General features: G+C 37.6%; 2 protein-coding genes across 3 annotated transcripts; one reads left to right on the top strand and one right to left on the bottom strand.

Moving 5' to 3' along the window:
* Positions 1-8,948: 8,948 nt before the first annotated feature.
* Arp3 (Actin-related protein 3) lies at positions 8,949-147,513 on the top strand. Its single transcript, XM_090387619.1, has 12 exons — positions 8,949-9,067; positions 38,390-38,445; positions 63,998-64,122; positions 73,192-73,302; positions 83,413-83,508; positions 87,825-87,932; positions 98,364-98,507; positions 107,456-107,629; positions 113,871-113,963; positions 116,226-116,351; positions 134,055-134,138; positions 147,068-147,513. The coding sequence occupies exons 1-12, from the start codon at positions 9,024-9,026 to the stop codon at positions 147,161-147,163; spliced, it is 1,257 nt and encodes a 418-aa protein (XP_090243745.1). The 5' UTR covers positions 8,949-9,023; the 3' UTR covers positions 147,164-147,513.
* An 18,621-nt stretch (positions 147,514-166,134) lies between these two features.
* LOC150075905 (uncharacterized) lies at positions 166,135-257,994 on the bottom strand. Of its 2 annotated transcripts, none has more exons than XM_090387617.1 (4): positions 257,603-257,994; positions 192,576-193,487; positions 179,899-180,061; positions 166,135-168,043 (listed from the first exon to the last, which is right to left on the bottom strand). In XM_090387617.1, the coding sequence occupies exons 2-4, from the start codon at positions 193,446-193,448 to the stop codon at positions 166,542-166,544; spliced, it is 2,538 nt and encodes an 845-aa protein (XP_090243743.1). In that variant the 5' UTR covers positions 193,449-193,487; positions 257,603-257,994; the 3' UTR covers positions 166,135-166,541. The 2 variants fall into 2 exon arrangements, with proteins under 2 accessions (XP_090243743.1, XP_090243744.1); XM_090387618.1 differs by lacking the exon at positions 257,603-257,994 and adding an exon at positions 214,151-214,265.
* Positions 257,995-288,358: the final 30,364 nt, after the last annotated feature.

Below are 288,358 nucleotides of genomic sequence, written 5' to 3' on the forward strand. Positions count from 1 at the left end.
CAACATATAATCGCGTCTGAGTGACTTGTACGGAGAGATATTTTAAATATATTTGAAAGAAAATATATTTTTCCGTGTTCTTTGGAGAATTTTTGGCGAGCTTTTAGATAATGTTAATAACATGATTATTGACATTTTATTTCTTATGTATATTAAAAATATGGCCATTTTATGGCGATGTCGCTAGATTTTGCGACAGTATTAAAACAAAAAAAAAAAAAAAAAATGAAACCATTTTTATTTTGCAAAATGAGTCAGTGGCGCGGGGCCTTGTGCGCTCGCACCATTCGCACCCCCCTCGGGGCGGCTCTGCTGATATAGCGTCATCAATATCATTGATAAATATACAAAACAAGAATGGACCCAACACTGAACCCTGTGGGACTCCACTAATAACATTAGTGGAGATATCATTAAGAACCCTCACTGATTATTCGCTGGAAGAGTAACGGTTTGCTCTCTCTTGCTGCGATAGCAGAAGCATTAGTTGAAGCTTTCTTTGCAGTATGAGCTCCTACTGCATATGACTCACTTTTTCAATATATTTAACTTTGCGCCAGCAGTATAAGATCAATTTTGCTACTACAGCCCCCTATCCATTTATTCAACCTTCTACATTAATAGAACTTAAGCATTCTTTGCATAACTCTTCCAGAACTTCTGCAGGCCCAGATGGCATCTGTTATATCATGCTACGACATTGCAATAAGAAAGCCATAACTTCCTCATTGATCTTTTACAATCGGACCTTTAGAGAAAACGCATATCCAATATCTTTGTTGTCATTTAATTGTGTTAGCCTTTCCAAAACCAAGGAAAGACATCTCTTTACCATATAATTACAGTCCGATCTCCCTTATGAGTTGCTTAGGCAAGATACTGGAAAGGATGGCACATTGCAGACACTATTATTACTAACCAAATAGTGCAAGGAAGCCTGGGGCTTATGCTGCACCAGCTAAAAAAAAAAAATTCGGAGTTACTCTGAGAGAGAGAGAGAGAAGGGAATCAACAAGAAAGAGAAGAATGATGATATCCAGCTCAGGACCCTGGGTGTGCCAAGCCCATAGGACTAATGGTATCGCTAGATGTTTAAAAAGTATTTGACACGGCCTGGAGATATGGCATTATGAAAGATGAGTTGCCCCAATTGATGCAGAACTTTCTTAAACTTAGGTCGTTTGAACTCCGTCATCAGACATCATTATCCTCCATACATGTTCAAGAAGAGGGTGTGCCACAAGGGTACATTTTAAGCGCAACACTCTTCGGAGTAATAGTAAACAGTATGAGCAGGGATGTGCCAAGCATGGTTGAAGCATACATGAATGCAGAACTTATTATTTCTTGCCACTCTAAAAATATGAGTATCATTGAAAGACAGCTCCAACTGGCAATAAATATACTAGACCCTTGGACGCTAAAAAATGGTTACGAATATCTGAGCAAAAAGCTACTATCATTCACTTCTTCAAACGACGTTCACTACACCGTAATCCAGAATTTCGAATAAAGAATACTCTGATACCAGTGACTAATACCATCAATTTTCTGGGTTTAATAGTGGATAAAAAACTTAACTTTCAGGCTCATGTAAACAATCTCAAAACTAGCTGCCTACAGAAACTAAATAGTCTTCGATTGATATCAGCTACATTATGTGGTGCACACAGAGAACGTCTTTTACATCTCTGTAAGGCATTAATTATATCCCGACTTGATTAAGGATCTCTTGTGTATGCCTCAGCCAGGAAAATTGTTTTGCTTAATACCATTAAGCGCGGTGCTTTTTGGACAGCTTTTTGAACCTCTCCAGTGTACAGTTTATATATTGATGCTAATGGCTCGAATTATCTCTTAGAAGGCACACTCCTGTGTCTTTATGCTGCAAAGATACAAAGTTTGGTTTTCCTACTCATCCAAGTAGGAACTATCTCTTTGACCCTCAGTGGTTTCCTTTCTATGAGGCAAAGCCTATAGTGCCTCGAGCTGCGGACTTCATTCGAAACAACAACTGCTTAATTAATGAAATTTAGCAACATCCATCAAGGATCCTTGCCTGATCCACTGTGGAGGACTCTTATTGCTCACTTTTCCTTTCATCTTCTCCATTTGAGGTCCTTAACAAACCACATCACCTTTCTACCTTCAGCAATACCCTGTGGGAAAGCAACATTGATGTTACCCTTGCCACACGGTCCATAGCACAAAAGTTCTCATCATGGATGGTTCATGAGGCCTGGACCACCTCAGACCACAAGGCCATCTCCTTCCATCTATCGAGACAACTTGATAGTACTCCTCCCATATACCACGATATCATCAGATACTCCACCAAAACAGCTGATTGGAATGCCTTCAAGGACAATATAAAATCAAAGCTACAAATGGATACATCCCAACTAAACCATCTTGATACACAGGAGCACCTCTCCCTCCTAACAAGCACAATCCAATAAGCATGTGAGAGAACTATGAAAAAACGTCCGAAACACCAAAAAGCAGTCCCTTGGTGGTGCAGGGAACTAGAAAACCTAAGGCGCCAAGTCCACACTGCCCGAAAAGCCTTCCAGAGAGCGAGGCACTCCTGGCCTCCAGCTGAGGTCCAGGCTCTACGGGAAGCATATAGAAGATATCGTAACGACTACACAAGCCTCATTCGGCAGAAAAAGAAAGTGTCTTGGCAGAACCTTGTGACAACTACTGGAAACGCAGATCCGTGGGGGGTCGTTTATCGCATTGTTATGAACAAGCTGCCCAGGGGAGAGATGTTAAATGCAACCCTGACTCCTGATGGCAGTCCAACACACACATGAGCTGAATCCATGAATAATATTCTGAATGCCCTACTTCAGACTGATGAGAGTCCCCTCAATGATGAACAAAAGCAAATTAAACAAGACAACCAGGCCTTCTCCAACAATAAAATAGAGCCTCCTTTCACCTCTGAGGAAATGAACAAAGCACTAGACAGAACAAAAATAAATAAATGCCCTGGTCATGATAATATTGAGGCTGAGGTCATCAAGAAAGCAGCAACACATCTCCCAAACCACCTATTAGCACTGTTCAACAAATGCCTTGCGAAAGGAATTTTCCCTGATTCTTGGAAACAGGCAGTGCTTCGACTCATCCTAAAAGGTCCAGATAAAGATCCTACTCTACCCAAATCTTACCGCCCCATTGCTCTTCTCCCGGTCTTGGGAAAGGTAATGGAGCGGCTGCTTCAATCCAGATTATCCACCTACTACCAGACAGCCAACTTAGACTCTCCAAAGCAGTATGGCTTTAAGCCAGGATGCTCCACTGAAGACGCTATGAACAATCTCCTCAACACAGCAAACTCAACCACAGAAAAATATCTATTGGCTATCTCCATTGACTTTTCTGGTGCCTTCGATTCCATCTGGTGGCCCAGCATTGTCAGAAGATTATGTCAACTCAATATTCCACTCAACCTCTACCGCTGTCTCCAGAACTACCTCTTCAACCGCTCAGTAACTGTTCAAACAAATTTTCAGAAAACCTCCCGACCAGTTGTTAGAGGGTGTCCACAGGGCTCAGTTCTTGGACCCTACTTCTGGAACTTGTTACTAGATGAATTCCTTCTTATGGATCTAGGTCCTGTGGACTGCATGGCCTATGCAGATGACCTCATCCTCCTTATCAAAGCTGATTCTAGAACTCAGCTTGAGCAAATTGCCTCCCCTGCCTTAACGATCCTCCAAAATTGGGCAAACAACCACAAGTTAGTCATCTCTGGGGAAAAAACGAAGACTATCCTCCTCAAAGGATCCTTGGACATAAGAAGACCGCCCCAAATTAAAATCTCTGGGCAGACATTGCAACTCAAAACAGAACTAAAATATCTAGGAGTAACCTTCGACTCACGATTAACATTCTTACCTCATCTTAATTACCTCTCCAACAAAATACGTCGTTATACTGCCATGATCGTAAGAATTAGCAGAGCAGACTGGGGTTTGAAGAGGAGGACTCTCATGCTACTTTACAAAACCATCTTCTTACCAGCTGTGTGCTATGGTGCAGCCATATGGTTCCCTCGTGCCATCATTGCCCGTAATAAAGCAAAGCTACATACAATTCAACGCAATATCCTACTCACTGTGACTAGAGCTTGCCGCACAGTCAGTAATCCTGCCCTGCAGGTCTTAGCAGGTACTCTTCCTCTGGACCTGGAGGTTATTCGTCGCGGCCTTGCATACCGCATAAAGAGAGGAATTCCCACCACCATTCTGGATATAACACTCGATCTAGCTAATGATCCAAAAAACGAAATGAAACAGATTTACTCTAAGCTCTTCCAGCATTGGCAAAGATCTTGGGAGCAAACAACCAAAGGTGAAACAACTAAAAGATTTCTTCTACAAGTTATGATAACTGCACCAAAACCTCCTCTGTGGTACTCACCAGGCCTTCACGTCTCGTTCTTCCTCACTGGTCATGGATCGTTTCGGGCCAAGCTGCATGCCCTGGGTCTCACCGATTCTCCTCTCTGCACATGCGGTGACAATGAAGACTGGATTCACCTCATGTATAATTGCCCTCTTTATGATTTACCCAGAAGTCTCCTAATTACCAGAACTGGAAATATACCAAGTGGGCAGGAACATCTCTACATAATTGACGAAACCAACTACAAAGCCTTCACTACTTTTGCCCAGACTGTATTTGAAATGCGCCAAATTCACCTACAGCAAACTGTTCAACGCACCCCCATCTTATAATGAACCCAAAACTCAATTCACAGAACATATCCTGAATGGAATCAAAGAAAACACAAACAGGATATTGAACTGTATCCTGACCTAACAGGAATCTCTCGACGTTCACAAAGGAAACTATCTGACAAACCCACGAACCCAAAAAGGACTTTTCTACAAGACACAAGAACTCCAAGCAATCCTCGAGCTTCATGAATCCATGTGCCTCCTCTCATCCCCTAAGAGAAGATTATCCAAGTCCTCTACCCAGTGTGGGATACTGCTCATTGCCTACAAGTCACCCTTGGATGAAGAAGATTAAATTGCTGACACTGGGCCCCTTGCCCAATGTGGGACCCACTCACTTGCTGGCACCTCTTCTCTTCAAGTTGTAGGACAATATCTGATTTTCCTACTTGTGTAGGAACTCATATAAATACTCCTCTGGGAGTGGGACTGGCATTTGACATCAAATGCAGGGTCATGCTATTAGGCAATCTGACTTTGTGGGTCACTTGACCTCACAATCTTTTCTCTTCTTCCTGAGGTAGGGCGGGCTCCCCCCCCTTTGGGGGGAGCCCACCCTACCTCGCCCTCTTTCTTCTGCTTACCTTCTTTCTTCACCTCAATCTCTCACCCCTTCTCCTATTTCAAAAAAAAAAAAAAATTATTTTTATTTTATTTTTATTTTATTTTATTTATTTATTTTTTTTTTATTTTTATTATTTTTTATTATTATTTATTTTTTTTATTTATTTTATTTTATTTTTTTTTATTATTATTATTTTTTTATGTATTTTATTTTTTTTTAATTTTATTTATTTATTTTTTTTTTTATTTTTATTATTTTTTATTATTATTTATTTTTTTTATTTATTTTATTTTATTTTTTTTATTATTATTATTTTTTTATGTATTTTATTTTTTTTTAATTTTATTTATTTATTTATTTTTTATTTTTATTTTATTTATTTATTTATTTTTATTTTTTTTTGGCTCTCCCTGGGAAGCTCAGGCGAACCCCAGGGTCGGCCAGCCAGAGTTCTCTTCCCACATACTTGGTCCGGCTCCCAGTGCCAGTGACGGTAACTAGCGGTCTGTGGTGTTCCACGGACCCTAGGCCAAGCGGCCAGATGAACAGCATAACCCGCACTAAGCAAACATGAACATACACTATCTGGCCTTGACAGTACTGTACTGTCTTACTTCACAAGAGATTCAAATGCGGAGTTGTGCGAAAGCACCGGTGCCGCTTGTCAAAAAACACTATGTCACTATGTCTTATTGCTCACTGCAATGATTCCTTCACGCAGTGGGGAAAGAATAATTTGCCTGCCCATAGTTTACAAAAACTGCATGCTGCTGCTCATACTTCAGGAAATTTCCTTAAATGTACAGTGTACAACTGTGCATTTATGTCAGATTTCGACTGATGGTCAAAATCAGAAAACCACATAGGTCAGCAGAGGCGTTTATCCTTCTTTTACAGATAGATTTTCACCACCTCTGGAATGTAGCATCCTGATAGCTGAACTGTATGCAATTCAGCTAGCGTTAGTAAAAATCTGCAATCTTTCCTTATGGTATTTCCTGCCAGAATTTACACAGATTCCCTCAGTGCATTATCGGCTATTCAAAATATTCTCACCTCTTCTATTATTATCATTATTATTATTATTATTATCATTAGCCATATATGGTGCAAGGAAGCCTGAGGCTTATGCTGCACCAGCCAAAAAAAAAAAAAAAAAAATTTCTGAATTACCCAGAGAGAGAGAGAGAGAGAGAGAGAGAGAGAGAGAGAGAGAGAGAGAGAGAGAGAGAGTAGAAGGGAATCACCAAGAAAAAGAAGAATGATGATATCCAGCTCAGGACCCTGGGTGTGCCAAGCCCATACTCACCAGATGTGAGCCCCTATCCAGTATTGGAATATATCAAAAATTGGCTTTAACAATGTCAGAACACAGTTAAGAAATAACCATTTGCTGGATTCCCGGACACTCTGGTATTCTCGGAATTGAAACAGCAGATCAGGCTGCAAAAAAAAATTTACCATTTCTCTCAGTCTCATTATCTAGTCACCTATATGGATCATTTAGTTCCCTTAAGAGCATGTATGCAATCTTGGATAGGCACAGATATGGAGAGATCAGACTAATAACAAACTGAGTCAAATGAAAACTGAATAATAAAATGGATTTCTGGAGCCCCTTTGAAACAGATTGGAGAAGTGTTATTAGCACATTTACGCATTTGCCATACATATATTACCCATCTCCCAGAGCCGGCCCGTCCATTAGATGAACCTAGGCGTCGCCTGGGTCTTAGGGGCACATTCCAACAAAATGTAATTTTTTTAGTGGTTCTAAAAAATTAATTATTTAAATTAAGGAGGGATAGAGGACGATAAAAGTTTATTTTGTGATAATGTTTGCGATAATTTGTGCACTGTATTGCTATTATGACGTCATACAATAAATCATAATAATATACAGCAAGCAGATTAATATTATAGATGAATAGATAGGCAGATGAATAGTTGGGAATGAAAAGAAATATATATTATATTAGGGTTACCCGTAATTGATTACATAAACCCGTATTTATGTGTGTGTTCTCTGGTCGATTTGCCTGTTTTGCTGGACGAAAAAAACCCCAGTTTCTGGGGGGAAAACCTTGCTATTTACACCTCAGACCGACTAACTCAGCCACGGAGTGAAAAAAAAGCCCGCTAAAGTCCTCGTGTCATCGGCGGGATTCAAACCGAAGCCTTTTTAACCCCGTGGGGGGGGGGGCGTGATGATACCACTGTGCTACCGGTTTCGTGTAAATCTCTAAGACAACTAACACTATTATCTATCGTATAGCCTCTCACATGTCACAACTAACACTTTTATCTAGCGTATAGCCTCACATGTCTAAATTTAATAACATCAAAATTTTGCCCGACTTATGAGGCCTTTTAACACATCTCTCTAGCGTTCAACCACAACCAGCGATTTCCTAACAGCAATCCTCTTAAGCATTAATGTCAAATGCGTAATTTTTTTAGGTCCTAGCCACTGCAATCCCAGGAAACTAAGTGGCAGGACCTGCCAGAGCAACTTGTTGTGATACTGGACACAGCTGGCTAGCCTCCACGTGGCGAGATATGGGCAACGTCGGGCCCCACTAGGGTCCTGGCGGCCAATAAGCCGGACAAACAATGGGCACAACACATCACACTGCACAGACATGGCCCACATACTTTCAAATGTCTGGCTTGACAATGTACTGTCCTCGATACAGCGAAAACATGCGGAGATGGGAGAAATCCCAGGTGCCATCTGACACGAACATACCTTATACCTTATGTGCTACCCGCGCAGACGAATGGGTGGAAATAGATAAGCTTGTTGGCAGGCAAGGTGATGGATAGATAGGTGGATGGATGATACAGAATACAACTGGGCCGCAAATTTTAAGTCTTACCTAGGGTGCATGAAACCCAGTGCTGGCTTTGCCATTTCCATATACTTTTTTGGCGAAAGTCCCCCAAATGCACTCAGGGCCGTTTTAAGAACTCTCGGGCCCCTCGGCGAATTTCCAAATGTGGCCCCTATTCAGTTTAAATTTTTTTCTGGGTTTCTCTTAGTCGCATTCCTAAACCTAAGTAAGGCCCCTGGCGTCCGCCGGGTGTGCCCATTCGTTAAAACGGCCCAAATTGCACTTTATGTAAAACCCAGCTCGCTCTCAAACATATATTAACTGCCTGTACCGTTACTCAAATATCAGGTCAAGCACTTTTCAGATATTTTTAAATATACACGGCTCTTCGAGGTTGCAATAACTTCTAGAAGATATATCACATTTTACAGAACTTTTTTGCTACTTTAGACAGATCAAACTTTATGACTGCATTTAATTAACAATTGATGTTCGTAATAAGATTTGCAAGTAAAAAGCAGTGACACATTTAGGCCTTAGCTGCTCTTATGTCGTTAAGCTTCATTCACAATAACCACTGTTTTTTTCTTTTTTTTTTTTTTTCCTAAGCTGTTCCAATTGTTAGAACTGCTAAGGAATACGGTGAAACGAAATTTCAAATGGCTTTACCAACATCACTTATTCAGTTGGCATGATTTGATTAAATAATAGTTGATACCAATCGAAGTTCTGGACGCTGCCTACCATCAATGAACGTGACGTCGAGAGTACATCCGGTGTGACTGTGTTGTCGGCGTTCACTTTTCACATGTGTTGGTTTTTTTAGGGTAACGCCTATTTTCCACCCTGTATACTTCAAAAACTAATCCGATAATGGCCGGACGGCTACCCGCGATCGTAATAGACAATGGTACAGGGTAAGTAATAATTAAAAAAGAAAACACGAATGTTATTTATAATCACTACGATATTCCCAAATGAAAATTCAGTTAGCTTTACATTACGTTTCAATTCTGTCATCTGTAAGGCGCTGCCAAGTTTATTTGTTAGGCTTAGTTTCCGGGTTTTTTTTTTTTTTTTTTGCTGTTAGTGATAATATTAAAATTTTGCAAAAATTACTGATAGTGTATATAAGTATTTTTGCGTTTTATTAGTTTCTTTACCTTCTTTCACTCTGCGAAGGTTTAAGTAGGTTTATTTTTATTCTCTTACACAGATATTCGATGCAATGTTGAAATTGCCGCTGTTATTGAATTTACTGGGTGGACCACTTTGTACCTTTAAATGTGTTTTTATAGTGATCTACAGGAGACGAAAGCGATCACCGTTTTATCTAGAGAAATTTAAGGGAGAAATAACAAAGTGAACTTTAAAGAACAATTTTTAATATCTACAATATCAGATAACTATTATGTAAACCCAGTTTTATTGGTTTCTTTTTATTTTTCTTATTATAGTTTGATGTTCATTATTTACAGGCATAATTTGAATAGTTTTATTGCTAAATAAAATAATAAATATAGTGCAAATCTAATTGCACGTCAACATCATAAACACATCAGTGGCAGTGCTTTGTCGTTGTACTCAGCAAATACAATAGTATGGACATATATATATATATATATATTTTTTTTTTTTTTTTTTTTTGTGTGTGCCAGTTATGTTTAAAGGGAAAAAAAAAGGTCCAGCAGTTATGATACTGTTCTCTTTTTTTATTTTATTATTATTTTTTTTTTGTGGCAGTTGACAAATGCTCATCATTTTACATTTCAGCATTTTCTTCTAAAATTGTAGTGCCTTCTATATTTAACCTGTGTCCTTTGTTTTTATCGGAATTTGACTTAATGTTTCATAACCAACAAGCACTCAGGTGCATAAGTACATGTGGCTACTAAATACTGTGGTGTTACTCACATTCTCTTTATTGTGTGAGCTCCTCTGACCATGTGGTCTTCCTAGAGAATAAACAACCTAAGGATTATGAACCTAAGGGAGCATAAATTCAAATTAAGAAAAGACAGATGTAGAATAGATGTGCGGAAATTTGCCTTTAGCCAGCGGGTGGTTAATTGCTGGAATAAACTTCCATCTGTAGTGGAAGTTGATAGGTTAAATAAATTGAAGGAGGAACGGGACAGGCATTTGGAGGGAATGGTGTGATTTTTTTTTTTTTGGCTGATGCTGCATAAGCTCATGCACTTGTTTTCTTGCATCACATGCCACTACTACTATTCTCTATTTCTATCGTAATAAAGAAGCATGGTACTGTTATGTGATACAGAGAAGCATTATTTTATAGAACTATTTCTCTGTTTTGCTGTTGAGAAGTGAATGAGCAATTTAATTTAGCATTAGCATTTTAGCATTAGTACAGGCATTTGATGCAAGAAAGCAAGCTTATGCAGCATCAGCCAAAAAAAAAAAAAAAATAAAAAATAAAAAAAATAAAAATAATAATAAAATAAATAAAAAATAACCACTTCCACTTCACCCCTCTGTTCGTTCGAAATACCTGTCCAGCTGAGCCTTAAACTTATTTAGGCTATCAGCTTCCACGACAAGGGATGGAAGTCTGTTCCACCTACCAACCACCCGCTGGCTAAAGGCAAATTTCCGCACATCTATCCTACATCTGTCATTCCTCAATTTGAACTTATGCCCTCTCAGGTGATTATTCTGAGCAAGTGGAAGAATCCCATCAGCATTGAGCATGCTCAAACCATTCAAGGCTTTGTACACCTCTATCAGATCACCTCGCTGGTGCCTAGTCTCCAGACTGTAATTCGCAAAACTTAAGCCTTTCTTTGTAAGAGCACCCCATTGTTCCATTCACTAATTTTGTTGCTCTTCTCTGTACTCGTTCCAGCAGCTCTACACCTTCTTGAAATGAGGCTTCCAGGCCTGTATACAGTACTCTAGGTGTGGCCTGACCATTGCCTTATACAAGGGAATAATCACCTCCTTATCCCTGCTAGAAAAATTCCTATATATCATTGACAATACACCATGAGCTACTCTTGCAGCCCATCTGCACTGCTCAGAGAACTTCATATCTGCCTGCACAACCACCCCCAGATCCCTTTCATTCTCTACCACTGTCAGTGTAGTACCACAGAGTTGATACGTTGCTCTGGGGTTGCTGTTTCCCATGTGTAGTACTTTACATTTGTCAATGTTAAACTTCATTTGCCACCTCTCAGCCCATCTGCTCAACCTTTCCAGATCCTGTTGCAGCAGCATAGTGTCAGTAGTGTCCTTGACAACCCTGCCAACCTTCGTATCGTCTGTAACTTGGACATTAAGCTTGATATACCATCATCAATATCATTTATAAATACAGAGAACAATAAAGGACCCAATACTGAACCCTGAGGTACTCCACTAATAACATTAGTCCACGATGAGCAGTGTCTATTGATTACCACTCTCTGTCTTCTCCCCCTCAACCACCCCTTTATCCATAGCAGCAATTTGCCTCCAATGCCACACTGCTCCAATTTGTGCAGCAGTCTTCCATGTGCAACAGTATCAAAAGCCTTTCTAAGATCCAAGTATATAATATCAAAGTTATTCCCTGCATCCAGTTCTTTTGTGACTGCATCATAGTATCCAATCAAATTGGTCAGGCAAGACTTGCCCTTAACAAAACCATGCTGTGTCCGAGCTATAACTGAAGTCTTGTCTAGATGATCCTGCAGTGCTTCTTTAACTAGTGCCTCCATTAATTTTCTGGGAACAGAAGTTAAACTCACAGGTTTATAATTACTTGTGTCAGCCTTTGATCCTCCCTTGTGAATTGGGGTCACATTTGCACATCTCCAGTCCACGGGTACCTCCCCTGAGTCCAAGGAAGCTCTCATAATTATGGCTAAGGGTTTGCTTACTTCCTTTGCTGCCTCCTTTAATATAACTGGATAGATCCCATCCACCCCAGGTGCCTTTCTTGTGTTTATCTTCAACAATTTCTCCTCCACTTTACTCTCAGTTATTACAAGATTCTCTAGCTTACTGCTAGAGTTGAATACACCTCTGGCATTCCCCTCGCTGAATAACTCCTCATGTGTGAATGTCGATGCAAAATATTCATTTAGTTTGTTAGCTACCTGAGCAGGGTCATCAACAGTTGACCCATCGATATCAAGTGGACCAATCTTATTCATCCCCTTCCTTCTAGAGTTTACATAAGTAAAGAACTCTTTGTTGTTTTTCTTCACATCCCTTGCCAAGGATCTCTCGTAATCTGCCTTCACCTGCCTAATCTCCTTTGTAACTTGGTTACAGATCAACTTGTATCTATCATAGGCTTCTGTGTCACGTGTTAATTTGTATGTATCCCATGCATTTTTCTTCTCTGCCATATGCCTCATTAGTTCATCTGACATCCATTTAGGCCTAAACCTTGAACAATATTTCTTAGTTGGTATGTAAAGCCTAGTAGCTTGCAAGATAAGTTCTTTGACTGCTTCCCATTTTGAATTTGCTGTTGGTAACATCATCAGTTGATCCCACTGTATAGAATTTAAATACTGTCTCAGTCCATCGTAGTCGCCTTTACGAAAGCAATACCCCTTCCCTTTACCCCTAATGGTAGTTACCTCTTTGAGTAACTCCCACTTCAGAACACTGTGATCACTGCCACCTAGTGGTTCATTTATCTGCAGATTCTTAATGCATGAAGAATCACTACTGATAATCAAATCAAGAGTATTACTCCCTCTAGTTGCCTCCCGGACATGCCGATGTGGAAAACAATCATCCAATAAATCCACAAAAGCCTTGCTAGTGTGTGAGTGACCAGCCCCCAAATTCCAGTCAATATCTGGGAAATTAAAATCCCCCATTATAAGACTCTCTGATTTACTGGCCCACTCTATTTCTCTGTACAGTTTCTTATTATACTCATCAGATTCATTAGGCCTATAGCACACTCCTACTCTCAATTTTGATCTGCCAATGCTTATGTCACACCAAACTGACTTGACACTGCACTGTCCAGTGATGTCGACTGGCTTCACTTCCTTGGATTTTGTGTTTCTTAACTAATAGCATAACCCCTCCTCCCTTCCTATTCTGTCTATCCTTTCTGTAGACATTGTACTCCCCAAATTCCAGTTCTGCATTCCTTATATCTGTGTGACACCACGTCTCTGAAATCCCAACAATATCTGCCTTTGATGTTTTTAGCAATAACACAAATTCATCAAATTTATTTACTAAACTCCTAGCATTGGTGTACACGCAAGTATACATGCACCTGCTCTTCCTCTTAGCCACCCTAACACAACCCATGTGTTTACTTGTACCCCCATGATTCCCAGCAATCTCTGTAATATCCTGCATCTTATTTTCCAGGCTGCTGCTCATTCCAATAGAAGCAGTGCAAGAATCACTTTCTCCTCTGCCAGTGGCTACTGTTAATCTATTAGTCCTTGTATCCCCCCAATCTAGCAGTTTTCCGACCCACCTAACACTGCCTCGATAGCATCAGCAAACATTCTTGCACCCTTTCTATTTAAGTGTATCCCATCCCTGTAGAAGCAGTCTGTCCTGTTAACAAGTACAGACCAGGCTGAAAAAAATTCTACCCCTTGAGCCCTGCACAATCTTGGGCCGAATTGATCGACAGGGCTCTCATCATATACTCCCTCCTATCGTGTCTGGGCAGAATTGCAGACACTTTCAAATTCAACCCTAATTCACGGCTTTTTTTCATCAGTGACCTGTACTTGTTAAGTAATTCCGCCGGTCTCCTACTCTTAATATCATTAGTGCCAACGTGTACAACTATATCACCTCTTGTGCCCTTAAAAGATGATATCCACTCTACATCATCAACCTTTGCCCCTGGCAGACATACCCTGGTCCTGTTCCACCTATCCTTTTTACAAAGCATGTTTCCCGTTTCCCTGACGATAGTCACCAACAACTACTAGTTCCTTTGGGACCAGCGCATTCTGCCTTGGGGGTTGCCGCTGTGTTGCACGATGACCAAGTGCAAGCTCTGGCATTGGTGTGGGCAGCTGAGAGCTTAATGGACCCCTCACTTGTAATCCTTCGAGGGCATCCACCCTGTCCTTCAAGCTCTCATGTAGGCCCATAATTTCTTCATTCAAAGCAAAATGAACCTCACCAGGCATGAAGAGTAGTGCTATGACATTTTTATTATCTTTAAAGATTTTTAATTTTGGTGTAACAGTAGTGAAATGTGTTCACATAATTTTTATATTCATGTCTGAAAGGAGTTTATATGGGAACATCTGGAGATCCTGGTGCAAGTCTCTTGATGTTTGTGTTATCATTTGTCTTTGCTGACAATTTTTTTAAGAACACTATAGTTTTGTTGCACTTTTATCACAGTGTAACAGTTTGTAGTAAGACAGAATCCCAGTTATTTGAAATAGCTGAGACTGTTGTTGCACTTTATATGCATGTAAAAGGGAACGGGAAAAGCAGGGAAAATTACAGTAATTTGCATGTATTATTTATACATTATATACTGTGCGTGCTTATCTAGCCTTAAAATAATTGAGCGTTTTGCTACTTGAAGGATGTCATTCTTTTATTCTGCTGCAAGCCTGTGTATTTTCTTTGAACATATATGTTGGTTCTCATTAAATTAGTGATTCAACCAATCTAATAGTGAAATGAAAGGCAATGAGGGCTTCACAGGCTGTTGGTTTCTGTGGCATATATTCATCATAATGTCTCTACTTCATTTTGAAATCCTGTATAATTTGTATTAGTAGTTAATGGCGAAAGTACACTGAGTTGCCACTTTATTAGGTGCACTTATCTTGTGCTTGCAGCTAAAAGTGAACAAAGCACTTGGGGGCTGATGGAATCTATCCAATTATACTAAAAGAAGCTGCAAAGGAGTTAGTTAAACCTTTAGCCGTCATAAGCAGAGTATCTTTAGATTTAGGGGAAGTACCTACAGATTGGCGATGTGCAAATGTTTTCTCCTATTCACAGGGATGGTTCAAACGGTGAATTGGGTAACTATGACCTGTCAGTTTGACATCTTGTGCCAGGGAAAATAAGGAAGCAGTAGTTAAAGAAGTGATGCAAGATCACCTTGATGGGTGGAAGGCCATAAAGCAGTCACAGCATGGATTTGTTAAAGGGAGATTATGCCGTATCAATCTAATTAGCTATTTGTGAGGTTGTAACAAAGGAAATTGATGCAAAGAATAATTGAAATATAAATAATGTCACTTATTTAAATTTCAATAAAGCCTTTGATACTGTACCATATGTACAATTGTTATATAAATTGGAACATGTGGCATGAGGGAAAAGTTACTGCTTAGATAAAGGAATGCAGGGGAGTTCCTAGGGAATATGGTGCCTGGGTTCCAATCACAATTTGGCACCCCCCTCCTTTTAAAATTTTCTTCATATGTGTATGCAAGTTTAAAATTTTCAGGCACCCCTTAAATGTTGGTGCCTGGGTGCAGCATACCCATTACACCCTCAGGATGGCCCACCCCTGAAGGAATGGCTAAGTGAAAGGAGAGAAAGTGCGTTTATAAATGGCCAACTACTCTAGATGGACTAATATAATAAGCAGAGTTCCACAGGGGTCACTGTTCGGCCCCTCACTGTTTCTGATACTTCAAGGGTTTAGTGTCAAACAACGTTAATTACAAAATAATTTTTTATTGTAAACATTTTTGTAATTAACCAAGAAAAGTCATTTGACATTTTTTGGGAAAATGGACTGAGAAGTGGCAACTGAAGTTTAACATTGACAAATGCAAAATACTGCATATGGGTAGCAGTAACCCAAGAGAAACATACCAACTGTGTGGTAATGCACTCAGGGAAGTGGAGAATGAAAAAGACCTGAGGGTAATTGTGCAGTCAAATATGAAGTTTGTTGAGCAGTGCAGATGGGCTGCCAGGGCAGGTCATGGAGTCTTGTCAATGATATATAGGAATTTTGCTAGCAGAGATAAGGAGGTGATTATCCTGTTGTACAAGGCAATGGTCAGACCACACCTTGCGTACTGTGTACAGGTCTGGAGGCCTCATTTTAGGAAGGATGTAGAGTTACTAGAATGAGTACAAAGAAGGACAACAAGATTGTTGAGGGGGAACAAAGTGGTCCTCTTACCAAGAAAGGCTTAAGTTCTGCAAATTGCAGCATCTAGAGACTAGACACCTGCGAGGTGATCTGATTGAGGTGTATAAGGCATTGAATGGGTTGAGCAGACTCAGTTCTAATGGGATTCTTCCTCTTGCTCAGATTACAAACCTGAGGGGACATAGATTCAAATTAAGGAAAGAGTTCTGGAATAGATGTATGGAAAGTGGGTGGTTGATTGCAGGAACAAACTTCCATCTATCATTGTGGGAGTTCATAGCTTAAATAAATTCAAGGAGGAACTGGACAAACTGTCAGAGAGAATGGATGTAGTAGTAGTAATGGAGGCATGTGATGTAATAAAGAAAATGTGCAAAATTTTTTTTTGGCTGATCTACATAAGCTCGTACACTACTTTCTTGCATCACATGCTTCTACTACTACTATTTAAAGTGAGATTTTACTGTGTGGATTAAAAGTTACCTCAACCTTAGTTTTTTGATTAACAGACGAGAAGATGCACCCATGTTTTAGAAGGCAAATTTTGGGAAAAAATATTTTACTGCATATATTTGAAGTGCAAATTCACAGATACTAAACAAATCAGTGTAAAACGAAGCATTTACTTATCATGTAATGCCAGTAACATGTCACACTTGTCATACCTGATGTTATTTCACCTTCTTAAAATAGTGCATCTTTGTATGGCCAAGTTTTCACATTTTTTGAAAGACATTGGAACTCTCTTATGTTTCGCTAACTATCATTAATTTTTCACCCATTCACATATCTGAGAATAGTTGGTTGTTTCACTTGTCCTGTTGGGATCAAATCCCAGTTTGGTGCCTCCATCATTTGTTCCATCTCTCACACATAAATACTTTAAACAGTTTGTCAGTTGAGGTATTCCAGTTACTGCAGTTGGCTAAGGCCTTCTGGAATTACAGCTAACTCCATGTTTAATTTAGCAACTAAGTATTCCCTTGCAAAATTTTTAAATAGTATCATTAAATGTTACTAAATGAATATTTCTTTGAATCATTAAATGCATCCAGTTGATATAGATGAACAGTGCACTGTTGAGTCAGTTTGGTGTGACATAAGCATTGCGAAAGCAAAAATAAGAGTAGGAGTGTGTTATAGGCCTAATGGCTCGAATGAGTACAATGAACAATTGTAGAGAGAAATAGTGGGCTAGTAGATCGGAATGTCTTATAATGGGGGATTTTAACTTCCCAGGTATTGACTGGAACTTGTGGGTTGGTCACTCACACATTAGTCAGACTTTTGTGGATTTATTGGATGATTGTTTTCTGCAGCAGCATGTTCGAGAGGCAACCAGAGAAAGTAATACTCTTGATCTGGTTATCAGCAGTGATTATTCGTGTATTAAGAATTTGCAGATAAAGGAACCACTAGGTGGCAGTGATCACAGTGTACTGATATGGGATTTACTTAAAGATTTAATTACCATCAGGGGTAAAGGAAAGGGTTTTTGCTTCCGTAAAGGTGAGTACAGTGGTCTCCGACAGTTTTTAAATTCTGTACAGTGGGATCAACTGACAATGTTACCAACAGTAAATTCTAAGTGGGAAGCATTCAAGGAATTAATCGTGGATGCTACTAAAAGTTTCATATCTATTAAGAAATATTGTTCAAGGTTTAGGCCTAAATGGTTATCTAATGAACTAATGAGACTCGTAACAGAGAAGAAAAATGCATGGGATGCATATAAATTTTCAAGCGACTCAGAAGCCTATGGCAGATATAAGCTAGTCTGTAATCAGGTCACAAAGGAAATCCTTGGCAAAAGATGCTAAGAAAAACAGCAAGGATTTCTTTACTTATATAAACTCTAAAAGGAAGGGGATGAATCTGATTGGTCCACTTGACATCGATGGTTCGACTGTTGATGATCCTGCTCAGATAGCAAACAAACTGAATGAGTATTTTGCATCTACATTCACACATGAGGAATTATTAAGGTTTGAAAATGGCAGAAGGTTATCAAATTGTAGCAGGATACTTAATGATTTTGTAATAACTGAAAGCAAAGTGGAGGAGAAATTGTTGAAGTTAAACATAAGAAAATCACCTGGGGTGGATGGGATCTATCCAGTTATATTAAAGGAGGCGGCAAAGCAACTAAGCAAACCCTTAGCCATAATTATGAGAGCATCCTTGGACTCAGGGGAGATTCCCACGGGCTGGAGATGTGCAAATGTATCCCCAATTCACAAAGGGGGATCGAAGGGTGACACGAGTAATTACAGACCAGTTAGTTTAACTTCTGTTCCGGGTAAAATAATGGAGTCACTGGTTAAAGATGCATTGCAGGATCATCTAGACAAGACTGCAGCAATAATTCAGACACAGCATGGGTTTGTTAAGGGAAAGTCTTGTCTGACAAATTTGATAGGATATTATGATGTGGTTACAAAGGAACTGGATGCAAAAAATAATTTTGATATATCATATATTTGGATTTCAGGAAAGCTTTTGACACTGTTGCGCATGGAAGACTACTGTACAAATTGGAGCAGAATGGTATTAAGGGTAAGTTGCTACAATGGATAAAAGGATGGCTAAGTGGGAGAAGACTGAGGGTGGTAATCAATGGGTGCTGCTCTTCGTGGACTAATGTTATTAGTGGAGTCCCACAAGGTTCGGTGTTGGGTCCACTAATGTTTTGTATATTTATCAATGATATTGATGAAGGTATATCAGGTTTAGTGTCAAAGTTTGCAGATGATACAACGGTTGGCAGTGTTGTTAATGACGGTAATGGCAGTGTGCTACTGCAACAGGATCTTGATAATTTGGGCAGATGGGCTAAGAAGTGGACAAATGCAAAGTACTGCATATGGGTAGAAGTAACCTGAGAGAAAAGTACCAACTGTGTGGTACTACACTTAAGGTGGTAGAAAATGAAAAAGACCTGGGAATAATTGTTCAGTCAGATATGAAGTTTTCTGAGCAATGCAGAAAACTTCTAGCTTGGGGGGATATTAATAGCTACTGTTCTCTCAAGCCATTCACTGCATGTTATAGTATATGGCACAAACCCTGCACTGCACAAACTACAACTTCTCAGATGTCCATCACTGATTCCTTAAATGCTGCTCTCCATGTAATTTTCAAGTGGGGGAAAACAGTGAATTTCAATCCTTCTAGATCCCAACCGTGCTTATTTTTAGCACGGTTGGTGACTGCTTGATTAAGAATAACATAAGCCAAGACTATCAGTTTCAGTAATGGATTGACACCAGTGGTCTCTATATTGGTGGTCATTAATCTGATGGAAGGTTTCAAAATAGCGTATGAGATGGCAGTTGATAGATTTCTTCATTACTTTGTAAAAAGTTAAGGTAAGTACAGTAGGACAACAATTGTAAAGGTGGAATTTGTTATTACCCTTTTAAGGAATTGGCTGGTTATTAGCAAATTGTCATGCAGAAATGAAAACACCAGTGGAATAAGAGTGAAAAAAGCAATTCAGATTCTTGTTTTAAGAACAAGTGTAAAAATACCATTGGGATCTGGATATCTCTTGGCATTAAGATTGTGAAAAATTCTTTTAATGTCTTTCTGTCAGAAAACTAGAGAAGCTGAGTGCAATTTTTAGTATAGAAGGTGATTTACCAAGATTGGTGATGCAAGAGTTAAAGTAGGATGCTAATAAATCAGCTTTGTCTTTAGATTAGGATGCAGTAGGACTGTCTTGATGTAACAGAGTTGAAAAAAATGGACTGACAGGAGTTTAGCCAATAACTTAGCATTAGCATTAGCATTAGCAGAGGCATATGATGCAAGAAAGCAAGCTTACTCAGCATCAGCCAAAAAAAAAAAAAAAAAAAAAAAACCCACTCCCATTTCACCCCTCCGTTCGTTCGAAATACCTGTCCAGTTGAGCTTTAAATTTGTTTAGGCTATCAACTTCAACAACAAGTGATGGAAGTCGGTTCCACCAACCAACCACCCGCTGGCCAAAGGCAAATTTCCGCACAACTTTGACTATCATTTGGTCAAGAATAATATTTCCTATTCTTAGCAGTTTCGAAATTGATTTTGGATTTATTATAGTGTTTGTAACTGTAGAAAGCTTTAGTGTTGGCAGACAAAGCTGGAGGCTTGGATATAGTCAGTTTCAGTATGCTATGTTCTTATCATGAATAGCCTTGCCACATTTTTTTCAAAAGCTGGTTTAGGTAAAGAGTGAGTTTAGGGTATAATAAGGACAAAGGATTTATCCCTGCAAGAATCATTTTAGTGACATGATCTGATCACATATTAGATCATCTCACTTGGCCACCTTGTGATGCCAAATTACACGAGGCTGAGAATTGTAATTGGGGGAGAGAGAGAGACTCTTTGGTGAAGAGACCATTACCAAGTTATGATCTGGTGTTGCCTAAAGAAGATTAACTTAACTGCGTACTTTGAAGTGTTGTTACTGGGAAAAGATTGAGAGCATTAGATGTGTTGTTAGGCAAAAACAGTAATCCTCACAATTGGATAGCATTGATTGCTTGGAATTGTAGACAAAGCATATGTTTCTTCATTTTATATAATTTATTTTGGGAAAGGAGGTTCTTAAGCAGTACTTCAAAAGCAGTCAAGGCATTTATGTTTTGGTAAAAATGCTTTACCAGCAAAGCATGATCTTTCATTTGCAGTACCTTGTTGGCTTTTTATTATTATTATTATTAGCCATATGGTGCAAGGAAGCCTGAGGCTTATGCTGCACCAACAAAAAAAAAAAAAAAAACTGAATTACCCCAGGAGAGAAGCAGAAGGGAATCACCAAGAAAGAGAAGAATGGATATCCAGCTCAGGGCCCTGGGTGTGCCAAGCCCATACTCACCACATGTGAGCCCCTGTGGTTGCTTGCTATTGTATTTTCATCTTATTTTGTTTACATTGTTTGTCATGACATGACATTTACTTTGCTTACTGATTACATGATAGTACTAAGCACACGCTGCTGTCACTTTATTTTTATTTTTTTTTTTGGTGACTTTTGTTTCCATATGGTCAGGACCATATGGAAACAAAAGCAAAACAAAGAAAGCAAGCTTATGCAGCATTAGCCAAAAAGAAAAAAAAAACAGCCCTCCATTTCACTCATTAATACACTCCAAATGCCTGTCTAGCTCAGCCTTAAATTTATTTAATATATCACCTTTAGAATTAAGAATTTGCAGATAAAGGAACCACTAGGTGACAGTGATCACAGTGTACTGATGTGGGATTTACTTAAAGATGTAACAACCGTCAAGGCTAAAGGGAAGGGTTTTGTAAAGCTACAGTGGTCTCAGACACTTTTTAAATTCTATACAGTGGAATCAACTGATGTTACCAATGGTGAATTCTAAATGGGCCTTCAGGGACTTAATCTTATTATTATTATTATTAATACACTTAATACACCTAGGCTACTAGGCTTTTCATACCAACTAAGAAATACTATTCAAGTTAGGCCTAAATGGATGTCATGAATTAATGAGGCTTGTGGCAGAAAAGAAAAATGCATGGGATGTATATAAATTATCAGGTGAGACAGAAGCCTATGGCAGATATAAGCTTGTCTGTAATCAAGTCACAAAGGCAGGCGAAGGCAGATTACGAGAATCTTTGGCAAAGGACATAAAGAAAAACAGCAAAGAGTTGTTTACTTATGTAAACTCTAGAAGGAAGGGGATGAATCAAATTGGTCCACTTAACGTAGATGGTTCGACTATTGATGATCCTGCTCAAGTAGCTGATAAATTGTATGAGTATTTTGCATCTACATTCACATGAGGAGTAATTCAAGGAGGGGAATGCCAGAAGTTTATCAGACTCTAACAGGAAGATAAGTGATTTTGTAATAACTAAGAGCAAAGTGGAGGAGAAATTGTTGAAGTTAAACATAAAAAAGTCACTTGGAGCAGATGGAATCTATCGAGTTATAATGAAGGAGGCAACAAGGGAAGTAAGCAAGCCCTTAGCCATAATTTTGAAAGCATCCTTAGAGCCAGGGGAGGTCCCCATGGACAGGAGATGTGCAAATGTATCCCCAATTCACAAAGTGGGTTCAAAGGGTGACAAATAATTATACACATGTTACGGGGAAAATAATGGAGTCACTGGTTAAAAAGGTGATACAGGATTACCTACACAAGACAGCAGTAATAGTTCAGACACAGCATGGGTTTGTTAAGGGGATGTCTTGTCTGACCAGTTTGATTGCATACTACGATGTGGTCACAAAGGAACTGGATGCAAAAAATAATTTTGATATCATACACTTGGATTTCAGGAAAGCTTTTGATACTGCTGCACATGGAAGACTGCTATACAAATTGGTGCAGTACGACATTAAGGGCAAGTTACTGCAGTGGATAAAGGGATGGTTGAGTGGGAGATGGCGGAGAGTGGTAATAAATGGACACTGCTCTACATGGACTAATGTTGCTAGCGGAGTCCCCCAGGGTTCAGTGCTGGGCCTATTGTTGTTTTGTGTATTTATCAATGATATCGATGAAGGTATATCAGGCTTAATGTCCAAGTTTGCAGATGATACAAAGGTTGGCTGGGTTGTTAATGATAGTAAAGACAGTATGCTACTGCAACAGGATCTAGAAAAGTTAGGCAGATGGGCTAAGAAGTGGCAATTGAAGTTTAACATTGACAAATGCAAAGTACTGCATATGGGTAGTAGTAACCCAAGAGAAACATACCAACTGTGTGATACTACACTCAGGGAGGTGGAGAATGAAAAAGACCTGGGGGTAATTGTGCAGTCAGATATAAAGTTCTCTGAACAGTGCAGATGGGCTGCCAGAGCAAGTCATGGAGTTTGGTCAATGATATAGAGGAATTTTTCTAGCAGAGACAAGGAGGTGATTATCCCTTTGTATAATTCAATGGTCAGGTCACACCTTGAGTACTGTGTAAAAGTCGAGGCCTCACTTTAGGAAGGATGTAGAGTTGCTAGAACAAGTACAGAGAAGGGCAGCAAGATTGGTGAGAGGAACAAAGGGGCGTGCTTACAAGGAAAGGCTAAAGTTCTTCAAGTTGTAGCATCTGGTGACTAGGCACCTGCGAGGTGTATAAGGTCTTGAATGGTTTGAGCAGGCTGAATGCTAATGGGATACTTTCGCTTGCTCAAATTAAGAATCCGAGATGGCATAGATTCAAATTAAGGAAAGACAGTTGTAGAATAGATGTGCGGAAGTTTTGACTTTAGCCAGCTGGTAGTTGATTGCTGGAATAGACTTCCATTTGTTGTTGTTGTTGTTGGAGAAGTTGATAGCTTAAATAAATTTAAGGCTGCACTAAACAAACATTTGGAGTGACTGGATGGGTGAAATGGAAGGTTTTTTTTTTTTTTTAGCTGATGCTGTATAAGCTTGCTTTCTTGTATCATATGCCTCAACTAATGCTAACTTCCACTACGAGACGTGGAAAGTCTGTTCCAGCAATCAACTACCCGCTGGATAAAGGCAAATTTCCACACATCTATTCACATCTGTCTTTTCTCAATTTGAATCTATGCTCCTTAAGGTTTGTAATTTGATCGAGAGGAAGAATCCCATCAGCATTGAGCTTGCTCAAACCATTCAAGCCGTTATACTCCTCAATCAGATCACCTCATAGGTTCTAAATCTCCAGCCTCTGCAATTTGCAGAACTTAAGCCTTTCTTGGTAAGAGCACCCCCTTTGTACTTCTCACCAACCTTGTTGCCCTTTGTACTTATTCTAGCAACTCTACATCCTTCCTAAAATAAGGACTCCAGACCTGTGCGCAGTACTCAAGGTGTGGTCTGACCATTCCCTTCTACAACGGAATACAGTGAAACTTCCCTTTAACGGACAGCCATGGGGAACGAAAATGTGTCCGTTAGAGAGAAGTGTCCGCTAACAAGAAGTCTGAGGGAGAAAAAAAAAAAAGAAAGAAAGAAAAATCGTTAAACGATTAATGTAAAATTAAATTAAAATATATACAGATTTTGAACAATATTTTTGTAAATAATATACAATTACATACACAAGAGATAAAGAAAAATCGTTAAACGTTTAATGTAAAATAAAATTAAATTATATACAGATTTTTCACAATATTTTTGTAAATAATATACATACAATTGTGCTATGCATATTATGACTTTATCTTAAGAAAAATACATACAGTAATCACTTATTTTCTTCTGCACCTTCTTCCGGCTGATAATTTTGTTTTCAACATTTGTTTGGAGTGAAGAAACCATCGAAAGTCCTTCAGTATCTTCTTCAGCGGCGAAAAACATTTTTAAACGATTGATTTGTATGAGCGCTTCTTCTATTTTCATCGGTGGTTCGTCGTTAATATGTTCTTCGACAGAATGACCTCCTTCCATTTCTTCATCCTCATGAGGAACTTCTTGAAAAATATCGATGATAATGTCGTTGATATCTAGAGCACCATCTTCTGTAGTGAGGTTCGAGTCTATATCTTTGTAGCCAGGGTCACTTGTAGCGGAAGTATCGTACATTATCAATAGATGTTGAAGTTCTTGTTCTTCTTGGTACGTACTCCACATTGCTGTTCACAACTTCAATTTTTGCGTTTGAGAAGCCAGACTTTACAAAACAGTTCACGACAGTTTGTTTTCTAATTGCATTTACTGAAGAGGAAATCCATTGAATTGCATCTAGGATGCTGATTTTCTTTGCAAGGTCACTCGCACATGTTACATCGTTCATGTTTGCAATGAGATGTCTTAAAACACGTTTTCTGTAGTGAAGTTTAAAATTTTTTATTATCCCTTGATCCAAGGGCTGACACTCTGCAGATGTGTTTGGTGGCAGAAAAACGATTTGAATGTTGGACGATTCAATGTGCGGGTGAGATGCAGCATTATCCATGAAAAGAATAATTTTTCTGTTTTGACGAATCATGTTTTGGTTAAAGTCGCTCGTGATATCTCGTGTCATCCACGCTTTTTTATTAGACTTCAAGTCAACATTCAAAAGATTCAACTTTATGCCCTTGAAACAACGAGGATTTTGTTGTTTTCCTATAACAAGAGGTTGTTCAAAGTCTCCCAGCATATTTGTACACAATAGTACAGTCAAGCGTTCCTTAGAAATTTTTCCGCCCTGGCACTTTTCATTTTTTAGACTCATTGTTTTTTCAAGAAGAACTTTAAAAAACAACCCTGTTTCGTCACAGTTGTAAATATCCTTAGCTTCAAAATCATGACATAAATCTTCCAATTTGACGGTCCACTCTGTTACAACCCCAGTATCAACAGATCCACCTTCACCACTTACGGTTTTCCAAGAAATTTTTTGCCGAGTTTTGAACTTGTCTAGCCATTCCACAGAAGCTTTGAACTCATTTACTCCCATAGATTTCGCAACCTCCAAAGCCTTTTCCCTAATAATAGGCCCATTAATGGGAATTTTTTTAGCACGTGCGCGACAAAACCACTCATACGTAACATTGTCAGTTTGAAGTCCAACAGTTTTCGGGAATGATTTTTGAACCTGATCATTTCAGTGTTGCCAAAATTGTTCGAGCAGTTCATTTTTTTTCTTCAGGATGTCGCTTACCTGCGTCTTCCCGATTTTGGATTTTGCAGCGAGATTGCGAACACTATTTTTTTGCCGATCATACGCATTAATGAGTTCGACTTTATCTTTTAAAGTTAAATGTTTACGAGAAGACATTGTGCACTTCACACGACACTGAACAAAACTGAAACTGAAAAGACGAAAGGCTGACCATATCCCCCCCCCCTGCACACACCGAATTCATCAGAAGTTTTACACGTGCCTTAAAATTCTTGAAAAAGGGTTTAGAACCGCGACGTAAACCTTGATAAAATTCAGAGAATCGGATATAGAAAATAGATTGAGGCAATATGTGGAAGAAAAGTTCCTAGAAAAAGGGCCGTGAGCTCTCCCGCAGTCCGTTATGGGGAGATCAAATTAAGTGCTAATCTGAATGAAACAGTGCGGATTGCCTTTCCGCGTCCGTTACAGAGAATATCCGCTAGACAGAAGCTGCAAACACGTTAAAACCAATGGAGGTGAGTTGGGGAATTTGAAAATGTCCGTTGTAGAGAGGTGTCCGTTAGGAGAAGTTTCACTGTAATCACCTCCTTGTCCTTGATAGCAAAATTCCTATATATCATTGACAAGACTTCATGACCTGCTCTGGTTGCTTGTCTGCACTGCTCAGTGCAGACAGGCAACCTCAGTGGCAAACTGAAATTTAACAATGTTAAATTTCAGTTTGCCACTTCTCAACCCATTTGCCCAACTTATCTAGATCCTGTTGCAGTAGTATACTGTCTTTACTGTCGTTAACAACCCTGCCAACCTTTGTATCATCTGCAAACTTGGACATTAAGCCTGATATACCTTCATCAATGTCATTGATGAATACACAGAACAACAACGGGCCCATCACCGAACCCTGGGGAACTCGACTAATATGTTAGACCACAAAGAGCAGTGTCCATTAATTACAACTCTATCTCTCCCACTCAACCATCCCTTTATCCATTGTAGCAACTTGACTTCCGTTCCGAGGAAAATAACGAAGTTACTGGTTAAAGATGCATTGCAGGATCATTTAGACGAGGCTGCAGTAATAAATCAGACAGCATGGGTTTGTTAAGGAAGGTCTTGTCTGACAAATTTGATAGGATACTATGATGTGGTTACAAAGCAACTGGATGCAAAAAAATAATTTTGATATCATATATAGGCAGTTCCCGCTTTACAAGTTTTCGCTTTATGAGTTCCCAGATTTATGAGGTTTTTTTTTTTTTTTTTTTCAAGTATTAGTAAAATTGAAAATATGAACAATAATTGCAAAAAATGAATGTTAAAAATTCGTAAATATCGCATTTCAAACCACGCGTGTAGCTATACAATACGGAGTACCCTGCTTTACGATATTAATCTGTTCCAGAAACACAAGTTCCAATCAGTATCTGGGAATTTAAAATCCCCCATTATAAGACATTCTGATTTTCTGGCCCACTCTATTTCATTGCACAATTGTTCATTATGCTCATCAGAGTCACTAGGCCTGTAACACACACCTACTCTCATTTTCCCTTTCTCAGTGCTTATGTCACATCACACTGACTCAATATTGCATTGTTCACTAATGTCAATTGGAAGCCGACCGGGCTAGCCGAGTGGGTAAAGTACCTGCCCGGCAACCCAAAGGTCGCGGGTTCGATTCCCGCCTCGGGCTTGGATCAAAGTACTGCAAAAACCTTGGGAGGTGCAATATGGCCACAGAAGCCGATGCGCCAACAACTACCAAATCAAACCAAATCAATGTCAATTGGATGCAATTCCTTAGATTTTGTGTGTTTCTTAACTAATAGCATAATCCCCTCCTCCCTTTCTGTCCTGTCTATCCTTTCTGTCCACACCGTACTCCTCAAATTCCAACTCTGCACTACTTATATCTGTGCGACATGTCTCTGATATTCTAGCAATATCTGCCTTTGATGTCTTGACTAGCACTTCAAATTTATTAACTGTACTTCTAGCATTGGTGTACATGTAAGTAGTATACATGCACCTTTTGCTACTCTTAGTTACCCTAACACAGCCCATGTATTTACTTGTTCCACGATGACTCCCAGCAGTCCTGGAAACCCCTAGCACCTTGCTTTCCAGGCTGCTACTCATTCTAATAGAAGCAGTGGAAGAATCACTTCTGCTTCTGCCTGCGGCCACTGTTAATCATTTAGTCTGTGAATCCCTCCAAGGTAGTAGTTTTCTGACCCACCTAACACTGCCTCGATAGCAGCAGCAAATATTCTTGCACCCTTTCTATTTGTGTACCCCCTCCCTGTAGAAGCAGTCTCTCAGGACTGTTAACAAGCACAGACCACGCTGAAAAATATTCTACCCCATTAGCCTTGCACAATCTCTCCAGGGCCGAATTGATTGACAAAGCACTCATCATTTACTCCCTCCTATCATGTCTGGGCTGAATACCCTGGTATTTTAATATATACCAATACCCTACACCTCAAAGTCCTGAATACCCTACACCTCAAACTCTCATAGATTCCCATTAGAATGCTGAGTTGGCAGATAATTTCTTGACCCTCTAGGCACCTAGTACACTCAAAGACATCCTCTTTGGCTAGATTATGTCCTGTTCCAGAAAGATCTGCAAACATTTGAAATTTCTCACATTTTTTGAGACTGATGCATTGGAGAATCACCTCCTTCGTTTCTCCCTTGAGCCACAGTATTCCTGCTAATCTGTGCTCATTGCTTCGCATCTCTAGTCTGCATCTTGATTTCCGTTTAAATACAATTTAATTAACAATGAAATTTAATAAGATTAATAAATTTTTATTGATTAATTGATAATACTATACTAAGCTAACAGATTCCTAATACAGTGCTACGTATTACAGTATCTAACTTTACGTTATACCTTACGCTATCAGTTAGCATTAGCATTAGTAGAGGCATATGATGCAAGAATGCAAGCTTATTCAGCATCAGCCAAAAAAAAAAAAAAAAAAAAACCCTCTCCCATTTCACCCCTCCGTTCGTTCGAAATACCTGTCCAGTTGAGCTTTAAATTTGTTTAGGCTATCAACTTCAACAACAAGTGATGGAAGTCGGTTCCACCAACCAACCACCCGCTGGCCAAAGGCAAATTTCCGCACATCTATCCGACATCCGTCCTTCCTCAATTTGAATTTATGCCCTCTGAGGTGATTATTCTGAGAAAGATGAAGAATCCCATTGGCATTGAGCATGCTCAAACCATTCAAAGCCTTATACACCTCTATCAGATCACCTCGCCGGTGCCTAGTCTCCAGACTCTGTAATTTGCAAAACTTAAGCCTTTCTTCGTAAGAGCAACCCTTTGTTCCATTTACTAATCTTGTTGCCCTTCTCTGTACCCATTCCAGCAGCTCTACATCCTTCTTGAAATGAATCCTCCAGACCTGTATACAGTACTCAAGATGTGGCCTAACCATTGCCTTATACAAGGGAATAATAACCTCCTTATCCCTGCTAGAAAAATTCCTGTATATCATTGACAAGACACCATGAGCTACTCTTGCAGCTCGTCTGCACTGCTCAGAGAACTTCATATCTGCCTGCACAATTACCCCCAGGTCCTTTTCATTCTCCACCACTGTCAGTGTAGTACCGCAGAGTTGATACATTGCTCTGGGGTTACTGTTTCCCATATGTAGTACTTTACATTTGTCAATGTTAAACTTCATTTGCCACCTCTCAGCCCATCTGTTCAACCTTTCCAGATCCTGTTGCAGCAGCATAGCGTCAGTAGTGTCCTTAACGACCCTGCCAACCTTTGTATCATCTGCAAACTTAGACATTAAACTTGATATCCCATCATCAATATCATTCATAAACACCGAAAACAACGATGGACCCAACACTGAACCTTGAGGAACTCCACTAATAACATTAGTCCACGTTGAGCAGTGTCCATTGATTACCACTCTCTGTCTTCTGCCACTCAACCATCCCCTTATCCATAGCAGCAATTTGCCTCCAATGCCACACTGCTCCAATTTGTGCAGCAGTCTTCCATGTGCAACAGTATCAAAAGCCTTTCTAAGATCCAAATATATAATATCAAAGTTATTCCCTGCATCCAGTTCTTTTGTGACTACATCATAGTATCCAATCAAATTGGTCAGGCAAGACCTGCCCTTAACAAAACCATGCTGCGTCTGAGCTATAACTGAATTCTTGTCTAGATGATCCTGCAGTGCTTCTTTAACCAGTGCCTCCATTAATTTACCTGGAACAGAAGTTAAACTAACAGGTCTATAATTACTTGTGTCAGCCTTTGATCCTCCTTTGTGAATTGGGGTTACATTTGCACATCTCCAGTCTATGGGTACCTCCCCTGAGTCCAAAGAAGCTCTCATAATTATGGCTAGGGGTTTGCATACTTTCTTTGCTGCCTCCTTTAATATAACTGGATAGATCCCATCCACCCCAGGTGCCTTTTTTATGTTTATCCTCAACAATCTCTCCTCCACTTTCCTCTCAGTTATTACAAAATCATCCAGCTCACTGCCAATGTTTACTTTACCTTCATCATTCTCCTTCCTGAATAACATCCTCATGCGTGAATGTAGATGCAAAATACTCGTTTAGATTGTTAGCCACCTGAGCAGGATCCTCAACTGTTGAACCATCAATATCCAGTGGACCAATCTGATTCATCCCTTTCCTTCTCGAGTTCAAGTATGTAAAGAACTCCTTTCTGTTTTTCTTTGCATCCTTTGCCAAGGATTTTTCGTAGTCTGCCTTTGCCTGCCTAATCTCCTTTGTGACTTGGTTACAGACCAACTTATATCTATCATAGGCTTCCATGTCACCCATTAATTTGTATGTATCCCATGCATTTTTCTTCTCTGCCACATGTCTCATTAGTCCATCTGACAACCATTTAGGCCTAAACCTTGAACAATATTTCTTAGTTGGTATGTAAAGCCTGGTAGCCACCAAGATTAGTTCCTTGAATGCTTCCCATTTTGAGTTTGCTGTTGGTAACATCATCAGTTGGTCCCACTGTATAGAATTTAAATACTGTCTCAGACCATCATAGTCGCCTTTACGAAAACAAAAACCCTTCCCTTTACCTCTGATGGTAGTTACCTCCTTGAGTAAATCCCACTTCAACACACTGTGATCACTGCCACCTAGTGGTTCATTTATCTGCAGGTTCTTAATGCATGAAGAATCACTACTGATAATCAGATCGAGAGTATTGCTCCCTCTTGTTGCCTCACGAACATGCTGATGTAGAAAACAATCATCCAATAAATCCACAAAAGCCTTGCTAGTGTGCGAGTGACCAACCCACAAATTCCAGTCAATATCTGGGAAATTAAAATCCCCCATTATAAGACTCTCTGATTTACTGGCCCACTCTATTTCCCTGTACAATATATTATTATACTCATCAGAGTCATTAGGCCTATAGCACACTCCTACTCTCAATTTTGATTTCCCTATGCTTATGTCACACCAAACTGACTCGACACTGCCCTGTCCATCGATGTCAACTGGCTTCACTTCCTTTGACTTTATGTGTTTCTTAATTAATAGCATAACCCCTCCTCCCCTCCTGTCCTGTCTATCCTTTCTATATACATTGTATTCCCCAAATTCCAGTTCCGCATTACTTATATCTGTGTGACACCACGTCTCTGATATCCCAACAATATCTGCCTTTGATGTTTTGAGCAATACCTCAAATTCATCAAATTTATTTACCAAACTCCTAGCATTGGTGTACACGCAGGTATACATGCACCTGTTTCTATTCTTAGCTACCCTAACACAACCCATGTGTTTACTTGTAACGCAATGACTACCAGCAGTCTCTGAAATATCCTGCATCTTGTTTTTCAGACTTCTGCTCATTTGAATAGAAGCAGTGCAAGAATCACTTCCACCTCTGCCAGTGGCTACTGTTAATCTATTAGTCCTTGTATCCCCCCCAACTAGCAGTTTTCCGACCCACCTAACACTGCCTCGACAGCATCAGCAAAAATTCTTGCACCCTTTCTATTTAAGTGTATCCCATCCCTGTAGAAGCAATCTCTCCTGTTAACAAGTACAGTCCAGGCTGAAAAAAATTTTACCCCTTGAGCCTTGCACAATCCCTCCAGGGCCGAATTGATCGACAAGGCTCTCATCATATACTCCCTCCTATCGTGTCTGGGCAGAATTGCAGACACTTTCAAGTTCAACCCTAATTCACGGCTTTTTTTCAACAGTGACCTGTACTTGCTAAGTAATTCCGCCGGTCTCCTACTCTTAATATCATTAGTGCCAACGTGTACAACTATATCACCTTTTGTGCCCTTAAAAGATGATATCCGCTCTACAACGTCATCAACCTTTGCCCCTGGCAGACATACCCTGGTCCTATTCCACCTATCCTTTTTACAAAGCATGTTCCCTGTTTCCCTGACAATAGAGTCACCAACAACTACTAGTTCCCGTGGGACCAGCGCATTCTGCCTAGGGGGCTGCCCCTGTGTTGCCTGATGACCAAGTGCAAGCTCTGGCGTTGATGTGGGCAGCTGAGAGCTTGATGGGCCCCTCAATTTATTTCCTTCGAGGGCATCCACCCTGTCCTTCAAGGTCTCATAAAGGCCCATAACAACGCTGAGTTGTCGCCTGATTTCCTTGCACTCCTTACATCGTGCACACACAAAGACATCCCCCTTGGCAGTATCATGTCCCGTACCCGACTGCTCCGCAAACATCAAGCAAACAGTGCATTTTAATAGACTGTGATTCAGAGGGCAACTGCCCCCCTCAGTTCTCCCCTGAACCACAGCACTCCCATTAGCTTGAGCCTTTTGCTTTGCTGCTCTGGTCAGAGTCATGATTCCAATTTAATTCAATAAAATTTAAAACAAAAATTAAATCCTTAAGTTATATCCCAAAACAGTTATGTTATATATATATATATATATATATATATATATTTTTTTTTTTTTTTTCGGTATCTAGTGTTCCCTTTATACAACTTCCGTATCACGTGTACCACTATAGTTATGTATTAATTATTTGTTACGATTAAGTCGTTATATATATTTATAGAGTTAAAAATACAATTTAATTGACAATAAAGTTTATCAAGATTAATAGATTTACTGATTAATTGACAATATTATATTATGCAGTATACTACACTAAGCTTATGCTATCGTGTAAAAATGGCGGGAATTCACGAACGGTATTTCTACGGACTCTTAAGTATTGATTAGCTTCGAAATCTCGCTATCTCAATTTAGAATAAACTAAGGATCCTGACTAGGTCTATAATCTACTTATAGAAGATAATTTGATATAACAATTGGTTAATAAATCGACTAAATTTGGTTAAAAGACCTCTCGTTCAATTTGTGACACGTGGATTTGATACTGTTACCGATACTCAAGATATACATTACACTATTTCGTATTGATCAAGTATACTGCAACAATGATGGCAAGTTCAATAATATTGGCACCAACACCAGTGTGAGCAGTGAGTCGTAACTTACAAAAATCACTAGTTAAATTTAAAAATAAGCTAATGAACTTAGCCTATTTTAATATCTTTGTAGAACACAATGTAATATTTGTTAATTAATGAAGAATACGGAAAAAATATGAAAACTACTTATGCGTTTTCAACAGCTGAAAATCCACCAACTGTTCATCTCCGAAACCCCAGTGCCCTCTTCATTATATTGGTCCACTTGATGTAAATGCTTCAAGTGTTCATGATCCTGCACAGGTTGCTGACAAATTGATAAGTATTTTGCATTTACATTCACACACAAGGAATTCTTTACAGAAATGGATGCCAGTAGTTTATCAAACTCTAACAGGGAGTTAAATTATTTTGTAATACTCGAGAGGAAAGTAGAGGAGAAATTGAAGTTAAACATAAGGAAGGCACCTAGAGCAGATGGGAGCTATCCAGTTATATTAAAGGAGGCAGCAAAGGAAGTAAGCAAACCCTTAGCCATAATTATGAGAGCATCCTTGGATTCAGGGAAAGGCTCTGTGGACTGGAGATGGGCAAATATTATCCTCAATTCACAAAGGGGAACATGATTAATTTCAGATCTGTTAGCTTGACTTCTGTTCCAGGGAAAATAATGGTGTCACTCGTTAAAGAAATAATGTGGGATATGAGTGCAGTTATACTTCAGTCACAGCATGGGTTTGTTAAGGAGAAATAGTCTGACCAATTTGATTGGATACTATGATGCAGTCACATAGAAACTGGATGCAAAAAATAATTTTTATATCATATACTTGGATTTCAGAAAAGCTTTTTGAACTTGCACATAAAAGACTGCTGTACAAATTGGAGCATTGTGGCATTAAGGGCAAGTTATGGCTATGGATAAAGGGCTGGTTGAGTGGGAGAAGACAGAGTGGTTATCAATGGACGCTGCTCTTTTTGCAGTAATGTTATTAGTGGAGTTGCCGACCGGGCTAGCCGAGTGGGTAAAGTACCTGCCCGGCAACCCAAAGGTCGCGGGTTCGATTCCCGCCTCGGGCTTGGATCAAAGTACTGCAAAAACTTTGGGAGGTGCAATATGGCCACAGAAGCCGATGCGCCAACAACTACCAAATCAAAAAAAAAAAAAAAAAAAAAATTAGTGGAGTTCTCCAGGGTTTGGTGTTTAGGCCAATGTTGTTTTCTGTATTTATCAATGACATCGAAGAAGGCATATCAGGCTTAATGTCCAAGTTTGCAGATGATACAAGATTGGTAGGGTTGTTAATGACAGTAAGGATGGTATGCTGCTGTAACAGGATCTACTAAAGTTGAGCTGATGGGCTGAGAGGTGGCAACTGAAGTTTAATGTTGACGAATGCAAAGTACTGCGTATGGGTAGCAGTAACCCCAGAGTAACATACCAACTGTGCAGTACTACACTCAGGGTAGTGGAGAATGAAAAAGATCTGGAGGTAATCATGCAGTCAGATATGAAATTCTCTGAGTAGGGCAGACAGGCTGCCAGGACAGCTCATGGGATTTTGTGAATGATATACTGAAATTTTTTTAGCAGGGATAAGGATTATCCCTGCTAAAATTATCAGGTCAGGCTTTACCTTGAGTGTGGGATACAGGTCTGGAAGCCTAATTTTAGGATGTAGAGCTGCTGGAATGGGTACATAGAAGGGCAACGATATTGTTGAGGGGGAACAAAGGGGTGCTCTTACCAAAAAAGGCTTCAGTTCTGCAAATTGCAGCGTCTGGAGACTAGGCACCTGTGAGGTGTTTATGGTTTTGAATGGAGTGATCATGTTCAGTGTTGATGAGGTTCTTCTCCTTGCTCAGACTGTAAATTCTAGAAAGAACTAGAGAAACTGTTGGAGAGGATGGATAGTTGAAATAGGAAGTTTTTTTTTTTTTTTTGGCTGATGCTGTGTAGACAGGAGTGCAAGTTAACTTCATTTACAGCATGTTAAGAGGAAATGGAAAGTTTTTTTTTTTTTTTGGCTGATGTTATATAAGTTTGTTTTCTTGCATCATTTACCACTACTAAAACTAAATTAGAAGTGATTTGATCACAAAATTTTAAATTGAATTATACCCTTTTTAATCCCACCATATGTAAACATTATGTTGAGGGTTTGTAGAACAGTATCAACATCAGTGTTACAGGTTCTTTCAGGAACTATGCCTCTTGATTTGATGGTATATTCTACGGGGTTACATTATTGTATTTGGAAAAGGATACCAGCAGAAATTTTTGGAATTACTATCAACACTGAAGCTGATATTAAAAAAGAAAAGGTGAGATGCTATAACGAATTGATACACGTGTGGCAAACCAGATGGGATACAACCGCTACAGGTTTAGTTGCTAAAATATTTATCCCTGCAGTGACTTTTCTGATGGATAAAAAGAATCAGAGATGGCTTTCTATGGGGTTATATTTATCTTATATTCTTATGGGACATGAGTCAATGAATGTTAAATGTTTTCAGTTTAAAATGTCTGACACGGACTTATGCTAATGCTGCTTTCCAGACACATGGAGCCATATTCTCTTTTATTGTATTTTCTACACAGACCTTTGAGAAATATTAACTCATAATGTTGAGAATATTGCCCCAGGGCATGAATCAAGACTCGTCCAGGACAAACAGTTCTTTATAGCTTTACAGGGGTTTGCAGGTGAGGTTAGAGGTTAAGGGTAATAAACAGTTCTAGAGTGGCTTGAGCATTAGCATTAGTAGAGGCATTTTATGCAAGAAAGCAAGCTTATGCAGCATCAGCCAAAAAAAAAAAATAATAAAAAATAACCACTTCCACTTCACCCCTCTGTTCATTCGAAATACCTGTCCAGCTTAGCCTTAAACTTATTTAGGCTATCAACTTTCACGACAAGGGATGGAAGTCTGTTCCACCAACCAACCACCCGCTGGCTAAATGCAAATTTCCTCATGTCTATCCTACATCTGTCTTTCCTCAATTTGAATTTATGCCCTCTCAGGTGATTATTCTGAGCAAGAGGAAGAATCCCATCAGCATTGAGCATGCTCAAACCATTCAAGTCTTTATACACCTCTATCAGATCACCTCGCTGGGGCCTAGTCTCCAGACACTGTAATTTGCAAAACTTAAGCCTTTCTTCGTAAGAGCACCCCTTTGTTCCATTCACCAATCTTGTTGCCCTTCTCTGTACTCGTTCCAGCATCTCTACATCCTTCTTGAAATGAGGCCTCCAGACCTGTATACAGTACTCTAGGTGTGGCCTGACCATTGCCTTATACAAAGGAATAATCACCTCCTTATCCCTGCTAGAAAAATTCCTATATATCATTGACAATACACCATGAGCTACTCTTGCAGCCCGTCTGCACTGCTCAGAAAACTTCATATCTGCCTGCACAACCACCCCCAGGTCCCTTTCATTCTCTACCAACTTTACGTTTGTCAATGTTAAACTTCATTTGCCACCTCTCAGCCCATCTGCTCAACCTTTCCAGATCCTGTTGCAGCAGCATAGTGTCAGTAGTGTCCTTGACAACCTTGCCAATCTTCGTATCGTCTGCAAACTTGGACATTAAGCTTGATATACCATCATCAATATTATTTATGAATACAGAAAACAATAATGGACCCAATACTGAACCCTGAGGGACTCCACTAATAACATTAGTCCACGATGAGCAGTGTCCATTGATTACCACTCTCTGTCTTCTCCCCCTCAACCACCCCTTTATCCATAGCAGCAATTTGCCTCCAATGCCACACTGCTCCAATTTGTGCAGCAGTCTTCCATGTGCAACAGTATCAAAAGCCTTTCTAAGATCCAAGTATATAATATCAAAGTTGATGTTGATGGATTTTGCCTCTGATGTTTTCTAACTTCTTTATTTACACAACAACTGGTAAATGTTTTTTGATTATATTTGAAGTTAAAACTTGTAACTGCATGGAAGATCTAAGTTGTATTTACCATTTGATTGTAATTAATACTATGGAATTACCGTGTTTATTACGTTTTGGTTTGATGGTTGCCTTATTTTGAATTTAGTTTTTTGTGTTATTTTAATATGTATATACAATGTATGCATTCCTGGATAGACATGATTTATTGATGTTTTTATTATATTTTGCAATCTATTTTAGATTTGCATGTTAACTATGTTTGTTTTAGATGAATTGACAAGTTTCTTGCTTATGTTAATTGATTAGTGCATTTTGTGTTGCATATAACCCTTTGGTTGTCTGATGGGGAAATAGCGTAACCTACTTAATAAGTTTCATGCTGTCAAGAGGTTAATGGATCATATTTTACAATGTAATCCCCCATTTTCTTGATGAATTATGTTGTTTATTGTATGGTGTGTTAAATAACAGATCAATCAAGTCTGAAGATAAAATTAGATAATAATAAGATTTGTTTTACCAAGAAGACCTGGACTATATTTAGAGTTGCAGAAGTCTGTTTATGATGTTAGAGTTCTTGGTAGCCACAATTGTTTAAGATATGGATGAGTTGCTAGTGTAAATTTAGTTTTTTTTAAATTAATTAATTTCTATATTTTGTTTTTATAATTTTTTATTTATTTATTTTTTTTATGAAGATTTACGTAAGTTGAGAGTGAGTTAGGCAGATTTGAACTAATGCTCTGGGTGCTGCTTTTATTTTTAATAAAAAAATGTAAAAAAAAAAATAGCAGGGTGCTTATTTGTTAGCGACCCAATACATTTGGTACCATAATGTGTATCGGAATGGAATTTACCTTGAAAAATGTGGTTTATTTTGCTACCTAACATAACTTTTGCAGTTTAATGCAAGATATAATTTTATGCCATATATTAGTAGATAAAAACATGTAAAATTAAAAGAACATTGGTGTGATGTTGTAAGTTGTAGTATAATATTTATGTACTCATTATATGTAAAGCATTCGTTTATTTATATATAAAAATTAGAAACTAAAGTTAATTAATTAAATGAATATTTCTTTAATATAAAATTGTTCTTTTAAATTTTGCTTCCACTAGCAAAACTAGAAACTTTCATATTAAAAAATATGAAATTTTTTTTAATAATATAATTAAAGAAAATTGTTTTATATATATTTGTGCATTTACAGGTACACAAAGTTAGGATTTGCTGGAAACAGAGAGCCCCAGTTTATCATTCCATCTGGTAAGTTAAACATTTTGATAATTATACATTTAATTTTAAAATCATTTGTTATAAACTTCCCTGTCTATTGTCTCAGTTCTTATCTCAGCATTGTCCATTTTCACTTATCTTCTAAGCCTACTTACTTTTTCTAATAGAATCTCATCAGTCAATTTCTTCAGCCACTGATTATATTTCTTGCAATAATTACTTATTCTGTGAGTTCTGCTTTCAAGGTAATGTGCTCATATAATCTCTGATATTCCTTGTCAAAGACTTCATAGGCTGGTACCTCCCCATTTTTTTTTTTTTTTCTTCTTTGGCTCAAAATTTCTGTTACATCCTGTTAATTTAATATGTTGTTTTATTTCTCTCCCAACTTGATAAATTACTCAAAGCATTAATTTTATAGTTTTACAAACTCATCTGGTAGAGATACTGAGGCTTTTGATATTAATATAATGTTATGCAACTAATTCATTTCCTGCTAGAATATCAAACAACCCCAGCCACTACAACTCTACAGCCCAGAGATGATACTCCCCATCATATTAGTAAAGATTAACCCAATGAAATATAAAGATTTAATAAAAATTGATATCAGTAAAAGATCAAATTTCAAAGAAAATAAATGAACAGAATGTCACTGTAATTTGTGTTGCTAATAGAATCAGAAGTTCAAAAATGAACCAAAACACTGCCTTCCTTTGTTAACAATTTGGTAAGGGCAGTCTTCATTGTCAACAACAATTATTAAAGTCCATTGAATACAGAGACATCATGAATGTTACATAGGTTGATAAATGACAAACTAATCATAGTACATTTAATGCAGTTATTACCCGTAAGTTTTTTACTTGCAGTGAAATGCAGCCATGTTTATATGCAGTTTTTCAAACAAAAAAAAATAAATAAATAAAATAATAAATGAATTTGGTTAATTGTGGACTTCATTTGTCAGCTAAAAGACTTTCTACCTTGAGTAAAATTATGGTCTTACTCAGGATAGAAGCAGTTGAAAGTTCTGGTCAGGGAAAAAAAAAAAATGCATAAGATATGAAGCTATCAGCTGGGTTTATGAATAAGTTAGATATTGCTCACCTTTACTTAACATAATTGAATTCAGAGAACTGATTTGTCAGTGCTATGCAGAGAACAACTTTTGCATCAAACTGAAGTGGTCCAACTTTGCAAAAAAAAAAAAACACAAAAAATTTGTTTTATCATTATTCAGTTTTTGTTTTTAGATAACTGGATTTCAGATGTTCTCCCTATACATAATTAACATTTACTTTCCTCTATATACTTCAGATCATCACAACTTGCTGTTGGACTCTTCTCCGATGGAGCATCCCTCCCATGGCCATTTCCAGACATTGTTTCTTGACACTACAAGTTTTATAAGTTTGCTTTCTTGCATTATTGCCACTGCTTAATGCTAATACAAAATGGGATGAGCTGTGACTTCTATTTCTCTCTTCCTTGGTTGAAATACTGTCTTAAATTTCCCAATCATAATATTGGCTCAGATCATGACACTGAAATCCTTGTGGGGATGAAATCCACAAGCAACCATTGCTCTCCCTAAGTCTTTGTCTAAACCATGGTTTTTAAACGACTCTAAATCTTCCAAGGCTATTCAATATCACAATTGGTTTGCATCTAAATCTCCAACTTAATTTTCTGTCTACCTGCTTGCTTACCTCTTTAAAGTTTGAAGTGCTAACACGTATCATTAATAAATCCAAATTCTATTTCAAAAAGTGCATGAATCGGAAACTTGCACTTTGTTTAAGTGGTAGAGTCCTATAGTCTCTTGCTGTCATATTGATATCTTATTTTTACTCTAAATCTTGCACTGATGACCTTGGTAAATCTGCTTTTACCATATTGAACACATCTCACTCAATGCTTCCCTTGCTTTATAGATAAAAAGAGTCTAGAAGAACCTTGCACACTCTTGATCCAAAAAGTTTCCTGGTTCATGTGGCATTTCTCTTTTCTTAAAGCCTGTAACTTAGAATTAACTTGTGCATTATATTGCCTTTTTGCACTCTCATTCCACTGGTGCTTTTCCTTTTGAGGCACCTCTGTAGCCAGGTGGGAAGGAGCAGCAGTGCGTAGCACATGCTTCTTGATTAGACCGGGGTTCGAGCCCATCACCACCAAATACGGAGGATGCGGAAAGGTCAGGGAATGATCACTGCATATCCCGGAGCAATATGGCCTTAGTTGCTAATGTTCCTAAAAATCAAACAACAACAGCTTTTCCTTTTGCATTGAAATGTGTTTATTTGCAGTCAAAAAAATAATTTTGATATCACATACATAGATTCAGAAAAGCCTTTTGTACTGTTTGGCATGAAATACTGCTGTACAAATTGGAACAGTGCACCATTAAGGGAAAGTTACTGCTATGGATAAAGGGGATTGAGTGGGAGAAGACAGAGTGATTATCAGTGGACACTGCTCTCCTTGAACTGATGTTATTGGTGTAATCTTAGGGGTTCAGTGCTAGGCCCATTGTTTTCAGTATTTATTAATGATATTGATAAAGAAAAATCAGGCTAGCTGTCTAAGTTTGTAGATGATACAAAAATTTGCAGGGTGGTTAATGACAGTAATCAGGGAATGCTACTGCAACAAGATCTAAAAAATATAGGCAAATGTGCAGAAGTTTAACATTGACTGGCTTAGCAATAATCCCAGAATAACATAACTATGTGGTACCACATTTGGGGTAGTGGAAAATGTAAAATACCTGGAGGTAATTGTGCAGTTAGACATAAAGTTTTCTGAACAGGGCAGACACTGCCAGGACAGCTCATGGCATTTAGTCAGTGATATATGGGAATTTTGCCAGTAGGGATAAGTATGTGATTACTCCACTTTATACGGTATTCATTAAGCTAGTAGCCTTGAGTACTGTACAGGTCTGGAAGCCTTATTTTAGGAAGGATATGGATTTTTTGGAATGGGTGCAGAGAGAAGAGCAATTGAAGGGAACAAAAGCATAACTTTTCCAAGAAATATTTCGGTTCTGCATTTTGTAACATCTGGAAACCAGGCATCTATGAGGAGATCTTATTGAGGTATTTTGTCTTTGAATGGATTGAGTATATCATGTGCTGGGGGCATTCTTCCTCTTGCTCAGACAACACACATAAGGGGACATAAATTCAAATTGAGGAAGGATGATTGCAAGTTATTAGAACAAACTTTCATCTGGTGTTGTGGAAGTAGTAGTAGTAGTAGTGGCATGGGATGCAAGAAAGCAAGTGTATGAGCTTATGCAGCATCAGCCAAAAAAAAAATAAAAAATCACACCATTCCCTCCAAATGCCTGTTCAGTTCCTCCTTAAATTTAACCTATCAACTTCCAGTGGGTAGTTTAAATTATATTAAAGAACTAGACAGATGGACAGGTGATGTGGGAAGGTTTTTATTATTTTACTTTTTTCCTGACTGTATATGCTTACTTCCTTGCATCATTTTCCACTATTAATAGTAAGGATGGTTACTGGATAGGTGCAGAAATTTCTTCCAGCTAGTGGATAGTTGGTTGTTGGAATAAACTTCTATTCGTTGTTGTGGAAATGGGTAGTTTGAATAAATTTAAGGAGGAACTATACAAATTATTAGAGGGTTGATATGGTGTGTGTGTGTGTGTGGTGAATCCCACCACACACACCCCATATCAGACAGGGTTGATATGGGGTGTGTGTGGGTTTTTTTTTTTTGATGACGTGTATGCTTGCTTTCTTGAATTATTTGACACTATTAATACTAATTAAGTTGTTTAAAGTTTAAACCAACTTGATGCAGTGGAAGAGCAAAAAAATTGTATATCTCAAAATTGTAGGTACTGAGTACTCCCCCCCCCCAAAGGGGTATATTTTTCAAAAAAAAGGTGCAGAAATGTTGTCCTTGTGTACCATAGTTTGAGTAAATTTTCATTATTATGAAAAAAGAGTTGTGTTTAGAAGTAAAGCTATAAGAACTTTTTTATATAAAAAGTGAAAAATAAAATTGATACATTTGAAATTTTTATCAGTGAGTCACACTCTTGTAGGTAGAAGGTATCTGTTTTGCAGAGGTGGGATTCACTGGAATAAAGGTGATGCAGGGCTTTTTGCCAGTATAATTTTGGATATTTTAAGAACTCATGGGAAATGATAGTTAGTGAGTGCAAGGGTAATATAAACACACATCTAATGATAGGGGTCAAAATAATGCTTGCACCGATCTGAAGAGTTCTTATTTGTTGCTGCAACAGCTTATATTGCAAGATGTTCTGCAGGTAGATATGTTTCAAGTGAGAGAGAAGTTAAAGTTAGGAAAACGAGTTTAAATAACTTCGCAGTGTGCATCAGAGTAGTAAAATATAGAACACGTAGTCATCTTACCTGTGTCTGCGGTAATGTCAGGAGTGACATTAATTGTCAATAAAATCAGTGAATTCAAACTCCTGGTTAGGACAACTAACATTGTCATAATAGGGTTAGTAGAAATGTGGTCCCACCTGGATTTGGAAATGAGTTTCACTATGGTATATATAATGTATTTAGTAAGGATAGGAAAGATAGAATGGATGATGAGGTTATGCTTCTTTTCAGAAACATGCCTGAATGTGAATAGAGATTTTTTGCAGTCAGAAGTTATGCCTGCCAGCATAGAATCTGTATGGTGGTGTTAGTTGGAAGCAAATGTATAATGAGAATGGGATAATCTACAGACCAGAATTTATGAAGCTTATGACAAGTTTCTATGTATGGTTGGAATGGGCAAGCAAGTGTTAATGTCTTATTATGGGTAATTTCAATTTTCCCCAAATTGATTGGAATAAGTGTGAGAGAAACATTATGGGGAACAAAAGTTTTAAATAAACTAGATGATCATTATTTGTACGAGCATATTAGAGAAAATACTAACGTTAAGATATTCGAGACCAGATCATTACTCACAAATCAGATGACATCATCAGATTCAAAGTACAGGAACCATTGGCAGATAATGATCATGCACTTAGTTGGAAAATGAAAAAAGATGTTCCAATTGTTAAAGGTCCAGGTTTTAATTTCAGGTAAGGGGACTATGACAGTTTAATGTGCTACATGGCATCTATTAATTGGGCCAGAGGGAGGGCAAATACATTAGAATTATGGAATACCTTTAAAACAATGATTACAGAAGCCATAGATGCATATTTACTATTAAGAAAATGTAGCATGAGAAGGATACCAAGATGGATGAATACAGAGATGTCCAGTCTATCATAGCAGAAAAAGATGGCATAAGAAAGTTACAGAGCAATGAAAAGTACTGAAGCCTATAACAGCTATAAGTTGAACTGTAATACTACCACAGAAAGATTAGGGTGGTAAAGGCTGAGTGTGAGAAAGCATTTGCTGAGGCAGCAAAGAATGAGGGCAAGGAGTTTTTCATGTATGTGAATACAAGGAAGACAAAAATGAATCAGATTGCTCCCTTGTATAAAGGGTGTGAAAATCTTAGATAACCCAAATGATGTTGTTGATAGGTACTTCACATATGTTTGCATACTTTGCATCATTGATAGGGACTTCTTTACTGGCAAAAGACCATTTGTTTTGGGAGAGGCTGTGCAAGTGATGCTGAAATGTATGAAATTAGCAATTTAAGAATTCCTTTTTTTTTATATAAGGGAAAACCTTTGAGCACAAAGGCAAGTAAGGCTCCTGGAGTTGATGGCATGTACCCAGTAATTTTGAGGGCGTCATTGGACTCTGTGGAGATTCCTTTGGATTGGAGAGGTGTCAACATATTTCCGTTATATAAAGGTGCGTTCTAAAAGCAAAGCAGATAACTACAGACTGGTTAGTCTGACTTCAGTGGTAGGAAAATCTTGCAGGTATTGATTAAGAGTGCGATCCAGGGACATAGAAGTGACATTATGAAAAACATGCAACATGGTTTTATTAGGGAAAAATCATGTTTAACTAAACTGGTTAGTTATTTTGATAGTTACTTATGAGCTGGGTAAGGAATAATTTTGACATAGTTTATTTGGATTTTAGCAAGGAATTTGAATCAGCCCTCATGAGAAGTTACTGTATGAGTTTGAACATGTTGGAATCATGGGCAATATTTTAAAACAAATTGCTGTGTCACTGCAGGGCAGAAGGCAGAGGGTTGTGATTAATGGATATTCTTCAGATTGGTGTAATTTCAGAAGTAGGAGCCCTAAGGATCGTTTCTTGAAACCACTGTTTCTAATAAACAACATTGATGAAGGGATAGAGGGCATGATGTCAAAATTTGCAAATGATGCAAAGATTGGATGAGTTGTTAATGATCAGTGCCAAATGGCTCTCCTTTGGGATATATTGGTTAGGCTTCAAGGATGGTCAGAAACTTTTGTATCTTTGTTCCAACAATACAAAAGACAAGGTTTTACGTGTGGGAAATAATACCAAACTCTAATTTATGAGTATACATTAGCTCAGGTGAAATTCAATTAAAGACAGTAACAGGAGGAGCATGAAAGAGAGAGAGAGATTTGGGGTTATGATCCATACGGATATGAAGTTCTATCACAAGTGATTTGCTTAGTAACAACCTCATGGTAGCTTTTGAAGCTTTCGTGTACTATAATAAAGTATTATATAAAGCTATCATATTAAGCAAATCTTCCTTTTTACAAAATGAATCTAATAAATGTTAACAAAGCATATTGTTATATTCTGAAAGTTCCAAATTCTTAAACTCAAATCCAGCAAAGTTTGCGACAGAGGTTGAGATTTATGAGAAGAGTTTGGAATCAGGTTCCATGGCATTAGAAAACACAAAACAAATCTTCACATTCACCTTTGAAGTGGAAGTAGAATTAGTGTATGAAAGATGCTAGTTAGAACTTGTCAAGCTGTAGAGTGAAGAATCAAATCAAAATTTATTAGCGTACTATATATGATATTTCACAAATTGGTCATCCTCACAACAGTTTTCATTTCCTAAGGCACACTATTGCATCACAGATACAATACACAGAATTGTCTCTAAACTTTTTTCAAAAATAAAACAGTGCAAATCGAAACTCACTAGCTCATTTATCAGTACTTGCCAAATAAATCAATTATGTTACTCGCTAACACCAGGGTAGATATTCATAACATAACTAGAGACAAGCAGTACCAAACTTTTAAAGGCCTCTTCAGTCGAGGCTTCAGTTAACCAATCTCAGGTAGAGGGACTAGGTTTTTCCCTATGAATTATCCTAGATTTTTCAGCCTGCACAACATACAAAACTGGCCCATGAACATATACTTGTACAAACATTAATGCACAGTTCTTAGCCACCGATGTCAGGGCCATTCCTGGCTCCTTGGGTGCCAGGAATGGCACCCAAGGGGTACCAAATACTCGCATGTAGCGAGTATTTGGTACCCCTTTACATCATATTTTTAAGGCGCCTCCGTAGCCAGGTGGGCAGGAGCAGCAGTGCGTAGCACACGCTTCTTGATTAGACCGGGGTTTGAGCCCGTCACCACCAAATACGGAGGATGCGGAAAGGTCAGGGAATGACCACTGCATATTCCCGGAGCAATATGGCCTTAGTTGCTAATGCTCCTAAAAAAAAACCAAACAACAACAACATATTTTTAAAAGGAAAAACTTTGTTTTTACTAGTACACTGAAAGGACAGAATTCATGGGATACCTGGTTCCTGGGCAGTGCGACGCTTTTACCTCTCATGCTAGTGGACGACCCATCACTCATCAGGCATATAGGTACACTGCATTTACGTAGACGGTAATTCGATGTCAGTATGGATAAACATTGTGAGTTAACTGACTCTGAAAGAGGGATTATAGTGGGTGCCCGACACATGGCTCACTCTACTGCAGGGGTTGTACAGAAATTGCACTATCCCCATTTGACAGTATTGAGAGTGTATCGGGAATACTCCATTTCTAGAATACCATCTTATAATGGACAGTGCTGTGGGCAGGGAAAGGTGGTGGATGAACACGGCCATCTTTTTCGCATTGTTTCAGCCAACTGGAGAGCAATAGTGGCACAAATCACTGCTGACTTCAATGAGGGAGGTGCCAGAAATGTCTCCACTAAGACTATCGGGCAATCATTAGCCTCAATAGGTTGTGGAAGCTGCCAATCCACCAGAGTCGCACTGCTAACACCATGATACAGGACGCCTGAACTGGGCGAAAGAACATCAGCACTGGACCTTGGATAATTGGAGACAGCTCTCCTGGCCCGATTTCGAACAGACAGGAAGGTGCCTATCTGATAGAAACCGCATGAAGCTATTCACCCGTCATGTCAGCAAGGAACTGTTCAGGCAGGTGGACAGTTGGTAATGTCTGGGGCATGTTCAACTGGCACATGTTGGGACCTCTGGTGGTCTACATGGATCTCTGAATGGTCCAGGTTACGTGTTCATCCTTGCAGAACATCTGCATCCCTTCATGGTCATCATGCACTACAGGGCAATGGACTCTTCCAGCAGGACAATGCACCTTCCCACAGAGCCCTGGTGACTAGAAGATGGCTCAAAGAGCATTCTGCAGATTTTACCACCATAGAATCACCTCCCACCAGGGGTTTCCCTCATCTCCGCGTTGTATTCTTTGTACCTGTGACACAGAACTCTGTGGAGGCCAGAGATTTAAAGTGTGTGGGGAGTGGTTTGTTGTGTAGTGTTATGTTCTGTTGTTTCTCTGACCATTTAGCCTTTGGGCCCCTATTGGGACCCACACTTTGCCATGAGGAGGCAGGTCAGGCACCCAGTAGATTATTTAAGTACCTAATTTCCGAGGATTTCGGTGGAAAGGCCTATATAAAAAAAAAAAAAAAAAGAATTTGGTAAGGCCGAAAGAGATTTACGAGAAAGCAGTAGAATTTAGACGTTGATTAGAATTTTGCAGCATTGTTAGGGGATATGCTCGGTCAGTTTAGTTAGAGTCTGGGGGAGACTGACGACTGGAATAAACAAGTAGAAAGATGGGGATGATAGAGTAGGCATCCCCAAAGAGTTTAGTGGAGACGAGCCCCACCAGGCGAAGTATGGGGGAGGCCGGGAGGGGAGGAGACCGAAACCAGTCTCCTCCCCTCCCTGCCTGGGGATGGGGTTTTAAAGGGAACCAAGTTTGAGTACCCAGTTCAGATCGCCAAATGCTATGTTGTGTTGATTCCAGTAGGATGGTCAAAATGCCCATCCTGCTCCGGGAGTAGGATATATTAGCTGACAGTGGGGGGGGGGTTGGAGAGACACGTTTACTTCATTCTCACTCTACTTACATTCTATTTTTATACTTTTTTCTTATATTTTATAATATATTTTTTTTCTGTTAGGTTATATATATATATATATGTGTGTGTGTGTGTGTGTTATTTATTTTTTTCCCACTCACTCATCTTTTTTGCACACATCGGGGGGGATGCAATGGTGTGTAATGTAAATTTAAATACTAATGCATAATGGGCTAAATAAGCAAAAATATAAAAGATTAAAACTAGTGTTAGTGTGTACTTAACTCTAATATTTATGGTTTGTGTTCTTTTTCTCACACACTCATTTGTTCTTCTGGCTTTCATTTCATTTGTTCGACTCTTTCTTTCTGCACTGCACTCTCTGGGCACCTCAACTTACTGTTATTCTTCAGTTGTGGTGCAGGCCAGGGGAGAATGCAGTGATAGTGTTTGTGTTGTTAGTATATAAAGTAAAGTAAGTTATTAACTTTTTATTCTTTCGGCCAATTACATTTGCTCTTCCACTCATTCTCATTTGCTCTTCCATTCCACCAAAACTGACATTTATTCCCTTTTACCATAATTCCCAATTCACTTTTTCACTCAGTGCCCAGCCTATTCATTCTGCTTTCATTCTTATTTATTCTACATTGCATCCCCTTGCTACTAGCTTACTGATATTTTTCAGCCAATCTGCTTCCCTGTCTGCCTGTACATCTTCCTCCCCTACGTGGTTACTTATTTGGTGTGCCCCAGGTTCCTACACGTGGCAGGGTAGTCCTGGGGGGGTGCCCATGTCAATGAGGTTTTGTCATGTCGGGTTTCTGTCAGGGTACAGAATACTGCTATCCCGACAGTTTTTAAGTCATCGTCTGGGCGTGGTGGGAAACGTGGGCAATTTTTACTATTGATTGTTTAATTGCTGATGGGCTGGATTGCCCTTCTTTGGATAATTCTGTGCGTTTCAAATACTTTCTGTATGAAGGTTGTTAAAGGCTTTATAGTTTTCCTCTTCTATGATGAACAGATGTTCCCCCCCCCCCCCCAGAAGGGGGCAATCTGTGCTATTAGCTCTGTTCTGCGAATATCATAAATACATTTATATAGAATGTGTCCCAGTCTTCACTCTTGCCACAGGTGCAGTTTGGGTCATCAGTCAGCCCTAAGGAGGTTAGTTAGTGGTTAGTTTAGACCTGTCAATATAAATGCTGTAAAAACGTCCAGGGGCGTACCACTTATGTGGTTTTGGGCTAACCATTAACACCCATGTAAGAAACCGTTTGGTAACCAGACCTCTGGTTTCCTGCTCCCACTTTGTTTGCCATAACTTGTGGAGTTCTGTGGCTGTTCTTTTTCTTTCAACGTTCAAGGTGTTGGCTGTATCAAGGGCTATCCCCAGAAATTCTGTGGGTAGGCCCTTTAAAGTCTATAATATAAGCCTCTTTTGGCTACTTCCAGATAAAGTGGGAGAACTGGCCAGCAACTGTAGCGCAGGTGTGCTTACTGCGCAACATGCTCCGGTAATAGTGAGAAGTATTGTCCTTTGTATTAATTCTAATTTATTCCTATTTCTTACTATGGCCAAGTGAGTGAACCACGCACCAGCTATAGGTGATAACGGGTAGGAACATTGCATGGCATATGATTACCAGTCTTTCTTTTGAGCCCCCAGTCTGCTTGACTGATCCTAGCAGTCATACCTGCATAATTTCTCACTTTCTTTGCCAAGTAGGTCAAATGGGGATAAAAAGTTAATTTTGAATCAAAGAACACCCAAGATATTTTAGTTCTGTTATCATTTTTATAGTAATTGTGTTAATTTTGATTTGTTTACATCTTATGTCCAAATTGCCTTTTAGAAGTATTTCTTTGGTATTTTCAGGTGATATTTTGAGTGTGTGCATTTGTGCCCACTCCTGCAACCGCAACAGGGCAGCATTTGATCTTTGCTCTACAACCACTCACATGTTATCTTTTACAAGGAAAATCATGTCATCTGCAAAGGCCAGGCTTTCCACGGGGCCCAGATCCAAAGCCAGAAATTCATCCAGAAGAAAGGGCCAAAGATTGAACCCTGCGGGCAACCTTTATTCACAGGGCGTGTCAATTCCTGGAACCTTGTGTGTACCAAGACACTTCTGTCTGTAAGGTAGCTGTTTATTACCTTATAGAGGTTTTGTGGGGCATTTGCCTGGCGAAGTCTCCTAAGGACACTAGGCCACCAGAGTGAGTCAAATGCCCCAGCAAAGTCAATGGAGATTGCCAGCATATATTTCTCCTCTGAGTTTTTAACTGTTGTCAGTAGGTGGTGCATAGTGTCCTCCGTAGAGTTGTCCTTAAAACCATACTGATCGTTGGAATGTAAACCTGGTTCTGTGTAGTATTGAGCTAATCTGCTATATATTAGTCTTTCATATATTTTCCTTAGTACAGGGAGTAGGGCTATTGGTCTATATGATTTGGGATCACTAGGGGGTTTCTTGGAGTTTTTGAGAATTAATCTTAACACAACTTTTTTCCATGTTTTTTGGAATATACCTTTTGTCATGCAGTTATTATATAGTGCTATTAATTTGTCTGGTGGAATTATGGACAGTGGTGCAGCAGGCATGGATGGAAATACCCATGGAATGCTTTTGTAAACTAGTGGACTCAATGCCTTGCTGTGTGACTGCCCTTAACCGGGTGAAAGGTGGGCCCACCTGTTACTAGGTAGGTAGGTATCCCATGATTTTTGCCCACTTAGTGTAATATGAACACAATGACACAAATTTAAATTAAATTTTTACTGAAACTGATACACAAAACTACGTAATAATCCTATCCTATACATATTTCTTGAATTGTCCTTCCACCTGTCTGTCCCCCATTCTTTTTTAAAAATTGTTTAAAATATAAAACTAAAAAGCACTAAACTAAAAAAAATAATAAAACAACATTAAAAAATATTTATGCATTCAGCTCACGACTTTTAATTTTACATAAATTTTCATGCTTTAATTGTAACAAATACTTTGTCATCCATATCAGTGCTCTGTGAAATATCATTTTCTACAGCAATTATTGCAAGACCACTTAGTCTTTCTTGAAACATTATAGATCTTAAATAATTTTTAATGATCTTTAATTTAGAAAAAGATCTTTCACCAGTGGAAAACGAAACTGGAAGAGTCAAAAAAATTCTCAGTGCTATCGCAACATTTGGACCTACATTTATTATGTTATTGCTACATATCATTTTAAGAAACTATTGGATTGTCACTACTAATATTTAATGATTTCAGCTCTTCGAAAAGTTTTTTGTCATTTATATTACTTTAATATGTAGCAGGATCTGTCAATTTTATATGTAAATTACTGCAATGCATTTTAAGGTCTTCATTTAAATCAGAAAAATTTAGTAAGAAGTTGAAACACTCATCTATAGCTGCTAACTTATCAAATCTAGTTCATATTGAATTTATTGCTGCATCTAAAAGTGTAAAATAACAGTCCACCTTATATTTTAATTTTCAGTCTGTGATTGGGTAGTCTGGCGATTTGTAGGCAAACTGATTTTTTATGCTTCTTGTTCTCAAAGCTGCCACTGTGGGAAATGTGGTTTCCAAATCCAAGTCATTAGATAACAAGAAAACCTCAGAAATACATTTTTCAAAATATTAGTCAGACCTTTTCATTTCAAAATATTTTATCAAATTGTTCATGTACATTCCGCAATATTTTTTTTAGAATTTTTCAACATCTTACTAACAACGTTGACTTTATTCAGAATATCATACCATACGATGATTGATATAACAAATTTAAAAGAATGAATCTTTGTGGCAAGGGTTTGAGCAAATTTTTAGTATTTGTCTAATTGTGGTCAGATATTAATTGTAACAATGTGTCATAAATTTCATCAAGTTGAAATCTTAATGGCACAACTACTTTTATTCTACTTTCCCAACCAGTATCACTCACTGATTTTAATGTGAAATTTGGAATATTTTCCATTAATTTTTCCCATCTGTATGAGGAGGAAGAAAAGAAAGTGTATAACTCTTGCACGCTATCAAAAATTGAACAATTTCGAAAGTGACTTTTGCTGCATCATTGATCACTAAATTTAAAGTATGAGAATTACATGGTACAAACATTGCATTAATATTTGCATCTTTGATAAGTTTTTGAAGGCCAATATATTTTCCACTCATGTTGGAACCGTTTCTGTAACCTTGACCCTCATGTTATATAGTTTTAAGTTATATTTTTGGAATAAACCATTTAATATTAATGTACATAACTCCTTACCTGTCGTATCACGGTGACTACAGTGGTCGCAGACAGTTTTTAAATTCTGTACAGTGGGATCAACTGATGACGTTACCATCAGCAAATTCTAAGTGGGAAGCATTCAAGGAATTAATCGTGGAAGCTACTAGATTATTGTTCAAGGTTTAGGCCTAAATGGCTGTCAAATGAACTAATGATACTCGTGGCAGAGAAGAAAAATGCATGGAATACATATAAATTATTAGGCCACACAGAAGCCTATGGCAGATATAAGCTAGTCTGTAATCAAGTCACAAAGGAGATTAGGCAAGCGAAGGCAGATTATGAGAAATCTTTGCAAAGGATGCTAAAAAAACATCAAGGATTTCTTTACTTATATAAACTCTAAAAGGAAGGGGATGAATCAGATTGGTCCACTTGATATCGATGGTTCGACTGTTGATGATCCTGCTCAGATAGCAAACAAACTGAATGAGTATTTTGCATCTACATTCACACATGAGTTATTAAGGATTGAAAATGCCAGAAGGTTATCAAATTGTAGCAGGGTGCTTAATGATTTTGTAATAACTGAGAGCAAAGTGGAGGAGAAATTGTTGAAGTTAAACATAAGAGAGGCACCTGGGGTGGATGGGATCTATCCAGTTATATTAAAGGAGGTGGCAAAGGAACTAAGCAAACCCTTAGCCATAATTATGAGAGCATCCTTGGACTCAGGGGAGGTCCCCACGGACTTGATGTGTTAATGTATTCCCAATTCACAAAGGGGGGATCGAAGGGTGACACAAGTAATTACATACCAGTTAGTTTAACTTCTGTTCCGGCTAAAATAATGGAGTCACTGGTTAAAGATGCACTGCCGGATCATTTAGACAAGACTGCAGCAATAATTCAGACACAGCATGGGTGTGTTAAGGGAAAGTCTTGTCTGACAAATTTCGTTGTATATTATGATGTGGTTACAAAGGAACTGGATGCAAAAAATAATTTTGATATCATATACTTGGATTTCAGGATTGACACTTGTGCACAGAAGACTACTGTACAAATTGGAGCAGAATGGTATTAAGAGTAAGTTGCTACAATGGATAAAAGGATGGTGAGTAGGAGAAGATAGAGGGTGGTAATCAATGGGCACTGCTCTTCATGGACTAATGTTATTAGTGGTGTCCCACAGGGTTCGATGTTGGGTCCACTGTTTTTTTGTATATTTATCAGTGGTATTGATGAAGGTATATCAGGCTTAGTTTTGAAGTTGGCAGGGTTGTTAATGAGAGTAATGGCAGTGTGCTACTGCAACAGGATCTAGAAAATTTGGGCAAATGGGCTGAGAAGTGGCAACTGAAGTATAACATTAACAAATGCAAAGTAACCCCAGAGGAACGTACCAACTGTGTGGTACTACACTTAAGGTGGTAGAAAATGAAAGACCTGGGAGTAATTGTGCAATCAGTTACGAAGTTTTCTGAGCAATGCAGACAGGCTACAAGAGCAGGTCATGGAGTTTTGTCAATGATATACAGGAATTTTGCTATCAGGGAAAAGGAGGTGATTGTCCCTTTCTATAAGGTAATGGTCAGGCCACGCCTTGAGTACTGCGTACAGGTCTGGAGACCTCATTTTAGGAAGGATGTAGATTTGCTTGAGCGTGTACAGAGAAGGGCAACAAGATTGGTTAGGGGAGTGAAGGGATCCTCTTACCAAGAGAGGCTGAAGTTCTGCAAATTACAGTGGCTGGAGACTAGGCACCTGCGAGGTGATCTGATTGAGGTGTATAAGATCTTGAATGGGTTGAGCATGCTGAATTTTGATGGGATTCTTCCAGTTGCTCAGATTACGAACCTAAGGGGGCATAAATTCGAATTGAGGAACGACAGGTTGTAGAATATATGTGCGGAAATTTGCCTTTAACCAGCTGGTGGTTAATTGCTGGAACAAACTTCCATCTGTTGTTGTGGAAGTTGATAGATTAGATAAATTTTAGGAGGGACTGGACAAACATTTAGTGGGAATGGTTGTGTAATTTTTTTTTTTTTTTTTGGCTGCTGCTACATAAGATCATACGCTTGCTTTCTTGCATCACATGTCACGATTACTGTTAATTTCATGAAATCCCAAAAAATGTTCTCTTATTTCTACATCATTGCTGATATAAACAACAAAACATATGATAAATGTTAATTGTTCAAAATGGCTACTGTTGGGAGTCACAATCTAGAATAATTGAGAAATACTTGCTATTTTCGACTTTACCTAATATTTCTTTCCTTATTTTGTCAGCAATTAAAGAAATAATTTCATTCTGAAATTTACTTCCCTGATAATGTGGAATATGGCTAATATATATTTTTTAATATTGGAAAGATGATCCATTATATATGGATAAAATTTAGCTAACATTTCAATTGCTTTCAAAAATCACGTTATTGGGAACATAGAATTCACTTGAGGAACCACGAAATGGTAGAAACTGGCCAGCTAAATATTGAACAACAGCAAAAATTCGTTTCAAAATTTCAGTCCACCGATTTTTCTCTAGTTCAAACAAGCGACTTTGTTCTTGATCTTCAAAAAGGCCTTTAAGGTTGGGAAAGTTCATGTTCACAATATTAAATTAATACACCAACCGTTTCAATTAACATAGTTTAATTTTTACAAAAATAATGGATATTATAAAATAATCTATTTACAATGACTGACTTACTATACATTATAATAAAATAAAATGCAATAAAATAAAATTAAAATTTAAAATACAATAAAATATAAATACTTAAAAGCATTAAAATTGTGCAATTGTAGCTTTCGGGGGTGCCTGCCTCCTTTCTTAACAACACAGCACATTAAGCAACACATCCTTAAGTATCAGTTTCACGGCACATGTGGTTGACCAGATGCATGAGCAGTATATTCTTCGTGTGTACCAGAACTGGAAGCGGCTCGGGGGCGGGGAAGGCAGAAACGCTCATCTTTTGCGAGGATTACAGCCTCGAAAAGGGGGTGAAGCCAAACATCCCTATCTCTATTCATAGTATTATTTTCAGATGAATCAATCCACAAGCTCTCGAGCCACTTGCGGTCCCAGAATTTATGTGCCCAGTCAAGGATGGCAGCATTATCTGGGGAGACCTGGTGTTGTTTTTCCCAAAAATGCTCGGCAATAGCGGACTTGCTAAACTCTGTATAGCCCTCGTGTGTTCCCCCAGATGATCTTTGAGCCGCCATCCCGTTTCCCCCACATAACTCTCCCCACAATCTGGGCATTTTATCTCGTATATGACCCCCACTGCTAGAATCCCTTGCAATGGGGTCCTTAACCTGCAACACTACTGTGTGCAACCTCCAACCCGGAAGCTGCACACAGCGTGCCTGGTAGGTATGGAATATCCTTACAGTACGTTCTGAAAGGCCTGGATAGTAGGGAATGTAGGCTGTGGTGACTGGAACAGACGGAACTCTATGACTAGGCTCCACACCCCTACTATATTTATCTAAGATCCTCTGGGGGTAACTGCATTTCATAAGATCCGCCGAGATTTGTCCGATTTCTTTTTCTCTCTCCTCAGGGGGTACTACAATGCGTCCCAACCCTGTCCAGAAGTGCCTTAGCGATGCTGTTCTTATGCTGTAAAGTCTGCGCCGACTTGTAATGGGTTTTCTGGCTCCTACACATTGCTTTCCTATAGACTGTGGTCTTAAGTCTAGAGCCTTCTCTCTCTGTACACCATTACATCCAGGAATGGGAGGGCACCATCTACTTCTACCTCTGAGGTAAACTTAATGAACGGAGAGAAACCGTTGAGAAAACAAAGCACATCCTCTTCTCTCCCCTTCTGAACAAAAGTGAACGTGTCATCCACATATCTCTTCCACTTCCGCATAGGGAACTCCAATCTTTCAAAGATTCTATTTTCTAATTCTTCCACAGCTAAGTTTGCAACAATGGTGCTAATGGTAGAACCCATTGCTGTGCCATGAACCTGCTTGTACATCACCCCTTGAAATACCATAGTGGTACTTGAGAGGCACAATTCTACACCACAGCAGATATCCTCCATATTTAAATGAGACCTAGCACTTAAAGTTTCATTTTTCTGTAGGGCCATTTTAACACATTGGACTCCATGATTTATAGGGATACATGTAAATAATGACACCACATCTTACGGAATCATAGTCTCATCCCCCCCTATAGTTTGGCTCTTCACAAAATTAACAAATTCTTTACTATCTTTAACCATGCACATAGACCGTCACACTATAGGGGAAATCAGCTTAGCCTAAAATTTAGACATAGCATAGGTAGGGCTACCAATGAAAGAAACAATGGGTCTTAGTGGGACCCCCACTTTGTGCGTTTTTGGTAGCCCATAAAACCTGGGAAGTTGACACCCCGTAGCATGCATGGACCAAAACATCTTTTAGAAATCTTTCATGTTTTCAACCAATGCTGCAAAATCTTGTTGACGTGTCGTTCCAGGTTGGCTAATGGATTTCTTTTGATGACCTTATATGTAAAGTTTTGGTCCATTCATGCTATGGGGTGTCAACTTCCCAGGTTTTATGGGCTACCGAAAACGCACAAAGTGGGGGTCCCACTAAGACCCATTGTTTCTTTCATTGGTAGCCCTACCTATGCGGAACTGGAATTTGGGGAATACAATGTGTATAGAAAGGATAGACAGGACAGGAGGGGAGGAGGGGTTATGCTATTAATTAAGAAACACATAAAGTCCAAGGAAGTGAAGCCAGTCGACATCGATGGACAGGGCAGTGCCGAATCAGTTTGGTGTGACATAAGCATAGGGAAATCAAAATTGAGAGTAGGAGTGTGCTATAGGCCTAATGACTCTGATGAGTATAATAAGATATTGTACAGGGAAATAGAGTGGGCCAGTAAATCAGAGAGTCTTATAATGGGGGATTTTAATTTCCCAGATATTGACTGGAATTTGTGGGTTGGTCACTCGCACACTAGCAAGGCTTTTGTGGATTTATTGGATGATTGTTTTCTACACCAGCATGTTCGTGAGGCAACAAGAGGGAGCAATACTCTTGATCTGATTATCAGTAGTGACTCTTCATGCATTAAGAACCTGCAGATAAATGAACCACTAGGTGGCAGTGATCACAGTGTGTTGAAGTGGGATTTACTCAAGGAGGTAACTACCATCAGAGGTAAAGGGAAGGGTTTTTGTTTTCGTAAAGGCGACTATGATGGTCTGAGACAGTATTTAAATTCTATACAGTGGGACCAACTGATGATGTTACCAACAGCAAACTCAAAATGGGAAGCATTCAAGGAACTAATCTTGGAGGCTACCAGGCTTTACATACCAACTAAGAAATATTGTTCAAGGTTTAGGCCTAAATGGTTGTCAGATGAACTAATGAGACATGTGGCAGAGAAGAAAAATGCATGGGATACATATAAATTAATGGGTGACATGGAAGCCTATGATAGATATAAGTTGGTCTGTAACCAAGTCACAAAGGAGATTAGGCAGGCAAAGGCAGACTACGAAAAATCCTTGGCAAAGGATGCAAAGAAAAACAGAAAAGAGTTCTTTACATACTTGAACTCGAGAAGGAAAGGGATGAATCAGATTGGTCCACTGGATATTGATGGTTCAACAGTTGAGGATCCTGCTCAGGTGGCTAACAATCTAAACGAGTATTTTGCATCTACATTCACGCATGAGGAGTTATTCAGGAAGGAGAATGATGTAGGTAAAGTAAACATTGGCAGTGAGCTGGATGATTTTGTAATAACTGAGAGGAAAGTGGAGGAGAGATTGTTGTGGATAAACATAAAAAAGGCACCTGGGGTGGATGGGATCTATCCAGTTATATTAAAGGAGGCAGCAAAGGAAGTATGCAAACCCCTAGCCATAATTATGAGAGCTTCTTTGGACTCAGGGGAGGTACCCATAGACTGGAGATGTGCAAATGTAACCCCAATTCACAAAGGAGGATCAAAGGCTGACACAAGTAATTATAGACCTGTTAGTTTAACTTCTGTTCCAGGTAAATTAATGGAGGCACTGGTTAAAGAAGCACTGCAGGATCATCTAGACAAGAATTCAGTTATAGCTCAGACGCAGCATGGTTTTGTTAAGGGCAGGTCTTGCCTGACCAATTTGATTGGATACTATGATGTAGTCACAAAAGAACTGGATGCAGGGAATAACTTTGATATTATATATTTGGATCTTAGAAAGGCTTTTGATACTGTTGCACATGGAAGACTGCTGCACAAATTGGAGCAGTGTGGCATTGGAGGCAAATTGCTGCTATGGATAAGGGGATGGTTGAGTGGCAGAAGACAGAGAGTGGTAATCAATGGACACTGCTCAACGTGGACTAATGTTATTAGTGGAGTTCCTCAAGGTTCAGTGTTGGGTCCGTTGTTGTTTTCGGTGTTTATGAATGATATTGATGATGGGATATCAAGTTTAATGTCCAAGTTTGCAGATGATACAAAGGTTGGCAGGGTCGTCAAGGACACTACTGACGCTATGCTGCTGCAACAGGATCTGGAAAGGTTGAACAGATGGGCTGAGAGGTGGCAAATGAAGTTTAACATTGACAAATGTAAAGTACTGCATATGGGAAACAGTAACCCCAGAGCAACGTATCAACTCTGCGGTACCACACTGACAGTGGTGGAGAATGAAAAGGACCTGGGGGTAATTGTGCAGGGAGATATGAAGTTCTCTGAGCAGTGCAGACGAGCTGCAAGAGTAGCTCATGGTGTCTTGTCAATGATATACAGGAATTTTTCTAGCAGGGATAAGGAGGTGATTATTCCCTTGTATAAGGCAATGGTTAGGCCACATCTTGAGTACTGTATACAGGTCTGGAGGCCTCATTTCAAGAAGGATGTAGAGCTGCTGGAACGGGTACAGAGAAGGGCAACAAGATTAGTAAATGGAACAAAGGGTTGCTCTTACGAAGAAAGGCTTGAGTTTTGCAAATTACAGAGTCTGGAGACTAGGCACCGGCGAGGTGATCTGATAGAGGTGTATAAGGCCTTGAATGGTTTGAGCATGCTCAATGCCAATGGGATTCTTCATCTTTCTCAGAATAATCACCTCAGAGGGCATAAATTCAAATTGAGGAAGGACGGATGTCGGATAGATGTGCGGAAATTTGCCTTTGGCCAGCGGGTGGTTGGTTGGTGGAACCGACTTCCATCACTTGTTGTTGAAGTTGATAGCCTAAACAAATTTAAAGCTCAACTGGACAGGTATTTCGAACGAACGGAGGGGTGAAATGGGAGAGGGTTTTTTTTTTTTTTTGGGCTGATGCTGAATAAGCTTGCTTTCTTGCATCGTATGCCTCTACTAATGCTAATGCTAATGCTATGCTATGTCCAAATTTCTGGCTAAGTTGATTTCCCCTATAGCGGGACGGTCTATGTGTGTGGTTAAAGATAGCAAAGAATTTGTTAATTTTGTGAAGAGACAAACTATGGGGGGGATCAGACTATGATTTCGTTAGATGTAGTGTCATTATTTACATGTATCCCTATAAATCATGGAGTCCAATGTGTTAAAATGGCCCTGCAGAAAGATGACACTTTAAGTGCTAGGTCTTATTTAAATATGGAGGATATCTGCTGTGGTGTAGAATTGTGCCTCTCAAGTACCACTATGGTATTTCAAGGGATGATGTACAAGCAGGTTCATGGCACAGCTATGGGTTCTCCCATTGGCGCCATTGTTGCAAACTTAGCTGTGGAAGAATTAGAAAATAGAATCTTTGAAAGATTGGAGTTCCCTATGCGGAAGTGGAAGAGATACGTGGATGACACGTTCACTTTTGTTCAGAAGGGGAGAGAAGAGGATGTGCTTTGTTTTCTCAACGGTTTCTCTCCGTTCATAAAGTTTACCTCAGAGGTAGAAGTAGATGGTGCCCTCCCATTCCTGGATGTTAATGGTGTACAGAGAGAGAAGGCTCTAGACTTAAGACCACAGTCTATAGGAAACCAATGTGTAGGAGCCAGTACACAGATTACAAGTTGGTGCAGACTTTACAGCATAAGAACAGCGTCGCTAAGGCACTTCTGGATAGGGTTGGGACGCATTATAGTACCCCTGAGGAGAGAGAAAAAGAAATCGGAAAAAATCTCGGTGGATCTTATGAAATGCGGTTACCCCCAGAGGATCTTAGATAAATATAGTAGGGGTGTGGAGCCTAGTCATAGAGTTCCGTCCGTTCCAGTCACCACAGTCTACATTCCCTACTATCTGGGCCTTTCAGAACGTATTGCAAGGGTATTCCATACCTACCAGGCACGCTGTGTGCAGCTTCCGGGTCGGAGGTTGCACACAGTAGTGTCGCAGGTTAAGGACCCCATTGCAAGGGATTCCAGCAGTGGAGTCATATACGAGATCAAATGCCCGGATTGTGGGGAGAGTTATGTGGGGGAAACAGGACAGCAGCTCAAAGATCGTCTGGGGGAACACACGAGGGCTATACAGACCGTAGAGTTTAGCAAGTCCGCTATTGCCGAGCATTTTTGGGAAAAACAACACCAGGTCTCCCCAGATAATGCTGTCATCCTTGACTGGGCGCATAAATTCTGGGACCGCAAGTGGCTCGAGAGCTTGTGGATTGATTCATCTGAAAATAATACTATGAATGGAGATAGGGATGTTCGGCTTCACTCCCTTTTCGAGGCTGTAATCCTCGCAAAAGATGAGCATTTCAGCTTTCCACGCCCTCGAGCTGGTTCCAGTTCTGGTACACACGAAGAATATACTGCTCATTCGCCTGGTCAACCACGTGTGCTGTGAACCTTGATACTTAAGGATGTGTTGCTTAATGTGCTGTGTTGAGAAAGGAGGTAGGCACCCCCGAAAGCTACAATTGCACAGTATTAATTCTTTTAAGTATTTATATTTTATTGTATTTTAACTTTTTACTTTTATTTTGATTAAATTACTTTTATTTTATTATAATGTAGTCAGTCATTGTAAATAGATTATTTTATAATATCCATTATTTTTGTAAATATTAAACTATGTTAATTTAAACAGTTGGTGTATTAATTTAATATTGTGGACATTGTTCTTTATCTACAGTTTGTTTTGTTAACATTGACTTCATTGTAAAGTATTTATTGTAATTAGAAATATGAGTAAAAGATATTTCATTTCATTGCAAATTAATGCTAGCATGGTTCCAATCGGAAAGGCCAGTTGAACACAATTGAATATTTTACAACAGAAACAATATACACTGAGTGATCACTGAATTATGATCACCTACCTAATACTTTGTAGATCCTCCTTTTGCCTTGTGTACAGCATCTATCCGACATGGCATTGATTCAACAAGATGTCGGGAACATTCGGGAGATATGACCAACCAAGCTGTGTGTAATGTGGCTAGCAATGGAGGTATGGAGGTGATTGGTGTATCCAGACACCTGATATGCCTTTCCATAGTATCTCAAGTGCTCCATGGGATTGATATCGGGCGAGTTCAGAGGCCAGTCGATATGCTGGAAGTCAGAACTGTGTTCCTCAAACCATTCCTGCACATCAAATGCCCCAATGGCTCAGAGCATTGTCCTCTTGGAAGACACAATCGCCATTCTGGAAAAAGTGTAACAAAGCAGGGTGTACACAGTCAGCAAGCAGTTGACAATAGCGGAGACCACTGATACGTTGTTCCACATGCACCAGGGGTCCAAGTTTCTGACAGTGAAACATGCCCACACTATACAACCCCCTCCACCGGCCTGCACTTTTGGTATCATGCACGTTGGATGAAGATCCTCGTGTTGTTGACACCAAATCCATACACGACCATCTACGGTGTGGAGTAAATAACGTCACTCATCCGACCAGCACACCTTCTTCCAATCTTCTAAGATCCAACTTGCATGCTCTTTGCACCAGGCAAATCTTTTACACTGATGAACCTTGGTTAGGAGAAGATGCCGTAGATGCATCTGCTTGTATAGCCCATGCATGTGACACATGATCATGCCAGATATTGTTCCAAGTTGGACCATGTTGTATTGGGTAGTCCACTCTTTAACAGTGCTACTTTAACAGTGTTCACCTGTACGAGTCGTCAGACCCAGCACTCACCTCTAACGTCAACCTTTCGCTGACCTTTGCAGTTTTGTTGTCAGGTCGTTGTTTAACCATTTTGACGCCAGTCCTGTTACACTTTAACAACGGCGGCTCTTGAACACCCCACCAGTTCAGTCATTTGGGAAATCGAGGCACCAGCTCATCGAGCTCCCACAATTTGCCCTGTATCAAAGTCCGATAAATCCTTCCTTTTACCGATCACACTTGGAATTTTACTGCCTACTGAACCACTGACATCTTATCTGTGCTACCTAGGTCGACTAACTGCGCACTCTCATGCCTCACGTGGTCAATGGGTCGCATTCAGTTTTCACAGGGGTGGTCAGTGATCACTCAGTGTATACTATTTGTTGAATGTGAATATATTAACCAGTCACAATTTACCTTTTCGTTGTTTGCTAATGTCCTTGTATAATATATACTTGAAAATCGTCCTTTTTCATTCAAAAGAAATTAAACATTATTCACCTGTTTAGGTCCAGTTTCCACCAACGTGTCTATCCTTTCTTGATAAAATTTTGGTCCGATGACCAGGATCCTTGATGGCTTCTGTGGGAATGTTTTCATCCACTGCTTCTGATTTTTCACCTCCAATAGAAACATAATTTTCTGCTCCACTATAGGTTGGCCTATTACTTTATCATCATTGGAAATTAGCTCCATTTATTAGTGCCAAGTACCACAGGTCAGGTCCAGTTAAAATTTTTACTTGTATTTATCAAAGATATAGAACTAAAATTAACACTGTTGCCTAAAGCAGTTTTCCAAACTTTATATAGCTGGGGACATTTTTTTTGGTACTTCCATTTCACCCATCCATTCACTCCTAAAGTTTGTCCAGTTCTTTGTTGAATTTATTTAAGCTGTCAACTTCCACGACAGACGGAAGTTTGTTCCAGCAATCAACCACCCGCTGGCTAAAGACAAATTTCCACACAATTCTATTCTACAACTGTCTTTCCTCAATTTGAATTTATGCCACCTCAGGTGCATAATCTGAGCAAGAGGAAGAATCCCATCAGCATTGAGCTTGCTCAAACCATTCAAGGCCTTATACACCTAAATCAGATCACTTTACATGTGCCTAGTCTCCAGATGCTGCAATTTGCAGAACTTAAGCCTTTCTTGGTAAGAGTAACCCTTTGTTCCACTCACCAATATTGTTGCCCTTCTCTTTATTTAATCTTATAAAAATGCCATTTATTGTGCATTCACACTTTATAGCTTTTAAATGATTAAGAGAACTGATGTGAATGATGATGATGTTTAAAATATATGTAGTAACTTTGTCAGAAGCAAAAGAATAAAATTTTATCCTTAAATCTAGTTTGACATTCAGTCTATTTCTGTACTTATTTTTGAAGAAAATCTTTAAACAAGAAACTAGTTTCACAGTTGTGCTGTGATTTGCCACAGTTGTGTATATTGCACAGCATTAATAGGATCAAGTGATTATTTGTATATTTTATAAGGAATGTCCCCTTCAAGGGATTGGTACCAGGTCATGGACTACACTTTGGGAAATTCTGGTCAGTGTTATTTTCTGTATTTTAAAAGGTTATTTTCTGTATTTACCCTGGCCTGCAATTAATTAATATTGTTCTCTGTTGCTCACATTATAAAAAAAAGGCTGTATGCACTGTTATCTAAATTTATACTTCAGTTAACTAACTATAAAATTTTTAGGAATTAACTTCATGTTCTGTGAAACTGACTAAACTTTTAAAATATAAAATATAGGATTTTAATTGTAATGGAACATATGAATTCTTTTATTATAGCTGCAGTCTTTCAGGATACTAATTTTCCCTTGGTATTCACCTTGCTGATTATTTGCTAAGAAGTTAAATTAAAATTTTTTGTATAAATAAAATTGATCAGTTCTGTCTTTTTGGAGATTAAATAATTTAGCAATTTATTTAGTGTATGTTTTTTAGCCATAGCTATAAAAGAAACAGCAAAAATTGGAGACCAAGCAACTAGACGTCTTGCTCGTGGAATTGATGACTTGGATTTTTATATTGGAGATGAAGCTTTGGATGCTTCAGGATATTCAGTCAAGGTATGTATTTTAATTTGACTGTTTCATGCCTTGACCATCATGCATTTTTATTTGACTGCTGTGTATCTTTGATCTTTATATACTATAATTCTTATTATAGGAATTTCATCAGGAATTTACAAATTTGGGGATGCACACATCTTATGGGGTGTCCTTATAGCAGGTAAGAATTGCGACAAGGGGCTATAATGGGCATGCAAATCTTCATTGGCCTGCCTAGAGCTTTGATGCAACCCCAATGAACATTTTTGAGATGAACTGGAACAGTGGCTGGAGCAGGTCAGCATGCCTGCAGTCAGCAGCTGATTTGACCACTGTGTTGAAGGGAATGACCAAAATATGCCTCCCGCTATCAGTATTGGTTTAGAGTTTGATTAGGGTACAATGTGTGATTAAGACCACACAACATTAAATGTATGTTCAGTAAAAAGTTCTTTGAAGCATTCAAGAAATTTTCCTTTAGCCAGCGGGTGGTTAATTGCTGGAACAAGCTTCCATCTGTCATTGTGGAAGTTAATAGCTTAAAAAAATTTAAGGAGGAACTGGACAAACTCTAAAAGTTTGTCCAGTTCCTCCTTAGCATTAGCATTAGCATTAGTAGAGGCATTTGATGCAAGAAAGCAAGCTTATGCAGCATCAGCCAAAAAAAAAAAAAAAAAAAAAAAAACCCACTTCCACTTCACCCCTCTGTTCATTCAAAGTACCTGTCCAGTTGAGCCTTAAACTTATTTAGGCTATCAACCTCCACCACAAGGGATGGCAGTCTGTTCCACCAACCAACCATACATTGGTATGCCTACATTGGACATGCCTATATTACTACTACTACTACTACAAGTGTCCAGTTACTTTTGGCAGTGTAATCTATTTTATTACATGTTACTGTGATATTTTTAAATTTAACTGTAACTGTACTATAAATGTTAAAACTAAAGTAAGAACTAGTTTAGATGTTATATATTGTGCTCAAGAGCATAACCTTTTTATACCACACTAAGTTATAACACAAGTGTCTGCAGGTTCCCTTACACCCTTGCTATAACTGGTGAGTGCATTGAACCATTGAAGCTAATTATGCAAGCATCACTGAACTCAGGAGTGATTCCGTTGGATTGGAAAAGTGCCGATGTGTCTCCAATATGTAAGGGCGGTTCTAAGAGTGAAGTGGGAAATTACCGGCCGGTTAGTCTAACTTCAGTAGTAGGGAAAATCATGGAGACAATGATCAAAGTTGGAATTCAGGATCATTTAGATAGAAGTGGAATTCTGATGGATACTCAGAATGGTTGTGTAAAAGGGAAAATCATGTTTAACTAATCTGGTTAGCTATTTTGACAAGGTCACTCAAGAGCTGGACTTTGGGAATAATTTCGACGTTGTTTATTTGGATTTCAGCAAAGCATTTGACTCAGTTTCCCGTGAGCAGTTACTTTATAACCTGGAACAGGTTGGAATCACAGGGAAAATCCTTAGATGGATAACTGAATGGCTTCAGGGTAGGAGGCAGAGGGTTGTGATAAATGGTTATTCCTCAGATTTTTTTTTTTTTTTTTTTTTATGTAAACCCCAAACAGGAGAAGTGTTAGAACCTATAGTACCTAGTACCGTGTTTGGGTTGGAGGTTGAGAATACGAAAGAAGATATTGGACTTGAACTTCTCTAGACTGTAATTTTCAGGAAATACGTATGAAGGAAGGTTGTTCCAGAAAACGGCGAAACAGTTGATTGAATAAATGAGGAAGATGAAAAGTTGGTTCTGTGAGTTTGGATTTGGACAGTAAATGGATGTTGGCTGGCGGCGGCACATGTTCGGACTGTTTTGAAAGAGAGAGCGGGAATTATAGAAGCCAATTCTGAAGAACAGTGCCCATGGAAGTATCTGTAGAAGAGGCATGCAGCAGAAACAGTGCGTCTATGAGACAGCGAGTGGAGAGACACTGTTAGAGATGAATCATTAATTAACCTAACTGCCCTCTTCTGAATGGAATCAAGAAGCCTGAGAGAGGTTTTGGGGGCACCACCCCAGATGTGGAAACAATATTCCATGGCAGGGCAGATTTTTGATTTATACAGAGTGAGCAGCTGTTTGGAAGAAAAGTAATGCCGAGAGCGAAACAGAAAACCAAGTTTTTTTAGATGCAGAGGAAGCAATATTTGTAATGTGCTTGTGCCAAGAGAGATTAGAAGTCAGGGTAATCCCCAAAAGAGATATATCATTTTGCCGAGAAATCGGAGTGTCACTAAAGATAAGCTTAGGAGCAGAATCCTTTTTGTGAGATATAAGACAAGAGTGAGTTTTAGAAGGGTTGAAATCAACTAAGTTGTCTTTGCCCAACTGGAGAATTACCTGAAGATCGGCATTTAAGGAATTGGTAGCAGATTTTCGAGAAGTTAAAGCTGATTGAGCAGGGCAAGGTTTCTCAAAATGGAAAGTAGAATGCAATGTGCTATCATCAGCAAAAGTATGGATAGGATTTCCAGTCAATGGAAGAAGGTCATTAATATACAAGAGGAAAAGAGTGGGGGAAAGAACTGAACCTTGCAGGACACCGGCATTAGTGGAGAAGTTAGAAGACAGAGAGCCATCTACCATCACCCTCAGTGATCGATCAGAGAGAAAACTGGAAACCAATTACTAAAAACAGTTGGCAAACCATAAGATGGAAGCTTCTTTAGAAGACCTTTATGCCAAACACGATCAAAAACCTTTGAGATGTCAAGAGCAACTACTTGTGTTTCACCAAACCTTTCCATTGAATTAGTCCATAAATGGGTAACATAAGCCAGAATATCACCAGTGGATTGACACTGACGGAATCCATACTGGCGATCGTTGATCAGACGGAAGGTTTCTAGGTAGTTTAAGAGTTGGTGGTTAATTGATTTTTCCTTTACTTTAGAAAGAGTAGAAGTAATTGCAATGGGACGATAATTGGATGGGAGGGATTTGTCACCCTTTTTTAGGAACTGGCTGTATATGAGCAAATTTCCAAGCAGAAGGAAAAACACCTTTGGAATAAGAAAGTGAAAAAGGTGGCAAAGAATAGGAGTAAGTTCAGGAGCACGGGTTTTGAGAACAAGTGGAGAAATACCATTGGGTCCTGGAGCTTTCTTAGCATCAAGATTTGTCAAAATCCTTCTGACATCCTTTTGACGGAAGACCACAGGAGGCATTGAATGGAGCGTGTTGGGAATGGTGGGAGGTGTTTTACCAAGATCATTAATACATTAGTTGGAAGAAAAATGGGATGCTAGCAGGTCAGCTTTATCCTTGGCTAAAGTGACTACAGAACCATCTGGTTTGGACAGGTGGGAGCAAAGATGGACAAAAGTTGTGGCCAATGGCTCTGGCAAGAGAGCAGATTTCTCGGCTACCATTAGGGCTGATGGCAGATTGGGTTGATGTAAGAAGTGGGCTTCCCAGAGAATCAGTATTAGGACCACTGTTGTTTTTGATTTTCATAAATGACATCGATGTTATGTCTAAATTTGCCGATGATGTAAAGATTGGTATGGTAGTTAATGATTGCCGTCAAGCAGAGCTTCTTCAGAATGACCTAGATAGACTTCAGGGGTGGTCAGAAAAATGGCAGCTATGCTTTAAACCAGCAAAGTGTATTGCGCCTTGGGAACAGTAACCCCAAAACTTATACACATGGCAGAGTTAAACTAAAGCCGGTAGTGGAGGAAAGGGACTTGGGTGTTACGATACTGTCAGACTTTGTTCTCTGAGCATTGTAGACAGGTTGCAAGGAAGACCCATGGTGTCCTATCGATGATTTATCAAACAATTGCTAGTAGAGATAAGGACGTCATGATCCCATTATATAAGGCTATTGTTAGACCACACTTGGAATAATGTGTTCAGGTATGGAGACTGCACCTAAAGAAAGACATTATACTTCTTGAAAGGGTCCAGAGACGGGTAACTCGCCTGGTGAGATCAGGAAAAGGTTATCTGTATGAGGAAAGACGTCGAATATGTGGGTTTGCACAGCTTGGAAACTAGGCACCTTAGAGGAGACTTGATTGAGGTGTTTAAGGATCTTGGAGGCATAAGCAAAATAAATTAGGATGAAATTTTCACAGTCATAAATGATTTTAGAACTAGGGGACGTAATTTCAAGTTACAGGGGAGTTGTTTAGCTGGATTACAGGAAGTTTTATTTTAGCCAGTGAGTTATAAATTACCTGCATGGGTAGTGGAGGCTGACAGTTTTGGGAAATCCAAAGGTCAGCTTGATAATTATCTATGGGAGGAGGGAAACGCTTAAGTTGTCACTTTCCTTTTCTCTTATTTATTAAATATTATTATTTTATTCTTATCATTTTATTTATTTATTTATTTTTGGCTGGTGCAGCATAAGCCTTAGGCTTCTTTGCACCATGTAGCCATTGCCTAATACTAACTGTCAATATTAAATGCACGTTGGAAAAATGTATGGCCAGAGTCAGTTCATTCAGGAAATATGGTCGAACCGACAGAAAACGGAATCCGTGTGATAGTAGAACTTGCTAAGTTGAAAGGAGGGGAAGGTTTTGATGATATGACTACTATGACTACTCATGGGTAGCATAGTTGGTAGAAATGCCATCGTCCCCACACTGGGTGGAAAAGAACTAATCTCATTGATGATGGGAGGAATTTTTACGGGTCTTTTTCACAACGTGGCTGAGTTAGTCGGTCTCAGAGGGGGGTAACATGGTTTTTTCTCCTGGAAACTTGAGTTTTTTTGTGTAGAAAAATAGAAAATCGACCTCAGAACATGTGCAATTTGAACACACAGAGCAACATAACCTTAGTCACTGATGCTCCTATAAAAAAAAGATATAATTACTGAAGACATTCAAGAATTACTGGTAAAAAAAAGGCTGGCAGAGTGGAAGTGGTTGAAATGGCATCGGAGGCAAATCAAATAAATTCAGAGGATGATAGCGCCAATGAAAATTTTGAACTTCCAAATTTGCACTAAAAAGTATATGGAAAGGCATAAAGTTAGCTGAGCAATTTAGAATCTTATTTTTTGAATTCATATTCTTCGACTGAAAGGAGCCCAAAGTTCAAAGGGAACTTCAAAAATGCTTAGTTCCATACAATGAAATTACAAAGATCTATCAAGCAAAAGCAAACAAATCCAGATTAATGATTTTTTAGAGAGAGTTGAAGTTTAAGGATCTTGGAGGCATAAGCAAAATAAATTAGGATGAAATTTTCACAGTCATAAATGATTTTAGAACTAGGGGACGTAATTTCAAGTTACAGGGGAGTTGTTTAGCTGGATATTTGGATATAAATATAGCTGGATATAAATATATTCATGAAATCTAGAATGATGTATTTTTGGTCAGTTTTGTTAACATTTTGTTAATGAACTGGTGTATTTTTGTTAGCTCTTGGAACGTAATCCCCCTTTTTGTATTGGTTCTTAGTCCCATATAACATGGTTTCGCACTACACGAGATTTTATAGGAACCTAACTACCGTGTTATACGAGGGTTACCTGTATAGCCAGTCCCTAACTAACACAGTAATTGTGCTGTTAAAAATGTTGGGCAAAGTGAAATTCTCATAAGAAATTACATAAATGGGTGGAGATCACCCCAACTTGAATGACATATTTTTAATTGTCCTTTATTATGACTATACTTTAGTTAATGCTTTTTTTTTTTTTTTTTACTTTTTTATGTATATTTCTTAAATGTAATTCATTTTTACAGTTTTTTTTTTTTTTTTTTTTTTCAAATATTGTACTTTTAGAACTTTTTTTTTAAAGTAAATATTTTATTGTACTTTTAGAACTTTTTTTTTAAAGTAAATATTTTTACTTTTGAAAACATACTTTTCTGATTTCTATCAAGATTCTGTTTAAAATCTAACACTTAATTTAAATCGCTCATTATATTATTAATTTTGGCGCTATCATGGTCAAATTCGATGTTATAAGACATGCCTCCTCCTTTTGTTTTTTTATCTTATTAAAAATGACTGAGAACTCTATCATTGTAAGTACCAAAGATACAAGGCTTGCAGTATTTTTAGAATTTGTTATATGAGCTACCAAAAGATAAATCTTATATAATAAAACAGTTGCCTACCCCAAACTCAGACATGTACATTTCAACTACGGTCCTTTTAAGCAACTAGCTAATATATAATAGCATATGAGAAACGTTAAATAGTTACGTGGTATCAGGATGGAGAGTATTTTTACTCATGCAATCAAAAGCCCAAAAATCAGAACTTATATATGGCTGCCTTACATTTATAGAATCACAATGTATTTACATATGTAAGGTTTCTGAAATTAATAATTTTGTGTAATTGTGTTGTATGTGTATTATACTGATATTGGTAAAGGCAAATAAATGTTGGAAAGTCATGGTGTGACAATTTGGAAGCTTCAGAATGTTTGCAGACAGAATTTACATGTTGCTGAAGATGTTAGCAACATGCATATCTGACATTGCTGAAAGCTTTTCTAAGGTACATCTAGGGGAATCTTGATATAATGAGCTGCATTTGTAGAGGAGGTATTATGAACTAAGTTGTTTATTTTATTTTGTTACACAGAGCATTAAAACTATGATAAATGAATTAGCTTTCGGCTGGGTGGCAGCCTTCATCAGATTAAAATACTTTGAATGGCAGTGCATTAACCCCATCACAGAAGCAGTAATTCTGTCCATAGACAAACGCTGGCCACGTCACCACCATACGTCACAGCCACAAACATCAACAAACAATTAACCACGTGCCTCACGCACCATCCTGGCAGTGCATCTCTATTCCAACTGCCATTCAAAGTATTTTAATCTGATGAAGGCTGCCACCCAGCCGAAAGCTAATTCATTTATCATAGTTTTAATGCTCTGTGTAACAAAATAAAATAAATTATGAATCCAGAGCACGCAGGCGTGTTTTATTATGAACTAAGTTGTGTTGTTGACAAACATTTTCTGTTCTATGAAAGGACTATGTAATTTAAAAATATATTCCAATGTACAGACAGGTTTGGCAACAATATTGTATTCAGTATTTTAAATAAATGAACAAGTGGCTTTATATCATTGTTCAATATATGGAATACAAATAAAATTCTTTAATGGAGATGATTTTTCTTATCTTATTGGCTGATTGATAAGTTGACCTTTATCTGTTGTTTTTTCTGTACATATATGGAGTCGGCTTTGGTGCTGAGTTTTGCATTAAACTTGGAAAAATAGCTTTGAAAATGCACAAAATTTTACAAATGTCATTTGGCATGAAAAACTGCCTAGCAACATCACAGTGATGTTTAAAGTTTAAATATAGCCAAATATCAGCTTAAATATCAAGATATTTGGCATTTTTCAATTGAGAAGGCATAGTTCACCATGAATACTTTCTTGAAGGTGGATCAAACATTCTGTCAAGAGGTTCTAGCATACATGTGATTCAGACGAACCACTGATAACACTGGAAAAATAGTACCTGGTTTCTTTACCTTGATAATCCACATTCACATATTGCCATATATGTAATTGAATATGTGGAAAAACACAATGCTGTTGTGGTACTAGATCCACCTTAATTCCCCGATTTGGCCCTTTATAATTTGAAAGGTATTTATCACATTTTGTGCTTTTTCAAGTGCTCATGCCACTAAAACTGTCCTTAGTTATAACTAATTCTGACTACTGAACTGCAAAGGTGTAAACAGAAAGAAAAGTCAAATTTCATTGTATTAGAGAGAGAGAGAGAGAGAGAGAGAGAGAGAGAGAGAGAGAGAGAGAGAGAGAGAGAGAGAGAGAGAGAGAGAGATTGATTGATTGATTCTCTGGCAAGACCATAAAGTCAGAGGAGTTTACAACTAATGATTATTTAGAAATTTTATGGGCTTGATCAGTGGTCAGCTCAAGCTTGTGTGGTACTGGACCCCTATACTAACCTCAGCTATATGTCAGGTCTCTCGTGCTTCAAACTTAATTACATAAACTAATTCCTTCTCGTGCTTCAAAGCTAATTACATAAACTTGATTTCATAACTCTTAAAAATTATTACATATTAGCATATGTTAAGTTGCCATCAGTAATGATTAAAATTAAACAATTTCTTGTTTAATTTTAATCAATGGTGTTTTTGAAAATATGTTGAGAGACATTTTCAAAAACATATGAGGAAAAATTACTTTATTGCAGCAATTTAAAGAATCTGTTAAGATGGTTTTATATTTATATATATATTTCACTCATTATAACTGGAATTTCTTTATTTACATTATTAAACTGATGGTACATTAACCATGCTTGTCATAGGCTGCACTCCTAATAGCAGACCTTTACTGTATATGTATCGTGATTACTGAAAAAAAAAAAAAAAAAAAAAAAATTAATTTAGACTTTTATTAGCTTTTAATGCTTTTGTTTTTCTATAATTTCCAGATTTTTACTTTATCCTTTAGTGGTAATGCATGTTGAGGGATTAATTAATCCTCTTCAGTTGTACTCTATGCCATATTTACAGTATACAGTAGTGTCGATAATTTGAACTAATTGGGACTGAGGGTAGTTCGGACTTCTGATATGTTCAGATTTTCGAACTTTTCAAAAATACTGTTCCAGATACTTAAAAAAAAAGTTTAGTAAGTTTAGAAATAAAAACACTAAGTTGTACTTACGTATTTTTATTCATGGGTAACAAAAAAAAATGGAACTTTCAGCCACAATGACATATGTATATGCCTTTAATGAAAATAATTACTTATTTTTTGCTGCACCATTTTCAAACTTCGTTTCTTTGCTGCCAGATCTCTCACTCTTTTCAGCAAGAGTATTTGAATTGGACAGCATTCAGTCTGTTGATCGTTTTTTGATTCAGCATTCAGTTTGTCAATTTTCACGTATCATTTAATTTTGTTGATTGGTAAGGTAATAAAAGTGTAAATTTGTGCTTTATATATATCTTCATTTTTATAGACTGTGAATAATATTCCTCCAACTCTCCCTTATTAGAATTGTCGTTTAATAGAATTGAAATTGAATTAATTAAGTGTTAATATCATTATAGGTAGTATGTTTTGTATTTGCAGTATCCCATTCGCCATGGAATTGTGGAAGACTGGGATTTGATGGAAAGGTTTTGGGAACAATGCATTTTCAAGTATTTACGAGCAGAGCCTGAAGATCATTACTTTCTTCTGGTAAGATAATTACTGGCATTAACTCTGATAAGTATACACATACTGAACTATCTTCTCATGTTTCTGTCTTATGATTTTACTTTAGTTATCTGGATGGGAGATTTTTTATTACAATGGTCAAGTGATGCAGGGAAACAAGGTTGTGTGTGTGTGTGTGTGTGTGTGTGTGTGTGTGTGTGTGTGTGTGTGTGTGTGTGTGTGTGATAGTAAGTACCCAGCAAATTCTTCCTTGATTTTTTTAGCTCTCATCCTCCTTGGTGATTCAAGAGACATTCCTTAGCTATAGTTAAATTATTTTAATCCAGTCTGTTGGTCCCCTCTTGGATTGGCTGTTTTGAAAGACTTGTCTGTGACCTTTGTATGCAAGAAATATGAGATGGGGTGGGTGAGATGCTATATTTCAGAGGTGGTATGGATGCCAAGAGCCAAAATTAAGCTTGCGGATGTATGAATGGAGGTGGGTATTAATTCCATTTTCTCTTGAAGCTGTGCTAGATTGTAACTTTTGCTATGGTGTTGGACTACTGAAATTTTTGACTGGTGTAAGCAGAGAATTTTTCTGCGATTCTAAAAGAGGCGTTGTCATACCTGAATATATTCTCCAACTTTGTATCTTTGTGATATTCTTTCAGTCTGAACTTTTTTGGTATGTCTATATTGTGTATAGCACTTGCCATATGTCAATCAATCCTATTTGGTATTTATTTTATGGTGTGAATTTCTTCATCTAGTAGGTGAAGGCTGCAAACCTATAGCACCCTGACAGCCATCCCTTTGTTGATCCCAACTTTGATGTTGTTTGTATTGTTGGATTTTAAGTGGAGTACAGATTTGGTGTACATAAATTCCCTGTATACAATTCTTGAGTTGTGTGAGATTCTAAAAGTACATTAAGAAAGGGGAAGCTGTAGTTGTTTTCCTGTTAGAAAGTACATTTGATGTACCATGTAACTGGAAAACAACTATGCTGTGTCCATGTTCTCAGTGTGTGAGAAACTGTTATATGCTTTTACTTGATCCATAGATTAATCCTTTCAGTGGTGAGTTTATAAGCAGTGTGGGCAGCCCAGAGGAATAATTTTTTTTTCATGAAATTTTGAAAATTCATAAAAATAAATTTATGTACAAAGTTTTCAAAAAATGAGAACTTTGTACGTAAATGCTTTCAATATTTATTTTTTCTTATTTTGTCTTGGTTTCCCAGGATTAGAGTGGAATTATTTCAACAATCAAATCAGATTTTTAAAATAAATTATAAAAAGAAAATTACAAAAGAATCTGAAAAAATCATAAAACTCTCTTTACTTCTTTTTTGATGTAATATACTATCTTCTGAATCATCACTCAATTCAGTTTCATCAACTTTTTGATCGGAATTCCAGAGAATTTCAGCTTATTTAAATCTTTTAATTTTTTAATCTTTCTGAAGTTCATATTTTACCTTAATGGTTGCTACAAGATCCACTTAACAATACAAAGTCCAATAATATCGTGACCCAGATGGAAATGCCTGTGGGCATTTACGATGTGAGTCACAACTTCACCATTTGTATAGTCTGTAGCATGTATTTTAAGTTTGGTCTAGTGGACAAACCTAGCTCAACTGATGATTCTTTTCTTTGAACCCAATGTAAGGAGTGTACTGATCTCAAATTAGAACCTGGTGTATTATGAGAAGAATTTGAGTCACTGAAGAAAGGAGTACTTGCTTTTGAAACAAATGTAACTGGAAGCTCATCAGAGACTCGAGTATCTTGTGATCCCTCAAGTGATGTATCCCCGATTTGGGTCCCAGATAAGAATAGTCAGGGGCTGACTGCTCTTGTTGAAGGTGATCTAGTTTTATTAGGAGACTATTGTCAGGGAAATGGGTAATATTTTTTGTAATAAAGATAGGTGAACCAGAACCAGGGAGTGTTTTCCGGGAGCAACAATTGATGTTGTTACCAACAGATTGTCAGATTTTAAGGGCAGTAAAGAGAGCATTATTATTCATATGGAGACTAATGACATTAAATAAACACGACCTGACCATTTGTTGGATAAATATAGGACCATGCTGAAAAAATTTTGCAAATTAAGTCAGAATGTGTGTCTGAATTGCTCAGACAATTTGCCTTTACAGGTAGTTGAGGCTAACAGTTTGAATAAATTCAAAGGTCATCTGAATAGTTGTACCCTTTTCCATAATGGCAGACCTGTCAGTATGGTAGCATTACAGTAAGTACATGCAGTACTCCCTGAAAGTACAAAACATGCAGCTCTGGGTGATGATGTGATATTGCTGTTGTTGATGTTGTGTATGCAAAAGGCTTTAATTATGGTAGTCAAGCTATTCCTCATTACCTATTTAATGTAGGTAGTTCCCAACTTTACGTGTTAATTCGTTCCTAGTGCATGCATGCAAAGCAAACTCATAAAGCGGAAATTTATTTCCCATTGACATAATGTTAAAAACAGGGGTTAGCTAATTAGTTTGTTTAAACAATGATTGGTTTATCCAAAGAAATGAAAACGTAGCCTGTAAAGTCAAGCAAATTATAATAATAAAGAAATTATTTATGACTTCCAAATGTTAAAGAATGTTTTCTTCATCCTCATAGACTAAATGCACACTCGTTGATTACTCATTATTGGTTCAGCACTCGTTGATTTGTTGCACAAGGAGTTGTCTTCTTCAGAAATGCTTTGAGGCTTTTGTTTCCAAAATCTCTTTTCTTTTTAAATTTCACAATGGCATGCATAAGCATTTTTTAACGTCAGTCACAAATTGCAACTAAAACGATTCGCGCAAAGTAACAAGTTTACGAAGCTAAAAAAAAAAAACAGGAATGAAGAGAAGATTCTGAAAATTTATTTATGTTTTTTATATGATTGATTTCAGTAAATGGGGAAACACAATTCACCATAATAATGTAAAAAAACCACACAATTCCAGCTATCAGTATTTTTGCAAGTGCAATAACATTGAGTTTACTACCCGTTCATGGCGCCTCCGTAGCCAGATGGGCAGGAACAGCAGTGCGTAGCACACGCTTCTTGATTAGACCGGGCTATGAGCCTGTGACCACCAAATATGGAGGATGCGGAAAGGTCAGGGAATGACCACCGCATATCCCCAGAGCAATATGGCCTTAGTTGCTAATGCTCCTAAAAAACCAAATAACAACAACAATATTCGTTCATAATTGCTTGCACTAACAGAAAAGCCCAATAAACCGGAAAGCACATTGTTTTTATTGTTTTATGGTCGTGACCTCCAGAAATGTGCTTTAGAAAAATATCACAAAGGCGTTCAAAAGTTCAAAATTGATTCTTATAACAGAACATATGATAACGATGAAAGTGTAGTGCATTTTAATGATTTGGATTGGTAACTAATACAATTTACATTAAAAAGTGACCTTTTAGAGAGATAAATAGCTTAGTTATACAAAGGGTACTAGGAAAGTTTTGCAATACAGCTTTGTTTATTTAATTTTTTCAAAGTAATTTCCTCTACATTCAATACACCTCTCCATCCTCCGAAGCCAATCTTTAAACCAGTTCTGCCAAGTTTCACTAGGGAGAAAAGCACACTCGTTGTCCCAAGCCCGTAGAAGGTCTTCATCACTGGAAAACCGCCTCCCCTTTAGCTTCATTTTCACATGCGGGAACAGTGCAAAGTCGCAGGGAGCAAGGTCTGGACTGTAGGGAGGGTGCTCGAGAAGTTTCCGTCCTGTCGTGGTCACATATTCGGTGCAGGCTTTGGCGCGGTGAGCTGGAGCATTTTCGTGATGGAGGTACCAGGTGTCCATTCTTGAATTTGGCCGCAGGTTCTTCATAGATCCAATGACTTTAGGCAGGCATTGTTCAGTATACCACTTAGCTGTGACTGTCTTCTGCGTGTCCAAAACGACACGTTCCACAATTCCACTCGATTTGAAAAATACAGCTATCATTTTCTTCTTTACAGATCGGGATTTTCTGACAATTACGGGTGTGTTGTCATCATCAAAGACCCAAACTTTGTTTTGAGCCTTGGTCGGCAGATCGTAATAGTACAGCCAAGTCTCGTCACCTGTCACGATGTTGTTCACATACCGAGATTGTCCCTTATCAAACTTTTTTAACATCTCCCGGCACCAAGTCACACGTCGTGTCATCTGCTCTTCAGTCAGTTGATGCGGCACCCAGAGAGAACAAAGTTTCTTCACGTGCAAATGATCTTGCAGAATCGAACGAATTGCTGGTGCATTTAGGCCCAAAGTATCCTCTATCTGTTGGTAGGTCACTCGCCTGTTTTCGTCAAGCATTTTCCTCACAGCAGTAACGTTTTCCTCCGTAACTGACGTTCGTGGCCTTCCCGGCCTCTCCGAATCCTCCAGAGTGAAATTTCCCCTTTGGAATTCTCTATACCACCTGAATATCGTTGTACGATGTGGACAATCATCATCTAGTGCAAGAGTCATTTCTTCTAAGCACTGGTCTATGGTTAAACCACGCACAAAATTATACCGCAAAACTGTCCTTATCTCATAAGGACAGTTTTGTCCTTATGAGATAAGGCCGACCGGGCTAGCCGAGTGGGTAAAGTACCTGCCCGGCAACCCAAAGGTCGCGGGTTCGATTCCCGCCTCGGGCTTGGATCAAAGTACTGCAAAAACCTTGGGAGGTGCAATATGGCCACAGAAGCCGTTGCGCCAACAACTACCAAATCAAAAAAAAAAAAAAAAAAAACTACTAATGAATAACTGAGCCCATCGACTTGGCGCAGCGGCTACTATGCACGTATGAACATGTCTCAACATGCAGCAACAAGCAGCTTTCTGTGATTCATTGTTGCGTCATATTGCAAAACTTTCCTAGTACCCTTTGTATAGTGAAAATTTCAACTTCCGGGGTCTTGGAACAAATTACCAAAAAACTGTTATTGGGTTCACATTACGATATTTTCACGATGCGATGGTGCCACTGGAGTGGATTAATATTGTAAAGTGGGGTACATTGTATTGTACAGCTATGTGTTGAAATGCAGTATTTATGAATATTAACATTCATTTTTTGCAATTAATGTTCATATTTTTGATTTCATTAATACTTGATTTGATATTTTTGATTTTGTTGATACTTAAAAAAAAAACACTCGTAAATCCGGGAACTCATAAAGCAGGAACTTCCTCTATTGTACCAGAAACTGGTTTCTGTTAAGAGAATTTTACTTTCTCTGTAAAACAATACCAAAATGTGAAAGCATGTTTGCTGCAAGAAATTTAAAATCTTGAAAGTAAAATTTTCAGTAATTGTAAGATAAACCTGGAAGCATAACCCCAACAGATTTAACTGAAAACAGTTAAATCTGTTGGGGTTATGGTCTGAAAGTGTAGCAAAAACTATGATAGGTCACCTGGCAGGTTACCAACTTTCTTTTTAATTTCTGGAACATGTTTTGGGCTCTTTTTGAATTCTGCTTGACTGATGCCAGTATTTATTCGTTTCTTAATGATTGCAATACTTATTGTATGTACTTTAATTCTAATAAAAAAAATTTTAAATTTTAAAACATGCTATGTTGTATACCTTTTAATTCTCTTCCATTTTCCGGTTTAAAAGATTAAGGGCATGAAATTTCAAACTATTATATATCTCTCTATACATTAATAAAGTTTTCCTCCTAGTGATATTTATTCGAGTCAGTAGGAGAAGGCGGCGGGGCAATTACATCACTACAAATGGGTAGGTAAATAATTACATTGTTATTTTCCGTTGAAAGACAATTGCCTCCATATTGTTCACCAACCTCCTGCACGTGCTTCACTCTATAATACATGACCACACCCGGCATCATTTGATGTTCCATTGTAGCTGATGAAGGGACCTGATATAGTTTGTATATTTGTAAATATTTAGTCCTGCTCTTTTGGGTGCTACAATATTCCTCATGCATTATGGAACCTGAAGCAGAAGGCCTTTTCCTAAGTGACCTGTGTAAACGCAGGTAAATAATTACATAGTGATAGTTATTCCACCTTGAGAATGCCGCGTGGAGGAGGTGTGATAGCCAATGGGAGAAGGGGGGATGTGGGTTATGTGGTACAAGTGGGCGGGGCAATTACGTCATTACAAATGCACAGGTAAATAATTACATAGGTCATTTCCTGATTAGCTATTGATCAGTGCATTTCGACAGGTGTCTTTTACGTAGAAAAGATTTGACTTACTCCATCATACCTCTACGTTTTATGTAGAAAGCGTACGCGTGGGTTGGCGAGCAATGGGCGAATCCCCTTAGTATAAATATTAAAAAATTAAATAAACATATATATAGTGTTGGAAGTGTTAGTTACTTATGTTTTCAGGTATATTTCAAATTTTATTTTAAACCTGGAATAAACCAGAAATTATGTATGTTGCTTCCTGTAGATACTTGATATTCTTCAGAGAATGTTGAGTTTCGTGTTCTCATCTTTACTATGTGAAAACAATAACAAATCTTTCAAAAACAAGTAAGATAAGACTGCAGATATTCATTGATTGCAATAAAAGTTTCACTATGTTTTGTAAGGTAGGAAATTTTCAGATTTTTAATCGTTGATTAATAGTTAACATGGTTTCAAGGGTCGCTTGCCAGGTGACCCATCACTGCTGCTGGACTTAGAGGTGAGCAAAAAAAGTATATATATATATATATACACGAGCGACATTCAATAAGTCATCTACCTAAGGTACTTCCCATAGTTATATTTCAATGATTCATGATTTATCATACCTCCACATATCTCATCTTGAATCATAATGTTTTTAGGTTGTGCTGCTTTAACAGAAAGAGGGAAGACACCTGTATCAAATTATGGATTTAATGAAATTGGAGCACCATTCAATCATCAAATTTTTCACCAAAGAAGAAAATTGGCCAGTTACAGGCTTTCATGAAAGGATGTTGGCTGTGTATGAAAACAGTGCACCTTCAGAGTACCAGGTGAAATTCTGGTCAAAACAATTCAGGTGGGGGTAGAGTCCATTGAAGGTGATCCACGTCCAGGAAGGCCTATGACAGTGACCACTCCAGAAATGTACCAAGTTGTGGAAAACCTTGTGTTGAATGATAGATGTTTAAAGGTGTCCCAAATCTCTAGGGAATGTGACATATCTGAGGGAGCAGTTATAACCATCCTCCATGAACATTTGAGGATGACTAAGGTCAGTGCAAGGTGGGACCCCAGATTTCTGACCCCTGTGTGGAAGCAATTCAGAATATGGTGTTTTGAGGAGAATTTAGAGCTTTATAGAAAGGATCCTGAAACTTTCATCTCCAGAATTGTTACAGGTGACGAAACGTTGGTTCATCACCGGGATCCTGAGACCAAATTTTTATTTGTGATGTGGCTGGCATCACATTACAAATAAAAAAAATAAAAAAATAAAACAACTTCAACATAGATTGCATCATCCTTTCCATTTTGTATATATGTTGATGTTGGTTATATTCTCATTGTCTGGTGTCAAGAAGAATATTTAGGAGAGATTCACTCCCACATCAATAACAGACACAAAAATCAGCTTTTAATAAAAAATGAAATAAAAAATTAAAAAAAAGTCACAGCTTCCTTTTCTTGGTATATCTTGTTTGGATCTCAGACCATTTTTTCAGAACTGCAAATATACAGGAAATTACAAATACCAAATCCAGCCATCCAAAAGGCATGAAAATTGAAATTGCTGTTAGTGGTCTGGGTTTGTAGCCACCACCTACTAGATGATGAAATCCACAACACCCTAGACAATTGTGAAAGTGTTATATCAGACACCTTGACTTTATTCCACCCCTCTGCTGAAACAGGAAAGAAGGGCTGACAACAGAACATTCCCACTTTAACCTTTGCTTATCCCACGAGAATAGTGTTAAACATATTTAGGATAATAAAGGAACACAATGTGAAGTTGTACTAAAGGTGAAGTTGAATTTTTCACACCTTTTGATATTTGTTATCTTTAATCAAATTGTCAGTGGGTTGTTAGGTATTGCGCTAATGAAATGTCAGGTCCCTATTGATGGGGTGCCAAATAGCACTGAAATAGCTGTTTAGGGGCTGGCACCACATTACAAATAAATAGCATTATACTTCTTAGAGATGATGAAAAATCCTCACAGCTCAGGAGCAGGATACATCAAGTTTGACTAACAGAGACCACTGCATGAAAATTGAAGTTAAAAAAATTGTGCTATTCAAAACTACACAGGGATGACAATGATAGAAGAGCTGAATTTTGAAAGTGGATATTGATAATGCAGATATAGAATCTGATTATTGTTCTTCAACAAATGCATTTCCATTAGAATTGAGCTGTTAAAGATAATTATGGGTACCACAGCAGTTGTGGACAAATGATTATGGTCCATACTTTTTTATTTTAATGAATCTGTTAATTGTTTCTTTTTTTTTGTTGGTTCCAATGTATGGGTGATAATGAAATCAGTTATCAAAATTTACCTCCCTCAGACATCAACTAGTCAAAAGATAGCATTACAGGAGAATCCTGAAAAATTAGCAAAGCTTTTCAGGAAGTAAATCTTAGCTTAGGTGGATGAATGGATATTTGTGAAAGAATACAAGGAACTTGGTTAAAAATTTAATCAATTATTGTAAGTAAAGGGTTGCTTTTGTAACAGTACAGTTGACTGCTTACTTTATGCATGTTTAAATTACGTGAATTTAAAATAATGTGTGGCAACCATATTTACGGAAGGCGCCCAGAGAGGCCAGTACTATAAACCCATTTTCTCATTTTGTTTTGCTGAAGATTATCTCTTGGAACTGCATATATATATTATTTTCTTTTGTGCTTATTTTTACTTATTTTGTTGTCCTCATGGAAGTGATGGTAAGCACTCAAGGAAATCGGTTTTGCCTGAAATGAAACTGGAAGTGCTTAAGTGCTATGAAAGAGGTGAGAGCATGGCATGCATTAAACATGCTCTAAGTCTCAGTGAGAGTACATTACGTACTATTTGAGATAGCCCTGACAAAATTAAAGAAAGTGTTGAGTGATGTGCCCTTAATTGCACAAAGTTGTCATATGCTCGGTCAGATTTGATGGAACGAATTTAAAAAATGCTTGCTACCTGGATGAGTGACCAAAATAAAAAACACGTTAATTATCCTAATGCAAGAGAAAGCTCGTAGCCTTTATGATGAGTTAAAAGAATGTGAGGATGGGGAAGTTAAACCCTTTTCAGCAAGTTCAGGATGGTTTGTAATTTTCATCAGTGGTATGGTTTTCATAATGTGAAAACATGTGGAGAAGCTGCATCAACTGATAAAAATGCTGCAGATGCATTCCCTGCAAAACTTAAGGCAGTCATAGAGGAGGGGAGTACATACCCAAACAGATATTCAACCTTGGCGAAACAGATTTATATTGAGAAAAAATGTCTGATTGCATTTATATTTCCATTGCTGAAAAGACTGCACCTGACTTTAAGGCAGGAAAAGATTGGCTAACACTTCCATTTTGTGCTAATATGGAGGGTCATAACTGCAACCTATGTGCATTTACCACTATCAAAACTCTCTTGCCCTTAAAGGTTACAAGTCGTATATGCTGAGATGCGAGATTTAACAGATTTATATTGAGAAAAAATGCCTGATTGCATTTATATTTCCATTGCTGAAAAGACTGCACCTGACTTTAAGGCAGGAAAAGATTGGCTAACACTTCCATTTGGTGCTAATATGGAGGGTCATAACTGCAACCTATGTGCATTTAACACTATCAAAACCCCCTTGCCCTTAAAGGTTACAACAAGTCGTATATGCCGAGATGCGAGAGTTACTCTCATAGGCCTATTATCACATTTTTTGGTGATTATTTATGTTACACGTGAATTTAAATTGGGCGAAACATTCTGGAACATAGCCCTTGTATAAATTAAGAAGTCACTGTGTTATATGAGAGATCAAGTTCATTTGAGGGAAAAATGTGTTACTTTTGAAGATTTTGTTTTTTTAACAGAACAAGTAGAAACAGCCTTATTATATAAATAAACAATGTATCAGTTCTTAATTATGAAAAATGAGCCATGATTTGAGTAATTTCAATATGATGAAATAAATTATATTTTCATTACAGACAGAGCCACCATTAAACACTCCAGAAAACAGAGAATATACAGCTGAGATAATGTTTGAATCATTCAATGTTCCTGGCTTATATATAGCAGTTCAGGTATGTATATTTATATCAAAAAAAAGGAAAGAATTTATTTGTTTTTTCTTCATTATATTTATAGCTTTGAATAATTTGTACATAAATGATATCAATAAGCAAAGTAAAAAATATAAAGCTTAATACATACCCCTCAAAAATTTGTGAACCAATTGTTGCCAGTTATATTGCAGCCTGTGCCAGATATGGGTATAATAAGTCTTTCAACAATGCTGCTTGGGCCATTTTTCACATTATATAGTTCTGTTGGTTGCTGTTGGTGTGTACGAGTTTTGGAATCAACAAGATTAAAATTAATTTTGATGTCATATTTGATTTGCTTCACATGTATTGCTTGTACTGGACTTTTTTTTTTTTTTTTTTTTTTTTTTTAGGAATCCCTCTAGCTTCTCATCTACAGTAGTATATTCTAATATTGAGTAACATTTTTTGCAGCTGTGGGTAAAAAAAAAAAAAAACTGTCAAACACACCTTGTATCGCTGCTAACTTGTCAGTGATTTTTCTTTCACTTCTGGTCTCCAAGTTATCAACATGTATTGCACTGAGTAAGAAGAGAAAATGACCTTTTGACTAGAACTGCTCTACCCTAGTCCCTTTTCCAGAGGTCATCTATATTTAATTGACTGACTTACAAGGAGTCGTCTGAATATGGAAGCCCAGTGATTGCTTTTATTTCTATTTTATCAGTGGGGATAGCTGACCTACCCTGTTTAGAATTTGAAGAAATTTCCTTGATATAAGGAAATTTTTTTTTTTTTTTTTTCGTATTGTAGCCAGTTATGTTCAGTATCTGGTCATTAAAGAATAAATTCCAGCAATTTATTACTGATTTTGCTTCCTTAGCAAATGTTTTAGTTCCTGGGAGGTGGATCACTATAGTTCTCACTGTTTGTTGTGGTCTTTCTTTTTTTCAGTGATTCTAGAGTCACTGAAAAAAAGCAACAACAAGCAATAAAGCCACAGCAACAGTAATTATATTTTAACCACACGTGGAACTCAGGGTATTTTTGCTGCACTGTAGCCATCGCTGCATTACTTTCTTCTCGGATATCCATTTCTTCAGCCAAATCTTCCACTAGACCAGATAATGACAGGATATTGTTAGATGTTCCCGAAACAAATGTGATAAAATACATTCAACACACTCTGAAACAAGTATAGTTAAAAAAAACAAGTATAGTTAAATCACGTTTTCATATTATTTTGCGTAAACAATAATATATCACTTCAGACTAAATCTTTCTCAAGCTAGATGGAAAATAACAGAAATAGCTAGCAACAAACATGTAAGAAATGTTTCTTAGCAGAATGAATGTGATTCTCACACAATTACAAATTGTAATGAACACATATATACAGCTACTCCCCGACTTACGTAAGGGTTGCGTTCCGCAGAACTCGGAATTTCCCTAAATGCTTATGCAACACTCACAACTATGTGCGCTGAGTTTGACTGAAGCAAAAGAGAAAAGCTCAACAAAATAGAATTATTTATTCAATTTTTTTATCTCATGTGCAGGAAAAATTACAAAAGTGTACATAATTACAAAAATTTCAAAATTTCAAAAGTAAAACTTGCGTCAGCAAGTTTTACCTTTCGAGCATCATTGCCAGAATTAACTCTCCAGCTGATAAGCACGCTGCTGCGGAAGTTGAAGGCTGTGGAGATTTAGAAAGGGTTTTTTCCAACACATCACAAAATTTCTCTGCAGCTGCAGAATTGGTACTGGCAACTTCACTGCATACTTTAATGTTTTGAAAACCAGCACGATGCTTGAACCTATTAAACCACCCGTTGCTTGCCAAGAACTTGGCTTGGGGGTCACCGTTCTTATCCTTAATATGTTCATAAATACCTTTGCTTGAATGGCCATTGGACTCAAGGGCACTTGCTTCTGAATTTGATTTTCCATCCATATTATTAATAGCTTTTCCATCTTTGATATAGCACCTGAACGCTATTTTGTGATCAATGTTGGTCTTAAATGCATTGATCCTTTAACATGTTCTTTTATACGTGCGCTGTCCCTTAAAATAGTATTCGCTGTTGAAGCAATGAGACCTAATTCCGTGCAATAGATGGCAAACTTTGTCCTGCTTCGTACTTCTTAATTAATCATCTTCATTTCTAAATCAATTTTGTTTCGTTTACTAGCACTGCCAGCACTTGCACTTTCCTTTGGTCCCTTTTCCTTCACCATTGTAATAAGTAAACAGGAATGAAGAGAAGATTCTGAAAATTCATTTATGTTTTTTATATGATTGAAGATTTCAGTGAAGGGGAACTTATTTTGCCATGATACCGTAACGTAAAAACCCACAGAATTCCAGTTATTGGTATTATCGCAAATGCAATAAGATCGAGTGTACTACCTGTTTATAATAGATTGCGCTAACAGAAAAACCCAATAAACCGGAAAGCGCAAGTTGTTTTTATTGTTTTATGGTAGTGACCTCCAGAAATGTGTTTTAGAAAAATATCACAAAGGCATTCAAAATTGATTCTTATAATGGAACATATGATAACGATGAAAGTATAGTGCAATTTACATTATAAAAATGACCTTTTAGAAAGGTAAATAGATTAATTATATGGCGAAAATTTCAACTTCCGATGTCTTGGAATGAATTGCCAAAAAAAAACTGTTATTGGGTTCACATTATGATATTTTCACATTACCTCCATTTATTCCTATGGGATGCAAAATACATTTCCACGATTTTTTAGGTTAGGTTAAGTTTGCACCGGCCGGCTAAAACTTACGTAAAGTTGAATTTTTATGGCAAGTATTGCGTAAGCTGGGGAGTGCCTGTACTTTTGTATCCTTTGCTGCTGCTTCGTGTGCTTAGGTACAACTGTCATATTACTTTTATCGCACAATTAACTTTTTGCCTCATATTTATCATTTTATACATACTTATATATATGTATATATATGCTCAAAAACTATACCAAGTAAAAATTTGTCTATATCTGGGAAGATACAGAAAATCAGTTTTTTATATTCAGCCAACAGTTAACATGGGTTCATTATTTTCAAGAGCAACTTTGCAGGTATGGCTCTACTACTACAGGGCTAAGTGTTTATAAAAACCTAACTGCTGTAACTGTGAACATGGTCATTTATTTTTTAAAGTAGTCATAATGTTAACAACAACAACAAAAAAAAAAAAAAAAAAAATTCAGAAATATTTGAACAAAGCATCATAAATTTCTAGTATGTTTTTTAAAAATAACCTTTTAAGCTACTGTGATTATGAAATTAATAAAAAAAATTATTCAAAAGTTACTGCTAAAATATAATTATAATTTTTTAATGTTATGGAGAAAGGTACATTGACCATAAAAAAAAAAAAAAAAAAAAACAGTGAGAAATATTCAAAACTGTTCATAGCATAAGCATTTTAAGAAGGATTGATTTTTCTACCTTGTACCAACTCATGTTATTTAATTGATGTTGATGCTAATGTAAATGGATAAACTTCCACATGCCTTGTTTTCAAGTTTAATTGTATTAAAAAATAGAGATTTTAAAAAAAAATGCTATGTATACTCTGGCATGATTTAAGAGAAGTTTACAATTGATGATTTTTGACAATATATTCAGCAGTAACACAGGATTGAACCATGAACTGCTCAAACACATATGTTTCTGTGCTTCCATGCTTGACTTCTCAAGCTGTGCCATGCTTTAATAGAATAATTAGACTTCTGCCCCCCCCCCCTTTTAACTAAATCAAAATATAAGTTCCTAAAAGGAATTTTAAGGAATGTTGATCTTATCTGATGTACTTAAAAGAATAATCATCTTCATGATTTCCAAATTAAATTATATATGTTAGTTTCATTTCCATTATGTATTATATGTGGACATGTGTATATGTATAAGGTGGCACCTTATACGTGTGTGTGTGTGTGTGTGTGTGTGTGTGTGTGTGTGTGTGTGTGTGTGTGTGTGTGTGTGTGTGTGTGTGTGTGTAAGGTGGCACCTGGAGCATCTGTTCAACTCTGCCTTGTCTCTGTGAAGAACAGAATCACTGTAAAAGGGCCAGAAATGTGATTGGTGTAGGTTTGTGTGAGTAGTGTGCATGTTCTTGGTACTTGTCCACACCACAGGAAGGTGGGCTAGTCTCAATAGAGTACATCCTATCTCAAAAGAGACCCTGACCCACCTAATGTTGCCAGGAGGGCCAGGATCCTCTTGGGGCCCATTCCAGAGGGGGAAAAAAATGTTGTGTATTATATAGAAATAGTCCCTTTATATGCATGAAATTCAAATTATAAAATAATAATTTACTTTTAATTAAATTTTAGGCTGTACTGGCATTAGCTGCTTCCTGGACATCACGTCAAGTTGGAGAAAGAACATTAACGGGACTTGTTATTGATTCAGGTGATGGAGTCACTCACTGCATTCCTGTGGTAAGTTATTTCTTTTTTAAATAAGTCTTCTAGTATAAGATAATACATTTGATTTTATACATTTGTCATAATTTGAGACATATTGTTCTTATAGTATTAGAGATAATAGAAGTTTTTATATATATTTTGAGATATTTATGAAAATTTTGCTGTTATAAATTATTCTGGAACTTGTGGCTGTAAATTCAAATTATAGAGAAAAGGTTTAGATTGAATTGTAGGAAGTTTTCTTTTAGTCAGTGGGTTGTTAATTACTAAAATAAGTTCCCTCCATGGTTCTTTGAGGCTGAGAGCTTAGGAAAATTCAAAGGTCAGTTGGATAGGTACCTACATAAGGAGTGAAATTGATAGTTTATTTTATTATTTTATTTTATTTATTTATGCTCCACCCCAGTTTTTTTTTTTTTTTTGTCCTTGCACCATATAGCTAATGTTAATTCTCAATAGCTCGACATGGTTTATTGCATTTTGTAATGACATAAATAATTTCCTTGTGGCATCATATGCTTCCCATTAATTAAATTATTATTAGTAATTGAGAGTAATGAAGAGAGGTTCTAGAACATTATTTTAGCGTACTTCAGTAGATAAATGGATCCATATTTGAAAAAGTTTAATTGATTTAGATTTCTCTAGTTGATATGTATACGATGTGCAGTAGTGTACAAGGAGTCCAGAATTATTGGGTGGGTGGAGCACCCATAAATTTCCAAAAAAAGGATATCACCTGTGCACAGAAGAGACAACTATGTTGTCTCTGCCATGCACAGTCTATATTTTCATATTTATATATCCTACCTTCTGCATGCTGCAAGGATAGAGTAGTTTATTGGACAAGAAAACCTTTTGGTAATCATTGATGGCACTGTGAAGGTCGCTGTTTTCTGTGAGTTTGGAAAGGTAATGTGTTTCTGAGTTTCTGCTCTTGTACTCCAGCCATTGGACGGTTTAACTTGCGTCTCCGTAGCCAGGTGGGAAGGAGCAGCAGTGCGTACCACACGCTTCTTGATTAGACCGGGGTTCGAGCCCGTCACCACCAAATATGGAGGATGCGGAAAGGTCAAGGAATGACCACCGCATATTCCGGAGCAATATGGCCTTAGTTGCTAATGCTCCTAAAAAAAAAACCAAACCAAACCAAACGGTTTAACTTAGTGTGCTATAGAAAATTTAGGGTAAAATTTTTCTCACTGTGGTCTGTGCTTGTTAACAGGATGCCACATCTATGCTTTTAGGTGTGGGATACATTTAAATAGAAAGGGTGCAAGAATATTTGCTGATGATCGAGGCAGTGTTAGATGGGCCAGAGAACTGCTACTTGGTGGGGGGGTATACATAAACCAATAGATTAACAGCAGGCACAGGTGAAAGTGATTCTTGCACTGCTTCTTTTTAAACATGCAGCAGCCTGGAAAGCAAGGTGTTGGGGATTTCATGTCCTTCTTTTGAGTCATCATGGAACAAATAAATACATGGGCTATGTTAGGGTAACTAAAAGTAAGAACAAGTGCATGAATACAGGTACTCTCCAACTTACATAATACTTGACTTATTTAAATTCGACTTTACGTAAGTTTTTGCCAACTGGTGCAAACTGAAAAAAAAAAAAAAAATATAGGGAAACTCATTTTGCATCCCATAGGAATAAATGGAGGTATTTTGAAAATATTGTAACGTGAACCCAATAACACGTTGTTGATTTATTTATTTATTTTTTTTTGTAATTCGTTCCAAGACCTCAGAATTTGAAATTTTTGCCATATAACTAAGCTATTTAACTCTAAAAGGTTATTTTTATAATGGAAATTGTATTAGTTTTATATAAATTTATATGAAATAAGCACAACACAAAAATCACTTTTAACTAAAGGATGCAAAAACAAAACATGTGGCCAACACATTTAGAAACGCTGCTATTGGCTTGGAGGAAGGGCTACGCAGTCTGGCCGAAGAATGCACTACACTTTCATCGTTATCATATGTTATAAGAATCAATTTTGAATACCTTTGTGATATTTTTCTAAAGCACATTTCTGGAGGTCACTACCATAAAACAATAAAAACAATCTGCACTTTCCGGTTTATTGGGCTTTTCTGTTAGTGCAAGCAATTATGAATGGGTAGTAAACTCGATCTTATTGCATTTGCGATAATACCGGTAGCTGGAATTGTGTGTTTTTACGTTATTATGGTGAAATGTGTTTCCCCTTCACTGAAATCTTCAATAATATAAAAAACATTCATTCCTATTTACTTATTACAATGGTGAAGAAAAAGGGACCAATGGAAAGTGCAAGTGCTGGCAGTGCTGGCAAACGAAACAAAATTGTTTTAGAAATGAAGGTGATTAATTAAGAAGTACGAAGCAGGACAAAGTTTGTCATCTATTGCACGGAATTAGGTCTCGCTGCTTCAACAGTGAATACTATTTTAAGGGACAGTGCGCGTATAAAAGAACATGTTAAAGGATCAATGCATTTAAGATCAACAGTGATCACAAAACAGTGTTCAGGTGCTATATCGAGATAAAAAGCTATTAATAATAATGATGAAAAATCAGATTCAGAAGTGAGTGCCCTTTAGTCTAATGACCATTTGAGTAAAAGCAAGAAGTATTTATGAAGATAAATATGGCAAACCCCAAGCCAAGTTCATGGCAAGCAACGGGTGGTTTAATAGGTTCAAACATTGTGCTGGTTTCCACGTTAAAGTAAAATTTTTGTAATTGTGCACTTTTGTCATTTTTCTTGCGCATGAGATAAAATTTAATAAATAATTCTATTTATATAATCGTTGAACTTTTTTTTTTTTTTTTTGCTTTAATCAAATTCAAAATGCATAGTTACAAGTGTTGATTAAGCATTTAGGGAAATTACGACTTATGTAAAATTCGACTTACATAGAGTTCTGCGGAATGCAACCCTTACTTAAGTTGAGGAGTGGCTGCACTTGTATGTTCACCAGTGCTAGGAGCATAGTAAATAAATTTAATAGTTTCAAGTGCGGTCAAGTCATCAAATGCATATTATATATCATAACTTGGTGTCACTGAGCTATAAGTGATATAGAATTGGAATTTTGGGGTGTAATATGTACAGACAGGATAGGAAGGGGGTTATGCTGTTAGTAAAGAAACATATAAAATCTAAGGAAGTGCATCTAGTTGACATGGGTGGCCAGTGCAATGATGAATCAGTTTGGTGTGTTATAGGCCTAATGACTCGAGTACAACAAACAACCGTACAGAGAAATAGATTGGGCCAGTAAATCAGAATGTCTTATGGGGGATTTCAACTTCCCAGATATTTACTGAAACTTGTGGAACTCACACACTAGCAAGACTTTTGTGGATTTATTGGATGACTGTTTTCTACAGCAACATGTTCAACAGGCAATCAGAGGGAGTAATACTCTTGATCTGATTATCAGCAGTGATAATGCATTAAGAATTTCCAGATAAAGGAACCACTGGGTAATAGTGATCACAGTATACTGATGTGGGATTTACTTAAAGGTGTAACTACCATCAAGGGTAAAGGGAAGGGTTTTTGTGCTTCCTTAAAGGTGACTGCAGTGTGATCTTAGACAGTTTTTTTTTTAAATCTATGCAATGGTTACTGATGACATTACCATCAGCATATTCTAAATGGGAAGCATTCAAGGAAATAATGTTAACATTATTGTTGACAAGAGAGACTGCTTCTGCAGGGATGGGATATACTTAAATAGAAGGGGTGCAAGAATATTTGCTAATGTTATCGAGGCAGTGTTGGGTGGGTCAGAGAACTGCTAGTTTGGGTGATTCACAGACTGAAAGATTAGCAGTAGCCATAGGCAGAGGTGAAAGTGATTCTTGCACTACTTCTATTAGAATGGAGGGCAGGGTGCTGGGGTTTTCAGGGAATGGTGTGGGTCATCATGGAACAAATAAATACGTGGGCTGTTAGGGTAACTGAGATTAAGAATAGGTGTAGGTATACTTGCGTGTACACCAATGCTACAAGTATAGTAAATAAATTTGATGAACTTGAAGTGCTGGTCAAGACATAAAGGTGGATGTTGTTGTGATATCAAGGATTTGGTGTAACACAGATATAAGCAGTGCAGAATTGGAATTTGTGGAGTACAATGTGTACAGGAAGGACAGGCAGGATAGAAAGGGGGGTGGGGTTATGCTGTTAGTTGAGAAACACAAAATCTAAAGAAGTTGTTGTTATTTGGTTTTTTAGGAGCATTAGCAACTAAGGCCATATTGCTCCAGCGATATGCAGTGGTCATTCCATGACCTTTCCATATCCTCCGTATTTGGTGGTCACGGGGTCGAACACCAGTCTAATCAAGAAACATGTGCTATGCACTGCTGCTCCTGCCCGTCTGGATATGGAGGCGACCTGTTCTAAAGAAGCGCATCCAGTTGACATAGATGGTCAGTGCAATATTGAGTCTGTTTGGTATGACATAAGCACTGGGAAAGCAAAAAATGAGAGTAGGAGTGTGTTATAGGCATAATGACCCTGAGGAGTACAACAAACAACTGTATAGAGAAATAGTGGGCCTGTAAATCAGATTATCTAATAATGAGGGATTTTACCTTCCCAGATATTGATTTGAATTTGTGGGTTGGTCACTCGCACACCAACAAGGCTTTTGTGGATTTACTGGATGATTGTTTTCTACAGCAACTTGTTACAGAGACAACCAGAGAGAGTAATACTCTTGATCTGGTTATCAGCAGTGATTATTCATGCATTAAAAATTTGCAGATAAAGGAACCACTAGGTAGTAGTGATCACAGTGTAGTGATGTGGGATTTACTTAAAGACATAACTACCATCAAAGGTGAAAAGGGAAGGGTTTTTGCTTTCGTAGAGATGACTATGGCGATCTCAGACAGTTTTTAAATTCTGTACAGTGGGACCAACTGATGATGTTACCAACAGCAAATTCTAAATGGGAAGCATTCAAGGAAGTAATCGCTACTAGGCTTTTCATGCCGATTAAGAAATACTGTTCAAGGTTTAGGCCTAAATGGATGTCAGATGTTAAGGTTTGTTAAGGGAAAGTCTTATCTGACAAATTTGATTGGATACTATGATGTGGTTACAAAGGAACTGGATGCAAAAAATAATTTTGATATCATATACAGTGGTACCTTGGTTTGCGAGCATAATTCGTTCCGGAAACGTGCTCGTAATCCAAAGCACTCGTATATCAAAGTGAATTTCCCCATAAGAAATAATGGAAACCCAGATGATTTGTTCCAAAACTCAAAAATATTCATATACTGTAAAAATGATTAATACAAAATACATACCTTTTTTATATTTTTAATTAAATTTAATATACATAAAGCAATCGAATTTATTAATTATTGGGTAGGACGACTTTCACTGTCTCTAACGGAATCACTGCTATCTGTTGATTTTTTCTTTTTGTGCGACTTTAACAAGGAATCTTTCCAATGACACTTGCTTTTGCCTCCTTTTGAGGATTTCACGGAAATCAGATTCATCGCTCGCACTATTACAAAACGAGGAGGCACGCTTGATACACATAAACAAAGCTGCACGCGTGTAGCCCGGTGGGCCGGAGGCCGGTGTGATTTTGGCCATAAACCGTAGTATGAGGCCACTATAAATTTTCCCGGGTAAGAATTTTTGACCCATCCGCCTCTGTTTATCGATATTGCTTCTTTTTTTTTTTCTCTCTGAATCTGCAGTGTCTTCGCCAGGATGCTTCCTTTTCACACCTTTTAATTATTTTACTCATTTTTAGGGAATAAAGCACAACTACAAAACGAGGAGGCACGCTTGATACACATAAACAAAGCTGCGCGTGTAGCAACTGAATAATTTTTTTTTTTTTTTTTGATTTTGTAGTTGTTGGCGCATCGGCTTCTGTGGCCATATTGCACCTCCCAAGGTTTTTGCAGTACTTTGATCCAAGCCCGAGGCGGGAATCGAACCCGCGACCTTGGGGTTGCCGGGCAGGTGCAACTGAATAAACAACACCGTAAAGGCAGAGACAACTCTATTAACACCTCACATTTTACTAAAGCACATTTCTAGGGGTTACTACCATAAAACAATAAAAACAATTTCTAGTTTCTTGCGAGTGGAATCTGTTATAAACTGGTAGTAAACTCGATCTAATTGCATTTGCGATTATACCGATAGCTGGAATTGTGTTAGTTTTTACGTTATTATGGTGAAATGTGTTTCCACTTCACTGATATAAAAAACCATAAATACATTTTCAAAATCTTCTCTTCATTCTTATCGGGTTGCGTTCGGTTGGGGTGATTCTGCGTTCGACTGCCATTTCTTGTAAACACAAGGGCTAATTGTGCATAAGCGAATTCGGTTCGTGTTATATAAGATATCGTTCCCCTATTTATAAATCGTGTATGATCGAATTAGTGTAGTGTAAACACGTGTTATACGAGGACTGACTGTACTCGTATTGCAAGACCTCGCTCGTTTATCAAGTTAAAATTTATTAAAAATTTTTGCTCGTCTTGCAAAACACTCGCATACCAAGTTACTCGTAATCCAAGGTACCACTGTACTTGGATTTCAGGAAAGCTTTTGACACTTGTGCATGGAAGACTACTGTACAAATTGGGGCAGTATAGTATTAAGGGCAAGTTGCTACAATGGATAAAAGGGTGGTTGAGTAGGAGAAGACAAAGTAGTAATCAACGGATGCTGCTCTTTTGTGGACTAATGTTATTAGTGGAGTCCCCCAGGGTTCGGTGTTGGGCCCACTGTAGTTTTGTATATTTATCAGTGATATTGATGAAGGTATATCAGGCTTAATGTTGAAGTTTGCAGATGATACGAAGGTTGGCAGGGTTGCTAATGACAGTAATGGCAGTGTGCTACTGCAACAGGATTTAGAAAAGTTGGGCAGATTGACTGAGAAGTGCAACTGAAGTTGACCAGTGACAAATGCAAAGTACTGCACATGGGTAGAAGTAACCCCAGAGTAACATACCGACTGTGTGGTACTGCACTTAGGGTAGTAGAAAATGAAAAAGACCTGGGAGTAATTGTGCAGTCAGATATGAAGTTTTCTGAGCAGTGCAGACAAGCAGCCAGAGCAGGTCATGGGGTATTGTCAATGATATACAGGTATTTTGCTAGTAGGGAAAAGGAGATGATTATCCCTTTGTATAAAGCAATGGTCATGCCACACCTTGGGTACTGCGTACAAGTCTGGAGGCCTCATTTTAGGAAGGATGTAGAAGTGCTTGAGTGGGTACAGAGAAGGGCAACAAGATTGGTGAAGGGAACGAAGGGGTCCTGTCCTCTTACCAAGAAAGGCTTATGTTCTGAAAATTGCACTGTCTGGAGACTAGGCACCTGCGAGGTGATCTGAATGAGGTGTACAAGGCCTTGAATGAGTTGAGCAGGCTGAATTCTGATGGGATTCTTCCTCTTGCTCAGATTACGAACCTGAGAGGGCATAAATTCAAATTGAGGAAAGTCAGTTGCAGAATAGATGTGTTGAAATTTTTGCCTTTAGCCAGTGGGTTGTTGATTGCTGGAACTAACTTCCATCTGTCATTGTGTAAGTTGATAGCTTAAATAAATTCAAGGAGGAACTGGACAAATATTTAGGGAAAATGGATGTGTGAAATATATATATATATATATTTTTTTTTTTTTTTTTTTTTTTCTGGCTGATGCTACACAAGCTTGCTTTCTTGTATCTTATGCCTCTGCTAATGCTAATCATAGAAGTTAAAGAGCAATGTTCAATAAATTGTCTACCTATGTATTAAGGAAATGAGATAGAGGCAAAACTCTGTTTTATTTTTCAGTGTAACTTCCCTAAACTTGTTTCATTTTGTTCGCAATGAGGAAATACCAGGCAAATAAAATTCTTTGTCCTGTCCATCAGAGAACACAGAAACAGCAGACTTCAGTTGATTATCATCTGCAAAATGATGTCTGCATACATTTTTCTTGACGTGTTGAAGCAGAAAATAGTCACTGGGGGCCAGATCTGGTTGTTAGTTGGATGGGTATGTTCTGTAAAGTCACAGTCTCTCAAAGCAACAGCGTGTGACCTGTGCACTGGTGCTTTGTCGTGAATAAGCAGCACACTTCTGGAAAGTTTTCCATGGCATTTTTCCTTTATGACTTCCCTTAGGTTGTACAGTAGGGATGCATATGACTCCTCAGTGACTTTCTGCTTGTGTTGCAAGTAGTGAACGTACAAAATTCTGTCAGGATCCCAAGAAATGGTGGCCATAATCTTGCTTGCTAGCTGAAGGTTGTGTCTGAAATTTTTGGGTAGGGGAGAACCCTCGTGCTTCCATTTCCTTGGTCTCAGATCCCAGTGGTGAAGCTATGTTTCATCACCCGTAACAAGTCTGAAGATGAAAGTTTCAGGATCCCTTCCAGAAAGCTCTAAATATTCCCCACAACACCGTACTCTGAATTGCTTTTGCACAGGGTTCAGAAATCTGGGGCCCACCTTGCATTTACCTTAGTCATCCCCAAATGTTCATGGAGGATGATTATAACTGTTCCCTCAGATATGTCACATACCCCTAGAGCTTTGGGATACCTTTAAATGTCTGTCATTTAGCACAGGCTTTTCCACAGCCTGGCACATTTCTGGAGTGGTTGCTGTCACCGGCCTTTCTTGATGTGGATCATCTTAGCCTAGTACCTAACTATCCTTCCTCAATTTGAGGAAGGATAGTTAGGTACTAGGCGAAACTCCTCATCTGTTTTGGAAGTGGATAGCTTAAATAAATTGGAGTGAATGGATAGGTAAAATTGGAAAATTTTTTTTTTTTTTATTACTGATGCTGTATAAGCTTATTTTCTTGTATCATTTGCCACTACTGATACTAATACTATTTGCACTTGCAGGGCAACATGTATTCCATGGTGGCCTTCTCCATTGTCACTTTTGCTGTTGGTCTGAACTGTATGATCTTTATATTTTGCCAGTTTCTGTAGATCTCTGACAACAGCATAGGAAAGATTCAGCAATTAGTATTAGTAATGGTCATATGATACAAAGGACCTTGTACCACATGGCCACTACTAATACTAATTGGTGATTCTTTCTTTTTCTGTTTTTTTCTTTTTTTTTTTGTCTTAATAAAAGATAAGGAAAAGGACAGCCTATGCATTTCCCTCCTAAAGTAGGTAACCATCCAGCTAACCTTTGAATTTCTCCAAACTGTCAGCCTCAACCACGCATGTAGGTAACGTATTCCAGTAATTTATAACTTACTGGTTAAAATAAAACTTCCTGCAATCCAGTCTAAACATCCCTCCAGTTTATGGCCACTAGTTCTAGAATCATTTATAACTATGAAAAGTTTGTCCTCATCCATTTTACTTTTTCCTCTCAGAGCCTTAAATGGCTCTTCTCTAAGGTGCCTAGTTTCGAAATCTTTCCTCATATAAATGCCTTTTTGCCGATCTCACCAGGTAAGTTTCCACTCTTTAGACCCTTTCAAGAAGCTCATCATCTTTTTTAGGTGTGGTCTCCATACAACACAGTATTCCAGGTGTGGTCTAATAATAGCTTTATATAGTGGGATTATGACATCCTTATATCTACTAGCCATTGTGCTTCCACTACGGACTTTAGTTCAATTCCACCAAGTGTATAATTGGGGGGGGGGGTACTATTTCCCAAATCTTGCACTTTGCTGGATTAAAGCATAGCTGCCACTTTTCTGTATTATCTCTGAAGTTTATCTAGTTCACTCTGAAGCAGCTCTGCTTGACGGTAATCATTAACTACTCTACCAATCTTTACGTCATCTGCAAATTTAGACCTCACGCCTTCCATCCCTTCATCAATGCCATTTAAGTAAATCAAAAACAGTAGTGGTCCCAATACTTGATCCTTGGGGAATCCCACTTCTTACCTTAACCCAATCTGAGGAATAACCATTTATCACAACCCTCTGCCTCCTGCCCTGAAGCCATCCTGCTATCCATCTAAGAAATTTCCCTGTGATTCTGACCTGTTCCAGCTTATAAAGCATCCGCTCATGTGGGACTGAGTCAAATGCTTTGCTGAAATTTAAATAAACAATGTCGAAATTATTCCCTAAATCCAGCTCTCGAGTGACCCTGTCAAAATAGCTAACCAGATTTGTTAAACATGATTTTCCCTTTACAAAACCATTCTGCCTATCCTTTAGAATTCCATTTCTATTTAAATGGTCTTGCATTCCACCCTTGATCATTACTTCCATGATTTTCCCCACTACACGCTTAGAACTGCCTTTATGCATTGGAGATACTTTGGCACTCTTCCAATCCAACAATTTTTAAAAAAGTTTAAAAGCTCTCCTAATGAACAGCTACATATAACTAATTTATTCCTTAAATATTTTGTTACATGTATTTTTTTTTTTTTTTTTTGAGTATGGATGTTTTTCTGTTCTAGGCTGAAGGATATGTAATTGGAAGTTGCATTAAACACATTCCTATTGCTGGAAGAAATGTTACTTATTTTATTCAGAGTCTTCTTCGTGAAAGGGAGGTAGGAATACCTCCAGAACAGTCTCTTGAAACAGCCAAAGCAATTAAGGTATGAATTGGTATATTTCATTATAATATTTTTTATTCTCTTCATTTTTAAGAGACTTCTGAAGCAAAATGTGTGAAAAATTTGTAATGTTCTAGATGTGCAAAAGTTTGCTTTCAGCCAGAATAATTGATCGTTGGAACAAACTTCTGTCTGGTGCTGTGGAAGTGGGTAGTTTGAATAAATTTAAGATCAGACAAGTAATTAGAGGGGATGAACAGATGATAAGTGTTGATTTTTTGTTGATGCTGTATAAAACTGCTTGCTTCCTTGCATCATTTGCCACCACATGCTAAAATACCATTAATGTGGAAAGAAAGAAATTGGTATATAAATGGATTTGGATTTATAAATGAGCAACAAAGAAAATCATCTGAAATTTTGTAACTCTGCTGTAATTTAATAGTAAAACTTGATTTTAAAAATGCATTGAATGAAGTAACTGTTGGCTAGTGGCATTTTAATTTACTTGGTTAATTAAAGTCTGGAAAATGTTATTAAAATCCTTTGACATTTTACAGACCTTACAGTTTCATTTTTTTCTCTTCATTTATTTTTTATATATTTCAGAATTATTTTATTTCATTAAAATGAGTAAATGTTGGGAGCTAGAATTAACTGGTGAAATTCATTATGAAGAATAAAAGATATTTCCTAATTTAAAGAGAAATTTGAAAAAAAACCTCTTTGGTTCTGAAAGAGTAACCTCTATCTTTATTGGTAAGGATCAAAAAAATACATTTAATTCCATCAGACATTTAGAAGATTAGTTGTTTTCTGCCTCAGCACAGCCATCAGTACTCTCAACTTAACAACTCTGTTCGGCTCCAGTTCTTAACTATGCTTGCTCCCTGTAACTTTTGGCCTGTCATCCACCTTTACTAGTACTTTTAATATAATTTTCTCCTTCAAATTCAACTCTGATTTGGGAAACATCTTTTATGCATAATAGTTTGCCATACGAAGAACATTTTCCAAATGTCTTGTCTTATCGATTAACTTGATATGTAAAATAGTCAAAAGAAATTATGGTGGTGTCTCATATTTAGATCTCTTAAGAGAGAGGACAAGATGGGATACAACAACCACAGCCCCGGTTCCAGACTATCATCATAGGAATTTGGCATGTTTGCTATGTGCTGCAACCCCTGGAAACTCAAAAGGGGGATCCTGGTGGTTGAGGGGGCTCTGCTTCAACAAGACAGGTGGTCCTGGATGGCTTGGCCAGGATGAATTGGCTAGTGGGTTTGCTTGCAAGGGTCAACCATGGCAATGCCTTGGTCAAGAAATCAAACCCTATCCTCATGGTATGAGGGACAGGATTCAGGTTGACAGGCAGTGCAGGTATGGTGCCTATGTAGCCTGGGCACTGAACCACAGCTAAAAACACTATGAATCCTGATAAAGTTATTTCCTGACAGGCCCCAACATAGTCCATATCTAAAAATAAAAACAAGATCCAGACAATGTTAATGCAGCAAATAGACTCCGAACTGAAGTACCCTCAGGTTCCATGCCAAGATTCTGTATCATGAACTCTAACACCGAGAAACCTATTGAGAAAATTTCACCTTTTTCGTACGGAATGTTTTAGAGGTTCCCCGAAATCAGTTAAGAGGCTTTGTTCTGGGAATTCTTAAATTGAAACCACAAATGACATGCACTTTGAGCAGCTACTCCGAGCAACAGCAATCAGGGAATACTAATTACTTTGACACTGTGCAGAACGTTAAATTCATTCAGGTGTTATCTCAGAGTGGGATTCCTTAAGGTCACTTAGGAGGAAATCTGTTCTGAACTAAAGCCACAGGGCTTTAAATGGCTATCACAGGGATTGATAGCCATTAAAATAATTTCTGAACATAGGGATGGGAAGTTAGTACCAACCAGAAATATCATCCTTACATTTAATTCTCCATCTCTGAACTTGATAAAAGCCGGGTACATAAATTGCAATGTAAGGCCACTCATCCCAAACTCAGTATGATGCTTCAAATGCTAGAAATATGTGCATTTGTATATGGCCTGCTGTGGATCGCCTGCCTGTGGTCGTTGTGGTGCAAAAGACTATGAAAGCAAAACCTGTACATCCATTAAACCTAACTTTGTCAACTGTCAAGGTGAGCACCCTGCATACTCAAGTGCATGGCAGCAGTGAAAACAAGAAAAGCAAAGCTAAATATTCCTATCGGGAGGTGAGAAACTGGTAATGTCAATAAGTAGCAATGTGCCCACATGTGCCTAGAAGGCTGCAGGAAAGCAGTCTGTTGGGACCCAAACTGATATGACAGTTCCACCAAAATAACCTTTTGCTCCCATTGCACACTACTTATTGAATACCCAAAAGCCGGTACAAAGCACCCAGTTAGCTGTCACACCTATATCAATACCACTTACTGCTCCACCTCTAACTAGACAAAATAATACAGAGAAAATGTTTAAAAAACCTGACCCACTGCCCACAATAACTGAAAACATAGAAATAGGGGTGAAGGAAACAAATGATGACGCAGTCTTGGAACTTTGTGGACAAAGATATGAACACTGGACAGTGTCCATACTTCCCTAAACAGGATAAATCCATGACCAAGAAAGCAAGTCCCTCAGTACTCTAATGGACTAACAAAGCCCAAATAATGGCCAAATTCATACAGTGGAATTACTGTGGATTCTGGCTGAATGTTGATGACATAAAGATCCTCCTCCTCAATCCAGAAGCACACTGGACACAATCCAGTGTGCTTCTGTTTGCAGGAGACATATCTAAAGGCATATGAAGACCCTACCTTATGTAATGTCAGCATAATACATAAAGACAGAACTGGGGATGGTTATTATTCACCTGTTTGTAGGGTTTCTCCTAACAGTTTGTTCAGTATGTTTGCCACCTGGGATCAACATCTCCCAGACAGACCTTGATGATCTCATTGCACAACTGCCTGTTCCCATTCTTTTATTGGGGGTTTTAATGGACATAATACCTTCTAGAGTAGTGCAGACAGTAATATTAGGTGCTGTAAAATAGTGTGGTGGAATAAATGCCTTTTCCTACATTCCTACTGATATGTTTACTACCATTGGTCCTTCCATCTGCTCTCCTTCTCTCCTCCCTTTTCTCACATGGTAGGTTGAAGAAAGTCCCTAGGGAATGACCACTTTTCTGTGATCTCTCTTCTGACTGAAAAAGACCATGTCAGGCATCAAGAATATTAGTAGAAGTTTGATAAGGCTGACGGGAATACCTTTGAACATCTGGCACAATTTGAAATCACAAGAACCAGCCAGTATCCCATCAATGATGCAGTTTCGTACATTACAGAAGGTATTGTCCATGCAGAAGCAGTTGTAATTTCAAAAATGTCTATACTGTTTCCACCATTTCGAAAACCTTGGTGGAATTCAAAATGCACAATAGCAAGGAAAGCCGAAAACGGGGTGTGGTGGATATTCTGCCAATATACAACCACCGAAAATTTAATATCCTTTAAACATGCACATGCCATAGCATACTATATCCTACGTCAAAACCAAGATCTTGGATTAACTTTACCTTCTCCATAATCCAGGCTGCTAGTACAAGAGTAGTCTGGGATAAGATTTGAAAAATGAAGGGAAAATATCCACCATGCCCTTCAGTGATCCTAGAGCGTAATGGATGTCCAATTACAAATCCAACTACAGTTGCAAATTTCTCAGAGAAACCTAAAAGAAAAAAGTGAGAAACAAGCATTAAACTTCTCTTCAAAAGGGCTTGAGCTATACAAGAGTTAAGCGCATCACTCTTTCTCTCATGAGCAAGTGCTGTGAAGCCAGATGACATCCACTATGAAATGATAAACAAACCACCTTTCAAGACAATCTGAAAATCATCTTCTAGATTTATTTAATAGGATCTTTCTTGGCAAAGAATTTCCAGATTTATGGAGGAAGGCCTTCCCAAAATCAGGAAAGGATTCCTGCCTTCCCAAAATCAGGAAAGGATCCTAAAAATCCAAGTAACTATTGTCCCATCTCTCTTACAAGCTGTTTGTGCAAGATCCTGGAAAGAATGGTTAATGCTCGCTTCATATGGTATTTGGAATCAAATGGTTTGCTTTCCAGGACACAGTGTGCCTTCCAAACTTTCCTAACTTTGGTCTTAGGGGTAGGGTGCAAATTTACCTTAGAATTTTTATTAAAACTTTATTTTTAAATGCTAATTTCAAGTTTGTGTAGGATCCCCACTGTTGAGTATTTTTCCAAGAGGAAGGAGTCACACAAGGATCCTTTCCAAGTGTCATGCTCTTTGCCATTAAAATAAACTATCACAGAACAACTTTGACAAATGGTAAAAATGCCCTTTAGGTAGATGATTTTACTATACTTTGTCATTCATGCAATATGAGAGTCATTGAAAGGAAACTGCCAAAAGGCATTGATCACCTTACATCTTGGTCTTTGGCTAATGGTTTCAGATTTTCATTGCAGAAGACCATTTGTGTACACTGTTTTCTCAAATAATTATAATCTTCGTCCTGATCCAGAATAAAGGACAAAACAGAATCCCAGTTGTAGCAGAAGTCAATTCTTGGGAGTATTTTCAACAAGAAGCTGACATTTTTAGAACATTCATTAGCTAAGGACCAGGTGGATGAAAGGGCTTAACATTCTTTGTGCTCTTTTATCAACTTCGTGAGATTTAAATTGCTGTACCTCTCTTCATCTCTACTGAGCTCTTGTCCATCTGTGGTTATCAGGTTTATGTTTCTGCTAGAGCTAGTGTACTTCAGTGGTTAGATCCAGTCCATCACCATGCCATCTTGATTGCCACTGGAACATTTCGAATATCTCCTGTCCAAAGCCAAAATGTTATAGCAAACGAACCATCTCTGTTCTTTGACGTAAACAGTTGTCCTTACAGTATGCTTTTAAATTGAAATCCCTGCCCGACAACGCCATGTGGCCATTAAAATAAACAGTTTTGGCATCAAAGAAATCAGTTTTTGAGCCACAATGGGAAAATATGTGTATCACTTTATCTGACTGCCAGCCGACCGTTTGGTATTCAAATCCTAGGGCTGTTTATTTTAAGTGAACTAAACATGAGAGTAGACAACATTGCTCGGTCACCAAGTCAGTTCTTTCTACCCTAGCATGTCCAACTTCCAACTTGTGACTTCTCCCTCAAGATTTGGGAGAAGGCTGCCACACCACCAGCTGTCTACCAGCAATTCTTTTCACATCTAGCACAGTATTTTGACTTCCTTCCAGTATACGCTGATGTCTTGAAGTCAGAATCATATGTGGGATCAGCTATTCTTCTGAAAAAGTCATACAAGATTCCACAAGAAACCGGCATATACGGGGTGTCTCAAAAATATTGGTACAAATGTTTAGAGGAGGTAGGTAACATCTAAAGGAATGTGAATCACATAGGAACCCATAACCGGAAACGTCACTGTAAGTCGGTAGACGGCGCTATTCATCAGTTCGTGAGAGAGAAAATTTCTGGTTTACTTATTCAAGCAGTAGTCGCCGCACAAAGAGCATGCATCAATATACGAACTGTGAATTGGCAGACATGCACCTAGTGTATGGATTAGCAGAGGGCAATGGACGAGCCACTCAACGAATTTATGGAAAATGCTTCCCAGACAGACATGTACCGGACCACCATTTGTTTGCGTGTGTGCATCAAAATTTGTGTGATTATGGGTCATTTAGAGGTAACAGGAGTAGTGCGAGCAGACCACATTCGACACGAACTCCCGCCATGGAAGAAAGTGTGTTGAATGCCGTCCTGAATAATCCTACTACCAGCACGCGTGCCATTGCCTCTGCCTTAGGAGTGTCTCGTTGCGGTGTACAGCGTGTCTGGCACAATTCCTTATACCCCTTTCATCTCCAAAGGGTTCAGTTACTGCTCCCCCAAGATCATCCTGCACGTGTAGCTTTTGCGCAGTGGTTTCTCCAAGAAAGTGTTCAAGACTTGAATTTTCCAGCCTATGTTTTGTTAACGGATGAGGCTTATTTCACTCGGGAAGGCTTATTCAATCAGCACAATGCTCATGGGCACACGGTGTGCACCCCCATGTGGCACAACATCGCTTCGCAATAAATGTGTGGTCAGGTATGGTCGGTGACTGCTTAGTCAGCCCATACCTGTTACCATCCCGCATGAACTCCGCTAAATATCGGATCTTTCTTGAACAAGTTCTACCAGGGTTACGTGATGATGTTCCAGCAAATGTGAGACGCAACATTTGGTTTCAACATGATGGGGTGCCTGCCCATTATGGAAGGTGTGTTCGTGACCATTTGAACAGGCGTTTTGGGCGTCGATGGATTGGCAGTGGTGGACCCGTTGCCTGGCCCCGCGCTCATCTGATTTATCTAGCCTTGATTTCTTTCTGTGGGGGCCCTCAAATCTATCGTGCATGAATCGCCTGTGGAGAGGGAAATGGATCTCGTGGCGAGACTCGTCTGCGCTGCTGCTACTGTCAAAGAATCCCTAGGTGTGTTCGACCGTGTCCGCCAATCCATGCTGCGTTGGTGTCACGCATGCATTGCGTCTCATGGTGGAATCTTCGAGCATCTGTTGTAACATCATGAAATGCATCCATCTCGTACTCCATTGTTAATATTATGTCAAATAAATGTTTGCCACTAATTACTGTCTTGTATCATTTCTGCTTCTTGTGCCCCTGCTACTACTTTCCCGTGACGTTTCCGGTTATGGGTTCCTATGCGATTCGCATTCCTTTAGATGTTACCTACCTTCCCTAAACGTTTGTACCAATATTTTTGAGACACCCTGTATACTGCAGAGTTGCATGCAATAGAAATAGTCCTTAATTGCATTAAAGATACGATTACCAGAGGTATATGATTTATATTGATTCGTCAAGTGTGTTATAGGCTTTATTAATGGTGAAATATAACCTTCATCCAGTCCTGTCCAGGATTCAGCAGATGCTTTTTCCTCTCGTTGAGTTAGAATTTGACATCCACTTCTGCTGCATCCCAGGCCACATTGGGAAATGAATTTGCTGATACTGCTGCCAAATCAGCCACTCCCCTGGATAATTGTTGCCTGTCAGTTCCCTATACAGACTACAGACTAATACACTCTAAATTATATTCCCAATGGCAATAGTCTTCGAACAGACAGGCAACAAATAAACTACATCAGATTAAACCTATAATCCAGCAGTGGCAGTCTAGTCTATGCAGGGTCTGAAGAAAAGAAGTTGTTCTTGCTTGGCTCTGCATAAGTAACAGTCATTTGACACACTCCTTTTTTGATGGGGGCAGATGACCCTGCCTATGTGTGAGAACTATGAAACAGTTTTAACTGTTTCATTGTGGAATATTGTATATTCATTCATGTTTTTAATGAATATCCCATTTATAGAGATGCACAACTTCTAAGTTTGCCTCTTTTAATAATCTGACTGAACCGTTTATGCCCAGCCAGATTGTAGATGACAGAGACGTTGTCTGACCTTAACTTTTTACACTTGTATGATTTATATACACAGATTTAAATTTTACTATACAGCAATACTTCGCTTAGCACAGCTTCAAACAGCATGGGTTTTGCTATAACATGGTTTTCAATTAATTTTAAGTTGAAAATTTACTGTACATATTAAAACTCATTCAATAGCCTAGATACATACTTTCCATATATATATGCTGCGGTGCAAACTCTATTGTCTCACATGCATGTGCCAACAGCTCCCCTCAGTAGCAACATACAACTGTGTTCAGTATTCTTAATTCCATCCTGATGAGATGATGTGATAGCTTTTCATTTTCCAGTTTATTTTTTATCCCTTTAAATACAATCAAAAATATATCTGCATTTTGGCTATAAATCACTGCCAACAACATGCATTCTGTTTGGCAGCATGTTTTGCCCCATTTGGCAAATGATTTCACTGGTTTTGAATCGCAAGTTCAGACAATTACAGAAGACATTGTGAAGATCGGAAAAGCTTGGGATTCGAAACTGGACACTGCCAATGTACGTGACTGAATTGACTCATGTGCAAATGACTTAGAAGGTGCAACTCTCCTTGAAATTGACAAGCAAACTGCATATGAAAAAGAGGAAAACAATTCTGAAGTGGCACCAAAATAATTTTCAACAGAAGAATTGGAGAAAGTTTTTGGGAGGTTGACATGGCCTGGGAGGTGATTATGAATGGAGATCCGAATGTTGAATGTAGCATCAAGGTATAGCAAACTTTACAAGGTGGGATTCAATGACTTGTATGCCGAGAAAAAGAAGAGACGACTTCACCAGACTTTATTATTGAAATACCTAAATAAACAAAACTTTTTCTCATCTCTCATGATGTTACCTTTTCATTAATAAAATTTTTGCAATGTTTTTGATTTAAAATCCTTTTAATTGGCTATCAAGCACAAATCATTTATAGATTTATAGCCAATTAAAAGGAGTTGAAATAAAAAATATTGGACATATATGTAGACTACCAATATATGTAGACTGTTTCTCTGGTACACATTAAAACTCATTATAATTATACCTCAATCAGCATGGTTTCACATAACACAGAACATTTTTGGTACCAATTATCAGTGCTATGCAGGGTATTGCTGTATATTACTTTTACATTCTGTTACTTTTACCATATTGCTTTTTATATACCTTTGCAACTCATATATAGTATCTTGACATGGGAGCCTCTTTATAGGCTACAGCACATATTTAGTACTCTTTTTTTTATTTTGACTTGCTGCATTATGGCCTAATCTGCCACTATGGCATTAAACATAAAATCAAATCAAAGCCATAATGTTTAATAATGTTATGATAATCTTGAAAGATTTTTGTTTCATATTAAAAGGTAAAGTGGATTGCTGTTAATAATGGTGGTTTAACATTCAGAAATGAAGTATATCATTAAAAAATTTACATGCTCTCTTTTGTATTCATATAGGAGCGCTTCTGCTATATCTGCCCAGATATTGCAAAGGAATTTTATAAGTATGATCAAGAACCAAGTAAATGGATTAAAAAATATGATGGTTTGAATACTGTTACCAAGCACAGTTTTTCAGTTGATGTTGGTTATGAGAGGTTCTTGGGACCAGAGATTTTCTTTCATCCCGAGGCAAGTATGTTTGTGCTCTTTTATTTTCAAAATGCAAACTTCATTTTGTAAGTTACTAGTTGACCACATAGAAAACTGCATCACAAACCAAGGTTATGAAGCCTTCTCATTTGTTTGTTAGATTTAAAAACAGATTTAACTATTAACACTTAAATAAAGTAATTAAACAGGAATACTGTTGTATCCCTGTTTAATTGCTTTATTTGCTATAATCAATGAATTAATCATTGGCAGATTTTTCAAGCAAACCAAGTTGGTGAGAGGTTGTTCATTCATTTACATTATACAGGTGAAACCTGTTATAACGTGATGCTTGTGGTCCAAAGAATCATATCGTGATATAAAGCAAGATCGCATTATAAAATTCTATTTCGGCACTCAAACTTCATACATACTATTACTTTTGTTCATCTCTGTTTTTTGCGCAATAATTGCAATATTGCATCTAAGAAAAATCATGCAAAGAATAATGGAAATAATATGCAGTTGTGTTGTTTCAATCTTTTATTGATGCACTGTACAATAAAGTATTTAAAAAAAACAATATTTATGTTTTTAAATATACATAAATACAATAAACACACACCTTCACAAAAACAAATCAATACTCTCAAAAAACTGCTTTTCCACGTGGTTATATTTGACTGTTCCATTCGTGTTTTAAAAATTAATAAATGGTCAAAAATTTGGGAGAAAAAGGAAAATATAATGCACTCCATGTTCTTTCACCTACTAAGTAGACATTAGCAAACAAATTTTTGCACATTTTAGTTGTTACTTTCAAGTGTTACATATTTTAAAAAACTGTATCAAGGGTTCACTGTTTCATTGCATCTTTGTTTCTTTTTAACAGTTTCAATAAGGCATTTTAACTGTAAAATTGAAAGGAAATCTACTTTTTCTGTTTCAAGAAATTCAAGTTCAATTTGCAAACCAGCAAGTGCCTCCACGATACAAATTAATAAGTCACAAGTTGTTTGTTCTTATGGAAATCAAAGGAAAATTCATATCGCTGATTTGCATTAAACTGAAAATATCACGACTTTTTACATGGAATCCAAAATGTTGATCTTCATTAACTAAAAACATTTTTCAGCTGACGGGAGCCATGCTTGCATCGCGTTATAAGCTGAATCACATTTTAATGAGTTTCACCTGTACCTGGTCACATACGAGGGGGTATCAAAAAGTTCGTACCTTTACCTAATAACCCTAGAAAGGTGAAACTTCACAGGAACTTTAATCCTTTTCTATGTACTCTCCATGGATAGTAACGCATTTCTCCCATCTATGGATCAGATGTTTAATGCCTTGATCATAGAAGTCTGCACTTTTTGCCTGAAACTGCGATTCCACTTCATTGATGACTTCCTGAGATGAATCAAAGCAGTGTCCACTCAACGGTTTCTTCATTTCTCGAAACAAGAAGTCTGATGGTGCTAGGTCAGGAGAATAGGGTGGGTGCTGCAGTAGTTTGAAGCTGCGCTGGTTACAAAGTTGGTGGTGGCAACAGCAATGTGAGCCAGTGCATTGTCTGACAGAAGACAGACACCTTTGGTTAACATTCTATGCATTTTCACCTTCAAAGCATCACGTAACTTTTTCAAAAGATTTCTGTAGTATTTTTTGGTAAGTGTGGAACAACGAGGTAGGTAATCTGTCAGGATAACCCTTTTTTTGTCCCAAAACACGGACAACATCACCATTGCAGATGGAGTGGTGTTTTCCTTTTTGGGAGGTGGGGAGGAGGTGTGTTTTGATATATCTTTAGTCTCTGGATCATACTGGTGCACCCAGCATTCATCATTTGTCACTAACCAATCAAAATATTTCTCGACATCTGCATTACACAAATCCAACAGGTGGCGAGAACATTGCTTCTGCAAAGGTGTCAGCAATCTTGGAACCCATCGTGCAGAGACCTTAGACATGTGCAGATAGTCGTGTAAAATGCTGTGGGCAGACCCATAACTAATTCCCACTGCATTTGCAATGGAATGAATTGTCACACGTCTGTTACTTAGCACCAGCTGCTCAACCTTTGCAACCGTCTCACTGTCTGTGGATGTTGATGGCCTTCCTTCTTTTGGCTCGTCAAAGACACTTGTATGATCGCACTGGAACTCCCCTTTACACTTTTTTACAGATTTACCCATACACAACTTTCATTTCTTCAATTTCCTGAACTTTCTTGCCCTGCAAATGCAGGAACTTTATCACTGCTCAATGCTCCACTTTGTCAACCGTATCGTCCTTCCTCAGATTCCAGGCTCCACCTCTGGTGAATGATCACCTATGGGAATGAAATTTAACATATTAGTTATTGAATATGTAGACAACTTATATTAAAAATAGCGACTTCCTACTGATGTTTTATCTAGGTCAGATTATGAACTTTTTGATACTCCCTTGTACTTGTTCATTAAGTTGTAAGCAGTAATAGTTGTTAACGGATCATTATTTCAGATGCCAGTTCAGATTGTTCAGTGTCTAGAAATGTGCAGCACTAAATATGCATTATTTATTTGATTGAAAAGTATTTACCTTTTTTGATTAAAAGGGTAACAATTATGAAAATGGATATATCATCCAAGATTGGTGTTTTTGTTTTGTAATATATTTTTAGTTTTTGGCCTAGATAATATTTCAGCATAAATTTTTTAAAAAAAATTTAAAGAATGATCTTGTTTGTATTCACAAATATATTTCCATCTGTGACATACTGTTTAAAAGATAATCTTTAATGTCTGGTAGAGGACAATGCATAGAACTTCAACCATACATCTGCCTAAGTAGGTTATTACATTGGGGTAACATTTACAATATCAGGTTCAAAGTTTCTAAATATAAGCTTTCTATTAATTGCTTATATTTAGTCCCATGAAAAGTCCATAAATCTGTTAGTATATTGTCTTGAAAACTTAAAAAATTATTTGATGACTTTTTTAACATGAATGACTATTGGATTCTTAAGGGAAATTTTTATTATGATTGCAAGAGTACAGAACATTTAAGATTTGGGCTTTTGTATCCTTTAAAGTTGTCACAGATAATTAGTGACTAAAGGTGATAAAAGTTTCATCCAATAAGATATACACATTTTAAACAAATTAGATTTTTACACCAGCCAGAATTAAAAATAAATACCAATCTTGTAACTAAAACACTTTATTTACCATAAAATAAAATAAAATACGGGCGTATAAAATGAAATGAAATAAAACTGATGTGATTTAATTTACAATAAAATATATAAAATATGATAATAAAAGCGATAAAATCAATTAATAAAATACCGTAATAACTGTAGCTTTCGGGAATATCAATCCCCTTTCTCAACAGCATATTTCTGCTGTGTGGCACATCCTTAAATAGCAGATCCACGGCACACATCACATGGTTCCTCGAGAGTAAGGCCGGAATTTCCCATTTATGCACCGGAACCGGAAATGGCTCGGGAGCGCGCTAGCTGAAACCGTTCATCTCGCCCAAGAACCACGGTTTCCAAGAGAGGATGTAAACGGACACCCTTGTCTCTATTAATGGATTTGCTAGCTGCCGCGATACGTAAACTCTCAAGCCATTTACGGGCCCAGAACCCCTGTGATGCATCCGTGATCCATTAATAGAGACAAGGGTGTCCGTTTACATCCTCTCTTGGAAACCGTGGTTCTTAGGCGAGGTGAACGGTTTCAGCTAGCGCACTCCCGAGCCATTTCCGGTTCCGGTGCATAAATGGGAAATTCCGGCCTTACTCTCGAGGAACCATGTGATGTGTGCCGTGGATCTGCTATTTAAGGATGTGCCACACAGCAGAAATATGCTGTTGAGAAAGGGGATTGATATTCCCGAAAGCTACAGTTATTACGGTATTTTATTAATTGATTTTATCGCTTTTATTATCATATTTTATATATTTTATTGTAAATTAAATCACATCAGTTTTATTTCATTTCATTTTATACGCCTATTTTATTTTATTTTATGGTAAATAAAGTGTTTTAGTTACAAGATTGGTATTTATTTTTAATTCTGGCTGGTGTAAAAATCTAATTTGTTTAATATGAATTGTCCCAGCCTGGTAGGCCTATTTAGAGATATACACATTGATGCCTTGTAACAGCGTAATGTTTTTTTATTGACAACAGCATCTTCTTTCTTGGCCTACTCTTATTATATTTTTATAAGTTACCATCAGGGTTGTTTGTTTTAGAACTTATGTGTTAGTATATGTGTAAATTGTGTATTCTATGGTGAGTTTGCCTTTTGATGGGTTAAAACTAGAGTTTTAAAAAGATAAAAGCATGCAACCCTTTCCCAAGACCATAACTTTGCCACAGCCTGAAAAAAGGCTCATAAAAATTAATTTTTTTTCATGTGGACTCATGACACTTCATGTTGTATCTGCTGGATTAAACTCCATGTTTATTATGGGACACTTTCTTTTCATCTAGCAATGCCACATATTCTCTGAGTCTGTTGAGTTATAGAGAAATAACTCAATGAAACTGATAATTCCCTTCTCTTCTACATATAAGCAGTCTTGGTGGTGCAAATTTTGAGTGTACCTACTCTGAAGAACATCTTACTGTGGTCTAAAAGATGGAATTCCACATAAATAGTGGATAGACAATCTGCATTGTTTGGTGGGACAATTTGCCTTGCAATCTCCATTGACCTTACTCAGTGATGTGATGTTATTTTCATTATTTGTTTGTCTAACTTGTAAATTTTTAGAATTTTGTTGTTTAGAAGCTATACATATAACAAATTATTGATCAAGTATTAAAAATTTTTGAAGTTTTGAAGGCATTTTTTGTTGTGGAATTAAAAACCACTGAAATTTATTGTAAAATCTTTTTTGAATTCCGATTAAATGAGGTGTATTTCCATGTTATGCATAGTATGCTTGGCATATTCAGTAAGTACTTATTAAGTTGAATGTTCCAAAAATTGCATAATAGAGATCATGAGTTGCATTAGATAATCAAAATGCTTAAATTGCACATTGAAGAGAAAAATTTGTTCTCTTAAGTGCTTGCAAAGTTTTAACTGACTGCAATTCAGGGCAAAAAAAAAAAAAAAAAAATTAAAGATGAAATATTTGATATGTATAAAACAACTTGTACTTATAGAAAAATGGCCTTAACCCTCTGATAAATTCAAATTTATGGAATGGATGCTTTTATAAAGTACACTCTTTGAGTACCAAATAGGTGTAAAATGGAATTCTATATTGGTGAAAACTTATTATTTAATCAGTGTTCATTGCTTAAATATTTAATTTTTTTAAGAGTCATTAGAGGAATGTGATCAGCTTAAAGAGATCTTGTTACAGTCGGTAGTCATTTTTTCCCCCTCAGAATTGAAAAATTAGCTACTTTTTTGTTTGCCATTCCTGCATGTAATTTAAATCTTGAAAGAATATTTTTGAAAATTCATGAATCATTCAAAATTATTATAATTAGTCACACCTTTGCTCTGCAACACTGCTTTATATTTGAGAAAAATCTGTAATTCATTTAAAAGATTTTGCAATTAATTGCGAAATCTACGATCTTTTGCGATTTTGCCATTAATCACACTAAAAACTGTATTTTCTTGGAAAATTTATTTCCCTAGAATATGTTTTTAACACATCACATTAATTAAAGTGTGTGTGTTAGAATGCTGCCTCATCCTGTCGGTGCTCATTGGTCAGATGGACGAATGGACAAAACCATATGGAAATGAAAAACTTAATGTCATTATGTTATGTAAATTTAATGTGTAAAGATTTTCATTAATCAAAATATGGTTAGGGTAGAGAAATTCAATAAAATATGATTTATTTCATTTTATACTGTTTTATTATTCCTCAAATACATTAATGTAATTTTTGATATATGAAAATGTTTCTCTTTTATAAATATTTGCTTTATTTTTAGATCACACATTACCTAAACAAGGCAAAGTTCTCATTGTCCTGAATTTTAGGCACTGGAACTTCTCCCCCTCCCCCCTTCAATAAGTAAAAATTGATTAATCTATATAAAAAAAATCGGTCTTTGAAATTTTTAATTCCAGGACTGCAAGAATTAGAAAAAATATGTGCAACTAAAATGATTTAATGAATAAACAGTCAACATGTACTACTTGAAAGGAAGTTTTAATTTGAAAATAAGAATAAAATACTGGAATAAAATAAAGTTAATTAAAATTGCATCTCATTATATTTCTTACTTTTTTTAATATAATTTAGTTTGCAAATCCAGACTTCATGACTCCAATATCAGAAATTGTTGATACTTGCATTCAGAGTTGCCCTATTGATGTAAGGAGGCCACTGTATAAAGTAAGTTATAAAAATCAATAATGCATTGCATGTTTAAATTACAACTGTATACATAAATTTTAATAACTTTATAAGGTATATTCAAAAAATATCCAGGTTCTGCTCATTGTTCAGAATTGAGATTACAGAGCATAATGTTGTAACACAACGTATTTAGAGATGTCTCATCCTTAGACTTCTAGTGTCCTGTTCACTCACCACACTTATATTATTGTCATCCAATAATGAAGATATATTTTGCATCTCATTATATTTCAGAATGTCAAAGTACACTGAACAATGTGTGGTAATTTTTTTTTTGAAATTGAAAAAAAAAATAACTGCAAGTAAAACTTTGATCTTCTTAAAACAGCATACTAGGACTTTGCAGTGGAGCATACAGAAGTTTTCAACTGGCACTATCATTTCAAAAATGGGTAGAGAGTCTGTCAAAGTCATCTCCAATATCTGGAGTTTCCTCAACTTCGACAAATGATGAAATGCTGCAGGGTGCAGTATTGGGTTCACTCTTATTTCTAATTTTCATAAATGATATTGACTAGAATATCCCAGTGAAGCACTCAGAGTTAGATGATTTTGTAGGTTGGATGAGTAGTTAACAATATAAGCCAGGCCATATTCTTCAAAAAGATTTGGATCAGTTGCATGCCTGTATGGTTAGGAAAATTACAACTAAAGTTTAATGCTCCTATATGTAAGGTTATTCATTTGGGGAACAGAAATTCTGGAGATACATATAAACTGGAGAGAGGAGAAGAGCTAAAAGTGATTCAAGATGAAAAAAGACTTGTGAAAGAAGTGTTTGATTCAATCTGTTGTGAATTCTATGCTGTGTAAACAGGGAGTTAAGAAGGCACTTGGTGCCCTGTCTGTGATTTATAGGACCTTTGTTAGTAGGGAGAAGGATGTCATTAGCCCTCTATACAAGACAGAGATTAGACCACACCTTAAAAAAAAAAAAAAACCCCAAGTTTTGAAGGTTCAAAGAAGAGAGACCAGATTAGTGATGAGTGCAAATCGATTCATGCACATATGAAGAATAGCTTAGTTTTAAAGCTAGTCATCTAAGAGAAGATCTGATTAAGGTGTATAAGAAGTTGAGTAAAATGAATAAGGAAGATCTCTTCACCCTCACAGGTGAAGCAGCAACCAGGGGGCACAAATATAAAATCTCAGGGAATAATAGAAGACTGAATCACATGAAGTTCATATATGGGCAGCGGGTTGTAAAGCGTTGGAATAAATTGCTCCAAATGTGGCAGAGGCAGTGAGTCTGGTTAAGATTAGTGATCATTCAAGTCAAAGGAGAATGGGAATATTCTGTTTTCTTTTATTATTATTTTTTTTTCCCCTTTGATTGCTGGAGAAAAATTCCATTTCTTTGCATCATTTGGCCTTACTAATAATTAAGGCCTTACTTACTAATAAGTTTGTGTGAATTTGGGAACAAAATGACCGAAGATTAACCGTTCATGAAATTACTGAAGGATCATGTCATTCTATTTTAACGAAAACGTTGAAGATGAAGCACGTTTCTGCAAATTTCATGCTGTAGCTTAACAGAAGAGCAACGTAAACACTGCTAGCAAATCACTTCTGATTTGTATCAGTGTGTGACTAATGAAACATTTTTGAAATACGTTGTAACTGGAGGTGAAGCACAAGTTTATGGGTATGAGCCCGAATCCAAATAGCAGTCATCCTACTGGAAGATTCTTCCTTCCTTGTCATTAAACTATTACCCGATGTTTTTGCCCCTCCAAACTAATAGTTTTGAATCACCTAAATGTCAGCAAATATTCTTGCATTCCTTCTATTCAAGTATATTCCATCTTTATAAAAACTATTCCCTTCTGTTAACAAGTGCTAGCCATGCTTAAAAAACTTTTATGCTATAAGTCTTGCACAGTTTAGCCTTTAACTTTTTTTTAGTCCTTAAGCTCTCATTTTATAATAACTTAATGATTTTTTATTTCTACTAGTTGCCTGTAGCAACAGTAGAATTTTTAAAGGAAAATAATCTACATATCTTAATAATAAAACAAATTTAAAAGAATAAATATTGACTATTCAAAAAAAAAAGAAAATGTAATGTTATTTAATCAAAAATTTTTATTTTTTTATTTTTTATTAATCCTGTTACATTTTATTTAAGATAGGCAGTGAAGACGATTGCTATTACTGTGAAAAATTATTGCTCTTTAGGATTCATGTTCTATTTTTAATTTTTTATTATTATATATATTTTCTCTCTCTGTTAAGAATATTGTATTATCTGGTGGTTCCACAATGTTTCGAGACTTTGGAAGAAGGTTGCAGAGAGATCTAAAACGAGTGGTAGATGCCAGACTAAAATTGAGTGAAACTCTTAGTGGAGGAAGGATCAAAGTAAGTTTCAGTTTTAAAACAGTTTTACAAATTGGTTAGCTAATTTACAGATTGGTTTCTTTATAAATTGGGGTGTTTATTTCAACTATGATCTTAGTTGAAATAAATATTTTGCATAGAGGTTTGCCAGAAAATATTTTATGGCAAACCTCTATGCAAAAATCATAAATAGAATATTAATATTTGCTATGAGTAAACAATAAACTTAAAAAAAAAAAAAAAAAAAAAAAAAGTGTGCATGGGAACATCTTTTTCTTTTGTAGTTAGTGATCATCTACAACAAAGAACCAAATATAGTCAACCGTAGCTTCATCTCACCTCCTTTAGTACCTCTTCTCCACTAACTGTTAGTCCTGATGGAATTGCTCCCCATGCTCTTCACCATCACTCAGATTTGGTGTGAAAAAATTCAGCGTGAGAGTTCAAGTAATAGAGCTTGATTGGCATTCTGTTTTTCTGTAATTTTCCATTCTTAATATTATCAAGAAAGTCATTCACTACAAGGGAAAATGGCTGCCAGGTATTTTGGATAGCATCACTCATTTTTGTCTTACAGTTTTTTTAAACCAACGTCTGCTTAACTTGTGGACCAAGAAATATGCTATATTCACTTTTGCATCACACAGTTTTGGAAATGTAATTGTATATGCTTAAAGGTGTCACCTTGAGGATCTAGTGCTCTAATAAATTGTTTGACCAGTCCCAGCTTGATATGGAGTGACAGGAACAATACTACTACTACTTACTACTGGTAGTCCATTTTATTTTCCTGTAGTAATCTACTGTCCCAGAGACAGAGAAAGCAAAGGGAATCTGGCAAAACTCATTGACATCATGGAATTGACTGTTTTCAATCAATACCTATCTAATTTTTGAATTTGACTCACTTTCAAGAAATGGAACTTTTTTATGCATAAATACTACTTATTTTAAAGTAATTAGTGTTTATTATTAATTTTATTGAATACAGACAAATTAACTTCAATTTACAATTGGAATTTTATGACTTGCAATTTCATTCTTTTGTATTTCTTATCAAGAAAACAGAATAATTACAGTTGGAGAGTTTCCTTTATCCTGGTAATTTTGCTTTACAAATGAACTGTGTATTGGAAATTTCTCCATAATTGTCAAAACAGTTCAAAATAGTGATTTAAAATATACATGTGTGTCATGTTTTTCAAGTATGAACCTACCAAATTTATCAGTATGGGCTTCAAATAAGCTTAGGCGGCTTTGACTTTTCTGAACTTGAGTGTAGTATACATCATATGCTGAGTTTGTGATAACAGCGACATGTTTTCTGTGGGTTTGCCCTTGGATATGGGTCTACTTTTCTAAAATGTTTTAGGAATTCTATCAATTGTTTTTCACTATGGCAGTATAATTGATTTGCCACTCTCACTCATTCAAGTTAGTGAACGGAGGAATTCGTAGAGGCCTCCTCATTTGAGACTGTAGTTAACTAATGTCGGGCAGGGGTAGTAGGAATTGTTTCTGTTTTATTCTTGATTTTTCTGTCAATACAGCATACAGATTAAATACAAACTTGCTGCAACATCAATTATGCATAAAAAGTTCATTATCAAATCTCTTATGACCAGCAGGTGTACAGGTCACCACAAAGAATTAAGATCAGTCCTGTTCAACTGATTTGTACTATCAAAACAACCTGATTGATTATCAGCCTTCCATTCACTATTTGGCTGCATGCTGTTACATATTTAGTCCTAGTCCGGGTGAGCTGTTTTTGATGCTTGCTGGACACCATTGATCCAGCTCTGAGACTATCACTGCTCTTTTTGCTGTGAATGTCTGTTTAACTAATTTCTTGTCTCCCATTCTTTTTATATGCCCATAAGTTTGCTTTACTTTTCTTTTATTGGATATTTGTTACTCCAAGATTTTTTCTTATTTCATCATTTGCAATATGCTCTTTCTTTCTCCCATCTGTTAGTTCAATTTATTTTATTAAAACTGTTTTCTAAAGGTTCTGATTTTTGAACAATTCCATTATACCCAGCTCCCAATCTTTAAAAACTGTTATAAATAGCTAATATTGTCTTTTGTCTAATTTCTCTTTCACTTTAAGTAAATTTGTTTAATTGTCTTTCTAAACTTTCTGATTTACATATTCTGTTCATTTCCACATCCAATCTTCATTAAAGACTGTTCTTAGATGCACAGAATTACTAAATTGTTCCAGTTTTTGGTTAATTAGTCTACACTCTAAATTTTCCTCATTTCTTCCAACTTTTCTTCATAACTTTTTTTTTTTTGTGTAACTAGTTTTTATGCCAAAATGCTTACAACCTATATGTAATTTATTCAGAAATCCTTGACGATCTTTACAATCTATTATTTAACAGAACAGTATCATTTGCATATATTAATGATCCAGTTTTTGTTTCTCACACTAAACTTGGTCAGTAACTTGCATTTTTTTATTACATGGATCATGAAAATTACAAAACATAGTAGTGGTTAGGTGCACTTCTTCCTCACTCCTAGTTTAACTTTAAACTATTTTCCAATGCATCCTTTAAATCTCACTGCAGATTTTTCATTTTTATACATGTTTTTTATTCCCATTAAAGGATTATTCTTGATGCCATATTTTTCTAAAATTTAAAAAAGCAGATTTATAGGCACTTCATTTTTTTTTTTCAACAACAAATCCTAAATACAGGTTCTTATATGTGTAGGTACAAATATCCTGGCATTCCTACTTGCTTAAAACCTGACTATTCCTCCCTAAGTTCTAACCCTCTTCTCTAATATACTTGCATAGATTTTTACATGATATGATACTTCCCTGTAATTTGCACATTCATCTATTTCCTTTTTATGTATTGGTACAATTAATGATTTGATCCAGTCTTCTGGGAAACAACCTTTGAAAAATCACCTCTGTATGATATTTATTTAACACTGTAACACTGCTTTGCCCTACAGCTTTTGGCATTTCAGGTCTAAATTTATTTATACCTACTGCTTTTCCAAACTGATGTTTTCCCATGATCTTTTCTACTTCACTGATATTAATATCCATATTTTCTGTCATTTCATTCTTTTCCTCAGCTTCTTTATTTAGTAATTCATCCAAGTATTTACTCCATATTTCTAAAATACCCTTTTCTTCTGTTTTATTTCCACCCTTATTATTTAAAAAAGCAGATTTCCTTAGTTTGTGGTTTTCCTTCTAGTTCTAATATATTTAGCTTAACACCAAAAAAAAAAAAAAATTTTCCACCCTTCTGTTACTTGTTTTCCATATGTTCCCCAAAGTGTTTGCAAGGATTTTCTCACACATCTTAGTTCTCTTGCACCTTTCTTTTTATTTCAGCAAGAATTGATTAGTTTTATTTGCCAAAAACCTATAATATTTTTTTATTTTTTTGTGGCCTTTTTTGGCTTCATAGGTTCACTGTAGCATTCTGAATTTTTTTTTATTATTATTATAGACCTTCTCCCCACATATATTTTTCAACCTCCGCTAAAGATCTCTTAAATTTTTGCCATTCTTCACGTAAGTTGGCATTAGGAATGCTACTTAATTTTTGGGCAAGAAGGTTCCTGTGTTTAATGGTTGTTGGCAAATCCGAGAGCATTTTGATTTTTTTTTAACGCTTTCTTATTTTTGGCACTATCATTTTTAATTTTCTCAATACAAGATTGATGATGATGATGGAAACTTGTATCTTCTGTATACCCTGGTATCTTCAAAGGTATCTAGTTATTTAAGATCCTTTTCTGTAATAATATAGTCAGTTAAGCTTTTCTTCTTTCTGTTATGTTCCCCTATATAAAATTTTGATATCTTTATGCTAAAATTCTTTGTAATTAAGAGTGCATGGCTTTTGCAAAATTGTAGTTTTTTTTTCCATTATTGTTAAGTTTACCTTTCTTTCCAGATTTTCCTAAAACATCTGTGTAGATGTAATTGATTATTTACTGCACTGCTATATAAATCTTCCACCAATACTATCCTTTTTTTTACTTTAGTTTCTACTGCTTTAAGATATTAAAGAACTTGTAATTTCATCTTAAATTTTGATTAAAGATTGGATAGTGCTTTCAAGTCATTTAAACTTTCTAACAACTTAGTTCTAAAAACTGTTGCTGAACCTTCCTTATTCTGTATCTTCTGGAATAAATTAATTTATAATTATGTTTAGGTGTAGTTCCCCAGTCTTCATCCTAGTTTCTGTGAGATTGAAATTCTTTTTAAGTTTCCAACATTTATTTGACCAGCTTGTTCCATTAGAGTATTTAGTACCGTGGTCTGGTTATATACTCTAGTCAGCATAGTTCCATATTGATAGCACATTCTCATTTATTCATTATCCATATAGTGACTCTCTACTAATAGGTTACACTACAGGAGGGTGAGAAGTGGAATAGATATTAGGTTAGGTCAGTACCTCTCATTCAGTTTGCATAAGCCTAACTTAAATGGCGCCTCCGTAGCCAGGTGGGAAGGAGCAGCAGTGTGTAGCACACGCTTCTTGATTGGACCGGGGTTCGAGCCCGTCACCACCAAATACGGAGCATGCGGAAAGGTCAGGGAATGACCACCGCACCGGAGCAATATGGCCTTAGTTGCTAATGCTCTTAAAAACCAAACAACAACAACAACAAACAACTAACTTAAATGTTGTGCATCGCCTCCTGCTTAGATAATCTTAGACTTCAGTTACTTTTTAATAAAATAAACATTTTGAAATACTTCATAAAATAAAAGCAAAAAAAATTATAAAACCTGTCATGTGATCATTTTGAGCATCAGCCATAACAAAGCCTCCTGTTAAATGTCTCTGCATGCTTATATACCACTGTACAAGTTTCAGGGCAATGATAAGTATAGCTAATACTTAAGACTTCCATAGCAGATTTAATTTTTTTCTTTTCTTTTACCAACTCATGGGGGCGCCTCCGTAGCCAGGTGTGAAGGAACAGCAGTGCATAGCACACGCTTCTTGATTAGACCGGGGTTCGAGCCCATCACCACCAAATACGGAGGATGCGGGAAGGTCAGGGAATGACCACCGCATATTCCCGGAGCAATATGGCCTTAGTTGCTAATGCTCCTAAAAACCAAATAACAATTTTATGCATAATCACTGGTTGCAATAAGTTTTCAATTATTGATATTTCACAAGCTTTTTTAATGAAGATATGTAAACTGGCCAATGAACATATTGTATCATAGATTGGGGTATCAAAGACTTACTCCCAAACAAATTTTTTTTCTATTTCAGCCATTGATGCAATAAAAGATAGTATTGTTGCAAAATGGTGCTAGGTTAGCCGGTTCTCATGGAGCAGATAAAATTTTGAGGTTCAGTATGTGCTGTCCAACTAAAAGTATACACACCTCTCCCACCAAGTATAGCGAATGATGCAAAAAAAAAGGAAGAAAATAAATGATATATGAAAAGCCGAAATAGGGTTAAAAGTGTGCAGGTAATAGCAAAAGTATCAGAAACAAGCAAAACAAGTCATGACAAGGGGCTTATGTAGTTTAAGAGGCTTTGTTGGATGCCATATGAGCAGTTTGTCACGATGTGCAGCACCCACATGTTGGAACCTCACAAAGTCAACTATAGCTAATGTAGTGAAAAAGATAGAAGAATGAAAGTGATGTAGGCATGCTAAAATGGTCGGTAGGCCATGAAGCTGATGGATAGAAATCGCTGGTCCCTGAATAAAATGATGAGTGCGAACAGGGCAAAATCCTTGGAAAATATAATATGTTAGAAAGTGTGTCCATAAGTGCACCCACAATTATGTTTCATTGTGGCTGCAGCTCACGGGCCACGCATCACACTAATGAATACCAGATTTTATTTTCAGTGGTGCCTGTCATGAAATTCTCAGGCTATGGAACATTGGAAACAGGTCCTGTGTAGTGACAAGTCACAATATGTAATCCTCAGATCAGTTGATTGAGTGTGGAGCCTTGCACCATGACCTCCAACTCTCATTATGGACATAGTGAAGTTCGAAGGGGTGAAATTATAAAGTGAGGTTGTTTCTCATGATTTGTTTTCAGATTGGTGATTGTAGTGCATCAGACACTCAATACTGAGTCATATACAGTCTTGTGATGCAGTGGGCCCGATATGTTCCATTGTTATAATGCTCCATCTCATAGAGTGAACAGTATAAAATAGTATAAAAGTGAACAGTATAATACTTGGTTTAAGAAAAATTAAGTCAGATATTGTACAGTACTATAGGATTGCAATACAGTATTTCAATAAAATAGTTGAAATCAAATCATTCATATGATTCGATTTTGATTTGGTCTCTTCTTGATTGAAATTGAATGCATATAATGCATTCAATTTCAGTGAAGGAGAAAATTCTGCTCTCTGTGAGAGGACTGGATATTAGGGCTGGTTATTTGACCATATGACTTGGGCTTTATGTTCAACTTAGAAGCAAATACATGGTTTTGCCTAAGTTCCTAATATCCTTTTAAATTGATAGATATTAGCACTTAGCCAGAAACATGGATAATGGTATTTGTCTCCAAGTTGAACATAAGCACAAGTCATAAGGTCAAATACTTGGCCCATAGTGTGAGTAGATTCCATCCCCCCATGACTGAAACTGATATACATATGCCTTATAGTATTTATTTTGAAGCAAATGGTTGTACACTCACTTAATGTTCTGTATATGCAGTATACTAAAGTCATTTATCCATTTTCCTGTATTTTTTTCACTTATTTATCATTCTGTTATTTATTTATGTATTTTTGGCTTTTGAGGCAATATTGTCTCTGTAGTACATTGTTAACCCCTGGCCACTGTGCCATGATGTGCTGTTGCAACTACTATTATGTAAATCATCATTCTAAGCATTGCAATAAAGATTCTTCTTAATTTTGATTTGAAGCCAAACTTGCCTAACAAACCCAGAGTACAGGCCTCATATTGAACACCTTTGGGGTTAACTGCAATGCTCGATCAGGGTATGGCCAGTATGCCTCTCTTTTACTGCTAAACTGCCTGCTGCTCTGAAGTGGGAATGGACACAAATCCAGACATGATGGTGTTTGTATTCTTTTTCTAGGGTAATGTATATTATATAAAATTGTTTTATCCATCCTTATTGTTTTTCACAATAACGCAGAATGCGAGTGTGCTTTCAGTCCTGTTAAAAATAACAGGATGAAATTAAGATCATTCATGTTAATAAAGCTGTGTGTTTCAGTTTTAATTTGCAGAAAATTAATCTCTGCTATGAACAAACTTTTAATTCAGGTTTCCAGAAACTTAAGTTAGTTCCATCAGCTGCTGCTTTATATTTTCTTCATCTAGATAATAGGCAAAGAAATGCATCTCATAATTTGCATGTACTTTGACAGGTATGTTACCTGTTTGTTGATTAGTTATTTTGGCCTATTCATGTTTATTTATGCTATGCAGTTATGGTGCTTTTTTATCCTTATAAAAAATCTTCCATAATAAGAAGTGCAGTGCAAATAATTAAAAAAGAGAAAAGCATGCTAGGCAAATAATTAAAAATTAAATAAGCATAAGTGCAAATAATAAAAAAAATCAAATTAACTACCTTAAGTGATGTGTAGTGATATGAAGTACCCTAAAATTAATGTTTGCCAGAATATCATAATCTTTATGATTAAGATTTTTTAGCAGATTAATCATTCTTTTCATGACTGTATCCCACTTAAAGGGATTTGCTTTTTCTTATCACTGATAAAACAATTTGAATGATCACAGCCCATTAGTCTCTATCTGGATAATTGTACTCTTTCTTTTCTTAATGCTAAGGGATTGGGTATGTCCTACCTGCTTTGAAATCGCATCCTTATTTGCTAGATAAACTGAGAGCCTATTAGGAGGAATCCCAAATTTAACATCAATTACAGATTCTTGTATCCTTTTCTGAAACCCCTAATGACTTGTTTTATCAGCAGTTGAGAGTGCCTTTAGTTTTCCCTTTGCCATCTTGAACATTTATGTAACTTTCAGAAGGTATACTTATATATTTATTCTGAAAACAAAATGAAACCAAAGCAGGCTAAATATTGATATGAGAAGTGCTCATTGCACCAGTTTGCACAACAAAATCATGCAACATGTATCTATTTACAATATTGAAACTTTGGTCTTGTATACACTTAGAATTTTCTTAGACAGTTCCTTCTTAAGATGCAGAATTTTTACTGTTTTACTACAGACAGAGAATTCAAGCATAAACTGTCATAAATTTGTGATGACATGTCTCTGTTTGGATTTAGTAAAGAAGCTTGTGGTGACCAGTTATAAAAATGTTGAGTTATCAAGAACTGTATTAAATGCAGTGTAATGTAACAAGAATTGTATTAAATGCAGTTTAATGTAACAAGAATTTTAAAGCATTGTTGTTACAGTGATTTTGGTAGGAAGGCTGTCGAAGTTCAAGATAAAAAGAAATTTGACTTGGATATCAAGACATTCAACTTATTGATGTTTTGATTAGTGTCAACATTAAGTATTTGCTTATAGTGCAAGGAAGATGCATGCTTTTGCTGCTCCAGCCAAAATAAAAAGTAGATAAGAAAATACAAATTGTGTTTCCCTCCTCAAGTAGATGACTATCTAGTTGATCTTTGAATTTCTTCAAACTGTCAGCCTCAACTACCTGTGGAGGTAACTCGTTCCAGTAATCAACAACTCACTGGCTAAAAGAAAATTTCCTGCAATCTCATTTAAATTTTTGCCCTGTAATTTGAATTTATGGCCTCTAGTTCTGGAATTCTTTTATAACAATGAAAATTCTGCCTTAAGTCATTTTAATAATCCCTCTCAGAGTCTTATAAAGTTCAGTCAGGTCCACTCTAAGATACCTGTATTCCAAGCTCTGCAGCCTGAAGTTTTTTACCTCCTACAGTTGCCCTTTTGCCAGTCTTACCATGCAAGTTGCTTCTCTTTGGGTCCTTTCAAGAAGCTCAGTCTTTTTTCAGATAAGACCTCCATACTTGGACACAGTATTCAAAATGCATCTTACAATCGGTTTGTACAGTGAGATAATCACTTCCCTATCTCTACAGGATATTGTTCAATAAATCATTGATAGGAAACCATGGGCTTTCCTAGCCACTTTACACTGCTTAGACAACACTTCATATCTGCCCATATCATAACTCCCAGACACCTTTCTTCTACTGTTTTTAATTCAATGTCATCAAATGTTTTGGTGTTGCCATTTCCTGGTTGTAAGACCTTGCATTTTCTGCATTAAAATGCTGCAAAATGCCAAGTCTTACACTTGGAAAATAGCTGCCACGTTCTGATTGCCGACCTGGCTAGCCAGGTGGGTAAAGTGCCTGCCTGGCAACCCAAAGGTCGCGGGTTTGAATATTGATTAGACAACACTTCATATCTGCCTTCATATCTCAGCTTGATTCAGAGTAAAAATTCAAAAATTTTGGGAGGTGCATTATAGCCACAGAAGCCAATGCACTAACAAAAAAACTGACTAACTGACTACTCTTGCAGCCCCTTCAGTCATCCTAACGGAGCACCACTTGGCATTGATCATTAACGACTCTCCCAACGTTTACATTGTCTGCAAATTTTGACATCATACCCTTTATCCCTTTGTTGATGTTTATGAAAATCAGAAACAACAGTGGTCCAAGAACCGATCCTTGGGGAACCCCACTTCTGATGTTACACCAATCTGAAGAATGTCTATTAATCACAACTCTCTGCTTTCTGCCCTGAAGCCACCCTGTGATCCATCTTAGAATCTTTCCAGTAATCTCAACATGTTCCAGCTTATACAGTAACCTCACATGAGGGACTGAGTCAAATGCCTTGCTAAAATCCAAATAAACAATGTCGAAACTATTCCTTACATCAATCTCATGAGTGACTGTGTTAGAATAGCTTACCAGGTTAATTAAACATGATTTTTCCTTAACAAAACCATGTTGTGTATCTTCAGAATATCATTTCTATCTTTACTGATTGCACTCTTAATTATTGCCTCCAAGATTTTCCCTACGACTGAAGTCAGACTAACCAGTCTGTAGTTATCTGCTTTGCACTTAGAACTACCTTTATGTGTTGGCGATATGCTAGCGCTTCTCCAATCCAAAGGAATCTCTCCTGAGTCCAGTGATGCCCTCATAGTTAAACCTCAGTGGCTCAATGCACTCTCTGAGTATCTGGTATCAATGCCAGGAGCTTTGCTTGCCTTTAGACTTGAAAGTTTTTCTAGCATTAGTAGAGGCATATGATGCAAGAAAGCAAGCTTATACAGCATCAGCCAAAAAAAAAAAAAAAAAAACCCTTACCATTTCACTGATCTGTTCATTCCAAATGTTTGTCTAGTTCTGCCTTGAATTTGCAGAATTTAAGCATTTCTTGGTAAGAGCACCCCTTTGTTCCCCTCACTAGTCTTGTTGCCCTTCTCTGTACTCGTTCTAGCAACTCTACATCCTTCCTAAAATGAGTGTACCAGACCGGTACACAGTACTCAAGGTGTGGACTGACCATTGCCTTATACAAGGGGATAATCACCTCCTTATCCCTGCTCGCAAAATTCCTGTATATCATTGACAAGACACCGTGGCCTACTCTGGCAGCCTGTCTGCACTACTCAGAAAACTTCATATCTGACTGCACAATTACCCCCAGATCTCTTTCATTCTCTACTATCCTGAGTACCCACTACCCACAGAAATGCACCACCCAGTTGATAAATTTCTGTGGGTTTAGTGCTACCCATATGCAATACTTGGCATTTGTCAATGTTGAACTTCAGTTGCCACTTCTCGGTCCATATGCCCAACTTTTCCAGATCCTGTTGTAGCAGCATACTGTCATTACTCTTATCAACAACCGTGCCAACCTTTGCATCATCTGCAGACTTGGAACTTAAGCTTGATATACCTTCATCAATATCATTGATAAATATCCAAAACAACAAGGGGCCCAACACCGAACCCTGAGAGACACCACTAATGACATTAGTCCACTTAGGACAGTATCCATTGATTATCTCTCTCTCTCTCACAACCATCTTTTTATCCATTGCAGCAATTTCCCCTTAATGCTGGTCTTGGCGCATTATAGCCAAAGCTGCTAATGCGCCAATAAAATCCAAATCCAAATCCAACCCCTTAATGCTATACTGCTCCGATTTGTATAGTAGTTTTCCATGTGCAACAGTGTCAAGAGCTTTCCTGAAATCCAAGTATATGATATCAAAATTATTTTTTACATCCAGTTTCTTTGTGACCACATAATAGTATCCAATCAAATTGGTCAGACAAGACTTCCCCTTAACAAACCCATGCTGCATCTGAATTACTACTGCTGTCTTGTCTAGATGATCCTGCAATGCTTCTTTAACGAGTGATTCCATTATTTTCCCTGCAACAGAAGTCAAACTAACAGGTCTGTAATTCTTGTGTCACCTTTTGATCTTTGTGAATTGGAGATACATTTGCACATCTCCAGTCCATGGGGACTTCCCCTGAGTCCAAGAATGCTCTCATAATTATGGCTAAGGGTTTGCTTACTTCCTTTGCCACCTTCTTTAATATAACTGGATAGATCCCATCCACCCCAGGTACCTTTCTTATGTTTAACTTCAACAATTTCTCCTCCACTTTGTTCCGGGTTATTACAAAATCATTTAACTCCCTGTTAGAGTTTGATAAACATTTGGCCCTCTCCTCCTCTCCATATGTGAATGTAGATGCAAAATACTCATTTAGTTTGGCAGCTATCTGAGAATGATCATCTACAGTCAAACCATTGATATAAGTAAAGAAGTTTTTGCTGTTTTTCTTTGCATCCTTTGGCAAAGATTTTTCATAATCTGCCTTCGCTTGCCTAACCTCCTTTGTGACTTGATTACAGACTAGCTTGTATCTACCATAGGCTTCTGTGTTGCCTGACATTTTATGTCCATCCTTTGCAATTTTCTTCTTTGTCACAAGTCTCATTAGTTCATCTGACATCCATTTGGGCTTAAACCTAGAACAGTATTCCTTAGTTGGAACAAAAAGAATAGTAGCTTCCAAAATTACTTCCTTGAATGCTTCCACGATGATTCCATTTAGAATTTGCTGTTGGTAACATCATCAATTGGTCTCACTGTATACAACTTAAAAAAATCTCTTAGACCACTGTAGTCACCTTTACCAAAGCAAAAACCCTTCCCTTTACCCCTTATGGTAGTTACATCTTTAAGTAAATCCCACATCAGTACACTGTGATCACTGCCACCTAGTGGTTCCTTTATTTGTAAATTCTTAATGCATGAATAATCACTGCTGATAATCAGATCAAGATTGTTACTCCCTCTGGTTGCCTCTTTAACATGCTGCTTTCAAAAATAATCATCCAATAAATCCACAAAAGTCTTGCTAATGTGCGAGTGACCAATCCACAGGTTCCATTCTATATCTGGGAAGTTAAAATCCCCCATTATAAGACACTCTGATTTACTGGCCCACTCTATTTCTCTCTATGATTGTTCATCGTACTCATCAGAGTCATTATACCTATAACAAACTCCTAACCTCATTTTTGCTTTCTCGGTGCTTATAAAATTCTAATAAACAGTCATCTGTAATTTCAAAATTACATAATTTCATGTCTCTTAGCCTCACTTACACAACCTCTCCTCAGCCTGAAAGGTCTTTCATCAGTAAAGACTGATGCAATACCTATTGAAATTAATCAGCAACATCAGCTGGGTTATCTAAGACTTTCCCACACCCAGTGCACAAGTGTCCAGTCTGATTTGTTTTCTTTTTATTCACATACATGAAAAACCCCTTGTCCCCATTCTTACTCTCAACCTGTGTGCATTCTCAGCCTTCTCCTCCCTAACCTTATTTGTGGTACTATGACATATTGACTTGTAGCTGTTGTTGCCATTGGTACTTTCCATGCTATCGTTTTCTATTCTGTTAGACTGGCCAGCTGTCTATTCTTACCCCTTGTATTTTTTCTAACATGCTGATATAAATAATAATGATCTAGTTTATGAGAGGGTATCAAAAAGTTTCTACCCTTAACTAGAAATAATAGCCCTAGAAAGGTGAAACTTCACAGGAACTTTAATCCTTTTCTATGTACACTCCATGTATAGTAACGCATCTCTCCCATCTATGGATCAATTGTTTAGAAGTCCGCACTTTTTGCCTGAAACTGCGATTCCACTTCATTGATGACTTCCTGAGACAAATCAAAGCAGCATCCACTCCATGGTTTCTTCATTTCTTGAAACAAGAAGTCTGACAGTGCTGAGTCAGGAGAATAGGGAGGGTGTTTCAAAGCCATATTGAACAACAAAGTTGGTGGTGGCAACAGCTGTGTGAGCCGGTGCATTGTCTGACAGAAGCCAGACACTTTTGGTTAACATTCCACACATTTTCACTTTCAAAGCATCGCGTAGCTTTTTCAAAAGATTTCTGTAGTATTCTTCGGTAAGTGTGGAACTACGAGGTAGGTAATCTGTCAGGATAACCCCTTTTCTGTCCCAAAACACGAACATCACCTTCACAGATGGAGTGGTGTTTTCCTTTTTGGGAGGTGGGGGGGGGGAGGTATGCTTTGACACGTCTTTAGTCTCCGGATCATACTGGTCCACCCAGCATTCGTCATTTGTCACCAACCGGTCAAAAAAGTTCCCAACATCTGCATTACACAAATCCAGCAGTTGGCAAGAACATTGCATTCAACATTGCTTCTGCAAAGGCATCAGCAATCTTGGAACCCATCGTGCAGAGACCTTAGACATGTGCAGATGGTCATGTAAAATGCTGTGAGCAGACCCGTAACTAATTCCCCCTGCATTTGCGATGAAATGAATTGTCACACGTTTGTCACTTAGCACCAGCTGGCCAACCACCATCTCGCTGTCTGTGGATGTTGATGGCCTTCCTTCTCTTGGCTTGTCAAAGACACTTGTACCACAGCACTGGAACTCCCATTTCCACTTTTTTACAGTGTCATAGAGTGAACAATTCTGCCTATACACAGATTTCATTTCTTCAATTTCCTGAGCTTTCTTGCCCTGCAAATGCAGGAACTTAATCACTGCTCGATACTCCACTTTGTCAACCATAGCGTCCTTCCTAAGATTCTGGGTCTCACCTCTGGTGTACGATCATCTACAGGAATGAAATTTCACATGTTAGTTATTGAATATGTAGACAACTTATATTAAAAACGACATCTTCCTACTGATGTTTTATCTAGGTCAGGGTATGAAATTTTTGATACCCAATCGTATTTCAAGATTTTGTCTGAATGTTTCCCTCCCACTTATTCCAGTAAGTTTGAATTCACCCATAAGAAGTAATTCACACTTGCTTGTCCATTTCACTTGCATGTAGAGACGCTCATCATATTCTTAACAGCCTTCTGGTAGATTACTCCCACTCTCATTATACCTTTGTTTTAAACTAACTTACATCACACAGATTCTATGCTGGCAGGTATAACTTCAGACTCAGAAAATGTTTTTTCATGCCCAGGCTGCTTTTGATAAGAAGCATAATGCCACCGCCCCTCCAATTTTCACCATCTTTCCTAAATACATTATACATGCCAAAGTGAAACTTATCATCCCCAATTTCTGGCTGGCACCATGTTTTTATTAGCCCTATTGTATCAGCATTATTTGTCGTAACCAGGAGTTCAAATTCACCCATTTTGTTGACAACACTCCTTTACTGTAGACCCAGTAAAGGCTAAGTATTCTTCTGTCATTTACTACACTGGCATGCCCCTTGAAGTTATTCAAGTTTGTTTCCTTAACTGTATCTTTCTGCTCATTTGAAACATTGCCACCCCCAGAACATCTTGCCTACATCCACTTTTGCAGCAGCAAACAAAACAAAGATTGATGCGATACCTATTGAAATTAATCAGCAACATCAGCTGGGTTATCTAAGACTTTCCCACACCCAGTGCGAAAGTGTCCAGTCTGGTTTGTTTTCTTTTTATTCACATACATGAAAAACCCCTTGTCCCCATTCTTATTGAAAGTCTATTGCATTTTTACTAATGATAATCTTAAGAAAATTTTAAATGAAAACTAATTATCAGCTCATTTATTCACATTGAAAAGATTAGTAAATTGATGGCATGATACCATTTCAGTGACATCACCATATGGGTTACTCCTTAGTCTTGGTTGACCAGATTGATGCAAAACAGCACTTCACTGAGATATTCCAGATATGGCTAGTTTAGTTAAGTTTTTGGTATACATAAAAAATTGTTCTAAAATGATCACAATTTAATATTTGTTTCAAAATTGTAACATCCAGGGCTTTTTTTGTGACGGTACACAACGGTACGGCGTACCGGCACCTTTTTTTACAGCGTGCCAGCACGGGTGACATGCCTGGCACGCAGTCGGTGTCAGCCATGCCAGCTGCTTCCATCTATTAAGGAGATCACGTGACAATGGGCGGAGTCAACACCCGTCAATCACGGCCGTATCGCTAGCAGTCTGGAAGGGGTACCCGTTTCTGAATCTCGACTAAAACTTCATTATGAAATTATTTTTACTTATTTTTTTACTTGGTACTTACCGTATTTTTACATTTTACTTATTATTTTTTATTTATTAAATAAGACTCACCTTTGACTTATTTTTAATATACTTGTATAATAAATTTATGCTTAATAAAATGTGTGTTAATAAAATTAATGGTCGAGATTCAGTATCCGATATAGCATACCAACTGCTAGCGATATGGCCGTGATTGACGGGTGCTGACTCCGCCCAGTGTCACGTGATCCTTAGCAGACAGAAGCATCTGGCATGGCTGACACCCACTGCGTGCGAGCCGTGTCACCCGTTCCGGTACGGAATTTTTCTTGATAGCAAAGAATGAGTACCGGCACCTATTTTTTTACAAAAAAAGCACTGGTTATAACTATACTCTGTTGACTCTAAATTTAATTTTGACATAAATAAATACAGGTAATCAAGTGAAGCTCTCATTGGTTAGTTCAGCATTTCTCAAACTGTTCCATGAAAAATCGTAATTTAGAGTGTAGATTAAAAATATAAAAATAAAATAAATAAAATTTGCAATTTTTAGTGTACGCCACTTTTGTATCATTATAATTTTTAACATTTTTTTTTCTTCAGTTATTAATATATTGGCATAGACTAATAATCTAATAGACCACGGAACACTTTATTTTGGCGGGCCTTTGCATCGAGAAGTATATGTAGAGGTAATGACATACGAAAAAGTAGCAATGTAGTGATCTAATATGCCATTTAGCTTGGAGTACATGGGTTGAAGGAGAGATGGAAGTGAACCGATATCATAACTAAACACATTTCCTTGTATAATTTTTATTTTGATAATCATTAGTATTTCGAAATGTTATTATTAAAATATATGACCATGGATCTGTGGTTGAAAAAAGAACCTTTAAAACGAGAAGCAAAATAATTCTCGTAGTGCTATTGTCGTCAATGGAAACAAACATATTGTCACACTTCAAAGTGAGGATGAGAATGTTCCCCAAAAATCCAAAGTGAAAAAACAAGAACCAACTAATAAAACACCAAAACGAAAGTATAATGACAGTTATTTGGATTTCGGCTTTATATGTGTTGGAAATAAAGGTGCTCCTGATGCACAGTGCATCGTATATAATAAAATATTAGCAAACAGTTCTTTGGCTCCCTCTAAACTTGTATTTCGTAAGTGTTCTGTGAATATGTTGTGAGATGAAAAGTGTTCCATGACTAAAAAAGTTTGGGAAACGCTAGGTTAGTTACTTAAAAATGCATGGTATTTTGGCAAGTGTCCCATGACAGCTTTACTTGATGACATTTATTTATGTCAGGAAAGTTAGATTGAACAGAGCATAGTAATTTGTTAGGGTTAGTATTGCTCTTACTTTTTAACAATTTCAATGACTTTTTCACTGACAGTTTCACTGATTGTCATTCATAGATTCTCAAACAAATGAACATTGAAGATTATTCTTATGATTACCAAATATCCAATTTTTTACGGGTAAATTTTGTATAATTTCAGTAAGATTTGTTTTATAGCTATTATGTTATTATCAAATCTTCTTGGCAAAATAATTATTAAAATTTATCTTTAATCAAATCATTGCTTACTTCTCTCATTCTGAATGGAGAGGATTGTTCCACCAAGTTATGCAAGGATATTTATGAATCATAGCAACCCATTGCATTTCAGTATACTAAGTTAGTTTTCCTATTCTGTTTTCATCACTCCCCATGAGAAATTCATCTAATAGTTTTATCCTAATTTTGCATCCTAACATTGAAGATTATTCTTATGATTACCAAATATCCAATTTTTTATGGGTAAATTTTGTATAATTTCAGTAAGATTTGTTTTATAGCTATTATGTTATTATCAAATCTTCTTGGCAAAATAATTATTAAAATTTATCTTTAATCAAATCATTGCTTACTTCTCTCATTCTGAATGGAGAGGATTGTTCCACCAAGTTATGCAAGGATATTTTTGAATCATAGCAACCCATTGCATTTCAGTATACTAAGTTAGTTTTCCTATTCTGTTTTCATCACTCCCCATGAGAAATTCATCTAATAGTTTTATCCTAATTTTGTATATTCCTTATATTTTAATATTTTTTAAAGTGCTTTTAAGTTAATGATGTGTATAACTGCTTATTCTGTAGCCCAAACCAATAGAAGTTCAAGTGATTTCCCATCATATGCAACGATATGCAGTCTGGTTTGGTGGGAGCATGCTAGCCTCCACAGTAAGTGCTAATAATTTTCATTTAAACACTATAGTTTTCAAATTAAAATCTTGTTTTATGTGTAGATCTAATATCCAGTCCAAGAAAATAGGACACTTATGAAAATCTAATATGTGGTGGACCCTCATAAATCTGTAATTCATTGAATTGTATTTTGAAGTTATTTATTTTATTTATTTATTTATTTATTATTATTTTTTTTTTTTTGTAGGTGTAAATTATTATAGTTGGCAATATTCAGGGTGGCTATTATTAAACTGCTTCATTTTTGAAGTGTTCAGTAAAGGACCTTCAGAAGTCAGGAATGAGATGCATGTAGAGGGGCTTGCCTAAGATTCTTGGCACTGGTAATATAAAGCTTCTGTATATGAGAAATACTTGCCATTTCTCTAAGCTACATATAGAGTGAAGGTGATTCAAGAACTATGTATGGTGAGAATGAGATGCATATACAGTTCTTGAAGACATCAGCTTGAAGAGACTTGATGAAAATTGATTAATTGCACAAAGCTGAAATTTAGTGTGGACCATGGTCAGGCAGTGCAGAAAGAATGGGCACCAAAAAAATTAGTTTCACAGAGTTCCATTTTTTAGCACATAACTATAGCTATAGTACCTTTTTATAATTTTTATGAACTATTTAATAAAATGTAAAAATTGGATCATTTTCTACAACCAATAAAGTTTGTAGAACTTCTGATATGATAATTAGTTACACAAAGGCAAAAGCTATGAAAGTTGGGGGAGAGAATTAAAATTTAGAATGTAGATTAAATAACCACAAATTGAAAATGATTTAGTGATTTTATGTATTTAGGAACAATCTTTGGTGAAAATGGAAATTATAAATAAGTAAAGCATCCTGTAAATCTAATAAAGTGCAGCCATTATCAACCCACTGCAGGGTGGTAGCCTCCTCAACAATTCATGCTGAGGGGAAATGGACCATAATCTGCCACGCTGGTCCAGTGCGGGTTGGCAGATCGACCGTATTCAGCAGTCAGGGGCTTGAACCCCGGTCTTTCAAAGAGCGTGTGCTACTGCACTCCCGCTCCTGCCCACTCGGCTACGGAGGCCTCTTGTAAATCTAATAAGCCAATTAAATTCATTTGAAGTAAAATAAAAATTAGCCAAAAGACATAATTAGCTGCTTATAATACAATTTTAGTCTATTTTAACCTATGGAACTGACAGCTGGGTAAGAAATAAAAGAATTGATTAAAAATTATTTTCAGAAATGAGAGTTTTATGGATAATAAATGAAACTAATAGATGGAATCAATGGAAAGACCATTTTTCAAATGTGGAAATAAAAGAATCATATAGTACAAATATCTATTCAAAGGTAAGCAAAGCAAACTTAAGATCACATTGGCATATAGAATGAATGGGAGAAAAAAGACCAGGAGGTAAATAAATTTATTATATCAGAGAAAGAGAAGAAAAAGCTTTATTTTGGGTAAGCTAGAGATCTAATATAAAATAGAATACATGGAGGAAAATTGTGAGCAGAAGGCCAAGTCCATGCAACATTGTAATGCCCTCTATTTCCACTAGGCATAACAGATTTGGATGTTGATGTTTATATATTCAGTATATTCATTTTGGTAGCTGGTCTGTGGGCTACATATAAATATAGGTGAATGAAGGTTGGGGATGAGATGTGATCTTGCAAGAATCCAAGAGTTCTTGCAGATCTTGCATTCCACCACTGGATGGGGGGGTCCATTCAGAAGTGAATTGTAAGGATTTTTAGTGAACAAAAGAAACTCACTCGGCTCGAAAAGCAGTCATAAAAGTATTTTCAGTGACACATGTGGGTAGCAACTTAAAAGCTGAATTTAAACAATGAGCATTGATCATCATTCCTGCAAAAATGAATACCATGTGGTATGCTGACAGTTTGGACAGTTGCACTTTTCCTACACTGTAGCTATAGTATGGGGAGGGCCCTTTTCTGCTTAAACATGACAATGCTTCATGTCACTGTACAACCTGTAGACTTCATTAGCATTATTAGTAGAGGCATACAATGCAAGAAAGCAAGCTTATGCAGCATCAGCCAAAAAAAAAAAAAAAAAAAAACTCCCATTTCACCCCTCCATTTGTTCTAAATGCCTGTTCAGCTCAGCCTTAAATTTATTAATTTATTTAGGCTCAACTTCCACAACAAAAGATGGAAGACTGGATTTGAAGACTACGATGTGAAAAAGCTTTATTGGCTTCCCCAGGACCCCAACTTTAATCTCATTGAGCATGTTAGGCTAACATGCCTGCAATCAACAGCTGATTTTACTGCTTTTTTGAAGGAAGGATGGATCAAAATACTGCCACCTTTTGTCAAAATTTGGTTCAGGGTCTAAAATTAGGTTGCAGGATTATTAAAGCCACCAAAGTTGGGCTGAAACGTTATTAAATATTGCATCAGTAAAAGGTTCTTTGAAACATGAAATAAAAAGCAATAAATGATAATATGAATAAAAGCTAATCCAAAAAGAAAGGGGGGTGGGAGATAAAAACATGAAATAAGACCTTGTGGCTGTGCATATCTCTGGGGTTTTTTTTGCTTAATCCCTTAAGTGGTATGCATGGAACAGTTTCATACTCAGCACAGTGCTTGGTGTATTGTGTCTCAAGATATTTCTGAGTGCGCTAAGGCATTTAAAAAGCTATCCTTGTGGTTGTTCGGAGATGGCAGCACATAATGAAATCATTGCATTAGTTTACCCTATCATTATTTTCTCATTATTACGTATAAGCTGAAATGTGAAAATTGTGTTCTTAAAAAACACACACCCACACACACATTCATCTAACATGGCATGTAGAGTGAATTTTAAGTCACCACTAAAGTAATTAAGCAATCCATCCTTTCAAGAGCAGTTGCCTTTGTTTCTATGTAGTATATTTAGACTCTAGTGAGGCTTTGCCTTTTGTTATAACTGGAACAGTATACCATTGGTGCAAAGATTTTATGGATAAAAGTTTAGTAGTCAACTTTCTGCCATTGACATATGGCAGAATGACAGTGAGTGAGTTCTTGGAATGCATGGCCTTGCAGCGGTGAGTGCTATGGATAGCAAGTTTATTTCTGGAATACTGAAATTTTATAAAACTGAGTCTTTCTTACATAACTATTTTTAAATATTAATTTGTTTTTATGTTGTCTTGAGTGTTCAACATTAGAAGGAAATTATTGTTAAAAAATAAAAACTTAATTTAAAAACATTTGACAAATTATGAGAAAAAAGCTGGAAAAAAATCATGAAAAAATGAAAGCTTTTTTTTATGCGGTAATATCCTCTACATCTATTTATGTATCACCTGATTCGTTTTCTTCAACTTATAGATAAAAAACAAGAAAATTTATTCAATATCAACTTTAAGTCCAAATCAGACAATTGAAGCTAAGAGGTGGAAGCTTCCCTTCTGATTTTCAAAGCTGTACTGACAATCACAAATTGCATCACTATAAATTTCCTCACAGAATAAGTATTACAATTGAAATTTATGCTATAGCCTCAAATTTGTTATACATTGATGTACATTATACATTTTATTGATAAGAAAATAAATTAAAAGACAGAACTATTTTGACATACTTATTTACAGATATTCACAGAAATACACTGCACCATGTGAATGCCTTTTCATTGTGACCAGTATTTGAAATTAACATTCTGTAATAAGATGGAAAAAATATACCAGCAGCAAACAAATATGGTTGTGATACCATTAGGTCTTCTATAATAGATATTATATTGGCTTACATGAGCTGTAATTACCACCTTGCATCTATCTGGCATATAGTGTATCAGATTCTTTATATAATTGCTGCTTTATCCATGGATAATCTTGCAATGTTATATTGCTTGATGACTTTTTAGCAGTTTTCTGTTACCTAATGCCTCAGCAGTTTTTAATTGGGTTCAAATCAAAATTATTTCTTGGCTGTGATAAAGATTGGATGTTGCAGTCTTGCATTAATTTCTTCACCTAAAGATAAAAAAAAAAATGATGAAACAGTCAGTGTTGAAACAAGTTAAAATTAGCATACTGGAAATTGTATTAAATGATTGTGTAATGTTTTACTAACCTTATGTGCAATATGGCTAGGTGCAGAGTCATGTTGGAAGACAATTTTCTGTTCCCTGAAAGAGATCTCTGATGACAGAGAAGTAAAAAGAGTCTCCTTTAAAATTTTTATACACTGTAGTAGTTACCATTTACAAAATGTATTCACCCACTTCCTTGGGTGTTATGTATCCCATAAACTGGCTTGCTCAATGAAAACTTTACTGTTGATTGAATAGTCAGGGAGATAACCCTTACTGTTAGATCTATGTCAAATGTAGCATTTACCATCCAATCTGTAGAGGTTAAATTTTGATTCCTCAGAGAATATTAGATTCCCATTTCTCAGTTGTCCAATTAGCATGGTCATTGGCCCAGTTAGTCATTTTTTTCTTTGTGGATTTTGTCAATAAGGTTTTCTTATTAGGTCAATATGCTTTCAGATCACTCATCAGAAGTCTTTGGAGGAAAAATCACTTGCATTTACTTGCATTTACCTGGGCATGTTCCTTCTACATGGGTTTTAGATTGATTTTTTAGATCTGTGGAACTTACATGACAGTCATAGAGGCATAGATGCTTCAAAACACTGTCTGTGCTGCAGTAATTTTCCATTCAGTCTGGTTCCATATTTTCTTTTGACATCTGTGGTCCCAAGTTTCTTTAAGTAACCTCTGAACAGTAGACTGATTACAGCCAACTTTTTCAGCTATGTGTCGACTAGAAAACCTACCTGTCAAGAGTAATAATTTCCTTTTCTTCCTTGGAGTTAACTGAGCATATGCCATTACCCCTACTGAATAGGAAGTAAAGACAGATAGCAGCAGGTGGATGATGCAAAACCACTCTGATATTACAGAATAACAGTGCAACATCGCACTAGTTTTACAAGATGATGTAGGGTTATTAAGGAAATATTAAACTTTAAGAAAGTGGTGCAGTTTATGCAGTTGTCACTGTATATTCAGACCTCCATCTGTTAAACTGTCTACAATTATTTTTCAACTAAGATAATATATTTCAACACCTATTTGAATATTTTTAGAAAATTTGGACATAAACAGACACTTTATTTGAATTGACCTTCAAAAAAGACACATACACACAATTTTAATTAATATCATCATTGTTGTCAATAAAATAACAATTCGAACTCCTGGTTAGGATGACTAGTTCTGATATAATACTTCTTACAGAAATGTGTCATCTGAAAATAGGGGATGCTGACTTTTACTATGGTATGTGCAATGCATAGTCAAACCTTGATTTAATGCTACCATTTGTTTGTCACTGACATTGACACTAAATTGAAGGTGGTGCTAAATCAAGGTACTTCAGACAATAAGAACCACTTTGGTAATTATTTTGGCAATTAAGAAATTTTTTTCATATAAATTTCATATAATGCAGATAGAAAAATATTTAGGGATTACCCAGATATGCAAAGTAAATGTTAATAATAATTAGGAGAAATAAAATTTGCTTCATTTACAATAATTATCTAGTATATTGAAAAGATGTGAGTTATGCATTACAGGACTTTACAATATAAATAAAAATATATTAAAATTATTTTTTTCAAGTACTTATCCAGTTTTGTGTGAATTTCTTTTTGTTGTCTATTTTAATTTCAAAATGTCAGGAACTACAACATGTTTCATTAGGTCTTTATCATTTATGTTTTTTTCAAGGAATCGATAAATTTTTGGAAGACATTCCTTAGCTGTCGCTTTTTCACAAACTTCCATCTCATCTTCTTCACCGTTACTGTCAAATGAAAGCTCATTTTTTTGCATTAATTCCAAGTTCCTTGGTGTCATTTCTCCAAAAGCAGGTTCTTGGTCATCTGCAAGAAATTTTTCAGGAGCCATAGATACACTCACATTTGGAAGATCATCCGTGGCTATTCACAACTCCTGTGTAGGATTATCTCCTATTTCATCTAAATGAACTGTTGGAATCACACTGGGCTTATTGAAAAGATATTCATCTTTTCAGTAAGCCCAGCATGAGTCCAACAGTTACTTATTGTTTGCAGTGAAACTTCATCCCATGAAAGTGCTGCTCTCTACTATATCTGTTATCTACTATCCTGTAATGTGCCTTAAAACTCTTAATAATTCCAGCATCAAGAGGCAGTAGGAAACCTGTGCGATTAGGAAGTAGGAACTCCATCGCTACATTACTAAGACACTGCTTTGTGCCAAGGAGCATTATCTAAAAGCAAAAGCACATTGCAGTTTTTAATTCTCATTTCTTTCCTGAAATTTTGCAGCCACTCACAAAATTCTACTGCAGTCATCCATGCTTTACTATTATGTCTATAATTCACATAAATTAATGGGTTGAAATTCTCAAGCACTAAAAATTTGTTGCTCTTCCAATTATGGTAACAGTCCCTTTGTCACTCCCATCTGCATTTGTACAGAACATAAGGGTGACTCTTGCTTTTATTTTTTTACACCCTTTCACAGTACCACTCGATACTGTTTTGTCTGGTTGCATTCTATAAAAGAGCTGTTTCATTCATGTTATAAATGTCTCGTTAATCATATTTTTTAAAAATATCAAATTTTTTGATTATATCATTCCACTGATTCTTTGTCAACCTCAGCTGGTTCTCCATATCTATTTTACTGAATCAATTGATGGCACTGCTTAAAACAATGCAACCAACCATTGCTGTTCACAAAATCTCTGATTCTCATCTGTTCCCAGTAGCTTTGAGGGAGGAGGCCAGAGAGTGTATTATACCATTGAATTTAATTATGAAGACATCTTTGGTCTCCAGAGACATTCCTTTAGATTGGAGAAATGCTAATGTATTGTCAATACATAAAGGTGGTTCCAAGATGAAGTCAGTAACTACAGACCAAATAGTCTGACTTCAGTAGTAGGGAAAATCTTAGAGGCAGTGATCAAGAGTGCAATCCAGGGACATTTAAATAAGATAGAAATGACATTCTGAACAAACACCTTGGTTTTGTTAAGAGAAATATCACATTTAACTAACCTTGTAAGCTATTTTGATACAGTTGCTCGTGACCTAGATGTAGGGAACAATTTCGACATTTTATTTGGTTTTAGCAAGGCATTTGACTCGGTCCCTCATGAGAGGTTGCTGTATAAACTGGAACATGTTGGAATTACTGGAAAGATTCAAAGCTGGTTACTAGAAAAATTCTAAGCTGGATCACAGGGCAGAGGATTGTGATTAATAAATATTCTTCGGATTGGTGTAATGTTAGAAATGGGGGTTCCTCAAGAACCCCATCAATGATGGGATAAAAGGCGTGATGTCAAAATTTGCAGATGATGTAAAGATTGGGAGAGTTGTTAATGATCAGTGTCAAGCAGTGCTCCTTCAGGATGACTTGAACAACCTTCAAGAATGGTCGGAAAAGTGGCAGCTGTGTTTTAATACAGCAAAATTCAAGGGCTTACACTTGTGAAATAGCAATCTCAAAATAACTTCTACACTTGGTGGAGTAGAATTAAAAATAATAGAGTAAGAAAAGGATCTGGGAGTTAGGATATGGACAGAAATGGGGTTTTCTGAGCAGTGTAAACAGGCAGTCAGGAAAGTTCATAGTGTCCTATTGATGATTTTTTGAACAGTATCCTGTAGAGATAGAGAGGTCATAATTCCACTGTACCAGATAATTGTAAGGCTGCATTTGAAATACTACGTTCAAGTATGAAGACCATCTTGAAAAAAGAATGAACTTCTTGAAAGGGTCCAAAGAAGGGCAACTCACATAGTGAGATCAGCAAAGGGCAGCTGTACGTGGTAAGAATTTTATTATGTGTGCTACAGAGCTTGCCAATCAGGCACCTTGGAGGGGACCTGATTATTGTTTATAAGGCTCTGAGAAGTGTTTGTAAAATTAATGAATACAGAATTTTCACTATTATAAAGAATTCCAGAACTAGGGGCCATAAATTCAAATTACAGTGAAAAAGATTTTGACTCAGTTGTAGGAAGTTTTCTTTTAGCTAGCGGCGAGTTGTTGATTGCTGGAACAAATTACTTTTGCAGGTAGTTGAGGCTGTGTGTTTGAAGAAATTCAGAGAACAACTGGATAGTTATTTGCATGAGGAGGGAAGTGCATAATTTGTATTTTATCTTCTTCTTTTTTTTTTTTTTTTTTTTCTTTTTTTTTTGGCCAAAGCAGCAAAAGCATGTCTTTCTTGCATTATATAGCTAATACTGATATAGATACTGACTTTAAAATTTTGTTTAGTCTCCAATGGGATTCAAACACAAACCTTTCCAAATTAACCTCATTCGTTAAACCCTTTTTGTGCTTGCTTATACAGTGGATTCCGGTTAATTGGGCCACTGGTTAATCGGACCAGCCATTTATTTGGGACAAATCTTAAAAACCAGAACCCAATTGAGAAAATAGCCAGGGTTTACTTCGCTTAATTGGGACAAAATGCCGTTTAATCAGGACAGGAGACCGCAGCACTGGAGATTACCCTATGATTGTCTCCGACCGTACCACGTAGTTCGATCGGATTTCTGGAGGTGACAACCATAAAACAATAAAAACAATTAGCAGTCACCTGTTTATTGGGCTTTTCTGTTAGTGCAATCTATCATAAACGGATAGTAAACTCGATCTTATTGAATTTGCAATAATACTGACAGCAGGAATTCTGTGGGTTATTATGGTGAAATGTGTTTACACTTCCATGGAATCTTCAATCATATAAAAAAAAATAATTTTCAGAATCTTCTCTTCATTCCTATTTTTAAAGCTTTGTAACTCGTTACTCCGTTCCCACTTTTGCGTATTGTGTTACTTGCAATTTGTGTGTGCCGTGTTTTTTGTTATTGATTGCTTATCTTTTTACTGTTTTAAATTTTAACCCCCACCCACAAATGTCAACTAGTTTAGTTAGTATGTACATATTACAGTATGTATTAATTATTCCGATTATCACGTATATTCTTCTGAATTTCGCATATCATTTAATTTTTTAATTGGTAAGGTAATAAAGGGTAAATTTGTGCTTAATATATCTTTACTTTTATAGCCTGTGGATAATATTCCTCCTGTTTTCGCTAATTAGACTCGCTGTTTAATAGAATTAAAATTCAATTCACAAACGTAATCACAATGACTGTCGCTTACTGCACATCGTGTAGTGAACGGTGCTTCACTATGGTGAGTTCGTCGTAACATGATTTGATTGTACAGTGAACTAATTGTAAGGGGGGGGGTTACATTGTATTTTTAACTATTTACATGAAACTTCGGATAATTGGGGCAGCCGCTTAATCGGGCCAAAATGCACTAGTCCCGATGTGTCCCAAATAACCGGAATCGACTGTGTATATATACCATATTTCCTCATGTATAAGACGCACCTTAATTTTGGGGCCCGAAATTTGAAAAAAAAATGTATTACATAAAGTTATTGAACTCAAGTTTTATTCATCATAAAATTCATACAACTCCTCATTACTTGAATTCAGCACTGTACGAAAATCTTTTCTGAGCCATTTCTGGGCAGAACGTGGCAAAACGTAACCTAATATACCGGTAACAAGTGCGAAACAATGAGCGCAACAATAACAAGTGTGAAAAAGCAGGAAATGCAAGTAAAAAATCTACAACCACTGTATAAGACGCACCCAGTTTTTAGACCCAAATTTTTCGAAAAAAGGTGCGTCTTATACGTGGGGAAATACGGTATATATACACTGATTTAATGGGAAAGGCTTAGAAAATCTTAAAGGCTTGGAAATACAATTTTATTCCCTATAAGTTATTCCAGGTTTTTAAAGTTTACACGTGAAAATCAGTCCATGAACACATTTGTGTATTGGCACAAATATGGCTTAAGATATTGATGCACCACAAAACTAACAGTGACTAGTTGAATATTAGGATATAGGGTAGTTATAAATGGCTATTGCTCTGATTGGACCAGAAATATGAGTGAGAGCTCACAGGATTCAGTATTGGAACCCTTGGTGTTTTTTTTTTTTTGTTATTTGTTAATTGCTTAGCTGATGACAAGTTTAATATCAAATTTTTCCGATAATAAAAAGGTTGGCAGGGTGGTAAATGATAGTAACCAAAGTTACTGTCTTCAGCAATACCTAAATTATATATATTAGATAAATTATATAATTGGTCTGAGATGAGACAGATAAACTACATTCTTGATAAATGTACTTTATCTATCATAAAGGTTTACATTTTGGAGCAGTAATTCCAGATTATTTTATTCCTTTGGAAGCAGCAAGCTAAAGGTTCTCTTAACAGTACAGACAAGCTTCCAGGACAGCATATGGTGTTTTATATATGATGCACAGAATTTTGCTAGTAGCACTGTCACTTATTCTCTTAGTCGGCACCATGATAACGGTCAAAATGAAATTTTCTGAAAAGAACTTCACAGGGTTAAGGGGGAAACACACTATTATCACCTCACGCGAACTCACATTTTACTAAACACATTTCTGGAGTTCACTGCCATTAAAAATTTGCACCTTCCAGGTTACTGGGCTTTTCTGTTTCTGCATCTAATTATAAACGGGTAGTAAACACGATCTTATTGCATTTGCGATAATACTGATAGCTGGAATTGTGTGGGTTTTACGTTATTATGGTGAAATGTGCCCCCTTCACTGAAATTTTCAGTCATTAAAAAAAAAAAAAAAAAACATAAATAAATTGTAAGAATCTTCTCTTCTTTCCTATTTTTTTTGTTTGTTACTCCATATCTCACTTGTGCAATTTGTGCGTGCCGTGATTGTCTTTATTGATTGTTTATTTTATTTATTAATTATTTTTGTTTGTTTGAAATTTTACAATCCTAAAAAAAATTTGAGTGAAAAAAAATTTATGTAAAACCGTAGTTGTGTAAGTCGGGGACTTTGTATCGAAAAATGTTCAGCAACCCACGTAAAAAATATGGCAATAGATAAAAAACGAAAAGACTTAAAATGCGCTACTCATGTGTCCAATTCGATGCTTCCCTTTAATTTTTGCGATGTCGATTGTAAGTCTAATAGCTTTCCTACATTTTTTTAGGATGTCGATTTTAAATCTAATAGCTTCCCTTTATTTTTTACGATGTTGCGTATGGTTTGGTCATTAACATTATAATGGTTCTTAGAGATTTAACAGATGCACCGTTTTCAAACTTTTGAATAATTTCAAGTTTTTGTCCAACTGAAAACGCAACTTTTTTGCGTTTACCCATCATTTTTGCGATTTCTAAACAAAAAAAATTCTGACATCCCTGACATAAATAATGAAACAAAATTTGTCCTTTTGCACTGCAACAGAACACAACAATTGACACGATGCACTAAAACAAACTAGACGTTTGTTTTTTTTTTTTTTTTTTTTTTTTGTGACGAGTGGAACTGTGGGAATTGCAAGATAATAGGTACAATAATCTCCGTGTGACGACTTATAATGCTGTTTGTCACTTATTTACGACTTGCAAAATATCTGTTTATACCTATTCTAGTTATTACTTGAATTTTTTGATTTCTGGTTGTTTTTTTTTGTTTTTTTTTTATTTGGAGTCTTGAAGTGTCCCGGTTAATCGAGAGTCTGCTGTATTTAATATTGCTATGGTTATAGGACCTTAGATATAAATTCTGTAAATTGAATATATTAATTAATTTACCAAATTAATTTAGACCCCAGTTTAATGGTTTGGTGCTGACCAGGCTAGCCGGGTGGGTAAAGTACCTGCCTGGCAACCCAAAGGTTGCGGGTTCGAATCCCGCCTCGGGCTTGGATCAGAGTAGTGCAAAAACCTTGGGAGGTGCATTATGGCCATAGAAGCTGATGTGCCAACAACTAACAAAAAAAAATGGTTTGGTCTTAATGATATTTTGGTTGAAATATTGGAAAGTGATCAATTCCAACTGATGCACAGTAGAATTTCAGTTATCTGAAAATTTTTGCAGATTTTTTTTTTTTTTTTCCTCAACTAATTTCACTCAAAAGAAAGTGACATGTTTAATATAACTGTAAGATAAAATTATCACATGAATATACTAAAATTATAACTCCATTTACATAAAGTATTTATGAATGAAGAAAAGAAGAGTAAATTTCATCCGTGTCACATCTGTGTAAGACAAACTGCACCGATATGATGTGTAAAAACAAAATTCCTTAAATATTGTATGTTTTTATATGTATAATCCCTCATTTACCTTTCCGTAAACAGGTATTTTCTCTATACAGTTTCAACTCTGTAATAAATTATTTGGACATTTTAACGGCAGTGCACAAAACTAGAGACAAATCATGAACTGCATTAGCTATAGGTTGTTTTCATAGTGATTCACTTTTTGGACAGATAAGGAAATAGTTTCACCATTAAATACTAATCTGAATCAGGCAGTAATTGAAAATGGAAGCAGGGTCGGGGAGATTTATGATGAATATATACACAATGAAAACAAACAGCGAGTAAAGGGTTTTACCCCCTCAGATTTCCACTAGCTGGCCAAATCACAAGAATCGAACGAAACAATTTGTTTGAAAATATAGAATCTTGCAACAGAAAAAAACTCTTTCAAACAACAAACATAAATTTTAAGGCTGTGTATGTAATTTGTAAATAATAAATGCAACTTGTAATTTTTTCATTCATATGCTTCTTTTTCATATGTAGATTAGAGTGCATTATAATCAACTGCCTGAAAATTTTAAGTAGAATTTTATTAAAATTTTTTTCAGTAGATTAGATCTTGATTGCATTTTGTATATTCATTGTATGGTAATGAAGTTCTCTGCAATAGACTATATACATAAATCATTTTTTACATTATCTGTTTTCTGACTAACTAGTTTATTATATTTTCATAGCCGGAATTCTACCAAGTGTGCCATACCAAAGCTGCCTATGAAGAATATGGGCCTAGTATATGTCGCCACAACCCAGTATTTGGAACAATGACATAATGGAAACCTATCACTAAAAATATTGTTGTTTAATCCTACAAAGAACTTTTAATCAAACTGGACTTGACTTAGAAAGACTGCCACCTCTGTTACCGAGACATCATAGTGTCATTGGTGGAGCCGTGACTATCACATTCTAATTTGTTACTTAAAAGTTGTTTTTGGTGCCAGGAGAGAACATGAGTATTAATGACCAGCTTCTGTTAAAAGTCACCAAATCTGCATAAGAACTTGAGAAACTAGTCTTTATTCTGGACATTAACATTACAAATAATGAAGTGTTACACGAAATATATATATTGTTTTATTGGGGTGGAGGAAAAGAAATAAATTGATTCTTGAAATATTAACCTTTGGGCTGTATCATATGCATAATTCTACTTACTTCAGAGCAATGTTTCTGTATTGAAACTTATTAACATCTCGTTTTGCTTTGATTTTTTTTGCTAAGCCACCATCTGTACTTAAATTTTATTCAGATAATTTTGTCTAATATCTTGTTCTTTTGAAAAATTTCTGCTTATTTTATGTGGGACAAAAGCACATAGTTGGTACAGCCATTAAAATAATAGTGAGAATATCTGTAGTGTGAACAGATTTTTCATTAAACAAAGCTTATAATAAAGTTAAATTCACTTAGATGAAATTTAAAAACATATTTCTCTGAAATTAGTGCATCCAAATTTTAAGAACTGCTTAGTGTGGTTAGCTAAATTTTCTCTAGGTTATATAGTTGTAGAATATTTGTCATAACTTATTTAAATCAATAAATGTAAACCTGATATCTAATATCTATAGTGCTCCACTGATCATTTTTTGCATTTGCTTTTCTACTTGTAATTTTGCTAATCATAATTGATGTGACTTTGAAATTTATCATACCCCTGTTTACATTTTTTAATGATTATTTTTATGCCCAAAATATTTTTAACTGTTAACAGACTTGTCATTTCTGATATAGTGGCATGAGTTTCCATGCAGCAAATCTTTAGAAATTCATAAATAAATCTTTTGTTAGAGCAGAGCAGTGGTTCAGTTTACAGGAAGACTGGTGAGATTCCTCTGGAAACAGCTGTTTTAATCAAAGCAATTTAAGATAGATGGTATGTCACATCTGTGTTACACATGAATAGTTTAACTATTGAGGTTGAAGTATGATGGAAACATTTGAAAATTTTGGTTCACTAAAGCAATCATTGTGGAATACGATTTTAAAAGCAAATCGAATTTTAAGGATTAGTATATTGGAAACATGTTTTCATTTTGGATCCTTTCCTTTATCCTGTACGTATTTCTTCTTCATTATCTGAAGGGTAGATTGTTTATACAAGATTTCTCAAAAATAACTGACAGTTTAACAAATAAAATATGTATATTAAAATAGCATGGAGAAGGGTTATATCGGTATGTAAAGCAGTAGTTTTCATTACCTGATTCGCTATTACAAACATTCAGATTGTTTTTCTTAACATCAGGCAGAGCTTGATAGTAAACAACAAGCTCATACAAGGTTTCTTATGGATTGCAATAGATGACTTCTCATTTTCATTAATCATTAACCATACATCTAAGAAACCAACCATACTTCTAGAGACGGGAAGTCTCTTGAAGTATGGTTGGTTTCTTATTCTTTGTTCTTTACATTAGGTTTTTTCCTGTTATAAGGTGGCAATATTAAATTCAAGGATTTTGAGTTGGTTTTACACCCTTTCACCCTGTGCATTGAACTGGGCTGTAAATTGCAGTGAACATGTGGAGTTCTCGTTGTTTTGTTAGCCTACTTCATCCTGTATTGCTAATAAATGGCACTTATAATGTCCGACTCCATGTTCATTTACTCATCATGTGTATCATTCTTTCAAAGAAAATTAGGCCCACAGTACCCCAGGAGAACATGCCATATTGCATGTTTGATGCATTCAGGTTCGGTGCCCAGGTTCATGGAGATGGGGGATTATAATTAATAGTACCATTAAGCTTGAACTTGACAGTTTGCTCAACCAAATGCTTAGATCTGTGAAATACATCCATGTGACTTCCTTAGAAATTACTCACCAAATTCAGTCAGACAATTCTGATTCTCATATTTCCATAACTGAAACACTTGGCCTGCCATTTCTTTTCTCATAAGCACATTGCTCTGAAGATTTTTATTACAACTGTGAATGCTTGCATCACAACAGCATCAGTTTCCTCACCACTTGTTTGCCACTACATGTCTTGACCTTTACTGCATTTAGTCTCACACATATCCTGATCTTCAAAATGTAATTTTTGTTATGGATGACTTGCAGATTTATTTCTCTGTCTTCTCTTCACCTTACATGCACTCTTTAATTTCTAGACATAATATTACTTGAAGATAAGACAAGCTTTCCCAATTTTGCATTACATACTGTCCCATGATGTGTGACCATCCTATCATGCAATAATATCATATGTTAGATACTAAATCATACTAAATACATGTATACAGTCCAGAGAGGGATACTAAATAGTATCCCTCTCTAGACTGTATACGTGTTTTGTAATACTCTGTAATAATGGTAGTTTCCGTCGTTATTGCTTGTTTTTTGAGCATTCAAATGCACATCCAGTTTATTCTGATTAAAATTTACAGATATTGAATACAGTAAACCCCCACTATTTGCGGGGGTTACGTTCCTGAGAAATTCTGCGAATACCGAAAACGCAAATACTGAGTTATGGCTCCCATGGTAATAAAGGGGTTCCGTTCCAAAGTATGAAATGTATAAGAAAAACTAGTCTAAAATTTTGTCTATGTATGTATTATAGGTACCTTCATAATATGACTATGTACATAGACAGTACATAGTGAAATGCAAGCATATGGCATCGAAATGAAAATAAGAAACACTGTAATATTAAATGTAATGTTTATTAGAAATTTCAAACAAATATTTCAAACTAGCGCCTTTGCTAATTAAAATAACTTATCCGCCAGTGCTATTACCAGTTTCGCTTAAGTGTTGATAAAGGAGTTTTGCCTTTTCACGAATAATGAGTGAACTTAACGGAATTTTATTTTGAGTTCAGTCTTCTATCCACAGATTTAAAGCTTTCCATTTTTTTCTAATTTAACATCACAAGTTACAGAGCAAATTTTTGAAGCAATTAGTGCGTTTTCACGGACACTATGGCGGATTTTTTCTTCCGATTTCTTGATTGATCGTACCGTTGACTCATTGATTTTATAATGTTTTGCCACTGAGAAGACACTTTCACCATTAGAAATTTTGTCTAATAACTCAATTTTATTCGCCACTGTCATCACCTTCTTTGATAATTTCACATTCACATTTCCCTTGTTGTTCGTAGCCATATTTTTGTATGGGTTAGAAAGAACTTGTCCAAATAAAGTCACTTTATTCCGTTAACACACTCGAAAAAGTCTGTTTTACACTGCAAAATGGTAGATTTATCAATTTTGTAAGCATATAAATTAAAAACAAACGACGAAACCTTCCATGGCAAGCTCATAACACATACCGAACAAGGATTAGCGAGAAACATCCATGCTTGCGATTTTGTCACCCCCTCTCCCCCCACTGAGCGCTGTTTTGACTGGGAAAGATAATTTTAGCCACGCCCATGTTTTTTTATGGCGGAAAATGTTCACGGCGCTTTAAAATTTACATTTTTTTTTTTGGGTTTCATTTTATGTTAAATCAGCGACTGCGAATACGCGAAACCGCAAATAGCGGGGGTTTACTGTACTTCAAAACAGAGCAGGGAAACACTTCAGCTGATTTCCAGATGGATCTGCTAATGCCATATTTAGGGCTAATAAATATATGCTTTCTTTGTAAAATTTTTTTACACAAGAATATCCAGGTGCAAAAAATGGATTACTCTTATTTTCTGTATATATAGTAAGAATGCCACCCAATTAGAACTTTTCCATATCAGTGAAATGCAGCACAGTTACCTGGAAATTCAAATAAAAGGAATTTAATGAGAAAATGGATGAAACAGGTAACTTAAACAATCCAAATGGATTATTGTATCTTATTTTTATAGAAAATAAAAAATCAGTAAATTAAAGAAACTTGTATTATTAAGGTGCTTGCATGTAATAAGTTCACATTGAGTTAAATATACTTAACTTAAAATACTTAATAGGTGTAAGCACCTTGATATACAATGGATTTATTCATAATATTTAGTACCTAATTATTTGAGAGTTGAATGCGGGTAAGTCATTGCCACACATGGAAAATGTTTTATATTCAGATATATCACTTGAATAATCAAAGGAATGGTTAATCTGATTATTTATTGGATGAAATAAATACTGTAAAAGTAACCTTACAGCTATTTTTACTTCAATACTTTGAGTGATTATGTTATTGCAAAGGAATTATTAAAATTAAATTTCTTTGGACTAAAGAAAAAGTATAAATATAAAACGGTGCTAGCAGTCTGTAGCAGACATTGGTTTTTTTTTTTTTTTTTTTTATCATCATGGGTATAGTAGATAACTACCAAATCAAAGAAAAATTTTTGTATATTCTATAAGTATCATAGAACTTGTGTTGGCTATTGCATCAACGTTGTATTTGAAGAAATGACAATAAGTAGACAAAGTGCTAAAATAAATGCTCTTTTATATTTGTGTCCCTTTCTTTTTCTATCTTCATTCTGTACAAGTAATGTTACCTGTCTTTTTATTTTTATTTTTTTTTATAATGGTACTTAATAGGGCTTAACAAATATTTGAAGTAGGCTTATTACCTTAGATGTAAGGCTCTATTTAGTTCCTGTCTTATTGTTAACTAAAATATCAGGTAAAAAACTAAAAAAACAGATACCTTATATAATATTTCTGGTGCCCTTTAATGGTTTTCCCATAGTTATTTTTGAGTATAAATGTGCAAGGATGCCTTGAATGCCAATCAAGAAATGTCTATTTCCAGCAGTGGCAAAATTGTAAATTCTTCCAACCCCACTAGTTGCCAAATGGCCCCGTACAATCTTTAACAACTACCAAACCAGCTGCTAGACTTCCACAATCCCCCCCCCCCACCACTGTGATGGACCTGGCAGTGGTAGTTTTGCCACTGGTTTCCAGATAGTTCTTACATCATTAAGCCACTCTTAAGGCATGTTGTTCATGATAAATGAATGGCTGCATATTTTGCCCAAACTGGGATATCTATCTAAAACCAGTGCTTGGAGTTTAGGCCTTGTAGGTGCTTTGGGGTTGCATCCATTATTTGTATCAAAAATGTTATCTTCTCCCCCCCCACCCCCACCCCACCAAAAAAAATTCACCATTTTTTTTTTTTTTTTTTTCCCAGCTTTGAGAAAAAATATAGCCATAACTTTTTTTTCTTGTAAATATATAATATACATTTACAAGAAAAAATTTACATATATTAAATTGAAAAATACACTGAAAAAGTTGTAAAACACAGATTACATAGAATCCACATCTTTTTAAATACTCTAAATTTGTCAGCTGTCTATGTTTCCTTATCAAAGGAAGCAAAGACAGTTGGCAGTTGGTGCCACTTTTGAAAAAAAAAATTAATCCTCAAATATTAAATCTTAGCAATAATAGTGTTGCAAAAAAGAGTAGATAAAGAATGGTAGTGGATTCATGAAGAAGTTGTCTTTGTGTCTGTATGTAAAAGTGGCTGGGAGGCTTACATTTTTTATGTACTCTAATATTACTGCTTAAGTGAAAAATGAAATACAGTACAAACTCTTGTATCCAGCAGCACATTGGAACCGTGCAATCATCAGATTTCAGAATGACAGCCACTTTATGAACAGTTGTTTCAGTGAGACTTTCATTGAATAATATTCCACTATATATATGTATTTTTTTTTTATCCTATTATGCATACCTTTTTATATATAAAAAAGAAAGTTTGGCTGCCCTGGTACCTCCTCTTTCATAAATAAAATCATTTATGAAATTACAGTGAATTTTGTTGAAGACAATTTTGTTAATTTAAAAGTGATAAAAAAAAAGTTTTAACAAGAGGTTTTCTAACTTCAGAAAAGTGTAGAAATTATCAACATTTAGCAAAAAAAATTTATCTGAATGAGTTAAAAATGATCTGCCTCTGAACCACTAAAGTATTTTCAATTGCAATTCCTATGACACATGGCATTTGACATATGTTGCAGTTTTTTTCTGGATTTGATAATGGAATAATATCCTCCCATATACATTTTCTCTAAATGGTAATTCAGAATTTTCTGTTTTTCATTTTTATATACTATAGATTTTGTAATTAGCTGAGTTAATATATACAGATTCCTCATCCAGTAACTCTACAATTCATCTGGTCACCCTTCAAGATAGGTAGGTGGGTTGAATAAAGGGAATACCTGTGCACCTATGTCACTATATAATTTGGCCTTGTTATACACATTGTGTATATTTTTTTTGAGTATGAGTATGTTCACTGGATTAAAAATGTACTAGACTGAAGTAGGATATACAAACATATGGTACAAGAAATTTTTGGCAATGAGGAATGAGTAAATTATGAAAATCATAATATAAAAAAAAAAAAAAGACAAGCTCCAGTTCAACAGAAAAAGTTAAATTCTTTTTATAATAATAAGAACAAAAATTTTGTTTAATAGATGCTACATGAGTATCTGTGTTGTGTTTAGGGATGAAAATGACAGAAGATTAAAGAAATTCATTAAAATGGAGAAAAACTATAAAAAAGAATGAAAAAAAGAGGAAATTAAAGAAGAGAGAGAAAGGGATACATTTTATTTCACCCAAAATTCGGTAACTCTGAAATTAGCACATCAGTATTTCATACATAAGCGAGTTGTTATATATGAAGTATTTGTGTGTTGAATTTCCTTGGACTTTTGGCCACTATAAAATAGAGTAACATGTATGTCGAATATAAAAGATTAAGTAAATGCAGGATACTAGACAACAGATTCCTGCAACTAAACTTAAAGTTTAAAAAAAAAAAAACATTTTTCATTTGTTTGTTTTTATATTTGAACCTGTTTAGGATTCTCATCTAACAAGTTCAAAATTTTTGCTCTGAAGAAATGTATTTTTGCTCCTATTCATAAAATGCCTTTATTTAAAAAAATATTTCCCATTGTAGCTAATAGTAATAGTCATATAGTACAAGGAAGCCACAGGCTTTTGCTACACTGGCAAAAAAAGTGGAAAAACAAGACAAGACACACATTTAAATTGAGAAAGGAAAATTTCAGAATAAAAGTAAGAACGTTTACCTTTAGTCAAAAAGGTAATTGTCTGTTGTAATAAACTTCCATATATTTTTGGAGGTCAGAATTTAAAGGTTGAAGCTTGAATTTAAACAATTGGCCAGTTGAAAAAATAAATTAATTAAAACAAAAATACATTAAAGAAGTGAGGTGTTTTATCATTATGTAATTGTCATTTAACTGCATAGTATGTTTAATTTTACTAGTCTGTACACTTACCCATCCTACCTGTGCACCCAGCTGTTTTCTGCTGTGGAGGGATTGATTTACTTAACATAAAGTATCATATGTTTCAGTAATATATTGCAAATGCTATTTTTTTTTACCAAAACATAAATTAGTGAGAAACATTCACAAATACTTGCTCTTAGTTTTCAAGTTCATTAGCATATAAAACCCAAACAGTTTACCACTAATGAAACAGAAATTTTCTCAATTGCGAACAATTTTTGAGGATGTGCCAGATTATAGACTGCTGGATTTGAGAGTTTGTACTATGTACTAGTTAAGGAAGGGGAAAAAAAAAAAAAAAAAACTACAAATAGACCAATAAGGGGGTGTTTTTTTTTTTTTTTTTTTTTTTCATATTTTGTTATACTGTTGATAATTAGAGAGCAAAGAGGACAGAAGAAATTTATTAATTCTGGATTTTAATTTTTAGACAATACAGGGAAGAAAGAGTATTCTTTATAGAATAATAAAATACTTTCCTCCCATACCATTTTATTAATCAAAGTGAGACTGTCTTGCTTAAGTTTATCAAAAAAATTTAACTGTATTGATATTTCAGATGAGCTTAAGCAAGAGAGTAGAAAATTAAGTGTTTTATGCAAACTATATTTTTTCTAATCAACTGAGGTGTGTATTTTGTTTTGTATTTTATTCTAAGTAATTCAAACTAAAAAGTGGGTTTCATTTTAATGTTTTTAATCTTTATCCTTTATGTAAAAATATTTCCCTGTGTATAAATAATGCTTTTTGTTAACTTTTCTGTCCTAGGTTCTGCCAAGACTGAATTATTTTATTATGTGTGAAGTTCAATCAGGAACTTGAGTATTCTGAAGATACATATTTGAAGAGAGATTATATGACTAACACCTACTCTCTTTATTAAAATAGTGAAAATTAAAAAAGTGAGCCTCTCTTCAGATAGCCTATCCACTTATTTAATAAAGTTAAAACACATTCTTAAGGGTCATGTAAGCTAATATAGCTGACTGCAGGTTACACATCACTGACCTAGTACTGAATTTGGAGATGCCTGAACATATGTTTGAAGTTATTCTCATTCTTAGTAGTAATATAATATATACAAATAGAAGCCTAACAGTCTGTTGTCACAAACCAAAATGTCAAAGAAGGTGTGATCAAAAAGTTCACTAGCTAACTTTGTATTACTGGCTAACTTTGAATCACGTGTTTGGTGGCTCATCTACACATAGTAATACATGAATCCCCAGTTTATCTGCAGTCTAAATTAGTGTACTTTTAATATCAGGTGATTCGTGGTTCATTGCCACTGTTTCATCAAAGGTGATCATTGTTTAACTGTCCACAAAGTTGCTAGAAAAATTTGTATTGACATATCCCTTATGGGACATGTCAATTTTAACACAAGATTGGGAAGTGCATTGTGTTATTTCAGCCAAGTTTGTGCCTTGCATTCTCACTAATGATCATGGAGAGATTTTGCACTTCCAAAAGAAGCCTATCAGGAATGCCTCCAGAAGTTGCAGAAGCATTGGACTTGGTGTATATAGTGTCAAGGAGCATACCTAGCAGGAGATCCATTTAAATATTATTGGAATGGATCTCCTTCAAATCATTTCCAAAATATCTACTAATCATTTCTCAAATATTAGTTCAGTCCCCACTTTTTGATCATACCTCTTGCTGTTATTTACAGATTAAGATGACCGCAAATATGCAAAAGCAGTATTCCAGGTAACCTGGTTTTTTTTAGTAAAATTTTATCCTATTGCATCCATAAATAAAATAATTATTTTAGTGTTTCACTTATTCATTGGTTTTTATTCATTTTAATTGTTGCCATTAATGCAAATATTTTCAACTGTCATAATAAACCACCCCATCCTTGGAATGTACACGTTGAAGAGTACTGCAGAGCTAAATATGTTTCACCAGATAAATATATTTTTTTAAAAGATATAGTAATTGTGATCATTATTAATTTCAAATTACAACCAGTAATGTAAAATTTGCATAAGTTCTGATAACCTGAAATGCACTGTGATTAGAATAAATTATCATACCTCAGTGCTTCAGAAAGTTAAAAGGCACAATCTTACACTCAGATTTGTGAACTTCAAGTTAGGTTTCATATGTTAGTTGTGGTTGGGGGGAGTGGAATTATTCAGTGAAGAATGGTGTTAAAACAAACTGCATCCATACATTTTAAAACCTTTTGACTGAAGTAAAGCATGTTGCTAACTTTAGCATGTGTGTGCGCACGCGCACACACACACACACAATTATCAGTGTGATGCTTTCCTTCTCTTGTTGTTTGCTGCCTGCTTTAAAATTCATATATTGAAATAGCTTTCTGCGTACTAAACTTTTAGATGAATTGTACATGCAAAAACAAGAAAAAAGTTTCTGTGAATGTATATCCTGAGCATCATGGTTGTCGGTAAAACAGGGATGGCACACTAATTAAGAAACTAAGCAACCAATGTACATACCACGGATTACAGGGATAACGTGAGAGATGCTGGAAATCTTGGCTGTTCGTTTCCTTACAGCTGTCGGTATGTCACATCATCAGTTGTTGCTAACCTTGGAACATCCCTGGTTGATATCATATTACCTTGCACGAGATTACAATGCAACAATATCAATAACTGAGAAACATACACCGTTCATTTTAAATTGGGTGAAAAGGAAGGCCATGCAACAGGTCCACCATTAGCACTGGATAGGTGACATCAGAATACTGTCACACTTCACTACATCATACATATACTATATGTTCATTCTTCTTGCTAAGAGAACATCATCTAGCAACTTGAGCAAAGCCATTTCCACAAAATTATGACAGAGGTCTTGACATTCTGGTCAGCAAAATGCGACTGTTGTCGATGATGCTTGCCCACACAATGATGTTGACCTTGAAATATACATAGGAGTCGTGTAGATTGACATTCCTCATCAAAAGAGAATTTTGCTTCAAAAGTGAATACAGAAAATGGATCATTGTTACATTATTCATACACAAATAACACTGGATTGATAATGTACAGGTTGCAGGCTCCAGACATGTTGATATGGATAAAGCAGCCCTTTGTGCAGTACATTTCAGACTGTTGATTTGGAGTGCCCATCATTAACATCAATCTGTCATGTGCTCATTTCAGGACTTTCTGCAATACTGCTCAGAATCCTTTCTTCCTGTTCCAGAGTATGTTTCTCTAGGCCCATCATAGGTGGTTTTCTGTGCAACAATTGTCCGTTATTCCTGAGGCATCTCTCAAGACAGCCAAACAGTTTTTTGTTGCTGAAATTTGGCAATTGGGAAAAGCTTCTTGATAAAAGCTGGCATGCCACAGCTATATTAACATATGCACCACTGCCATAAAGCAGGTGCATGTTGGCCATCTTTGCAAAGATATACCTTGTCTCCATTTTACCACAGAATCAAACATGTACACTACCCACAAACAGTTATCACCTTGAATTACGAAGTGCAAACACTGCCATAGTTTGAAAGTAAGTGGTTTAGGACATGCTTTCTAAACTTTTTTCTTGTTTTAGTGTATATAATTTACCTGTACATGCATGCACACACATACAGGAGAATTCTTAATTACATACAATAAATAAGCTAGTCTTCTACACATAAAATTGCAAAAAAAAAGTTCCTGTAAACATAGTGTTGTTATTAGTGAGATATATGTTTATTTATTTGAGTTAGGGTAGAATCAAGTTAAACAAGTGTGGTCAAACATGAAGTTCTCTGACAAGTGAAGACGAGCTGCTAGAGCAGCTTGTGGGGTTTTGTCAGTGATATACAGGAATTTTGCCAGCAGGTATAAGGAAGTGATTAACCTGTTGTATAAGACAATGGTTGGGCTACATCTTGAGTACTACATACAGGTCTGGAAGACTCATTTTAAGAAGGATATGAATCTGTTGTAACCGTTGTAGACAAGGGCAACAAGATTAGTGAGGGGAACAAAAGGGTATGCTTACCAGTAAAGATTTCAGTTCTGCGAATTGCAGCATCTGGAAACTAGCACCTGCAAGATCTAATTGAGTAAGCCAAATGCTAATAGCATCCTTACTCTTACTCAAACAACATACATAAGAGGTCATAAATTTAAATTGAAGGATGGTTGCAGGATAGATGTGTGGAAATTTGCTTTCAGCCAGGAGGGGAGGGATTGTTAGAACAATGTTCCATTGGCATTGTGGAAATTTGAATAAATTTAAGGAAGAATTTTACAAATTATTAGAGAGGATGGCCAGGTGATGTGGGAGGGTTTGTTATTATTATTATTTCTTTGCTGAAGCTGTATATAAGCTTGTTTCCTTGTATCACTTGCCAATACTAATACTAAGTATGCTATGTCAGGAGTAAATTTTTTTCAGTATATCAATATCTTAATGTTGGCTAAATGTTTACAAAAGGTGTTAACCATTTGTTTCAATGTATAATAGAGCACTGTTCAATAAGGCTGTATATCTTGTTGCATCCACTTCATTCAAATGCCAGAGCCCACGTGCATGTTGACTCTTCGTAAGTAAATTGTGTTCTTCATGTGGCTCCATAGGTCTGCAGGCTTAAGATTTGACAATTAAAATGACCATAAAACCATTCCATTTTGTCCTATGCATTGATCATCATAACCTGCTTTGTATATGGGAAAAGAGGTAGGAGGTTCATTATGCATAAAACACAATTTTTGCAATGCCAGTTGCACGTTTTCAAATAACTGAAGCAAATGTCTTAAAAATGTAAATAGGAGGCCACTGAGAAGTAAGGTCCTGTGAAGGGATCATCAATTATTTCTGCCCAAACATTAATTGCAAACTGATCTTGAAAGTGTATTCCAACACAATTTCATCAGCTGACATGTGCATGCTAGGACTATTGAAAGTATTGTTCTGTGTGAAGTATGCTTCATCCATGAGTAGTAGGACTCGGCTGCATCCTATTGCAGCACAAGCTTAGAATCCATTAGTTAGAGAACTTGAACAAACTACTCATGGTATAGAGAAACAACTGCTCATGCACTCTCCATGCCATAGACTGAGAAATTGCAAATGAGAACTGTCTGGTGCTAGCATGAGAGGATGATTTCTTGTAATGGAGAATACCTTCTTTGACATAGTTACTCATGCGACTTTGCCATATTTGGTTTCAGACAGACCGATTTTTACCAAACGAGAAATGCCCTTGGATTCAAAAGCTTTTTCTGCAGATATGTGTCACCATTAAAGATATATGACAGCTGAACTGTTATGTTTTGCTGCTGCATACACCAGTAAAATACAATATCAATTAATTTGTCAAATGAATAATCTTAATAGGCATTATCAGTATCAAAATAGTACAGAACAGTAAAGAATATAACACTGGAATGAAAACAGGAGAATGATTGTTACACTACAAAATGGTTATGCTCTTACTGAAAGCATTAAACACTATATATCAGGACAGTGCTTGTCATGTTTTCGGTCCTTGTTAAAATAATATGTAGCAATATAATGGAGTTATATTTTTATATAGAGAGCATTATTGTGGATTTACATATGTTAGTGAGATTTTTTATATATATATATATACTTAATATTATGTGAGACATTACATGAAACATGTAATTTCTAATAAATCCCCCACCCCATTAAGGAGTTGCACATCTTATAGTAGGCATGTCAAACTGGCAGGGCTCAGCTGTTACTTCCTAAGTTTCATCAACTTTTACAATGTTACCGTATATCATTAACAAAGCATTTGTGTTTATTAGGAACTTTTTTTTTGCTTGAATAGGAACCTTATATTTATCATAAGTAATTAGGAATCACCCTGCACACATATGTATGTCTGTATTTTGATATTGAATTGTCATGAAGTTTTTTAACTTTGTGCTATTATCAAAATGAATTTTCAGTTTTTATATGGCATAATAAGATTTTGCAATAGCTAATATTGTTTACATATTTTTTATGACTTCAAAATATTGATTCAGGCTTTTATCTCTGCCTGTTAGCTTTTACAGTCTGACTGTTTGTTTATTTTAAGACATATCTTTGTAAGTTGTAGTAAAATCTTAGTATTAAAACCTTTTAAAATATTTAATTCTAATAATCTCATGCTTTAATACTTTTTTGAAATTATGTAGTATGGTGGCAAAGTGCTTATGCAGTATTTGGTGCAAAAAAAGTTTATTAATAACAAAGTTCTTTTATTTTTAAAATGAAGTAATGAAATCATGCTCAAATTATATCTTAAGTTTCTGTAATAAATTGCTGTAACTTCAAATTTTGCTCTATAAAAATAGTAAAGAATGTTGAAAAGTTTGTATTTGTTTTTTTGTATTCTGAATATTATCTTGTACAGAATTTGGTTGCAACATCTCTAATAAATGTTTACATGTTATCTATATATTTTTTGCTAAAGTTCTTTACTTAAAATAATACTTAGCAATATAATGGAGTGATATTTGTATACAAAGAACATTGTGGACTTACAAATCTGTTACTGAAATTTTTACCATATAGACTTTTAATTAAGAATATGTAAGACATTACATGCAATTTCTAATGGTATCCCCCCTCCCCCAGTTGCACTGCTTGCAGTAGACATATTAAACTTACAGCTCTTAAATATTTATTTTGCAGTCCCAGCTTCATTAACTTTTATAGGTGAACAGTGTTAAACCTATATAAAAAAGGGGGTAGATAGTGACACTTTACAAAAGATGCACTAATAAAATTTAAATAAAATTCATAAATTATGTGAATTTTCTTAAATATTGCAGCTCATGGGATTGCATGATTTCATGCAGAGGGAATACATGAAAATAATATTTAATATATGCACCATTGTGCTATATGTGTACACTGATGTAATCTGTGAGACACCAAAAGTCATTGGTGCAGGCTTTGAAGCTCATGAGATAATATCAAGCTCATGATAATATCAAACTTCAAGCACTTCTGAAGTTTGATATCCCTGACTTACAAGGTTAAAATTTACATTGCTGTTGCTAAAAAGTTCCAGGACTTCACTCTGTCAGTTCTAACAGCAAGGTTAGAGTCACCAGTCATTTAGATGTAGCTCTCCCTCAAAGTATTGTTCTTCTACAGCTAGCCTTTTTGTTCATTGTTTTTAAAGTTACTGAGAGTCACCTTAACATTAACAAACCAACAACTTATATTACCTCCTTAATCTTTGAATCCAGATAAGCAAAATGGCATAAGGTCTAGTTGGTGGTGGAAGTTTTATATAGTTAGGAAATTGGTATCAATAATGGCAAATGATACAAGGAAGCAAAAAAATCACCTCATCTGGCCATCCCATCTGATAATATTTATAATTCTTTAAATTTATTCAAATCACCCACTTTCACAACATCAGATGGAAGTTTATTCAGACACTCAGTTACCCCCTGGCTGAAAGCAAATTTTTGCACATCTGTCCTTTCTCAGGTTAATTTTATAGCCTCGTGTTGTCCAAGAAAGAGTAAGGATGCCATCAGCACTCAATCCATTTAAAGCCATAAAGGCTTCATCAGGTCTCACAGGTGTCTAATTTCCAAGTACAGCAGGCCCTTGTTATAATGCGGTTTGCTTTATGCTGATTTGCTATAACGCTGTTCTTATATTATAACGCTCCTTTACAGATGCAATTTTTGGCATATTTAACGAAATCGTTTCATTTGATGGAGTCGATAGCTTGAAAATGAATAGCAAAACAGCATTAAAATGTTTCCCACACAGACTTGAGAAATTTTCCCACGCTCAGTGAAATTTCGCGCGCTAATTTAATTGCAGTACAGTGACTTGTTAGGTAGTTCCCGAGATCGAACATTTTAAAAAATGATCAAGTACATTGCTTGCATTATATGCATTTATCCGAAATCTAGTCATCACTCAATGATCAAGTATATTGCTTGCATTATATGCATTTATCTGAAATCTAGTCATCACTCAGTGCAGTATTAGACAGTGCATAACGGACAGTTTACTCGAACATTGAATCATAATTAATGCAACCAATGCAGTTACATTTTCTCAGAGTTAATGGTGGATAAGAATGAAAAGGCAACGTCTGGACGCAGTACGAAGACTATAAATGTAAGAAAAAGACTGAATTTGAAAATTCATTAGACATTTTGAAGCGAATCGATTCAAGTCAATGACAAGCAGATGTGTGCCATAATTTAGGACTGGCAAGTTTAACTGTAAGAACAATTATAAAAAATTAATTTTAGCAGTGGGAAAGAGCTGTTCCACTGCAAGCAACTAGGGCTGGGCTGGCTATTAGGTTTGAAATGGACAGACTTTAATTTTATTGAAGATAATATCCAATGCAGAATTCAGTTAAGTTAAATATTATAAAAAATTTAAGTAAAACTAGTAACGGCTGGTTGAATAGATTTAAAATCCAGGGAGAAGCCACAAGTGCAGATCAAGGAGCCGAAACTTTCAAAAAAGAAATTGTTAAAATTATTGAAGAGGGGTGTTGTGTGTTATACTTCTCAACAAGTTTTTAACATAGATGAAGCAGGACTTCTTTTGGAAAAGAATGCCTAAAAGAAGTTTCATATTGAAAGAATAAAAAAAACATGCCAGGTTTCAAAGCAGCGAAGGATTGGTTGACTTTTATTGTTGGGTGGTAACGCTGCGGGGGATTTAAAATTAAAACCCCTTTTAGTTTATCAGGAAGAGGGCCAAAGTACAACCCAAAATCGACACATTTTGATACATAAGTAGTTACCACATAATTATATATGAATGTAATGGAGAATATTTTATATGTACAAATATTTGAATATTAAATATTTTGACCGACATTTGTGCATCTTTGCACTACCGTTTATTATTGATTAGGAAATATCCTATGGTACCGACCGCAACTCACAAATACATATATTACCTTATGGGGATGCGACACTTGCTTAGTGCTCTGTTTTTCCGGAACGAATTATCAGCGTTAAGCGGGGTCACCTGTACTGCAATTTTCAGAACTGAAGTCTTTTGTGGTCATGAATGTCCTCGATGATGTGCCTGTATATTAACACAGACCATTACCCCTTGTTTTTCTACCATCCTAGACTTGTGCCTTCACTAGGTGGTGTAGCAATTGTAGGTCACAATTTCTATGCTAAGTTTAACCTATTCTAAGAATGGTGAGTGTGCAGGCACATTGTCATGATGTGAGTACAATTCCATGAACCCCACTTTTCTGGCCATTCTCTCTTAACAGCATTGGGCTTAGAACTAGAACGATTAGTTCTAAGAACTCGAATAAACTTAGAATTAGTAGAATTCCTGGCTCATTGTTTGATCATGCAGGACAAATTAATAATGAACAACACCGTGATTCAAAAAAAATAACCATGATCTTTACAATTGATTGATTTTGTCTTGCTTTTCTTGGGCCCTGAAAAAGACAGTCTCTTCCATTGAGGGAACTGGGCCTTTGTTTCTGGGTCATAGTCATACACCAGTGATGAATGGGTTATGCACCATCAAACACCAATAACAGCACCAGTAATGATGGATTAGCAATAACAAGAAATTGTCATTCTCTGGTCAACAGTGAGGATGAATATGTTGCATCCCAAATCTTGTGTTAAAACCAATTGACATGTTCCATAAGAAATACCAGTTTCACTGGCAACTTTGCAGATAAGTTAGGCATTAATCCTTATCAGATCACAAACACGAAAAATTGAATTTTTTTTTTATCTTTTCAATGGAAGACTTTTCTCTAAGGCCCAAAAAAGCAACACAATTTCAGTCATTTCATTCTGTAGTTGAAGGGCAGACAAAGTGAGCATGCACTTGAATGAACAAGTGTGGTCCTCTTTATATCACTGAAAAGAACACAAAACATCTTCCCCAAAAGCTGTTTTAATGTTTTATGCATTTCTGTTCCACTTTTTCCGTAATTTAAAACAATTTGCTGTTCAATGAAATCATTCATTTTAAAATGCATTGAAACAGAAATGCCTTCTGTCCATAACGTGCTAATTCAGACTGATTATAGATAAACTGGTTACTTGTCTAGATGAGTAATAAGACACAGTTGCAACCTGCTATGATGCCACACCTCATGCTGTAAAAACCAAGATGATGGTAAATGATGCACTGTTGCTTGCAATAACATGGGTAACTCATTGTCACTGGGAAACAATTTGTTAGGATGTTCATCACAAAAAAGACATTTTCCAAAAATGTATGCTGATTTTGTGAAAACAGTTATATTTATTATAAGGTACTAGCTCTGACTGATTGTTCTGAAGTGTGATGTGAATCAATGATTGACCAGCCTAGCCCCTCCAACCGGTCACTTTCCTCGTAGTGATTGGGAGCTTGACTAGCTTTTAGTACAGTGTCAAAGACAGGTAGACCTGGTATCGTAAACTAAAGAGGGCATGTTAGTTTACACCACTCTTTTGGAGGGATTCAAGTTAAAGGGAGTACTGTATACTAAAGAGTTCAAGCAAAAAACAAAATAAATTGAACACTAATCTGTTTCTCCCCTTTCTGCTAGATTAAAATATGAAAATAGGTTTCCGATTCACTCTAAGGGAAATTAGTTAGTTTCTCGCTCGAAACCCTCCCAGGTTAATCTTTAGAATATGATCCCCGTCCAATCACGTTGCAGAGGCATGTGGCCTGATGTAGTGATGGACAGTAGGCCCCACCCATTGCTTTTATAGGATGCTAAAGTGAATCCCTCCCCATGACTGGATTTAAATCAAACTCATTTTCTGATTTTAATCTGACAGGAATAAACTTTGGAAAACGAGTTTCCGATTTTAAACCAATAGAAGGGGAATGCAAAAAAAGTGGTAAATTATGCACAAGACTAGACCTTTCAATCAGTGCAAAGAAAGCAATGGGTAGGTGGGGCTGGCCTGTACATCACTTTTGCACAATGCTCCATGAGAAAGGGGGTTCGTGTTCTAAAGATTAACCTAATCTTCAGTATACAGTAGCTTTCCCCTTTTGCTGCCGGATTAAAATCAGAAAATACTTTCTGAATGAGAGAATATTTCATATGAACATGGTTGAAGATAATGGGTGTTTTATACACCTAAAAGGAAAAATGTGTTCTACACATGCCTAAAAAAAAAAAATAATTCGGCAGAAACATAGTATTAACAGTTTTATTTTAGTAAGATTGTATTTTGCAAAAATTTTCTTTTGTGGTAGTGCAGGAAAATATTTTTGTAATTTGTGAGCAAGGTATCAAGTATTCTCAGTTGATCATCAGTTTATTAACAAAACATATATTACAACATCTGCAGTAGTGAACTTTTTTACTGCAGTAAAAGTTACGAGGTTAACAGAGATGATGAGAGCACGTACAGCTACCCCCCAAAAAAAGTTTTCATCATTCTCATATTCAATCTTCTTTATTGTAAATGGGAAAATTGCCTATTTTTCCCAACAGTACATGTTTAACTGAATGCATTACTTTGATACAAAAAATTACAAAATGTTAGTATGCTACCTCTCATTTTGATGTGTTCTTTAAGGCAGTAGATTTTTTTTTACAGAAATGTGCGAACAAAAGTTCTTCGTGAATATTAAAATTCCTGTCACAAAACTATTTCATAGTTTTTCAGTCCATTAGAGGATAACTAATGGTTATTTCAAAAATATGTATCAACAGGTGCTAAATGAAAAGTTTTGCACAAGTATTAATAGTTTTGTTTTTGGCACCACTTACTCTGTGCAGCATGCATCATACTCTTCTGTAATATTCGTTATTACTAATATCGACCAGCAATATTTGGTTTTTAACTCAGCCTGAAATTCTTGCAACATTTTTGAAGAATCTGGTCAATGTACAGATTTTTCAGCTATGTTAAATTATGCTGCACAAAACATTTCTACCTCAGCATGAGACGGCACTGCATTCTACCAACCAAAATTTTCACCTTGCCCCATAATCTTTGCGATATTTGGCATGTGTTGGTGCAACATGATTCTGACCAACATAAATGTCTACTTCTTGGTCCTTCCATCCAGGATGGGTATTCCAGTTGGAGCTGTAGTCATTCAAAGAATGTACAGATTGTGCTGAGTTTAAACGCCCACCATGACTTCTTGACTTCTTTGGTGCTGACATTTGACTACCTAGAAAGGAATGGTGACCTGAGAGTTGTGACAGTGACATTTGGGACTTTCGAATTTCTGGATTGCCCAGTGCATTTCCATTTGAAAATCGATTTGAGAACTGCGAATATGAGCGATGGGACTGGCCATCTGCAGTTGATCGAGCATTTGGATAACCATTAGGCATTTGGGAATAGTGAGAGATGTGGGAACGATTATCATCCATGACAAAGCTGTGATTCACAGAACCATTACCATTTGGTTCCATGTGGTACATCCTTGCACGTGGAATGCTGCGTCCACTGTACATGGAAGATGTCTCCCATTCGTGATCTGACTTTATGGCTGGCATAGATACTACACCTGTTGGAGGTGGCACAATGGGAACAGGACTTTTCTCTTTTTTTCTATTTCTGCGATAACAGCAAACAAATATGATTACTGCAATGATTATCACTCCACAGATTGCGGCTGAAGCTCCAATTACCACCTTATCCAGTTCTAAGGTACGCTGTGGTTCACTTGCAACTTCCTTACATTGATTATAAGGCACAGAGTCAACTGTTAATGTTTGAGCATCTTCTAATCCAACAACACATATGACAATGCACTCGTGTGGAGAAAGGTTGTCGAAAATGTAACGCCTCTGGTTTTGAAGCAGAGGTGGGCTTCGTTTGAACTCGGACTCACCAAAGATTCTATAAAGTACTTGGAAGCCCAAGATGTTGGATGAAGCTGCATTCCACTCAACAAGCACTGTAGAATCTTTGCGGTATGCATCTGTAACTTTAATTTCTTCAGTAATGGGCCGGGAGTCTGGATCATCACTCCTAGGTTGGATACTAGGATGTGTTGATTTTGATGGAGGAGACAAGAGTGTTGTACTTGACAGAAAGCCAGGAGGTGGCGGCGGTGAGGATACACTAACAGACACAGAAGGAAGCGATACCTCTTCTACTGAAGAGACTGGTTTCTTTGGTGCTGCAGATGGCTGGATATCTAATTCAGCATTAAGATGTTTAGCTCCTTTTGTGGTGCGGTCAATAACTGCAAAGGGATTGCGTGAAGCACCAATTGTTGTTTCAGGTGAAAAAGTAGATTCTCCTGTTGCAGTTGACAGTGTAACTGTTGACAAAGCTCGAGTTGTATCATCCTCACACACAAAGTCTTCTGGTGTCACCATGTCAAAAGTACGTCGTCGAAGGTGATCAGGCTTTCCGCAGAACTGTGGATTGCGTTCACGACTGGTTATCTGAAGATTGTATTTTCGTTTCCACTCAGCAATCCAACGAATATGACAATCACACTCTAGCTGACTTCCTATCAAAAAACAAAACTGTGCTGAATATTATTCGGTTATGTAATTAATATAAATATACTGAATAAAATATGGAAGAATGGTTGTACAAATTCTATCAGCAAAGAAAAATTTGTTGCTGTATTTTTATGAGTCACTTAATGGTTAAGTAGACATGCCTATAGGCCAGTGGTGCACAAACTTATTTCGCTCGCGGTCCCCTTTATTAAATATAAAATTGATGCGACCCCTCAACGTAAGCCTGGAGGGAGATAACCAGATTTTTAGAGAAGGAAAATGGCATGTCTACAATTTTTATAAATTGTAGTAGTAAATTTTGAGTACTGAGTAAGGAATAAAACAATTGTTTCATTTTTAATTTGCATGTTAAAATAATTGTTTAATATTGTAATTGAATACAGCAAAAACAAATTCTTATTTTTCAATTAAGATTACAAAACAAAACAATGAAAAGGATGAGCTGGATAACCGATAATATTTGGACATAATATTTGAAATTTCTGATCTCGTGTCATCTGGATCAAGTCTAGAATGCTGTTTTGTTTTTAATAGCTGTTAATTTTGAGAAACAAACCTCACATAAATATGTAGACCTGAAAGGTAGTATTGCTTGTATTACCATTTACGATAATTCTGGATACTCGTCTCGAAGAGAAAGCAAAAATTTTTCACAAGTTGGAGTCAAGAAACGAGCACATAATGCTGCGTCAGATGGCAGGTCGATAAGATCTTACTTTTGCTCAATAGTAATTTTGGGACATGAAGAAATTTCAAAAGCAAATGGGATCAATTCAAAAGCAATCCAATACAACTTTTTTTTCTGGAGATATATTAAATCGTTTAGAAAAATTCTTAATTTGCATTGTTAGGTGGGTGACAATGATATCCCTAAATTGTAAAATGTCAATATTATTGCTATTAACAAAATCAGAAAAGCATGGGAACATTCAGTATTATTACGCTCAAATTCAGTTTTCCAATGGTCAAGTGTCTATTTTATCACTGATTATTAATATATTTGTTCCCTGTCCTTGAAAACTTAAATATATCAACTAGGTAGCTAAGTTTTGCAAGCCATTTTTGATTTTTAAACGAGCAAGGTTCTGATCTGTATCCAATAAAAACAAAACTTCATGTTTGAGGCCATGAAGGATCCCCTTTCATTAAAAAGTGTAGTGAAAAGTCTGCTATTTAAGCTTCTACTTTCAATACAGTTGATAACACTTACTCCACTTTCAAAACTTTGTGCAAATCAATTTGCATTTCCTTTGCTACGCGTGCGTCCTATGTATAATGCAATGATTAAAAACTATAATAGGACCAATTTCCTTTACTTTTCCTTTTAAACCTTTATTTTCTCCTGTTAATGCAGTTAACAGGAGAAAATCTCCTGTTATAACATCAATCTTCTGGCCCATCATCCTTCCTTCCAATGCTTTGCAAAATAGAAAATCTTCCAAAATATCCCCCTCATAGCAGTATCCGACATACACAATAAGTTGAGCAAGGTTTGAAATATCTGTGGGTTCATCTAACTAAACATCCAGTATTGCAAAAACGACTTTCTCTCAATCGATTTAATAAATTGAATTTCATAACTGTAATACACCACGAGGATGTCTCTGGACAGAGGCATAGTATTTAAATAATTGCTGTACTTTTTCTCCATACATAAATGAAAATTTTTATTGCAGCAGAGAGAAAATGCATCCAATTACGAAGCAAAATAAAGCTTGCATACAACACTTGCTATATACATTTACTGTTACTGCACATTCACATCTCTGGCCTTTAGGAAAATATAGTCTAGGCAATTGAAGAATTTGTGCTGCTGTAGGAAGCACGAAATAAGAGCTAAAGGGATTAATTGAATAGCACTTCTCAGTACTACTCAGCATTTGAGTGGTACTGAGAAGTCGCACTAGTCAGCTGTTTTCTTTGTGTCCATAGCCATCGAGCAAATTAAGGCGTATCACCAAGGCAGTAGGGTTCATTCATATCTCAGACTTAGTTTGAGTAACAGGGGCTCTACGCCTACAGGAATGAAAAAGTAATTTTAGCAACAGGTTTTTAGCTTTAATGTACACAAAAAATAAATTTAAAAATTTCCGCAAACCCTTTAATTTATCCGGCGATCCCTCTGGGGGTGCCGGATAAATTAGAGGCCCCCCCACAGTTTGCACACACACCACTGCTATAGACATTAGTTGCACTATATAATTTATGTAGTATTTGGAAACAATTAAAAGAAGAAAACAATTCCAACGGGCAAGGCGCACATGGCCGGCCCATGAGGTTGAAGCTTTAAGGGAAAGATATAGAGAAGCCAGAAACAACTACACAAATGCGATCGTCAAGAGCAAACGCAAGGCCTGGGAGACCTTTGTTAGCACAACAGGGAACACCGAACCCTGGGGTGTGGTATACAAGATAGTGACGAATAAACTTCCCAGGGGGGAAGTCATTTCAACCACCCAGACACCACAAGGTGATTATACCACCACGTGGCAACAATCTATAAGCAATATATTGGATGCCATCTTCCCGAAACCAATAGAGCCAACACTGCCAGAGCAACTTATCATCTGTCAAGATAATGAAGTTTATTCAACAGACACTCAGGAGCCACCCTTCACACGGGATGAACTACAACAAATGGCAACCCTGATAAGAAATAATAAATGTCCAGGCCTGGACTACTTAGAACCCGAAATTATTAAGAAGACCATGGAGATCGTTCCAGACCTCCTCTTACACCTATATAACAGCTGCTTGGCTAAGGGCATCTTCCCCAAAAAATGGAAGACAGCAAAGGTAAAATTAATCGCCAAAAATTCGAACAAACCACCCCACCTGCCAAACTGTTATCGGCCAATAGCCCTACTGCCGGTTGCAAGCAAACTGCTTGAAAGACTACTCTGCACAAGGATACATCAGCATTACCAGGCAGCGAAACTCACAGAGACATCGCAATATGGATTCAAGAAGGGTTCGTCTACTGTGGAAGCCTTGCGTAGCCTATCGGAATTAGCAGCAAACTGCAATAATAAATATCTTCTAGCCATCTCCGTTGACTTCGCTGGGGTGTTCGACACCATTTGGTGGCCGAGCGTACTGGCAAGACTAAGGCTGGCACAAGTGCCGATCAACTTATACTCCATAATTAGGTCATATCTCTCCGAGAGACGCATCATCGTGGAAGCACCTTATGGTAGAGTGAATCGTGATGTCCCGAGGGTTCTGTTCTGGGGCCGCTCCTGTGGAATATGGTTTTGGATGGGTTCTTGGCTTTGCACCTCGGTGATGTGCGCTCCCAGGCCTTTGCTGATGATTTGGTCCTCACCATTGCTGCAGATAGCCGGGCCCAGCTAGAGGAAAAGGCCAATCAGGCAATGCTGATATTGCAAAACTGGACCAGAACCCACTGCCTGACGATATCAACAAAAAGACGTCCTCCGTCCTGCTAAAAGGCAAGCTTGATATACGTAGACCGCCACAAATAAAGGCGGGACCTACCACAATAAAATTAGTGACCCAGTTAAAATATTTAGGAGTTATACTGGATGGTAATCTTACCTTTAAACACCATCTAACTTATATCAGAGCCAAAATCAAAAGATACTCTGGATTGGTGGCTAGGATCGTCAGGCGGGACTGGGGGTTAAACCAACGCACCCTGTCATTGTTTTATAAAACAACCTTCCTACCGATCATCACTTACGCCTCAGCAATATGGTTTTCCAAAACAGGAACTGTAGTAAACCGACGCATCCTTGATGCAACGCAAAGAACAATCCTACTGACAGTTACACGTGCTTGTAGGACAACCAGTACCCACGCGCTGCAGGTCTTGGCCGGAGCTCTTCCCCTTGACTTAGAGATCATGCGTAGGGGAATGAACTACCACATAGAGAAAGGAATACCTTGTACATACCATGGCTATACTGTGGACGTTAATGCACCACAAAAAAATGAAAAGACAAGGCTGCAAAAACACCTGATGCAAGTTTGGCAGGAGCGTTGGGCCAACTCAAATAAGGGAAATATCACCAGGAAATTCATTCCGAACATCGACAGGATGTACCCCAGTCCCCCAACTTGGTTTCAACCTGGCTTATACACCACCTATTTATTGACTGGTCACGGGGCCTTTAAAGCCAAGCTGGCAGCGCTGGGGATTGAGGTGGATCCGAGATGTGCCTGTGGGGAGCTTGAGTGCTGGGAGCGCATTATGTATGATTGCACCCATTATGAGGACCTCAGGTGCAGACTGATCACTGCAATACACTACCTCCCCAAGAACTTGGAATCACATCTATTGGACTCACTTGAGGAATACAGGGAGCTAAAGGAATATGCCCAAAAACTATTTGGTAGGCGTAAAACACTGATAGCCATCTACAGAAGAAGATAAAAAAAAAAAAAAAAAAAAGAGACACAGAACACGCGTGGAGAGGACTCAAGGAGAACCTCGCCCAGGAACCTGCTTACTACTAATCATCTAAAACCAGCGATCGCAAGAATAACCCCATGGAGCTACAGATCTTCCCATGATGAAGAGAACCACAGCCATAGCTAACAGACCAACAATGGACCTGACCAGTGTTCATAGCTGAGGAAAAATATGGCTATCAATGACAGAGAAGACCAACGAAGATAGAGAAACTCCCAGTTGCTGCCTCAACGGAGCCATATTGGCTCTATGCTCTGCACTCTCTTGTGCAGTGCAATTCTTTTACTCCCACTCCCGGCAGGGGAGAGAGGTGACGGCTTGCTGTCGCCTCTCTTCCCTGCCACACCATTTCTTCCCTCTGGTGGGGCATGGGCATGCCTCACTGAAAAATTGGGGGTCACCTACCCTATCGACCCTCTTCTTCCTATTTCACCCCCCAACCTTCACTCTCCCCTCCCAGCACTTTTTCTTGCACAGCATATAGCCCTACACGTCCAAATTTAAAATACACCAAAAAATTTCGCCCAACCTTTTAGGCACTTTAGAAACAGGCTTTCAGCGTCAAACCCCATATTAGTGCTTTAATGTAAGTGATTTAAAATCAACCGCGGTCGTTCCAATTTTATTTTAGGTCCTAGCCACTAAAATCCCAGGAAAGTAAGTGGCAGGACCTGCCAGAGTACAATTGACTCAATGGTAACACCCGGCTAGCCTCCACGTGGCGAGGTATGGGCAACGTCTGGTCCCATTAGGGGCCTGGCGGCCAATAAGCCGGATAAACAATGGGCACAACATATAACACTACTCATGACCCACACACTTCTAAATCTCTGGCTTTGACAGGGTACTGTCACCGATACATAGAACATTCGCGGAGATGGGAGAAATCCCAGGAGCCGCTAGACCCTCAATACCTCATACTTCATATATAATTTATGTTAATCAGTGGCGATTTTTAACAGAGAAACTGGAGCAAAAGCTTTCTGTGACAGATACTATAGTTACTGTTGAGTGAACAAAGTGGTTTTAGACTGTAAAAGAGCCAAGAAGATTAGGGTATAAGTACACCACTTAGGGCTTTAAACACAAGGAAAACTATGCTGAATACCATGATATATTGAAATATAATCACACTGAGTGTAAACTGAGAATTCATTCATTGTTGTTATTGTAGTAGTAATGGCAAATGATGAAAGAAAGCAAGCTTATACAGTATCAGCCAAAAAAAGAAAAAAAAAACAGTTCACCCATCCACATCAACAGATGGAAGCCTGTTCCAACAATCAACCGCTGCTGACTGAAAACTTCTCTACATCTATCCCACAACCATCCTTCCTCAACTTGAATTAATGGCCCCCCCTCGTGTGTAATCTCAACAAGTGGAAGAATGCCATTAACGTTCAGCTTACTCAGTCCATTCAAGCCTTAAACTCCTCAATCAGGTCTCCCTGCAGGTGCCTGGTCTTGAGACACTGCAGTTTGCAGAAGTGAAGCCTCTCTAGGTAAGAGCACCCTTTTGTTCCCTTCACCAGTCTGTTTGACCTTCTCTGTACTCAATTCCAGCAGATCTACACCCTTCTTAAAGTGAGGCCTCCAGACCTGTATACAGTACTCAATGTGTGGCCCAACCATTGCTTTATAAAAAGGGATAATCACCTTCTTATCCCTACTAGCAAAGTTTCTGTATATCATTGATATACAGAAATGCCAGTCCTGGCAGCATGTCTACACCACTCAGAGAATTTCATGTCTGACTGCACAATTACCCCAGGTCTTTTTTGTTCTCCACTACCCTGAGTGTAGTACCACGCAGTTGATAAGTTACTCTGGGGTTACTGCTACCAATGTGCAGTACCTTGCTTTGTTAAAGTCCAACTTCAACTGCCATTTCTCAGCCCATCAACCCAGTTTTCGTAGATCATGTTGCAGTAGCTCACCCTGATAGTGGTCATTAACCACCCTGCCAACCTTTGTACCATCTGCATGTCCATCCTCAATTTTTTCTCCACTTTCCTTTCAGTTATCACAAAGTCATGTATCTCCTCATTAGGGTTTGACAAACTGCTAGCATTTCCCTCTCTAAAGAATTCCTGATGTGTGAATGTAAATGCAAAATACTTATTCAATTTATCTGCAACCTTAGCAGGGTCATCAACAGTTAATCCATAGTCATCAAGTGGCCCTGTGTGATTCAACCCCTTCCTTCTACTGTTAATATAAGCATAGAAGTCTTTTCTGTTTTTCTTTGCTAGAGACTTCTCAATCTGCTTCAGCTTGTCTGACTACCTTCATTTGTGACTTGATTGGACTTGGAATACCGTGTTCAAATATGGAGACGGCACCTGAAAAAAGATATTGAGCTTCTTGAAAAGGTCCAAAGATGGATAACTTGTCTGGTGAGATCAGCAAAAGGGCATCCTTATGAGGAAAGACTTCGAATATGTGGGTTGCACAGCTTGGAAATTAGGCGCCTTAGAGGAGACTTGATTGAAGTGTTAAAGGCTCTGAAAGGCATAAGAAAAATGAATGGGGACAAAATTTTCATGTTTATAAATGATTCTAGAACTAGGTGCCATAATTTCAAGTTACGGGGGGGGGGGGGGTAGACTGGATTGCAGAAAGTTTTATTTTAGCCAGTGAGTTATAAATTACTGGAATAAGTTACCTATGGATGCTAAAGGCTGACAGTTTGGGGAAATTCAAAGTTCAGCTGGATAGTTAACTACGGGAGGAGGGAAATCCATAGGTTGTCTATTTCCTTTTCTTTTATTATTTTTTTTTTCTTGGCTGGTGCAGCATAAGCCTTAGGCTTCCTTGCACTATGTGGCCATTACTAATACTAAATATTAATTTATATTTACCATTGGCTTCTGTATCACATGATAATTTATACACATCCCATGCACTTTTCTTCTCTGCATCATGTCTCAGTTTATCTGATATCCATTTAGGTGAAAACATTGAACCAAATTTCTTTGTTGGTATGAAAGGCCTAGTAGCTACTTTGATTACTTCCCTGAATATTTCCCATTTAGAATTTCCTGTTGGTAACATCATCAGTTGGTTCCACTGCACACAATTTAAAAACTGAGACCTCTGTATTCATAATATGAAAGCAAAAGTATTTCCCTTTACAGTAGTCATGTCTTTAATTAAATTCTACATTAGTACACTTTGATCGCTGCCACTGTTGTTTGTTTGTTGTTTGGTTTTTAGGAGCATTAGCAACTAAGGCCATATTGCTCCGGGATATGCGGTGGTCATTCCCTGACCTTTCCGCATCCTCCGTATTTGGTGGTGACGGGCTCGAACCCCGGTCTAATCAAGAAGCGTGTGCTACGCACTGCTGCTTCTTCCCACCTGGCTACGGAGGCACCTCACTGCCACTGAGTGGGTCTTTTACCTGCAGATTCTTAATGCATGAAGAATCACTGCTGATAACCAGATTAACAGTACTGCTTCCTCAGGCTTACAATCTGCATTTGCAGATGATATGAAAATTGGTAGGGTTGTTAATGATCAGGGCAACAATATATATAAAAATTAGGAAGAAGGGCTGACAAGTGGTAATTATAGTGTAACACTGACAAATGCAAAAGGTACTACACATGGGTAGCAGTACTCATAGATTAATGTACCAACTCTGTGGTACCATAATCAGGGTTTTTTTTTATTTATGAAAGCTCCAAACACAAGAGGTATTAGAACCTATAGTACTTAGTACCGTGCTTGAGTTGGAGGTTGAGAAGATGAAAGAAGATATTTGCTGACACTGGACTTGAACTTCTGTAGACTGTTATTTTCAGGAAATATGTATGAAGGAAGGTTGTTCCAGAAAACGGCAGCTGAATGAATAAAAGAAGATGAAAAGTTGGTTCTGTGAGTTTGAAATTGGACAGTAAATGGATGTTGGCTGGTGGCGGCACATGTTTGGACTGTTTTGAAAGAGAGAGCAGGAATTATAGAAGCCAATTCAGAAGAACAGTACCTGTGGAAGTACCTGTAGAAGTAACTGTGGAAGTAGATGCAGAGGAATTAATATATGTAATGTGCTTGTGCCAAGAAAGGTTAGAAGTCAGGGTAATCCCCAAAAGAGATATATCATCTTGCCTAGAAATCGGAGTGTCACCAAAGATAAGCAAAGAAGCTGAAGAATCCTTTTCGCGGACAGAGTTTTAGAAGGATTGAAATCAACTAAGTTGTCTTTGCCCCACTGGAGATTTATCATTTAAGGAATTGGTAGTGGATATTCGAGAAGTTGAAGCTGATTGAGCAGGGCAAGGTTTCTCACACTGGAAAGTGGAATGCAATGTGCTATTGTTGTCAAAACTATGGATAGGATTTCCAGTCAATGGAAGAAGGTTATTAATATACAAGAGGAAAAGAGTGGGGGAAAGAACTGAACCTTGGGGGACACCGGCATTAGTGGAGAAGTTAGAAGACAGAGAGCCATCTACCATCACCCTCAGTGAGCAGTCAGAAAACTGGATAACTAATTACAAAAAGCAGTTGGCAAACCATAAGATGGAAGCCTGTTTAGAAGACCTTTATGCCAAACACAATCAAAAGCCTTTGAGATGTCAGGAGCAACTGCTTGTGTTTCACTGAACGTTTCCATTGAATTTGTCCATAAATGGGTAACGTAAGCCAGAATATCACCAGTGGATCGACACTGATGGAATCCATACTGGCAATCGTTGATCGGATGGAAGGTTTCTAGGTAGTTTAAGAGTTTGCGGTTAATTGATTTCTCCATTACTTTAGAAAGAGTAGAAGTAATTGCAATGGGACGATATCTGGATGAGAGGCATTTGTCACCCTTTTTAGGTACTGGCTGGATATGAGCAAATTTCCAAGCAGAAGGAAAAACACCTTTAGAATAAGAAAGTAAAAAAAAGGTGCCAAAGAACAGGAGTAAGTTTAGGAGCACAGGTTTTGAGAACAAGTAGAGAAATACCATCAGGACCTGGAGCTTTTTTAGCATCAAGATTCTTCAAAATCCTTCTGACATCCTTTTGATGGAAGACCACAGGAGGCATTGAATGGAGAGTGTTGGGAATGGTGGGAGGTGTTTTACCAAGATCATTAATACATGAGTTGGAAGAAAAATGGGATGCTAGCAGGTCAGCTTTATCCTTGGCTGAAGTGACAATAGAACCATCTGGTTTTGAAAGAATTTCACTGACACGATCTGAGCAAATGCTGACATCAGAAGTTTTGAAACAGTAATCTGACCAAGGAAAAGAAATCATGCAGGTCATCCCATTTTGCATTCTTGTAATGCCAAACAACACGAGGTTGGGAATAGCCATGAGATAAAGGCTTTATTGGAGAAGAGACAATCACCAAGTTGTGATCTGAGATGGCAAAGCACCACTCACTTCGACAGTGTACTTAGAAGGGTTGTTTGTGAGAAAAAGGTCAAGCGTGTTGGCTGTATGGTTAGGATTTTCCGGTATTCTTGTAGGTAAATGAACAATCTGTGTGAGATCATTAGTAATTGCAAAACCCTTAGCATCTTGACTAGCTGGGTCCATGTGGCTAGAAAACAGAAACCAGCTGGAGTTGTGAACATTAAAATCACCAAGGAAAATTACCTCACTGTTAGGAAAGTTGGACTGGAGAAAGCCAAGTTGCAAAGAGAAAAAGTTAAACAGTTCCAAGTGATTAATGGAGTTGGGAGAACAGTAGAGACAAAAGATGAATTTGCCAGAATGAGGTAGAGAGATTTTAAGCCAGAGAAGATCAAAAAGAGGAGATTCCAAATTACCAAGTCTCTGACAGGGAATATTGGAACGGACATATGCACAAGTATCATCACCTTGAGACGAAAAGAATCATACAGCGAATAATTTGGGCAACTGAGATGAGCAATGGTGGTTGAATCAACTGATAACTGAGATTCTGTCAGAAAAAGTATGTGGGGTTTGGCAGACTGCAAGTGGAAATGGACAACGTTGAGATTAATATCTTTTTGCAGATAAGCCTACTCCGTTAGTTTGACAATTCATGGTGTAGTCAAAAGTAAGAAAAGTGGGGGGGACATGCTATATGTAGTAGTGAATGTTTTGGATATGGCGTACACATGGTAAGAATATATCCAGATCTTTGACATAACGTGGTCTTGACAATACCCCCCGCATACACACTACTCGGACTCCATCCAGTCACTATCTGGCAGAGTAGAGGCAGCAAGATTATACACTAGCTGATCCGGAAACCTCCTAGAAAGTTACCAATAGGTTCGGTCTGGTGTACTAACTAGCAGCCAGCCGGCAAACCCTGTTTTAAAGCTGTACCCTCAAAATGTAAGGAAGTTTGGATCTTGCCATGATGTCCACCATAACCTCAAAAGACATTAGTCATACTGCATGATGGAAGAGATGGAGTAGGTTTGACCAGATCTTGGCTCTGACGACTGAACATGGGTTCCACCACTTCAAGCCTCCAATAAGCAAAGTGGTGGTATTGCACCGGTTGATGAGAGTTATCTACCACCTAGGGTAGTGGTGGAAAATGAATACTGGGATAATTGTGTAGGCAGATGTAAAGTTCTTTGAGCAGTGCAGACAGGCTGCTACGACAGCCCTTTGGGTTTTGTCAGTGACATACAGGAATAGGTTATTATCCTGTCAATTGTTCTCTTACTCAATTATAGTAATAGGTCAAATCCTGGTACTGCATGCAGGTCTGGAAACCTCATTTTAGTGAAGGATGTAAATCTCTTGGAACAGGTGCAGAGAAGAGCAATGAGATTAGTGAGAGGAACAAAAGGATGCTCTTATTAAGAAAGACATCAGTTCTGCAGATTGCAGCATCTAGAGACTTCGCACCTGCGAGGAGATCTGATTGAGGTGCTTAAGGCTTTCAGTGAATTGGGTAAGCCCAATGCTGATGGAATCCTTCATGTTGCTCAGACTACAAATGTGAGTGGTCAAATTAAAATTGAGGAAGAATGGTTTCAGGTTGGATGTGTGGAAGCTTGCCTTCATGCAGCTGGTAATTGGAACAAACTTCAATTTGTTGTAGAAGTGGGTAATTTGAATAAATTCAAGAAAGAAACTATTAGAGGGGATGAACAATGTGATATGTTTTTTTTTTTTTTTTAATGCTGCCAAGCCTTACTTTCTTGTATTGTTTGCTACTGCTGATACTAAGAATTTTAACCTTCTTACGAGGGTTTACCTTTTTAAGTTTATTTTTTAATTATATTTTCTTCCATACTACCTTATTGTAACTGTACTGGTTTAATTTTCTTTTTTTAATTCTGGTTCCATATCTTTTATTTAAACAGCTATACTTGATGAATTTAAATATTTAGGTTTTCAGTTATTGCCTATTCATGCCATTATTAAAATGCTTTGAATTTACATTTTCCCTTCACAAACTGAATAGGTTTCTTACCTCCAATGCTCAGTGCTCGGAGTGTTGAATTCAAGTGACTGAAAGCAGAATAAGGTATGGTAGAGAGAGGATTGCCATCCAGTGCTAGCAATGTCATCAGTGTGTTATGCTGAAAGCCATTGTCAGGTATCACCTTAATACCATTAAATCCTAAGTCAAGAACCTGAAAGAGGAAACAAGGTCTGCATTAGTTTAATTTTAATTTTTTTTTTCAAAACACAAATATTACTTTTTTTTTTATGAAAACCCCAAACACAAAAGGTATTAGAATTTATATTACTTAGTACCATGCATGGGTTGAAGGTTAAGAAGATGAAAGACGATACTTGTTGACATTAGACCTGAATTTCTCTAGATTGTAATTTTCAGGAAATAACGTGAAGGTAGGTTGTTCCAGAAAATGGAAGTTGAAGGAATAAATGAGGAAGAAGCAAAGTTGGTTTTGTGAATTTGAAGTAGGACAGTAAATGGATGTTGACTGGTTGTGGAAGAGAGAGGGAGAGAGAGGGGGGGGGAATTATTGAAGTCGATTCAGAATAGTGCCATGGAATGAGCAGAAACAACATCTATGAGATGAGAGTGGAGAGACTTTGTAAGAGATTAACCTAACTGCCCTCTTTTGAATGAAGTCTAGAAGGCTGAGAGAGGTTATGAGGGCAATGCCCGAGATGTAGGAGCAGTATTCCTTGGTAGGCAGATTAAAGATTTGTAACAGCTGTTTAGAATAAAATTAATGCCAAGAGCAAAAGACAAAACCCAGTTTTTCAGATGCAGAGGAAGCAATATTAGTGATGTGCTTATGCCAAGAGATATTAGAGGTCAGAATAATGCCTAATAGAGATTTGATCTTGTCTAGACATTTGAGTTTCAAAAAGCAGAAACTTGAAAGCACATTTTAAAACAAAGTATAATACAAAAAACATTATTCAAAAAACTGTTTAGTATCTGAAATTGGTTCAAAGATTTATAGTACATTATAACAACCACATTGTTAACCTTCCATTGCTAACATTGTTTCTGACAGATGCCACTTTTTTTTTTAAAACTTTTTCTGTAATTTTTTTTAAAATTAGTAAATGAAATGAAATCCTCCCATGTACCTTTGTCCACCATTATTCTCTTATATTATATTACTATATAATATAAGAGAATAATATATTATTTGTTTTCATTTTGATATGCTATGAATTATGAGACATTAAATTTTTGTTTGGTGTTTAATAAACAGATTTCAAGTGATCAAAGTCATCTGCCTTTTTTCTAAGCAACCAAGTAGTATTTGTGATATGTCAATGACAAGTGTTTAATCTTGCCATAGAGCTTTGATTTCACTGGATAAATGCAAATAGCTGACAAAAACAGACTTTCACAGTGCATCTGACAGCCACCATACAAGCATTTTGGTTTCAATCTGGGAGACCTTGAAAATTGTTAAAAAATTATAAAAAAAACTTTATTATTATTGGTTTCTCCAGGTTATTTTTTTTAATAATTTTGAATTGGGTTTAGCAAATTATAATTAATATATCCTTTTCAATTCAGAAAAAAGCTAATTTTTTTTATAATTAAAACAAAGGGGATCACATAGATGCCATTACATCTGCAGTTCCACCAACAATAATGATTACATCAAAAAGTTACTTGCAAACATTATTTCAACATAAAAATAAAATTATCATATATTTATTCTTATGAGAATGCAGGATTTTTGAAGAAGAATGCTTTATTTTAAGTTTAAATGTTTATCACAAGAAAAACCTGTTTGAATAGGGAAAAGCATCACAAGAAATGGTGCTTTCCCCTATTCAAACAGGTTAATGCCCATTTTTCTATATGTCATGGCTGTGTTACTGGGAGGTGCCTTGTTGAGACTTTCAAGTGTCTGAATGCAAACATGAAAACATTGCCCCTTCCCACTACATAATGTCCCATTTATTCTGTTCATTTTGCCACCCTTGAGAGCTGGCACCTGGATGTTGTTACTTCCATATTAGTATAGCCATGCTGATAGGTGTTGTTTGGCAGTTTGCAACAATTCAACAGAAGGCACAATATATTTTATGCTATTTAAGTTGAATTTGTATTTCAGGTGCCATGCTGTAATCAATTTTAAGAGACTGGAAGCATAGCAGAGTGTAAATCTAAAATAATAAATCACAAGATTTATTATTGTGATTTAAGCCTCTCAGTAAGTCATTTACTGTATTCCAAAGAAGTTGGTTGCCCCTGCAAGTTACAAGTTGGGTATTTTTTGATCTTGTAAGTTCCCAATACAGTAAAAGCCTGTTTGTCTGGCACCCAGACTTCTTGAAAGCTCGAGCAATTTTGTTATCTTTTCATTTACAACATTATATTTAGTTACCAATAAAACTTCAGAACCATCTGCCATTGGTTGGAACAAATTTGCTGTGCAATTTACTCTAATTTCTTGTTTAATCATGCTAAACAAGCTTTCACAATATAAAGACATTGTGAAAGCTTGTTTTGTGTTTATTATAAAATATTTCACCATCCTTTAAAAATAACTTCAAAATTTTGGTTGTGGTAATACAGCAATTTATATGTGAAGGTTGTATGTAATATTATTTTATAAGCTAAATAAATAAAAGTAATTCATATTTTGGTAGAAGACAATCCAGAAGACAATTATAGTCACTATCAGTGAACTAACAAAGCACTACATAGTGGCCACAACAGTCATGGATGCTATGATTTTGCTATTTTTGACTATGGAAACATTTCATTAAGGCCTATACCATACAGGCAGGGGTTCTCAAACTTTGCAATACTATAATCCTCTAAAATTATAAATGAATTAGTGTTACCCTTCCGAAGAGATAAAAGTAATGATTTCATTTAGGTTAGAGTTTGGAAATAAATAAATATACCACTCACCACTTAATTTTAATCTGTATATCAAATAAAATAATGACAGAACCTTACAACTTTATAAAATAAAACCAATGCATTGAAAATAACCAAAAAATAAATGAATAAATTGCATTTTGGGGCCAAGAAAAAAAATTTTAAAAAGATTATGATCACCCTTTTAAATTGTTTGCAACCCCCCACAAGAATCATGACCTATTCCATTCTAGATAGTTGAGCTTTTATTGAATATAAATTAAAGGTATTGAGTGCATAATTCAGACTGTCTGTAAGGCAATAAAAATTGCAACAGAAGTCCAGTTGATCATTATAAAGGAAGGAACTTCTCTGCATACATTCATTGGATAAACATTTAATAAGAGCTAAATAAAATTAATAAATGATAGTAGGCACATTGTTGTACGGAATTAACGTATCTGGTTTTTGGAATAAACAGTAAGAAATAGTTGAAAATTGGAAAGTCAAGAAATTTATTCTAATTATGATACTATATTGGATAATAACATCAAAAATTATCTTTAGGAAAACAGTCATGTTATCCTAAAAAAAAAAAAAGTTTCCCTAAATGCTTTTAAGGCCAGCTGTCTTCATTGACAGCTGGCCTTAAAACAAGGCCAAGTAAAAACAAAATAAAGCTCTGTAAAATTAGCACATTAAAATAATGCAAGTAATGATACAAATGGAGGAATTAAACTGGTTTTTTTTTTGAAAATTCACACAAGTTTTTCTGTGTTGAATGATGCTGTATTGGTGCAAAAATCTCCATACTAAAATGCATGTTTTGGTGTGAAGTTTCCTTGCTCCCATAATATTTATAGTTCAATTTTTTTGTGCTAACACTACTGTTGAAAGTTCCAAGATAGGAACAGAATGTATGATTTTACATTTTTTTTATGAATTTTGCTCAGCTCTTATTAAAATTTTTTGCCATGAATGCATACAAAAAAGTGTCTTCCTATGCAGTAATTATTATAAGACTGCATTATCATGACCTTTAAAGAAGCCCTATTGAATCACTATACCGATGTGTACAAAAGTTACATGACTATATGAAGCCCTCATAGGTAGTATTGTTAATATAATCACTATCCTTCCTGTACTGGGTAAGAAAGACCTGGGTTTGAATCCTGTGAATAATGCGAGGAATATTATGGGCCTTTCACAACATGGCTAAATTAGTCATGTCTCAGGTAAGAGCAGGGCTGCCACAAGTGGGTAGGCGAGGTAAGCATCGCTTACGTGCACCACTGGGTACAGTGTATATATTTTTTCAGAGCTGGAACTAGGCAATCCCATGCCTTGGGCAAAAGTAATATAAGTATGCTCCCCCTCATTATATGCAGGTAGTCGATCTTTATGAATTTATAAAAATTACTATTGCGATGATCTATGATTTGCATATATTTATTAATAAAATAATTTAAATAATACAATGAATATAACAAAACAAAATATCAAAGAAAAAGAAACTTACAAATATTCATTTATATCTATTGGTCCTATTAAACTACAAAGAAAATACATATAACTACAAAGAAATTTTTTTAAAAAAAATCACAGATTGCTTATGCTTATATATCTAGTATAAAATTGTAGAAACAAAATATGGTGAAATATAGTACTTTTAACAATATAACATAAAATCAAAATATGCAATGAAGATGTATTATTTTAATCGAATTTTTTTCCCTTTTGTCGAAGCAAAATCATCAATAATTGTATCATAATTTGTTTTGTGCAACCTGAATCTCAATGGATATAATTGTTATGTTGATTAATCGTTCTTGTCTAATTGATCTAAGGTTTTTTAATCAATTTAAATGTACTGAAGGACCTTTCACAAGAAGCTACTGTTACAAGCAGAGTAAGAAAAATTTGTAACACTATTTCTATATTTGGATAAAATTCTATTAGACAATATTCATGAATGAATTGGAGAAGTTGTAAAGAGGTCACAGATTTTATATCCTGCAGAATTGATAAAACATAATTTTTGAAACTTTCAATTTCTGTTGAAATATCTGATGCATTTAAATATTTGTTGTATTGTAATGCAAGATCGGAAGCAGCCTTCTGCAAGTCAGATTTATTAAATAATTCCAGTGAAGTTCCAAATAGAAAATCAAAATCTCAAGAAATAGTATTCAGTCTTTCAAATCTAGTGCTTAAGTCATTCATAAGAACATCTAAAACATATTTAATTTCAATACAAAATTGTTATTATTATTATAATTATTAGCCATATGGTGCAAGGAAGCCAGAGGCTTATGCTGCACCAGCCAAAAAAAATTCTGAGTTACACCCTGAGAGTGAGAGAGAGAGAGTGTCAAAAGTAGAAGGGAATCACCAAGAAAGAGAAGACCGATGATATCCAGCTCAGGACCCTGGGTGTGCCAAGCCCATACTCAAAAAACATCAACCCCTGGGGTTGTTGTTCGGCCGTAGCCAAGCAGTCAGTAGCGCGAGTGCTGTAGCACATGCTCTTTGAGTGGACCGGGGTTCAAGCCCGTGACTGCTAAATACAATTAATGTTTGTATTGATTGGTTTATTGAAAACTCCACCTGGTGGTCGTGCCGGAGTATAAACAAGAACATAATAAATTGAAATCGTCTGAAGATTCATAATGTGTCATTCTTTCATCTGGAAATGTATTTTTCTGCTGTGGTAGCAGCATATCAGAAAATATCTTGAAATTCACTTTCCCGTATTTCTTGGAGTTTTTTTTTATCAATCTGCTTATTAATTGGGAAGCGTTACGTATGCAAAGCTTTTTAGCTTGCAATTTTTTATTCACACAGTCAATATTATGAAGAATTTTATTCCATATAGCCAATCTGCATAAAAATGCATAGTCTATTTGTAAAAGCAGATTTTGAGCAATACTGATAGTATCTTCAATATTAATTAAGATTTTATAGCTCATTCTTTGGATGACCATCTTGTGTCTGTATGTTTTTGAGTGAAATCTTCAAGGTATTCCTTAAAATTTCCCAGCTAGTGGAACCAGAAAAAAAGTAAATATTCTTTGAACAATGCCAAAAAAACTTATCCCATAAGTTATTGATGCTGGATGAACACCAGCTAAATTAAGACTACCTGCCAAACACGGTACAAATGTTGCAAATTCATTCTTTTAAAAATTATTTTTATTATGTAAACCCCAAACACGAGAGGTATTAGAACCTATAGTACTTAGTACCGTGCTTGGGTTGGGAGTTGAGAAGATGAAAGAAGATATTTGTTGACATTGGACTTGAACTTCTGTAGACTGTTATTTTCAGGAAATACATATGAAGGAAGGTTGTTCCAGAAAACGGCAGTTGAATGAATAAACAAGGAAGATGAAAAGTTGGTTCTGTGAGTTTGAAGTTGGACAGGAAATGGATGTTGGCTGGTGGCTGCATGTGTTCGGACTGTTTTGAAAGAGAGAGAGCGGGAATTATAGAAGCCAATTTGGAAAAATACTGCCCATGGAAGTATCTGTAGAAAGGGCATGCAGCAGAAACAGTACATCGATGAGACAGCGAGTGGAGAGACTCTGTTAGAGATCAATCATTAATTAACCTAACTGCCCTCTTCTGAATGGAATCAAGAAACCTGAGAGAGGTTTTAGGGGCACCACTCCAGATGTGGGAACAATATTCCACGGTAGGGCAGATTTGCGATTTATACAGAGCGAACAGATGTTTGGAAGAAAAGTAACGTCGAGAGCAAAACAGAAAACCAAGTTTTTTAGATGCAGAAGAAGCAATATTTGTAATGTGCTTGTGCCAAGAGAGATTAGAAGTCAGGGTAATCCCCAAAGGAGATATATCATTTTGCCTAGAAATCGAAGTGTCACCAAAGATAAGCATAGCAGCAGAAGAATCCTTTTTGCGAGATATAAGACAAGACTGAGTATTAGAAGTGTTGAAATCAACTAAGTGGTCTTTGCCCCACTGGAGAATTATCTGAAGATCGGCATTTAAGGAATTGGTAGCAGATTTTCAGGAAGTTGAAGCTGATTGAGCAGGGCACGGTTTCTCAAAATGGAGAGTAGAATGCAATGAGCTATCATCAGCAAAACTATGGATAGGATTTCCAATCAATGGAAGAAGGTCATTAATATATAAGAGGAAAAGAGTGGGGGAAAGAACTGAACCTTGGGGGACACCGGCATTAGTGGAGAAGTTAGAAGACAGAGAGCCATCTACCATCACCCTCAGTGAGCGATTAGAGAGAAAACTGGATAGCCAATTACAAAAAACAGTTGGCAAACCATAAGATGGAAGCTTGTTTAGAAGACCTTTGTGCCAAACATGATCGAAAGCCTTTGAGATGTCAAGAGCAACTACTTGTGTTTCACCGAACCTTTCCATTGAATTTGTCCATAAATGGGTAACACAAGCCAGAATACCACCAGTAGATCGAACTGACGGAATCCATACTGGTGATCATTAATCAGACAGAAAGTTTCTAGGTAGTTTAAAAGTTGGCGGTTAATTGATTTCTCCATTACTTTAGAAAGAGTAGAAGTAATTGCAATGGGACGATAATTGGATGGTAGGGATTTGTCACCCTTTTTAGGAACTGGCTGGATATGAGCAAATTTCCAAGCAGAAGGAAAAACACCTTTGGAATAAGAAAGTGAAAAAAGGCAGCAAAGAACAGGAGTAAGTTCAGAAGCACAGGTTTTGAGAACAAGTGGAGAAATACCATCAGGACCTGGAGCTTTCTTAGCATCAAGATTCATCAAAATCCTTCTGACATCCTTTTGACGGAAGACCACAGGAGGCATTGAATGGAGCATGTTGGGAATGGTGGGAGATGTTTTCCAAGATCATTAATACACGAGTTGGAAGAAAAATGGGATGCGAGCAGGTCAACTTTATCCTTGGCTGAAATGATAACAGAACCATCTGGTTTGGACAGAGGTGGGAGCAGAAGTTGCGGCCAATAGCTTTGGCAAGAGACCAGAATGCTCGGCTACCATTAGGGCAAGAAGCAAGTTTTCTACTCTTAGCCTGTTCGAACTCTACTTTGGACTGATTAATAACTGCTTTACAATTGTTGCGAGCTTTGGTGTACGCAGAAAATGAAACTGAAGAATTATAAACAAGCCAATTACGATATGCAACATTCTTCTCTTGAACAGCCTTAGCACATTTATTGGAAAACCAAGGTTTAGATAAAGGACGAGATTTTAAAGTGGAGTGTGGAATAAAGGATTCCATTCCTGCAAGAATAGTTTCACTGACACGATCCAAGCAGACATTGACATTAGAAGTTTTGAAACAGTAATCTGACCAAGGAAAAGAAGAAAAGAAATCTCGCAGGTCATCCCATTTTGCATTCTTGTAATGCCAAACAACACGAGGTTGGGAATAGCCATGAGATAAAGGCTCCATCAGAGAAGAGACAATCACCAAGTTGTGATCTGAAGTGCCTAAAGGACTTCTCACTTCGACCATGTACTTAGAAGGGTTGTTTGTGAGAAAAAGATCAAGCGTGTTGGCTGTATGGTTAGGATTGTCCGGTATTCTTGTAGGTAAATGAACAATTTGTGCAAGATCATTAGTAATTGCAAAAGCTCCAGCATCTCGACCAGCTGGGTATTTGTGACTAGAAAATGGAAGCCAGCTGGAGTTGTGAACATTAAAATCACCAAGGAAAATTACCTCACTGTTAGGAAAGTTGGACTGGAGAAAGTCAAGTTGCAAAGAGAGGAAGTCAATGAGCTCCAAGTGATTAGTGGAGTTGGGAGAATGGTAGAGACAACAGATGAATTTGACACAATGAGGTAGAGAGATTTTAAGCCAGAGAAGATCAAAGAGAGGAGCTGTCAAATTGCCAAGTCTCTGACAGGGAATATCAGAAAGGACATAAGCACAATTACCACCTTTGAGGAGAAAGGAGTCGTACAGCGAATAATTTGGGCATCTGAGATGAGCAGTAGTTGAATCAACCGATAACTGAGATTCTGTCAGAAAAAGTACATGCATGGGGTTTGGCAGACTGCAAGTGGAAAAGGACATCGTTGAGATTAGAATTGAGACCATGTATATTTGTGAAATGAATTAGGAAGTGTGTTTGGGAGGTTTAGATCTTTTCGCAGATAAGCTTTCTCTATTACTTTGACTATTCATGGTGTATTCAATAGTAAGAAAAAGTGGGTGGGACATGCTGTATGAAGTAAGGAAATTTTTGGATATGGTGTACATATGGTAAGAATATACCCAGATCCTTGACATAATGTGGCCTCGATAATGCTCCACGCATACACACTACTCTGACTCCCTCCAGTCACTATCTGGCAGAGTAGAGGTAGCAAGAACTGATCCGGAAGCCTCCTAGAGAGTTACCTATAGGTTCGGTCCGGTGTACTAACTAGCGGCAGGCCTGCAAACACCGTTTTAGAGCTGTACCCTCGAAATGTAAGGAATGTTGGATCTCGCCACGATGTTCATCATAACCTCAAAAGTCGTAAATCATACTGCATGGTGGAAGAGATGGGGAACGGTTGACCGGAACTTGGCTCTAGAGACTAAACATGGGTTCCACCACTTCAAGCCTCCAATAAGCAAAGTGGTGGTATTTCACCGTTGATGAGAGTCATCTACCACCTAGTACTGCTTGGTAACATAGAGGGGCAGCATTCCTCAATGTGGTGTGGGCGCCACACCTCGACCCCTGCTTACGTTGGTTCACACCTGGGTGGTCCCTCAACATGTACTTGTGCATGGAGCTTATACTCAGGATTACTAACATCGTGAAGTTCAAGCAGAGGATTAGGCTGTCACAGACTGTCCGGACTTCGCCGAAATTGGGTCCACTTGACTTGAGTGTGGCCCGAATATCAGTTCCATTAGCGTTTTAGACTCCCAGGTTGCAAGTACAGCTTGTCTGGCATATCTGAGAGAATGTCTTGTGACAGTCTCAAGGACCTATTGCCTATATGCCATTATATTTTCCTGCCATATTGGCCCCATTATCATATCCCTGCTCCCTTACATTTTTAATGTCAAGTCCATTCTTTTCTAATTTGGTATGAATTTCTGTCGCCAATCCAATGGCAGTCTTTTCTTTACTTTCTATGAAATCAATGAAACTCTCTCTTCTAGTGATTTTTTCCATCTATAATTTGCACATATCTAATTATTTGGGTCATTTGTTCATGATGTGATAAATCGGGTGTGCAATCAATAAGGAGAAGTACTTAGTCCTTTTAATTTTTGAAATAATACTGTCCCGAATTTCATTTCCAATCAAACATATAAATTCGTCTTGAATTTTATGCGATAAATAATTTACAGTTCCTTCTCAATGATTTGAAATTTGTTCTGCAAGTTCTTTACTACATTATAACGACATAATTTTTCCTTCTCCGTTAAAATTGCTTTTTGAAGGACATACCAAAAAACTCAGAAGTGTGACGTCACAAAATGGTCCGTGCTTTATAGAAATTTGCAAAACACTGTTCCTCCCTGATATTTTTTCCGTGAATGATTATAAATCCCGAATTTATAATTTTTTTCACTCTCACAAAAATTTCTGGAATCAGATGTAGCACGTATAAAGATAATGTAGTATTTCCTTTAATAAAATTTTTATTTTTATTATAAACAAAGAACACAGGTTGACCAGAGGCTATTATCCGTGTCGGGAAGACACGGATAATAGAAGCCTTAATCTTCTGACTGACTGTAAAAAAACAGTCAACCAGGTCGGTATGCGGGATAAGTAGCTGGTACCACTTACACTGTAGAACGGTAATCCCTTTAACCCTTAATTCGCGTTTTCTAATTGCCTAAAGGCCAGAGGTGGGAACAATGCTTACAAACTTGTCTCATAATCCATTCGTTATATGGAAATGTTCTTGGTTCTATGGAAACTATTTTAAATGTAATTACCAAAAGGAATCCAGAAAAGTTCGTTAGACAGAGGTCTGACTGTAATTAAATCAAAAATGAAGCGATATTAAAATAAATAACTGGTGAAGTGCACCCTTAAAATGCTGTGCTGGGGGTTGGAGCATTTCTCGCCCTACTCTAGTTCTGGCTCTGTATATTTTCAGCACGTTCTTTCTTAGTTTTGGTAAATACAATTTCTATTTTATTTCTTCCTCTTCTTTCGAAATTTGTAAAATAAAAATCCACGGTTGACCAAAATATAAACAGACAGGAAAATAAATTTCTCATTAAAATCATCGTCCACAAGATGTCGCTTCAATGTTTCAGAAACTGTAAGCGTGCCAAGATTATCACGTGTAGACAGCAAATTACGTAATAAAGAATACAAGAAACTGTAAAACAAAATTTTATCCTCTTACGCATCTTGACAAAAAATATAATAAACTATAGATATTTCTCAACCGTAAAGATTTACAACGATACGGTCTTGTCAAACACTGAGTTTTATGAGATTATTAGAGTCTGTCATAAGCAACGATCTCAACATTTCCTTTCTCCGCCCTTTAAAATAGAAAAATTTCTTTTACAGATTAAATTCCGGTTCTGAAGGTCGCATATTCAACTGTGGAATGTTTATTGCCTTCCAACTCTATTAAGGGTTGTATTTATGAATTATTAAGGCAGAATTCGTCGGCCGTTAAAGTTATATATTTTTTATTTTATTATCAATAAAACAGATTTGTCTGTTATGATATTCTTATAATAATTCATACTCACCGCCGTATACATTTGTTGCCCTCCAGTAATTTCTCTTTACTTATAAATGCATATTCGTCAAGAAGAGGGGGTAGGACCAGAATTTTTTTCTTATTTATGCGGTGCATTGTATCAGTAACTGCATCGATTAAGAAACAACGGATAAACCAACGAACAAGTCACGAAGTGAACCTAGATTTCACTCGGGTTAATTTCAAGTTGTTTGCCTTGTCCAAAATAAAAATTATTAAATACCTTACACGGAACTGACCAAAACATAAAAGCGTTCGAATAAGTACGAAGATAACATTTGACCTTAATACAAATGATGAGATGATCGCCATTTGCACTCAAGGATGGGGCTGTCGGTCTCGAAAGTTTGATACATACCGCAACCGCCCCTTGGCTATAAATTAAAACCTGTTAAATCACACAATACTTCTCTCCGAGGAATTAGAACGAAAGTTGGCAAATTGGTGGATATTTTTAAGTGGCCAAGGCCAGCAAGTCCATCTTCACCGAATACCAAAAAGTCATTTCGATTTCTTAATTGGCAACTCAAACAAATATGCCCTCTTTCGTCAAGAAGCATAACTATGACATAATGGTGATGGAAATAATTAAAATTAATTAAATTTATTGTAGCTGATTTTAGACCTTTCACATAATAATTAAGAACATATACAACATAAAGTAAACAAAATAAATTAAACAAAAAACAAAGTAAACAAAAATATCATTTTTCAGAGAAAGTACACAGTTTTAAAAATATGATTTGCATCTTTAAAAATACAGTATAAGCTATTCTTAGTTGTATCTGTTATGTTAAACTGAAAAAGTGCATGACGAAGTATACAAGTTTTAAAGTGTTTTAATTAAAAATACTTTAATTATTAATGTATTAAGTAATTTAATTATTAATAATTAAAACACTCAAAAAAGGCTAGTAGCATCGCCTTTTTTTTTATTGTATGTTGTTAAAAATTTATAATCACAGGTTCTGAGACTTCTTCACATACTTTGGCTTAAGGGCGCTTCATGTTTAAATCCGGCCCTGATAATAACATAGTACTGTACAGTGTACACGATGATACTGTGTCATTTGTATATTACGATAATATCCAAAAGATGGCACCACTTACCTTAAGTTCTGGCAGAGAAGCCAATGCTTCTGCTGGAAATTCTGTGATAAGATTATTCAGTAAAGTCAACGAACTTAAAGAATCATCCACACCAGCAAAACTTTTCCCATCTATCATGGCAATGCGATTTCTCTCAAGGCTCAAAGCAGTTAACCTGTCCAGTTTAGAAAGGTCAGCTGGTTCGATATTCACAATTTTATTTTGGGCCAGATCCAAAAATGCTAACATTTCCAACTGTCGAATCGCACGTGGGAACTTAGTCAATCCAATTCCTCTCATATTTAAATTTTTTAAAGTAGACTCGAGACCCCGAAAGGCACCATCAGATATATTCATCTGATTATCGGATAGCTTTAAGGTACTTAATGGTAAACCTCTGAAAGCTCCATCAGGAAGTTCGGTAATCCGATTGTGCGAAAGATCGAGTTCCTTCACCAATGTTAGCTTGTGGATGGCTTCCACGGGCACTCTGGTCAGTTGATTATCGATGAGACTCAAACTAGTCAAACTGCGTTCCAGTCCATCGAAAGCTGTAGGCGAAATCTCCCTCACCTTGGACTTAGACAGATGTAGACTTTGGACTTCGAGATTTTTAAACACTCCACTCCTTAGGGTTTCAGCGGCAGTTGCGTTGTTGATGTACAGCAAGTCAATGGGAATCTGTTCCACTGATGTGTGCAGGGCAATCATTAACCTGGTAAAGTTCACTGGACTGCACTGAATAGAAAGCCGTTGTACATTGTTGTAAGCACAAATACAGTCAGCATGAAGATCAATCAGTTCCCTCGACCACGGACATTGTCCTCGAATCCGTAGCACGTGAAGGAGAAATAACACTAAAGTAATTAACGTATGTCCCAATGATGGCATCATGGCAGCAGCAAAATTCGGTTTTCTATGGCGTTCTTGGTCCTGAAACAAAATCAACAGAATTAGAAACGTATTTGTTATATATATATATATATATATATATATATACACATACATACACAGTATTAGGGGAGTGAGAAGAGATTGACGCCTACTCCCAGTCGTATTAATGGTTATTCGATCACACTAGACCAATGTTTCTCAAACTGTGCTTCGTGAATCCCTGGGGATTTGGTAGAGATGTTTCAGGGGTCTGTGAATCCGAAATTTGTTTAATATTTAACGTCGAAACATTACTGCTAAGAATGGTGGTCCGCTAAAGCATTTTCAAGCTAAAAGGGGCTGCGAAAAATTTTAAGTCAAAATGGGGAGGGGGTCCTTGTGTCACTAAAATTTGAGAACTGCTGGTCTAGAGTGTTATTCGACCTCTAAGAACAACCAAAAGTTCTTATACGTATGAAAGCATATTAAACTGATATTTTGAACCAAGTAAGGACATGATAGGCGCGTTTCTTTATGTGTAAAGAAAACGTACAGAATGATAAACATCAACACAAAAGAGGACTATTCTCGAACTCAAAACTCGTGGGGACTGTGGTCTAAAGTGTGTCAAAGGGTGCCCTGAGAATGACAGCAGAAAACCTGTCGCCATAATTTTTTTCGAATGTATTTAACAGCCGACCATCGGTTAACTGATTTCGGCACGGATTCTTACAGCGTGCGCCAATGTTCGAAAGACACACTTATAGTCAAAGTGGAACGTCTCTATGATAGAGGTTGTGGAATGTCCTAAATATACCCTATCGTAGGTAATCACGATGCAATACCACTCTTTTCTTTCTCTCTCTCTCTTTAATTTTTTTGGAGAGTTTCTGTGCCACAACAAAATTGAGGAGATGAAGAGGAATTTACTGGCCTATTTTAATCGTAAACGCTTATTTATTTGACTATACCAGTTGTTAAAGTACATAAACAGAGTGATCATAAAAGACAATGAATGTCTGCCTTGATAATAGATGGCTTTATTGGAAAGACATTTCTGGTGATAATCATGAGATAAAAGTAAATCTGGTTATAAAAAAAAAAAAAAAAAAAAAAAAAACATGTTAATGGGATAGTTTGGAAACATAAATGACAATTAGCATTGTCAGAAAATATCCTCAATAAAAGCTTTGACACTGAACTGCTTCAAATTTTTAACAGAATTCACTTTACTGGTTACAAACTCCATTTTAGGTCAGCTGATAATGTATGAAGTTTGTTTCAGAGAAACTCGTTCAGATAGTAGCGTTCGATAATATTTCCTCATCAGCCACCGATGAGAGATCATAAATTGAAGTGCATCAGATCCCATTTCCGTCCAAACAGGACCAGAAACATCACTTGTAACATCTTGTGGTGTTCCCCGGATTCGATGAGTCAATCAAGTGGATTAAAAGTCTGGTGAGTTGAAAATATGGACCATTTGGGGTTTCATGCTTGAGAACTTATAACTACAAAGCGCCCATAGATCATGAAAATATTCGATAAGAAAATGAAAAATCGCATTTGCAGTATGTAGTCTTGCTATCTCCTTGGAAAATCGTTTCTTCCTTGAAACCTGTACTCCCGTATCTTGAAGATATTGAATACAATGGCCTTGAAGAACTTGCAGATATTTTAATTCGCAGAGCCCATTTAAGTACTTTCGGGGTAAGAGGGTGGTGCAATTTTGCTATTCTAAATGAGGCATGTCAAACTGGCAAGCCATATTCGGCCAGATATTTTGGCAGCTGCGGCAGTAGTAGCAACATACCATACAGTTCGAGACGATTTATATGATCCTGACTAAAAAGATTCATGTGAAATGAATGATAAGTTATGACACACTGATATAAAATTTAATTATGCAATATGTAAGTAGATTGTAAGTAAACTTTGGGAGACCCCATTTAGCTGGGGAAGGGAATATAGCCCTCATCCTTCCATCTCCTTAAATGAACCCTGCTGATTCGACAGTTTCAACAGACAAAACAGCTCACTACCCTCATGATTTTTTTAGATGCAGAAGTACTTTCATGATTGCGTGAAAGAATGTAGTCTTTAGAAAACAATTACTATTTTAAAAATATTTTAGGCTTAATTTTAGAATATTATTTCACAGTGTTTGGGTTTCGGCAGAGCACTTCATTAGGGGAACGATAATTTCGCGGTCAATTATCCATCGAAATAAATCAATAAAAGTGGCTGAAATAATTGTTATAATGACATTCATGTTAACAGTCAGAAATTCTGGTTTAAGACACTGCTCACTCGATATTTTTGACATTTCAACATCAAGCATTCTTCAGAGAAGTGCAACAAAACACAGTTAATAAATTCGCAAAGCCATCGTACTTTCTCGAGAAGAAAATGGTTTCGAAGTTGACTATCTTGTCAAGAATATTCCTGCACTCACTTTTCTGTCAACCGTAATATATTTGGTCACAGCAATATGCACGTGACTGACTCAACAAACGCTTATTTCCAGCTGAATGAAAAACATGACGTGCGCACAACTATCGCCCTTCTATTTTTAACAAGTTTTTAACTGTTCGCGAGCTATAATTGTCGACAAAACGATCGTGGAGTCTTTCACTGATTCTCATTTGTTCCATACTTCCAGGTAGTTTACAGCGTGAATTACCTTCTAATTATGGTCTGTAAGACGATTAAGGAAAGGCTAAAATTCACATCGAAGCATGAAATAAGGCAATTATAACAGTAAACTAATTAAGGACAATTTCCAGTTATTATTACTAACTGCTACAAAAAAGAACTGTCAAGGAAGTGCAATGTTATCAGCGTTAAATGAAGCACGAAGAACAATGTTAAATGAGGCACGCGGTCAAAATATTAACAGAAGCACGCGATAAACAATGTTAGCAGAAGCAGGCGATCCATATTGAAATGAAGCACGCGATTAACAATATCACATGACACGCGCTAAACAATACGAAATAGCACGCGATCAACAATGTCAAATGACAAGTACTCAACAATGTGAAATGACAGGCAGTCAGCAATAGATAAAGCAACTTATAATGAAAGCGAAATGCTGTCCAGTTAGAGTCATCATGCACTTTAGGGCCTACGAAACAACAAGGACCCAACAAGATAGAATTCAAAATTTTCCCCAACAATATGTATGAACCCTCGATTATGCCCATTGCAAAAACATTTATTTTCATTAGTTTGTTTTGTCTGTATATACTATCCTACCAAAAGTATCTGGCATTTATTTAAATTATTTTAAGGGGTAAAGTTCATATTTGATTAGGCTAATAGCTATTCACCCATCTGTAATACAGACCTTTAATTTCATAAGTCACAATTCTGTTTCACAATGCCTCTGTTACACCTGTAGAAGTGATCTCTGACCCTATACTGTTTATCGGTACGATCAGTCCGTAGAAAGCATGAACTCGTGGCATGGTCGGCTCGTGGCACAACAGGTGAAAGGAACTCTTGATTGCAAAAATCAATTTTGAAGAAATTCTAGCATGCGTTTTCTCTTTCCTTCAACGATTACAAAACAAGGGGGACAGCGTGGTCATGACCTTCACCAGTAGTTTGTGCTGATATTTGACAGTTCAGCACACTGTGCAGGTGTTTCAGCTTTTGGCAGCTGTTCTTCGAAATAATTAATTCTTCATTAATATTTTGTTATTCTCTCTCTCACAATGTCTATCTATCCGCCTTTCATTCTGTCTTTTTATCTCAATCTCCCACCTTTCATACTCTTTCAATGTTTACCTCACAGTCTATCTACCTTCATTTTCATCTTTCTACGAGGGGCATTTGAAAAGTTCGTGGCCTGAGTATGAAGGGTTTGTTTGAGGAGTCTGGTAACATGTTACTTTTCAACATAGTCCCCTTCGGAGTCAATACACTTTTGCCACCAATTCTGCAATGCGTTGATTCCAGTTGCAAAGAAAGCTTTTTAGTGGAAAATCGATGCCAGCCAGGTATTTTTTCACATTAGGAAATAGGTGAATACTTCCTAATTTTAAATAGGAATTAGACTAGATTTCAAAGTTGCAGTCATGCAGTGCAGCCATAACAGTGACAGACTTGTGAGCAGGCATGTTGTCCTGATGGAACAAGGCTCCTTTGATGAGTCTTCCTTGGCGTTTGTCTTTGATGTTTTAAAGCAAACGCCTCACAAGGTCTGCATAACATGCCCCTGTCACTGTCTTCGACTTGGCTTTCTTTAGAGGGAGAAAAGAGTTGTATCTCCACTGTTTGGACTACTACTTTGTCTCTGGCTGAAAGTAGCGGAACCACAAATCTTGCAAGGAAATTTGCTAGATCTGCTTGAAAATGATGCAAACTCATCACCAGATCATGCATATTGTCAACAACTTGTGGAGTTGTTGACAGTATACATGGCAGTATGATGGTATGTACTTCTGGTCTTCCACCGCGTGGGTGACCTTTCAGACTCTCTGTCCCTCGTTTAAATTCTGCTGCCCACTTCGTGAAATAGGATGGGACATTCCCCCCAGTGCTGTAACCATATCTTCATGAATTTCTTTTGACATTAGTCCCTTTTTTCCCAGATACTGGATTGTACCACAATCTTTTCATTCTCAAGCCACGAACTTTTCAACCTCCCCTCCTCGTATCTCACTGCCTCCATATTAATTTCTCTTCTGTCTATTTTTCTGCCTCTCTTATATTTATTTATTTCTCTCTCTCAATGTGCACGCGACTGTCTCAACGAACGCTCATTTCTAGTTGAATGAAAAACAATTTTCTGCTTCATTCGCTTTTCCAATTTTTAAACAAGGATATGAGGCCGAAGGATACAAGTACATCTGCCAAAGTTGCGTGGGCAAAATATTCGTAGCACTTAATGTACACTTAATCAAAACTTGTACATATACAAGTATATGTACAAGGTTTGATCAAAAAGTACGGCGAATGATCTTATAATTTTTGAACTTCTGAAAACGATTTTGAGCAGGACTTACAACATCTTTTGAGCATGCGCACAACAAGTTTTAATTATGACATTATTTAGTGCAATTGAGAAACAGTTGAATTTTAAGACAAACCGAAGTTTGCACGGCATGCATCATTATTAAAACCTCCAATTGTGAAATGCTTGACATCAAGAAATCCGGCAAGTTTTAACTTGTTGTGTGCCAGTCTAGCTGGGTTGATTGCAAATGACAAAAACAGCATAGATGGGGGCAGTCAAAATCGCATGTGAAGATCACGATTGTGGTGTTATTAGGATTTGTTTCACAAAAGTCTCTGTTAAATTAATGCGAGACATAAGTACTCTGGGACCCTGGTGCACGTAATCTTAAAGAGGTCTAAAAATAAGGTCTCTGGAACCCCAATAATCGTTTCAGTTCCCCCACGACCTTGGTGGCCTCGAGAAACTTTCGTAGTTCCTTCACCACAACGCGCCGTGTCCCATGACACTCGCAGCTTGGAAATATCTGTATATAAGTTTCATCTCTTTCTATCTTTCACTCTTCCTCTATCTATCTTTTATTTTCTATCTCTGTTGTTTTCTCTGTTATCACTATCTCTTTTTTTCTGTTGCACTTTCTCTCCCTGTCCATCAATCTCTTCCTTTCGCTGGATTTTATTGCCCACCACCAAATTTTCTCTCCATAACCATGCGATTTTATATACGTGACAATACGCTATGAGAGCTCCGTGCATATTTCTTCCTTTCTCAGCAGGATTTATTTTTTCATCCTGCTGATGAAATGGTAGATGGCTGTAAGAGGGAAATTTTCTGCACTTCAAAGATGTCAGATGAGGTCTTGGAGTATATTTATAAGACTAATTTTTCATGTTTAGGGCAGCAAAAAACCCTTTTTCCATCCTTCATTGCTCTTCGTATGCAGATATTAATGGGGGGTAAGTGTTTGAAAGCACACGTTGCACAAGAAAAATGACAGGGTGTGTGTATAAATGTCTTAGAAGAGGGATTACTCCTTTTGATGATGGAGTAAGCGTCCAGGTAATTTGTCACGATAAGAAATTACGAGTGGAAAGAATGCAGTCATGACCAATGGCTGTTGCAAATAGTGCCAGTATTCGCAACCATCTGTCTGGTCTTGTCACTTTAAGCTAAGCTTATTTCGGTTCCTTGTGGAGTATTTTTCATGATTAATTCTCGAGCAGTCAACAACATCCGCGTGATGAAACGAATCCTGAAAAAATAAAGCAAAAAGCCACAAATCATAAGAATTATCCTCAGAATTCAAAAGAAATGTGGTTCAAGAATCCTTATGATTCAACGTTTCAATCTGAACTTTTCCATGCCTGCTGTCAAATAGCAGGGGCAAATTAAAAGTATTTTTAATATCCTGCTCTTATTAGACAGTGTAAAACAGTTAGGTAAGTTCAAAATAAATAAAATATACATTGTTTCTTCAAAGCGTTTTGGTTATTATTTACAAACCATTTCCTAAATCAATTATTTTTTATAATACTGTACTTTATAATTCAAAATCAATAACGTTGCGTACAATAATTTAATTATAGGCCAAATTACACTTTGTTTCGTATAAACTGGGTATTCCCATGTATGTTTGATTACCCGAACCAATCTTGGTCCCAATTAGTTCGGACTAATTGGAATATATAGGAAAAAAGTTTCCTATATATTCATGTATTTTAACTGCCTCAATTTCTCGAGATTGCATTTGATTATAAATAACTTCCACGTGAGGCATTATCTAATGGAAAAGTTCTAACCAGAACTCGAATTTTTCATTACTCAAGATGTGCAAAATTCCAGTTGCTTCTGAAATCGTCTTATCTGCATTTGTTGTCGCTTGTAGCATCTCCACGCACTCTTTTGAGGATTCAAAATTTTCATAAATGCTGTTCATGGTGCGTAATTGAAGTTCCATCTTGTAGGGGAAGGTCGGGCAACACGGCTGTCCATATGCTTTCTGAGAACAGAGCGACGCTGTGGTGATCTAAGTTTCTTAAATTTATTCACTGTCACGCGATTTACTTCATGGAGGCCATGATCGAATCAAATTTTACAAAATCGTGTGTCGTAGAATTAATGTTTTACTTACACATCACCTCGTAATATAACTCCAATTTACCAAGTTCAAGCTCAATTCGTAATTAAGCTGCAATCACATAATTACACTGTTGAGTATTGACTTAACACTGATATTATTTAGTTACTTAATGTGAATTCGGGAGAATAATAAAAAGACACTGACATTGTGGCTACACACCCATCATGGTCAACGATGAAATCTGCACTGCGCGCTTTACAGTGACTTTGATTCGTTTCACCTATAAAAAAATGTATATTGGCAAGTTGCCAATGGAATACAAAATTCACTGGAATACAAAATGTGTCACTGCCTGGTGCACAGTGAGGCCTACTGTTAATTAAACTTCAAAGTTCGAAACGATTTCGTGTTTTTATTCGTTTATTACTGAAATGATTACTGGAAATAGAGGATGCGCATACTATATGCGGGTCCTGTTAATAAAAATATCCATTGCTTAGCATTGTTCTTCACAAAATTTCATACAACTCTGTTCACTGTATATCTAGATTTAAATAGCTGGGGGTGCTGCAGTGCCTATGGACGAGCCTCCCCCGAGTATCAGTAAGCTGAACTCAGACGTCTAGTTCGTACAGGGTCGGCCCCAAAATTTTAGGTACCCTGTTCAAGAATTTTCGGGGGTTCTGTGCAAAATTTATAAGTTATTTTTATAATAATGATTTTCAAATTTTACAGCTCTTGGAGTGACGTAATGTGGGTGCACAGGATTTAATAAAATTAACAATCAGTCCGTTGTTCACGGGATCGTGGTCTGTAGACAAGATGGTCTACATGGACTGTAGATCATGATCCCATCAGCCGGCGCTCTTTGATGACGGGACCATGGAGCAACAGTTCTATCGAACAGGGCCCCGCAATCAAATGGTCTATACCACCGTCTTAATGCCTAATTATGCACATCATTGTCACTCCAAGAGTTGTAAAATCAGAAAATCATTATTACAAAAATACCCCGTATAAGTTTTGCACAGGACCTAACAAGTAATTCTTGATTAGGACTCCACAAATTTTGGAGTTGGCCCTGCATCAAGCTGGGACTTAAATCTAAAGAAATTAAAATTTAAAAAAAACGAAATTAGATGCATAATCTACAATACATTGAAAACCAAATAATCTAAGACATTCTGCTTACCAGGTCATCACAATATCAAGAGAGAAACTGAAATACAAAGTGGAGTAAAGCTGCTTTATATAAGGCAAGGAGATTAAGTCAGATGACGTCACATTTTGGTCAAGAGATTGAGTTAGCGGATTATCTGGTTACTAGATTAGCATTAGGATTAAACTGTTAGTGAATTAAAAGAGATGGTATACGACATCATAAGGCTGACATTAATTGACAACAATTAAGGTCTAAGAAAGTTATCCTGGTAATTTTCCAGAATTACAACACGGATAAAACAGATAACTTTAGCTATCTGCTTGTCCCAAATATGGGAGGGGAGTCAAGTTAATGCATGCGGACAGACGGACAGAGAAATAACAATTATCGGATTTGTAATGAATTTTGGAATGGTTCGACAAAAATATTTTTGAAAGTCTCAAATATGAAATTTTATTAAAATCTATCTACTAGGAGTCGTGTTATTCATGAGAACAGAAAAAAAAAATAATTGGCCTATTTCCATTTGTTGGATTTTAATAAAATTTGGAAAGGCTCGACAAATCTTAAAACACTCAAATATAAAATTTCATGAAAATCGTCAAACGGCAGTCGAGTTGTTACATGCGAATGGACGGACGGACGTGTGGACATGGTGAGGATAATAAGAAACTAAAGAGGCTAAAAATAGATGAGATGGAAATATTGCTGTTTATAATTTCAAAAACATACAATGACCTTTGAAAATTTAAAAGCTTTCTTGTGTAAAAAAAAAAAAAAAAAAAATCTGCGATCTCTTATAAATTTTCATTTAATAACCGATATATTTAAAGAAATAAATTAAAAATTTTCATTTTCGATTAACTTTAAGAATTAAAATTTCTTTTATGGATTTTATGAATAATTTAGACTGATTAGTCAAAGTCACCTGTAATTTTATGTTGTTTACTGTTTAGTTTTGGCCAGTGATACTCTTTTTGTTCTAGAAAATGTGATTTTAAGCAGATAAAATTACTGGAGAAAGAAAATAATCACAGTTTTGAAAGTAGGTAAGTGAGAAAAGTATGTTTGCTATGAATGCATCGATATCATTATCAAATATTTCACCACGAGTTGCCCTAGCGTCGCACTACCAAACTGTACGCGGTGTGGCTATTAAATAACGAGACTGCACAGGCATATTTTTAAACAAAACTAAAGAAAACACCAACTGAAAGTTATGAGTTGTTACGTAAGGTTTATGGGAAAGATACTATGTCAACAGGTCCAGTGTTTGAATGGCACAAATTTTTAGAAGGAAGATGTTGTTGTTGTAGGATGTTGGACGCTTCAGCGGCTAAGGCCATATTGCTTGTATATTGTCTGTAAATTGCGTGTGGTCTGAGGTCGATTTTCTTTTTTTGCTGGATGAAAAACCCAAGTTTCTTGGAGAAAAAACCATGTACCCTCGCCTGAGGTCGACTAACTCAGCCACGTTGTGAAAAAGGCCCGTAAAAACTCTTCCCGTTCAGAGACGGGACTCCAACTCAGGTCTTTTCCACCCGGTGTGGAGAGGATGACGATCCTTTACTCTTTCTGATGTACCGGAGAGAGTAAAGGAAAGGAGGTATAGACAGAGTGACGTAGGATGTAAGGGAAGGCATCCTCCACAGGTTGAGTGGGATTTCTTCCACCTAAGCGGAAAGTGGAAGAAGAGGGCCCTCGAGAGGGTGGGAAGACAGTCACGTATCAAGAGAGACGCGGATGAAACAATTCAAGCGACCTGAGTGTCAAGTCCAGTAGGTAGAAGTGGTTACAATCTAGGTGAAGATGTTCACAGTCGAATCTGAGGTGGAGATGTTCGGTATATGAGAAAAGGATGTCGATCAATGTGCATTGGTTCTAGGATGCTGTACCAGTGATCTTCTTCTGGTGAAGAGATCATGGGCGAAGGCAGAGAAAGTGTGGTACTGTACTAGTCTTCCTCATTCATCAGAAGATGTTCATTTCCTCGAGGTTAAGCATGTATTTTTGTTATGAGCAACGTTCGCAGGTCCTCGTACAGCGGACAAACATGGAATAGGTGATCCCAGTCTTCGTATTCACCACAAAGACAGCGAGGGTCAAAAATTCTGACAAGGCTGCTTGAAAAAATTCGAGGAAAGAGACATGAATTGTGGAAGGATGGTGCCTCCAGCAAAGTGTTCGCCAGGTAATGGCCAAAACACAAATCCCTATGTGTGAACATGCATCCCCTGCTTCCCAGATCTAGCCCCTGTGACTTTTTTTCTCTTCTCCAAACTGAAAAGTGTGCTCTTCTTAATTAAGGGAACCAATTTTCAATCCATTGAAGACATTCAGGAAAAAAACTACAGAAGTGTTAAAAGTGATAGAAGAAAATGACATCCAGAAATGGTTCTGTGTTTGGAAGAAACGTATGGAACAGTGTGTGTAAACCCAATGCAATTAGTTTGAAGGGGATAACGGGGAAGGGGATTAAGGTACGAAATATAATATATTTATTTTATTGCAACAGTCTGTTATTTAATAGCCATACCTTGTATTAATCAATCAGCAACATCTAAAGATAATTCCTAAATAATTTTAGACACTTTTTGAATTTGGGACTCTCGACTTCCTCTGGATATTCAAAGTGAGATGAAAAATGTGAACAGAACTTGCTGTTCGATGAAAGAGAATACCTTTTCCGTACACAGGCGCGAGAATATATATATGGAGCCATCTATTGAGCCCATCCTTTCCCTAATTTCTGTTATCGATAGTTTATCATCCGTACAACTGAGCATATCGTTCACTTGAGGGTGCCCGCATCGCTGGACGACCTAGATCTAGTGTGAATTACGAGAGCGACTGACCTCTATTTGAACCGTACACAAACAGAACAAATACCGATAGCGAAACAGTCCTGTGAATACGTGCAAAGAAACGGCACACAAGAAAGAAAGATAGACGAAGACAGTAATGCACTGAGGAAAGCTGTTACCGCTCCAGTTATATCGGTGACCTCAAATTGCTCTAACAAGCGGCAAATAAAAGACAAGATACGTGTTGACAGTGCATGACACTCCAGCATACAATACACAAGGTTTGGGCCTCATTCGCTTTGTTACACACGCAAGTAATTCCGGAGCCCCTTTCTCCCATAAGCCTCTCTTTCCAATCTACTGTTACAAGTTAACATCAGGTAGGCGTCTACGATAAGAGAACAGATAGCGAACCCAATCGTAGCTAGGCCACAACTTATTCCACTGTCTGGCTAACACCTGGCGTCAGGAGATACTTAAGGTAGATGAACTGGACAGTTTTTATGTCACATGCCGTTAACCACACCCCTAACGTCCTTCATAAGGTTATGGCTTAGGGCTTTATAGTGTGCTAGTTAGTAAACAAGAACCTGTATCCGCTGCGTATATGAACCAATTGCGTGCCATTTTACACTTAAATCACAATGGATCGTTAATAAATGAGAAGTTGACGAGCTCCATTCTGTCAGATTGTCTTGAATTCAATAACCCTGACTGCCATTGGTTATGCACATATTACGGTCAGGCTGAGCATTCAGAGATTTCATTTCGTTTTGCCACATTGAAAATTTTATGAAAGCAATTTGTATTTGAATCTTTATCTTGCATACATGCTGGCCGAAAAATTCTGAACCCCGTCGATGACGTTAGGAATTTTTATGGTCCTTTTTCACAAGGTGGCTGAGTTACTTGGTCTCAGACGAGGGTAGCACAATTTTTTCTCCCCGAAACTCTGGTTTTTCGTCCAGCAACAAACATAATATATACGGCTCAATATGGCGTATATAAACCACAGACGGGCCTAAAGCTCTACCAACTTTATTCAATACCTAAGACAACCTTTTGCCCGAATTACAGCTCATACATATCCTGGAATGGATTCCACTAGGCATCTTAGGGATCTGCCCCCAGATTTCACCATTCTTCCAACAGGATGTCAGATGCTGTATTGCAGTCGGTAGAGAACTGAGAAGCCAAATTGCTCTTTCCAACGTATCCCAGACATTCTCAATCGGAATCAGATCTGGAAAATTAGGCGGCCACGATAGTTGTTGGACATCTTGGGAATGTTTCCCCAAACCATTCAGACGCAATTTTGGCACGGTTGGATAGTTGCATTGTCGTCCTGAAAGAATCCATCGTAATCCGAGTAAAAATGAAGCACTGTAGGACGAAGTTGGTCCAATATGACAGAAAAATATTAATTGCAGGTAACGCGACTTTCTAACGATATAAGCAGATGAATCATGTAAGTAAATGCATGCAGATGGACTTTTGTGGGTAGCACTTGATAGGTCCTCCCCACAACGGGTGAAAAAGACTTGAGTTCGAGTCCCGTCGATGACGTGAGGAATTTTTATGAACCTTTTTCACAATGTGTCCGAGTTATTCTCCCACTGTGATTCCAAGCATGAAATTGCGTGGCATAGCTTATGTTCTATAGGAGTCCACGTTACCTCCAATGAATATTTTTCTGTAGTATCGAAATTCATGCCACGACGTGCAATTCGGGCAAAAGATAGTCCTGCTAAATATATATATATATATATTTGATTATCATTTCTTCCCCACCCCGTGTACTTGATACAAATACCCTTATGGCACTTTTACCATTTGTATGGGGTGGTTGGTTGTGTCTGGTTACTATTATTATTAATACTGTTGGCCGCATAATCTCTGATTGTCCTACTGATGTTCAGGATTGCGGCTTTCTGGAGTTCCATGTAAGTGTTCTCTGGGAGGCATATTGTTGCTAAGTTCTTATGGAGGCGCTTTGGCACCATTCCGTTGGTTGACACGATGTTCGAAATGGTCTTTACTTGTTCTATATGCCACATTTCTTTGACTTCCTGTCTTAGGTCTCTGTATCTCCTGATATTTTCCTCATAGGTTTTCTGGAGGTTGCTGGTGTTGGGAACCGTTATGTTGATCAGGCAGATAGTTATTTCCTTCTTGTCGATGAGGGTTGTACGGGATCGTCTTGTCTGTTATGGCACGGTCTCGTATAGTTTGTGAGTAGGGGGTCTCTAGTATGGCCTGAGGTTCTTACTTGTAATACGATACACTTTCTCTGATCAACTGGTATTTTTGCCCTAGCTTCTAATGTGTTATCCTGGCCACATGGTCGTATCTGTGAGTGTACTGTGTCTAGGTGATTACCCTGCATCCCGCGGTGATGTGTTGGATTATTTCTGGGGCCAGGTGGCATCTTCGACATGTGTCATCTGCCATTCCGGGATCATTGTCGATGTATTTTCTATAGTTCGTGGTGTTGATTACTTATTCTTGGATGGCGAGCATGAATCCTCCGGTCTCGCAGAAGAGTTTCCAGCTCGTAAGCCGTGCGCTGGAAGCCATCTTATGTATGTTGTCTTGACAGGGGTCATTGTAGTGTCCGCCATGGAATGCTTTCTTTGCCCATCTTACTGTCTTTGTTTCTTCTGAGTGGAGTCTCCTTGTTAAGGTTGAGTGTTGTGTGCCGTTTCTCTATTTTCCTTATGGTTTGTTAGATTGGCGTTGTGTTTTCCTAGAAGTAATCCTCAGGCTTAATCGCAGTCTTTCTGGAGTCCGTATTTATTATTATTCTTAAAATCTACAAGTAGCATCTGTGCCTTGCATGGTATTGCCTTAATATTCTTAAGTGTTTTGTGTCTTCTCTGCTTTCTTTATTTTGTTATAATTGTACAATAGGATGTGAATAGATCTTTATATATTGAAAATGTTTTTGCTGTTCATGTTTAATAAGAAATATATACATATTTATTTTCTCTCCATCCAATCAGAGCGAGCCAATCTCTCTCTCTCTCTCTCTCTCTCTCTCTTTATATATGAGTAGCACAACTACCTAATCATCAGCTGTGAATTTTCAAGCAATTTTAAAACAACTTCCCCGTTGATGCCTTGGTTACTCATGGGATTTCATATCTATCTTCACTCTACCATAAAATGCATTCCAGTTTTACATCAGATTAAACCAACAGATAAAATTTCCTCTGACAAATGCCTATAACCACATTATCCATGGTTGATAGATATTCTAGCGATGCATACCTCACTAGGAATTTCTTCCGCAGGAGAAGTAAAATTCCACAGGGACTAATTGTCAAAATAATTACTCAACCAACAATCACATTCTAACTGGTAACCACATTCCAAATACCATTGAATAAATCAACGAATCAAATTACCATTGATTATTTCTTGTAGCGAAAACACATTCTCGTTCTATTTTTGCCATCCAATAACAAGATGGGGAAAGCTGCTTTTAATTCCCTTCTGCCTCTGTGGGGTGTGGTATTCAACGCCCACGTTGATGCCCGTAGGGTTAGTTCCGTCTTTCTGTCTACATCTCAGCTGGTTCCATCTTTTACAACACCACAGTGCTTTCCAGTAGACGTTTATTAGGTAAGTAGGAGATGATTAAATGTAGACGTGGGGGACGCAGTCTGTTGAATGATGACAGGTATCTGGTTGCAGCATCCCGGTTTGTCTCCCCGTATTAAAAGTCACTACAGGTCCTACTGGATTTTACAGGCATTTATAAACAAAAACTGGTTAGGGATTTGTGACCTTTACATGACCCAGACACCATATTAGTTCTTCAAAGATTTAGAATATGTAACGTGCTGCTTTAATGAAATCTGTACTTTGCAAAATATGAATTAAAATTTTGTACGATATATATAAAATTAAATATTAGGTTTTAATATGTCGTTATTTATGGCTATATATTAAATCCATCTCAGTTAACTTTTGAAGCTCTTTATGCAGATGATATTCCTGTATTAAAATTATTAATTGAAAATTCCTGTATTAAATGTATTAATTAAAAATTCCTGTATTAAAATAATTCAGGAATAAATATAACATTATAAAAATAATTTAAGAATAATATAAAATTCCTGTATTAAAGAGAAGATCCTGAGTGGCTAATTGAGATAAGCCCCGCCCTTCTTCCTCGAACGTTAAAAGTTAAGATGTCGAAGGTGTTATCACTGTAGTATTTCGTTGGAAGGAAAAAAAAAAAACTTATTGAGACGTTTTTAAGCACGTTAAAGCGTGTTATTTTTAATAAAAACCATTTACATTTTAAATACAGAGAGTGATATCCAGGAATTTTAAATGTTTTTAAATTAAGTTACATGTTGCTGATAGCTATTTCATTTCTAATAGGGAACACATTGCGGATGGATACAACGCCACCCTGAAGCAGTGATACGGTTTCCAAATAACAACTTCTGGAAAGTGTGAAATGTGTTTTATCTTCTTCTTCTTCTTCCAGAAACATCAAAAAAAAAAAAATTGTTTTGTTCTCAATGATGGTGGAACATTGAGGATAAAACAAAATCTCGAACGTGATTGGTGAAATTTATATCTCACTCGGATTTGCAATTGCAATTTATTAACCTAAAGAATCTTATTATTACTGTTTACAAGACAGACTTCCAATCTGTAATAAGACCAAAAGAGTAATGAAACTAAAACTGAATTTGCATATCCAGATAGGGAGAACAAACATTTAGTAAATGGCAATCGTAGGAGCAACATTTCTGAAGTACCTAACTGTACATTTAGGTAAGCCTAATCTACAAGTTTAGAGTAGAAAGTATTTGAGATCTATTCGCACAGGGGAGGTCCCGCAGAATGGAGTGTGCCAATGTATCCCAAATTCACAAAGGGGATCAAAGGATGACACAAGTAATTCAGACCTACACTGGTGTTCAAAGAAAGTGCATCACCTAGGAATTTCACATTTCTAACCCTTTTTCTCTATGGTATGTTACATTAATGACTAGCATCACAAATAGAAATATAAACAAAAGATATTTATTAATAGTTAAGGCAAAGCTGAGTAATATTTGACAGCTGCTCTCAAAATATTCCAAAATGAGCATTTGCAACCTTTATACAACAGTTTTTGGTAATTAAAAATTCCTGTATAATTATGGCCGAAATGTTATCAGAAGCCCTCAATTTGCTTCAGTTTATCATTTTAAAGGGAAAACAAAATGAAAGTTCACCAGGTGCAAACTAATATTTAGTTGAACCGCCTCTGTCCCTGATGACAGCAGCATACCGTCGAGGCATGATAAGATCAATTTCTGAAGATAATCAACTGATTGTTCGTGGTTCCAAACACGAATTATGGCTTCCTCAAGTTCACGAAGGGTCTTTGGTTTCTTTCTGGCAACTGCAGGTTGCCAGAAAGAAACCTGGACCTGAATCCTATAGTCCTCTATAGGATTCAGGTCCAGGCTGTTTCCTGGCCAGCTAACAGTTGAAATGGACCGTTCTTCCAAGCATTTTTTCACCTGTAACAAATGTAAGCACATTACTGTCGAACCTCTAGTGCAGAAATGAAGCTAAAGTAACTAAAGAAGTGCCTACTTACACTCTTAGCCTGATGACAAGGAGCAGAGTCGTCCCGAAAGATGCAGTTACTTGGCAGGTTGAAATGGTTGGCAGCAATTTGCCTTCCAATATAGCCAGGTATCCATTGGTATTTACGGAACCTTTCATAAACTGCAGGTGACCTACTCCGCGATACGAAATGCACCCCCATATCATTTGGCTGGTAGGGAATTTCAATGTAGACACCATACAGTGTGGATGGTATTCTTCACCACGTTTACGGCGAATCGTTTGTCTCCCATGAGAGCCATGCAGGTTGAATTTCTTCTCATCCGAGAAAATAACAGACTTCCACTGCTCGGGGGTCCATGCTCCTTACACCAAACAAGTCCATTTTTGAATAGGCATCTTCTGACTGTTACTGCACTTGCTATCACTCCAGTATGTTCTTCCCATTCTCTTTTCAGCTCAGACGAAGAAGCTTTACTGTTTTTAAGGCATAAGCACTTCAAAACGGGGTCCTGTTTTGGCGTAGAGACTAATTTGCGTCCGGTTTCTTTTTTCTTATTAGCAGAACCAATATTCTTGAGTTTAGAAAGACATCTACTCACTGTAGACTGATTATAAGACACTCTATACGCAAAATGACGGGAAGAACATCCTTCCTCACGTAAAGCAACAATAGCACTCTTTCTTCGTGGCGTCAATTGCACTTAATTCACCATCCTGACACAAGCAAGGAATGACTGCAACCCTTGCAGAGTGTGCTTATATATATAGATGAAAGTAACAGCTGACGCAATATTACGTCATCACCTACGCGTGCCCTTATTGCATCTTATCTGATGCAATCTGTAAGAAATATTGCCATATACTTATGTTATTTGGACGAAAATTACAATTTTAAGGGGTGATACACTTTCTTTGAACACCACTGTATATGTTATAAGGGATGCTTATGAGTCACTGGTTAAAGAAGCATTGCGGGATCATCTAGACAAGACCTCAGTTATAGTTCAGACATAGCATGGGTTTGTAAGGGAAATCTTGTCTGATCAATTTGATTAGATACTTCGACTTGGTCACAGAAGAACTGGCTGCAAAACAATAATTTTGATATCATATGCCTGGATTTCAGGAGCTTTCTATACAGTTGCACATAAAAGATTTCTGTACAAATTATAGCAGTGCAGCATTAAGGGCAAGTTGCTGCTATGGATGGTTGAGTGGGAGAAAACAGACAGTAGTAATCAATGGACACTGCTCTTTGTGGACTAATGGGATTAGTTGAGTCCTCCAGGGGTTCGGTTTTGGGCCCACTGTTGTTTTCTATATTTATTAATGATATTGATGGAGGCATATCAGGCTTAATATTCAAGTTTGTGGATGATACAAAGGTTGGTAGGGTTGTTAATGACAGTATGCTATTGCAACAGGATGTAGAAAAGTTAGGCAGATGGACTGAGAAATGGCAATTGAAGGTTAACATTGACAAATGCAAAGCACTGCGTATGGAAAGGAATAACTCCTGAGTAACGTACCAACTCAGAATAGTGGAAAATGAAAAAGACCTGGGGGTTAATTGTACAGTCAGATATGAAGGTCTCTGAGAAGTGCAGACAGATTGCTAAGACAGCACATGGAGTTTTGTCATTGATATACAGGAATTTTTCTAACAGGGATAAGGAGGTGATTGTCCCCTTGTATAAGGCAATGGTCAGGCCACACCTTGAGTACTGCATACGGGTGTGGAGGCCTCATTTTAAAGAGGATGTAGATTTGCTAGAACGAATACAGAGATGGGCAACAAAATTAGTGAGGGTAACGAAGGGGTGCTCTTACCAAGACAGGCTTAAGTGCTGAAAATTGCAGTGCTTCGAGACTAGGCACCTGCGGGAAGATCTGTTTGAGGTGTTTAAAGCTTTGGATGGATTGTGTAAGCTGAATGTTAACGGCATTCTTCCACTTGCTGAGACTACACTTATGAGGGGACATAAATTCAATTTGAGGAAGGATGGTTGCAGGATAGATGTGCATAAGTTTGTATTTAGCCAGTGGCTGATTGATTGCTGGAACAAACTTCCATCTGTTGTGGAAGTTGATAGCTTAAATAAATTCAAGAAAGAACTAGACAAACTATTGGAGGAATTAATAGGTGAAATGGGAGGTGCCTTTTTTTCTTTGTCTGATGCTTTTTAAGTTTGCTTTCTTGCATCATTTTGCCTAACGCTAATGCTAAGCCTCTAATTACAGATAGTCTATTATTAATAGAATTAGTTTCCAAAAGATGGTCAAATATTATAATGGATTCTTAAGACCATTACCCAAGAGCAAAATCATTTTTAAAAAAAATCAAATGTAGTGGATCCAAGGCAAATTCCTGACGGGTGTCCCTGTTTAATTGAAACGGACAGAAAGTAAGATCACCCACGCATATAGATGAAGTACGGGCAGTGGAAAGACCCACCAGTTAAGAGTTGCATCCTTGATGTTATAATTATATAATTTAGTTAAAAGAAGATCAGCAGGAACAGTATGAACTGTTCTATTCCAAGTAGATTGTATCAATTTGCAAAAAAACTTTAGAAAAGCTATGGATAAAATTAGTATCAATCAATTTGGCCAGGGCATACAGGTCATAGACGAGATGAAACAAATTTTTTGTTCCTTTTTTTGAAGAGGGAAATAATGTATAACTTTTTAAAGACGTTCAGGAAGAATTTCCAGTCTAGAAAGAGGCGTTAATTAGATGAAGTAACTGTGGACCAAGAGAAAAATATGTAAGGTTCCAGAAGGCGATGGGTAATCGACCAGGACTAGTGTAGTATTAAGTTTGAACTTGTTTAAAGCTAGAAGAATCAGTCAGTAATTATAAATATAGTCAAATTATCAGCGTAGAAAACACTGAGATTATTTGCGGGATAAGTGATTGACGCCGATATCTATAGGTTTTCATAGAAGGAGACAAATTCTGATGGAGAATGATTTAGATTAGTATGCTGTAGGAATTCTAACAGACTTAAGGTTAGTCCAGAAAGGTTTCAGGTCCTTTCTGGATTTACTAAAATAAAGCTCGAGTAAGACTAATAATGACGTTTTACTAGTAATTTCAATTTTCTTCTTAAGATAGAGAATTTCAGATAAAGTTGATGTAGGAGTGGCTTCCAGGATCTATGAGCTTTGAGTTTGGAATTTAACAGCCTCAGTGGGAAACCAGATGGCATTTCCACTATATCAAACTGTTAGATTATAAGGATAAAGAACTTCAATAATAACCAAATAAATATTGTTGTAAAGAGTGGAAAGCTGTGATCTCGAAATAGATGGTGGGAGGTAGAGCCCAATCATCACCAATAGACAATTTGCCAATTGTATGACTGGTACAATGACCTCAACTTATCAAACATTGATGTGAATAATAACTGCCTTGTCGTTGAGTTCTGTTCGATTAGGTGATATTGAATAATGAGGGGAACAATCTCACTATCTAGAATGTCTGGGGTGAGCCAGACTTCTATTCGGATTTAAAACCGGGGTTCAATCCGGGTCACTCAATGACTGCTAAATACGGTGCTGTTTCTTGTATTCTTTCTATCTTGCGAACTCCTCGTCCCGGAGTATAAACAGAAATGGCAAAGACTAGATTTGTTGACACGATCGGAATTCAGGTTGTCTTACGAAGTCTATTAATTCTTAAAAAGGTTGTTATTCAATTACTGAATAATTATTCTGCTGAAAGCTCGAGACTTATTTGAAAGCTGCTTAACGCAAAAAAGTGTCACAGCTGTATTGATGCTAGAATTACACATTGGTACAAGTTATTCGATTTAAAAAATGTCAAATAAGACAAGTAATATACCTAACATAATATCCATTTAAACACTAAAAAAAACAAATCTATTGAAATCAAATTTTCACCATTAAAAGGGGAAGGGAAGAGGCTAAATTTGAATATTTCATTTAATTAATGAAATAAATATAAATTATCCTTAAATTGATAAATATATTATTGATAGAAACATAAAATTAATAAAACCATGTGAATATTACAAAAAAACAAAGTTTTAATTAAACCTAAACGAACGTACATAAACACACAATTATTGAGACATTACGAGGATTTAATACATCCCATCCACTCACCTAAACTTCTAAGAAGCTGCTTAAGTATGCCATAATGCTAAGGGAACAAAAGTACCCCTCCAGCGCAAAGTGTGTCCCTTAGATCCCCTATTATTGTAACAGGTGTCATCTCTCCTTCAAGCGCTACTGCAGATTTAGCATCGAGCTTGTCACCGGAAGCTGTACCGCTAGAGGGCGCCAATGACCCTCTTAATTTCTTTAGCTGAACTAGTCTTGACTCCCGTGGGAGTTCAGGAGAATGGCATCTGTCCTTGTTACACCTGTTTCTTAGTTTTTGTAGCCTTTTCTTAGAAACGCCCCTCTTGTGTTTCTTCGTCCCCTCCTTTAATCTTTGTAAGGTGTTCTGTAAGTCTTCAGTGAGATGCCTTTGCAGGAAAAGTGACATTTGGAGTTTCAGGAGTATTTATGTAACTGTAGTGATGTAATATATAAAAATCATCTTATTTTATTCTTTAATTCGATATTACAAGATAAATAAATTAAAACATTAATAAATAAATATAAATTACGTCATTAATAATAAAGGTTATCCCTACAGTAATAAATATTTATTAAAATATTAATTTTATTTATTTATGATCATTCAGAACTATTATTAATTCTAGATTCTAGAAAATTTTCAATCCGGATATATTAAAAAAAATTAATTAATTAAATAAATTTAAAACTGTTTTGCATGTCTTGAAAGGACTATCTTTGTCCTTTAATTTCTGCAGCCTAAAAAAACTTGTCTTTGCAACGAGTTGCCCTGGTATTGCACTACTTCCAAACAGATGGTTTCTCGCAATGGCCATTTAAACTTAAAAGATGAGACTGCTATGACAACGCGTTTCTAGATTAACTGGTCTCTTATTAAATAGCTGGTTGTCTCTGGTGACAACATGCAGAGCTTCTATAGTATATGAAATCAGTAGTTATCTGTAGAAAGTAGTGCAATACCACGCCAACTCCTTTCAAGGGCAATAGTTTGTTCTGCTTTGATAATTAAGATTATCCAATAAGATAATCGAATATTTTCTGACATCTGCCACGAGGGTGTCTAAGGTGTTCGAAAAATTGTATACGTCAAGCTTCTTTGCCCACTTCAGGCCTCAAGGTGCAATGCGAATTCAAGCACAGAACAAGAAAACTGCAACGAACTGTGCTCTGCAGTGAGATTGCAATGGCATTGGAGAGCTCCCATCCCATTCTGTGGAAGTGTGGATCCGACTTCTGTGGAAGTGTGGATCCCACTTCTGTGTAATGGGATCTACACAGAACTGTCAAAAGTGTTTGACTCTCAACCATGGCATCCTATCTACTGAACCCTCTCTGCCCACTTCATTGGATCCCTTCCTCAGCTGGATCAATCGCCACGGTGTTGGTAGAATATACTTATGGTTAGGGATCACCCTCTAGAATATTCTTGGCTACAGGCATTTCCCCCAAGGTTTTGGGCTCCCCTTGTTCGACATCTACAGGGATATACACACCACCCAATTCTTCGTTGCCTAATCTGGCAACTTGAAGTCTATGATGCCATCGTGAAATATCAAGATTCTAGAAGATTCGGTTGAATTTAGAAAAATATCAATCCCTTTGATAGATACAATCCTCAGTCATGTGGATTCTGGAACTAACTTTCCACTCTTCGGGAATTGCAGTTCTTTTCAAAACTGATTTCTCCCATTAAGTCTTTTGTTCTGAAAGTCCTTCACTGAGCATCTTATATAAAAAAAAAAAGAAACTTTCTTTTTTTAGAGAGGTACGTGGAAGGAGTGTGGTTTCATAAACTTTTACCGTTATAAATTGTTGAATCCACCCAAACATCGACGAATAACAGAAAAGGGTGTACACAAACAACCCACAGCTTGTTCTGTCCTGAATAATTGCTCAGGTGTTTCCCATAAACATTCAAGTGAGTCAGCAGGCAGATGAGCTAAATGTTTGCCAAAGTTTTCTACCTTCACACTGTTTATGATCGTGTCCACCAACTTTCTCTCTCTCTCTCTCTCTCTCGTGACGCCTACGTAGACCGTTTTCGCCTCTGTCGATGGGTGTTAACAAACTTCGAAATCCCCGAGTCACCGCCCATTGTATATGATCGAAGGCGGGAAGACGCATCAAGTTCTTCGAATGTCAGTGACATTCGTCGGCGACCTCGTGAGCGGAGTTCATCTCCTGAGAACGAAGCCATCAAAGGAGGCCCTCTGCGTAGTAGCTGGCGGCAAGATGTATTGACAGAAAGGGATGTTCGAGAATCCTCGATTAGATAACACTCCGACAGCAGCTTGGCTAATTGAAAGTTGGACTCGAAAAGAAAGCCTTAATCAACCGATGTTATTCGAGGGAAGTGCGAGTGCGTGAGTGTCCCAAGCTCGAGCTCTTCAAAAGCAACGCGAGTAAATAAACACGAATAAATCCCAGTCGAATGTAATTGCATTTATTCGTCTACCGAATTAATTAGTACCAAACGGATTTTGAATTTCGGGTTCGAACCTTCGGTATTGTATATTTGGATCGGGTTGAGTTCTTTTGGCAACGGTGAGGTTTCACCCGTTAAGGATTTTCAGATTGGTGAAGAATGTTCCGATGCCATACTCGTCAAATAATATAACGGTTAAAAGTAGCATTAATCCGAATATTTATTTCGAGTGTAAAAATGTGTTTGAATGATCGCTGAATATTTTGGTTAGGTAGTGTAGACAATTTTCCCCTCCTTAACGGTTCATCCAACAGTTGGTGTTTTCGTGTCCTAATGAGCGGAAAAATGACAGAATGATTTACCCGCCTCGTGAAATAATGAAGATGCAAATTATTCTCTCTCTCTCTCTCTCTCTCTCTCTCTCTCTCTCTCTCTCTCTCTCTCTCTCTCTCTCTCTCTCTCTTTCTTTGCATATTGCATTATTTATTTTTAATAAAAAGTAATGACCGTTTCTTTCTTTATGCTACGATTTTTCATTTTTAAAAAATAGTATTTTTAATTTCTCATTCTCCTCTCTGTCTCCTTTCTCATTTTCTTTCTCTGTTTTTGTTTCTCTCTCACTCTTTCTCCTGTCTCACTCTGAACATTTGCTTTTCTCTCTCCCTCATTTTTTCTCTCTCTTCTGTCTCCCTCAAACTTTCATCTCTTTCTCTCAATTTTTGTTTTTTCTCTCTCTTCTGTCTCCCTCAAACTTTCATCTCTTTCTCTCAATTTTTGTTTTTTCTCTCTCGCTCTCTCTCTCTCTCTCTCAATTTTTGTTTTCTCTCTCTCTCTCTTTTTCTATCTCAATTTTTGTTTTCTCTCTCTCTATCTCTATCAGTTTTTGTTTTCTCTCTCTCTCTCTCTCTCTCTTTTTCTATCTCAATTTTTGTTTTTTCTCTCTATCTCTATCAGTTTGTGTTTTCTGTCTCTCAATTTTTTTCGTTCTTCTCTCTCTCTCTCTCTCTCAATTTTTTTATTCTTCTCTCTCTCTCTCTCTCTCTCAATTTTTTTATTCTTTCTCTCTCTCTCTCTCTCTCTCTCTCTATCAATGTTTTCTCTCCCTCTCAATTTTTTCGTTCTTCTCTCTCTCTCTCAAGTTTTGTTTTCTCTCTCTTTCTATCTGTATCAGTTTTTGTTCTCTCTCTCTCTCAATTTTTTCGTTCTTCTCTCTCTCTCTCTCTCTCTCTCTCTCTCTCTCTCTCTCTCTCTCTCTCTCAATTTTTTGGTTCTTCTCTCTCTCTCTCTCTCTCTCTCCATTTTTTTGGTTCTTCTCTCTCTCTCTCTCTTTCAATTTTTTTGTTCTTCTCTCTCTCTCTCTCTCAATTTTTTCGTTCTTCTCTCTCTCTCTCTCTCTCAATTTTTTCGTTCTTCTCTCTCTCTCTCTCTCAATTTTTTGGTTCTCTCTCTCTCTCTCTCTCAATTTTTTCGTTCTTCTCTCTCTCTCAATTTTTTTATTCTTCTCTCTCTCTCTCTCTCTCTCAATTTTTTCGTTCTTCTCTCTCTCTCTCTCTCTCTCAATTTTTTCGTTCTTCTCTCTCTCTCTCTCAATTTTTTCGTTCTTCTCTCTCTCTCTCTCAAACAGACGAGATGAAATAATTTTAGGAAGGCTAAGGATTGGGCACACTCATCTCACTCACCTGTATCTATTAACTAATGACAGCGCTCCCCAATGTACATCATGTCAAGTACAACTGACCATTCGACATTTGTTAGTGGACTGTCCCCACTTTCAAACTATTCGTTTAGACATCTTTAAGTCAATTTCTAATAAGCAGTCATCAATAAATTTATTACAGATTCTGGGAGATGATTTTAATCAAAAAGAACTCTTTACTTTCCTAAATCGTATAGGAATATATCATAAAATATAGCTATCACAATTAAGCTGATATTCCATATTAACCATTAGAAAGACACAATATGGCCCTAGCAGCCTATGTGTCGTTAAAAACAACAACAACAACAACAACAATCTCTCTCTCTCTCAATTTTTTGTTCTTCTCTCTCTCTCTCTCTCTCTCTCTCTCAATTTTTTCGTTCTTCTCTCTCTCTCTCAATTTTTTCGTTCTTCTCTCTCTCTCTCAATTTTTTCGTTCTTCTCTCTCTCTCTCAATTTTTTCGTTCTTCTCTCTCTCTCAATTTTTTTATTCTTCTCTCTCTCTCTCTCTCTCTCTCTCTCTCTCAATTTTTTTATTCTTCTCTCTCTCTCTCTCAATTTTTTCGTTCTTCTCTCTCTCTCAATTTTTTTATTCTTCTCTCTCTCTCTCTCTCTCTCTCAATTTTTTTATTCTTCTCTCTCTCTCTCTCTCTCTCTCTCTCTCTCTCTCTCTCTCTCAATTTTTTCGTTCTTCTCTCTCTCTCTCTCTCTCTCTCAATTTTTTCGTTCTTCTCTCTCTCTCTCTCTCTCTCAATTTTTGTTTTCTCTCTCTCTATTTCTATCAGTTTTTGTTCTCTCTCTCTCTCTATCATTGTTTTCTCTCCCTCTCAATTTTTTCGTTCTTTTCTCTCTCTCTCTCTCTATCAGTTTTTGTTCTCTCTCTCTCTCTCTCTCTCTCTCTCTCTCTCTCTCTCTCTCTCAATTTTTGTTTTTTCCTCTCTCTCTCAATTTTTTGCGTTCTTCTCTCTCTCATTTTTTTTGCTTTTCTTCTTTCTCAATTTTTCATCTCTTTCTCTCATTTTTTTGTTTTCTCTCTCTCTTTCTCTCAATTTTTATTTCTTTTCTCTTTCTGTTTCGCTTTCTCTCTATCCCAATTTTTTGTTTTTATTTCTCTGTCAATATTTCTATTTCTGAGAGGGAGCCTCAAACTTTATTTCTCTCTCTCTCTCAATTTTTTTTTTTTATTTCTCTCTCTCTCTCTCTCTCTCTCTCTCTCTCTCTCTCTCTCTCTCAGTTGTTGGTTTTTCTTTCTGTTTTTCTCTGTGTCTTTCTCTCCCTCTCAATTTTTTGTTTCTCTCCCACAATTTTTCCTTCCCCTCTTCCTCCCCACCAGGGAAACGATTTCGATTATGGATTTCAATTCGCCCGAAAACCCACTGAATACAGAAAAGCAATCGCACTAATTTTATAGCTGTATGACATCGAGTGACGTCACATAGTTTTGCCATTAGCAACAGGGACCCTACCGGTAACACTCCCTCCCTCCCACAATGCAAGCACACATCATAAAGTTTGTCGGGAGGCCCTGAGCTCATATGACCTTTTAATTTCCATTTTTATATTAAAGCGCTTCTCTTTTAATGCAACCGATTTTATTTGAGATCATCGCGAATGAGGAAGCCACTTGGGGTGTATCAACGCGTGAACTCTGACCTACATTTCAACACGTGCGTATCCCCACCATTGTATTCTCACCGCAGTTATCACTCGTGCGAAAGCTGCTGCCGAGAGAAAGTGAGAGTTGTGAGGAGGTGAATTAATTAGCATAACTATAGCGCGGGCTGGGTAATGAAACGCATTACGGCTTCTCGTTTCCGTCTTGAAACGTGCAGCGTCTGATTCACTGACGTCCTTCTAAGTTCCTTGGCTTCCTCCCTTTACAAATCCAAGGGGCCTTGAAATTTTATGAAGCGTAAGATGAATACGGTCTGAGATAAAGCGGCGTAAAATCCTATCCCACCCCACCCCCCACTTCTCCATTCCTTTCAGGGAACCGAGGGACAGGTTCCAAGTAGAAAGTTGCGAAACGCTATCTGTACGGGTCCACCCTAATCCTTACATCCCTCTTCACATATTATCGGGACTCTTCTACACTTCGTAACTACCCTCTAACAACCTGATCTTCAAAAGAACACATAAGAAATTAAAATTAAAATTGTCACTGGTCCATCATCATCGACTTGAGAAAACGTTCATTCGTGTATATACACTACCTAGCCACTTTATTAGAACAATGGCGGTTCTAATAATTTTTTGAAATCAGCTTTTTTTTTATATTCAGCGCTTATTGACTTCTACAATAATCCTCCACAATATTGAAACAGTATTTCCAATTCATAGAATATTTTGGAATCAATCAATAACGTTCTGTCACATCCAGGAATCATCTACAATGCTCAGTCGCATTCAGGAGTCTTCTACGACTTTCTGGAATATTCTAGAAATTTCTTAAACATTTCTTAAGAATTATTTAAGTTTTTTATTTTTATTTATTACAGAAAATATTTTAATAAAAATTGGTGAACGAATTGGTTCAACGTGATTCCAAACTTTTAGGCAAGTGGTGTCGTAGCGAGGAACGAAACGTAAGGATACAGTAGTGTAGGTATTCGAGCTGACCATTGTTCAAGATGCACAACTGCTAAATACGGTGATGTTCTTGAATTTAATAATAATTGCAAATAGAAAGAAGTCGTGGTATGTGATCCCTCGATTCTAAGAGTTCGGGGAGAAAGGCACTGGTGCAAGAATGAATGTTATCGCAATCCGCTTGTCCTTTTTGGGATTTAGGGAGCTTATTGGTTTCGTTTTGGGGCCCTATTCCGGAGGCCCAGATGTGTTGCATTCTCTCCTCCAAGGACTGGCGCTGAACAACGGAGAGAATCTCATCGGATATTCAAACATTGTTGGTGAGGAGAGGTGCGCTTGTTGGATGTCTGATGGAGCGAGGTGCTCGATGTCTAGATCGGAATCTCACCAATTAATGCGAACATCGCAAGGCATCAGTACTCGTACCATGCGAAAAACCTTGCAAAGAATGCACTTGTCTTGGAGACAACAGAAAAGTACAACTTTTCTGTTGTCTCCAAGACAAGGATTCAGGACTAGAAACAAATTGCGTGTTCCAATTAGTCCCGATTTATATATTTCAGCAACGATGGAAGAGTGCCTATAGGGAGGAAGTCGTGTGTTGGAAGAGTTTTAATGGTGTGAAGCATGTTTCTGTTGTTCCCTCACTTCACTGGGGGGCACGGTGAACAACAGTGCATATCTGTAGCTTGTCACGAGTCACCCAAATGTTCCATGAGAAAAAAACATACTGACCACGTCTGAGACCAACTAACTCAGCTACATTGTGAAAAAGTCCCATAAAAATTCCTCCCGTCATCGACGGGACTCAAATCCATGTCTTTTCCACCCGACGTGGGAAGGACGGCGATTCAACCTACTGCGCTACCCACGAGGGTCTGTAGAAAGGGAAACTTTCAAAATGACAATGCAACCACACAGCGCACTGTGTGGTTGTATTGTCATCTTGTATGGATTGAAAAATACGAGAGAGATTTAAAGAATCTGCCCTGGCTAGCCCTCCTTGAATCTGAATCTTAATAGAATCCTAATAAATGAATCCTAAATAATCATCTATAGAAAGGTGTTTCAAAGACGCTTTAGGAAACGACAATTTTGGATTTGCTGTTGTTGTTATTTGGATTTTAGGAGCATTAGCAACTAAGGCCATATTGCTCCGGGATATGCGGTGGTCATTCCCTGACCTTCCCGCATCCCCCGTATTTGGTGGTGACGGGCTCGAACCCCGGTCTAATCAAGAAGCGTGTGCTGCGCACTACTGCTCCTTCCCACCTGGCTACGGAGGCGCCTATTTTGGATTTGCGTGGTCCAATGTTTCCCGTGTCTCCTTTCAACGTTATGGCACCCATGCCAGTGATGCCGAAGCAGTTATTTCGAAAAGAACCCAAAACCTTTGTTCAAATCCTTTGTTAAATGTTAATACCACTGTTATAACAAAAGTTTATGGCCCTAATATCAGCCATTCGCCTCGGTCCAGTATGCCATTGACGTCCTGCAAAAATAAGATACTCCACGATGGGACCAATTACTTCTTTCACCAGTGTTGATTTCTTTAAAGAAATGTGTTGACACGTGTTATAGCTGTACTAACCTCTGTAAGCCTCTTTTGTCTGAACGAAACAAGACTGCATTGGTGTCGTGAACGGCGACAGTGGTCAATGGAATAGTTGAAAAATGCAATGCGATCTCACGTATTCTGGCTGCACTGTTTACCACCGACGGAAGCATTCTTTTCGTCGTCCGTGAGGACCCTGTCATGTCTCAGGCGTACCCAAGTGTGCTGTGAACCAGCCTTCCTGCATTGTTGACATTAGACCCCCTCCCCAAGAAAAAGGTAGCGGAATGCTCCAGTATTATAATATTATTGAGCAATGAGCAAGGATGGTTTGAAGAGCACTCTAAATCTTTGTTCCTCCTCCCCCTTTACAACATTCCTCAATATGGACTGTCATCAATTCAGGACAATTCATCAATTTCAATAGTCACCACGCTAGAACATGACTAACTGCCTATTGACTGAATTTTCTAATATTTTGATGAGGCAGTGTAGACAATTCATGATGCTTTTCGTTGCTTACTCTATAGCGTTATTTTGCAGTAGCCAACAGTTAGCTTGTAAAGAAGTTAGCGACCTCAGATATGTTAATCTCTCTCTCTCTCTCTGCATGAAGGAAAAGATGTTCAACGAACCATAGCATATTTATGATGCGATAGGTTTATATCATTTGTTCACGACATTCAACAGAAGACTGGAGCGAAGGTCAGCGACACCTGTTGGTATGATTCGTTCACTTCCGCATCCGATTTGTACAATTAAACCAAGAATAAACGAAGTGGGCACCTTAATTAACAGCATTTCGTATGGAACAAAAAAAAAAGATTTTTTATTTTTTTTAAATTCAGTTCATTGACATATCAACACGCTACTGACGTGATTTCTGATATAATCAACTACTGGTGGTTTGGGGGGAAGTTTGAAATGTTTTTTTTTTTTTTTTTTTAAACAGTAATTTTAGACGAAGACCGAGGTAGTTGATCAAACATTTCTCAACTATAGTTCAATCTTAAAGCATTGGAAGGGTTTTTTTTTTTTCTCTCTCATTAGGTGGTCTGAAGTTCTTTACCTTCTCGGGCACTATATACCAGACTTGCCTTTCCCCCTTATATATTCCCTCCCCCCATGCAAGATCATGTTGGTGATATCGCATCACTTTACCAATAATTGGCTATCGCCCATCCCTGTAACCAATCCCCTGAGGGACAATGCGGCGTCTACCACAAAGGCTATCTTGTTCGTACTGCAAACGCAATGAACTGCCTATCTTCCGTCCCCCCCAGGGACTCATCCCCCCAACCGTTCACCGCCTATTCGTTCTGCGAAAGTGATTGCTGAGGTCTCACAGGTGGATGTTTGGATGATCGCTCAAAGAAGGGCAATGGGTAACAGGTTTGCATGTCGATAGGGGTGGGTCTTTCCCACGTGGTCGTGTAGTTTGATTTAGTCACGTTTTTTTTTTTGTTTTTTTTAAACGCCGCGGGATCCAACGAGACGTATATCTTCATGAGTGTTCTTTCTCTCCTCCACAGCGCACTTAATAACCGCTTGTGGAGTGTACGGGGTTAAGTCAGAGACAGTGACTGACTAAGATTCTTTCCCCCCCACACACACTCCCCACCCTCGAGGCAAGCAATAATTACGCAAAGGAATGTTCTTTAGGCAAGCAAGCAATGAGACCCAAATAGGAGAAAAGGCTGTCATTGTTAATCTGTTAGTGTGTGTGTGTTTTGTTCAATCTAATCTAAAACAAAAGTCTTCGTGGCTTATCTTAAAAAAAAGGGGCCTCTTTCAATCTACAGACAGCTGTATTTTGATCAGGAATATTGTATTTTGAAGTCTTTAACGCGGTATCAAAAAGAAAGAAAAAACATAATAAAATAAGTTAATTAAATATATCAATAGAGACTGTTCTTTTCTTTTTTGGGGTTGGTGTGGGATCCCTTGTCGACCTCCTTAATTTCTTTTTTAAAGAAGTTATTGGCATCGGATAGGCCTAATACAATTGTCTGGAAACTGCATGTGTTGTGCGCTGGACTTTGTTTTCCACGACGCAAAATTCGAGTTGTTGGGAGAAAAAACCATGCTATCCTCGCCTGAGACCGACTAACTCAGCCACGTTGTGAAAACGGCCCATAAAAATACCTCTCGTCATCAGCATGTATGTGTTCTTGGGTACCCACATCTACACGTGAAGATTAAAAAGCAACATGTCAATTTTTACATAAACACATCAACGAGATAAAAATGGTTGTACAGTATTAGGGTTTTAGGAGCATCAGCGACTAAGGCCATATTGCTCAGTATGTATTATCTGTAAATTGCGTGTGTTTTGTGGTAAATTTTCAGTTTGCTGGACGAAAAACTAGAGTTTCCAGGAGAAAAAACCATGGTATCCTCGCCTGAGATGTCCTCTTTGGTAGCCCAGTTCATAATTCCTGCAGATTACCAGCATGCGGTCCATACAAAGTTCCTCATCGACATAAGCAAGGGGACGTGATCTGACGGACTTCGAGAGATAATTATTCGGAATTTGTTGAGGGGTGTCAGTATTACGGAAAAAAACAGCGAATCTACTAGGCGGATTGTGGAATGTTGTTATTATAATTTTCTAAAAGTGTCGTCGGGCCAGTTAAGGGCGCCCATGCCTTATTGATGGCCATGGTGAACATAGAATATTTCGCCTTGTGCGAGCCAGTATAAAGAACCCTGTCACTTTTCCGGAATACAAAAGTGTAAATGGGATGAAAAGACAGATCAAAGGATCAAAGTTGTTTTGGTTGAATTTACTTTATGATGCTTACCTATGTGTCTTTGCGACAAGGAGTGAAGAACTGGTCTAGCTCCTCCCACTGTTTCGCACTGATTGGAATTCTTCACTCCTTGTCGCAAAGATCCATGGATAGGATCCACCATAAAGTGAATCACCATCTTGTCGCAAAGATCCACCATAAAGTGAACTTCAATCTTTATTGGCTTTCACTTACTACAAATACATACTGGAATAAGCATTTACAAAACGCTACATAGACCATTATTTATGTATGGAAGTGTGGCTTGGTCCATGTGTAAGAGGATTGGAAGAACACAAGGAAAACCAATAACTGAACACATTACAAAATTATAGATGATAGAGATTTCATTTGCAGAGAATGGGTAATCAAAGAATCCAAAAACGAACACTACATTATGAATCAGTTGAGAAGAAATCTTGATTCATATACATAATAGTTTGCACAACTACAAAAATTCCTTTAAAAAAGTCCTGGTGAAGGATAGACTAAAGATCTTCTCGAAATGCTCGTTGTAATTCGAGACAGAGGGCCGGCGCTAGGGGGTGTGCAAGAGCGGTACTTGCCACAACCGCCTCCTGAAATAGGCTCTGATAGATGCACTACTGCATGTATATGCGTGGTAAGATACGATATGAATGAATTAGGCGCCGTGACAAGGTTTTGCCCCAGGCGCCACAAACCCTGGCATCGGCCCTGTCCAGTACAGTTCCTAATAATATCTGTATATATATGTTTAAACTCGTGCCTTGGCTACCTTCTTTACTGTTTATGAATATTTCTTATCAAAATATTTTCACATACTATCGTTATTTTGAAATTTTTTGAAATTAGAAAAGTCATGTCCTGTTTTAATGTATGAAATCTGGTTTTAGCTTTCGTTATGGATTTGTTTTACGTTTTATTACGGATAGTATTTATATTATGTATTTGTATATTTTACTTGTAAGTTTTAATATTAAAATTGCTTGTTCATTTTATTTTACTGATTGAAAATTTATGTAGCCACTTTCTTTTTCTAAGAAGGTATTTTTAAGAAATAAGTGAAAAAACTGATCAGCTTTTAATAGTTCAAAATTCGAGTAAAGCACGTGCAATTGATAAAGGCTGAAACACAAAACGCCTAGTAACCTTTTCCTTCCTCAGTCTCTCCTATTTTCTTCTATCCTTTCTTCTTTTTTAAAAAAAAATTATTATTATTTCTTTCCTTCTCTTACTCGGGTATCTGTAAAATGATTAATGAGAAAATAAATCGCTAGATGGGAAAGATATTTTAACGAGTGACTTTTACTGCAGGATCACACCACTCCCCTAGCAAAGTGTTAGAAGGGGTGGGGACGAAAAGGATGCCCAACCAGGACATCCACAACTAAGCTGATGCAAAAGTGATGTCGAGCAACCCTGCAGATCCCAAGGGGCCCACCCAGCTAATTACGATTTCACGAACATCTACCATTTTCTCCTGTCGGGAACAGACAGAGGGCGGGGAATCTAGCCTGACTCGCATCGCTGACGGTAGAAAGTGAAACGATGGCGACTGCCCTTTCTACCCCTTTTGCCAACAGGCTTCGTGACCCTTAGTGTGCGAAAATTACGGCAATGACTTCTAAAAACCAACACACCGACTGTAGAATTGGGTTGCAGGTGCCAATTTATTGCACGCTAATAGCAGGGACGTCAGGCCTACCCAAAAACTTTTTTACCCCTCTCCCGTTTTCTACAAGAAGAAAAACAAATCCGTAACGGCTTGAGAAAAACCTGTACGGAAAGCTAATTAAAAACTGGGGGGTTTACGAACCCTAAAGCATACTTAGTCATTGCTAGAAGTAAAAACCCAGAATTTGTGTCGTTGTCCTTTTTGGAAAAAATACATAAGCTACGCTATTAACTTGACTCAATCTAAATTGGTATTTTAAGAAATTCTACAACTCATTTAATTGTCAAAAAATACATACGTAATCCACATTCCGAAAGTAAATATACAAGATGGATTAAATTAATCAGATTAATATGGTTGCTGTTTTTCTCCATTTTTCATTTAGAATTATTGCGCCTATACAACTTCTTTATGGTGACCTTTTGATATCCTTTGTCGTATTACTGTTCGTTATAAAATAGTGCAAAAGAACTGTAATTACTTTTCATTTTATACTAAAGCAAAAATAGAATCCATATGTCGCATGTGATAAAGCTGTCATATATATTATAAAATTTTAATATTTTAATTAAATTAACAAACAATAATTCATTAATAAAAATTACATCCTTACCATGATTCTGTAGTTTTTTTTAGCATAGCATATCGACCAATTAACATCTTGAAACCTCGTTACAAAATTCATAATTGTGCAAATAACAATCCTTAAAGCAGTCAAAATGAAATAAATAAGTTAATTTAAAAACCTGAAATCTTGAATTATTTAAAAATGCATATTCCCTATCAACTTGAGATGATTTATTTTATTAATAGCGCGATCATAGGTGTCTTAATATATACTCATTTGTAATGATACGGTCACTTGTAGTGCACATACAGTTGGGAAGTGATGTCGACCAAAAAAATAGTACCTATAATATTTATCATATTAAACAGTTATTGTATAAGTAAATTGAATATTTGATAATAAGTCTACAGTAACAAAAAAAAAAAATTAACAAGTGCTTACTTCTTTTTGTGGTGTTTCTGTTCATTATAAAAAATAGCGCAATAGAGTTGTGATTACTTTTCCTTTTATAGTCAGTATAAATGATATTTATGCTGACTGTATAAATATAATTTAATAAAGATTATGAGATAATTTATTAATTAAATTTAAAAACAATAATTCATTAAAAAAATTAACATTCTTCCCATGATTCCGTAGTGTTGTGTGATTTTTTAGTGTAGTATATGGTCGTTCTGCAACTACATAAAATTGGTGTTACAAAATTCATAATTTTATAAATAATAATTCTTAAAGCAGGGAATGTAGAATAAATAATTGAACTTGAAAAGTTAAATTATTATTTAAAAATGCATATTCCCTGCCACCCAGTGGTTTTTATTAAATTATAATAACTCGATCATGGGCGTATTAACATATATGCATTGTTCTGTGATACTTCACTTGTGGTGCACATACCGTTGAAAAGTTATGTCGACCAAAAAAAAAAGTACCGGTAATATTTATCCTATTCAACAATTATTATAGAAGTAAAGTGAATTTTTTGATAGTACTGTAATTCTAAATTAACAACAACAACAAAAAGAGTTGAGAATCCAGTGATAAGCAAAGCTTTTTCAAATTGCAAAGTTACCAGTATTCATACTCATTACGCATTACTCTAGTGATAGGTTTCAACTAAAATTCATAATTTTTTACACTGTATTAACTAAAATTCGTCTTAAAATATTCTCTAGTTGATAATATTCTAATCAATGTACTTACGAAAATTCTTATTATCTTATATATTTCGTAAAAATTGGAGTTGTTCAACTACACCTTTTTATTTTCTATATAAAAGTTTCATCATCGACATCAGTTGTATTCTAAATAAAAACAGTTTTATTCAGTCACGCAGAAATTTGTTTGATCTATGATTTAAGTAATGCAGAACATCTTGTGGTAGACCATTAAATTTGAGTTTACAGATCTGGACAGTGAAACTGTCTACCACCCCAAATGGAGTTGCCCTGTTGCAGATCCAGAACTAAACCAGCCATCACTTTCTCACTGAAACAATTTCACATTTCTCTGCTTAACTTCACTCTTTTTAAAAAACCCGATAAGTATTTAACACTCCCTTTTGCCTCTCCATCCTCCTCATTTTATGATTACAGAATTATTTACAAAGGGCAAATATTTCCCTTCGTGAAATTCTATTAGAGGAGGGAGGCAGAACTGGTTCAGGAACCATAAAATTATTTTTCAGATAATATGGTATAAATTATTGAAACCGGAAAACTTTTTGAGTTAGATTGTGGTCCCGAGTTTCTCACCACATTCATCTTTCGTAATGATTTCGTTCCCCTCGTCTTCTGACATATCGTTTCCCCTCCGAGCTATGCAGGTTGAATAAAGTCAAGAAACTCTCTGGCTCCATTATTCGTATCTCCAGGAATGACTGGGGCCTTTCCAAGAGGATGCTTCGTCTCTACTGTAAAGCAGTCTTTTTCTGCCGATCGTCACAAATGCAGCCGGTGCCTGGTTTCTCCGAGTTGACTTGGTCAAGATGAGAGACAAATTGAGTTCCATCCAACGTACAATGCTACTGGCTACCCTTAGAGTTTGCAGAACAGTATCTACAGCAGCCATCCAGGTCATAGCTGGAACTCTTCCTCTGGATCTGTATGCCGCCTACAGAGGACTAGTACATTTGTATTTAGAATTAAAAACAACACCCCCACTAAGTTCCTTGACATCGAGCTTGATCTTGACAGCGACCCAAAAGCTGAGAAAGCCAGATGCTACGAGTTAGTGAACATCTGGTAGACCCGCTGGAATACATCCCAGGTTGGGGTGGTTACTAGAAGATTCCTTCCTGGTGTCACCTTTACATCCTCTAATTCTGTCCAAGCCTGGCTTTCCCTCACCATGGTGACTTTCTTCCTGGTTACAGGACATGGCTCTCTTAATGAAAAACTGCACCAACTAGGCCTTTGCACGACTGACCTGTGCTACTGCGGAGCTAAGGAAAACTGGAGGCACCTCCTTTTTGAGTGTATTCTGTATGAAGATTTGAGACAAGGTTTAATGAAGGAACACCATCCCAATGAAGGAACACCATCCCACTGCTGATAACCAGATCCTTGATCTGGTTATCAGCAGTGATCATTCGTGTATTAAGAATTTGCAGATAAAGGAACCACTAGGTGGCAGTGATCACAGTGTGCTGAAGTAGGATTTACTCAAAGAGGTAACTACCGTCAGGGGTAAAGGAAAGGGTTTTTGCTTCCGTAAAGGGGAGTACAGTGGTCTCAGACAGTTTTTAAATTCTGTACAGTGGGATCAACTGACGATGTTACAAACAGTAAATTCTAAGTGGGAAGCATTCAAAGAATTAATCGTGGAAGCTACTAGACTTTATATACCGATTAAGAAATATCGTTCAAGGTTTAGGCCTAAATGGTTATCAAATAAACTAATGAGACTCGTGACAGAGAAGAAAAATGCATGGGATGCATATAAATTATCAGGTGACGCAGAAGCCTGTGGCAGATATAAGCTAGTCTGTAATCAGGTCACAAAGGAGGTTCGGCAGGCGAAGGCGGATTACGAGAAATCTTTGGCAAAAGATGCTAAGAAAAACAGCAAGGATTTCTTTACTTATATAAACTCTAAAAGGAAGGGGATGAATATGATTGGTCCACTTGACATCGATGGTTCGACTGTTGATGATCCTGCTCAGATAGCAAACAAACTGAATGAGTATTTTGCATCTACATTCACACGTGAGGAATTATTACAATTTGAAAATGGAAGAAGGTTATCAAATTGTAGCAGTGTGCTTAATGATTTTGTAATAACTGAGAGCAAAGTGGAGGAGAAATTGTTGAAGTTAAACATAAGAAAGGCACCTGGGGTGGATGGGATCTATCCAGTTATTTTAAAGGAGGCGGCAAAGCAACTAAGCAAACCCTTAGCCATAATTATGAGAGCATCCTTGGACTCAGGGGAGGTTCCCACGGACTGGAGATGTGCAAATGTGTCCCCAATTCACAAAGGTGGATCGAAGGGTGACACGAGTAATTACAGACCAGTTAGTTTAACTTCTGTTCCGGGTAAAATAATGGAGTCGCTGGTTAAAGATGCATTGCAGGATCATCTAGACAAGACTGCAGCAATAATTCAAACACAGCATGGGTTTGTTAAGGGAAAGTCTTGTCTGACAAATTTGATTGGTTATTATGATGTGGTCACAAAGGAACTGGATGCAAAAAATAATTTTGATATCATATACTTGGATTTCAGGAAAGCTTTTGACACTGTTGCGCATGGAAGACTACTGTACAAATTGGAGCAGAATGGTATTAAGGGTAAGTTGCTACAATGGATAAAAGGATGGTTAAGTGGGAGAAGACAGAGGGTGGTAATCAATGGGTGCTGCTCTTCGTGGACTAATGTTATTAGTGGAGTCCCACAGGGTTCGGTGTTGGGGCCACTGTTGTTTTGTATATTTATCAATGATATTGATGAAGGTATATCAGGCTTAATGTCGAAGTTTGCAGATGACACAAAGGTTGGCAGGGTTGTTAATGACAGTAATGGCAGTGTGCTACTGCAACAGGATCTAGATAATTTGGGCAGATGGGCTAAGAAGTGGCAACTGAAGTTCAACCTTGACAAATGCAAAGTACTGCATATGGGTAGAAGTAACCCCAGAGAAACGTACCAACTGTGTGGTACTACACTTAAGGTGGTAGAAAATGAAAAAGACCTGGGAGTAATTGTGCAGTCAGATATGAAGTTTTCTGAGCAGTGCAGACAGGCTGCCAGGGCAGGTCATGGGGTTTTGTCAATGATATATAGGAATTTTGCTAGCAGGGAAAAGGAGGTGATTATCCCTCTGTATAAGGCAATGGTCAGGCCACGCCTTGAGTACTGCGTACAGGTCTGGAGGCCTCATTTTAGGAAGGATGTAGATTTGCTTGAGCGTGTACAGAGAAGAGCAACACGATTGGTGAGGGGAATGAAGGGATTCTCTTACCAAGAGAGGCTTAAGTTCTGCAAATTGCAGTGGCTGGAGACTAGGCACCTGCGCGGTGATCTGATTGAGGTCTATAAGGCCTTGAATGGGTTGAGCACGCTGAATTCTGATGGGATCCTTCCACTTGTTCAGATTACCAACCTACGGGGACATAAGTTCAAATTAAGAAAAGACAGATGTAGAATAGATGTGCGGAAATTTGCCTTTAGCCAGCGGGTGGTTAATTGCTGGAACAAACTTCCATCTGTCGTTGTAGAAGTTGATAGGTTAAATAAATTTAAGGAGGAACTGGACAGGCATTTGGAGGGAATGGTGTGATTTTTTTTTTTTTTTTGGCTGATGCTGCATAAGCTCCTACACTTGCTTTCTTGCATCATGTGCCACTACTACTACTACTAATATCTGAAAATCAATAAACCAGTTACTCCTAACCCCTGAACGTTTCTGCTCTTCACAACTTTGCTAAGGAAGTCTTTGCTCGAAGGATTAGATCATATAGAGTAGTCAACACCCCTGACATTGGGCCTGAAGTGGATTAGATAAAGTTTTTTCTTCCTCTCTGCTTCTTCCTTTATTTTTTATTATTTTTATTTTTTTCCTCAAGTGTAGCTATGTTATTTTATTATATATATATATATTTTTTTTCTTTTTATTTATTTATTTATTTTATTTTTCTTTCTCTCTAGTATACCTATGCCAATATTCTCTCTCTCTCTCTCTCTCTCGGGTAAATTTATTTATTATTTTTTTTTTTCCCCTTTGCGTTCTGTTTGGAGTCAGCTACTCCAGTGTAGTTTATTTATTTTATTTTATTATTTACTTTTACTTATTTACTTTTTTACTTAATTATTTTTACTTATTAATTTTTTTACTTAATTATTTATTATTATCAATTTTTTATTTTTTAATCATCATTATTATTTTTTTTCCCTCTCTTTTGTCTGTCCCTCTGGAATGGGCCCCCAAGAGGATCCTGGCCCACCTGCTGGCAACATCAAGTGGGTCAGAGTCTCTTTTGAGATAGTACGTGCATTACTAGGACTGGCCCACCTTCCCGTGGTGTGGACGAGTACCCAGAATCATCTGTCCAGGTGACATACTTCTGCGTAGCCAAATGGCCAGAACATTACAACAGAACACACACACATAATACACACAAACCTGCGTCACACACATATCTGGCCCATCTGTAGTGATACTGTTCTTCACAGAGATACGAGGCAGAGTTGAACAGACGTTCTAGGAGCCGCCCTTTACAAAAACACATGTTCATATGCAGGTTGAATTTCGATTCGTCAGAAAAGATGACGGTGTCCCATTGCTCTTTTGTCCACGAAACATGCGTTTTAGCCCAAGCAAGTCGCTTCTTCCTCATTTGTTGGGTCTACAAAGGCTTCTTCTTGGGCCGATAAGCATGTAGACCACATTCCAAAAGCTATCTTTGGACAGTCCGTGCACTTGTTTCAACACTAGAGGCCAGTTCTCAAAGTCCAGTTTTAGATCAGGAGCACTAGCATGGCGATTACGAAGGCATGGCCGTTTCAAATATCGATCTTGGGAAGGCGTAGTCACTCTCTTACTGCGTGATCCAGGTCTTCTCTTCACATCATCAGTCACACGCTTTAATTTCAGCACCCAGGATACTGTTGACTGGTGGCAGCCTATTGTATCAGCGATAGTAGTGGCATGTGATGCAAGAAAGCAACTGTATGAGCTTATGCAGCATCAGCCAAAAAAAAAAATAAATAAATAAAATAAAATAAAAAAATCACACCATTCCCTCCAAATGCCTGTCCAGTTCCTCCATGCTTACACCTCCGCAAAAGAGAATACTAATGTATACCATTCCAACGCCGTATTTATAGAAACGGCTGATGCAATACTTTACAATTATTGTGTGATGCAATAGAAGCGTTATCTGACGAAATACCTTTGCTTTGTGACAAACAAAATGACTGTAATCCAACAATATCTATACGTTTCACTACAAATGTTACTTTTTTTTAAGGTGATGCAGTTTTTTTTTTTTTTTGTCCACCACTGTATGTGCAGTAGCTTATCTATCAGAGCCTATTTTAGGCGGCGCCTGTGGAAAGTGTCTCACTTGAGTACCCCCTACGCCGTCCCTATTTCTCGAATTACAACAACCATTTGGAGAAGTCCTTTAATCTATCCGCCACTAGGAATTCTGTGAAATCGTGGAGGCTTTTGAGTCTGCTATATCCACTGCAACTCCAGCTCCTTGTGCTGGAATTTCTGCTCTCGGCAGCTCCTAGCGCTGCTGGCTTTCCAATAGACTGTGAACAGATGCAGATCTTTCCAATGAAGTTTGGACTTTGTCTGAAATTTAATTATATGTATATTTATTTTTTATGTAATTTGATTATTTTTTAATTTGTTCATATCAATCTTTTTTGGTCATGGCAGGTTTTTTCCCTCCCTGTACTTGGACAAACAGGAGAAGGAGTATATAAGAGTACTGCTAAATTATGTGTAACTGACAGTGGGGTTGCCATTGGTTGGCTGGAACCGCTTTAAGTAATAAATATCAATCAATATCCGCCACCAGGACTTTTTAAAGGAATTTTTGAAGTTATGCAAACTATGCTGTACAAAAATCATGATTTCTTCTCAACTGATTCATAATGTAGTATTCATTTTTGGATTCTTTGATTACCCATTCTCTGTAAATGAAATCTCCATCTTCTATAATTTTGTAATTCAGTTATTGGTTTTCCTCCACTTCTTACACATGGTCCAAGCCACACTTCCATACACAAATAATGGTCTGTGTGGTGTTTTGTAAATTCTTATTCCAGTATTGTTGACGTTGCTTTTAACCCTTTCATGTACATGCGGGCACACTCGAACAACTGGAACAAACACAAAGGTGGGGGGGGGGGAGCATCATCCAGTTTTCTTTGAGGACCATGTTACACATAGCATCACAAGGGAGGCGTCATGCATTCTTTGCCAGGGTCCACGTTAGCTCTCGACTCCCCATAATATCTCTCACTGGCCAAAATGTAGCAAGTTTACTGCCCTCGTCCCTTCACGAGGGCACTAGTCTTGCTACGTTACTGATGGGTATAATCGATTGATTATTAGTTACTACTGGTCATACTGTTTATCTGTTATGGTTATACAATCAATAGTCTGTCGTGTCGTGAGAGCCCTTTTGCCGTTACCCATGCTTCTCCAGGGGTCCGGGGAGATGGCGAGGTGGGCTATGAAATACAGTAGAACCCGGATGAGGCTTTCAGCGCTAAAGCCTTTTTAGTATAAATATTTTGATATAATGGAAGTGACATATTGCAATTGTTTTCATCGATCTCCATAATCGGATACATAGACCACATTAAGCTTTAAGTTGTGAACAGTTCAGAATTACTTAATGGATTGTTGCTGTGTCTTATTGCAATTGTGACCTTTTAAGGTATGTTGGAACTCAAAAGGAGCTCATCCTTCCAATTTGGTAATGAGTTGAATGCACAGAATGTTAAGCAATTAGAAATTCTCAATTAAAAGTGTTTCCCATAGGCAGAGTAAAATATTTATAAATTCTGAAATAATACTTAAAAATCATCTTTAACTTATGTACGTGTATCTTTCTTTTTTTTTTTTTTTTTTCTGTTTTAGAGGGTTGTAGAAGCTCAGTGGGTTATAGAAACATCACACAGTATTTCATAGCCCACCTCCCAGGAACCCTGGAGAAGCATGGGTAACGCCAAAAGAGCTCTGACCTGACCACAGACTACTGACTGTATAACCACAACAGATAAACAGTATGATCAGTAGTAACTAATAATCAATCGATTATACCTATCAGTAATATAGCAAGACTAGTGCCCTCGTGAAGCGACGATTGGCCAGTGAGAGATAACGTGGACCCTGGTAAGAGTGTATGACGCTTCCCTTGAGGTTCTATGTGTAAGATGCCCTCAACGCAAACTGGACGATGTCCCCCCCCCCGCCTTTGTGTTTGTATGTATTCAAGTGTGCCCACATGAGAGGATTAAAAAGCAACGTCAATTCCGAAATAAACAAATCAACAAGATAAAAATTGTTGTTTTATTGCGGTTTTGGGAGCGTCAGCGACTAAGGCCATATTGCTCAGTATGTATTATCTGTAAATTGCATGTGTTCTGAGGTCGATGTTCTGTTTGCTGGATGTAAAACCCCAGTTTCTGAGAGAAAAAACCATGCTACTCTTGCATGAGGAGCCCTCGTGGGTAGCCCAGTTTCTAATTTCTGCAGGTTCCTGGCGGGCGGTCCATACAAAGTGCCTGATCTACTTGGGCAAGGGACGTGATCGATCTGACGGACTTGGACAGATGATTGTTCCGTACCAGTTTAGGGGTGGCAGTATTACGGATAAAACAGTAATTCAGCATTTAAAGACTATTCAGAATAATATTCTTGACTGTTTGCTGCAAATCCTTGAGGTTCTCACAGACATTCTCTAAGATATGCCAGACAAGCTGTACTTGCTACCTGGAAATCTAAAACGCTGATGGAACTCATGAACTTTTTCGGACAGAATCTCAGTTATCGGTTGATTCAACTACTGCTCATCTCAGATGCCCAAATTACTCGCTGAATGATTCCTTTCGCTTCAAAGGTGGTACTTGTGCATATGCCCGTACCGATATTCCCTGTCAGAGACTTGGTCATTTGGAATCTCATCATTTCGCACTTCTCTGGCTTAAAATTTCTCTACTACATTCTGTCAAATTCATCTGTTGTCTCTTCCATTCTGCCAAATCCACTAATCACTTGGAGCTCTTTGACTTCCTCTCTTTTCAACTTGACTTTCTCCAGTCCAACTTTCCTAACAGTGAGGTAATTTTCCTTGGTGATTTTAATGTTCACAACTCCAGCTGGCTTCCGTTTTCTAGTCACACCGACCCAGCAGGTCGAGATGCTGAGGCTTTTGCAATTACTAATGACCTTGCACAGATTAATTTACCTACAAGAATACCAGACAATACTAACCATGCACCCAACACCCTTGATCTTTTTCTCACAAACAACCCTTCTAAGTACACTGTCGAAGTGAGAGGTCCTTTAGGCACTTCAGATCACAACTTGGTGATTGTCTCTTCTCCAATGGAACCTTTATCTCATGGCTATTCCCAACCACGTGTTGTTTGGCATTACAAGAATGCAAAATGGGATGACCTGCGAGACTTCTTTTCTTCTTTTCCTTGGTCGGATTACTGTTTCAAAACTTCTGATGTCAACGTTTGCTCAGATCGTGTCAGTGAAATTATTCTTGCAGGAATGGAATCCTTTATCCCACACTCCACTTTAAAATCTTGTCCTTTATCTAAACCTTGATTTTCCAATAAATGTGCTAAGGCTGTTCTAAGAGAAGAAAGTTGCATATCGTAATTGACTTGTTTCCAATTCTTCAGTTTCATTTTCTGCCTACACCAAAGCTCGCAACAATTGTAAAGCAGTCAATCAGTCCAAAAAAGATTTTGAACAGGCTAAGAGTAGAAAATTTGCTTCTTGCCCTAATGGTAGCCGAGCATTCTGGTCTCTTGCCAAAGCTATTGGCCGCAACTTTTGCCCATCTCAGCTTCCACTTCTGTCAAAACCAGTTGCTTCTGTTGTCACTGCAGCCAAGGTTAAAGCTGACCTGCTAGAATCCCATTTTTCTTCCTACTCATGTATTAGTGATCTTGATGCTAAGAAAGCTCCAGGTCCTGATGGTACAGTATTTCTCCAGTTGTTCTCAAAACCTGTGCTCCTGAACTTACTCCTGTTCTTTGCGGCCTTTTTTCATTTTCTTATTTCAAAGGTGTTTTTCCTTCTGCATGGAAATTTGCTCATATCCAGCCAGTTCCTAAAAAGGATGAAAAATCCCTCCCATCAAATTATCGTCCCATTGCAATTACTTATGAAGTAACTACCTAGAAACCTTTCGTCTGATCAACGATCGCCAGTATGGATTCCGTCAGTGTCGATCCAGTGGTGATATTCTTGCTTATGTTACCCATTTATGGACAAATTCAACGGAAAAGTTCGGTGAAACACAAGCAGTTGCTCTTGACATCTCAAAGGCTTTCGATCGTGTTTGGCATAAAGGTCTTCTAAACAAGCTTCACTTGACAAACCATAAGATGGAAGCTTGTTTAGAAGACCAGAATCATCCAGAAGTTGATTAACTCTATGCCAGATCGTTGCAAGGCTGTAATTGCAGCTAGAGGAGGAACAACAACAAAATATTGAGGACTTAATTTGCTGATTTACAGTACATAATACTATTACGGTAACTTGTCATTTCAGTTTGTACACGTAAATGCAATAAAATGTATGTTTGGTTATAATGATTGCCATTTGCATGATTTCTCATATTTCCATTAATTACGCATTTTACCCTTTGGGAAGATATTTATGGCAATAGGGTATATCCGGTGGAGTCTTTTTATTGGATTTCATTCACAGAGATATATATCCCATCTAACAAATGCATTTCGAACATTTCTGCAACCCACAATGCAGTGAAAACACATTATTTGCAAAATTCACAAGTGATTCATTTTTTTTGTCCGCCACTGTACATGCGTGTTAAGATACGACATGAATTAGGTGCCGTGACAAGGTTTTGCCTGAAGGGCCGCAAACGCTAGCGTCAGCCCTGTCCAGACAGTTTCTAATAATAATAATATTATTAGCCATATGGTGCAAGGAAACCTAAGGCTTATGCTGCACCTGGCAAAAAAAAAAAAAAAAAAAAAAAAAATCTGAATTACCCAGAGAGAAAGAGAGAGAGAGAGTAGAAGGGAATCACCAAGAAAGAGAAGAATGATGATATCCAGCTCAGGACCCTGGGTGTGCCAAGCCCATACTCACCAGATGTGAGCCTCTGGATGCTTAAACTCATGTCTTGAACATCCTCTCTACTGTTTATGAATATTTCTTATTCGAAAGTTGCTATCAAAATATTTTCACATGCGCTTGTTATTTAATTATTCAGCATGTGAAGTATATTTAAAATTAAAATATTAGATGCGATTTTGAAACGAATGGATTTGAAAAGTATATTTTTACTGAATACGCTGATTTACAATTTTTTTTTTTAAATTAGAGAAGTCATGTCCTGTTTTAAGGTATGAAATGTGGTTTTAGCTTTCATTTTGCACTTGTAGTAGTAGTAGTAGTAGTAGTAGTAGTGGCACATGATGCAAGAAAGCAAGTGTAGGAGCTTATGCAGCATCAGCCAAAAAAAAAAAAAAATCATCACACCATTCCCTCCAAATGCCTGTCCAGTTCCTCCTTAAATTTATTTAACCTATCAACTTCCACAACGACAGATGGAAGTTTGTTCCAGCAATTAACCACCCGCTGGCTAAAGGCAAATTTCCGCACATCTATTCTACATCTGTCCTTTCTTAATTAGCCTATAACAGCTACAAGGTGATGTGTAATAGAGCCACAGAAAAGGTTCGACAGGCAAAGGCAGTTTATGAGAAATCACTAGCAAACAGAGCAAAGAGGGGGGATAAAGAATTCTTCACATATATAAATGCCAAGAAGAGCAGGACAAACCAGATCGGACCTTTATGTAAGGGAAAGGGGATAGTAATAAATACACCAGCTGCCGTTGCAGATGAACTCAACAGTTATTTTGCATCGATATTTACAAATGAAAAGCCTTTTGTGGCAATGGGAAATTGTGGGAGCGAAGTTAAAAAATATGTAATTAATGATATTGAAATTTCGCAAGATTATTTAATGAAAAAACTTTCGAGCCTACAGACCAGTAAGGCTCCTGGAGTTGATGGAATATACCCTATAATCTTAAGAGAGGCGGCAAGCGAGTGCATTGAACCATTGAGGCTAATTATGCGAGCATCATTAGACTCTGGGGAGATTCCCTTGGATTGGAAAAGTGCAAATGTATCTCCCATACATAAGGGTGGCTCTAAAAGTGAAGTTGGAAATTATCGACCTGTCAGTCTGACTTCAGTAGTAGGGAAAATCATGGAGGCAATGATCAAGGGTGGAATTCAGGATCATTTGGATCGAATTGAAATTCTCAAGGATACTCAGCATGGTTTCGTAAAGGGAAAATCACGTTTAACAAATCTGGTTCGCTATTTCGAAAGGGTCACTCACGAGCTGGATTTAGGGAATAATTTCGACATTGTTTATTTAGATTTCAGCAAAGCTTTTGACTCAGTCCCACATGAGCGGTTGCTTTATAAGCTGGAACAGGTTGGAATCACTGGGAAAATCCTTAGATGGATAGAAGGATGGCTTCAGGGCAGGAGGCAGAGGGTTGTGATAAATGGCTATTCCTCAGATTGGGTTGATGTAAGAAGTGGGGTTCCCCAAGGATCAGTATTAGGACCACTGTTGTTTTTAATTTTCATAAACGACATTGATGAAGGGATAGAGGGCGTGATGTCTAAATTTGCAGATGATGTTAAAATTGGGAGAGTAGTTAATGATCACTGTCAAGCTGAGCTTCTTCAGAGAGACCTAGATAGACTTCAGGAATGGTCAGAAAAATGGCAGCTGTGCTTTAATCCAACAAAGTGTAAGGTATTACACCTGGGAAACAGTAATCCCAAAAAAACTTATTCACTTGGTGGAGTTCAACTAAAGCCAGTACTGGAGGAAAGGGACTTGGGTGTTACGATACGGTCAGACATGAAATTCTCTGAGCATTGTAAACAGGTTGCAAGGAAGGCCCATGGTGTCCTATCGATGATCTATCGAACTTTTGCAAGTAGAGATAGGGACGTGATAATCCCATTATATAAGGCTTATGTTAGACCACACTTGGAATACTGTGTTCAAGTATGGAGACCGCACCTGAAGAAAGACATCGAGCTTCTTGAAAGGGTGCAAAGAAGGGTAACTCGCCTGGTGAGATCGGCAAAAGGGCGTCCTTATGAAGAAAGACTTCGAATATGTGGGTTGCAGAGCTTGGAAACTAGACACCTTAGAGGAGATTTCATTGAGGTGTTTAAGGCTCTGAGAGGCATCAGTAAAATGAATGAGGACAAAATTTTCAAGATTATAAATGATGCTAGAACTAGGGGACATAAATTCAAGTTACGGGGGGAAATGTTTAGATTGGATTGCAGGAAGTTCTATTTTAGCCAGCGAGTTATAAATTACTGGAATAAGTTGCCTTCATGGGTGGTAGAGGCCGACAGTTTGGGGAAATTCAAAGGGCATCTGGATAGTACTTTCGGGTAAGGGAAGCACATAGGATGATAGGTTTAATTTCCTTTTTATTTATTTTTTATTCTATTTTTTTTATTTATTATTTAGTTATTTATTTATTATTTTTTTTTTTTTTGTTTTTATCATTGTTTTGTTCGGATTTTTTTTTTTTTTTTTTTGGCTGGTGCAGCATAAGCCATAGGCTTTCTTGCACCATGCGGCCGTTACTAATACTAATACTAATACTAATTTGAACTTATGTCCCCGTAGGTTCGTAATCTGAACAAGTGGAAGGATCCCATCAGAATTCAGCGTGCTCAACCCATTCAAGGCCTTATAGACCTCAATCAGATCACCGCGCAGGTGCCTAGTCTCCAGCCACTGCAATTTGCAGAACTTAAGCCTCTCTTGGTAAGAGAATCCTTTCATTCCCCTCACCAATCGTGTTGCTCTTCTCTGTACACGCTCAAGCAAATCTACATCCTTCCTAAAATGAGGCCTCCAGACCTGTACGCAGTACTCAAGGCGTGGCCTGACCATTGCCTTATACAGAGGGACAATCACCTCCTTTTCCCTGCTAGCAAAATTCCTATATATCATTGACAAAACCCCATGACCTGCCCTAGCAGCCTGTCTGCATTGCTCAGAAAACTTCATATCTGACTGCACAATTACTCCCAGGTCTTTTTCATTTTCTACCACCTTAAGTGTAGTACCACACAGTTGGTACGTTTCTCTGGGGTTACTTCTACCCATATGCAGTACTTTGCATTTGTCAAGGTTGAACTTCAGTTGCCACTTCTTAGCCCATCTGCCCAAATTATCTAGATCCTGTTGCAGTAGCACACTGCCATTACTGTCATTAACAACCCTGCCAACCTTTGTGTCATCTGCAAACTTCGACATTAAGCCTGATATACCTTCATCAATATCATTGATAAATACACAAAACAACAGTGGACCCAACACCGAACCCTGTGGGACTCCACTAATAACATTAGTCCATGAAGAGCAGCACCCATTGATTACCACCCTCTGTCTTCTCCCACTTAACCATCCTTTTATCCATTGTAGCAACTTACCCTTAATACCATTCTGCTCCAATTTGTACAGTAGTCTTCCATGCGCAACAGTGTCAAAAGCTTTCCTGAAATCCAAGTATATGATATCAAAATTATTTTTCGCATCCAGTTCCTTTGTGACCACATCATAATAACCAATCAAATTTGTCAGACAAGACTTTCCCTTAACAAACCCATGCTGTGTTTGAATTATTGCTGCAGTCTTGTCTAGATGATCCTGCAATGCATCTTTAACCAGTGACTCCATTATTTTACCCGGAACAGAAGTTAAACTAACTGGTCTGTAATTACTCGTGTCACCCTTCGATCCACCTTTGTGAATTGGGGACACATTTGCACATCTCCAGTCCGTGGGAACCTCCCCTGAGTCCAAGGATGCTCTCATAATTATGGCTAAGGGTTTGCTTAGTTGCTTTGCCGCCTCCTTTAAAATAACTGGATAGATCCCATCCACCCCAGGTGCCTTTCTTATGTTTAACTTCAACAATTTCTCCTCCACTTTGCTCTCAGTTATTACAAAATCATTAAGCACACTGCTACAATTTGATAACCTTCTTCCATTTTCAAACTGTAATAATTCCTCACGTGTGAATGTAGATACAAAATACTCATTCAGTTTGTTTGCTATCTGAGCAGGATCATCAACAGTCGAACCATCGATGTCAAGTGGACCAATCATATTCATCCCCTTCCTTTTAGAGTTTATATAAGTAAAGAAATCCTTGCTGTTTTTCTTAGCATCCTTTGCCAAAGATTTCTCGTAATCCGCCTTCGCCTGCCGAACCTCCTTTGTGACCTGATTACAGACTAGCTTATATCTGCCACAGGCTTCTGCGTCACCTGATAATTTATATGCATCCCATGCATTTTTCTTCTCTGTCACGAGTCTCATTAGTTCATTTGATAACCATTTAGGCCTAAACCTTGAACGATATTTCTTAATCGGTATATAAAGTCTAGTAGCTTCCACGATTAATTCCTTGAATGCTTCCCACTTAGAATTTACTGTTGGTAACATCGTCAGTTGATCCCACTGTACAGAATTTAAAAACTGTCTGAGACCACTGTACTCCCCTTTACGGAAGCAAAAACCCTTTCCTTTACCCCTGACGGTAGTTACCTCTTTGAGTAAATCCCACTTCAGCACACTGTGATCACTGCCACCTAGTGGTTCCTTTATCTGCAAATTCTTAATACACGAATGATCACTGCTGATAACCAGATCAAGAGTATTACTTTCTCTGGTTGCCTCTCGAACATGCTGCTGCAGAAAACAATCATCCAATAAATCCACAAAAGTCTGACTGGTGTGTGAGTGACCAACCCACAAGTTCCAGTCAATATCTGGGAAGTTAAAATCCCCCATTATAAGACATTCAGATTTACTGGCCCACTCTATTTCTCTGTACAATTGTTCATTGTACTCATTCAAGTCATTAGGCTTATAACACACTCCTACCCTTATTTTTCCTTTCGCAGTGCTTATCTCGCACCAAACTGACTCAACAGAGCACTGTTCATCTATATTAACTGGGTTGTTTTAGGGTTTATTACATATATTTATATTAAATATTTGTATATTAAAATTACTTATAGAATTTGTGTTGTTGTCCTTGCCTTTTGCAAAAAATACATAAGTAATCCACATTGCTAAATGTAAATACACAAAATGGATTAAATTAATCAAGTTAATCCAGTAAATGTGGATCTCCATTACTCCATTTTGAATTTAGAACTAATGCGCGTAACATAAATGTTTACAGTGACCTGTTTACATCTTTTTGTCGTGTTACTGTTCATTATAAAAAATAGTTCAACAGAACTGTAATTTCTTTTCCTTTTATACTGAAATAACAGTAGAGTCCATATGTCGTATATAATAAAATTTAATTTATTAATTAAATTAGCAAACAATACATTAAAAAAATCACATCTTTCCCATGATTCTGTATTTTTTTTTTTAGCATTACTTAATGACCAATCATTAATATCATGAAACCTCGTTACAAAATTCATAATTGTACAAACAATAATTCTTAAAGCAGTCACCGTAAAATAAATAATTTGATTTAAAACCGAAAATATTAAATTATTATTTTAAAATGCATATTTCCTGGTATTTTATCCTGGGATGGTAATTTATTAAATTACAATAATACGATCGTGGGCGTATTAATACGTATTAATTTGTTCTGTGATACGGACACTTGTGGTGCACACACCTGCGAAGTGATGTCGACCAAACAAAAAGTACCAATAATATTTATCCTATTAAACAATTATTATAGAAGTAAATTGAATTTTTTGATGCTGCATAAGCTCATACATTTGCTTTCTTGCATCACATGCCACTACTACTGCAAAGACACTGGTATTCATACTCATTACTATCACTATCCATCTAGTGATGGATTTTAATATAAAATTCGTAATTATTACATTTTATTAACTAAAACTTTTCATAAAATCTTTTTAAGTTATTAATATTGTATTTAATACGCGAGATAATTCTAATTATCTTTTAAATTTCTTTAACAATTTGAGTTTTTCAATTGCACCATTTGATTATCTATATAACTACTACGTCAACAACATAAGTTTATTTTTTTTTTCGTAAATATGTTGTATTCTCAATAAAAAAAAATAATAAAATTTTTAATTTTAAGTAATTCATAATATTTTTAGAAAATCCATTAAATTTGAGTTTATAGATTGATTCTGGACGTTGAAATCAATGAGACCTGTCCACCACTGAAGCTCTTCTGTTCCAGCTCCAGGAGTGCATTGATCCAGAACAAAATCAGACATCACTTTCTCACGGGAACAATTTCACATTTCCTCTGATTAACATCACTTTTTTTTTCTTTTTTTTTTTTAAACCCGATGAGTATTTAGCACTCCCTTTTGTCTCTCCATCCTCCTCATTTTATGATTACAGAATTATTTACAAAGGGCAAATATTGCCCTTCATGAAATTCTATTAGAGGATGGTCAGAACTGGTTCAGAGACCATAAAAGTATTGATAATTTCACAGCTTAGAGAGAGGTATTAAAAGTCTGCTATTATTTATTTCTATGTAGAGAAAAGACAATAAATTTTCCCAGTGTAGCAAAAGAAAAGTTTAATAGCTCAATATAAAAAGTATAAATAGGATACCTTCCTTATGTCTAAAGATGATTAATTTTTCACTAAAAAAAAATATGATCTTTATTAAAAAAAAAAAAAAAAAAATGTCGACACCAATCATTCAGTTATACATTCAGTTATATGACAGGATAGATATTAGGGATAGATTAGCTAAGAATGGGTTAAGAAGTTGTGAACAGTTGCTAACAGGTTGAACGAACTATAGCAGAATCTCTTGTATGATTTCTCACCCTCCAGAGATCAACCACAAAAAAGTCTATGGTTGTCTGTCATTAACAAGGGCCATTACCTGCACGAATGTAGCCACCGGTACAAGTTGGGATCTATTTGGCGAAGCATGATACAGAACATAACCTGTAAGGTGGGCGTCTAAGTTATCCTATTTTACTCCTAGTAACACTCAAGGAGGCAAGTTGTTTACACAAAATGGGTGCGTGTGTATGTGTTGTAATTTATTTCAGAGACATTTGCTGACAGCGTGTAGCGATTTTTTTTTTTTTTTTTTTTTTTTAATTTATTAACCTCGGTTAGGATAAGTCAGAATCAACACATCCAGATGTTTGTGGTAGTTTGTGAAAGTATTGCGAGGTGTAATCAGATATGGTCGTGTGAAACAGGATTTGTAAAAAGAAAATATATACCAGGTGGCGTAAAATTTTGAACACTTGTACGCCACCTGGTGGAAATTGAGATTGAAACTGTGGTAGTGTTTTTAACATCTGGTGATGCTAATTCAATCAGGATATTGTTGCGCTAAAGACTGCTGTGTGAATTGGAGCAGTGTAGCATTAAGGGAAAGTTACTGCTGTGAATAAAGGGACGGTTGAGTGGGAGAAAACAGAGTGCTTATTAATGGACACTGCGTTTCGTGGATTAATGTTATTAGTGGGGTGCTCCAGGGTTCAGTGCTGGGTCCATTGCTGTTTTCTGTGTTTATTGATGAAGGTTCAGGCTTAATGTCTAAGTTCGCAGATGATACAAAAGTTGGCAGGGTAATTACTAACAGAAAATCAGGTTCGTGGGCTCAGAAACGACAGTTGAAGCTCAAAATTCACAAATTCAAGGTACTGAATATTGCCAGCGGTGTGGTATTACACTCTGAGGGTAGTGTAATATGAAAAAGGACCTGGGGTAATCGTGAAGTCAGATATGCAGTTCTCTGAGAAATGCAATGTGGCTGTTAGGACAGCTCATGGAGTTTTGCCAATGACATACAGGAACTTTGCTATCATTGTACGAGATGATATGATTGTGGTGATGGCATTCTTCCTCTTGTTTAGACAACACACATGGGGAGGCATAAATTGAAATTGAGGAACGATGGTTGAAGGACATATGTGCGGAAGTTTTAAGACAAAGTTTTACTCACACACGGGAGTTTCTCAGTTCCAATTAAACTAAGGTGCAGTAAGTCGTCGATTGAGTTTAGAAATCAGTCTTATCTTGTGCTGCCGTTGTTACACGCTGTCAGATCGTGGTTTGTCCTTTAAACTTGCCAGTCTCCACGAATCGTAGTTTGTACTCCATTAAATGAAACACCTAGTTTTTTTTGTTAATACTTCTTATGGATTAACTTTCTTTATACAGAATTTTAATAGCACTTCTTCTTTCAACATTCAGTTACTTATTTCTCGCCATGTTTATCACAAAACAAACACCAAACGCTCTTTCAGAATGGCGGGTGTTCGATTTTATAAATTGCAGCTCTTATTCTTCAATTTATGTTATTGAAAACACTCTAGAATCATCTAAAATCTTCTCTAATATAGAAACAATACTCCGATTTTGTTGAATATTCTAAAATCATCTATAACGTTTAGCAATCTTCTGCAGTTTTCTACCGGGACCCTTCTACACCGTGCTGAAGTATTTTCGAATATTCCAGAAATTTCTTAATATTATTTAAGTTGTAATAGAAAATATTTTAATAAAAATTGATAAGTAAGTTGGTCCTGTTTTAATAAAAACTTTGAAAATTAAGACAAATTAAACATGATTCCAAACTTTTAGTCGAGTCAACTTTGAACTAAACTACCGGCCTCTGATTTTGGGAAACGAAACAGGTGGACAGAAAAAGGAACATTTGGTGGGAAAACCCCATTGCTTTTGAAATTAGTCCAACGTTTCCCTCCGTTGACTTCATAAAAACTATTCTGAAAATCCCCCGCCCCTTCACGAAACCATGTTACACGTAGAAATTTGATTCGAAGAGGGGAGGGGAAATTATAAAGGGATTTCCCCTCTCTTATTTTCTCCTCTGCGTCTCCCTTGCATGAACCAATGACCTTGAGGTTTACCTCCCCATAAATTACTGCAAGACAGAGTTTCATCAGAATTTAACTCACGCGAGGAGTTTAACCCTCCCCGTCATGAAGCATGCTCCCTTATTAGAATTGCGTCAAGCGTTTAGCGGACGTAATTAAATAATTATTCTCACCAGATGGCTCTTTAGGTAGGTTTAAAGAGAGTCGATTGTCGGTGTAGTAGAAGCGTAGAAAATTAATTGAGCGTGGAACAGCAAAGGTCCCTCATCTAACAAGGGGTGACCGACGTTGTAGATGGAAGCTTTTATTATCATGTGATTGGCGAAGAATTGTAAACGTATTCACAATAACTTGCTCTTTGGAAGTCCGTGCTCTTAGGTTACACTGCTTCTTTTTTTTGTTTTTCAAAAAGCCACATCTCTTTTCCTAAGGGCTACGATGTGTCTGCTCACCCCTATCTTTCCTAATAAGCAAATGTGACGCGTTACACGGAAACCGGACTTTCATTTAAGAACAACCAGTACTTTCGCCACACACCCTTGCCTTAGGACATGAGTTCAGTTCGAGCGGATGACAGAACATGTCATAGATGGGAGTGTCAATTTTCATTACGTCAAGGATAAAAAGTAGTCATTTGTCTTTCTTCAGTACCCCCATTTAGTGTTAATATACTGTTAATATCAATTCTGTAATACATGAACCAGAGAGAGAGAGAAAGAAAGTGAGAAATAGTCAAGAATATTGCAGATAGATTCGTTTTCTAATATATATTAAGATAAAAATAAATGCCAACAGCATGGCAAATCAGTAGAGCGAAAGTAAAAATAAACCATATATAATAAAACAAAAGGAGGGGGATGTTAGTCGGGAATTTACAGAAGGAACGCTCTTAAAATAATTTAGAAAAGCCAAAATATATGATATCGAATAACAGAAATAATTTAGAGGCGCCCACTTGATAGCACCAGGTTCAAATTATCACTAGAAGCTGAGACGAAACTGCAACACTGGACCAACAAACCTATAAATAAAAACGAAAAAGACTGACCATTATGCTGCATTTCGACAGAGGCCTTGTGCTTTTGTGTCTTCTAAACTTCATTATGTTCCACAGTATTCCCCAATGCTGGTGTTCTCCCTCCCAATGTTTTCCTCTTGTACATTAACGACCTTCTCTTCTTCCATTGACTGGAAATCCTATCCATAGTTTTGCTGATGATAGCACATTGCATATATGTTGAATAAAACTAATTTATTAATAATCGCTCGCGAGTTGCACCAACTCCCAGTTACTCTCAACTTCTAAAACATTTAGACTACGTTTCGAGTGCTCAGTGAGACTTTTCTTCAGGTAGTGGGAAGAGAGAGATCATATACCATGCGCTCTGAGCTGGTTCATTGTCATGACGGAAATTCAAATCTGTTAGCCAAATATCATTCCTTTTAATTCAAACAGAATCCCTTAACTATTTCAAATAATAAACCTCATTAAATATTTCTGCCCTCAGGGATGGAGTAACAGTACCATGTTACCACAGAAACAAATCAACGCTGGACATGCGCACTTTCTTAACGTCTCAGGTTTTAGACTAAAACTGGCGCTTTCTTTCCTACGTCATTCTTGATTAAACTTTATTTAAACATCCGATCGTGTCTGGGGGTACATAATCTGATGCCATTTCCTTCCAGAATGTCTGGAATGTGTACCTGAGTGAGAACTCTGAGTTCGTGGTGGAGACATTCCTTCGAATAACAGAGTCATTCGCCTCTTGTTACAACAACATAATACGCATCTCTTGTGACACAATATCCACTTGCGTAATTCAGGCATCTCTGCAGGGGCACATCAATTCCATTATCGTTAGAAGAAACCTTAAGTTAACTACATCGTTTCCGGGTTTTCCTCCTAGAAAGCTGGACGGATGACCTCTAGTTCGTAACACTTAAAGAACGCGCAGATCTTCTTGATTAAAGAGGCTATTTCATTACAACTTCTTGCAGCGTTTAAAGACAAATTACACGTGTGTCCAAAGACAGGTTTTTCTCTTAGAAGATTAGGGATTCCTGGATAAAGGGACAAATCAGGGAAAGGGAAGAGTTTTTATATCAATGAGAAAATACTGAACAATATAAAATGTTTTCCAGTAATCGAAGACATCAGGGGCACGCTTTTATTGCAAACAGGGAAGTTATTTGAAATATTTCGAATAGCAAAATAGCACGCGTGCATGTCTTTTCTACTCAATGGAGCATGCAGGATTTGTTCGAATTCGTATTGAACAATCTTGGAAGTTAAACACATCCCTTTCAGCTCAATCTGACTGAAACAAGAAATCATCTGAACTAATACCGTATCCGATAATTGTCTACCAAAGGAATGTGGTTCTTGTTTATCCCTAGGTTTTTTTTTTTTTTCGAACCCGTGGGATAAAGAAATGGGTCTAATCTCCTTCCCCCAACACACACGCACATACAGACATTTACTTATTCTTTAAGACATTTCATATTGAAAAGAAAACAAGGTTTATGGGCGAAGCGTAAGCAAAACATGTTTTGTGCTGTTTGGGAGTCGACGAACTTGTGAAAACCAAACCCACTTCCGGTTTTTATCCCATTTCTTAGAGAAGGAAAGAACGCAAGAGGAATTTGTATTTATGTTACAGATTTGGTGACCTTCTGAACCCAACAAAGGGGGGAGGGGGCAGATTTTGTGAAGAAGGGAGGAAGTAGGGTTTTTTGCACTATAAAGTAAACCCTCACAGGTGGCGCCACCTTTATATAGAACGACACCAAAGCCGTCCAATAGAATGGCATTATCAATTGCAACAAGCCTAATGCAGAGGGTCATGAACGTATTTAATAATTTCTAGCTGTGGTATTGTTACGGTAAGAAGTTTCCCCGTTCATTGACATATAATGGCTAATAAAATGTTAATGTGAGCCCCACAGGTGGAGCTGAGATCGTCACAGTTCGGTTGGTTTTGGGGAAAGTGTGTCACCTGTTGCAGCCTTTATTAGCGCACAGGTGGAGCTGTTGACATATGCTCCTTGTGTGATCGTGCATTATTTTGAACCATAAGCACGTGACATGCGTGAACTTCGTGTCAAGTAATTACGATGAAAGCCCCCACAATACAAAAATTCGCATTGTACACGAAATTACACGCATTATATGTCTTTAATTTTGTGGTATTACCAGCGAATGTGGCATCCGGAAACTTTTGGTGGGGTTATGTATATTCGTAATTGCAGACATAAACATTATCAGGAAATGCTAAAAAATAAAAGTCTATTAAATAACAAAAGAAAACTGTTCCCTTTGTCAGCCCTAAGTTCAATAATTGTAATTAAACAACAAAATTCGTGCTTCGGTGTTATCGACTTGGCTGCGTAGGGACTCATGCGGTTCATTGGGTTGTAATGAGGGCAAGCGTAAAATGGGGTGATGTTTTATTGTTTAATTGTGTTACACTGAAAAGGTATAATTAGGAGCGAGTAATGAGATAAGAAAGAAAATGGATAATTTTTGGAACCTACTGTACTTTATTTAAAAAAAAAAAAAAAAAAGTCATTACAGACACGTGTTATGAAATCTACAGCTAATTATCTGCAGCTAAGCTCGTGGCTAGCACGAGAATTGATATTTTTTTATGCTCGATTCATGCTCCAATAAAATTTCGAGAAAACAATGACGCAACGTGCGCATGAGCAGTAAGATACTTTAATAAAAATGACATTTAAATGGTTTTTTACTGTTTTTTTTTCTGTTTTCTTCACATGGAAAAAGGAGTAAATAAAAAACGAACTCCTTTTATGAGAATATATCCGTAAGACAAGTATATTTACTCCTACAACGGACAAGAACATGTCAACTGTTGTGTTTGTTTATAGAGTAAAATTTAGTTGTGTTCAAAGCACCCTGCTGGTTTCCTATATAATTATCGTGTCACAAACAGGGGGTCTTTTATCGAGTGCCGGCCCAACAGACGTGCGTACAGTGTTTTTCATGACTCACGTTATTAGACTAAAGTGGAGAAAAGGTTACGCTACTAATAACAAAGCTGGGAGGGTCACTGCAATTGTGATTGGTAGTCAGCCGTTCACCTTCACTCCCAGTGTATTCGCCAGTGACCATCTTTAACAACCAGAGCGGAACCGCTACCACCAGGGGGCGTTTGTGTTCTCTTTGTGTATGTACGAAGCTGTTCTTTAACCTTGCACGCTAAGATGGCAAGTTGAATTCCACTCGTCCTCCCCTTTCCCCCCAACTATGGCTGTCTAAAAAAAAAATTATAAAAATAAAATCAATAAATAAAACAAACAACAGATATTTTCTGTTGTTCAGGTCCGGTGTGTGATGCTTGGTAGCAACTCACACCTGCTCACAATAGAAGGGGCGGTTTCTCATTTTCTTTCTTTTGCGTGCACTTGGCTAAAGTTCCCTGTCTTATCTCAATCCCGGGGTGACCAGTTTTGTTCGGACGCTTGCGAGAATGAAATATCACAACCTGTTCGACAACATATTTCGTAGAAGAACGTCTACCCACTGTGATCGCGTTACAGCGTTCGTTCTCTAGGGGGGGGATTAGGGAAGGGGATTAATACACAATAACGGATAGGAAAGTACGAAGAAAAGAAGGAAGAGCGAAGGGATGAAGAATAGCGTTGGATGGGAAATTGGTGAATTTCTGTTGAAACAATCGGAATTTTTTTTATGGAATTTTTTAGTAATGTTACAGAGAGTGTGGGGGGAGCCCCCTGGGTGAGGGCCTACCGTGCATTTTGGCTTTGTGGTTAAAGATTTACCAGCGGCGCTATTTTTAAAGTAAATGCTAAAGGCCAGTTAGTGAAAATATGCGAAGAGAGAGGCAAGAAAGAAGAAAAATAGAAAGATTCAGACAAAAGGAAGAACGAAGAGAGAAAGTTCTTTTAGAAGTGTGTTCACGGGCTGAAAAACCCGGAATTACTCATGGGGGAGAAACCCTACTTCCTCTACCTGAGATCGGCCAACTACAGCCCCTATTGAAGAAGCGACTTTGGAAATATTTCCAGTCGTCGAAGGAATTCGAACCCAGAACACTCCAGACGAATGACAAGTGGCGAAACCAATATGGTGTCGTCCATACTGGTTTCAGATTATGTCATCACGGAGGACTAATGTCTTACAGAGAGGGAGTTAAAAAGAAAAAATAGAATGAAGGGTAAGAGACACATAGCGAAAGAGTGAGTTAGACAGAAAGAGAGCGAGAGATGAACAGAAGAGAAAGTGAAATAATAAAATGAGAGAGAGACACAGACAGAAAAAGAGTGACAAACTGAAATACAGAGGGGAAAAGAAAAAGACAGAACAAAGAGTGACAGAACAGAAGAGAGAGAGAAAGAGAGAGAGAGAGAAGAGAAAATAAAAGAGAGAATGAAAAGAAACAGAGATAGAGAAAAAGAAAGAAATAGAGAGAGAAATACAGACAAAGAGTGACATATTGGAAGAGAGAAAGAGAATAGAAAAGAGAGAGAGAGAGAGAGAGAGAGAGAGAGAGAGAGAGAGAGGAAAATAGAGTGACAGAATGAAAAGAGAGATACACTGAGACAGAGAGGAAGGAGAGGTGGGAACAGAGAAAAAGAGACAGACAGAAAAGGAAAATGAGGGAAAGATACATGGAGTGAAATGGGGAAAGAGACAGAGAAAAAAACTTCGAAAGAGACAGCGAAAGAGAAATTAATAAAGAGAGGACGACAGAGAGAGAAAGAGAAAGGAACAGGGAGAAAGAAACAGAGAGAAAGAGAAAGCAACAGCGAGAGGGAAACAGAAAGAAAGAGAGAGAAAGGAACAGCAAGAGGGAAACATGGATCGATAGATAGAGAAGGAAACAGTGAGTGACGTACACCAAAGATAATGAAGGAAAAGACAACAGAGAAAGAGAGACATTTGGACGCCGTAACCGAGTACTGAAATGAAAAGATCCAGTAGTGCGCGCGTTTGAATTGACCATGGATCAAGCTCAAGTGACTGCTAAATACAGTGATGTTCTAGAAATATTTTATCTCCCTCTCCCTCTCTCTCTCTTATGAACTCCTCTGACCTTATGTGCTCGTCCCGGAGTATAAACAGAAAATTATTTATACAGAGGGGTGAGCTGGAAAAGAGAGAGAGCCAACATGCAAACACGTACACAACGTGAGCGGTTTTCAGTGGGCACGTGCGATGTGTTGTTTGTCCACGCTGAGAAGGATGAGAATATCCTTGGGGGGGGGGTGATGCGTGACGAAGTTGTGACATCAGACTTAGACTAGTTCTGATTATAAAAGAAAAATAATCAGGTTTCTCCGCGAATTCCCAACACACTCACTCGTGCGTCCTTGTAGCACTTGGGACACGATCTCCTTGAACTTGTCGGTCGGACAAACTGGTCAGTTATATGAGTGCGATGCAGCGGCAATTCACCGCTCTGACCTTCGATCCTAACCCTCCCTTCCCCCTGCCATAGAAATAATCATTGTTAAGCTTAAAATGGTAACCCACACATACTTCAAGAGCGCGCAACAGACACGCTAATTACACCACATAAAAACCATCCTGTCTGAACAGCTCTTCCCAGCCTTGTTCGCGCACATTTTTAAAACTATATTTTCTAGACAAGTACTACACGGGCATGCGCACTACTGTACATACTTCAGTACATATAAAACTATACATCAATCAATTTAATTCTGATCAAAAAAACGTCCTTAGCAGATGTTTAAATTAAGGATTTAATTCAGTTAGTTAATGTGCTCAGTGAATTATATTTCAGGCGCATTAGCGCATCCATCCGCCATATTGCCCATTCATTTCTCCAATCATCGCGTGTCAATGCACAATATACAATGCTTCAACTACAATATGTGGTACATAGCTAGCCTATGTGATATTTATGAAAAAAAGTAATAATAATTGCCGAATTTCTATTTGCCCGATTTCAAAGAAATTTGGGCGAGCTCGATAAATCGTTCTGGAAGAGCCAGATATAAAATTTCATGAAAATCCATGAGCTACGAGTCGAGTTATTACATGCGGACGGACAGACAGACAAAGAAATAGTTGTTGGTTTCTATTGGTCCAATTTTTTAAATTATTAGCTTTATAGGAATAATCTTGTTTGGGCCAGATTGATTGAAGCGTTCCGATAAAAGCGTTCCATGTACATCTAAAAAGAATTCTAAAAAATGCCAATATAATAATTAATATAATAAATTTATTTAGAAAAAATAATGGTGTTTTAGACTTTTAATTATTATTTTTTTCTCTTTTACAGTCGTTTGAGCTTTTTCAGTATTTTAAATTATTTTAAAATTTAAACTAAATATTATAAATTAAATAATACTATCAAAATAGGTTTGATGAAGTTTTCTGCCTATCGTCTAAAAATCAAAAACTCTAATTTTTAACAAAAATTTATAGAACTCTCTCTCTCTCTCTCTCTGTTTTGCCTTTCTATCAACCAACTGCGAAATTAAAAAACTGTCACGAAGCCGGAATTTACGCCCTCGTTAGATGCACCCAGCTGTGGGCGGGCATGCGTTTATGACCATCTGTCCCCTTGTTCCAACCAATTTCTCCACTGAGTCCATAATCATAAATTCACACTGTGATCATCGTTGGGTATTTAAATTTAATTGATCGGTCGGTGACGCAAAACAATATTAAAAAATAATAATAATAAATAAATAAATAAGAGAAAGGTAAAGCAGCTTCTGTACTGCTGCAATAAAAAAAAAGGTGGTCACGTGATAAAAACAATAGGTTGAAAACAATGCTCGAATTTAATGATTAAAGATAAAATTTCATTTGATTAAAGATAAAATGTCTTTTATAATGAGTTCTGTGCATTTAAAGATCGTTATTTTTGCCCAACGTTGCTTCCTTTTCTTACGAGTTCGAAGAAATAGTACTTGGGGACGACCTACTTAAATTTGAAAATCAGAGCTCCAATCTGATTGGTTAAAGTTTCTAATGACGTTGCGTGACGTTGGTTTAATTCGACTTAACAGAACTCGAAGCTAAGTTTGCAAAGTCGAAATGCAATGCGATTTGATCAGTCGAACAACTTCATCGTCTGCCAAAGTGTACTACTAGCCGCTATTTTCGTCGATTCCGTAAGCGGCACGACGGCTGGCGGGAAGTAACGTCAAATACTTCAGCCTCGTTCTTATTAAGAACTTCTCTTTAAGTTAAACCGGTATTTTCCAGACCTCTTGACCACAGCTGCGGATTCGTCCTACTTATTCTAGGGTGAGTCTGCAAAGGTTCACGGCGACACAATCTGGGGTTCACCAAAGCGGACTTCACGACAGCGGAAGAGGGGTTAAGGTTGAAATGTTCTCTCTGAAGTTTGTCGAAAAAAAAAGATTCCTCACTGCTTCAAACATAAAATACAGAAAGAGGAAGGAGAGGGAGAGAGAGAGAGAGAGAGACAATAACTATCCCATTCTTTTTCAATGGGGTCCAGCCATCACATGACATATGGGGTATACATAATAAGGGGCCTCAGAAAGCGGATTTTTTTTTTTTATCTGCACTAACATTAAAAAAAAAAAAAAAAAAACTGAGAATTTCGTTCTCTCAGAGCTATAAAGACGGTCCCGAGAGGCAATGAAAGGAAAAATGGAGACAGTTGGAGGGGGGGGGAAGACAAGGAGAAGAAAGAATGCGAGGAATATTGCCAACAGATACAGAAAACACGAGAGAGAGAGAGGGAGTAAAGAAACGAATGAGTGAAGATGAGAGAGAAGGAATGGGAAAGAGATAAGAGGGAATGAGAGATAAAGATGGGGAAAATTGAGAGAGGGAGGGAGCGAGGAGGAGGAGGAAGAATGGAAAAGCAAGATAATGGGGAAAAGAGGGAGGAGAAAGAGAGAGGGTAGGAATGGAAGAGAGAGAGAGGTGGAAGAATGGGAATGAGATAAGAGAAATGAATGAGAGATAAAGATGAGAAAAATGCTAAAGAGATAGGTGGAATGAATGAGAGGTAAAGATGGGAAAATGAAAGAGCGAGGGAAGGAATAGGAAAGAACAGGAATGAATGAGAGAAAAAAATGGAAATTTGAGAGAAAAAGAAGGAAATGGTGGGAGAGAAAAAGATATAGAAAGAGAGAGAGAGAGAGAGAGAGAGAGGGGGTGGTAGGAATGAGAGAAGAGAGAGAGAGAGAGAGAGGGGGTGGTAGGAATGAGAGAAGAGACAGAGAGAGGAGTAGGAATAAGAGACAGAGGGGTAGGAATGAGAAGGAGTTGAGGAATTAAGAGAGAGAGAGAGAGAGAAAGAGAGGTAGGAATAAGAGACAGAGGGGGTAGGAATTGAGGAATTAAGAGAGCGAAAGAGAGGAGTAAGAATGAGAGACAGAGGGGGTAGGAATGAGAAGGAATTGAAGAATTAAGAGAGAAGAGGAGGGGTAGGAATGAGAGACAGAGTTGGAGAGAAGGAAAAAAATATATATATAAAGGAAGAAAAGAGACAGAAGAAAGACAAACTGTTGCTTCACTTAAAATTAATTGAAAAATAAGAAAGTGTGGCATCTGGGTACAGAACTCATTTGCTTGCAGAGGTAACTGCGTGCAGCTGTGCAGGTTCAAGATGGGGTTGCCAATGAAGGCTGCTTTAAGATGGGGCCGAGAATGAATGCATTGTGAAATTTCTCCATCTGTCTATTCGGGAAGTGGAGGGGGGGGAATTGGTGCAACGACCAGGTACTGTCTCTTGTCTCGACAAGAAAGGGAACACGCTCCACCGACAGGCCTTTTTGTCACGTGACACATGAATGGATTTTCTGGACGCACGCACGAATGCACGCGCAACTCTCTCTCTCTCTCTCTCTCTCTCTCTCTCTCTCTGCACCTACGGGTGTCCCAATTCGTGCCCACACACTTCTGATCTCTGATTTGATGGAAGGATAAGAAAATGGCGAAACAACGAGAAAAATCTGCTGCAAATAAAAAAAAAAAAAAAAAAAAAATTGAAGAAAACTTTACCCCACGGTGGGTACTTACGAAAGAAATAAAAAAAAAGGCTTACCTGCCGCTATTGTAAGCACGGGATGCGCACACCCACATCCACTGCTCGCTGTCAACTCACTCCAACACGATCAGACGGTTCAGTGGCATTTTTGGCAAAGTACGCACCACATCCCTCAAGTACGACAGCCACAGAGGACCCGACGTTTCCTCTCTCTGCAAACCCAACCTCGGATTCGATCGGGAGACGCGCAATAGGCAGTTTAGTTCCATTCACGCCCACCGCGGCGCTGAAGTTCTCGAAGTTTTCATAACTCTTTTTTTTTCCAAAGTATTTCGGGATCGCACTGAGACAGTTTCCAGGGGCAGGATGCCCTTCCACTCACCAGCTTGTGGTCGCTGCTATCCGTTGAACGAACCGTAAGACCAAGCGTCTTCTTACCTGTTCGCTGACCTGCCGTCAAATGGTGCTGGCATTCGCAGAACCACCTGACGACCTGTTACCCGCAGGCACTTGTGCGGAACAGTCTATCTCGAAGGAGGTGAGGGGGGTGGAAGAGGCAGCGGTGTCGCAACCCTTATAAGGAAAACGAAATGCTCGGACGACGTCACACGGTACGAACGAACGAACTGCCGAGAGTGTGTTACGGTAGGCAGTGGGACGGATGACTTTGCGATGAAGGTGGCCAGGTTTGGGTCAAAAGGGTCGGCTGACGAAGGAGACGAGGATTGGAGTAAAAGAGCACTTCAGCTGCCTTCCCCTAACCCGCTTTTATGGCCGATACGAAGCAGGTGGCCGACTCGAAGGAGACCTGGACCCGTCAGTCACTGTTCGTAAACAGGACTTCTACCCTCTCACGCATCGGCTCAAAGCACATTCCAACAACCGAGAAATAATAAGAATAAAATATATCCAACCCTCCCCCACACTACGCTTTATTTCTCTCACTATTCTGTTAAACAAAATTAAGTGCATAACCTTATTAGTGAAATGAGAGGAGATTGGAAAACAATGTTGTAAATTACCTCAGGATTCTCTTTCTGTTGACAGTTTTGTGGTCAATCTTTGTTTGCTGGATGAAAAACCCGAATTTTAAAAAAAACACGTTATTCTCCCCTAAGGCCATTGCTATATTTGTTTAGGCTGAAGACTGCATCTGGAATCCTTGGATTAGTAATGCGGTATGGTGCAGTGCTGGATCACCTGGAGTTCAATGCAACCGTTTTGAATGTCTTTGCTTTGGTGGAGGCATGAGTTTGTGCGCGCTGGAATCTATAAGGTTGACTCACATGCTCTACATAGCAAACCTTTATCTCTCTTCTAGCAGGAATAGGTCTACTTATTGGGAAAATTGGGGGGGGTGGTCCCTCGTGGTAGAAAATATTACTGCGGTGGATCAGATTCTTGTGAACTGGAGGTGAGGATCTTGGATGGGCTTGAATCTCAGCTGCAAAAGGAAGGAATGTGCAGTATTGATGCTCAGCTTATATCCTTCACATGAAAGTTTTATGGTGTACCACGGAACAGATATGAATTTACTTTAGTGGAGGTGAACAAGGGTGGGATATTCTGTTCCTGATGGGTGGGTGTCCACTTCCACCACAACTTTCATATCATCAATGTTTTCTATCTGCACTACACTTTCTTTGGGAGTTCATGGTGCTGTCAGCACTGGAAGAAGTTGCCACAGCATCTCTTTGCGCTGTTCAGACACAGCTCCTTATGGAGTTTTTCTTTAGCTACTGTGGTTCCAGTGTTTTGCTATATCCACTGCAACTCCAGCTCCTTGTGCTGGCAGTTCTGTTCTCGGCAGTTCCTTGAGTTGCTGGCTTTCCTAAATGGAGTTCCTGGTTTTGGCAGACTGAGCAAATGCAGCTCTTTGCGATGAGCTGATTGAAACCGGAGTTTGGATTCTGTCTCATATTTAATTAAATTTATTTTATGCAATTTGATTATTTTCAGTTTTTTCATATGTATCTGTTTTGGTTGTGGCAGTATTTTCCTTCCTGGACTTGGGCAAACAGGAGACGGAGTATATCAGAGTGCTAAAGTATTTATAAAGGAGAGCGGAGTTGCCATAGATTGGCTAGGTCCGCTTTAAGGCCAACTTACTCAACCAATTTGTGAAAAAGATCCATCAAAATTCTTTCCATTATTGAGGAATTGGAACTCAGGTCTTTTCCAACTGTTGTGTGGAGAACAGTCATTATACCAACTGTGTTATCCACGAAGACAAAACTTCAAGCAGGAAAAGTATTTGAACCTATGGTACTTAGTACCGTGCGCGGGGGTTAAAGACTAAGAAGATGAAAGAAGATAGTTGTTGATATTAAACTTCTTGAATTTCTGAAGACTGCAATTTTCAGGAAATATGTGTGAAGGGAGGCTGTTCCAGAAAACTTAAGATAAAGGAATAAACAAGAGAGAGAAAAGCTAGTTCCATTAGTTCGAAGGTGAACAGTGATCGGATGTTGAAGATGTTTGTGCAGGGAAAGGATACTCGAACTGGAAGATGGAAGGATTTTCAGTTAACTGAATGCCCAATTAACTCTGGTAATATATTTCTCCAATAAATGTCTAATAGTATGAAAAGGTTGTTTATGCTTGGTGTGTTTCCATGTTTGCTCAATGGTGGCTCCACTTTCTATGCGTTTCTTACTTCCAAGAAGAAATAATCGAATGAATAATATGCATCACTCGATAACAAAACGCAATGCGTAAATCGAATGACTTCAAGGTCGTTCCAAAAGTATTTTAACAATAAAAAGGTATATCAATAAATCTTTGATTGTTTAATAAACTATCTAAAAACACGAGTGTATTTTATCTATTTTGATTTTTTATTAAATTTTAATAATTATTTTCTATGAAAATATTAGATATTTCGATAAACAATGACTGAATCTCGATCGAAAAAAAATAAATAAATAAAAAAATAAAAAATTAACCTATAAAGGACACATGCATTATATCCTTTATGTGCGTATTATACACTAACCAGTCAAAACATTAGAACCACCTAATAGTGGGTATGTCTTCCTCTTTTTACCGTTTCTGTCGCGAGGCGGCAAAGCACGGATTCTATAAATCGTCTGAACGTTGCTACACTCGCCTGATACCAACTAACTCAGCCACGTTGTAAAAACATACCCAAAAAATTGATCCCGCCATGGATGGGACTGGAACTCGGGTCGTTTCCACCCGGCGATTCTACCAGTTCTACTTACCCTCGAGGGAGTGGTAGGGCGTATTATCTTGCTGGAACACTCGTGTACCATCCAGGAAGACCTTATATTGTTTAAAATATAAGTTATTCGATGTTTTTAATGATAATGAGTATGCGGCACGTGTTCAAAATGCCTTGTTTAGAGCCTTCACCACACGAAGGAAAGTGGTTAAAAAACAGATTAATTGGTGGACTAGAGAACTAGAGATACAGATCATGGGGGTCAGATGAAGCTAATCTAACCCCCATGATCTAATTTGGGTTAGATCATGGGGGTTAGATGAAGCTAACAAGAGACCTAATTTGGAAATTCGGGTAAGGAACCCAATGATCCGAGAGACTGTAGGCCTTTCTCATTGTTGGCCAATTTAGATAAAATCTTTCAAAGATTATTATTAAAATTGAATAATGGTATGAGCAAAGTTGAACTAAATCTTCCATTCCAGTATGAGTTTAAAGGTGGACAATCTGCCGAGGACGCTATAAATATATGTTGGATATTTTCTTAGACTTTGAAGGTGCATTTGACTCACTTTGGAATGAGAAGTATATTGTTCGCGCTTGAGAAGAATTTCTTGTCCAGATTTATTATATAAAACAATTCGAATCTATTTACAGGGGAGAAGAGTTATGCTAAAATCAAAGTATTTACATTATGCTACGAAACTTGAAAGGGGCCTGTGTTAAGCCTACTGTTTTAGAATTTCGTTTTGAATTTATGGATGGAGCGAAAACTGGATCATTTGCATTAAATGAGTACTGGGGTGATTTAGTTTTGTGTTTTTCTGGCAAATACAGATTGGAAACAGAGACCCGGGCGGCAGTTGTTTTAGAAAATTTACCGTCATGAGTGCAACTGCATAAATTGAAAATTTCATCCAAAAAAACTATCATCATGTTAATTTAAAGTAAACTTGATTATGAACGCCCTCCTAGGATTTTAATTAAGGTGTTCAGGTTCCGTTAGTCCCAGTTGTTAAATACTTGGGACTGAGGATTGATGACAAATTTCCTTTTTTCCCACATTAAAGTAAAATACATGATAAAGACAAAATTTAGTGCTCGAGGTCCCGATGGTATTTCTCCACTTGTTCTCAAAACCTGTGCTCCTGAACTTACTCCTATTCTTTGTCGCCTTTTTTCACTTTCTTATTCCAAAGGTGTTTTTCCTTCTGCTTGGAAATTTGCTCATATCCAGCCAGTTCCTAAAAAGGGTGACAAATCCCTCCCATCCAATTATCGTCCCATTGAAATTACTTCTACTCTTTCTAAAGTAATGGAGAAATCAATTAACCGCCAACTCTTAAACTACCTAGAAACCTTCCATCTGATCAACGATCGCCAGTATGGATTCCGTCAATGTCGATCCACTGGTGATATTCTGGCTTATATTACCAATCTATGGACAAATTCAGTGGAAGATTTTGGTGAAATACAAGTAGTTGATCTTGACATCTCAAAGAAAGGCTTTCGATCGTGTTTGGCAAAAGGTCTAAACAAGCTTCCATCTTATGGTTTGCCAACTGTTTTTGTAATTGGTTATCCAGTTTTCTCTCTGATCGCTCACTGAGGGTGATGGTAGATGGCTCTCTGTCTTCTAACTTCTCCATTAATGCCGATGTCCCCGAAGGTTCAGTTCTTTCCCCCACTCTTTTCCTCTTGTATAATAATGACCTTCCATTGACTAGAATTCCTATCCATAGTTTTGCCGATGATAGCACATTGCATTCCAATTTCCAGTTTGAGAAACTTTGCCCTGTAGAAACAGCTTCAACTTCTTGAATATCTGCTACAAATTCCTTAAACGCCGATCTCCAGTGGGGCAAAGACAACTTAGTTGATTTCAATCCTTCTAAAACTGAGTCTTGTCTTATATCTCGCAAAAAGGATTCTTCTGCTCCTATGCTTATCTTTAGTGACACTCCGATTTCTAGGCAAAATGATATATCTCTTTCGTGGATTACCCTGACTTCTAATCTCTCTTGGCACAAGCATATTACTCATGGAATATCGTTTTCACATCTGGAGCAATGCCCCTAAAACCTCTCAGGCTTCTTGATTCCATTCAGAAGAGGGCAGTTAGGTTAATTAATGATTCATCTCTAACAGAGTCTTTCCACCCTCTGTCTCACAGACGCACTGTTTCTTCTGCATGCCTCTTCTACAGATACTTCAATGGGCACAGTTCTTCTGAATTGGCTTCTATAATTCCCGCTCTCTCTTTCAAAACAGTCCAAACACGTGCCGCCACCAACCAACATCCATTTACTGTCCAACTTCAAACTCACAGAACCAACTTTTCATCTTCCTCATTTATTCATTCAACTGCCGTTTTCTGGGAGAACCTTCCTTCATACGCATTTCCTGAAAATTACAATCTACAGAAGTTCAAGTCCAATATCAACAAATATCTTCTTTCGTCTTCTCAACCTCCAACCCAAGCACGGTACTAAGTACTACAGGTTCTAATACCTCTCGTGTTTGGGGTTTTCATAAAAAATTGCTTCTGTTCTGAGGTCGATTTTTTGTTTACTGCACGGAAAACCCAAGTCTCTGGAGAAAAAAACCACGGTACCCTCCAGTGAGACCGACTAACTCAGCAATATTGTGAAAAAGGCATATAATAGCTTCCTTACTTCATGGACGTGATTAGAACTCAGGTCTATTCCATCCGGAAGGAGGACTGCAATTTTACAAGTGTGTTACCCACTGCGGTGGAGAGGGGGATCGTCTTCATATTTTGAACCACCGCATTTTTCTGAATTTATACCTATGACAACGACAATAATATTTGATATGAAAAGGCTGTTTATTCGTGGGTAAAGCACTTCCATCATTTCTAATACCCACGTAGTATGCGCGCATCATTTAATTATATCTCCCATTGTCAATACTTCACATCTAGTTCCTTAGGTGTTGCTCAGCTTTGAATAAATTTCTTCTTCACCAGTGGAGAAGACTCAACCCAACGACCATCGTAACGGTGCCGACTGGGTGATGGCATCCGTCGAGAATATATGGCAATATTTCTTACCGATTGCATCAGATAAGATCGACACGCGTAGGTGATGACGTAATATTGCATCAGCTGTTACTTTCAGCTATATAAGCACGCTCTGCAGGGGTTTCAGTCATTCCTTGCTTGTGTCAGAATGGCGAGTAACGTGCAGTTGACGCCATGAAGAAAGAGTGCTATTGTTGCTTTACGTGAGGAAGGATGTTCTTCCCGTCATATTGCTTATAGAGTGTCTTGTAATCAGTCGACAGTGAGTAGATTTCTTTCCAAACTCAAGAAAACTGGTTCTGCTGATAGGAAAAAAGGAACAGGACGCAAACGAGTCTCTACGCCCAAAAAGGACTGCGTTTTGAAGCGCTTAGGCCTTAAAAACCGGAAAGCTTCTTCGTCTGAGCTGAAAAGAGAATGGGAAGAACATACAGGAGTGGCAGCAAGAGCAGTAACAGTCAGGAGACGCCTCTTCAAAAATTGACTTGTCGTCCTAAGAAGAAGCCCCTCCTCACACAAAAAATGAAAAAGGTCCGATTAATTTGGAGTAAGGAGCGTGTCAAATGGATCCCTGAGCAGTGGAAGTTGGTTATTTTCTCGGATGAGAAGAAATTCAACCTGCATGGCTCTGATGGGAAACAAACGATTTAGACACCATCCAAACTGTATGGTGTCTAAAGTGAAATTCCCTACCAGTAGGCGCCTCCGTAGCCAGGTGGGCAGGAGCAGCAGTGCGTAGCACACGCTTCTTTATTAGACCGGGGTTCGAGCCCGTGATCACCGGATGCGGAAAGGTCAGGGAATGACCACCGCATATTCCCGGAGCAATATGGCCTTAGTTGCTAATGCTCCTAAAAACAAATAACAACAAACAACAACAACAGTGAAATTCCCAACCAGACAAATGATATGGGGATGCATTTCGTATCGCGGAGTAGGTCACTTGCAGTTTATAAAAGGTTCCGTAAATGCCAATGTATATATGGCTATATTGGAAGGCAAATTGCTGCCAACCATTAGAGACCATTTCGACCTGCCAAGTAACCGCATCTTTAGGGACGACTCCGCTCCTTGTCATCGGGCGAAAAGTGTAAATAGGCACTTCTGTACTGTAGTTACTTTAGCTTAATTTCTGCATTAGAGGTTCGACAGTAATGTGTTTACATTCGTTACAGATGAAAAAATGGTTGGAAGAACGGTCCATTTCAACTGTTAGCTGGCCAGGAAACAGCCCAGCCGGACCTGAATCCTATAGAGAACTGTTGGCATCGTGTGGAATGTGCAGTTGCCAGAAAGAAATCAAAGACCCTTCTTGAACTTCAGGAAGCCATAATTCGTGTTTGGAACCACGAACTATCAGTTGATTATCTTCAGAAATTGATCTTGTCAATGCCTTGACGGTGTGCTGCTGTCATCAGGGCCAGAGGCGGTTCAACTAAGTATTAGTTTGCACTTGGTGAACTTTTCATTTTGTTTTCCATTTAAAATGATAAACTGAAGCAAATTCTGATAACATTTCAGCCGTAATTGTCGGGTTTACCAAAACTGTTGTAGAAATGTTGCAAATGCTCATTTTGGAATATTTTGAGAGCACCTGTCAAATATTACTTAGCTTTGCCTTAACTATTAATAAATATCTTTTGTTTATATTTCTCTTTGTGATGCTAGTCATTAATGTAACATACCATTGCGAAAAAAGGGTTAGAAATGTTGAAATTCCTAGGTGATGCACTTTCTTTGAACACCAGTGTATATATCTATAACATGTTCTTAATTTATATATAGGGTCCGTAAAGTTTTTTTGATTTTTGAAGGGGACGATGAACTTATTTTGATTTCTGAAAGTGTCCGTAGATCTCATTTGGGAACCTCTGTTCTATGGAATTCGTATCCGGAGAAAATGGGTGTTCGGCGAATGTTCTCGGAGAAAATCGACAACGTGGCCGGTCTCTGTTATTATTGGTGTATCAGCAACTAAAGCCTCATTGATCTCCGTATACCGTCTGTAAATTTCGTGTGTTCTGTGGCCGATTTTCCGTTTGTTGGATGGAAAACCCAACTTCCTGGGAGAAAATCCTTGTTATCCTCGTCTGATACCGAATAAATCAGCCACTTGGTAAAAAAAGAAGGACCAAAAATTGATCGTGCAATCGACTGGACTTGAACTCGGGTCTTTTCCACCCTGCAATTCTACCAGCTGTACTTACCCACCAAGGTAAGAGATTATATATGTGATGGTAACTTGGCATATGTTGGAACTGGCGAGGTAGATTTGTTTACTTTACAGGACTTACGATTGGTCTATAAGCAGATTAACATTTCTAAAATTCCACAGCCAGACTTTGTTGAAAATGTGATTACTTTCAAATTTATTGAAATTTATCCTCTGATTTTAATTGATATGAACAACAAATGTTGAATTCAAGGCACTTACCCAGGAATTTGGAAATTCGGTCTTTTGAAATTTCTCCATAAACCGGGTAAGCCACTGAACGATAGCAGAGGTTATAGGACAATCTGACTGTTGGCCAATTAGGTACAGTCTCTGAAAGATGGTTATTATTAAAATTGAATAATTTTATGAGCAAAGTTGGACTGAATCTTCCATTCCAGTGTGGGTTTAAAGGTGGACGCTCTGCCGAGGACGCGATCTTATGAACTATAAGATATTTTCATAGACTTCGAAGGAGCATTTGACTTAGTTTTGTATGAGCTAGGAAACTTGAAAGGGGATGTCCTCAGGGGCCTGTATTAAGTCCGCTCTTTTGGGATTTGGATTTTGGATTTTTTTTTTGCTGGCTTCTAGGTGTTGATGGATCTTAGCCCAGACCAACCATTTCTTTCCTTTTGACGGTTTTAATAACGGTTTTCGAACCTCTATGGAGTCCATCTCAATATTATATTTTAGTATAATATTCAAGGGGTGATCATTTAATTTGCGAACTCTTGCACGATTTTATGTTTACATGTGAACTTTCCATAACTGCTACTGAAGCAAGTGTCATGTCGGACATACAGATTGAACAGCGATACGTGATTCGTTATTATGTCAGACGGGGCTCAAATGAATCGGAAACAATTAAAGAGATGAATGAAGCGTATGGGAATGAATGTCTTGGTAGGACGGCCATATTCCCGTGCGAAGTGGTTTCTCCATCAAGGCAATGCCAGACCCAATACGGCTAGTATTGTGCAGTCAATGATCATTGCCACACCCCCTCCCTGAGTCAGACTAACTCAGGCACGTTGTGAAAAAGGCATATAATAACTTCCTCGACATGATTCGAACTCAGGTCTATTCCACCCGGTGTGAAGAGGACTTCAATTTTACCAAGTGTGTAATCCACGCTATCCTCGCTATATTTGGTGGTTCTAAATATGAGGATAGGTTTACATCTCATAAAAGTCCTCAGGATTTTGGAGGACGTATTATTATTGAATCATTATTGAGCAAAACACGTATATCACATATAATACATATACAAGACTAAGTATATACACAGTAAATATATACATAGGAGGGGAACAACGTGTGGGTAGGGTCCACAGGATACTTTGTACACTGTACTCTAAATAGATCATTGAGTCTATATAAATACATAAATTGTTCCTCCACATAAATGTTTCTCTGTAGCCGTGGAGCCAAGCTGAGTGTCTCTCTCTTGACAGCGTATTTTGTGGTAGAAATTATCCCTCCACAGAAGATAGAAGATAGGGAGAGTGGTACAGAAGAACTCATACCAAGTGTAGTTGTTGTTGAAGTAACGCGCCGATTTCTGATGATGAAGTAGATGCAGCAGTGGTCGATGAAGACGTAGTTGTTGTAGGAACAGTTGAATCTGTAGTTGTTGTTGAAGTGTCCACGGGAACAGAAGTTGCACTGCCAGAATTTATAGATAGTCTTCTAGCAAAGACATCATGAGCAAACAATTGGAGCGCATGAAAAGCGTTAACGTTTTAAACTAAAAGAGACTCTTGACCGGGAGAAAAATTTTCAACTGACTTAGATAAACCAACCATCTCTTATGTCGTTGTACAGTTGACACTCATAGAGGACGTGCTTCCACTTTTCAGTTCTGCCACGAGCACAGAGATCAGTTTAGGATAACCTAAATTTGTATAATTTCTCATTTAATAAGTCATTTAATCTCAATAAATAAGACGTGCGCAGATCCATAGAGAACCAGGTTTTAATTTTCTTGCTTGACATGAAGGTAACTTCAGATAAACATTCTTTAGTGACAGTACCCAGAGATGTGGTGTCCCAACGTCTTTGCCATTTATTTAAAAGTTGGTTCCAACACCTAGCTCTTTCACGCTTAACTTCTGTTTGAGGATCGATGGTGATATTGAAACTTTCAGTTGGAATCTGTCTCTTAATGCGAAAGCAGAGACCTCTGTATATTAGGTATAGATCCAAGGGCAACGTCCCAGAGATAACTTGTAACGCCGGTGTTGATACGGTTCTGCATACTTTTAGCCTACTAAGCAGCATAGTTCTCTGTAAACTAGCTAGTTTTGCTTGAAATTTAACTATTTTTGCCTTGTGGAACCATGCGCCAATGGGAGGAAGACGGCGTTGTGGTAAACTTGCAGGGCCCAAAAAAATTCCCCCCCCGCCATCGACGGGACTGGAACTGGAGTCTTTTCCACACGACGATTCTACCAGCTGTACTTACCCACGAGGGAGTGGCAGGTCGCATTATCCTGCTGGAAAAATCCACAGAAGATTCAGATGATGACAATTAAGATAAGATCTTGGATTCTATTAGGGCCATCTTTCATTCGTCTTCTATTCTGGATAGCATGATTTCGTCTCTTTCCACTTAAGCTACTCTTGGTTATATTTCTTCTTGCTGTTCCTCCTCATCCTCCTCTGGTTCCATATTGACCATATTCTTTGTGCTTTGTAGCAGATCGCTGACATCCTGCTTGATTTTTTCCAAGATGGCAGGAGCTATTAGGTTCTTCGTGACGATGGTCCTTCTTTGGTCTGTCAGTCGCTGTTTGGTGACCTGAATATCCGTGTATCTTTTTTTTTTTTTTTTTTTTTCGGTAGTTGTTGGCGCATTGGCTTCTGTGGCCATAATGCACAAGGTTTTTGCAGTACTTTGATCCAATCCCGAGGCGGGCTTCGAACCCGCGACCTTTGGGTTGCCAGACAGGCACTTTACCCACCTGGCTAGCCTGGTCATCCGGGTATCGTTCCAACCACTTGGTATGTAGTCGCGATCTGTACATTGTCATATAGGTCTCTAGCTTGGTTATTTCATAGTATGCTAGCATGATGTATGTATTCATTTCAACGCTCCACTTCATGCATTGGCGTTTTCTTCCTTCCTGAGTGGTCACTAGCGTAGTTGTGCAGGAAACACTTCCACTTGGTGGGCTGGACGGTCTTGCCCTTCTCTTGTGGTAGCCCTATGGGGGCCACTTGCTCCACTGTCTTCCTCTGGAGACTGTTTCCAACTTTTCGAACCGACCCCTCTGCCTAAGGCCTGAACGCGAGTGACTTTATCCTGCGCCACACTCGATGCAGTATGAATAATATTTATCTGTGATCATCATCCATTTATCGGCTGGACTTGTTTAGCTTCGACTTATGTCCAGTGTTTTTTTTTATTATTTTTTTCATTTAGTTCTCGTGAGTGACACCAGATGGTGCCACTATCTGGGTCAGCCGTCACTCCGACCTTGGGGAAGGTAAGTCCAATGGGGTAACTTTCGCGATGTTTTTTTTTTTTTTTTATCATTTAATATTATTAATATCGGTCTCTCAGCGTAATACAGCCGCGTTCGCTTCCACCAATGCGGGATTCGAACCAGGGTCCATCAGGCTGGTAGTCCAGTGCTCTATTAAATTACATAAACATGAATGCCTACATGATTAGAATTTCCAGAATTGCAAATGTTTAACTGTGGAAGAAGTTTCAAATCATTTTTACGTTGGGTTATTGATTGACTACAGTTTAAGTTGAGCAATGCATATAACAAATTTGTACAAAAAAAAAATGAGATTTTATTTGTACTTTTTTTACTACATTAAGAATAAGTTAAATCTTAGAACAAAAGTTACCTTATATTACGCGTTAGTGGACTTACAACTCAATTATGTAGTAAATGTATGGGCACGAGCAAATATAACTGAAATAAGGGTAATAAACAACTTAATTAACAGAATTTTGAGACTTTTAATGGGAACAAACTTAAGGAATGACCCGAATAAGAGAAGGCAATTTTTGTTGAAATATAAAATGTTCAAAAACTGAATTAAATTTAATCTCGAAAAATCTTAACACTATTTTGGAAGAGTCGAATCTGCAAAGAAATGTCTCGCATAATTTAAGGAACCCAAAAGCAATTGTTTTGCCTCACCCCAGGGTACTAAATAGATTTGGAGATAGGCACACAACGAATATAATAAACAACTCGCTGGCTAGTGTTGGTTTTAGGCTCAGGAGAAGTTATCCCAAAGAATGAAAGAAAGAAAAGCCTGGACGTAAATCGCTAATCAACAAGAGTGTGGTTAATTCGGAATTACTCTCATTTGTATTACTTTATTCTTCATTTTTTTTTTTTACTTTGCAAATAAAGCGCAATGATGTGGACACTCCAACAATGTCCCTGTCCCCTTATGGACTGAGGCAGAAGAGATTGAATTGTTGTTGAGTTTTGTTGAAAACACTCCTCCAAAGTTTGTCCAATTCCTTTGTTGATCTCTCTCTCCCAACAATCCAACTGTTTCACACAAATTCTTTCATTTCAGCTGTGCGGATGCGTTTTATAGAAAAAGTTAATTAGTTACAGATCTGTAGTTTGAATTCTCAGAGCGAATAGGAATACAGAAGAAGAAGAAGATTGTGGAGTTAAAAAGACTAAAATAAACCTTATACAGTAAAATAATGGGACTTTTGAAGAAATTTATAAAATCAGGTAAATATCGTTAATCTAAGAGTAACTATTCGTGCGAATCCACAATTGGTAATTGTTAACGAGATGGGTAATTTCCGTTGTCTTCTTTAAATTAGTTTCGATGATAATACTTTTATTTAGTGGTTAAATGCGATGAATTTTCAAGATATTGAGCTTCCACACTTGATTTGGTAAGTATTTGAATCCATCTAGTCATGAGGTCCACAGCCAGCTGGAGATCGCAATTTTTGAGAGCTTCCCAAGGGATGGAGGATGCGGCTTCGAGACATCGTGGTGGATCAATGAATTTGGGGGATGTTATTTCTTTTTCTTTTTTGGGCCTTGGATATCGGAGTTAGATGCGGCTAAGTGCAGCAGTATAGCAATGGGTTCGTGATCGGATTGAAAGAGATTGTGAGGGTTGTCATCGAGATCACATGGTGCTGAGGAAAATCTAATTGATTGGATCCTCTCGTGGGGTGGGAGTTGAGAAGGTTGATACCCAGTGAATCCATACTGCCAACGAGTGTCCTACTAAGATGTGTGAGAGAAGGTGGAAGATTGAAATCTCCACAAACAATGTGCTTATAAGAGGCGTGGAGGTGATTCACTAGCCAATGGATTACATCTTCAATGACATAACTGTTTGCGCCTGTTGGAATATATACTGTTGTATATATTCCAAGTCTATCAAGTAGGTGTTAAGCTTGAGGGACACCATGACAGCTTCAAATGCAAGGGATCGGGTTACCACTGAACGTGCCAATGAAAAGAGGGTGGTATTGTAGAGTATTGCTCCTCTACGATCCACTCTAGAGGAGCAGGGCATCTGGTAACCAGCCTGGGGTGCACAGGCAAGGGAGTCCTGCCCATTCCAAAGCCACGTTTCACCGATACAGAGGATATCTAGAGTTTTCGAGAGTAGAAGCTGTTCGACAGTGTCTAGCTTGTTACAGATACTTCTTGCATTTTGAAAGACAATTCGAATTGTGGTAGCCATAGCAGTCGGCGTTCGTACGGGTGGCAAGTCTCTTTTTTGGGTCCGCATTGTTCTGCTATGCGTTGCGATGTGTACAGGGATATTAGAGCCAGGTTTGCAACCTTGGGGATTGACATCAGAAATGGCTGATGGATTGATTGATATGTGGACATGTTGTTTCGTATAGTAGGTTTGTTCTCAGTAGATTCATTTGAATTCTTCTGCTTTTCTTTGGCTTGGCAGCTTGGTAATTTTAATTGCTATTGCATTTGATGATGATTTTGGTGGTTTATCGCGGTTCTTGGTCTAGGAAGGGTTTGACGAGAGTTTGAGTTGGCCATAGCCTTGGATCCAGTACGAAGGTCATCATTTCTGGGTGGCAGGAAAGGATGAAAGGTGCATATGTTGGGTACCTAATTCTTCTCTGTCTCACATCAATATTTATTCTATGAAGTTCTGAGAACAATGGCCTTAAAGCCATCTGGTTTAGTTGTTGGTTCCAGTCGAGAAACAAAGATTTGCCCACGAGTCTGGATTGCTGTGATATTGTACGAATATGAGCGATTCCCATTAATGGAATGTTGTGTGCCGCCTGTTTTTCCCGTTTGTCTTCCTCGTTGCATTTTCGGATAGGTTGAATATATGATCCGGGTTTCTTTTGAGTGAACCTGTTGATCGGCGAGATGAGACTTGGGCAGGGAGTGCATGCAGTTTGTTAGGCTTGGTGGTGGAATCTATTGGATTTTATGATCATCTTTTTGACTGGTGAGAACTTCTGCAAATGTGGGTATTAATGGACTCTTTCCAGTTTGGATTGTCTGCTCTAACATTTTAGGTTTGGTATTATTTAGTAACGATACTGTAGAGGGGGCCGCCTGAGAGGTCTTTGAGCGGGTATCTCCGGTGATGTTAAAATGTGATTTCCAGTCAAAATGTGATTAATATCGAGGCAATACATACAGTGGAAGTACTCTTATTACATAATTATTCTCAGTCATCAAGTCCTTTCCATCTGCGGAAAGCCTTGTCTGCAAAGTTAATTAATCAGTGCCTCATGATTTTATTTACATTCTAAAAACTTGGTTTATATGTTGGACTGTCTCCTCTGAGCCACATTTACAAAGAGGAGACGCAGCCAAACCCAGAGTAAATAACTTTGAATTTAGGCTGCCATGCCGGAGAGAAGGAAAGTTAGGTGAAGACCTGGGTAGAACCAGGGCCAATGTTTTTTGTCAAATTCAGCAACTTGAGGTATAAAAAGGGTAGTAATTCTTCCGGTGTTGGCATTGGTCCATTCGTTTTGCCATTCCTGTAGGAACTGGTGTCTTAATCTAGTATTGCCTTCCTTCACTGGCACGTCCAGGTGAACAGAAAACTGGTTGAACTGTGCTGCAATACCCTTCCTTCTACAATACTGAGAGTAATTGTACAGCACTTCGTACTTAATTGGTAGTTTGCCGTTGATTATCTGAAGTTCAGACGTTGAAATTGTGCGACAAACACTTGAAGTTGCAATCAGAAAGAAGCGCTGGGCTTGAGTCAAGATTTTTTCCACCATGACTGTGCATATACCGGGGCTCCCAAGCACCCGCACCATAGCAGACAATAGGAATAAATATGGATTTGTAAAACAGCTTGAGAGTGGAGGGATTCGGACCCCAAGAGCCTTTGGAATTCTGATTATTTTGCCTGTCAAAGTCTTGATTTTGCTTAGTACATATTTAGCATGGGTAATGAATTGAAGTTTGTTATCTAACATGATTCCTAGGTATTTGTAAACTAATTTCATTGATTGTTCTTTACTCTTAGTACTTCGAGGTCTATTTGGGTCTAATTTTGCTTTGAGAAGAATTTGTTTTGTTTTGAGAACAGAAATAGTTAATTTATGTGTACTACACCACTCATCTACTTCTGATAGAACTTCATCATTCACGGATTTCAAGTTGTAGTCCGGAGTTTCCAGAAACAAGGATAATTAAATCGTCTGCATAATTGATCTTAGTAGTGCAATTATGTTTGGTAGCCAGCCACCCATCAAGGACCACGTTCCAGCATACTGGTCCGAGAACTGATCCCTGAGGGCCACCGCGAATCACAGGTCTAGTAACAGAGCAGGATACACTGGAGACCACAAGTGAGAGATTCTAGAAATAATCCGTGATGAGACGATAAATAGGAACGGAGACTGTAAGATATGAAATCTTACAAGGAGAAATTTTATACACACGAGAGATTAATTAAAAGTAAACTCCTGGTATAACAATATGGGGTGGCGAAACTTTACCAGTCACAAATATTATTTAAGATAATCGGTCACTCGCTAGGGATTAAATTAGAGAAGGTTAGAAGAAGGGAGGGGTAAGCATGAGAAAGACTAGTAGCAGACGGGGTGCACTTCAGCTCCGAGTACACGGGAATAAACCAAAACAACAGGAAAAGTAGCAGCGGCTGTTGGTGAATAGGTGTGAAAAGGGATGACTCTGGAGAAACAATAGTGCAGAGGATCGTATTTTCCGAACATTCCTTTGATCGGTAACACCTGGAGACGATTAGAATTAAGACGGGCGTCAGGCTGTCGGACGGAGCAAAGCAGAAGGAAAGATAGCAGTCCCCGTAACGACGAAGTAGGACCGCATGTCAAAGAACCAGCCCAGCCCAGATGGAACAGTGAGTTTAAGCATGTTGTCCGTCCTCTCGGAACTTCTCCAGGACACTTTTCCACCAAATAGTGTCAAAGGCCCCTTTGAAGCCCACAAGGAGGCCAAGGACATACTTTTTATTGAAGGCTGAAACGTTATTAATAACTACGTTAATGGCATCGACTGTAGACGTCCCAGCAGTGAAGCCAAACTGATATCTGTAGTTTAGGTTTCTTTCTTTATAGTGCTTTTGGAATCTCGCTACAATCAGCTTCCCTACTATTTTTCCGAAGACCTCAAGTGGAGCGATTGGGCGGTTGAATTTGCTGTTTTGTTGGGATTCTTAATGAGTAATTTAAGATTTGCTTTTTTCCAAGGAGAGAGGAAGGATCCATATTGTTGGCACGCATTAAAGAGGTTCATCATCAGTTGAGGGCAGGTGCTCCAGATTCGTTTAACAATGGTAACTTCTAACAGGTCCAGTTCAGGGCATTTGCCATCACGCAAAGTCGCAACAGCAAGGTCCACCTCGTCCCCATCGAAATCATCGTCGTGGGTTTGTCCCACGTAGGAAAGATATTCTAAACGAATGCCTGTTTTTACCGGACTTTCTGGTACAGTTTCATCTTGCATAATCAATTCATCCAAAATTGTTTCCATAGTCTCGGCCCATGTCAGAGTTATCAGGTGTAATAATGGGGTTAGTTCATCTCCGCCTCATTTCACTCTGCCCCTACACAGCTTTATCAAAAGCCAGTAAAAAACAAAACCAAACAAAAGAGAACATACGTTGTAAGTAAGCAAGAACATTTGACTAATTATTATTATTATTATTTTTTATTATCTTTATTTTCTCCTAAGAGACACCCGCTTATGGCTATTAACCAGGGGGTGCACATTATACAAATGTAAGTTATATGCTTAATTATCCATTTATAATTTATACATATCATTGTCTTAATAAATCATACAAATTATACAGTGTCTAATTAATTATAATACACATATCATTGCCTTATTTTACATGACGGGCAGATAGAAAGAGAGCATAAGCATAATTTGCAATTTTACAAGAATTAGAGAATGTTCACATCTACTCCACATTCACATCTACTCCACTATCTACAGCGAGTTCACAGAAAGATAAGACGTATCATGTAAACATAACAGGAGCAAGCGTGAGAATGTTCTTGGTGACAATTATGTGAGACCAATGACGTCCAAGTTGGCATATAAAATGGTTCTTGAGATTGTAAATGGCTGCGTAGTGATTCTGTTTAACCATCTCAGCATCCAGTACTCTAAACCCAGCAAAGCCTCGATGGTAGCATCTGGGGCAGGAGACCAAATCTGAGATGCGTAGAGAGGGATGGGGATGACGCATCTTAAAATATATTGTTTAATAAAGTCAGGGTTCCTGATACCTACCAGTTCTTGTCTGGAGGTCCATAGTGCTGATTAGTTTTCTTCTTTACATGTCCGAAATGGGGTGTTCAGTTTAGGTTTTCGTCCCATTTCACACCAAGATCAATGTGTGTCCTGACTTTTTTGACCACCCTTCCATTTACGCGTATTGATATGTGGTTCTTTATTACCTTGTTGGTGAAAACCATTTGTGCTGTCTTGTGTTCGTTTTGTCGGACCCCATGCAATCAAGATATTCTTGCAACTCGGCGATTTTGGAGTTTGCTTCGTTGTTGCGTTGTATGGATGTGTTTTGGTCATTCGAGGTGACGAAAACATTTTAGTTGTCTGCATATACGACAAATTGTTTTTGATTTTGGATCAGGAAGGGATACAGTGCTGTTGCAAAGATAGTAGCAGAGAGGACACCACCCTGTGGGACTCCCCGGTTGACTTGGAAGGTCTCTTTGGAAATTCCATTTATGGCAGTGATGTGTCTCTTCCTCAAAGAACTCGCTATTATTGCTAAAACGTGGGTAGTTTATATTCCTCCAAGATGGTAGTAATAGCCGAGATGGATATACTGTCGAAAGCGGATGCAACGTCTAAGAAGACAATATCTAATTGCTGTCTGAAGTTAAGGGCGTGTTGGATTCGAAATAGAGTCTCCATAAGATCGGTGGTAGGAGATCTTTGTGGGATCACTGAATGAAGGTACTCCGGTCTATGCCCGAAGCAGTGATGGTTGATGGTATTTAAAATGGATTTCTCAAATATTTTTTTGAAGCCAACATCCAATTGCAATAGGCCTGGAGTCTTTGGCGGATTTAGGATTGTTATTTTTGGGAACAGGTTTAACGAAGTACGTATTCCATATCTTTGGAAAGTGGTTTTCACTTAAAATTTTGTGGAAAATGTGAAGGAGCAGATCTATGATGTATACACTGCTGATCTTAATAATGAAGAGCGGGAATTTATCAGGCCCAATTGTGGCTTTATTCCTGAGGCTATTCACAGCGGCTTCAATGTCATCTCTAGCGATATTGATTTGAGACAGTTCCGGATAGACCTCTGTCTTCAGTTTGCTGATTGCTTCACGGATTTTCTCTGTGTTGGCTTCACCGTCAACTTTATTTTCAGCCAGAGGAGTTCCAAAGGTGGCTTGGGTCCATTCTGAGAAGATATGCTCGGGCATTATATCCGTACGCCTTTTCTTATTAGATATTCTGCTTCCTTTCTTTAAATGCGATCTCACTATGAAGGGTATCAGAAAGTGCTTCTAAGGCATCGTCTACTGGAAGTTGGAAGAGATTTTGCCAGTTGAAATTCACGAGCCGTTTCAAAATTACGTCTGGTTTTATATACTTGGTTGAGAAGATAACATCAGCGTTGTTTCCCACCTCCAGTTCTCTTTTGTCTACAAGCTTGACTTCTCAGGTTGGCTTGGATTGAGAGAGGGATGTGATCAGAAGCGAAGCGAGTCGTACTATCAGTTAATGTGATGTCTACAGTATTCTAGTATACCAGGTCAAGGCGTTCTGTGCCTCTTGTGAGTGGCGTTTCCAGTTGTTTCATCGAGAGGGTTTCCATAGTACCATCCAATTCGCTCTTTGTATCTTTGTGCTTAGGAAGAGGCATGTTCAAATCTCCCATCACGATAGATTCTACATTTGGGTTCAAGTTTGCGACTAGCATTAGCATTAGCATTAGCATTAGTAGAGGCATTTGATGCAAGAAAGCAAGCTTATGCAGCATCAGCCAAAAAAAAAAAAAAAAAACACCCGCTTCCACTTCACCCCTCTGTTCGTTCCAAATACCTGTCCAGCTGAGCCTTAAACTTATTTAGGCTATCAACCTCCACCACAAGAGATGGAAGTCTGTTCCACCAACCAACCACCCGCTGGCTAAAGGCAAATTTCCGCACGTCTATCCTACATCTGTCTTTCCTCAATTTGAATTTATGCCCTCTCAGGTGATTATTCTGAGCAAGAGGAAGCATCCCATCAGCATTGAGCATGCTCAAACCATTCAAGGCTTTATACACCTCTATCAGATCACCTCGCTGGTGCCTAGTCTCCAGACACTGTACTTTGCAAAACTTAAGCCTTTCTTCGTAAGAGCACCCCTTTGTTCCATTCACTAATCTTGTTGCCCTTCTCTGTACTCGTTCCAGCAGCTCTACATCCTTCTTGAAATGAGGCCTCCAGACCTGTATACAGTACTCTAGGTGTGGCCTGACCATTGCCTTATACAATGGAATAATCACCTCCTTATCCCTGCTGGAAAAATTCCTGTATATCATTGACAATACTCCATGAGCTACTCTTGCAGCCCGTCTGCACTGCTCAGAGAACTTCATATCTGCCTGCACAATCACCCCCAAGTCCCTTTCATTCTCTACCACTGTCAGTGTAGTACCACAGAGTTGATACGTTGCTCTGGGGTTGCTGTTTCCCATGTGTAGTACTTTACATTTGTCAATGTTAAACTTCATTTGCCACCTCTCAGCCCATCTGCTCAACCTTTCCAGATCCTGTTGCAGCAGCATAGTGTCAGTAGTGTCCTTGACAACCCTGCCAACCTTTGTATCGTCTGCAAACTTGGACATTAAGCCCGATATACCATCATCAATATCATTTATAAATACAGAAAACAATAATGGACTGAGCCCTGAGGGACTCCACTAATAACATCAGTCCACGATGAGCAGTGTCCATTGATTACCACTCTCTGTCTTCTCCCCCTCAACCACCCCTTTATCCATAGCAGCAATTTGCCTCCAATGTCACACTGCTCCAATTTGTGTAGCAGTCTTCCATGTGCAACAGTATCAAAAGCCTTTCTAAGATCCAAGTATATAATATCAAAGTTATTCCCTGCATCCAGTTCTTTTGTGACTGCATCATAGTATCCAATCAAGTTGGTCAGGCAAGACTTCCCCTTAACAAAACCATGCTGTGTCTGAGCTATAACTGAAGTCTTGTCTAAATGATCTTGCAGTGCTTCTTTAACCAGTGCCTCCATTAATTTTCCTGGAACAGAAGTTAAGCTCACAGGTCTATAATTACTTGTGTCAGCCTTTGATCACCCTTTGTGAATTGGGGTCACATTTGTATATTTCCAATCTGTGGTACCTCCCCTGAGTCCAAGGAAGCTCTCATAATTATGGCTAAGGGTTTGCTTACTTCCTTTGCTGCCTCCTTTAATATAACTGGATAGATTCCATCCACCCCGGGTGCCTTTCTTGTGTTTATCTTCAACAGTTTCTCCTCCACTTTACTCCCAGTTATTTCAAGATTCTGTAGCTTACTGCTAGAGTTGAATACACCTCTGCCATTCCCCTTGCTGAATAACTCCTCATGTGTGAATGTGGATGCAAAATATTCATTTAGTTTGTTAGCTACCTGAGCAGGATCATCAACAGTTGACCCATCAATATCAAGTGGACCAATCGGATTCATCTCCTTCCTTCTAGAGTTAACATAAGTAAAGAACTCTTTGCTGTTTTTCTTTGCATCCCTTGCCACGGATTTCTCGTAATCTGCCTTCGCCTGCCTACCTCCTTTGTAACTTGGTTACAGATAAACTTGTATCTATCATAGGCTTCTGTCACGTGTTAATTTGTATGTATCCCATGCATTTTTCTTCTCTGCCATATGCCTCATTAGTTCATCTGACATCCATTTAGGCCTAAACCTTGAACAATATTTCTTAGTTGGTATGTAAAGCCTAGTAGCTTCCAAGATAAGTTCTTTGAATGCTTCCCATTTTGAATTTGCTGTTGGTAACATCATCAGTTGGTCCCACTGTATAGAATTTAAATATTGTCTCAGTCCATCGTAGTCGCCTTTACGGAAGCAGTAACCCTTCCCTTTACCCCTAATGGTAGTTACCTCTTTGAGTAAATCCCACTTCAGCACACTGTGATCACTGCCACCAAGTGGTTCATTTATCTGCAGATTCTTAATGCATGAAGAATCACTACTGATAATCAAATCAAGAGTATTCCTCCCTCTAATTGCCTCCCGAACATGGCTGATGTAGAAAACAATCATCCAATAAATCCACAAAAGCCCTGCTAGTGTGTGAGTAACCAGTCCCCAAATTCCAGTCAATATCTGGGAAATTAAAATCCCCCATTATAAGACTCTCTGATTTACTGGCCCACTCTATTTCCCTGTACAGTTCCTTATTATACTCATCAGAGTCATTAGGCCTATAGCACACTCCTACTCTCAATTTTGATCTCCCAATGTTTATGTCACACCAAACTGACTCAACACTGCACTGTCCAGAGATGTCGACTGGCTTCACTTCCTTGGACTTTATGTGTTTCTTAACTAATAGCATAACCCCTCCCCCCTTCCTATCCTGTCTATCCTTTCTGTAGACGTTGTACTCCCCAAATTGCAGTTCTGCATCCCTTATATCTGTGTGACACCACGTCTCTGATATCCCAACAATATCTGCCTTTGATGTTTTGAGCAATACCTCAAATTCATCAAATTTATTTACTGAACTCCAAGCATTGGTGTACACTCAAGTATACATGCACCTGTTTCTATTCTTAGCTACCCTAACACAACCCATGTGTTTACTTGTACCGCAATGACTCCCAGCAGTCTCCAAAATACCATGCATCTTATTTTTCAGGCTTCTGCTCATTCTAATAGAAGCAGTGCAAGAATCTCTTTCACCTCTGCCAGTGGCTACTGTCAATCTATTGGTCTTTGTCTCCCCCCAAGCTAGCAGTTTTCCGACCTACCTAACACTGCCTCGACAGCATCAGCAAAAATTTTTGCACCCTTTCTATTTAAGTGTATCCCATCCCTGTAGAAGCAATCTCTCCTGTTAACAAGTACAGTCCAGGCTGAAAAAAATTCTACCCCTTGAGCCTTGCACAATCTTTCCAGGGCCGAATTGATCGACAAGGCTCTCATCATATACTCCCTCCTATCGTGTCTGGGCACAATTGCAGACACTTTCAAACTCAACCCTAATTCTCGGCTTTTTTTCAACAGTGACCTGTACTTGTTAAGTAATTCTGCCGGTCTCCTACTCTTAATATTATTAGTGCCAACGTGTACAACTATATCACCTTTTGTGCCCTTAAAAGATGATATTCGCTCTACAACGTCATCAACCTTTGCCCCTGGCAGACATACCCTGGTCCTGTTCCACCTATCCTTTTTACAAAGGATGTTCCCCGTTTCCCTGACAATAGAGTCGCCAACAACTACTAGTTCCTTCGGGACCAGCGCATTCTGCCTTGGGGGTTGTCTCTGTGTTACGCGATGCCCAAGTGCAAGCTCTGGCGTTGATGTGGGCAGCTGAGAGCTTGATGGGCCCCTCAATTTAGTTTCTTCGAGGGCATCCACCCTGTCCTTCAAGCTCTCATATAGGCCCACAAGAACGCCGAGTTGTTGCCTGAAATCGATACACTCCTTGCATCGCGCATACACAAAGACATCCCCCTTGGCAGTATCATGTCCCGTACCCGATTGCTCTGCAAACATCAAGCAAACAGTGCATTTTATAAGGCTGTGAGTCAGAGGACAACTGCCCCCCTCAGTTCTGCTCTGAGCCACAGCACTTCCACTAGCTTGAGCCTTTTGCTTTGCTGCTCTGGTCTGAGTCATGATTCTATTAATTTATTAATTAATTATAATTAATTATGTTATGTTATTAATTATGTTAAATATAATTAATTATATTACGTTTGTAATCTAAGTCGTTATATGTATTTATTTAAACGTACAATTTAACTGCTAACGAAGTTCAACTAACGCTATCTAGTACGGCATACAACTATCGTATCACAATGGGGGGAAACTTACGAACGGTTAGCGGAGTTGAAACACGTGGAAACCTTTACCGATACTTTTATGCAATTACAAGGCCGAGTAACGAATAAATACACCAAATTAATGAGAAAATCACAAAATAATGTTATTCAAAGGGTGCTAGGAAAGTTTTGCAATATGACGCAACAGTGAATCACAGGAAGCTGCTTGTTGCTGCAGGTTGAGACATGTTCATACGTGCATAGTAGCCGCCGCGCCAAGTCGATGGGCTCAGTTATTCATTAGTAGTGAGAGTGTGAAGTGCTTGCGATGGCATCGTGGTCACGAAATGAGATAAGGACAGTTTTGCGGTATAATTTCGTGCGTGGTTTAACCATAGACCAGTGCTTAGAAGAAATGACTCTTGCACTAGATGATAATTGTCCACATCGTACAACGATATTCAGGTGGTATAGAGAATTCCAAAGGGGAAATTTCACTCTGGAGGATTCTGAAAGGCCGGGAAGGCCACGAACGTCAGTTACGGAGGAAAACGTTACTGCTGTGAGGAAAATGCTTGACGAAAACAGGCGAGTGACCTACCAACAGATAGAGGATACTTTGGGCCTAAATGCACCAGCAATTCGTTCGATTCTGCAAGATCATTTGCACGTGAAGAAACTTTGTTCTCTCTGGGTGCCGCATCAACTGACTGAAGAGCAGATGACACGACGTGTGACTTGGTGCCGGGAGATGTTAAAAAAGTTTGATAAGGGACAATCTCGGTATGTGAACAACATCGTGACAGGTGACGAGACTTGGCTGTACTATTACGATCTGCCGACCAAGGCTGAAAACAAAGTTTGGGTCTTTGATGATGACGACACACCCGTAATTGTCAGAAAATCCCGATCTGTAAAGAAGAAAATGATAGCTGTATTTTTCAAATCGAGTGGAATTGTGGAACGTGTCGTTTTGGACACGCAGAAGACAGTCACAGCTAAGTGGTATACTGAACAATGCCTGCCTAAAGTCATTGGATCTATGAAGAACCTGCGGCCAAAGTCAAGAATGGACACCTGGTACCTCCATCACGATAATGCTCCAGCTGACCGCGCCAAAGCCTGCACCGAATATTTGACCACGACAGGACTGAAACTTCTCGAGCACCCTCCCTACAGTCCAGACCTTGCTCCCTGCGACTTTGCACTGTTCCCGCATGTGAAAATGAAGCTAAAAGGGAGGCGGTTTTCCAGTGATGAGGACCTTCTACGGGCTTGGGACAACGAGTGTGCTTTACTCCCTAGTGAAACTTGGCAGAACTGGTTTAAAGATTGGTTTCGGAGGATGGAGAGGTGTATTGAATGTAGAGGAAATTACTTTGAAAAAATTAAATAAACAAAGCTGTATTGCAAAACTTTCCTAGTACCCTTTGTACTACTAAATTTAAATCAAAAGTTTTAGAAAAACAATAATTTCAAATCAATAAATAAGAAAAATCCACTTAGCCGCTTTGAACACGACCGTCTCTAGACTAGCCAAGTAAGGAATTCATTTCTGGCTTCGCTGTCATGGTTGGGTGGAAGGTACACAATACAAATTTGTACATTCTTTTGTACCTTCTCTGAAGGTTGTTGAGACGGTTTCAAAATGTTCCGAGTATGACTCTTGGTTTTTAATTACAGAGAAATTATTCTTATAGAGCATCATTACTCCTCCCCCTCCTCCTCCTCTTTTGTTTTCTCTTCCTCTTGTTACGCATTTAAAACCAAATTTGTCAGCCAGAGCATCTAGCTGTCTATTATTTTGAAGCCAGGTTTCTGTCAGGCAGATGAATTCATATTCCAAGCTTAATAGAAGGTTCTGCAAGGTGTGAAGTTTATTGGCTATGCTGCGCACCTTTTGAAGATAAAGAGAGACTGGCATATTTTCTTTCTAGTCTGATGACGGATTCCTTATTTGCTACTTCCCTGAATTAGCAAATAAGGAATAAGCACGTTCCCTGAAGCGCTTAACCAAGGTGCCACTGGGCCAAATATTTTTATCTAGTAATCGTGCTTTGCAATTGATAGGGCATGAGATAGTGAAGGAAGAATATGGTGGATGCCTTGTTCGTACTTGTCGTACTTCCACGTCGATACCCATCCCCTCTACGCACATTTCTTTGGTGACGCTCGGTTTGATACTGGGTTCAATCCGCGAGACAAATAGCTTTCCTCTTGTTTGAACTGAGAAACTTCGCGATTGTCTCCGGGTCACTTACCATTCGAATGTATGGTACAGTATATGGCGGTGTGGATAACCTCCAGCGTTGCACCATTGTTGTCAAGGTAATGTGGCGTTATTTGCCGATTGAGGTGGTCTGTTACTCTCCACAAGATTTTATTTGGCCTCTGCTTAGATATCACGTGCGTTCTTGTGGGGTCCATTCCTTCGAATTCTGTTAGGGCCTTCTTCCACTCGTCTTCTATTCTGGACAGCATAGCTTCGTCTCTTTCCACTTCAACTACTCTTGGTTGTATTTTTCCTTGTTGTTATTATTATTATTATAGTAGTAGTAGTATTTTACGAGCATTGGTATGAGAGGCCATGTTGCTCAGGGTCCACTGTTTGTAATTTGTGTGTGTCCTGAGGTCGATTTTGTTTACTGGACGAAAACACGGTGTTTTCGGGAGGAAAACCGATTGTATACTCGTCTGTGACCGATGAACTCTGCCGCGTTATGAAAAGGCCCATAAATTCCTCCCGCCTTAAAAAAAAAAAAAAAAAAAAAAAAGGGAAGAAATATAGAAAGAAAGAAAAGCATTGACGTAAATCACTAATCGACATGAGTGTGTTTAATTCGGAATTACTCTCATTTGTATTACTTTATTCTTCATTTTTTTTTTACTTTGCAAATAAAGCGCAATGATGTGGACACTCCAACAATGTCCCTGTCCCCTTATGGACTGAGGCAGAATAGATTGAATTGTTGGTGAGTTTTGTTGAAAACACTCCTCCAAAGTTTGTCCAATTCCTTTGTTGATCTCTCTCTCCCAACAATCCAACTGTTTCACACAAATTCTTTCATTTCAGCTGTGCGGATGCGTTTTATAGAAAAAGTTAATTAGTTACAGATTGGTAGTTTGAATTCTCAGAGCGAATAGGAATACAGAAGAAGAAGAAGATTGTGGAGTTAAAAAGACTAAAATAAACCTTACAGAGTAAAATAATGGGACTTTTGAAGAAATTTATAAAATCAGGTAAATATCGTTAATCTAAGAGTAACTATTCGTGCGAATCCACAATTGGTAATTGTTAACGAGATGGGTAATTTCCGTTGTCTTCTTTAAATTAGTTTGTGGCCTTTCGATGATAATACTTTTATTTAGTGGTTAAATGCGTGAATTTTCAAGATTCAGCATTTTCTGGCATTCTCAGTGTAACCTTTCACCGATGCCGACTAACACTATTGCATAACGAGGTTTTTCTGCAATTATATCTTACAGGGTGTTGCTCTTGTATCAATCCCAAGTTCTCACTCCATTGTCGGAAGAAGAAGAAACTCGACGTTGTTACCTACAATGAAATCATACTTCGTCCATATATTGCTCCTCGTCGTTATCCTCCTTCTCCTCAGTATAAGAAAATACCTTCAGTAATCTCGGATGTCCGCATTAATAACGATGAGTATGCGTTAAATTTTCCGAAAGTGGGAACCTCTCCTAGTGATTCTGCTCCAACAATTGCAGAAAATGACATTCCTGTTGAAAATGAAACAGAAAAGGACGATCCATTAGTTTATAACAGCGGGGAACAGGATCTTGTATTTGGGGAACAAAATAGGGGAATCATAGTAGGAAACGTCCCAGAATTGGGAACCTCCCCTAGTGAAGCTGCTCAAAAACTTGCAGAAAATGAAACAGAAAAGGACAATCAATTCTGTTATAACAGCGGGGAACAGGATCTTGTATTTGGGGAACAAAATAGGGGAATCATAGGAGGAAACTTAGGACAATCACTTGATGGGGCACCCAATGGAGCCGTTATATTGAGACCAGATATTGAACTTCCAGATTTGATTTGGTAAGTATTTGAAAAGACTTCTATTCTTCTTTGAAAATTTTAAAAAAAGATTGCAGACCATCTACTAGAACAACTCCTAATTAGGGCCCACAATAAGGAGGATTATTATTTATTTGAAAATTAGCACAAATATTTCCCATTTAGAAGTTGCAAATTTACTCAACAAATCTTCTTGTGCATTATTCATTTCGCAAGCATTTAATCATTTGTCTTTCCGTTTCAGCTCTGCAGGTGACGGGATTGAAATGTTCGAGGATCCAAATATCGATGATTATATCGGGGAAAGAAAGGGCCGGAACAGAAATTCTGTTGCCGCTGCTGTTATTGGCATTTGGACCAGACTGAAACATTCTATCACTTTCAGCAAACGAAAGTGAGACGGACATTAACTCTTCTTCTCCTTCTTTGGCTCGCGAGTCTGTCTACCAAATTCTTTACTGACACGAGAGCATATTTACTTCAGGCTCGCAATTCTTTTCATAGATATGTCCGACCTCATCTTGTATATAGTTTATCAAAATTCTTTGCACAGATGAACAGATTGCTCAAGATTTATTTTTCATTTATCTTATTTATCTTTCTTCATTTATCTTTATGTTATTATTTATCAGTGTTACTTAATGGATTCATTTGAGATGGAATGGCACCTGACAGACTTGTTAGACTCTTCATATATATTGACTCTACCAGTTCACATATTATCAAACGGATGGTTGATACCCAAGGAGAAGACCTCGTATGGATGGGACATCGTGGCTACATTTACCTTTGGCACCTTCACTTCAGCGGGTGTGGTAAAACTTCTGCAAACGTAACATCTAGTGACAAGGCAAGATCTTTCTAATTCTCTGAAGAAACAAAGACTCTCACAACAGCATCACCTGAAATGTGTTTATCATTGACTAGCATCACATGACTTGGACTGTTCCCACTGCACTCAACTTTACATCTATGCTCGCGTGTGTGGAATAAAATCTCTCTTATTTACAGACGTGCTCACAGCTGCTCGTTCTGCTTCCATCTTTGGACCGAACAACAAAAGACAATGCTTTGGACAGACTTTCCTCTTACTTTTGACGACGAATCGTTTAATAACAGGCTATGACTGACTCCTGCAAATGGACGCTACTTGCACAACTACTCTTCAATATCAGCAAAACGGACTGAAATTGGCGAAACCTTTGGGCAAGATTAATTGACCGCTACTGATGTGGCAGAAATGCTGCAAATTATTATTGTTGTTATAATTCTGAAGGGAAGACAATGGCTCGGAATAGAATACTCTAGAAATGAAATTGTGGTGAAGCACTACCCTTCATCATTTGATAAACAAAGAAAAGCCACCAATCTGATGTGGCGACTTTTTGAGTTTAGAGAAGAAGAAGAAGAAGCATGAATACATTCTTCTCACTTTTTCTTAAAAAATGAACTCTGCTAACAAAGTGTTTCATACGACTAGATGATGCCTCTTTATAATTGGCAATAGGGCACTCTTGTGAAACAGAACCTAATTCATTGAAGCAATGGATCTTCTCTACGCACTACACATAAAAGTACTGTTTGAAGATAGCAAGTGATTACTTCCTTGCAGTAATCACAGAGTTTCATCAATGAATTTTGGCCCCACGAAGAAATGGATCGAAAGAAATGGAGATTGTCCTCCTCCTCACCAATGTTCACTTTTTTACGTTTCTTACAAGCAGAAAAAGCGTATTAGCTACCTATCTCTCGACTAAAATCAGAGCTGCATAAAGAAATGGACGTCGCTGTGCTGAAACGCTGGGCCCCTTCCTTGATATAACATGGGGTCTCATGTATAACTGAAATTGGGCTCCATCAAGAAATGGAACCTCCGTAAAGAAGCAATGGGGCCCCTCTACATAAGAAGAATAATCTACATACTAGGATTAGACAGTTGATGCGGGGCCCCTTCTTTTCGACTGCTGAGGAGGTTCCATCAAGAAATGGAGCCCTATAAACTGAATCAAAGAGGCCCCTCGAATCACATATCAAGAAAACCTACACGCTGGAGGGGGCCCTGCCTCTGCTTAAATTGAAGGGTTGGTGCTTCAAAGAAAAGAATTTGAGCTGATTTTGTAGGATTAATAAGTAGTCCAAATTGATGGAGATAAGATGCTAAATCTTGTAGCTTTCGATTGTAGCTTCCCGTGGGTACACGATGAGTTCCCGTGGGTTCCCATCAAGAAATGGAGCTCGCTGTGCTGCAACCCTGGGCCCCTTCCTTGGTATAACATGGGGTCTCATGTGTAACTGAAATTGGGCTCCATTAAGAAATGGAACCTCCGTAATGGAGCAATGGGGCCCCTCTACATATGACGAATAATGTACAAAATAGGATTAGACAGTTGATGCGGGGGGGCCCCTTTTTTAGACTGGTGGGGAGGTTCCATCAAGAAATGGAGCCCTATAAGCTCAAGCAAAGAGGCCCCTCGAATCACATATCAAGAAAACCTACAAGCTGGAGGGGGCCCTGCCTCTCGCTTAAATTGAAGGCCATTAAGAAATAGATTTTAATTTTGTTAGAATTATATGCTAGTTAGAAGGTATCAGAACATTTGAAGTGTTTACATCCTTCTGGTAAACATCCAGTTTTATAATGAATTTAGGCCTATTCAAGAAATGTAAATCGCAGTGCTGAAGCACTGGGCCCCTGCTGTGATATAACATTGGTCAGAAATCATGGGATACCAACTAATAACTGGTATGTTCACCTTTCTCGCGCTTAACGGCAGCATATGGCCTGGCATTGGGTCCACTTTTTCAAGAAAGTGTTCTAAAGTTTG

The sequence above is a fragment of the Mastigoproctus giganteus genome, chromosome 13, assembly GCF_048544385.1.
Source record: "Mastigoproctus giganteus isolate SK-2022 chromosome 13, ASM4854438v1, whole genome shotgun sequence".
NCBI lineage: Eukaryota > Metazoa > Arthropoda > Arachnida > Uropygi > Thelyphonidae > Mastigoproctus > Mastigoproctus giganteus.

Excerpts from the sequence above, each read along its gene's own strand:
- Arp3 (XM_090387619.1), top strand. The coding sequence starts at position 9,024 with ATGGCCGGACGGCTACCCGCGATCGTAATAGACAATGGTACAGG. Across the intron at positions 64,123-73,191 it reads CTTCAGGATATTCAGTCAAG|TATCCCATTCGCCATGGAAT; the intron begins GTATGTATTTTA and ends TTGTATTTGCAG. Across the intron at positions 83,509-87,824 it reads GCTTATATATAGCAGTTCAG|GCTGTACTGGCATTAGCTGC; the intron begins GTATGTATATTT and ends ATTAAATTTTAG.
- LOC150075905 (XM_090387617.1), bottom strand. The coding sequence starts at position 193,448 with ATGATGCCATCATTGGGACATACGTTAATTACTTTAGTGTTATTTCTC. Across the intron at positions 180,062-192,575 it reads CTTCTCTGCCAGAACTTAAG|GTTCTTGACTTAGGATTTAA; the intron begins GTAAGTGGTGCC and ends TTCCTCTTTCAG. Across the intron at positions 168,044-179,898 it reads CCGAGCACTGAGCATTGGAG|GAAGTCAGCTAGAGTGTGAT; the intron begins GTAAGAAACCTA and ends GTTTTTTGATAG.